We start from the raw sequence: 286,484 nt of genomic DNA, 5'->3' as shown, positions 1-286,484 counted from the left end.
TGCGCTCCCGGCCACCGGCGGGGCCACCTCCCCCGCAGCTCCTGGGCTTGGCGTGGGGTCCGCGCCGGGACCTGGGACTCCTGGCCCCTCCTGGGCCCCCGGGACCGGCGTGGGGCGGGGGCACCTCCCCGGAGCCCGGGGAGCTCGGCGAGGCCGCGGGGCCTGCGGGCGGCCGGTGGCCAGGCTCCGGGCTGCCTCCAGCAGCAGCAGCAGCAGCACTCAGGGTCCCGCTCGTGCCCTGGCGGCGGGTCCCACCCCGGCCGGGCCCAGGGAGCCCCGATGGGTGCCGCCCCCCCTCCTGCCGCCGCCGCCGCCGGTAACGCGCCCGCCCCGCCCGGGCTGCCCGCGGCTCAGTCTCCCCGGGCGGATCGGGGCCCAGGAGGCGGCCCCGCGCTCCCCTCCCCGAGGAGCCACGCGGGACGGGGTGGGAGACGGTGGCCGCCGCCCGGAGGAGGGACCAGGGCGCGGTGGCCCCAACACCCAGCCCGGCCCAACCCGGCTCCCTCCCTCCCTCCGCGCCGGCCTCCCTACCTCTCCTCTCCAGCCGCTCCGCGTCCGCAGTCCCGTCCCTCCGGGGCTCCCCCTGCGCACCCCCATTCCCCTCTGCTCCCGGCGCCTTCCGCCCACCTGCCCCCGCCCCCAGCTCGGCGCCCGGAGCGCCCGGCGCGGCCAGGAAACCCGGGCGCAGCGGTGCGGGTGCGCTGCCGTGGCTCCCGGGAGGGGAATTGACGGGGTGCGCCGGGAGCTCCCCCACATTCCCCGTGACCGTGGGGGGGGGGGGGCAGCTGGCCGTTGGCGCCTCCGAGGACCCGGTTCTTCAGCCTCAGACCCCCCAACCCTGGGCGTCAGCCCATTGCGCGGATGGAGGACCGGGAGCCGGGCGGGAAACCCGGGAACATCCACCTAACGGTTCTCCCGCGGATCTCAGTCCTTGGTTGCCAGCTCTGCCTTCTGCTTTCCCTTCCTCGTCCTTCTTCTCTTGACTTTTTCCTTCGCTGGTTCCAGCCACAGGAGGAGGAGGAGGCGGGGGAGGGCGAGCCCGTAACTTCCCATGGAGTGGAACAGCCTGGAGTCGCAGCCAGCAGCCTCAGAGGGGACGGCTGGGGACACAGGGAAGTCCCGCTCTGTGATGTGAAAAGGGACATCGCGCGGGTGACAGTGATTTGACAATGGCTTCCATATTTTTAAAAAAATAATTTTTTTTTCTTCTTCAAAATTGTGGCGAGGTCTCTTCCTGAACACAAGGTTGGCTGTTTCTACTTGGAAATGTCAAGGCTGCAGTGGCCATAGATTGCCTTTGAAGTGCCTATTAAAGTGATTGAAATGTGTTCTCTTAAAAAAAAAAAATAGTCTCTGAGGTAGAAAACTTTCCACCCTGACCAAACAGACTTTCCCGAAACTTGAACAGAACCCCCAGGAGCGCTTTCTTAGAAGCAATGGTTCCGGAACTCGGGAAACACAGGTTGGGGTTGGGGCACAACCTTCACAGGCAGGCATTTTCCCAGCAGGTTTTTTGAGCTGAGCATGTCCCCAGCATCTGGACCTTCCTCTCCTTCAAGCAGAGTTCTGGGGGTGAGGGGTGGGGGGATTTGAATTCCTAGTTATCCCTACTTTCTGGCCAGTCCTGAGTGAATTTGGGCAGATACTCCGGGTGTGCTGGCTGAGTCGGGGAAATGCAGACACTCCTGGCCAGACTCACAGAAGATAGAGACAACTATCCCTGGTTTGGCAGGAAGCACTCGGATATGGAGGGAGAGGAGGCTCGGGGATCAGAATTATCCAGAGGGTTCCGGTGCCCTCCTGTTTAGGGATGGCCATCACCCCTCTCGGTAGGTAGCTCGGGTAGGTAGCTCGTTTGGAGGGGCCAGCCCTGAGAACCGGGGGGACACAGCGAGGTTGGCTTTGGTTTCTTGCCGGAGTGTGAATAACAGCTTTGAACTGAGTCCACCTGATCCAAATTCTTAGACTCCCTTTTGTCCTTGAGCAACCAGATCTTAAAATTAAAGGGTTTTGTTTTCTGTCCTTACATAATCTTTACCCCCCAACCCCCTCACTTTAGGTCCGATGCTTCAAACTAGCTTTCCTTGCGTGTGGCTCTCCCCATTTCTCCCCGTGACTGACCCGATTCCCAAAGTCCCTTCACAATTACCTGATGCTGCTGACCCCCCTGCCATGATTCTCCAAGGAGCCCTCACCAAGCCAGAAAGGTGAGAGAGAAGTGAACTCATCACAGGCAGGTAACTAAGGGCAAAGACTTCCCATGATTACATTCCCGCCCCCTGAAAGAATGTCTTTACATTTAAAACATCAGAGTAACTACTAGGATGCAAATGTAAATTGTCACCCTCCAAAGGCTGTTCAGATCAGGATCCATTTCTGCTAGCCGTGACACAGTAACACACAGATAGTGGTCATGGAAAACATCAGAAAGTTGTGTGTCTGACCCCGAATGCCTAGATCCTGTCCATCCCCACCAACCTGGCATCCTCTGTTATAGGAACATGTGATCTTAGGGGCCACCCTGGCAGCTGAGATTAAATAATTCTCTTGTTGATCAGAACTCCAGCAGCACCAACTGGAACCTCCATGGCCCATGGAAGAAGAGGCAGGGATCAGGACATGAAATACTTGCCCAAGAGGCGCCTCAGCAAGTTGATCACCAGTCCAGACAGGAGTTGTTGGTCGTGGTGTGTTTGTGTGTGTTTGAAGTAACTGCTTTTCATTTGTTTTATCCAATTCAAAAAATTCCTCCCAGCCCCCGCCCGTCCGAGGGGAAAAAAAAAACAGGCTTGTACAATGTCTCGTTAACAGCAAAGATGACTTGGACCTCCACTTTGGAATGCCACGCAGCTTTCCGGAGGTGGAGACGTTGGTGGCCGGACAGGAGACCGCCAGCCCGCCCGTGCCTGCTTCTCCTCGGTGTGGTCCAGCACAGAAGCTCCAGCAGCTGAGAGACCGAGCTGGTCCCGAGTTTTCCTTTATTTTTGTTTCCCATGTGAAAGAAGGGCTATTGATTACCTTTCATTTCAAATCACCTCTCCATTTGTAGCTGACATTGACGATGTTCTGAGATGCACCTGAGAGGGTCTCTACATTTAATATTATTTTAGGTGGGGGGGGGGAAGAACACAATGGGAAGGTACGGACGTTCTGTGTCAGATGGGAGGGTGATTGGTTTTCTTCTTCGGGCATCGCTGGTTAATACCGATAGGATATGCCTTCTCTTTAGCAAACATGGACCGTGAGCGATCCAAAGCATGTCAGCGTGCTCAGCCGCTGGACGGCGGGTGGCTGGAGGGGGAGGCATGGAGGCGGGGAGGGGACTCTGCTTTTGGAAAAGCTCTGTTTTGTCCAGGGACTGGTTCAATGCACCATGGTCCCCAAAGCCCATCTCTGGAGCAGGCAGTTTAGCAACAGCAGAGCCAGGAAGTCCCCCAGTGAGCCTCTATACCCCACCCCTCAGCCCAGCACCACCTCAGCCCAGAGGCACCTCTGGGTGCAGGACTTCTGTGACAGAACGGAAGTTGCCCGGAGGGGCCCGGTTTAGGATCAGCGTTTGCTTTAAGAAGGAGGTAGCTAGCGCCCGGCCCCTTGTTTGTTTTTGCTGAGCACCTGGGTTTTGCCGCTGCGTTTCCCCACCAGCGGGAAGCCATTCCGCAGGACAATGTTCCGTTCCACTGTCATTATCTCCCGCAGACCTAAAACAATACTCTGCTCGGCCTCCCGGCGGGCGGATTGTTCTGCTCTCCCTTCGCCCAGTGTCCGGCTGCGTTTCTGACCCAGGCGCTGGGTATCCCGCGGGGATACCTGGTGGCGTTTTCTCTTTTAGCGTCTGCTGGCTTGTGTTTTGTCATTTCGTTCTCTCGGAGAAACGGCCCAGACGCTGGGTTTTCCATCAAGAAGAATCACACCGTGGCGAAGGGAAGAGGGTTTGCTCCAGCTCCATAATGGAAATCAGGGAGATAGGGTGTAGAGTTGTCTTTGTTTTGTTTTGTTTTGTTTTGTTTTGTTTTGTTTTGTTTTGTTTTCTTGAATACCAACCCCTAAGAGCTTTTTAGATATTGGGATGTTGAATGTCAAACCCCAAAAAGGTTAGAAACCACAGGGTGTCAGCTGTTTCATTGGGCCAAGGTGTCTTCATTTCTATTTACTTCTTAAATATATAAGAAAATACTAATACATGTGTGTTTGGTGTGTGATATTATGTCACGATTTCTAACATTCAGGATTAACGTAAAGAATATTAACTCTTTGGAGCTCTCTTATCTCAGTGGAGATTTTCCATAAAAATAGGCCAAGCCCACGAGGCTGGAAAGGAAGGAAACCCTCTGACCCGCCATAGCATCTTCCTCCCTCCACACCGACCCAGGCCTGCGACCCTGAGCGCTATCTCCTGGCGAACGTTACGGAGCTGAAGGCGGTTCTAACGGCAGAAAGACTTGTTTGTGTTGGAGCTAAGGAGTCAGTAGGACACTTCAGACTGTGTTTCGCCCTTGGACTTGAGGCAAGCTAATTGTCAGCACCACTCCAGTCGCTGCTGTCACTGTTATTACTCATGTTTCGCTATGAATAACCTGGGAAGCACAAATGTAACAGCTGCTTATAATAAAAGGGTAATTGGCCAAGACTGGCTACCTGAGGAGAATAAGCCTCATGCTAATGAGGCCAAGGTCACATGCTGGTTTGCTTTGCTCTGAGATAGTATTGCCTCGTCCCTGTCTCTACCAGCCCAAGCAGCTGGATCTGTGCAGACCTAGTGCAGAGAGTTCTTGGAGAGCAGGAGAGAGCCGTTGTGGGAGAAGAGCTGGCAGATGCCCAGGAGCTGGACGTCTGGAGGCAGGCAGATGTGGGTTTGAACCCTGCCTTCCCTATTTTCTCCCTCGGTGGCTGGGCACGTTGCTAGGCACTCTTGCGTTGCCTTATCTCTAAGAAGAGAGGAAATGAAGTGACAGTGCTCTATTATGTGTAAGGAAGCTCAAGGACAACATTCAGCACTGCACACGAGTGATCCTCATTGCTATCTGTCTGTACAATGGACAGCACTGCCCATCCAAATTCCAACCCCGTGGTTCTCCCTGGCCCTGGCCCTGTCACTAGGAAGAATGGCCACCCCGGGAATATTGTGGTCCCGTTTTGCTCCCAGGTCACAGGAGACTTGCTGTCATGCACAAGCAAAGCTTCATCTAATTGGTCTGTATGGGTTATATGTTCTGCAACTCACAATGGTCTTTCCAGTCACAATGATTCTCCTTTTTTTTTTTTTTTTTTTTTTTTAATAATTTTATTGATTTTTTTACATAGAGGAAGGGAAGGATAGAGAGTTGGAAACATCCATGAGAGAGAACCATCGATCAGCTGCCTCTTGCACCACCCCTACTGGAGATGTGCCTGCTACCAAGGTACATGTCCTTGACCGGAATTGAACCTGTGACCTTTGGTCCGCAGACCGACGCTCTATCCACTGAGCCAAACCGGTCTCGGCCATGATTCTCCTTTTTTTTTATTTTTTTTATTTTTATTTTTATTTTTATGAAAACCAGTTGAGAGAAAGTTTTAAGCCTTAACTTTACAGATAGGAACCTGGAAGTCAGAATAAATTTGCGGATTTATGTGCTCCAGGAGAGACCGACCAAGAGGCGGAGACAACAGAAGCCAATATCTTTTTTGTTTTTCCTTAAAGTTACCGGACGTGTAACAAAATTGGTCCAGCCTTCCTAAGGCCTCCCTGAAATCTGGGAGAACTTTTTGTTTTTTTTAAGTAAACTCCTCTGTGCCAGCCAATTGGTGGCATGTAAGACGTTCTTAGTTCCCTACTGATGGGTTGTGACTGAGAAACGGATGAACAAACGTGGTACCCTCCAGCTTTGTGGGGCATCATTAAAGTTTATGGCTCTCTTTAGTACCTGTTCCTGGACATTGCCTAGGCCTAAATTTACTAATTCTGAAATGTCATACTCACAGCGCCATGCTTGTTCTGACACTACGTTGATTGACTTGTTATAGGATCCCATTGTATTTTACTAGACATGTGTTATATTTGCAGGAAGTCCCGGATTATGCTAACAAATGGTCTGTTCCGGTTATACATTTATAACCACTATAGTTTTTTACAAATATTCTGAAAATGTCCTTATTTTGCTTTGTAAACATCAGAGGGTTGACTTGTAAGAGCAACATTGTACCTAGTGTGCTCTGTCATGGGTTCTGATGGGTTAAGCTCTTTTTCTTTTCCTTTTTTTTTTTTAAAAAAAATCTCTTTCTTGATTACTCTGTTGGGCACCATTTGTCCTGTTCCTCGCCTACATTCCCTGTCTCCTGTCTCCTGTGACACCTCCTCAGACGTGGGCTACGTTCCGCTCATCATTGTGTCTTGGATAGAAGCTTGAGCCTTGTTACCTCACCACACTGGCCACCGGTTCAGGGACAAGATCCCTGCTCTCAAGAATGGATAGCCTCGTTGCGGGTACAGATGTGCGTGGAAAGGTAACGAGCAGCAGAAAGCAGAGCCTGGAGCGTGGTAAGCATGGCCAAGATGGTAAGTGCTACGGCCTAGCCCACGCTGACCCTCGCTGGGCTCATCTGAGCGTGGAGCTAAGCCTCCCTCTGTGGGCAGCCCCTCTTGTAGGACATCATGCTAGATGGTCTGTGGGGAAGCTTGCTGTCGATCACAAATCAATTACACACACACACACACACACACACACACACACACAAAAAAAAATCATAAGATGCAGGAAAATAGCAATTATTAGTAAACCTTAAAAGAACACCAAAGATGACAAATGCCCAACCCAATAGCATGGTCCCATTGGGGGTAGGTGGAGAAAATAAGGGGTACATGGGAATGGGGGCTTAAAGAGCCTTTAATTACATTGTGTCTTATGTGGGGGAGGTGGTCAAATGAATGTCTTACCTCCTTTTTTTTTACAAATGTTGGTGTACATTAAATGCACTAGTTAAGTATACAATTTTACCTATATGTTCCCAAAAATTCTACAATAGTTTAGCACTTCTTAGTCAGGATTCAGGAATCTGTATTTTAACAACTCCACCAGGTGATTCTCATCATGAGAGAAGTTTGGGAAACACTGGCGTAGATGATTAAGAAGGAGTCCGTGGATGAAAGATAGTTTTGAGAGGCAATGGGGGTCAGAGGAGCTTCCAGTTAATGGAGCCAGAAGACTCTCCTCCTTGAGCAAGGACCCTGCTTTTATTAAATACAATTTGTCCCAAGGCAAGGTGGAAATATACACTCCAAAGGGTATCGTATGGAAGGGTTTACAGAAACATTATCCGTTTGGGGAATAGCCTACAGCTGCTCAGGTGTTTGGCCAACAGGAGGCAATAAAATGCCCTGAGCTGTCTGGCAGTTAACAATCCTATTCAGGTTTGGGGGAAGTGCCTTTTAGCCATTTCCAACAGGTGAACTACATGCGACTCCCTCCAGCCTGCTGAGCTCCCCAAGCTTCACCAACCTTTTGGTAAGACTTGTAATTATTGCATGCTGGGATCGGTTCTCGGCACTATGCAATGTGTAGTCTGACTTGGGCAGGGAGTCTGAAGAGGAGAAAGCCCCATTTAAAAATATACATATTTTTATTGATTCCAGAGAAGAAGAGAGAGGGGGAAAGAGATAGAAACATCAATGATGAGAGAGAATCTTTGATCGGCTGTCTCATACATACCCCCTTACTGGGAATTGAGCCTGAAACTAGGGCATGTGTCCTGGCCAGGACCAAACTGTGACCTTCTGGTTCATAGGTCAGTGCTCAACCACTGAGCCACACGGGCTGAGTGAGAGTCCCATTTTTATTTGCACAGAAACACCAGTGTTTTCAAGCAAGGGAGAAGCCAGCAGATGTTCTGAGCGTGTTTTGGGTCCCGATGATTCCATTGCTTGTACTGTCCTCCTCAAGTCTGTCCATAGGCCCTGCTTGCCCGCCCTCATCAGCTGTCCCTTCTCTCCCTCCTCGGCCCACACTCTTTCTCTATCTCTCCTTACCCTGCTTCTCCTCTTCTCCTCCGAACACCCGGCAGAGTGAACGTGCTGGTGCTGCAGAATGTCCCTTCATTTTATAGCCACTGGGCTAGACAGTCCAGAGTCCCCTATTCTATCCCTGCCTCCCTCTCTGGCACGCCAAGAGTGAGCTCCATAAAGAGAACTTTAACTAGAATGTTCAGTTAACTGATCTGTGTAAACAGCCAGATCACGGTTTGTTTTGGTTTCATTGTCTCTCATCCTCCTTTCCACAGGGCTGAAGCAGGGTCAGGGTCTGAACCTTTGGGTCACTCATTGCCTTCATCTGTCTTGTCTAGAGCTGAAGAGCCGGCCTCTGCATCCATGGACACATCCTCATGTTCTCTCTCTGCTCCCCATCCGCTGGGGTAAACACCAGTCTGCAGCCCTAACTGGTTTGGCTCAGTGGATAGAGCGTAGGCCCATGGACTGGAAGGTCCCAGGTTCGATTCTGATCAAGGGCACGTACCTTGGTTACAGGCTCAGTCCCCAGTGGAGGGTGTGCAGGAGGCAATTGATTGATGTTTCTCTCTCATCGATGTTTCCATCTCTCTATCCTCCCTTCCTTCCTCTAAAATATATAAAATCAATAGAAATATATTTAAAAAACAAACAAACAAAAACCACCAGGCTGCAGTCTCAGGCACAAACTTGCTGGGTGCGGGAGAGGGAACACGGGCTTTGGAACAGAAAAGGTAGGCTGGCTTCCTGTCTCCATTTCTGCTTCCTACAGCCTTGTCACTCTGGGATCCTGGTTCCTCAGTTTCCCCATCTACGAGGTGGCACAGAGAGTGGGGAAGACTGATGTGGAAGCTCTTACTGGCCCCTCACAGGGAGGTGAATGTGGCTAGTCTCAAACTTCTCACCAGCTGCCTGTCATTTGTTCTCAGCCAGGCCTCATGATGACTATATATTCAAATTAGGGAGAAAAAAGGAGGGGGCTCAGACCTTGTCAGGGTCCTTCCCCCTACCTGGGAACTCCCCGTGTGACTCAGGGTCCTTAGGACACCACGGGTGTCGCAAACCCCACTTTGTTAGCTCCTGGAGCCACGGCAGCCTGCACCCAAGCTTCCTGCGCTTGACAAACACACCTGTTCCCTACATCAGCATCTTCGCTCAGCTGCCTCCAAGGCCAAAAAGGTCACACGAGTGGAGGGGCCCACCTGGTGGGGAGCTGGGGCCATGGATGGCTTCCAGCGAGGGCCCCCACCACTCCTCACTCCCAGCTGGCGGCTGATGGAGACTAAGCCAGGGCAATCGGGTCACCTCATTTTTCAAGAGCATCTGGCAGGTCGAGTTTCTAGGTGAAATCCCTTCTTTTTAAAATATTTGCAATAAAAAATATTGGCAATCAACTCAGATTAAAAGTAAATACAACAAGGATCAAACAAAACACGGATGCACAGGCTGGATTTGAATCAGGTTTTCAGCCTCTGCTCCAACCACGCTGGCATGCCAGCAGAAGCTCGGAGTCCCTGTTCTGTGACATCCTTGATGTCTCCTAGGGGCCTTGTCCGAAGGCCCAGCAGCACTCATATAACGTGGATGCGAGTGCTGATGGCCCTGCCATACAACAAGCGGTTTTTGCCTACGGACCCAGGCATAACTACCTTTGGTTCGTGTTTAAAGCTTATGCATATATGCATGCAAGTTCTTTGGTGGATCTCTTCCCACCCCCATTCCCCCCATCCTTTTGAGGGTCCTGTTCCTGAATATTCATTGTCACATGGCATTCTACTTCTTTCCTGACATCAAGAGCCCTTGAGGTTTGGTCATCAGTGTCCCCGCCTCAAGCAAGCCCTTCCCTTCCTGTTTGCTGCCTCTAGTCTCCCTCAGCGAGGAAGGGGGAGCCTTAGGCTTGTTGGAATTGGATCTAAACTAGGAGCAACTGGGCTTTGAAGGAGGGGCTGGGCAGGTCTCCTTGGAGCCAAGAGCCCAGGCTGTCATGTACAGAGTCTGCCACACACCCACGCGCACTGCTCAGTGGCCTTGGCCTTGTCCCCGTTCCGTGCCGGCTGTCTCCTGGATGCGGCGAGCTTTACAGAATAAGTGACTTCCGGGCAGATGTTCCTGCGCGTGGAAATGAAAACACTTTGCAGCCCCGATGCAGGCAGTTCTTAGAGACGCTGGGAGGAGGGATCGGTCCCTGCTTGTTGACTGAATGGCTCCAGCAGCTTTTCAGGCGGTGAGGAATTTTAGAAAATGATGGGTTTAAAGATGCTTTGAAACACAAATGTACTCGTGTTAGGAAGATATGAATTTGCAAGCCAGGTTTCCTGGAAAACCTCAACGTTCTCCGTGACCCAGAAAACGTTGTCACAAAAGCAATCTTGCTTTGCCTCCTCCCACAAGGCTTCACCTGGAGAATTTCTGAGCCAAACAGCCACCTGTTGCCATTTTCCATTCTCCGCTCTCCGAGTTCCTGTAGGGCTCATTCCCTGAAGGCCAGAACAGAACGTGTGTATTTGCATCTTTGTTTTCTAAGGAGAAAGAAAATCAGGGCCTTGTGGCCACCTCCCAAGGATTTTCAAAGAAATGATGACAATTTTGGCAAAGACCATCCTTGTTCCATTTCTAGCCTGAACACCTCTATTCACTACAGTTTTAAGAGTAACGTGCATGGTCTGGCTTTGACTAGTTCAGCCCACACTGTGCAATGTTTGAGATGAAGCACAGAAATAAACTTATGAATCATTCGTTAGAATTTGGTTATTTTATAAGAGCTGCTGTATGGTTCATTGGTCAAGTTCGTGGATTTGGTTCTGGGTTTGAATCCATGCTGTACCACTTCCTAGCCAGGGGGCCATGGACAAAGTAACCTAGCCTCTCTGAGCCTCAGTTTCTCCCCTGCAATATGGGGGTTTCAGTTACCTCCTATTGTATAACAAACACACCCAACACTTAGTAGCTTAAAACAAGACAGCCATGCCCTAGCCAGCATGGGTCAGTGGACAGAGTGTCAGCCTGTGGACTAAAGGGTCCCAGGTTTGATTCCGGTCAAGGGCACATGCCCCGGTTGCAGGCTTAATCCCCAATGAGGAGCACTCAGGAGGCAGGCGATCAATGATTCTCTCTCATCATTGATGTTTCTAGATCTCTTTCCCTCTCCCTTTCTCTCAGAAATATATATATATATATATATATATATATATATATATATATATATATATATATTAAACAAAACAGCCATATCGTTTTTTCAAGATTCTGCTGTTTAAACAGGGCTCAGCATGAGTGGCTCACATGCCTCACATTAGGGGTGTCGAACTCAATCAGAGAAGGGGCCAAAATCTAAAATCCAGCCTAAATCGCGGGCCGAATGGTTTACTGAACAGTCATAAACTGACAATGTCATAAACTGACAGCGGAGTGCAGTGATGACAGCACGGTGCGGGCCACATTGCAAGGCCTGGCGGGCTGGATTTGGCCCACGGGCCTTGTGTTTGACACATGTGCCTCACATTATATTGTCAGGTCCTTCATAAGTTTGCCTTCAGCTGGAAGTTCAGCTGGGCGGGCGCATCCAAGATGGTTTCACTCTCATGAAGTTGGTGCTCTCAGCTGGGGCACCTCAATGCTCCGTGCGGCCTCTCTTCCTCTAGTCTTTTAGATGGGCTTCTTCTTCTTTTTTTAAAAAAAATATTTTATTGATTTTATACAGAGGGAAAGGGAGAGGGATAGAGAGTTAGAAACGTCAATCAGCTGCCTCCTGCTCACCTCCCACTAGAGATGTGCCCTCAACCAAGGTACATGACATGCCCTTGACCGGAATTGAACCTGGGACCCTTTAGCTTTGACACTCTGTCCACTGCCAGGGCTAGATGGGCTTCTTGGTGGCATGGCAGCTGGGTTCTGAGAGCAAGGAGAGAAGTGGCCAAGGCTCTTTAAGACCGAGCCCGAGAAGTGACACAGTGTCACCTCCACCTCATTTTACTGATCCAAGCATGTCACAAAGCAGCTACCTTCCGCAGAGGGGAACTAGAGCCCACCTCTCAATGGGAAGAATGGCAAAGAATGTATGGCCATTTTTAATGCAACACAATGGATACGCATAATTGTTCTTTTCTCAAAGGATTGCCACAGGAATTCAGTTGAGATAATAGCAGCCAGTAAGTCCTTAATAAGTACCAGTGGTTTGTTGCTGTCCTAGGTATTGAGTCAAAATGAAGCCAAACCGCTTTGTCATCCGCTATCTGGGCTTTCCAGTGACTTGTCTGGCTCTGGAGTCCTTCTTGCTACCTTTGTACTCCATCACTCCTTCCAGCTCAAAAACCGTACGGTGCTTCGGTGTACAAACTAAATAAAGAACTTGTACAAAATTCTTGGAACAAAATGCAAAGTTGAGAAATGGAGTCCAGGGATTGTTTGCCTGAAATGTGGTCAGAATAACTCAGGACTCAGCAGTCTGCACATTGGCTGAAGCTGTCGTTAGCTAAAATGGAGAAGAAATATCTAGAATCTAGATGCATGCCTGCATTTTCCCCCTTCAGATAGTCAGCATCAGTTCCTTTTTTTTAAAAATATATTTTATTGATTTCAGAGAGGAAGGAGAGGGAGAGAGAGATAGAAACATCAATGAATGCAGAGTATCATTGATCGGCTGCCTCCTGCAGGCCCCACCCTGGGGATTAAGCCTGTAACCCAGGCATGAGCCCTGACCAAATATCGAACCATGACCTCCTGGTTCCTAGGTTGATGCTCAACCACTGAGCCACGCCGGCTGGTCTCAGCATCAATTCTTAATTCAATTCCTTCTCCGGGGCCCTATCTTCTGTGAAATGGGGATAAGGACGGCTAGATGAGATTGAATTCACCACCACATGTAATTTGGGGATGAAAATATCTGTATAAATGCTGGGCATTCCTGTTCAATTAGTCATCATTATCAGGTGCTCTGATTCATTCTTCCAGAAACTTAATTTCTGGTTCTGTCATCTCCTCTGATGCAGTTCTTTTTAAAATGATGTTTCAGCTGAAACCAGTTTGGCAAAATGGATAGAGCGTCGGCCTGTGGACTGAAAGGTCCCGGGTTCGATTCCCGTCAAGGGCATGTACCTTGGTTACGGGCACATCCCCAGTAGGGGGTGTGCAGGAGGCAGCTGATCGATGATTCTCTCTCATCATTATTTCTAACTATCCCTCTCCTTTCCTCTCTGTAAAAAATCAATTAAAAATATATTTTTTTAAAAAAAAAAAAGATGTTTCAAACATGAAGCTACACTGTCCCCAAACCGCTCACAATCTCACAATCTGAGAGGATCTCAGCTTTTTTGCCAGCATGTCCTCCCCTCCCCAGTCCCACCCTCAGCCCCTCCACCCCCCCCCCCCGCCCCCAACACCTTTCTGAGCTAAAGAGTGAAGATGGGGAAGGGAAGCGCTGGGTACCCTCTCACCCTGCTTTCTGTGGCAGTGACAGGACGAACACAGGGAAGGTGACAAACACCCCCAAGGCTCTGACTGTGATTTCGTTCATTGATATGACATCATTTCCCCCAACCCCAGAGAAAGCATTCCTGGAGTTCAGGTTCCGGGAAGCCGGGTGGTGGTGGGAGGGGAGCTCTAAGCCAGGAGACCAGGGCTGTCGCAACTGATGCCCCCACTAACTAGTTGTCGAGTCACTTGGTCTGTCCAGGCTTCTGTACCTCATCTGTCAAGTCAAATGAAGGCTGTGGAATCGCTGATCTCTCCAAATCCCTACAGCCCCGCCATTCTATTCTGGGTCTGCGTGCACCTGCAGACAGGAGCGTGGGGGCGGGAAGGGCCCGGGAGGGAAGCCAATGAAGGCAGGAGAAGACCTTGCACCTTAGCAGTCCTGGGACTTCGTGTGCCGTGCGGCGCAGGCTTGTCTCCGATTATCCACATAACAGATGGAGCGCTGGCCTTCCTCTGCCCTCGGACACAGCTTTCGTGTCCCTGGGGGCAGCAGCTGCTTGTCTGAGACCTCCGCCCCCAGCTTCCATCCTCCACTGGGTCCTCTCAGAAACCTGTCACGGTTTTTCTGGATGGATGCCCACAGAATTTTAATCCGTGGAGAGGGGAGCGGGGGAGGGCTGCACATAACAAAAAGCAAAACCAGGTGATGGCCTGGCTCTTTCTTTATGGACCTTGGTTACCTCCTGGGCTTGGAACATGGATGGACCTTGGTCAATGGCACCAGCCCTGAGCCCTGCCTGGGGCCCAGGGAGGTCCCCTTAGTGAAGGGTGTGTCCTGAGACTTTCAGATGCTTGGTAAGCGGCTGCTTCCTTACATTGGGTGTTTTCTGTAACATCCCATTTTCTTCCTTCCCCCAATAAGCATTTGTACCTCCAGTAAGTGGATAAAAGCAAAGAAAGAAAGATGTTCCCTGTCCTTGGGGAGCCTCTCTGAGTCCCCTGACTTTACCCAGCTTGAAAAGGTGCAGTCCTGCCCTGACCGGTTTGGCTCATTGGATAGAGAGTCAGCCTTTAGATTTAAGGGTCCCAGGTTCGATTCTGGTCAAGGGCATGTACCTTGGTTGCAAGCACATCCCCAGCAGGGGTGTGCAAGAGGCAGCTGATCGATGTTTCTAACTCTCTATCTCTCTCTTCCTTTCTGTAAAAAATCAATAAAATATATATTTTTTTTTAAAAAGAAAAGGTGCAGTCCTCCCACTTTGGCTGGTGGGAAGACCTCTGGGGAGGAGTCCAAAGGCCCTGCCCCCCCCCCCCCACTGCTTCTGGTCAGACATTCACTCAGTAGGTTTGCACCCAGGAAACCTCACTTTATTCCTCCCAAGCCATGCAGGAGAGGGACAGACTCCCGGAAAATGCTCCTGGCTGGTAACCAATAGCCTGATCAGAAGGAAGACTCCATCTCCCCACTGCGTCTCCTGTTGTTGGGATAACATTCATGAAGACAATGCTTGCTCAAGACCAGGATTTCTGGCATTAACTAGTCGTCTGATCCTAGTTGTCACTGCTCTGTATCTATAGGCCATGGTCACTGGAGATTATGAAAGCTCGAAGCAGGGGTAGGTGTGGAACTAAATCACGGACAGAGTCACGTGGGGCAGCTGAAGGAGATCATGAAGAGCTTGGAAGTCAGACAGAAGTGAGTGCAAACTCCACACTTGCCAACTGTATGGCTTGGGGAGTTACTGACCATCCCTGAGACTCTGCCTCTAGGGCTGGGATGTCACTACCTTCTGGACTGAGGGGTTAAGAAAATTAAATGAGGTTTTGCACCTGGAAGTGGCTGCCCAATAACCAGTCCCCAGTTATAACCCAACTAGAGGCCCGGTGCATGGATTCATGCACAGGTAGGGTCCCTTGGGGTGGCCTGGAAAGATTGGGCCTCAGCTTGTACCTCCAGCTGGGCAGCCCCACAGCCCTGCCTGGCACCCTGCCTTAGCCTGGTGCTGCCCCCTCACCTGCTCCACCATCCTGCTGTGGTCCCACTCTCATCGGGGGGCCAATGGGAGGAGGGTTTGCTGACACCTGCCATGTTCCACACTGCCTCCTAGTGGTCAGTGCATGCCATAGGGAGCGGTGGAACTCCCAGTTGAACAATCTGCATATTAGGCTTTTATTATATAGGATATGTTACTGCTATTACCCTGTAAGAGCGAGGGTCAATAGGTTTTCATCAATGGTCACAGTTTGGTGTAGTCTGGGGTGTGTATGTGGCCCTGGACCTCCTATGGCCACCACTGCCCACCTGACCGTCCTTTCTAGGGGCGGTCACTCACGCCCTGGCCAGTTCCCCTCATCTCACTAAAAGAAGTGGTGGCAGGTTACATATTTTTATTTTTAAAGACTTCCTTCCGGGTGTTTGACCCAGCATCGCAGGTGTCAGTGAGGGTTTCTCTGGCCAGAATGGCCTTAGGGAAAGGTGGTCACTTCCCCTGCCAGGTGTCAGGGAAAAACCAACAGACCGGGATTGGGGGCCCCATCCACTCCCTGGCTCTCAGACAGCCCAGGGATTGCCTCTGGAAGCTCTGCAGGGAAATTAGGGCTCCACCCACCGCCCCATCCGCTGGGGGAGACCCAGATCTCAGGGACCTGCCCAGCTCCCCTGTCTTGGGGGCCAAGGCCCAGCAGCGGCCCTCCCCACACCTCAGCCCACGAGGGAGTGGAGCCCCTAAGAGTGTGAGCCTGGGGGCAGGGGGCGTGTCACAAGAGTTGGCTGAATTTTGCCTAAATCCCACTCCAAGTCTTCAGAACAGGGCAGCCACTAGGACCCTTCCCTCCTCCACTCCTGCCTGCCCCCTGCCCCCCCCCCCACACACACACCCAGGAGAGCCCATCAAAGGCGCCTTCCATCCAGAGCCCCAGGTGGCGGCTGGCTTCCAGGGCCCAGTGCTGCCAGGAGGACTGAGGGGCCACCCGTCTGTGGGACCCGCTCAGGACAATCTCTCTCTCTCTCTCTCTCTCTCTCTCTCTCTCTCTCTCTCTCTCTCTCTCTCTCTCTCACACACACACACACACACACACACAAAACAATGAAATAAAGCAATAGGCCAGGGGCCGCCTCCAGGGCCTGATACGCCCCACCGGAACTGGACTGGAGCGGGCTCCCTTAGGGGCCAAGGGCCTGGGAGGAGAAGAGGGGGAACAGTGTGACGGCCCATCCGGCCCAGGCAGGTTTTCTGGGGTCAGGCGGGCACGCCTGGCTTCGATCCTAGCCCCTTGGCGTCTTCTTCCCCCCACCCCCCAACTCTCTCTCTCTCTTTCTCTCTCTCTCTCTCTCTCTCTCTCTCTCTCTCTCTCTCTCTCTCTCTCTCTCTCTCTCCCTCCCTTCCTCCCTCCCTTCCCTCCCTCGCTCCCAACAGCTCGCCAGGACCCCCGCCCCAGCCCCCTCCCTCTCCCCGCCCGCCTCCGCCCCCATTCTCAGAATTGTGTAAAAAAATTCTCAGCCAAACCTCCCACCTCTCCCCCCACCCCCTCTCCGCCCCCCAACCCAACTCCCTTTAAAAACCTCTTTCCTGCGGCCCCTGCACTCTCTGTGAATGAGGGCAGGGAGCTCGGCCCTTCCCCCGCCCAGGAGCCACGCCAGACCTCCGCACTCAGAGGACTGTTTGTTAATAGTCCAATTAGATAATTGCCATCTTTCACTCCTTTTGCTCCGCATTTCCCATAAAGGGATGAATGGGGAGAGCGGAGTGGAGAGGGCTTCTGCCCCGGCGAGGTGACGAGAAGGGCTGGAGCATGCTCCTTGCACAAGGCCATGCGCTTGAATTGAATCATTGTAGCCTAATCAATGCTCTTATTGGATTACTGGCTGTTGCTTTTCTCAGAGATATTGTAGCAGAGACAATGCCATAGCTAGGGGAAAACTTTTTTTTTTTTTTTAGAGCAGATCTCACAGTTGAGATTTTCTGGGCTCTCTCTCTCCCTCTCCCTCTCCCCCCCCCCCCCCCCCCCTCTCCTGCTGGACTCCGAGCACAAAGCTGTCCTTTGAATGGGCTGCGCGCTCGCTCGGGGCTGCTGGAGGTGCGGGCTTGAAAAAATCCAGCGGGGACTCAATGCGGAGAGGTGGCCGCTTAAGATGGCTGTCAGCATCGAGGTGTGTTGAGTTGTTTGGGGTGAAAGCTTGACTTTTTAGAGCGTGTGGTGGGGGGATATACTTTTGGGGGGAAACTTTTTCTCCTCTCCTCCCCCCCCCCCCCCCCCCCGTCTTCTTCTCTTTCCTCCTCTCCGGAGGGAACTGGGCTGCAGGGTGTGCAGAGGGGGGTGTGTGCGTGTGTGTGCGTGTGTGCGTGTGTGCGTGTGTGTGTGTGTGTGTGTGTGTGTGTGTTTCTCCCCCCACCCCCATTCAGCTCTATCTGCCGAGTGTGCAGAAAAACCCCTCTAGCCAGGATGTGAGCAGGAGGGTCAAAGGCAAAGGGAAAGTTAATCACGCCGGGCTCGGGGTGCTCACCATTCAGCATGCATCTTGCCAAAAGTTTTTTCTGGAAGTGCGAGTCTTTGATTGTGTGTTTCCTGAAAGCAAGACCCAATCATTTCCGTGTATTCGCTGGCGGACACCCCTCCTTGATTGGGGACAAGGACAGAAACCATCCATTACGGATCTGATATATTATCCAAACAATTTAGTGTATTCATGAGGTAACCGAAACGCGGGGGCCGCCGCGAAATTGCCCGTAATCAATTGCCACCACCGCGAGCGAGCGAGCGAGCGAGCGTGCGTCCCCCCGGGCGGGCGCCCGGACCACTGCCACCGCCCTCCCCGCGGCGGCCGGAGCCTCCGCATCGCCGCGCCGCTGCGCCCCGCGCCGGGGACCCCGGGGACGCCGGACAGACGCGCCCCGAGGACGCGGGGGACGAGGCGGCCTGGCCGCTGCTCCGCCGGGATCTCCGGGATCGCCAACCCGCCCGCCGCCGCCGCCCCGCCGGGACATCCATCCTCGCCTCTCGCCTCCCTCCGCGCCGGGCGGAGCGGCTGCATTGTCCGCGTTTTGTCCTCCCCACTCCGCCTGTTCTTTTCCTTCCTTTTTTTTTTTTTTTTTTCTCTTTTCTTTTTGTTTTTTGTTTTGTTTTGTTGCTTTTGCCTCTCCCATGTTCGGGAAACCAGACAAGATGGACGTCCGGTGCCCCCCGGACGCGGAGGCGGCCCGGGGCGCCAAGAGCGCGCACCGGGAGGGCCGGGAGGGCCGGGGCGCGGAGGGCACCCTCCCCGCCGCCTTCCTCAAGGAGCCGCAGGGCGCCTTCCCGGCGGCGGGCGCGGCGGAGGACTGCAGCAAGAGCAAAGCGGGCGCCGCGGACCCGGACTACTGCCGCCGCATCCTGGTGCGAGGTAGGCAGGGCGGCCGCGGGCGCGGCTCCGGGGCGGCGCCGGGGCCCGGGCATGTCCGCCCGCCCAGACCGAGACCCACCCCGGCGGGCCGGGCGGAGACGGGGTGCGGCGGGGACTTGGGGGAAAGTTGCCGGCCGTCCTCTCCCGGGGTCCCGGCTGGCCCGATGGGCGCCCGCACCCGGGCGCGCAGTCTCCGGGGACCGCTCTCCTCCGAGCCCCGAGCGCCCCGCGCGCCGAGCTGCCGGGGAAGCTTGGGGTCTGCGCGGGCGGCCCGGGCTCCGGGCTGCGGCCTCCGATCCGGGAAGGAGCAGGGAACTCCGCGGGACTTGTGCGCGCCCCGGGGCCCGGAGGATCTCCCCAGAGGACCTCCCCGGAACCCGGTGCCGGACTCCCGCGCTCCGGCGGGATGAGCGCACCCGAGGGGAGCGCGGGCGCGGAGGAAGGGCCGCCGGCTCTGGCCCAGCCAGTCGGCGCGCTGGGCCCAGGGCCCCGGCGCCGCGATCGGGGCTGGAACGGCGGCCTCGGTGCTCCGCGGGGCCCGGCTCTGCCGCGCGGGGTGCGCCCGGCTGGGGCGGGGAGGGAGGCCGGCCCGGCCCGGCGCCGCCCCCGCCAGCCAGTTCCGCGCCAGGCCCCGCCGGCGGGACTCGGTCCCACCTCCTCCCGCCTCCCGGGCCCCGGAGGGAGAGAGACCCAGGGGTGGGGGTGGGGGTCGCCGGAGCGCGGTCCAGTCGACTCGCTCCGGAGCTGGGGCCTGCCCGACCCGGGCTGGAGAGTGCGGGGACCCTCAGGCCACCGGGGACCCAGACCGCGAAGCCCAGGCCCCCAAGCCGGGAGGAACATCAGCAGATCTGGCGTTGCTTCCCCCTCATTTCGGTCCGGAGGGATGCACAAAAGGCAAAAGCCCGCTTCTCCCTCCCGTCGGCTTGTGGCGGCTGCCCCTGGCCCCCCAATACACAGTCTTTGCTCCCCCCACCCCCTCCGCCTCTGAACTTGAGGCCAGAGAGGTGGAGGGAGAGCACAGCGCCCTGGCGGCTGATACTTTCCCTTTCCCCAGATGCCAAGGGCTCCATCCGGGAGATCATCCTGCCCAAGGGCCTGGACCTGGACCGGCCCAAGAGGACGCGCACCTCCTTCACGGCGGAGCAGCTCTACCGGCTGGAGATGGAGTTCCAGCGCTGCCAGTACGTGGTGGGCCGCGAGAGGACCGAGCTCGCCCGCCAGCTCAACCTCTCCGAGACCCAGGTACCAACCGGGGCCAGGCCGCGGGCAGCTCTGCACAGGCCTCCGTCTCCCCCACCGCCCCCAGCCAGCGCTGCCACAGCGCACGGGCTGGCTCTGGTCAGAGCCTCCCAGGAGGTGGAGGAGATAGAGAGGGCGGGGGAGAAAGGTCTGAGCTTCCTTCCCTTCCATAAGCCATTCCCCCAGACCCTTAGGTATTCCAGGTCCGTGCTCTGCTCTCTATTGGGGCTCCGGAGGCCCGGATACTGTCCCCGTGGAATCCTTTCTGGACCCCCGTCCTGAGAATCCCTTGCTTGTCTCTGCGCTAAAGGAACGGATGTTCACCCTGCTTTGGCTGCCTTATTTTGGCCAAGTTTCCGGGCACCACCCCCTTCTGGGGATGGGAAGCCTTACCCAACACCCAGGCCCATCCTGCAAGGGCCCAGAAGGTTAGGGCGGAAGCCCCCTGCTCCGGCACAGCAGACAGCCAGGGTTAGAAAAGTGCACATCCCTGATGTCTGCCTGTGCAGACCAGGCTGCCCTGACCCGTATGCCTTCCCCTGGCCCTCCGCTTCCCAGCCCCATTCTCAGCCTTCTGCACCCACTCAGACATCCAGGAGGCCCTCTGTCCTCAGTGCCAAGGAGGCCCGGACTGGGAGACAGATCGAGGGCCCGAGAGCCAGCACTGCCAACGCTGCTGTAGGTCTTGAGCTTTTATGAAATCCATATGATGCTCCTATAGAGCTAGCGGGCTGGACTCAGCCCCTAGAGAGGACTCTGGGGCCTGGCCAGGGCATGGCACCAGCTTGGCTCAGGCCCGGCAGTCGTTTTCCTAGGATCAGTCCCTTTCCCCATGCCCAGCCCTGAAGCAGGTGGGGAACCTTTTAGGTCTGAAATCCGGACAGAAGCCGAGAACCAAGGACAGACAGGGCGGACGCACTTTCTGAGCCTGAGTGCGCCTGGCCGCTTTCCCCTAGTGTCTCTGCTCCCCTCTGCGTGCAGCTTAAAAGATCCAGATGGGATGATCTTGCCTTGTGGCTGCCATACTCCGCTGTGGGCCACCAGCTAGGCCTGAAGGGGGGCTGAGGGAGAAGGGAAAGTGAGAGGGGAGGGTGGCGGAGGGAATTTAGTCCAACACGGCCCCCTGACTTTCTGCTGCGGCTCCAAAGTTCCGGATGGAGCGTGTAAGAGTGGTAAATTGAGAATCCCCTCAGCCCCTCCAATCCGGCTCCTGGTGAGAGGAGGTGGGGAAAACTCGGACAAACTATTCTTCCTGCAGCCACCTTCCCTGTTTGCTGCTAGTTGGTGGTCAGGTCCCACCTTGATAACAAGAAACAACTGTAGCCTCACCTGCCATTCTGGGGGCGGGGGAGGGGAGGCTAAATAAGAGCTCCCCGTCCCCCGTTGGCCTGGGGCCTGGGTCCAGGGTCCGGGGTCCAGGGTCCGGATAGGCAGGTCAATGCTTCCCCACCTTCCCCCACCCGCCTTCCCGCTCAGCATCCTCAGGCCAGGCCCCACAGGTCTGCACCATCACCCAGTGAAATCCCTTCTGGTCTTCTTTTGAGTGAAGGTTGTGACATTTTTATTACTTTAGTGGGAGTGTTGGCCAGCCTGGGCCTGCTTGCATGACTCGGAAGTTCAGCCTAATAGAGCTGTGTCCCCCCACCTGGGGGTCCCCACTCCCCCTGGCTGCTCCCAGCTCCCAGCCGGACCTCTCCCGCCGCGGGTGGGACTAGGACTGGGGTTAAGGCTGGGGATGCGGGAAGGTCCCCACTCCCCAACCTGCACACCCCATAGCCTGCTTCTGACGCCCCGTCTGCCCTTGCTCCTCTCCCCGGCTCGCTCCAGGTGAAGGTCTGGTTCCAGAACCGGCGCACGAAGCAGAAGAAGGACCAGGGCAAGGACTCGGAGCTGCGCTCGGTGGTGTCGGAGACGGCGGCCACGTGCAGCGTGCTGCGGCTGCTGGAGCAGGGCCGCCTGCTGTCGCCGCCCGGCCTCCCGGCGCTGCTGCCCTCCTGCGCCACCGCCACCGGCGCGCTCGGCTCCGCGCTGCGCGGGCCCAGCCTGCCGGCCCTGGGCGCGGGCTCCGCCGCCGCCGCCGCCGCCGCCGCCCCGGGCCCCGCGGGCGCCGCGTCCCCGCACCCGCCGGCCGTGGGCGGCGCCCCGGGGCCCGGGCCCGCGGGGCCGGGGGGACTGCACGCGGGCGCGCCGGCCGCCGGCCACGGCCTCTTCGGCCTGCCCGTGCCCTCGCTGCTCGGCTCCGTGGCCAGCCGCCTGTCCTCCGCGCCCTTGGCCGTGGCCGGCTCGCTGGCCGGGAACCTGCAGGAACTCTCCGCGCGCTACCTGAGCTCCTCGGCCTTCGAGCCGTACTCGCGGACCGGCAGCAAAGAGGGGGCCGAGAAGAAGGCGCTGGACTGACTCCGGGGCCCCTGTGTTTATGTGTGTGGTCTCTGTCGTGGTGGTGGTGGTGATGGACGCGCGCGAGGTAGGCGCCGGCGGCGACCCCGGCTCCCGGGAGACCCCGACAGCTCTCCTTCCCAGCCAGGCTCTGCTGCCAATTTTATCTCATCTGGGCTGTTTATTTCTACATCCTCCCCCGCAACCCCCACCCAAAAAACAACAACAACAACAAAACTTCCTCTGAATCCAGGAGAATCCAAAGAATTAGAAAAAAGGCCCTAACAAGTTAGCCAACCCGTGCCTGGCCCTGGAGGGGGAAGGCTGGTTCTGAGGCCGGAGCCGCTGCGGCCCTTGGTGGTTAAAGTCTTGTGAGTATTTGGAAGAGAAAAGCTGCACGCAGAGCGCAGGGGGCTGAGCAGGCTGGCAGGTCCCCTTTAGACCAAAAAAAAAGAAACCCGTTCCTCCCTGTCGCCGCTGGAGAAACCAGGGCTGCAGGGAGCCCCTGGTCCCCGCTTTGCGGACCTCCCCGGAGAGGGGGGGGGGGCGCAGCTCGGGGCGGACAGAGCCCGCTGCTGCGGCTTCTCTGCTGCTGAAGAAACTCCCATCGCAGCCGCCTCCTGGGCTTCTGGACCCAGGACCCGGGCAGGCGGCAGGGGAATCGTCTGATCTGATCAGCAATAATCAGCGATAACCACCGCGCGCAACCAGGGGACGTGGAACCGGCTTTAAAACGCTCCTCGCCACGGAATCTGGCAGGTCTAAGGAAGAAGGCGCCACGGGGCGGTGCCAAATTAAAGCTAACCGTTTACACTGCAATTTTAAAGGGAAAAGCAAAACGAAAAGCCGGCGCTGCGAGTGGAAGAAGAAAATCCAGCATCATCTTCGTTGCTGCGGGGCGGCGGCCTACAGCTGCGCGCCGCTCAGGGAGAGCGCGGCGTGGCTCCGTGGCGCTCCCCGCGCCGCCTCCCCACGCGTGGCCGTGGGCACACCGCCCGGTTAGCAGACAGATCCCTGCCCAGCGCCTCTCGAGTCCTCCCCGCTCCTGGATTCACAAAACTCTCCGGACACGGAGGAACCGCCCTGCTTGATTTCAGAGCAGAATTTTTCGGAGCGAGAGGCGGGGGACAAAGCCTGGGACAGCGGTGCGGCCCATTCTCCTCCATCCATCCAGATGGGCACCCTGTGGTTGGGAAGCATTCCTCCCCTAAAATCCCCAGGGTTTCCCTGGCCCCACGTCCGAAACCTGGACCTCACCGGTGGTGCCACCACAGCCGTCCCCGCCGCCACGCTACCCGCGTTTTAACCAAAACCACAGACGCCAGTGTCTAGAATGTATCCCTCCATCGGAAGCCAGCCTAGAGCATTTTAAAAAAATAGTCCTTTTATTGTAAATTATTTACGTCGGAAGCCTTTTTGTTCCCTCTTTTTAGGCAAATTATTTTTAGTGGAGAAAAATAATGAACGATGATTCCACGCGGGTAGGTGTCCCGGAATCCTGGCTACTAACTTTGTTCTGAATGTTTTGGATATTTGGATGTTTTGTATTTATGTGGTGAGAGTGAAATATATCTATCTATGCCGATAAGCGCGGTGTATTTTGGTCTTGTGTTTGAAGGAGAAAACAAAAACAAAAAAAAGGGAAAGGCAGACCGAGCAGATGGGGCTCAGCCTGGGGGGTAGAGGGTGGCAGCTTGGGCCCGGAGAGGTCCCCTGCGCTCTGAGGATGAGGTTTGGGGGTGAGAGGCGGGCTGTGAGTGTCCCTCCACTGGTCTGAGAATCTCTTCTCCAGCCTCGGGGTGTCCGCCCAAACCCCTCCACCTCCCACTTTATGTTTCTGATGTTTAGGAACTTGTCTCAGGACTGACACCCTGGCTGTCCTGCCTCCTCCGGCTGCTGGTTTCTATGGTTCTCCAGCCGGCCAGGCAGCATTCTGGACTTATGCGACCACCGGGGTGGGACAGGCAGGCCTCCCTCTCCTTTAGGATCCTCTCTCCAGTCAGAGAGAAACTCCGGAGGAGCAAGAGAAGAAAGTAGCCCGTAGCTCCTGCAGGGATGTCTCCCCCACCACATCCGCTCAGTACTTATGCGGTGGTGAGGGGTGTGGATGGTGGATGTGGCAAAGGGAAATCTTGGGGATCTGGGAGGGTACCCCAGGACTCTCCTAGCCTGAGGGGCACAGAGCCCTTCTCCATGGGCCCACACACCTCGGGCACAAGAGGGGCCAAGTTCCCTTGGAACCCACCCCCCCTCCCCCCCCCCACACACACGTGTACTGTGCAGTGGTCCTGGAGGAGGCAGCGCCCGGTGTGGGCGGAGGAGCCTGAGCTTAGTGTGGGTCCGGGCGTCACTGGGTTGAGGACCTTCACCATGAACTGAACCCCGGGTTTGCTGGGAGCAGCTCCCTCAGACTGTTCACTTCTGTTTCTCAAAGTCGCTACACACCCATCCGCTTTTGTCCCCTCCCCATCCTCCTCTTCTTCCTCCTCTTCTACCTCTTTCTTCTCTTCTCTCCTACAGAACCCTGGGCTCCAGGACCTTTCTCTCCTGCAGGCTGTCCATCTCTCCACACCCCCCTCTCCCACCTCCAAGTCCTTTCTCTCTCTCCCCCTCTGTCCCTGTCTCTGCTCTGCTCTCATTCTCGCTCCCCCCTCTTTCTCTCTTCCTCTTCCTTCCCTCCCTTCGTCCTCCCTGCCTCCCTGCCTGCCTGCCCTCTGTCTGCCACGGTGGCCCCAAGGCCAAGGTGTGGGTGGTTCTAGCTGCGATTTCAGGGCTGGTGGTTGGGGCTAGCGAGGGGGAGAAGGTGGCAGAATTTCATGGAACAAAAGGAAAACAAAATCCCAGCTTCAGGGTCCCCAACAAGCTGGGTCCCCGCCCCTAGAATCCTCCACCACTGCACCCCGCCCCTGCCAAGCAGATCCCATAACAGCTATTCCGCCCCCCCCCCCCCCAATCTGCCCCTTTCTCCATTTTGCATTCTTATACCTAAAAGGGAAAGAACCAGTTATTCCATCTCCTCTGCGCCAGCCTCCCTTCCCGCCTGGCTTTGGGGAGAGCTGCTGAGCTCTCTGCCTGCCACTCAGGGAGCGCAATTGTCCTTAAAGAGTCTCTTCTGCATAGAAGACCCACACTTTCAATTAAAAAAAAACATTTCTCAACAATCCATCTGATTTTAGTGCTTGTTTTATTTTCCCTCCTTTCCCAAGCGCCTCCAGCGAACTGCCTTGGTCCCTGGAGGCCTCTGGATTCCAACTAGTGATTCAGGTCAGGGAGGAGGGAGGTGGCCTCCTTGGCAACAGCTGGCCCTGCCTGCGAGAAGGTGGAAGGGGCACCTGGGGGTCAAGGTGTGTGTGTGTGTGTGTGTGTGTGTGTGTGAGGTTGGAAGAAATCTCATGCCTAGGCCTGCACAAAGCAACATTTGAGCTAGCTCAGAGCAGAAAGGAAAAGGAAGGGAACCCTCTTCCCAAACTCCTGTGAGTTTGGTGGTCAGGTGTGGGGAGGAGGTGGACAGCCGCCTGGGGAGCTGAGCTGGGACGCATGCTCACAGCCACACCTGCAGTGGGCCTTCCCCCGAGCTGATATATGTTTCTCATGACTGGCACTTAGCAGCCCTTCGGAGTTTACAAACAGCCTTTCACAGTCACCATCTCCATCCCTCCTCACTTTCAGAGGCTCGGCCTCATTTTAAAGAGATACACACAGGCTTACAGCAATCAGAGGACTTGCTCAAGGACACACGGGCAGAGCCCTAAGACTGTAAGCTCCGCCTCGGGCCAGGGCCTCTCCTTTCCGTCTCTTTCTCCTCTCTTCCTCTTCCTCTTTCCTCCCCTCTCTCCCTTCTTTCCTCTCTTTTCCATTTTTCCTTCCACTTGTGCTCCAAGTGTCTGGCTCATCATGGGACCTGAACCCGTTTGCCTCTTCCCATCCACAGCTGCCCACTTCCATGTCCAGCCCTCTTTCCACTCCACCAGCGGCCAAGGAGTTCCTTGGTGCCTCATCAAGAGGTCTGTCTGCATGTCTTCCCTGGTTCTGTTTTCTTTCCTGCCAGAACTCAACTCCTACCCTCTCCTACCCTCTAGAATGACATCTTTGAACCTCTTACCCACTCTGCCTTAGACTTCCTTAACATTTTTTTAATGGAAGTATCACATTCATATGGTAAACATCTATACAGTAAGTACAGTTGATGAGTTTACACACACACACACACACACACACACACACACACACCTCTTGAATTATTCCAGTGAAATTTTTTAACTTGTCACCTTAGGCCACAGGATGACACAAGACCTTCCTCTTGTTTGAAGAAGTGATGTCATGTTGGTGTGACACAGAACACCTAGGAAGTCTTCCTAAGGCATCTTGAAGCCATTAAAAGTCATGGATGCCTTCCAAATCCCTGTTGTCCGGAGGTCAAGGACTTAAGATGATCAGAACTAGAATCTACCAGGTCAGGGTTTCTCAAGATACAACTGAAAACCACTTGCTTCAGAACCACCTGTGGACTGTTTAAAACGCAGCATTCTAACCCTCAGCCCCACCCAATGAATCAGAAACTCTGGGGATGGGATTCAGGAATGTGTGTTACTGGCAAGTTTCCCAAGTGATGCTTACCCATGAGAACCTTTGCAATAAACACCACTCAATGGCCAACTCCCCAAACACTGCAACCTCCAGCATCTGGCCCGGGGCCTGGCATTTGGTGGGAATACAATGCGTATTTGTTATACATATTAATCCACATTTTTCTGACACAGTTTAGCATTTCTTGTCTCACATCATAGTATTGTAATTTAACACCATTTCTACACTGAGAAGTCTTTACATTTCAGAGTCTTGCTACGCGAATAGGTTTTATTTTGATGAAGCAGGAGAGGAAAAGGAACAGATTTTGATGGTTTCTTGGGTCTCGGGAGCGTCTTTTATAAACCCAAGTAGGACCCCCTTGCTGGCAAGGCTGCCTCCCTTCAGACCTGGGAGTGTGGGGAGGGCAGAAGGAGCGTTCCCCAGATTTGCTGAAGGACACTCAGATGCACATCTTTCCAGGTTGGAACGGAAAGCTTCTGCTGAAGGAACATCAGTTGTGGAAGGAGCAGGGCCAGCAGGTCCAGGAGCACTGGTGTGGGATGGACAAGGGAGCTGAAGCTTACTTAGGCATTCTCCGATGGATGCTTGATGTACAACTGATCTTCCACGCGGAAGCACATTTGCTTCTCACCATATCGTGAACACAGAAAAGGAAGGCTGTGCTTTATGTGGTAATGCTGTACCTATTCTTAGAAATAACAGCAACACACACACATTCCACAGCACCTCCCCGGGCCCAGGGTACCGGCATGCTTCACTGTGAAAAAGCGGTTCATCGTAGTGGTTTCCAGTTGTGGGGTCTAGAGTCAGAGTGACTTGGGTTCAGATCCCAGATCCACCGCTTGGACAAGTTACTCAGCTGGCTGCTCTCAGCCTGTTTCCATACCTGTGAAATGAAAATGAGCGCTCCTGAATTTTTATGAGTAGTTCATGAGACAAGGCTCATACAGCATCCGGTACAATCTAGTAGAACGCTCCAATGTTAGTTACGTATAAGACGGTGTCACTGTGGTAGTTGACTTGAGACTCCCTCCGGGCCTCAGTTTCCCTGACTGTAGATGAAGTCCTTTCCTAAGGAAGGACTTAGAATTGCGGTTGAGTCAGTCACAAGGGAATTTACTCTCTCTCTGCCTTTAGACTGGGCACCATAGTCATCACTAAGCACAGGATTTTTATAAAAAATGATCATTGTTAATAATAAATTCTTATTTTAATGACTACACATTTGTCCATAGAAGGGAAAAGAGAACAACTCAATGAGGAAGAGACAAAGTGCAGAAACATTGGCCAAACGGCCTTTTTAAAAACTGTAATGAAGTGCTTTCTTTCTTATTGTTCTTAGATTTAACAGTGTACGAAATGGTTGAGTGCTCATTATTCTTTTGAATTTGTTTTAACTCTTTGGATCGCTATATCTAGATCTGATACATAGTAGGCACTTTAACATTTGTTGACTGACTGGAATCACAAAGTTAGTTCATTAACACAGCAGTGTATTGGGTCCTTTGGTTTCATAAGTCATTTCAGAAATCTACCTTTTAAAACTTTTTAAATGAATTTATTGGAGGTGACTCTGGCTAATCAAATTATATAGGTTTCAGGTGTGTAATTCTATAATATCCGGTATGTTATCTTTATATTTTATTGTGTGTCCACCGCCTCACATCTAGTCTCCCATTACCATTTATCCCCATTTACCCTCTTCTACCTCCCCTCACCCCCCTTTCCTCTGGCAATTACCACACTGCTGTCTGTGTCTATGGTTGTTTTGGTTTTGTTAATCCCTTCACCCTTTAAAAAACATTTTCTTACCTATTTTAGTGCTCTCACCTTCTCTATTTCACTTGCCACCTGCCTCCCCCTGAGCCACTGGAGACTGTTGAGACATCATGACACTTCTCCATGTGCACTTCAGAATGTATCTCCTAAGAAATCCTCCTATACAAGTACGTTAACCATTAGCACATCTAAGGAAATTAACACGGCTTTAAAAATATTATCTAATATCCACTATGCACTACAATTTTCCCAGTTGCCCCAACAATGTCTGATAATGTTTTTTATTTGTTTTACTTTAGGGTTAAATCTGGATTCAAGTAGAACATTTAGTTATTATGTCATTTTTGTTTCTTTTAATCTAGAACAGTTGTCTGATTTCTTTCATTCTTCCATGATACTAACTTTCAGGCAGTTCAGGCCAGCTGTTTAGCAGAATGACATGCCCTGTGGATTTGGCTGTTTGCTCATGATGTCATTCAACCTGTTTCCCTATCCCTCACGTGTTTTGTGAACTGGAAATGAGACCCGTTTGGCTAGCATCCTTCACAGGTGATGTCTTGTTCAATTGCCTTCTCGTGTGGTCTGAGGAGGAAAAGAGTTCCACGTGACCATCACCACACACCTACTGAGCTCCTAGCAGGTGGCATGTACTATACTAGATAAAGTGGGAGTTTAGAAACAATGTGTTTTCGGTTTCTTGTTTGTTTTGTTTTCTTAAGCCTCACTCGATTGATTACTTCCTGCAGGAGCCCTGACCAGGGCCCAGGCCGGGGAGGAGCCTGCAACCAAGGTATGTGCCCTTGACGGAATCAAACCTGGGACCCTTTGGTCTGCAGGCCGATGCTCTATCCACTGATCCAGACTGGCTAGGGCAGTCGCTGGCAAACTCATTAGTCAACAGAGCCAAATATCAACAGTACACCGATTGAAATTTCTTTTGAGATCCACATTTTTTAAACTTAAACTTCTAACGCCACTTCTTCAAAATTGACTCGCCCAGGTCGTGGTAGAGCCACATTCAAGGGCCAGAGAGCCGCATGTGGCTCACGAGCTGCAATTTGCCGACCATGGGGCTAGGGCAACAATGTTTAACATAGCGCCTCTCACACACCTATGAGCTACTAGTAGGTAGTATGTACTAAGTTAGATGAAGTAGGAAAATATATACAAGGTTTAAACTAGTGCTGGGCACAAGATAAATGTTCTGTAAATATTTGTTGGCTGCTGAAATATATAAAAAAGATCTTGTATGACAATGAATGGTAAGTGTCAAATGAGTTGTTGGATGGAACTGTCATGTAATTTAACAAATATTTTGAGTTGGTTGGGCAGAGCTGCTCTGTATGCTCTGAGCTAGGTACTGTAGACACTGCTAGTGCATTGGGCATCTAGATGCCCCCAGTTTCTGCCTTTGAGGAAAAGAAGTCCTAGCTTTTAGATGTAGGAGAATGAGTGGAGGTAGGAAGGCAGAGTTTGTATGTACTTGATATATACTTGTCTATAATTATTCCTTATCCTCACAGCAGCATTGCCAAGGAAGTATCAATTTTTCTACATAAGGCTCAAAGGTAGACTTGCCTGTTGGGGGTGTGGAGTGTCTCTAGGATTCAATCCCCAGACCTGACTGACTTCAAGTCCATCCTGGACTGAGAATATTAGACTAAAACTTGAGGAATTCCATGGATTTTCTGAAATTGTAGGCACAATTTCGTGGAGAGGTGGTTATGTAGCAGGTTCTTAAAGGAACCCATGACTCTGAAAGAGAACAATCGTCTTAGATTGTCAGCGTTGGAAGGATCCTGAGACATTAGAGTCCCACTGCTCTCATTCCAAACGGAGCCACCAGAAGGGGGACAGATTTGGTACAGGGTGACTCCAGCGGCAGAGCCAGCACCGGAGCCCAGGCCCCTGGGCTCTCAGGCCCGGACATCTCCTTGTTTGGCATCTCCTGTGAGGGCAGCAGAGGCTCTGAGCGGCTTGAAGGAGCTGTCACGCACTGGGCCAGATCTCCTTGGACACTGTCTTGGCAGGGAGTCCCTCAGGCGCGTTTGGAGGGAGGTGTGCGAGCTCTTCAAGGACCAGGTTTTAACTTGGCACTGATTGGGAAATTGGCTCTTTCTAGGTTACATCAGTAAGTGACGGCTCTAGGGTGAGCTCTGGGGTGTAGGAGAGCAATCCGACTCTCCAGGAGCCCGCTTCTTGCCCAGTGCCTTGTCTTCTCCGCGGGCAGAGGAAACCCTGGCTGGGCGGCGGCAGATCAGGCCTCCTCTGAGGAGACTACAGTAGAGGGGAAGGCAGGACAAGCTGCCTTCTGAACCGGCAGAAGCTTGGTCTGCATGCAGGAGCCGCTGTAACATCAAGAAGTGCAATTGGTGCCCAGCCAAGGTGGCTCAGCGGATGAGCATTGACCTATGAACACGGTTTGAATTCCCAGTGAGAGCAGGTTGTGGGCTTGATCCCCAGTAGGGGGCATGTAGGAGGCAGCCAATGGATGTTTCTATCTCCCTTCTCCTTTCTCTAAAGTAAATTAAAAAAAAAATTTTTTTTAAAGAAGTGCAATCGGTACTCATAGCCTCTCCATGCTCTACCTTCTGTGAGGCTTTGCAGGCAGCCCCACTTTCCTCTGAGCCTGAAATCATAGCCCCCTTTTCATTGTCTCATCCCAATTTTAAGGCTCTTTTTATTCTACTCATCACCTACCTCAGTGCCTGGCACTTAGTTTTAAATTACTCTTTATTATTTATTTATTTAATATATTTAAGATATTTTTATTGATTTCAGAGAGGAAGGAAGAGGGAGAGATAGAAACATCAGTGATGAGAAAGAATAATTGATCAGCTGCTTCATGCACACCCCACACTGGGGATTGGGCAACTCATTTGACCTTTATAGACCTTTGTTATTTCTTCTGTAAATAAGGTCTAACCCACTTATGTAACAAGATTTCCCCAGATAGGCTATAGCTTTGGAGATCACCTTGGGTTCAGGCGGTCTGGGATAGAGAGCCTTCTGGGCCTGAGGATATGGGTCTGGCTGGTGAGTGATGGGGAGGATTGGTTCTGAGGAGGGGTGCCCATCTGAAGTAGGCAGAGTGATGTGACCAAAGGTGGTAGCGGTGGGGTTTGAAGAGAGAATGTTGAAGGAGGGAGGATTGTCTAGCTGGACTCTAATTCAACACACATAATTCCCAGGGATTGTCAGAAGTATCAGACTTTTCTTATGGAAGCTATTCATGCTAAGTAATTCGGAGGCTACTCAAGACAGATAATTGATTTAAAAATATTTTTATTGATTTCAGAGAGGGAGAGATAGAAACATCAATGAGGAGAGAGAACCACAGATTGGCTGCCTCCTGCATGCCCCCTACTGGGGATGGAGCCTGAAACCTGGGCCTGTGCCCTTGACCAGAATCCAACCTAGGATGCTTCAGTCTGCAGGCTGACGCTCTACTGAACCAAACCAGCAAGGGCCAAGACAAATAATTTTAATGGTAATAGTAACAAATTAATGATCCACTAATATTATCAGACTATAGTGCTGAGGCTTTTAGTAAATCCTCCAATTGCCTCGTTGACGTTGACTTTTCTCAACAACCGGATGAGGGAAGTCCTTATTCCTGCTTTATTGATGGGGAAACCGAAGCTCCATGTGGTCACACAGTTTGTCAGCACCAGGGGTCAAAGCCAGGCTTCTCTGGCACCAAATCCATCACCTCTGTTATTACTGTGTGCCTCTTTATTGGTTCTTTGAGTATTTCCCGTACTTATCTCTGCTCCTCAGGTTGGGTTAGATAGTATTTTACATGCTCTTTGTGGCCCAGGTTAAATATCACTTCTTTTACAACATCTTCCCTGCATTCCCAGTGAGAGAGTTTCTCTCTCTCAGCATTTTCAGTTTGTACCCACACAGCAATTCTCCCACTTTCTGCATGGCGTCTTTAACTAGTTGGGCACAAGAGTGTCTTCCCCCATCAGACTGTTTCTCGGCAACATGTAATTTTATTGATAATTGCATCTCAGGGCAGAAACATAGCTCTCAAACCCACAGCTACCAAGAAAAGCCTAGTGGCTCCATGGTTGATCTGTGAACCAGGAAGTCACGGTTCGAGGTCAGGCCACATGACTGGGTTGTGGGCTCGATCCCCAGTGGGGGGCATGTAGAAGGCAGCGATGGATGATTCTCTCTCATCGTTGATGTTTCTATCTTTCCCTCTCCCTTCCTCTCTGAAGTCAATAAAAAAAAAATATTAAAAAAAAAAAAAAACTCGCCCCAGCCGGTTTGGCTCAGTGGATAGAGTGTCAGCTTGTGGACTGAAGGGTCCCAGGTTCGATTCCAGTCAAGGGCATGTAATTGGTTGTGGGCACATCCCCAGAAGGAGGTGTGCAGGAGGCAGCTGATCAATGTTTCCCTCTCATTGATGTTTCTAACTCTCTATCCCTCTCCCTTCCTCTCTGTAAAAAAATCAATAAAATATAATTTTAAAAAAAATCTTCTTGTGTGATATATTAGCTTCTGTTTCCATCAGGTAAAATATGAGCAAGGAGAGAAGAGAAATGAAGGCCTCCGTGTTTATCCTCCTTCTGCCGAAATGGTCCTGAGGAGGCGGGTGACAGTGAGCGGGTGGAGAGAGGCTGGCTTCACCTGGTCCTGGTTTGCAGCGTAGCCATCTCTCTGCCTCTTAATCGAATAATAGGAACGACTGAAAGAGTAAAGGTGCCAGGCCGATCGTTATGCCCCGTCCATTCCCCCCATTGATGCGGAAGGGATTTGTGTAGGTAAGTCCCATTAATGCTAATGGAAGTTACATGTGTAATTCCCCTTTTTCATCACCGAGAGAATAGAGCTTTCTATTCCCGGGTAATTATGGTGCTGGCGCTGTTAGTTTTTTCAGTTAACTTTTTCACCTGCCTTTCCTGCCTGGACTCTTAAGAAAGGGGCTGAATTCTTCTGTTCAGAAAGGAGAACTGCCAAAATATCTGAGAGGTGAAACAAATGTAACCAGATCCACTTGTTTGAGGGGCGAGGTGGGGAAAAAAAGCAAGACAACACCAGGACAGGAAGCTGGAGGAGGAGCCCCCGCTAATTTTCAGAGCCCAGGAAGCTTGTCGAGGTTCGGATTGTCTAACAATGCAGGGCTTTTCACCGGCTGCCCATTTCTTCAGGTGTTTGACGCGAGAGGAGAATAAGTCCCTGACCATTTGGACGGAATTAATTTTAGCGGGTCAGATGTGAGTAGCAACGCCCGAACCTTGAGAGAGCTTCATAAAGAATTGATCTCGGTTTCTGCCTAAGAGTTCATGAAATATTGGAAATACCTTGGAATCAGAGATCTGGTTTCAGGAAGCTAAAGGACGGCCATATTTGCTGTCTTATTAGAAATGTACACCTTTTGGGTGTTCCTCTGTCACCCCCCATTCTCTGATTGGAGCCTATATAGAGGTCATCCTATTCTGTAGGGCATAGCAGTGCCTGTTCTTTAGCCAGACATGGCCAAGTCAGTCCTAGTCTTGCTATATACATAGGTCGTTTTTTCAAAAAGGTTTTCGTGGCAGAAAGGGACAAAGGTTCAACTTTGCTGATGGAAGAAAGATATCCCTTGATACATAATCACGCTCAGGTTTTGTGGTAACTATCCAATCTCATGTAGGAAGGGATTTCCAGGGTCACCTAATTCAGTGGCACCCAAACTTTCAGTGATAAGGAGCTTACTCTAGCACTTAGTAGGGTATCCGGAGTACAGTTGGTAAGTGATTTGAATCAACTTGTCAAGAATAGGCTGGTCTCTCTTTGGACAACTCTGTGTTCGGAGGTTCTGGCTCCTGGTGAATAAAATTACGACTTCCACTCATTTTCATGTACCCTTTGGGCCCTGTTTTTTTGTTTTGTTTTGTTTTTGCCTCGTGGCCCCTGTTTCTGTCCCCTTGTTCGCTTTCTCCTGACACTTGAGAAGAATTCTTCACTGTTTCTCCAAGTTAGGAATTGACATTTCATTGGTCTGCCCTTCTCACCCTAACCGCAGTCACAAGCTGGCTTCTGAGGCCAGGTTTTCTGACTGTGTGTTCTCCAGCCGTTCTCTTATTCCTGGGACAGCTGAACCGTATTTCTCCGAGTTGGCTCATTTCCTGAGCCTTGTAACAGAAGACCTTTTTGTCTCTCACCTGTCCTTTCAGTCTTCACACCCAGATTCCTGGTCCACCTAGCTACCTAGCCCCCAAGTCCCTTTCGGAGGAACTTGTCAAAGCTTGGAGAAGACCCAGGTACAATGTTATTTGAGCTGCTTGCTCCAAAACAGCCTCATGTAGCGAAAGGAACATTAACTGAGAATTAGGAGACCTGGAAGCTAGCCTTTTCTCAGCCACAGAGGCTCCCTGTTTCACCTTTTCCCCAGCCAGATCCATTTAATCGTTGTGCAACAGCCAAAGGGATCTTAAAACATAAATTGGATTATGTCACTTAAAATCCTTCAACGGTTGTTCAACCCACTTGGGTCTTAGCCCAACTTTTAAAATCTTTACTGAGGCCCCCAAGGTCCTCCATGAGGACTCCATCCTAACTACTCTCCAGCCTCGTTTTTACCTTTTTCTCTGTCGCTCGCGATGCTTCGGCCACACCGGTCATTTTGCAACGTGTGTGCTACTTCCGAGTCTTTGCATAAGCCGTTTCAACGTCTTCGAATGCGGATCCCCTCCGTTTTTGCCCCGGTAACTCTCATTCTCTAGATTTCAGCTCAAATATCATTTCTCCAAGAAGCCCTTCTCGAATTGACTCAATGACAGCCACACTGAGGGCCATGCTCTGGAGACAAGCATCGTCCAGCCCTTTAGCCTGTGGAGGTGCACCCAGCTCTTCTTGTGGCTTTTCCCACAAGAAGATACATATTCCACCGAAACCGGTTTGGCTCAGTGAATAGAGCGTCGGCCTGCGGACTGAAAGGTCCCAGGTTCGATTCCAGTCAAGGGCATGTACCGTGGTTGCAGGCACATCCCCAGTAGGGGGTGTGCAAGAGGCAGCTGATCATGATTCTCTCTCATCGATGTTTCTAACTGTCTATCCCTCTCTCTTCCTCTCTGTAAAAAATCAATAAAATATATATATAAAGGAAGATACATATTCCAGGCAGATCCTGTCAGATTCAGGCTGGATATGTAGGGATAGGTACTAACAGCATACTACCAGGCTCTTAAAAAGATTTTAAAAAAATGCAGTGCACTCAACTTGGAGTGACCAAGCTCAGCAAAGCAAAAGAAGGGCAGAAAATACGAAGTTATGGATGCCCTCGTTCAGGGTTTGGGAAACTGTTTTTGTACAGGGCCAGACAGTAATCCTTGCAGGCTGTGTGGGCCGTACCGTCTCTGTGGGAATCAGGACTCAACGCTGCAGTTGTTGGCTGAAAGCAACCGTAAATAGTACATAAGCAGATGCGTGCAGCAATGTTCCAATCAGACTTAAGTTTCAAAAGCAGGTGGCATTAGCCGAAACCGGTTTGGCTCAGTGGATAGAGCATCGGCCTGTGGACTGAAAGGTCCCAGGTTCAATTCCAGTCAAGGGCATGTATCTTGGTTACAGGCACATCCCCAGCAGGGGGAGTGCAAGAGGCAGCTCGTCAATGATTCTCTCTTGTTGATGTTTCTAACTCTCTATCCCTCTCTCTTCTTCTCTGTAAAAAATCAATAAAATATATTATATATATAAAAAAAAAGCAGGCAGCATTAGACTGCTGGTCCTTGTTTCCCACTCCCTGACCAGTGTGCTTTACATATATTAACTCTTTTCTACAATCTGATAGGCAATATTTTATCCATTCAGAGTCATAGGGGTGAAGTAGCTTGTCAATAGTCGCCCAGTTGAGTATGGGGCAGGATAAGATTCTAATTTGGGCTCCAAAGACAAGAGAAGGGAAATGGCCAATTAAGTTTAATTCAACAAATATTTATTGAGCACTGATCATCTGATTGTGGTGATGCTAGACATGTAGAAAGACTGGCATCTTCATATTTCACTTCTCTCTGGTGACTTAGTCAGAGTTTTACATTATTTGGGGAGGCATTATGGTCTGATGAAAAGAAAGTGAGCTTTGGAATCCAACAAGACTCACATTTTAACTCTACTATTTAACAACTCGGTGAACTTGGATAAGTTTATTTAAGTTCTGGCCTAAATATCCTGAGACCAAAACTAAGTAATGATATTGGTAGATGGTAGGCCTCCATTAAATACTTTTTATTGTTGTTGTTGTTGTTGTTGTTAATCCTCACCCGAGGATATTTTTCCATTGATTAAAAAAAAACACCTTTATTGTTGTGTTACATAGGTCCTCCTTTCCCCCCCATTAACCTTTTCCAGCCTGCTCCCATCCCCCACTCTAGGCCCTCACCACCCCATTGTCTGTGTCCACGGGTTAGGCATAGATGCACACAAGTTCATTGGTTGATCTCTTCCCACCCACCCTCCCCTGCCTTCCCTCTGAGGTTCATGACAGACTGTTGAACCTCCATTGATTTTTAGGGAGAGTGGGAGAGAGAGGGAAAGACAGAGAAAGACATTCATGTGAAGGAAACACATCGACTGGTTGCCTCCTGCACAAGCCCTGATGAGGGCATGGACTGGGGAGGAGCCTGCAACCGAGGTATGTGCCTTTTTTTTTTTTTTTACATTTATTTATTTATTTGTTTGTTTGTTTGATTGATTTATTTATTGATTTGATTTCAGAGAGGAAGAGAGAAGCAGAGAGATAGAAACATCAATGATGTGAAAGAGAACTATTGACCGGCTGCCCCTGCACACCCCACAGTGGGGATTAAGCCCGCAACCCTGGCATATGCCCTGACTAACCGGGAATCAAGCCATGACCTCGAGGTTGATGCTCAACCACTGAGCCACATCAGCTGGGCAAGGTTCATGTCCTTGACCTATGAACCCTTTCTCCCTAATTGACCTCCCCCTCCTATGGCCCACTCCCCAGGTCTTCACCATGGTCAATGCTTATTATAGTCAGTGAACCTTTAAAAAAGATGCAGTTGGAAAAGTTAAGTGGTTTGTAGGAAAGATGCTTATGGCCCAGACGGGGCTGCTGTTACTCTGAGGATATTCTTTAGTGTCTTATTACATTATGCAAACTCCAGCTGGATGATCCAGATGTCTTATTCCATGGGCTAGATCCGTGGTCAGCAAACCGTGGCTCAAGAGCCCCTTACAATGTGGCTCTTCCACAAAATACCACGGCCTGGGAGACTCTATTTTGTATATTTTATTGATTTTTCACAGAGAGGAAGGGAGAGAGATAGAGAGCTAGAAATATCGATGAGAGAGAAACATCGACCAGCTGCCTCCTGCACACCCCTTACCGGGGATGTGCCCACAAGCAACGTACATGCCCCCGACCGGAATCAAACCTGGGACCTTTCAGTCCGCAGACCAACTCTCTACCACTGAGCCAAACCGGTTTCGGCAGGGAGAATCTATTTTGAAGAAGTGGCCTTAGAAGAAGTTGAAGTTTAAAAAATGTGGCTCTCCAAAGAAATTTCTATCGTTGTCCTATTGCTATTTGGCTCTGTTGACTAATGAGTTTGCCGACCACTGGGCTAGATCATCTCCATTCAGACTTTCGGAAGCGCACCACAATGCCTTCTCTTCCAACAATCGCTCCCACACAAACTTCCCGTTCCCTTTCGGTGCGTGGCCAGTGGCCTTGAGGATCACCCTCTCCACGTTGCGGGGTGCACTTTGTCAGTGTTCTCACTAGAGGCAGCCCTCACACGCTCTTGCCCTTATCTGTGTCTGATGTGCTAATGCGGGAAAAACAGACTTCAGAAATCAGCATGGGAGATGAAACTATAAATAGGTCATGGTTGAATATTCAGCATCTGGTACAAGCTTCCAAGTAGTAATCCATAATTTTCATATGCTCCTGCTTTTCTCAGATGAAAGGCAAACTCCTTTGACCCATGAAGCTGATCTGTGAACTCTGTCAAAAAACTCACAGCCTCACCGTAGTGGATGGTGCATGCCATTAGCATAATTTTCCACCCAGGGTGTAAATGTATGTTCTCTACATGTTCTCTACAGAGCATAGGCAGTATTTTGCGGCTTGTTAATAAGAAAAGGTTGTGTATTGGACACGGGGCAGAGGGAATGAAAAGTTTGCCACAAGAAGTACTATCGCTTCTCTCTCCACTTTTTCCTTGCAGAAACCGGGAGCTGTAATATAAATTTTAATGGTGTCATTGAGAGAGACAAATGAGACAGCCTGTACCTCGCAGGATCTCCGGGTGGGTCGGACAGAGTGGGGATCTGAGCTGCATAAGCATTTTGTTTGGTACCTCCAGGTGGGAACAAGAAATGCCTCAATTTGTCAGGTTCAGTCTTTACATTTCAGAGAACCTATTTATTTTTTTAAATTTCTTTATTGATTATGGTATCACATATTTGTCCTCATCACCCCCACCCCTTTCCCATCCCAAACCCCTCCCCACGCATGCCCCCACCCCCCTGTTGTCCGTGACCACTCGTTAGGCTTATATGCATGCACACAAGTCCTTTGGTTGATCTCTCCCCCTTACCCTCACCCTCCCCTACCTATGTATAAGGGGCAGGAATAAAATGGAGAATTTGAGAATCTGAATTTCCCTTTGCCTTCCGTCTGGGACTTTCTCTCTCTCTCTCTCTCTCTCTCTCTCTCTCTCTCTCTCTCTCTCTGTGTGTGTGTGTGTGTGTGTGTGGCGTGGGTGTGTGCAGGACTTACTTCACTGTTATGAAGGCTTTGTACGATTTCTCTGGGATCTCCACGATGATGTTCCTCTCTCTTTAATTCCCGAAATTACCATGTGTTGGAATGCTTGGCTGCCTTTCACTCCCTCCTCAATGGACCCTTTCGCTTTTCACACCAAGGTGTCCTTCTTCGGGGTGCCAGGTCAGGCTACCAAAACAGCTTCCAGGAGGGGATTACGGCCAATTAACATCTTTGTACACAAAAGCCGCTGGCAGCTGCACAGGCAGCCTGGTGGCGGCTCCGGCGCTGCATCTTAAGTAGGGGCCTCCTGTACTTGAGTTCAAGTAGGAAGAGGTGGGCAAAGTTTGTATTTATCACGGGAAAATGCTGTTTTGGGGGAGGGATAAAGTCTGATGGAAAGGAAAGCGGCGTTCTGAAGGATCCAGCATGCCCCAGGCGGATGCTGGTCTCCATTGTCTGGGGTTCCGTGAGGATGTGCGCACAGTGTGGCTCCTTCCCGGGCACATGTTCCCGGAGGTGACATTTCTCCACGGAACCATCTCGTCCTCCCATTCCCCTTGTTCTCCGTTTAGAGGACATTCAGCCGGGTCCCCAGGTGCTCCGAAGCCCATATGGTCTTAAAAGGCATCCGCCTTCTCAATGAGAAACCTATCCTGTGGGTACCTGTGCCACGAAATCTGTGTGTAGGGTCAAGGACAGCGCAGAGAGGCACTGGGCAAAGCTCGCTTCTTAAGCCTCTGATCTGAGAGGCGTCCAGTTATTTTTGTTTTCCTTTTACTGACTACACTTTTTACGTTTTGCCTTGACTTTGGAGGTAGTGTGTGTGGGTTCAGAAATTCTGGAAGGGGAAAGGATAGTAGAGCGAAAGCAATGTTGGGACGCAGGCACTCAGGAAGAGTCTCACCTAGAGACTGGGGTGGAATCTATTCAAAATCACGTGTAAGGCAGTGATCGGCAAACTCATCAGGCCACAGAGCCAACTAGCAACAGCACAACGATTGAAATTTCTTTGGAGAGTCACATTTTTTTAAAACTTAAACTTCTTCTAACGCCACTTCTTCAACATAAACATGGTCTTTTGTGGAAGAGCCACACACTCAAGGGGCCAAAGAGTCACATGTGGCTCGTGAGCCGCGGTTTGCCTGCCACAGGGGCAATGGAACCCGATTCTATCGTTGGGGGATGAGAGTTTTCAAAGACGTTTTGAAGCTCAGGGGTGAAGATGGAGTGTTTTCAATCCATCGGACAGGGTACCTTTCCAGCTCCCTTCACCGGGTTTGAAAAGACGAGAGAATAAAATGCTGCCTTCAGAATGTACAGTGGGGACCCCCGAGGGGAAAAAAAAGAGGCCTGATACGAGAAAGGAATTAATAGATGGGAGATCAAAAGGTCGACGATGACCACACGTTTCCTGAGTCAGGGTGGAAAGTGTGAGGAGAGACGTGAGAGCCTGAGACGAACCCCCTTTCCCGTTCTGCCGCCCACTTCCCTCCCCGGGAACGCAGCCACGAGGAGAGCATGCATGTCTCTCGCCCTTGCTTGCACGGGAACATGGTTTTGTTTTTTTTGAAAAGTCAGCCTCGACGTCCCGAATCTAAATTACGGTCATTTTCAGCTTCCCGGGCTTTATGCATAACTCCAGAGTCTCCTTCCTTCGCGTGATATTTTCCCAAAAGCAAACCTTAATACAGTCTCACTGTGTGGCTTCCCCCCGGGGTTTTGGTTTCAGATACGGCATTGTGAGTCCTCAGACGTGTTGAGTCCCCCCCTAATGTTAAATGGTAATTGCCAGGAGGATAGCCGGGGATGGAAACATTGTTATATTTTGTTCATTTTTCACACTTCAGCAGTCACCCCTTTTTTTCCTCTGTCGCTGGATGCTTATTAGAGTATGAGATGCAGGTGTGTGGGAAATGGCTGGCGGACATTGACAGGTTATTTTGTTGGTCACTGCCTAATTAGTAGCATAGTGGATGCACCCTGCTAAGCTTTAGTGCGGGGCAGCAGAGCTGGTCTGTTCTAATTTCCTCGCGGCTTTGATATCCGCCAAAAGATTGACGGTTTGCACAAAAAGCCAAGGCCCGAAGGAGGCCCGCGGAAACAATGAGCCTCCTAGCTTGTAGACACCACAGATGTGAGAGAAAGCTGGCGGAAGACAATCGGCTGACACTGTCTAATTGTCTCCGATGTCAGCGTCATCCATGTTTTCCCATGTAAGACGGAGAAGGCCAAGGTTGTATCCTCCCTTTATTTCGAGTCACATGGTGATGTAACGTATCAAGATGTAAGTGTGCATTGTTATTGGCGCCATGGAGAAGCCGAAGCTACCTTGGGCTGAATGAATACGTGCTTCATTAACGCTGACAGCTTTTATCTTTTATTCCCTTTCGGAGGAATCCTTATCGGAATTAATAACACTTTTCAGTCATTAAAACCAAAACTCGTTTAACCGAAGGCATAAAAGTTCACATGTTTGAGTTTGAACCAGCAATGTTTCTGAAAGTGGGCTCACCATCCAGGGGGCGTCACGTGAGCGTGCGGAGCGGCAATTAGAGCTAACACTTTGTTTGGAAGGAGACTTCTAAAGGATCATGTGACGAGACCACCCCCGTGAAGCCCCAGACCTACTTCTTCTGCTTGCGGAATGGTTTTGAATATTTTCTCCCGAGGAGGAGCAAACTGGGGAAGGGGGAACCCCTAGGACCGTGGTCGGCAAACTCCTTAGTCAACAGAGCCAAATATCAGCAGCACAACGATTGAAATTTCTTCTGAGAGCCAACATTTTTAAACTTAAACTATATAGGTAGGTCCATTATTATTAACTTAATTAGGGTACTCCTAAGCTGGCCTTTGCTAAAAACTCAAGGGGCCAAAGAGCCGCATGTGGCTCGAGAGCCACAGTTTGCTGACCACTGCCCTGCAGGGTTGGCTAAGACTCAAGGATACGTGTGTGAAGTGCTCAGCTCAGGATCCTGCACTGTCAGTGGGGGCCACCATTCCTGCTGCAGTAGCACCTTCTGCCCACCAGGGCTTGTCTGGCGGGGCTCTGCTCTCTCCCTTTCCTAACTGTGTGTGCCTGAGCCTGTGGCCTAACCAGTCAAGCTTAGCTCCTCAAATGTGATGCGGGGATGATAACAGAGTATACCTGATGGTGTTAACGTGGGGCATCAGGGGAAGACGATGCTGTTGTTAATAACAACAGGCACAGGGCCCACTCTGCGCTAAGGTTTCTGTTTGTTTTACGTGCACGCTGCCTCACTGAACGCTTGTTGCAGAGAGTCTGGAACGTAGTCAACACTTGATACATATTAACCGCTGCTGCTGTGTTGCGTGTGGGGCCCTCAGAGCTGTTGAGTTGGAGCTCTGCTGCATTCTTCGAACACGGTTGTCTGTCGGGGACTCCGGCGAGACAGTCTCTCCACAGGCGTGTCTGATGTGCGAGATGAAGACAGTATCGCACAGGAACCCATCCCTTTTATCAGCACATTCACCTCAGTGCCTCCCTAACCCCACCCCCCCCCCCGTCACTTCTTAAAACCTGCTCTCCTTTAAAGACAGCAACAGCGTGAAGTAAGTTCAATCTTCTCCAGCGCATGGCGATTGCTGCCCTTGATTCATTCCCCCTGCAAGAAGCTGCCTGTATGCAGCTCTCCCCTCAGTGACTAAGTCAGCAGGGGCGGTGGGCAGATCTCTGTGCCCCGCATGCAGTCAGACGGGCCTAGAAAATGCTCTCCCCTCCCCGCTTTTGACTTCGTTTGCCCCCAAAGGTAAGGTGACCAGATGTCCCGTTTTTGGCGGGACAGTCCCCATTTTTAACAATTTGTCCCTCGCGGACTTTTTTTTTTTTTAATTTAATATATTTTATTGATTTTTTACAGAGAGGAAGAGAGAGGGACAGAGAGTTAGAAACATCGATGAGAGCGAATCATCGACCAGCTGCCTCCTGCACACCCCTACCGGGGATGCGCCCGCAATCAAGGTACATGCCCTTGACAGGAATCGAACCCGGGACCTCTCAGTCCGCAGGCCGACGCTCTATCCACTGAGCCAAACCGGTTTCGGCCCGCGCGGACTTTTTTAAAACGCCGCGGGACGCGGGACAAATTGTTAAAAATCGGGACTGTCCCGCCAAAAGCGGGACGTCTGGACACCTCACCCAAAGGGGATCAAGTCTCACACTTTTTAAATACTGTGCCTCCTTGTGCAAGTGTTGGTTTATTTATTCCTCACGGAAGCCAATAGCTTCCAATCAGTCCAGCAAGCATTTTCTCGGCATCATTTATTTGCAAGCTACTGTCCTGCAGGTAGGGAACACAAGCTGGAAGACAGGAAGTACTTGGCAGTCTCGTGGCTACAGGTACTGGCCTCCGTATCTTTAGCTTTTCCTGATTAGCTTACAGGAGATCCCTGCTCTAAGACGTTTTCCTCACTTGCAAAGAAAGCCTTGAGGAGGTCAATGTCATAGGATTGTTTAGGATTAAACAAGATCATGTATGAAAAGCAGTGATCACTCAGTAAATGGTAGTCTTTATTAAGATACCCTGGCTGGTTTGGCTCAGTGGATAGACGTTGGTGTGCAGACTGAAGGGTCCTGGGTTTGATTCTGGTCAAGAGCACATACCCGTGGTTTCGGGCTCGATCCCCAGTAGGGGTGTGCAGGAAGCCGCCGATCATTGATCCTCTCTCATCATTGATGTTTCTCTCTCTCTCCTCTCCCTTTCTCTCTGAGATCCACAAAATAATATATATTTTTAAAAAGAGAGGTTATGTGGTAAGTGTACTAGGCCCCTGGCAGGTGGAAGGGAGGCTGCATAGGGAAGGCTTCTGAAATATGGTAGTAACCATAGTTGGGTAAAAACTGCTGTTTGAATTTTAACCCTGCTATTCTGGCTTCGGCACTCGCTGACTTGCTTAAACAATAGGGTAAGTTGCCTCAGCTTCCAGATTGAGACCTGGAGGCTAAGGCAGTTTTCCTGTGCCTCTGGACCAGGACCACAGGAGATGGATTCCCACGAACTCAGTAGCTCCAGGTAGAAACTGTAGACAACCTTTAGAGATTAATCGCTGAGCTCTGCTTCTGTACTATCTGCTATCGCAAGATAGATCCACATTCCAATGTCCAGCAGGATGTGTCTGGGAATGACCCTGCAGGCTATTCCCAGCATTTAGAATTTAGAGTTCAGAACAAAGGAAAATGTTGGTGGTTTAGACCTTTAAAAGGACTGCCTACACCTGGAACAGTGCGGTCGTGAGGGTGGCCACCTGCATGTGGTGCTCTTGCAGCCGTCCTGGCCAGTTCAATAAATCCTTGCCTGCTTTTTTTAAATCAGTCATCAGCCTCCAGTGGTCTTATTTTGAACTCAGGGTTCGACTCCACAACTGCTTCCAGGAAAGATGGGCTTTGACTTTAGTTTCGATGGGCGATGAGGAGGCACCAGGAAAAGGAGGGCGAGGGACCATGTTTTCCCCGGGGAGGGGGCAGCATGAGCAATTACACAGTGAAGGAGACCTAGCAGATGCCAGAAACCTCAAGGCATTCTGTGCTCTTGGCCCTGCAAAGTCCTGGGGTGGACCCACCTGTGAGAGAGGCTGCTTTGCAGGTGGGCAGGCCCTGCAGAACCTGCCTCTGTTTCCCTTCTCGCAGGCTGACTTTAGCAGGGTTCCAGCTTCCTTTAGGAAGTGATGAGCTCTAAGGAACGCCAGCTCTTACGTAATTTGTTTAACCTCTGCTCTGGGGATAGGTCATGTCTATCATTTCAGAAAAAAAAGTCAAACATGGTTTCCAGAGCTTTCCTTACCAACTGTGTGGTTCATGAACCTGTGTGTCTGAGCCTTCACCCTATAAAATAAAAAAAATTTGGGTAACCATGGTGTTTACCTATCCTGGGATATTTCGGGATTAAGGCGATAAGGCGTGTACAGTGCTTGGAACAGTCTCTAGCACAAAGAAAAAGCTCGCTACATGTGAGTATTGACATGTGACCTGCTCCCAGCACATTTCCACGCGGAGGAAAGCAGTCTCTAACACAGAGAAATGGAAGAATGTTCCAGCATGATGCCACTTGCTGTTTGGAAGCAGAGGTCAGCAGAGCATTAGAAAGAGGTGACCCCGTTCTTCCTATCTCATCTTCCAGAGGAGAATTGAGTGCTACCCACACGCGGTCAGTAGTTTGAAAGGGAAACACAGATCCTAAATAGTGGTGCTGAGGCACTCTGATTATCCTCTCGCGCCGTGTTCAAAGTCCCCGATCCCCAGGGAAATGCTAACCAAAGCCACAATGAACCATCACCTCACACTTACTAGAATGGCTGGTACCAGAAAGACAGGCAATAACAAGTGTGGGAGAGGAAGTAGAGAAAAGGAACCCTCCTACACTGTGGGTGGGAATGCGAACTGGGGCAGCCCCTATAGAAATAAAGCAATATGGAGATTCTTCAAACCATTAACAATAGAACCACCAGCTACTCCACTTCTGGATATTTATCCAAAGGTAGGAAGCCACTAATTTGAAAAGATATGTGTGCCCCTATGTTGACTGCAGCCTCATTTCCAATAGCCAAGATGTCAAAGTGAAACAGAGCCCGTTAGGACCAGAACTCCTGTCTTTGACCTACCGAACTACTGGCCTTCCCTGGATTGGCACATCTGTGGAGTTCTATCTAGGATTTATTTTGCCTTTACCACCCGGGCTCCCCAATAATATGCCAGGCCATGGGGATACAGAGAGGAGGTGCTTACAGGTGAAGCATTCATTGGGAGCTGCTTTTGTATGTGTCACTGAAGTTATCCCCAGACAAGGTCCTGGTTTGTGTGTGGTCCAGGAAATGTGCCTAAAAGTAGACCCAAGGCACCTGTGTTTTGGTGGCAGACCGGAGGCATGTCAGCACCTGACAGAATTTGATCAAAGCCTCTTTCCAGAGACACAAGGAGCAATGCCAAGGACAGAGTTCTTGCAAAGTAAACAGCCGGCATGTTGCAGGTGCTGCCATCTGCACACCTGTATTGCAGGGCTTGCTGAGCACAGACATTTTGACTCCTTAATGGATGACCGTGAAATTGACAAATTAGGAGGAGGAAATTGCATCTCTGAAAGCGTGCAGTTCATCCATCTACAGGAATGACTCAGCGCCTTCTTCCCTTCAAGCTGTAATTTCAGTTTCTTTTTCTAATGGACACATTGATATTTTGGTGTTTGTTGCTAACCTTGAAAATTTCCTTAAAAGGAATAGAGAAGTTAGAAGGTGTCATTTGAAAAGTAGCTTTTATGTGAAGCAACTCTATCAATATTAAGATTTGGTCAATGCCTTATAATGGAAAGTTTCTAAACTTTAATCAGCTATGAATAAATACTATCATTTTGCTGTGATAAAGGACAATTTTTTCTTTAGTACTTTTATCCATAATTGTTAAACAAAAAAACCAAATGTTAATTCTGTTGGAAAGTATTAAAACTTGCTATGTTTCCTTTATCAAATAAAAAATTTTTAATTTTGTATTTAGACCTTAAGTAAACAAAATTAGGTTAATAACATAATGAATATCTATAAAATTAGCTCAAGAACTAGAAATTAATAGTAACATAATTATTACTATTTATGTGTTATTCCTCATGCCATTTTTCAGCCTTTTTTTCCAGAGGTAACCACTATCCTAAATTTAAAAAAATATATATATATTTTTATTGATTTTAGAGAGAGAGAGAAACATCAATGACGAGAGAGAATCATTGATTGACTACTTCCTGCACACCCCCTACTCAGGATCAAGCACACAATCCAGGCATATGTCCTTGACCAGAATCGAACCTGGGCCCTTCAAGACCGCAGGCTGATGATCTATCCACTGAGCCAAACTGACCAGGGCTTAAATTTTGCTTTTATTACCTCTGCCACTGATTGTTGTCTGAATGGGGAGACAGATTCTTGGTGCTTCCTAATCCTCCCTCTTTCCAGAATCCTCCCCATTTTCTTGATAGTGTTATTTGAAGAGAAACCTCTGGATTTTTTAATAAAAGCTAATTTATCAATTTTTTTTATTTTAAGTTATATCACATACACACACATCACACACACACATTTAATTGGTCTCTTATCCTGTCTGTGGTCATTTGAGTTGTTGCCAAGTTTTTGTTATTACAAATATGGATGCTATGAATATTCTTGAACATATCTCCTGATATACATGCTCAGTACTTTGTTTCAGCTGGACATGGGGCAGTAGAATTGTTGAATTATAAGGTATGTCAATGGTCAGCTTTGTAGCTACTGCCAAATTATCTTCCAAAGTGATTATGCCAATTTAGACTTATATTACCCATGTATAATGGTTCCATTATCCATCTGTTGTTAGTTCTCCTATAGCATCACCCTGGTGTCTTACAAGTCACTATTCTATGCAAAATCACCCAATAAAAACCACAGAGCTTATGGGGGGATGAGGGTAGGGGGGAAATGCTCTAACATTGCCAGGGGCACCTAGAAAGAGGAGCACAGTTTTGCACATGGCAAATAGTTAGGAAATACCTACTGTAGCTGGGCATCTGACTCGGGACAGGGTTAAGCTCGTTTCCAGGAGTGGCTCTAATGTAGTTGCTAAAACAGGGTAAGTGTGTGTCCCTGTCGGACAGGTGCCCAGAATTCTCTTCCTCATCCCCTGTCCCACAGGAGAGTAAGCAACACCCATGTATCACCTGGGCTGCTTGTTTCCATCAGACAGACCCCTCCCAGTTCTGCTTCTATTGACTCAGATCACAGGTACTCACTGTGGGGAATCCCTGCTTCTCCCTTCACCCGCCATGCAATGCGGGTGAGAACATTTACTTCTGGGGCCCCACATTTCCTCATAACCCTGAACACGGACCATAGGATCCTTGCTTTTTCTATTCCCTGTCTGTGCCAGATAGTATGGCTCTCCACACACACATACCACTGACAAAGGTCAAACATTAAATGCCATTCTGCATCTTTTCACTTTAGCTCCATTGTCTCCTATCAAAATGCGAACTCTTCAGAATCTACTTCCTTTAATGCCTCTTTCTGATCAGTCATTGGGAAAAGCTGCCACACTCTCTGTTTGGGGGAAAGCCATGTGAAACTCATGAATCGCTTTGCCAGTTAAAGAAACCGGTTCTTAGAGGTGAGGCATTTTTATCTTTGTAGCCATGCATTCCTCCTTAAACTGCAAGGGCCCTTTAATAGATTTTACGAAGAGCTTTTCCTTCTTAAAATCTATTACAAAAAAATAAAATGAGAAGAAACGAGGTGTTCGTGTTCCAATGAAAGCCTTTAGGATTTTTCTTCCACTAAAATAAAGCCGTGAAATCGGCACACTACACACAACACTAGTGAAACGTTATCCATCTGAAATGAGTCATAATGGATACTGTGCGGTTACTTTCCATTTGCCATTCTTTTCCTCAGAAACTTTGTGCATCAGTTTTATTTTCCTGCAGATAAACATGCACACCCGGGTTTCTATAGGACCTTGGACAAATTAAAATTAGTAAGAGGCATTTTTTCCCCCTAGCCTCTTTCCAAAAGTTAAATGTCTTCAGATTTTGACTCAGAATCAATGCTGACGTTTTCCTAGAAGCCCCAACTCTGAGACAGAGATGTTGAACAACGTTGGGTCCTTGAGATGATGACTTTCATCCATCCTATGCAATGCCACCGAGGAAGCTTAGTGAGTTGTCACTTTACATGGAATTGTGGTATGATATATCTATTTCTGTACATTTTTGGGGGGCAAGCTTGAGAATTTGTTTCAGTGTATTTAACCTGTGTTTGGAACGGAATAGGGAGGTAAGCAGTGATGGAGGGAATGGGGAGATCTTTCCAACAAGCGCTTAGGGAAGAGAGAGAACGTTAAAGGAAAGAAAACCTGGGCCGCAGGTCAGCACTCTTGTGGCCGGCTGTCAGGATGTAACTGTATTTGCAAATTCATTCAGTTCTCTCTGTCCTTGCTGTCACGCTTCCAAATTTCCCCCTGGTAACTGGTTTCTCTTCCTTCAGTCTTGGCGGTCCCCCACCACGCTGAGTTTAACTTCCCTTTTAAAGTGCCTCCCTTAGGACACTCCCACCTGAGGAAATCACAATGTGTGCTAATTGCCTCTAATTACTAGTGTGTGTCCCCCACCAGGTTGGAAATTCCAGGAGGGCTTAGGTCTTGCTTGTCTTGGTTACTATCGCATTCTAGGTGCCCGGCAGAATGCCTGGCATAAAGGAGGAGTCCCGAATTTATTTGCTAAATAATTGAATGGATTAGTCATTCAACTTATATGATGTACATGACAGACTGATCCACAGCCTTTACCATCTCCAACGCACCAGTTATTTCGTGGTTTGTACTGGGATCACTCTAGGACCCAGGAGCCGCAATTCAGGGCAGGAAGGGACAGCTCTGACTCATTGAAACCTAGGGATCTGAGACATGATGATTCTCAGGATGCAGGGTTTCTATAGTGAAGCAAAGAAGGTTTTAAAATATTGTGTTGAACTCTGAGGACAGAAGGTTCTAGAACATTTCTACCCATCAGGGAGAAGGTAAGAGGAAAATAATGGAACAGTGTTCATTTGTACTGGTTTGAAAATAAGTAAAACTCAGTCAGTTAAGTCTCTATTGTTTTATTTTAGAAAAGACAACAGGGCCCTTTTCTTGATAAGATCATCATTTTTTTTCAACCCACATTCCCTGGAGGTGTTGAGTAACTGAGCCCAGGGAGAGCCTCAGCTTTTTGACCAGGATGACTCTTCCCTGTAGCAATGCTGTCTGCCCCTCTCCCTGCACTTCGGGAGAGCAGTGCAAAGTGGGTCTATTTTCCACTGTCTATATGCACCACATCTTTTTTTATCCAATCATCTATTGAGGGGCACTTTGATTGTTTCCATGCCTTGGCCACCATGAAAATGCTGCAATGAATTTAAGGGTGCATAATTTTGTGAATAAATGTTTTCAAGTGTTTTGGCTAGATACTCAGCAGAGGGATTGCTGGGTCCTATGGTAGCTCTATTCTTAATTTTTTGAGGAATCTCCATTTTGTTTTCCATGGTTGCTGTACCAGTTTATATTCCCATTAGCAGTGAATGAGGGTTCATTTCCTTCCCAACCTCTCCAAGACTTATTATTGTCTTGTTGATAATGCCCATTATAACAGGTATGTGTGTGGTTTTGATTCTCATTTCTCTAATACAGTGATTCTCAACCTTTTTAATGCCGCGACCTTTTATAATAATACAGTTCCTCATGTTGTGGTGACCCCCAACCATAGGCTCTACAGCAGCAGTTCTCAACCTGTGGGTCTCGACCCACAGGTTGAGAACCGCTAGCAGGGTCACCTAAGAACATCGGAAAACACAGATATTCACATTACGATTCATAACAGTAGCAAAATTATGGTTATGAAGTAGCAACGAAAATAATTTTATGGTTGGGGGTCACCACAACATGAGGAATTGTATTAAAGAGTTGCAGCATTAGAAAGGTTGAGAACCACTGCTCTAATAGCTAGTGAAGTTGAGCATCTTTTTATATATCTGTTGGCCATTTATCTTCTTGGGAGACTGTTCAGGTCCTCTACTCATTTTTTAAATTGGTTGTTTGTTTTCAGAAGCAAAGGGGGAACCGTAAAGGGTAAAGGGGGCCAAATATATGGTAATGGAAGGAGATTTGACTTTGGGGTAAAACAGTCAATGCAATATACAGATGATGTATCATAGAATTGTGCACTTAAGACATATAAATTTATTAACCAACTAGAGGCTTCAGTGCACGAAATTTGTGCACGGTTAGGGTCCCTAGACCTGGTCCACGATCAGGGCTGATCAGGGCCTTACTTCTGGCTGCTGGCCAGGGCCTCCCTTCATTCCACGTCGCTCCCTGGTGGTCAGCACACATCATAGTGAGCGATCAAACTCCTGGTCTCCTGGTTGAACTCCCGAGGGAACAATTTGCAAATTAGGCTTTTATATATACATAGATGTCACCCAATAAATTTAGTTAAAAATATACCTTGTTTCCCCCAAAATAAGACAGTGTCTTATATTAATTTTTGCTTCCAATGATGCGCTAGGTCTTATTTTCAGGGGATGTCTTATCTTTCTATGTGCTAGGTCTTATTTTTGGAGGATGTCTTATTTTCGGGGAAACACTGTAGATGCCTCTTGGAAAAGCAACTAAAACTTATGATAAAAAGTTAAATGAGTGAAGTTAGTTAAATTCTTGGCAGCAACATTGCTGGGGATACAGAAGATGAGGGAAAGGAGTATCAAAGCTGAGGAGCAAGGTGCATCAGGAGGAGAACTATCTGCAGCAAGAGTCAATCAGGAGCTCATAAGGGGTTCTCCATGGGCTGTGGTTTTAAACCAGACTCTGAAGTTTTGAAATTCTTTAAATCTAACAGGCTTTGATTCAAAGAAGAAACACACACACACACACACACACACACACCCCAGAATAGATACAGAAAATGTCCCTCACGCATCCATTTAGCCATGGTTTACAGCCATTTGACTAGCATGCTTGGTATTGACTTCAGGGTCCATTATAGGTATCAACACAACAGCCAGTTTGGTTTTACAGCTTGATTTTCAAGACTTTCCCATGGCTTTTAGTGCTTTACATATACATTTTTTTATTTGGGGGAACTCATCTGCATTAAGGATTATAAAAGCAGAGGTCTTCGCTCACACTGAAAGTGCTACTTTTTCTAACATCCTAGTTCCTTGCTAATGGGTTTCTGAATGCCATTTTCATTATTTAATTTTTATGGAACTATTTGTCCTTTATTATTTCATTTGCCTTTGTAATATGTACAATCTGTTGGCTACATATTGCTATGCTTTAAATGGGTTTTCCTGTTTACCATTATTAAAAATGGTTGTGGATTCATTTGCTTTGCAGAATAAATCACTAACCTTGTCCATTCCCAACAGAAAAAAAAATGGCATGTATTATCTCCTAATTATCCTCACTAGCTATTTTGCTCTGATCTCCCTCTTCTCCTCTGCACTAGTGGAGATATAATGCTCTTTGGCTGTGGAGAGGAAACAGGTATAATGAAAGGCTGCTTGGACTTATAGATTTATTTTTGGACTTTATAAATTTAATAGTAATCATTTACTTATTATTATTAAATGATATTATATATAGCACTTGACAGTTTACTGAAGATCTTCACTTATATTATTTTGTTTGCAACCTGAAAGGTTGTCCAGGACTAATTATTATCCCATTTTGCAATTGTGACCTACACAGGTTCATGACTATTATGTCTGACACCACCCTTCTTTCCTTTAATCAGGTCAAGTTCCTTTCTCAGTTCACATTCCCTTTGAACTACAACCTTCTTCTTTTCCCCTTAAGGCCACACCCCTTTTTGTACTTCCTCACATCCCATGCATTCTTCAGCTCTCTGAAAGTCAAGGTTGGGCCCTAACTGGTTTGGCTCAGTGGATAGAGCTCAGTTTGTGGACTGAAGGGTCCCAGGTTTGATTCTAGTCCAGGGAATGTATGGTTTCTGGCACATCTCTAGGATAGGGTGCAGGAGGCAGCTGATCGATGTTTTTAACTCTATCTCTCTCCCTTTCTGTAAAAAAATCAATATATATATATATATATATATATATATATATATATATATATATATATATGTGTGTGTGTGTGTGTGTGTGTGTGTGTGTGTGTGTGTGTGTGTGTGTATATATATATATATATATGTATTCCACTCTACTGGACTGACTCAGTAAAGGCCATTGCAACCTTCGGCTTGCTAAGTGCAGTGAATCCTTTCGGCTTTCCTCTTACATGAGTTCTCTGTACTGTTGACAGAATTGGTTATTCCTGCCTTTTTACAACTCTTCCCTTGGTTTCTGATGAAGAGGGACATCATCCTCTTCAGGTTTCTCCTTCCTCTTCAGCTGTCTTTGGGGTTTTTAGCCACAGACTTCTCTTCCTGGTTTTTTTTCTTCTTAAATAATGAGATTCCTCAGAATGCCAGTCTAGTCACTTTATGCTCCTTTTTCCCCCCCCTTTTATTCTCATCCCAGAGCAATTTTATCCACTTCTCACTGTTTCTCAATAGGTTGATGACTATTTAAAAAAAAATCACACATGAATACAACGTTTTCAAACATAAGCAAAACTAGAGATAACAGTTTGATTAATGCCCATGGACCCATCACTGAGCTGCAACAATTACTGACATTTTGCACATCTTGTCATTTCACTTGTAAATCCTTCCATATACATTTCAATATACATTTCATAACCACTATGCCAATTTTTATACCTAAGCAGAAGTAACTGTAATTACTCAATGTCTCCTAATACTTCCTACATTTCTATGATTATCTCAAAGATACTCATCATTGGAGCACCTACTTGTGAGGCCAGCGTTGGATCAAAAACATTTATCTTCTGCCCTGGCTTGTGTGGCTTAGTTGGTTGGAGCATCATCCTGTACACTGAAGGGTCACAGGTTTGCTTCCAGGTCAGAGCACATACCTAGGTTGCAGGCTCAATCCCTGGCCCTGATCGGGGCACATGCAGGAGGCAACCGATCAATGAGATCAATGATCAGTGTTTCTCTCTCCCATTTCCTCTTTCTCCAAACACTTAAGACTACTTTCTATGTTAGTCAGAAGAGACCTAACAATAAAAGGGAAACAAAATAAAAGGTGGGATATTAGTCCTGGGGAAGAATTCTTCTTCTTCTTCTTCTTCTTCTTCTTCTTCTTCTTCTTCTTCTTCTTCTTCCTCTTCCTCTTCCTCTTCCTCTTCCTCTTTCTCCTCTTCCTCCTCCTCCTCCTTCTTCTTCCTGCTCTACTTAATTGGTTCAGCCTACTCATTTACATTATTTTATCTCTGTCTACTTTTACCCGCATAAAAGAAATTTCATATTTTGTTTGTAGATTTCATCTTGAAAGATATTGAGAAAAAAGAAAGCAAATGTCAGCCTGGGTATGAGGAATTTCTACAACAATGATACTCAGAGTGTGGTCCAGGGACCAGGGCTGTCTGCGAAGAGAGAAATTCAGAAACTGAGACCAGTCACTTTGGAACTCTTATAACAATTTGACAGAGTAGTTTCATGTCACTTGAATTCAATTGTAAGAGGATTAAGTTCGTATTTTGTGCTTGTTTGTATATTGTTATTTCACTTTTCTAGTAATTAATTTTAAAACACAATTTTACTGTGATATAATTGATTTACAGAAAACTGCATATATTAAAAGTGTACAATTGGATAAGTTTAGACATATGTTTATACCGGTGAAACCATTTCCCCATTCAAGCTAGTGGACCTAGTCATCCCGCCCTAAAATTTACTCATGCTTCTTTATAATCCTTCCCTCCTGCCTGCCTCCCCCTCTTTCTTTTATGTTTATTCCATTCTGGAGTATACCACAGCCTTGCCTGCCTCAATATGGTCAGATTTGATCTGGGCCATTCAGGCTGACTGAGCTGCAAATTGACTTCTGTCTTCTGGAAATGAGCTCATATTTTTCTCATACCTGCCTGATTTACTTCACAAAGCTATCATAAAAACCGAAGGAGATAATGCTGCGAAAGTGCTTTGCTTACCATTTTCTAAGGATAAGTAACGCGTGCTTCTTATTATTTAACAGGTACTCCTTGAACATTTATTTTATTTCACGTACGCTACACATAGCGCAGAAAACAGACTTGGTCTCCGCTGTTGTGTCCTCTGAACTTGAGTAAGGGAAGACGAATATTGAGCAAAGGACACAGAAGATCAATTGCAGTAAGTGTTATGAGGGGAAAGGATGAGTGCCGTGAGACTATAAAATGTAACTTGATTTGTGGATCGCAAGAAAGACCTCCTTGAGAAAGTAGCGGTGTTTAAGTTGAGACCTGAAGGATGAATAAGAATTTCCTAGGTGAATGGTGTAAGGAATAATGTTTCTGGAAGATGGAACCGTATGTGCGAAGACAATGAAGCAAGGTGGAGATTGGGGCATTTGAGGAAGCGGAAAAGCCCTGGAGGGTCAGAGTCACTAGATGAGGTTGGGGAGTTGGGTTAGGAACAAGATCTTACAGGCTCTTGAGACCCTCTCTATATACTTCAAAAGAAGGAATTTAATACTGGAAATTGGTGACACAGGGACTGGAGGGATGAGAGCAACGGGTGTCCATTGAGATAAGCTGACAGTATTACTGCAGTTCGCAGTTTCCACCCCATAGGAATGGTGGTATCTGTAGAACCAGCAGCGCCCAGAGGGACCCCTGTGGCGGGCTGTGGCACCATAGGGCGGGGTGGAGAAGGAGCTGGGGTCCCCAAAGGACAGAGCCGCCTATACAGTTGTGAGGAGTAGAGAGAGCACATGGCCACTCCCTCCTGCCTTCTGCTCTCCTGCCAGTACCTCCTCTCATTAAAGCTAAGTGGAAAAGGTAATTTACAGGCTCCTGGCCATTGCAGCAGCGTGGAGAGGGATGGGTATTGAACAGAGTAAGAAAACGTGGGTTAGAAACAATAACAGAGTATGAGTCAGAAAAGTTTTCAGCCAGGGAAGAGATAAGAACCCCTGAGCTGCAATGGGATTGATGTCATGTTAGTGACAACTCCCCTCCCTGGAGGTAATATTATCTAGTGAATTCCCCAGTTACTTATCTTAAAGCCTGGTGATTTTACGTTCTCTTTCCAATAGGTGCTATACAAGAGGATCTGATTATATATATATATATATATATATATATATATATATATATATACACACACACACACACACACACACACACACTACCCTGTTTCCCCGAAAATAAGACAGTGTCTTATATTAATTTTTTCTCCCAAAGTTGCGCTAGGTCTTATTTTCAGGGGATGTCTTATTTTCGGGGAAACATGGTAGAGGCTGGTGAATGAATTGTGCATGGGTGGGGTCCCTCAGCCTGGCGGGCAATTTTGGCTGTGGGAGCATACTGACCACTTGGTGGCAGCTCCTGTTTTGAGGATCTGTCTCCTGGTGGTCAGTGTGCATCATAGTGACTGGTCAACTATTAATATATATAAATATATATATATATATATATATATATATATATATATATATATATATATATTAGAAGCCCAATGAATTAATTCGTGCAGTGACTCGAGGCTGGGCCTGTTGGGAGGAGGAGATAGCAGGAGGTTGGCTGGCCAGCCCGCCCTGATTGGTGTGTGAGGCCGATTGGGGTCAGAGCTGGCTGCGGGGAGGGAGTGTGGGCCGATTGGGTGGTGGGGGATGATCAGGGGTGGGACTGGCCATGGGGAGGGGCTGTGGGCAGTGGGCTGCGGCCCTGCCCCTGAATGGGGTGGGAGGGGCCATGGTGGTTGGGGCAGTGGGGGCAATCAGGGGTGGGGCCAGCCAGGGGAAGGGGCCTCAGGAGGTTGGCCAGCCGGCCCCACCCCCACCCCCTGATTGGGCTGGTTCGCTGGCTGCAGTGGGCATCATAGCAACTGGTCATTCTGGTTGTTCTGGCGTTCTAGTTACTGGCTATACATATTCATATACATATACACATACACATACATATACACATACACATACATATACATATACATATACATATACATATACACATACACATACACATACACATACACATACACATACATATACATATAGAGAGAACCTACTATACTTATAAATCACTGCAATGGCTCATTTAATCCTCACAAGAATCCTACACACTGGTACTATCATCTCCATTTTATAGTAAAGACCACGGAGAATGAGGGATATCAGCTAGTAAATGGCAGTGATGATGTTTGAATTAGGGCTTTCTGACCCAAATCTTGTGCCCCACCCTTATGGCGCGGTTGCCTCGCCTAGAATTTGGGAGGAGCTCCAGATGTCCGCTAATTCTTGGATGTCCAGTCTCTTCCCACCCATGAGAAGATTCCCAGCGGGATTTCTGTGCTAGTTGAACAGGAGACACAGCACTCAGGAGCTTTGGTGTCTGGCACCGTTTTACTGGCCATCCTTAAGATCGCTGGCCAAGGAAGGTTTAGTTCTTCTGTAGGATAAATACTCCCACTTTCACGCATAAATCGAATATCTCTCTCCATAGCAGAGACAGTATAAGCTTTATTGCCCCACCCGCCATCTGGCTTGTCGTGAGGTTTATATAAGGCCTTGTAATGTGCTATCACGTAGCAGGAATTCAACAAGCGTTTCACTCTTGTTTATTTTTGTTAAAAATACAACGTGTAGTGAAGAGGTAGTCCAGTGAAATGCGAGGCAGAGGATTTGACGAGCCACAGTGACGGAAAGGAGAAAGAGTTCTTTCGGAGGGAGAGCTGAAACTCCTGATTAGAAGCCATCTGACCCCTTTTTGAGGTTAGTAGCCATGAAAAAGCTAAAGCTAAAGAGTGTTTGGAGATCATTGAAACCCGAAGAAAGCCCATCAGCTACCATTAGACATCACCTCCCAGTAGATTGAGAGAGACGCGCGGTGCACGCATTAATAGAGAGTGCTGTTTTTAAAGCAGAGCACGGAGTGTGTTTTGTAGAAGTAGGCCAATTGGTTGCTAGTGGTTGTTAGGTTTCTCAGAAGCGTAAGTAGAGTGACTTGCCCTTTCTGAACAAAACCTATTGAAAAGGAAATAGTTACCTAGACATATACCAAAATTTCAGGCGATATAACAGGTTTTATCTTGCATATACATCACAGTAGTGTATTAACATAATATGAATGATGCCAGCAGACCTTGACCATTTAACTTAGAAATGTATTCTTTCTTTAAAATTGGATTCCTATGCTAGTTTAGCATTAGTCCCTCTTATATTTTTTTTAGAATTGGAAACCAAGGGCTTCAATGGAATCATCCATGCAGAGATGTTCTATTCTAGGCACTGTACATTAGGCTCTTAAAAAAAAAAAAAAAAAAAAATATATATATATATATATATATATATATATATATATATAATTGATTTTTTACAGAGAGGAAGAGAGAGGGATAGAGAGTTAGAAACATCGATGAGAGAGAATCATCAATCAGCTGCCTCTTGCACACCTCATACTGGGGATGTGCCTGCAACCAAGGTGCATGCCCTTGACTGGAATAGAACCTGGGACCTTTCAATCCGCAGTGCGATGCTCTATCCACTGAGCCAAACCAGTTTCGGCAACACTAGGTTCTTGTTAGAGTTGCTACCATTTTTATGGTGCCTTTCCTCTTGCTTCTCATACCATAAACAGTTTAAAACCCTACAAGCTTTCCATAACAACAATTTCTAAAAGACCCATTAGGCTATGAAACAAACTTCAAGGGAGTATAGGCATCATGAGAACAGCACTGTCTGGTTGAAATGTGTTACCTTTTGTATTAATGTTATCTACTCAAGATAAAGTTCTGGCGTATTGTACAGACTTCTGGCGTGTGGCCGTGGCTGTCTTGCTGCTGGAGGCAGCCTCTATATAGATCATCAAAGTTGGAAAGACCATTACAAATCAATTGCTTTGTTTCTTAAATCTCTGAAATCATCTGTGTTGCAAATTAATGCCACTATTCACACCTTTCCATGAATGGAGAAGGGCAGAGGAGAAGTTCTTAAACTATTCGGGCCAAAGACCCATTTAAAAAAAATTATTGAGGACTGCAAAGAGCTTTTCTTTCTTTTTCTTCTTTTTCTCAAAATATATTTTTTAAAATAAAAAAATATTTTTATTGATTTCAGAGAGGATGGGAGAGGGAGAGAGAGAGATAGAAACATCAATGATGAGAAAGAATCATCGATTGGCTGCTTCCTACACATCCCAACACTGGGGATTGAGCCTGCAACCCCTGGTGGGGAACTGAACCGTGACCTCCCGGTTCCTAGGTTGAGGCTCAACCACTGAGCCATGCCAGCTGGCCCAGAGAGTTTTTATGTAAGTGGATTATCTATAAACATTTGCTGTATTAGAAATTAAAACGGAAATTTTAAAATATTTATTTCATTTTATTAAAAATAGAATAAGCCCACTTTATGTTAACATGATTAACATTGAAAAATGAAAAATAAATATATATTTTTAAATCACACTTTTTATTTTGTGATAATTACAGATTCATATGCAGTTGCAAAAAATAATACCAAGAGGTTCCATGTATCACTACCCAGTTTCCCTGAAGGGAGCAGTATTGCCCACTGTAGATAATATCAGAACCAGGGCACTGACACACATACAGTCAGATATAGAACAGCTCCAATACTACAAGGGTCACTTCTGTTGCCTTTTTTTTTTTTTAAATTGATTTTCAGAGAGGAAGGGAGAGGAATAGGGAGGTGGAAACATCAATGATAAGAGAGAATCATTGATTGGCTACCTCCTGCACACCCCCTACTGGGGATCGAGCCTGCAACCCAGGCATGTACCCTTGACAGGAATCAAACCTGGGACCCTTCGGTCTACAGACCAAAGCTCTATCCATTGAGCCAAACCAACTATGGCTCTGTTTTCCTTTTATGGCCATATCCCTCTTTCCCCAACCACTAGCCCTTGCAACTACTAACTTCTTCTCCACTTCTGATGAGGAAATCAAAACTCAGAGAGAGGCTAAGAGACTCGTAGTTGAGAAAATAAAAAATATATACAGTTTCTAAACTCTTTTACTCTTGCCTTAATCTCACTGCCTCTTCATAGCCGACCGTTAAATATGCTAAGGAGGGCAAAGTCCAATTGTCTAATAGAGCTGCCTGTCTGAACCATGATTGTTAATGGTAATGGTTGCCTATTGCCTGGCATGCATGTGGTAGGTTTACAGTAAAGAGTGCCTACTTTTTATTAACTGTCCTTTCAGATTATATTAATGACTGTCACACCTGAATTATAACAAAGAAGCACTAGAATAATTCAATGTGGGCGGCAAAATTCTTGGAAGAATAACTAGTTATAATTGGGGAGTCTGAACACATTTTGGAGTTGCACGTTTAATATGCAGTATGGTTAATTGCACTGTAATTACAGTATTTTAGAATGCCATGCTAAGTGTTTAATCCTTTTCAGGTTTGTCTTCCAATCAGTGGTCTGCTTTTATTTCCCAGATTGATGAAGCCTGCCTCAGAGAAGGGGGTAGGTAACAAGATTGTGCTGATGTGTCTAATCAACTGGGAAAGTTGTAAAGTGAATCTTTTCTATCTGGAATTTATATTTAATCACAGCTAGGTTCTCTTTTGTGAATGAGTGTTGATTAGTTAGTTGTCAGATTATGAAAACAATAAAAGCTTTTATTTACTCAGATCAGTTATGCTAGCATCATTATTTGGGCCTGGTTGAGTGGATGGGGATATTTACAATACCTCCGCGCATAGACCCACTTAATCTTATCCACAATGTTAATTATATACTCCGAGAGTTACTCTCACGCACTTATTTATAGTGTTTACTGTTCATATTTGTTTATACACGGTTGTATGGTTCTCTCCCCCTCCCCCCTTTTCACTGGACTGTGCCCCTTTCAAGTTGCAAAAGGAATCCACTCATAGAAACCTGATTCGCAGTAGTTTGTTCACAGTAATTGGATGACATCTAATGCAAGAAGGGAACTCAGCCAGGGTTCAGAGCTTTGGTGGGATTGTACCATTGAGCTGACTTTTAGTAGTTTCCTTTTGCCTTCATGTATTTGCATACACTCATTCAGTGTCTGGAGTTTGCTTTCTCCATATATTCCCTGCAAACTACTATTCATTCTTCAAGACCTGGCTTGAAATTTCATTCCGCAAGGAAGTATACCCTAATTCTACCAGGGAGTTCATTATTGCCCCCTTTATGTCATTGCTGTATCTGAACATTACTACCATCACAGCCCCATCATACTGTATTGCAATAATTTTTTACTTTTCTTTTGCTTTCAGTAATAGATTGGTTTATTTGAGAGTGAGGGCCATAATGGATTTATCTCTCGCATCTAAGTCTAATCATGCCTAGTGCAGAGTGGGAACTTAATAATTTCTTACCGTTCATTGTTGTTGATTAATCCTTTAATTTTTTTTTTTTTAATATTTAAAGGTTGTTTTTTAGAATAGTTTTAGGTTCACAGCAAAATTGAGAGGAAGGTAAAGAGATTTCCCATATATCCTCTGTATCTACATATGCATAGCCTCCCAATATCAACATCTCCCACCAAATGGTATATTTGTTATAATCAATCAACATAATCAATCAATCAACACATAATCATCCAAATCCATAATATCATACAAGTACCATTCATTGCCATAGATTTTTTTCTGAGATATAATTGACATATATATCCTATATAATAAAGGCCTAATATGTTAAATGTCTGACCATTCATTGGACCATTGGACCAGTTGTTATGACGTGCACTGACTACCAGAGGGCAGAAGCTCTGACCAGGAGGTTAGCTTGCTGCTGGAGTCCGGCTGATTGGGACTGGGCAAGATGGGCCAGACACGCCCTGGAGCCCTCCTGCAGTTCCTCCCTGCCTTGGTCATGCACCAGTGGGGGTCCCTCAGCCTGGCCTGCACCTTCTTGCAAGAGCCCCTCGGGGGATGTTGGAGAGCTGGTTTCAGCCTGGTCCCTATATGCCAGACCAACGGAATCCACCAGTGGACGAATCCATGCACTGGGCCTCTAGTGTCATTATATTAGTTATGATGTATAACATATATACTTTGTTAGTTTCAGGTGTTCAAAATCATGATTTGATATTTGTATATACTGCAAAATGATAACCACAATAAGTCTAGTTAATATTCATTACCAGATATATTAATAGTTATAACATCTTATTTTCAAATTAAATGTATTGGTTAATAAAGTTATATGGCTCACATGTGCAATTTTATAATACATCAACTGTATATTGCATTGTGTGTTTACCAACCAAAATCAAATCTTCTGTCACATATTTGACCCCCTTTATTAACCCCCCTCCATTTTCACTTTTTCCTCTGGTAACTAACATAGTCTATGAGTTTTTGTTTGTTCATTTGTTGCTTTCAGTTTTATAATCCCATCTATGACTGAAATCATATGGTTCTTGACTTTTTTCATCTAACTTATTTTACTTCATAAGATATTCTCAAGATCTATCCATGTGTCATAAATAGCAATGTTTCATTTTTTCTTAAGGCTGAATAGTATTTCATTGTATATATGTACCACTTCTTTATTCAATCATCCATCAAGGGACTCTTTGGTTGTTTCCATGTATTCGTAACCATGAATAATGCTGCAAACATACAGGTACATAAATGAAAACATTTATTCATAAAGATATATAGTAACTTTATTCTTTTTTTTTTTTTTTTTTTTTTTTGAGGAACTTCCATAAAGTTTTCTATAGTGTCTATACCAACTTACATTCCTACTAGGAGTGAATGAAGGTTTCTTTTTAACCACAACTTCTCCAACACTTGTAATCACCTGTATTATTGATAATGGCCAATCTGAATGCCTCTTATCTCATTCCCATTTGAAAATTCAGACCTTTATCCTACCCCTTTTATGTTTTTGTTGTCACAAATTATCCCATGTTATACTGGGAATTCATTTTTGAATTATAGTAGCTACTGTCTTCTTTTCTTTTAAAAAATGTTTTGCCTCCTTGAAACTGTTATATTTAGGAGTAAATAATACCCTATTTAGTAAAGGGTTGCAATATCCTGCTTCTATTTTTCTGCCATTTTACTCATAATTTTGTATCCTTTTGTCTTTTTGTTTCAAGTAGAATAATCTCCTTTAGTATTTCCTACAATAGAGGTTTTGTGGTCGTAAATTCCCCCAGCTTCTATGTACCTGGAAAAGTCTTTATTTCTCTTCCATATCTAAAGGATAACTTTGCTGGATATATTACTCTTGGCTGGTAATTTCTCTCTTTCAGTAGTTTGAATATTTGATTCTACTCTCCCTTAGATTATAAAGTTTCTGCTAAAAAATTAAATGTTAATCTAGTGGGATTTCCTTTTGAGGTTACTATCTTCTTTTCTTAGGCTGCCTTGAGAATTATTATTATTTTTTGTCAATAATTTTTTTACAGTTCTAATATAATTGGCTTTGGAAAAGGCCTTTTTCAGATTCAGATAATTAGGTGTTCTGTTTGCTTCTTGAATTTGAAGATCTAGCTCTTTCCATAGGCTTGGGAAGTTTTCATCAACTATTTATTTAAATATTGTGTTCTGTTTCCTTCTTTCTCTCTGGTCCTTTAGGTATACCCATTTTTCTATACTGCTTTTTCTAATGGAGTCATATAGTCCACCTAGAGTTTTTTCTTCCTTCCTTTCTTTCATTTTCTCTCAAGTCCCTCTCTTCTTTTACCTGGGTCATTTCTAGATTTCTATCTTCAATATCATGAATTATTTCCTTCATCTGGTCAACTCTATTTCCTAAGCTTGCTAATTCATTCTTCCTCTCTTTTATTGAGTTCCTCATCTCTAGACTTTCTTATTTGGTTCTTCCTTAAGGTTTCAATGTCTTTGGTAAAGTACTCATTTTGTTTACTACTTTTATCTCTGAGTTCATTAAAGTACCTATCTGTGTTTTCTTGTATCTCATTGAGGTCTTTTAGAACTGCAGTCTTGAATTCTCTGTCATTTAAATCACATTATTTCCATGTCTTCAAATTTATTTTCTGGAGATTGCTCATGTTCTCTCTGAGCTGCCTCAATGCCTTAGTTATTTGATGGACTACTTGTCTGATTAGACATCTATGGAAATGAAATCTGCTTTTGTAAAAGAATGACACGTGTCTGTTTAGTAGGTTAAGAAGAAATCTGTCTCTCTTTTTTCCAGTAGGTGGCACTGAGGCACAAGTTTTTAAGTTTTTCTTGCCCTGCTCTGGCTTCTAGGAACTCTGAGGGGTGGTGGGAAATGCCCTGAATTCCCTGGGGAGGTGGGTGTGTACCACCTCCGTGGGGGAATGAGGTGGGCAATGACATTCCAAGCCCATGGGATCCCAGCACTGCCCCTTGCAACCAGACACTGCCTGCAGTTTAGCTGCTCTGTTGTGGGGGTGGGATGAGATGGGAGAAGCTGGCTAGTGCCTTTGTGGCTTTGTTCTCCTCTCTCTAATAGTAACTCTGACACCTCAGTTGCCTTACCTCTGCATCTCCCTGCTGTCACTGGGATTAGCTGCAGCATGCACTTGACACCTAGGAAAATATGCTTCTGTCTCTGCAGCCTGAGGGCTCTGTAGCCCGACACTCACTGCTACAGCTTCTTCAGGGGCCTGCTGCTAGCTGTGGGAGGGTGAGGGAAGGCAAACTCTTAGAAGGGTGAGGGGAGGCACCCAGTGTCTGTGGCTTATTTTTCTGCATGGCAATGGTGACCCCCAGGTAACCGTGGCCACATCTCTGCATTCCATTTCTGCCCTGGTCACCTGGTTTGGCCACAGCATGTACGTATATATCACATTTTGCTTATCTAAATACCAAATTGATGGAGATTGGGTTGCGTTTACTTTTTGACAATATGAATAATGCTACTCTGAACATCCATGTAAAAGTTTTGTGTGAACATGTTTTCAATTATCTTGGGTATATATGTATGAGTGTGCAATTTCTGAGTTATGTGGTAACTCTATGTTTAACTTTTTGAGGAGCTGCCAGATTGTTTTCCCAAATGATTATATTACTTTACATTTCCACTGCCAATGTGTGAGGGTTCCAATTTCTCTACATTCCCCCCAGCAGTTGTTATGTCTGTCTTATTGATGATAGCCATCTCAGTGGGTATGAAATGATATCTCATTGTGGTTTTTATTGCATTTACCTAATGACTAATTAGGAAAGATCATCAAGAGCAAATATATGGCATAGAGACCAAGGCTAAGATAATCTGTTCCCTGGCATTCCCAATGACTATGTACTGACTTTTATATTTTCCCTTTACCAGAAATGTTAATTTCTTCATATAGGTTTGAGATACTGACTAGTGCTTTTTGATTTAAACCTAAAGGACTCCCTTTAGCATTTCTTGCAGGGCAGGTCTAGTTGTAACAACTTTCTTCAATTTTTGTTTATTTGGAAATGTCTTAATATCTATATAATATTTAAAGGACAGTTTTGCTGGATATAGAATTCTTGGTTGACAATTTTTTAATTTTTCAGGACTGCAAATATTTCATCCTACTGCCTCATGTTTTCTATAGTGTCTGATGAGAAACTTGCTATTAATCTTTTTAAGGATCCTTGTATGAAATAAATCACTGAATTTGAAAATTCATTTTTAATCAACTTTGAGATCTTTTTAGCCATTATTTTGTCATTTAATTTTTTAAATTTACCATTTGGGTCATCAATTTCCTGTGTGTTAAACTGGTTGGTGTTATATTTTAGATCTGTAAGAGTTGTTTAATTTTTCAAAAGATATTTTTTTTTCTATGTGTTTTATTTTGGATTATTTTTATGGCTATGCTTCAAGATCACTGATTTTTCTTCTGCATTTCTAATTTGCTGTAAATCCTATAGGTATGGACAGGGATTTTTTTTCTTTTTGCATTTCTGATATGGTATTATCTCTTCTAGTTCCATTGGATTTTTTTTTTAATAATTCCTCTTTCCTCATCTTGTTTATATTAACCTTCAGATATTTTATATATACTTTGATCATATTTATAAGCCTTACAATGTTGCTTATAAAGTCCTAGTCTGCTAATTTAATTATCTCTATTATTTCTTATTTCTATTGACTGATTTATCTCCTCATTTCAGGTCATATTTTTCTGCCTCTTTGCCTACTGTAATAATTGAATACTTGATATTGTGAATTTTACATTGTTGAATGTTGAATTTAGTTGTAATACTTTAATGATTACATTAAATAATAAATCCATCATAACTTTTAATGTTGTTCTTCTGTATGTAATGTGTATTTTTCTTTGGCTGCTTTTAAGACCTGAATGTTATGCTTAGTTTTTTAACAGTTTGACTATGATATGTCTATGCCTGGTCCTTGTATTCTTGCTGCATTACTTACAAAGAGACAAATATTTGTAACAACTCAGATACCTACGAATTTGAGAATAGATAAATATCCATCAATATAATGGAATGGCATTGAATAACTATGTAGATTATATTGGTACAAGATAAAGTGCATATGAAATAATGTTTAATAAAAGAACAAACTTAACTATACAAATATTTGAAACATGAGAATATTTTTTATTAGAAACATATATTTAAGAGTTATATAAGCAGTGTATTAAGGTAAAAGTTTTCTTTTTCTGAAAATCTGTTTTTCAACACAGTTTTATTGAAATAGAATTAACATACCATACAATTCTCCCATGCAAAGCATACATTTAAAATGTACAATTCTAGCCCTGGCTGGGTGGCTTGGTTGGAGCATCATCTCATACTCCAGAAGGTTACAGGTTTGATTCCTGGTTAGGGCACATACCTAGGTCCCCAGTCAGGGCACCTATGGGAGTCAACCAATCTCTCTCTCTCCCCCCCTCTCTCTTTCCTCCCTCTCTCTTCCTCTCTCTCTTTCCTTTCCCCTCTCTCTAAAATAAATTTAAAAAATATATTCTCGGGTGAGGATAAAAAAAATCTGTACAATTCTATGGCTTTGAATATATTCCTAGAGTTGTGCAACCATCACTGCAATCAATCTTAGAATAATCTTATCACTTCAACAAGAAACCCCATATCTATTAACAGCCATTTCCGTTTTCCCCAATGTTCTTAGTCCTAAAAAAATCACCCACTACTTAACTTCCTTTCTTGACAGATTTGCCTATTCTGGCATTCTATTGAAATGAAGTCACACAATATCTGGTGGTTTCTTGCTTGCTTTTCCCCCCACTTAGCATAATGTTTCAAAGTTCATCCATGTTGTTATCATGTATTTATATTTTATTTCTTCTTATTGTTAAATAATATCCCAATGTTATCATTTTACACATAATTAACATAATTAACATAATTAACATAATAATAAATAGCTCTGTGTATAAAGCCTTTTTGAGTAGATTCCCTAATATGAAATTAATATTATGGGATCAAAGGAAATAAATATTTTTTCTTGTTGTATTCTGATCTTATTAATCTATTTACCTCAAAAGATTACATAAATAGTGTAATTTTACTTTAAATTCCTGAAAACACAAATAAATAAGAAAGAAAAAAATCTTTTTGATCACTGCTCTTTCCTATTCCACTCCTTACCCATTGGGCTTGCTCATTTACTTTTTACCCCACAGAGGCACTCATTATCCTGAGTTTGGTACATAGCCTTCCAATTCATTTTTAAAAAGTCTTTCCTTGCCCTCTCTCTGTCTGTATATGCATACGAGTAGATACATACATCTTTAATGGTTTTTAATTACATGTTATTGGAGATTTATAAATTAATGTGATGCCTGCAACATAGATCCCTATGTGCATTATTAAACAGAACAAAAACTAATTCTATCACTACTACCCTTTCCATCAATATTTATATCATATAAATAAACCATAGTGTAATGGGACCTCTGAATCCCAATAATTGACTCTAATAGCCATCCTAATAATTCATTCCATGCCCCCAAGGTAATACCATATTGTATTTCAGGAGGCTATTTTAATTCCAAGGAAGGTAAACAGGATTAATTTCAAGGAGCTGCAGATTCAATGCAGGGCCAAAGCACTCAGTTTGATTGCAGATTTGGTGATTAACTCATTCTTAAGCTCCAAAACTGCTACCTAATTTATTATATAATTGAAGTAGACAATTAAATCAGCCATTTAAAAATGGGACTTTGTGAACGAACCCAAATATTTAACGGGTACTGGGTACTCTGCTCATATTTGTTTGAGTATGAGAAAGTATTCTGATTCTTTAAATTTGGGTTTGGAGGAGGATTGGTTATTGCCCACCGTTTGACGGGTTTCCCGGCTGCAGGGCAAAACCTAGGTAGCCATGGCTTGTTACCCCAATCTCTTCAATTTTTTCCTCTGGAAAGCAATTATTTCTCTTTATACAAACCACCTGATGGTAATGTATATCATTCACATTTCCCTGTAGTTAGTTGAGTCTGAATTTTGTCATGTTTCCTTGGCACTTTTTTTTTTATTTGTTCAAAATATATTTTTACTGATTTCAGAGATAAAGGGAGAGGGAGAGATAGAAACATCAATGATGAGAGAGAATGGATGGGCTGCCTCCTGCACACCCCCCTTCTGGGGATCAACACCGAAACCTGGGCATGCGCCCTTGATGGGAATCAACCTGAAACCCTTCAGCCTGCAGGCTGACGCTCTATCCACTGAGTCAAACCGGCTGGGGCTCCTGGGCCCTTCCTTTTTAAACTTTGAGGATTAGAAAGTAATTTCAAGACAAAGCTCATTTGATTGCTTGGGAGATCTTATGAAAAACTAGGGAAAGAATTGAATAATTAAGACCCTGTATTACATTTATTTTTAAAGTTTCAAAATGTTAGTTAACTCTAAAAACCACTGAATCACCCATGCAGTGGTCGGCAAACTGCGGCTTAAGAGCCACATTCGGCCCTTTGGCCCCTTGAGGTTTTAATAAAAGCCAGCTTAGGAGTACCCTAATTTTAAGTTAATAACAATCTACCTACCTATATAGTTTAAGTTTAAAAAAATGTGGCTCGAAAAAGAAATTTCAATCTTCGTACTGTTGGTATTTGGCTTTGTGGACTAATGAGTTTGCCGACCACTGACCTATGCTAAACTGTTATATCACCTTTTCAGGCCAAAGCAGCGCTACTGCTTTTTCAAGCTTGTTGGAGTTACAATTTAGTAGGAGTATCAGACAGATAGTTACAGCATTTACCTATATATTGGCCCCCTCCCACTCCATCTATCATGGAGAGACCCCCTCCGCAGACAAAGTTGGGGGTTTGCATAAAATAGCAAGTGAGAAATGAGCAGACACTTTGCTGGAGTAGAACCCACACTAGGAGTGTTGGGGCTGGAAAAACCAAGGTGTTCGGTAAATCTAACTTAACTGGATGCTTCATGATCAGTGTCAGAGGACTGTGCCTGTTTTAGCTCATCATCAGCATCCACAACCTTCTTTTCGCAGACCCATAACCTTAAAAAAAAAAACCACACCCACCTATTGTAAGTCAAATTCTGGGTTTGATGTTTTGTGTATGTTCCTCTCCCTGTTCAACCCTTACAACGCTCTCCCATTCTTTACATAAAGTTCCAAGCGGTCAGTAGACTGACCAGAAACTAACCATCAGCAATTGGAGAGCCATTTATTATTATTATTTTTTTAAATCATATTTTATTATTGATTTTTTTTAATTTTATTTTTTTTAATTTTTTTTTTTTTTTTTACAGAGAGGAAGGGAGAGGGATAGAAAGCTAGAAACATCGATGAGAGAGAATCCTCGATCAGCTACCTCCTGCACACCCCCAACTGGGGGATGTGGCCGCAACCAATATACATGCCCTTAACCAGAATCGAACCTGGGACCTTCCAGTCCGCAGGCCGACGCTCTATCCACTGAGCCACACCGGTTTTGGCTTTTTAAAAAAATTTTATTATTGTCTAAAGTTTTACATATGTCTCCTTTCCCCCAATTGGTCTCCTCTCCCTCCCCCAGCCATTCCCACCCTGGGCAAACCCCCATCGCCCCAGTGTCTGTGTCCATTGTGAATGGCAGGCCTGCCTCCGCTCCTGTGCTCAGGGTCTGAGCCGGAGCTGGGTAGACAGTGCAGAGGGCAGGGAAGGGGACATACTGGGCTTTCCCTCTGCCAGGCGATGCTGCCGGGCCGCTGGGTGGCCTTGGGCATGTGGCCCGCAGGGGCAGCCTCACCCAAGGGGAGGTCCACCCATCAGGACCAGGGGGTCCGCGAGGCCCTGCGCCCCACGTGCTGCAGGGCCCACGTGCGGACCCCCTCCCAGCCCCAGGGAGGCTGGAGAGAGCCAGCCCTGGCCCTGGGAACAGGGAGCTGGGAACTGACGACCACGCCCTCCTGGCTCACTGCCTCCACTCCTGGGCCGCACCGTTCCAGTCCCTGGTAGCTTTTCCAGGTGCAAAGCGGCCCCCCGCGCCTGCCCCTGCCCCTGCCGCCCCGCCCCAGGGCCCCCCGTGAGGGCACGGGGCAGGGCCCGTTATGTCCCGCTCCCCGGCGCAGGCTCGCCGGGCCCCGCCTTGGCGCGGTGTGCAGAGTGGGGCTCCCACATTCGCTCTAGATCCAGGGCCGGTTTGGTTCAGAATCCACCTCTCGAGGGCCCGGAAGGGCGGGTAAGGGGAGAAAGGTGTGCAGCAGCGAGCTAGGCCGCCCCCGCCCCACGCTGGCCCGGAGGCCCGCACGCCTCCCGCGGCGCCACCTGCGGCGCCGCCTCCGCGGGGAAACCGAGCCGCAGCCGCGATCACGGGCCGGGCCAGGGAGGGGGGTGCAGTCCGGGCTCCCGGGGGGACCCTCCCCGCCCCACCGCACCCCCCTGGGCTCGGCTGCGGGGCGCCCCGCCCCGCCCCGCCCCTGCCCCTGCCCCGCCCCCGCCCGTGGGCAGGTGAAGCGCGCTAGGTGCGCGGGGATGATCTCACCCGGAGGAGGAGGAGGAGGAGGAGGAGGAGGAGGAGGAGGAGGGGGAGGGGGAGGAGAGGGAGGAGGAGCAGCGGGAACCCCTCCAGCTTCCGGGTTGGGGAGCCGCACGCCGCCGGCGCCCGCTTTTCCTTCCCCCTCCCCCGCCGCATCCCTGCCTTGCTCCCCTCCGGCCCCTCTCGCCGACCCCACCCGCCGCGATGAACAGCTCGGACGAGGAGAAGCAGCTGCAGCTCATCACCAGCCTCAAGGAGCAAGGTGGGCGCGGGCGCCAGGTGCGGCGGCCACGGGCGGGGCCCGGCTCCCGGGCGCGGGGCCGGGGCTCGTGGGAGCGCGGCGGCCGCGTGGGCACCGCGGAGCCCGGTCCCCGCGGGGAGCACCCTCCGCGCCCCCTGCGCCCCGGGAGCCCGGGGCCGGGGTGTCGGCGCGCGGGTGCGGGCAGGGCGGGCGCGGCGCTGCGGGAAGGCGCCCGCCGGTGGCGGTAGCTGGCGATCCGGGTGCTGGTGTTGGGGGAAGGGACGAGGGTTGGGCTCCCCGGGCCCCCCTGCCACGCGGGATCGGCGCGCGGGGCCGGGTGTCTCGGGGACGGGGTGGGTGGTGCGGGCCGCTCGGCCGGCCCGGCTCCCTGCGCGGCCCCGCCCTTGCCCTCTGGCCCTGGGAGGAGGCCTGCAGCTCGCGCTCCAGCCTTCCCAGCTTTTCAGCCCGCCTGGCTCCATCTAGTTCCTCTTTCTTCCCCCAGCTGGGATTGTCAGGCCGCGATAACGTTCGATCACTTCTCGTTTTTTGGGTCACTGATTAGTCAGGGGGACCATCCGTGGCCTGTGTCCGGCTTCCTGAATTACGCGGGGCTCTCCTCCGCTGGAAGGCCCTGCGTGCCCATGCCATGCGCGCTGCCTGGGCATGGGAGATGGCCCCTCGCGAAGAACGTGTGAATCCATCCTTTCCGTCTCCCAGCCACACTCCTGCACAAAGGCAAATGCGTGGGAGCCTGACGCTGTTCACGGGGAAAGTGTGATGGACCCTGACCCCAAAGGCGGCCTGAGGGCCTGGGGTCAGGAGAGGGGAACCACACAGAGATAGGAAGTAGGGCCGCGGAGGGAAATGCGCTTTTCTGACCGGCTTGCTGACACGGCCACTCTGTGGAAGAGCCAGAGGGGCCCCTTCTCTGGGGCTGGTCCCGGCTGGTTAGTCCCAGCTGTTTCACTTCTCTCTGCTAAACTCGCTCACCCACTCCGTGAACTTGGAGCGGGCGGTTTTTTTTTTTTTTCTTTTCCAGGCGACCTAGCATTCACTCTTACCTGACCACAGGCCAGAGCTAAAGCAAGTGATTTCCTGAGGTCCTGCCGGGGGCTGTGACCTTGCAGGGATGTGGGAATCCCTTTGGAGCACACGCTCCTGGAAAGACGTCTGTTGGCTCTGTGAGCTTGGGGTTGTTCTTGAACCTGACGGAAATGGTCAGAAGGCCTTCCTCTGTGGTACTGAGAAAATGCTGGGGAAATTCGAGCGGATTTGGCCTTCCCAGTACCTTCAACTCCTATTGTAGGTCAGCCCAAGGTCATAAAGTCACAGGCATCAGTGAATCTGGTGGGTGGGCAAAATTCCTGGAGTGTTTTAGTGAAGGGCTGGATTCTACGAGTATTTTTATTTTTAAAATGTATTTTATTTATTTATTTATTTATTTATTTATTTATTTATTTATTTATTTATTACAGAGAGGAAGGGAGAGGGATAGAGAGTTAGAAACACGGATGAGCTGCCTCCTGCACACCCCCTAATGGGGATGTGCCCACAACCAAAGTACATGCCCTTGACCAGAATCGAACCTGGGACCCTTCAGTCTGCAGGCTGATGCTCTATCCACTGAGCCAAACCGGTTAGGGCTCTATGAGTATTTTTAAATTTTCTAATAACAGCCCTCAATAACATAAAGCCTTTTTAAAATTCAAATATAGTTGACATATAATATATTAGTTTCAGATGTATAATGTAGTGATTCAACCTTTATGTATATCTTGTGATAGAATCACAGCGAAAAATCTGGTAACCATCTGCTGTTGGACAAAGTTATATTATTGACTATATTCCCTGTGCTATAGACATTGTTTTCCCATGACTTATTTATTTTATAACTGGAAGTTTGAACCTCTTGTTCCCCCTTCACTTTTCACCAGTGGATAGAGCGTCAGCCTGCGGACTGAGGGATCCCAGGTTCGATTCCGGTCAAGGGCAAGTACCTTGATTGCGGGCACATCCCCAGTATGGGGTGTGCAGGAGGCAGCTAATCGATGTTTCTCTCTCATCGATGTTTCTAACTCTCTATCCCTTTCTCTTCCTCTCTGTAAAAAAATCAATAAAAATATTTTTAAAGAAGACTCTTATTTCAGATTCTAGAGATTACATTATTGGTAATATTGGCCATTAGGTACCAGATCTTTTGATGGGTGGTCAGTTTCAAATAAGAAGAAAAAATTGCAATTCCCCCCCCCCTTCTGTATATAATTTTAAGATTAGAGTAACAGTGTAGATAACCCACACGTTGTTTATATTTGATTTTGGAATGCATTCTCTGTACATTGGATATGGGAGCTGAGAAAAAGGGTGGAGTCAACCTTCTGGTTCTTTCTCATGCTGGAAAACAAATGTCACTGGCATTTTTAGAGGATGCATTTCCTTGGTTATGGACATATCAAAGGCAATAAACCAGTTAGAGTTAGAAATTTGTGTTTCTTAAAAGGTACACTTTTATGTTTTTTAGGATATTGAGTCTGGTTACCCAGGTGTTGGAACTTTTTGCAGCCCACAGTGTGGTTTTTATACCTCTCAGAACCAGGGCATTTGTCTGTCATTGGATCATAGACTGTGCTTACAAGTTTAAGCGTATTTACTAGTGATTACTGTTTGACCGATGGAACTCACTGAGAAAATAGGGACTTGAGGTGGAAAAACAGGCAACTAGATGTTTTGGCTCTTATATTATAATCAATGTTGTAAGCTGATGGTGTGTATAATTTATTTTTGAAAATAGAGAGTACTTTGTACTACCTGTCAATAACATTGTGAATAACTCCACTAACCCCTATTTAATGTGAACAAGAACTAGTATCCATCAAATACTTTTATTTTCCCTTTTTAATGCTGAGGAAACACGTTCATTTATTCTTTTAACCAATACTTACAAGGTACCGACCCTATATAAGGACCACGTGCTAGGCATTGGGGGTGGGAGGGTAGGGGGTGGGCTGGTGAAACCAGTCTTTGCTCTCACCAAGTTTATTGTCTGGTAGACAGTCCTTCATAGAATAATCATATAAATAAAATTGTACAATTACAAATATTTTTTCTAGGATAAATTCTTAGAAATGGACTCATTGGGTTAGAAGGTATGAACACATAAGGTTTTGCTGGCCATTGCAAAATGCTCCCCCAAATGGCTATGCCCCCGCCACATCCCCCACCCTCAGCAGTATCCATGACACCACACACTGGTCAACATTGACCAACAGCGCTCTTTATTCATTTTGACAGCCTGACAAGTTTCTTAATTTCGCCAATCTAATGAACAAAAAATGATACCTTTAGAGAGACCTGTATTATGTGGTTATTAGTGAAGTTTGAAATCTTTCTACATGTTTATCAACCATTGAGGTTTAATTGTATTGTTCCTTCTTGAATTTTAAGTCTGAAATTTGAAGCCATTCCCCAGGAGGGAGCTCAGAGAGAAGTGTGCTATCCACTCTGAGTGGCAGGGCTGACAGCCGCCTTCCCGAATGTGAAGCCTTCAGCGGTGTGGTGAATAAGGTTGCTTTTGACAAAAGTTGTGAAATGTAATGACGGAGTCTGTCATAATATGAACAATCCCTAATTTATACTTACCATTCCCTAAGCTCATGTCTTATAAATCACACCCACTTCTGAATTACTTCAAAACATTGTATGTTCCCTTCTAGTGAATGGTATAATTAGCCATATTATGTCTTTCCAGAAAGTTATATTATGTCCTTAAAAAAAAAAATTAGCCAGTGTGCGATAGCTTATGTGCAAGCAGATGTTGAGGTAATGAGGTAATTCTCCTTTTGTCTTTCGGGGGGCTTTATTTTATTGGACTGATTGACATCTCTAATGTACTGAGAGATGGCAACTTGGGATACTATTTCCAATGCATATTTCCCAGCTACTAAAGTGGACATTTCCCTTACAAAAAGATCATACAATTTGCTCCCCTTCCAGAATTCTGTTGGGAAATGACAGACTTAGCTTAGCATTTGTTTAAGGTACATGATTTTCTCTGTAATTTATTCAACCCACATGCACTGAATATTCATAGCCAGGCACGGTTCTAGGCATCAGAGATGCAGAGATGGATAAAACCTTGTCCCTCCTGGTGAGGAATTCCTCCTCTGGAGATGGTGGTAGGCCTGTACATTACAGGAAGAATGTCTAATGGGCATAGTTTGGGTCATGGGTTTAAGTCCTTTGGCCAGGGGAGGGCGGAGCACTTTGATTGGCAAAGACCAATGGATTGGAGCAGTTGTCCCAAAGAGAATGGCGTGCCACTACCAGAAGGGGTAGGATGCAGGCTGGACCAGCACAAACGATGGTTGTCCTCTAAACTGGTCAACATGGTAATGTGTCCTTTGGAACTTGTTGAGGAAGTTGTGAAGAGAGTGGTTGTCACTTAAGCATAAGGCTGTTCTAACATAATAATGCCAAAACAACAACCAGCCACCCCAAAGTCCTGGGCTCTTCTGGAGCTAACACTATTTAAAATGGATTTCCTATGCTCAGATGATTGGTTTTAAAGCAAGGTAACCTCCTTTCATCTTTACTGACTATCATATTCCTCAAGATTATTGAGAGAGTGCTTAAGGTTCAGATGGAAATCTAGTCAGACTTATTCTTAGAGCTGAGCTAGGCTTGGGTTAGGAAGCATACATCTATTTCCTTGCTCTGTCAGCTGAGAGCCCAGAAGAACACATCTAGCTCCAGAACGTGGCTTCTTATACCATTCCCCGAGGAAAGGAACAAGAGTCCTGGGAGAAATGGCTGATTCTAGAACGGGGGGTGGCTGGGACAGGAAATACACAAGATGAGTCTGGAGCATCTTGTACCAGAAACCGAGGAAGTGCTCAAACAAATGAGCCCACAGTCATGGGGGTATGTCAAGAGATACAAAAAACTTCCTCATTGGTGTTCTCTCTCTCTCTCTCTCTCTCTCTCTCTCTCTCTCTCTCTCTCTCTCTCTCTCTCTCTCTCTCTCCCCCTCTTCCTTCAAATTGGCCAAACTTGGGACAATTGGAATATTGGATTATAACCCAAAGTATAAAATAGTCATGAGTCCATAATAAAGGGTGTATGAGTCAAGTGTGAACTTCATGCATAATAATACGGAGGTGTGGTCGGTTATTTGTAATAAATGTACCATCCTACTGTAGGATGGTAATGATTGTAGAAACTGGGTGTAAGGTGTCCGGGAACTCTGTACTACCATTGCAATTTTGCCATAAATCGAAAGCTTATAAAATTCAAGTTTATTGAAACTAGTAGTGCTGCTTACATTCTTGTACACATATATCTCTAAGTGTAGCTGTAGGAAAACTTCTCAAAATTGCAATGATTGGATCCAAAAGGTATGTGTATTTTAAATTTTTCAGTGCTATAGATTTTATTCTATCAATTGTAACTCAGCCAAGCTTTGCTTTAAATGTAGAAGGAACACGGCTTTTGCTTTTCTCTGCTTACCAAGCTGGCTAAGCATTTTAAACATTAAAGAACATTAAAGCATGAGTTCTGAAGTTTACGTATGGTACAATGAGCAGGAATGCATTGGGATCCTTTAAGTTAAAATCCTCTGCACCACGAATCAGATCAGTGTATGGTTCTGACATATAGCCTTGTTGTAAATAAGACTTTTGGGGAACAGTTTTAGGCTTACAGAAGAACTGAGCAGAAAGTACAGAGAATTACTACATAGTTCCCCCCTCTCCCTCCCCCTGTTCCCTATTATCATCATTAGTGTGCTACATTTCTTAGAATTGACGAGCCAATATTGATACATGATTAACTACTGAAGTACATAGTTTACAATAGGGTTCATTCTTTTAAAAAAAATATTTATTTCAGAGAAGAAGGAAGAGGGAGAGAGAGAGAAACATCAATGAAGGGAAGAATCATTGATTGGCTGCCTCCTGCACACCCCACGCTGGGGACCAATCCCACAACCCAGGCATGTGTCCCAACCGGGAATTAAACTGTGGCCTCCTTGTTCATAGGTCGATGCTCAACCACTGAACCAAGCTGGCTGGGAAGGGTTCATTCTTTACATTGTATTTTCTATATTTTTGACAGAGGTATAACCTGTACCTACTATTACATTATTGTGCCCCCCCAAATTTCCTCTGCTCTGCCTGTTCATCCTCCCTTCTTACCCCTGACCTCCTGGCGACCACGGATCCTTTCACTAGCTCCCTGGTTTTCCCTTTCCCAGAACATCGTGCAGTTGGAATTGCCAGCATGGAGCCTTTTTAGGTTGGCTCTTTATCTCTTAGGAGCCACATGCATTTAAGGTTCCTCCATCTCTCTTTTTTTTTTTTTTTTTTTTTTTTTTTTCCTGGCTTGATAGCTCATGTATTTCTCTTTAACACGGGATAATACCCCAGGGTGTGGAGGTACCCGAGTTTGTCTACTCACCTGTTGGTGAACACTGTGGTTGCTTTCAAGTTTTGACAATCATGAGCAGAGCTGCTGCAGACATTCACACGGTGGTCAGGGAAGTGTTGTGTGGACCTGTGACAAGGTGCTAGTCTTTAAGAAGCCCAGCCTCTGGGCTGTGACTTTCACAAGGGCTTCTCAGCGTTGTGTTTTTCCTCCTTCGTGGAGACAGGAATGCTGGAGGGGGCTGGAGTGGGGCTATGACCTTCCCCCAAGTTCGGTAGGCTCTGGTAGAACAATTTCTCTTGAGAGCAGGCCTGTTAAGAAGAACAGAATGCTCTAAGCATATTTCATAATGGCTACCCCCCCCACCCCCCTCCCTGGCCGGGCTTTTGCTGTGAAGCCTTGTTAGCAGTCTTGGAGGTAAAACTCACAGCAGTGTGGGGCCCTCCTAAGACTGATCTGTTCCCTGAGATGTTTTTATTATTATTATTATTATTATTATTATTATTATTATTGATTTCAGAGAGGAAGGGAGAGGGAGAGAGAGATAGAATGATGAGAATCATCAATTGGCTGCCTCCCCCACATCCCCTACTGGGGATCAAGCCCACACCCAGGCATGTGCTCCTACTAGGAATCGAACCATGACCTCCTGGTTCGTAGGTTGACACTCACCAAGCTCACCTGAGGCTCTTAAGTCTCAGACTTGTAAGAGCTGAGCTCCTAGCTGTTTGTCATGTCCGGGTTTCCTGTGTTGGTGAGAGAGCAGCGTCTGCGCCTTGGCTTCTGCTCTAATCAAGGTTGTGATCCTCTCTATCTGCCCGATTGTCTCCAGTTTCTGGAGTAGCGATTTGCCCTGTGACCTCAGTTCTCGGACAGATCTAAGAAGAGTTGTTGATTTTTGGGTTGTTCAGCATTTTTGTTGTTGTGCGGAAGGGAGTGTCAATTTATAAGTTTGTTACATACCTTTCCAGAAAGCAGACTTACATATGTATTTTAAGGTTACTCAGTTTCTTTCTTTTCTGTAGGTTACTTTTTAAAAATTTATCTTCTTGGTTGAAAACTTTATAGATGTTTCTTCCCCCCATTACTTTTTCCCCATTGACCCCCCTCATTCTCACTCCCACCCCCTCCTCAGGCCTTCACCGAACCATTGTCTATGTTCATAGGTTATGCATATCCTGTTATATAAAAACCCAGAGTCTGTAACATCCAAAATGACTGAAGGCTCCACCAACTGGAAGTCATTCCTGGGTTGCTGTGGCGACCCAGCACACTTACTGCTGCCGCTGCAGGTGTCCTGACTCAGCGGGGGCTACAGATCAGGCCCTAAGAGAGGCCTGGAGAGAGAAGCAGGATCTGATCCATAGCCTTCGTGGCAGCTGTTGATCAGCACTTGCCTCTCTCTTTCACTCCGGGCCTGGCCAGCAGCCCTGCCTCTCTGATTAGGCCATTGATAGGCCTGGAGATGCTGACTGGCATAGAAACTGACCAATCAGAACCGTTAAGGGCGATCAGGCCAGCAGAAGAGGGCAGTTGGGGATGAGCTTAGGCTGGCAGGGGAGGTCAGTTGGGGGTGAGATCAGGCTGGCAGGGGAGGGCAGTTAAGGGCAATCAGGCAGGCAAGCAGAGAGGTGAGGGACAGGCAGGCAGAGGGGTTAGGGGTAATTAGGCAGGTAGGTAGGTGAGTGGTTAGGAGCCAGCAATTCCAGATTGTGAGAGGGATGTCTGACTGCCTGTGGAATCAGGCCTAAACTGGCGGTTGGACATCCTCCAAGGGGTCCCGATTGGAGAGGGTGCAGGCTGGGCTGAGGGAACCCCCTCCACACACTCCCCCCCATGCACAAATTTCATGCACTGGGCCACTAGTATGCATATACGATCTTTGGTTAATATCTTCTGTTGATTAACTTGAAATATCATTAATTCATTAACACTGAACTGAGTGTCCTCCCAAGTCGTGAGTAAATTTCAGGCATGGCATAACTTCTTTTCAGATGTGAAATCTGTCACCTTTGTTTTTTTAATCAGTTTTTCCAGCAGTGGTTTCCCTGATGTTTCTAATGCTTTAATTAACAAGTGAGGTAGAAATGACTTCTCTATCTGCGCTGGCTTTAAGAGCAGGACCCACTGGGACGTGTGCAGAAGGGAGTACTGTCCTAATTGCACATTATCTGTCATGACTCATGTCCTCACTCCCCATTAGTAAGAAGCGTTTCAAGGCTCCGTGAGCCTCAGAGACGCAGACTCCGTGGGTGAGAATCTGCTTGAGAAGAGCTCATGAGGCAGAGTTTCCTGGTTATGTCTGATGACCACTTAAGGCTTTGTTGTCTTTAATTGTCCTGTTGTAACATCTGAGGGAAGAGAGCCTTTGGATATGGAAGGAGAGTGTGTGTTCCTGTGAGGACTTAAATCCATTCTTCCTTAACGTAGCACACATATATCAGGTGCCTCCTGCATGCCAGGATTGTGCCGGATGTGGGCACCCGGGTACATGAAGACAGGCCTCACCCTCGAGGATTCTTTTTGGCCTAGCACAGTGGTCGGCAAACCTCGGCTCATGAGCTACACGCGGCTCTTTGGCCCCTTGAGTATGGCTCTTCCACAAAATACCATGTGCAGGTGCGCACGTACAGTGTGATAGAAACTTCGTGGCCCATGCGCAAAAGTCGGTTTTCGGCCCTCAAAGGAAATTTCAATCGTTGTGCTGTTGGTATTTGGCTCTGCTGACTAATGAGTTTGCCGACCACTGGTCTACGTCATACCACTCATCAACATAGCCATCGACTCCATGCTTGGTCTTTGCCAGGTGTAAGCAGTGCATCCAGTGGGAGAAAGGCAAGAAAACGGACCTCTGCTCAGATAATTCGTAACATTGTATGTTGATGCTCTATCCCAGTGGTTGGCAAACTGCGGCTCGTGAACCAGGCTTGCTGCTCTGTTGACTCATGAGTTTGCCAACCATTGACCTAGTCTCTCAATTCCAATAATTACAGGCTGTTGTTGTTCCTTGTGATTAAGCCCCTATCCTAGTGGTTGGCAAACTCGTTAGTCAACAGAGGGGAAAACCTGGCTCTCGAGCCACAGTTTGCCGACCACTGCTCTATCCAGTAGAGATATATGAACAGTGTGCATTGGTAATATATTAGAAATATAAGTGCTGATTTTGCCTGAGGTATATGGGGAGGGTTTCTTAGAAGAAATGACAGGTTGAATTGCATTGAAGATGAGGAGGTAGGGAAGATGGGGAGGGGAAGACCTTGCAGGCAGAGGGAAAAGTATTTTAAAGGCACCCGGGCTACTGAAGGTCTGAGAGGGTTCAGGGAAGCTTTGGGACTTTGGGTGTGATGGATTGAGTTGTGGCCTTTGACTGAATAGTGTGGGGGTGGGAAGGGAGAGTGGGGTCCTAACATCTTGGGGGCTTTTAAATAAGAGAGCGAAATGGCCAGGTGGCTTTGTTACTATGCTGTCTACTCTGTAAAGGATGAACTTGGGATAGAGGGAGGCTGGAGGCTCGATAAGAAGTGTTTGCTCTTATTAAGGGTCGGAACCAGGGCAGAGGTACTGGCTGTAGAGGAAGGGTAGGTTGGAGAGTCTGAGCAGTTTGATCCTTTGGAGGGGGGGGCAGAGTGGGGCTTCGGGGTGATCTGAGGTTCTCACTGGATGACTTGGTAGGTGATAGCATCAGGGGAAGGAAATCCTATGCAGGAAGTAGGAGGTTTCCATGAATGGGAATCCAACGTGCTGAGTTTGAAGACAGAGATGTCCTGGACAGTATTGTCCAGTAGAACTGTCTTCTTCTGTGATAAGGATGCTCTGTGTCCACTGGCACGGTGGTAGCTGCTAGCCACTTGTAGGTATTGCACACTTGGTATGGCATATTTGACAGTGGTTGGAATGACTGACCTGGAGCCGATGCTCGCGGTGGGATGATTAACCTCCCTGGGACGGAGCGCTCCCAGGCACACGGGGCGCTTCAGGCTTAACTGGGAAGATCCCAGGAGAACTGATGGTTTTCACCCTTGCTAGAGGAGTTATCTTCCGTATGTTATCCACTTCAATTGTGATGTTTCTGAAGCAGCTAAGTACATTCTGCTGCTTCCTGGCTAGATCATGATTTGCAGCCTGGAAAGAAAACTCCAATCCTTGGAATTTAGGGAGTTAGAAAATAGAAAACCAGCAGGATCCTTGAAGCACTTGCTCTGCCTGATCTTCTCCTCGTTTTCTCCGCATCCTCCTTTTTCCCATTCTGTACTCTAAGGTGGTGAGTCCCCTCCTGGGCTGCAGGTTACAATCACCTGGGGTGCTCACTTCTAAAAAAAATAAAAAAAATAAAAAATGGATTTCAAGGTCTAGTTCAACCAGAAGCTTGGGTTGGGGGTGGGCGGAGCGGTGGGCAGACATCTGTATGACCAAAAGGCTTCCCCGGTGATGCTGATTGAAACGTGCAGCTCTTGGGTGTGCTTCCACTTCTCTGCCCGGCTGCGGTTGACCTTTGGCCCCTGCTCTCCTCTTACTTGGAGGGGAATAGCAGTCCTTTGGGTTGCAGACACTTTCCTGCTGTGCCATCGTTCACACCAGGTGGGTCAAAAGCACGCCCAGACCGAGTGCACACAAGATTTGATGTGCTTCGCTGTGACAGTAATAACAATACCCATGGCTAACGTGTATGGGACACTTCATATGACCAGCACTCTTCTATGATATGTGTTTAGTCATCACTCGTAGTAGCAGCACTGTAAGATGTGTATAGTTATTATTCCTGTTTTCCAGAGGAGGAATAGGAGACTCAGATTAGCCCATTTGTCCAAGGTCCCCAGGCTACCCTGTGCTTGGGCTGGGGTCAGGTGACGTTTGCATTCCTGGGCGATGGGACCTGAGGGTACAGTGGATTGAACTATCCCTGTGGACTGTGGGCTGAAACGGTGTCTGCCCAAGCTGTGGGTATACTTTCCCATGGCAGAGAGTTGGTCAAATCCATCTTTTCTTTGGCATCGGTTAGTTCAAGATTTGGATCTCTCTCATCAAATCACTGAGCTGTGCAACGGACTTAAATTTGTCCCACTGTGAGCCTGTTCTGGAACAATAAGGCTTTTTCTGTGACCCTTCACACTTGCCAGAAAAAGAAGTAACTGAATAATATAGGTCACTTCCTGTTGGGCCAGTTTTGCTGAGGATGGTTACATATTTTTCACTAGTGTGTGTGTGTGTGTGTGTGTGTGTGTGTTTGTGTGTTTGTGTGTGTGTGTATGTGTAAATGTTTAGAACAATGAGCTTGGTTTTCCAACGTCAAAGAAATAAAAACTATTAGTAACTTTTCTTTCCTCTTATGCCTTGTCCCTCTCCCCTCTCTCAAGGGGTTGAATTCTTTTCACACCTTTCTACTCTTTTCCCTGTACCCGACTTTCGTATTATTTTTAACTCACACATAATCACAATAAAGCGTGTTTTCTGTGATTTCCATTAAGACACAATAGGTGAAGGGTTCTTAATGAACCCTTTTCATAAAGACCCAGTCATTGGGAGTCTATAATGCTTCATCTGAATTCTATTGGCAATATAATGGAAGAATAGTATCGGTATTTTTCAAAAGCCTTCCAAGCCATTATCTGATGTTTTAAAATACAAAAACATTTTTCTTAATATCACTATGAGATCATGGTTTTGGAAGCCTCTATTGTCTGTTTTGTACGTCTGTAAAGTAGGTCAATAAGAATAGAGTGGTAAATCAATTGGGATTTTTCAGCTTCATCTGCAGATACCTTTAAATGTCAAGTTAACCAATGCAAAGTCTCTCAGTAAAGTCTATATTTATTTTTCCAAGCAATGTTACATATAGTAATGACATCTGGAATTATGAGCATAGATTGCCCAATGGCATAAGTGCATATGTTTAGCATCCCTTAGTTCTTTTGACTTATAAAAAAAAAAGTGTGGGAGGAAAGGAGGGCTTTTAGTGATTTTTCAGAACCAAGAACAGTTCAGGTCGTACTCATGGGTTTGTGTGCGTGTGGTGGAGGCTGAGGAGGAGCTGGTGTGGGAGAGCTGCATTCTGTGGTCAATCAAATCTTTCCTGTTGGAATGGAGTTATTTTTAAAATGGCTATATCTTTACATGTATCCATTCAGCTGTCTTATGGGCTAGTTTTCCAGGATTCTTTCTGGTGTGTGGCTTTAATTCTTATTTAGATGGTCATGGGATGCTAATAAAACTTCTGGATCTTGGTGGTAGGATCCTATAAATGTCTGTTCATTTGAATTGGATTGTCAGATGTTGGTCCTACCACCATGGTAGCTATTCTAAACTCTTTGTATCTCCTTTGGAAGAAACAAAACATGCACTTTCCCCTGTGAGTTGTCTGTTTCAGTGGTTAGAATCAGACACTTCTAGAATTAATGACCGGAGAGATGTCTGGGATGTTCTTGAAGCTCTGATTTCAGATTTTTTATTTTTATCTTTAGGTGATTCATAGAAATAGAAAATTCTATTTATCTTCTTTTTTTTTTTTTAAAGAAAAACTTTTTGTATATAAATCCAATTACATTTTTATAAAGTGAAGGTATAAAATTCCAATCGGATGATTTCCTGGCATGTGTTAGCAGTCAAGGTGCTGGGCTGGGCATGGGCAGCAGTTCTGTGAGGCCTACCTAAGGCACTGTGCTCCGTCATCAACCCCAGGTCCTTCTCTTTCTTCCAGTCACAATGCTCTGACTGTAGCATCATCAGCTGTGAGTGTATCTAAAAATGGTGCTTTGGCCCAGCCGGTGTGACTCAATGGTTGAGCATGGACCCATGAACCAAGAGGTCACTGGTTCGACTCCCAGTCAGGGCATATGCCTGAGTTGTAGGCTCAGTCCCCAGTAGGTGGCGTGCAAGAGGCAGCAGGTCGAAGTCTCTCATTCATGTTTCTGTCTTTATCTCTCTCCCTTCCTCTATCAATAAAAACATTTATTTAAAAAATAAAAATCATGCTTTGACTAAAAGATGAGTGTGGGGGATTCAGATTATTTTTTCTGGCAATAGAGGGTTATGAGTTGAAACTGCTGTTTTCCTCCTCTATGTAGTTGGGAATATTTCTAAGCAATTCACACGTTTTTCCCACCCGGGGACATGTATCTGGCTGGTGTGCGGGGCCTGGGGAGGAGGACCTCACAGTGCCTGAAAGCGGTTGTTCTGAGCTGACTGCTCAGAGCAGGAGCGGCGTTGCTCTGTGGATGCTACAGCAGATGTGTGACCGGGCGTGGGACGTGTAAGCCGACCGTATTTTCTGGCGGCTGATTAAAAACCAAACCCGATCACAGCACCACCAACTAATGGTGCTGAAAGGAACGTCAGGGACCACCCGCCTGCCAGGACCCAGTCTGGGTACCAGAGAGAAGTGACTTGTCAGAGGCCACCTGTGGCTCCCAGGTCTGTCTCCCTGATGACCTGGGGAGAACCGGAATTTGGCGTGGCGGGCTCTCCTCCGCTACGGTCTCTTTTCCTTCTTTCCTCTTAGAAGCAGAAGCCCTTCTGTGGCCTCTTCTGCACCAAACCTAGTAAATAGGCAAGCTCAGGTAGTTGGGGGGGTGTCCCAGGTTTTCCTACAGTAAACTTTTGGCAGGTTATATAACGTTGCTTTCCCTTTTCTTTTTTCCTTTTAGCAATCGGCGAATATGAAGACCTCCGAGCAGAGAACGAGAAAACAAAGGAGAAGGTTTGTACTCCGCCCTTTCCTTCCTCTCTCCATGTGTGAAAGCCTGGATGGCATGGTGCATTGTTCTGCACCAATTTCAGTTGCGAATGCGAATGGAGTGGGTTGTTTTTTGTTTTTTGTTTTTTTTTTCTTTTTCTTTTCTCCTGCATGTGTGGCTCAAGCTTATATCAACTCTGGGCTCCAGATGGTGAAGAATAGCAGGCCCGCCACAGTGGGCGCTGCGCGGGGAGATTAACTACCCAGCTAAATGCAGCCAGGCACCGGGCCAAGCAACGCGGGCCCCCAAGAACTGTGCTTTCCCCCAGCAGTCAGACTGGGGATGCTGGCGATGGAATCGGAGGCCTGACACATGTACCTTCGGGGTTCAGACGTACTAGATTCTGGAGGGAGCTGTGCGGAGTGAATCATGGGGTGGTTAGCCCAAATGCCTCCATAAACTTTGCATCTGCTTAACTTCCTCTAAGGATGTAAATAATATACTGGAAATTGGGAAATACCCAATTTGAAGATGGGGAAGCCTGGTGATGAGTTTCAGGGACCCTGGAAGTTTTATTTTTAGACTGTTAAGTAATGGAACTTACTCACATTTACAAGCGTCTTGCCATGTTGACTCTGAACGTGTTGATTGAAAATTCGTGAGTGCGTGTGTGTGTGTGTGTGCGTGTGTGTGTGTGTGTGTGTGTGTGTGTGTGTTCGTTCCCTGGAAATTTAAGGAGGGGACAAATGGAAGGGAAGGCTAATTTTTTAAAAAAAGTAGAAGGACTGAATAGATAATGGACAGTAGGCGAGAACAGAACCGCCCATTCTTGTTTGTAGACATGAATGAAATTTGCTTTTCCTTGGATGTCTCCCCCATGGATGTCCCCGGCCCTAAGAGGGGAAAAGCAAAACCAGGCAGAAGGGTTCATTCAGGAGAACTCTTTGACGTAACCTAGAAGCTGTGAGAGGGGAAGCAGACAAGTGTCTTTAGAGGCTGGAAAAGGAAGGACCTAGAAGAAAATGAACAGCGGAGAGGAAGAATGCACTTCTTGTTGTGTCTTCTTCTTTCATTCTCGTTTCCTCATAGCCAGCCGTAGCATTGTCCTAACAAATAGATGTCCCGTAAGCTCCCGAGTTGGTGGTGATGGTAGTTGTTGAACTGAGAGCCACTTTCTGCAGGGAGGGTGTAACGGAATCATCCGTGATGTGAGTGGAATCACAGGGGAAATGCATTTGGTAAAAGAAAGCTTATAAATGATCTTAGCCCATCAACCGTTTTCACGTTTCTCTGCACAGAGAATGGTCTAATACTTTTGTCACGTCTGTATGCATTATTGACCTGCTTCTGTTCTAATTCTTTGAAAATAACTATTAACAGAAACGGGAAGAAAGGAAGCGAAAGCGGCGTGGAATGCTGTGTGCCTGGGTAGAACAAAAACAGAGTGGTTTTAAGTTCGCCCGCACTCTGTTTATCTTCTGTGAAAAGACTAGCAGGCTTATTACTGAAGATTTCCCCCTCAAAAGGGGGGCTGCGTTACAAAGGAGGGCAACCTATAATAAAAGCCTTTTCTGCAGCACAGAATGAGTAAAAGCAGCTGTGGTTCCGGGCGTGGTAAGCGGAGGGCACCATTTTCTCTGGCCACGCACTGGCGTGTGCCTGGCGGCGTGATCTTTGTCTCCTCCGCGTCAGCGGGTGTGCGTGGCCGTTCTTGCCTCATGGCCCCCACCCAGAGTTCCGGGAATCAATCAAGGACAGGAATCTAAAGTAAGACTCCATGTGCCATAGTTAATGTGTGGTGGGGACATTTTGCACTAGTGGAAGGGACCCCCAAAATAAATGGCAAGCTATTTCTCCCTTCTACAGGTCCACGTTAAGTTTGCCTGTCTTTGTTCATTAACCTTATCCCTGGGAAGAGACAGTGGGTATGATTCTTTTGGGTGATATATATATATATATATATATATATATATATATATATATATACACACACACACACACACACACACACTCACACACATACACTCACACACACATACACGCACGCACGCACCCATGCACACATACATTTTAAAAGAGAGTGAAAGGGAGGGGAAGAGACAGAGAGAAACATTGATGTGAGAGAGACACATCCATTGGTTGCCTCCCGCATGCGCCCCGACCAGGGTCAGGTATCAAGCTTGCAATTGAGGTATGTGCCTCTGACCGGAATTGAACCCGGGACTCTTCCTTCCACAGGCCAGTGCTCTATCCACTGAGCCAAACTGGCTAGGGTGCGTAAGAATTTTTTAGGCTTTGTTTGGCATCTCCTCTGTTGAGAGGAGTGGTAGGACATGGATTTCCTTAAAAGGCTGTGTTCATTACTAAGTCACCAAGGGATCACGTGCTCTCCTTTATCTCCCTTACTGATGCTTCAAACAGCCCTGGGCCAGCTCCACTTCCGGGAGAACGGGACCTCGGGGTCCAGCAGGCTCTAGACTCAAATGTGGGTCTTCCAACCTCCCATTCCCTGTGAAGCAGGCGAACTGACGGGAGCTAATGGACGTTCCCACGAAGGCTCGGTCTTATTCACAATTCTTCATTGTTAGCTCGTGAACTCTCCACACATGGTCAGACTCGGGGATTTCCTGGATCCTTTGTCTATCCATTTGTTGAGTTTCTGATCAATCAGTAAAATCCACGAGTGTGGGTGTGTGCATACAGTTTCCGACATCCTGCATTCCTGACATGCCTGCCTCCCAAGGATAAGAGTTGGAGATTTTGGGAGGGTGGGCCAAGGTTGTCATGACCTTTTCTCCCTCTCTCTCCCTCTCTCTCTCTCTCTCTCTCTCTCTCTCTCTCTCTCTCTCTCTCGCACGTGCGCACTCTTTTTTTTTAAAATTAAATATATCTTTTATTTTTATTTTTATTTTTATTTTTTTTACAGAGAGGAGGGGAGAGGAATAGAGAGTTAGAAACATCGATGAGAAGCATCGATCAGCTGCTTCCTGCACTCCCCCTACTGGGGATGTGCCCGCAACCAAGGTACATGCCCTTGACTGGAATCGAACCTGAGACCCTTCAGTCTGCAGGCTGATGCTTTATCCACTGAGCCAAACCAGTCAGGGCAGTTTTCCCTTTTTAAGAAGAATGTAATGATGGTCATTTGGTGGTTTTTATCAGTGTCTTTGAAGGTGGAATGGGAATCTTTTTGAGTTGATAAGGAAAGCTTTTTGAAGGGAAAGCTTTCTGTCGAATGGCTTCTGAGTACGGGGGTAATAAAATGCCCATGCCAGTCCCAGCCTGCGTAAAAACCACTCTACCGAGGGGCACAGGCAAGTTGGCAAATAACTGTAAGAAACTGCAATGATAGCAGTGAACACCTAGGGTGTGGGGGTGGATGGGAAAAGGACAAAAACACAGGTTTCTACTTAGAGCCATGTGAGAAGCTCTTCGCAGCTCCTCATGTGTGGCTTACATGCCACTTAGTGTTTTTAAAGTCTTCTCTAATTCTCTTAGGAGCAGAATTAATTGTTTGCTTCTTTGTAATAAAACATCTGAGTATTTCTTATGTACTTACCACATTTGATCAACACACGTTCATTATTATCAAAACATCTCGGGTATACGTAGTATGGGTTGGATTAAAATGTGAAAACTTCAGGTTTTAAATTTAAAAAAATTTAAAATTTAAAATTTCTAACATCAAAATAAGTGGAGATTTTGGAAAGGGTTCTACTTTCTGTTATTTTTTCCTCCCCTAGTTTCGAAAGAACGTTATCAACAGCATGTTAAAAAGCAAGGAAGCCTATCCTATTGAAGTCAGCAACCCAAATTGTTTTGTGGGTGTTCTTTTTTTTGGGGGGGGGGGTCTGGGAAAAGAGAGAACTAGTTATTTTGGAATCAACCAAGTCAAATGTCTTACTTTGCCTGTGAAGCAATCTCCAAGTCAAATGTTCGTCATGCTTCTTCAATGGAAGGGCATTCTCTGATGACTCACTCAGGATCCTTGTCATCACCGTTCGGGGGTTTTCCTACGCGGGGGCGGCAGAGGCTCCTGAGCGTGAGTGGCGTCGCTGTCAGCTGTCTGAGGCTGGGGGTGTGCGTGGAGCGGCATAGGAAGAAGGAAACCTGTGCAGCAGAAGAATGCCTTCCAACAGAACGTGTTTGTGTTGAATATTAGGAACTGAGATGGAGTTTTGAAACAAATACATATTTATGTGGCTGATTAGACGTCGTTTGGCTGGGCTGCTGTCACCGGGCACCGGCCATTCTGTCCGCTCGCCGGGGACACGGCGTGAAGGGGGAAGGAGGCAGACCCTGCCCGAGATTTGCGTTTCGAGCAGCCAGGGAGACAATACCGTCTGCATCTCTGCTTGGTTGTCTGTGGTCAAAGTTCCTTCCTGTCGTGTACATTTCATTTCTTTTATTTTTTAAATCAATCAAGAAGCCACTTTTCAAGAGCAAGATACACACCCATTATGCTAACTGTTCATGCATAATACATCCACATGCATGCAGTTTCTTTAGAGCAGAGTGGCAAGTGGTCCTGCCAGAGAGAAAGTAATTACTTAGCAGTTGGAAAGTGAAAATGAGTCTCTTATTAACAGCAATCTATCCAGAAACAAAGAGCAGGGATCTCCGGGCGGATGACATGTGCGCCCCTCGGACACACAATCCCCAGAATATGGAGAGGGCTCCCGAGGCAGCTCTCAGGCGGCCATGACTTTATTGCCTCTGGAAACGGGAGGGGGGAAAAACGTTGAATTGGAAGAAAGAACACCAGCAAAGGAGAGAGACACGGAAAGGAAGTCCATCCTAGTGGGAATGATTTAACTCCATGGTCGGCAAACTGCGGCTCGCGAGCCACAGGCGGCTCTTTGGCCCCTTGAGTGTGGCTCTTTCACAAAATACCACGGCGTGGGCGAGTCTATTTTGAAGAAGTGGCTTTAGAAGAAGTTGTAAGTTTGAAAAATGTGGCTCTCCAAAGAAATCTCAATCGTTGTGCTGTTGATATTTGGCTCTGTGGACTAACGAGTTTGCCCACCACTACTCTGGTCCATTCACCGCTGCAGAAAGGGCTGCATAACGTTATCTCGTTTGCTCAAAGCAACCGGTGCTGGTGCTGCTGGTTTCCCCCCAGCCCCGGGCTGCAGAGCATCACGGGACACCGTAATTAAGCGACGTGGGCCTACGAACATCTGTTGCTATTGCAAAGTCTTCATGAGCAATTCTCAGACAAAAAGGAAGCCATTTCTACAAATGGTGCAGCTGCAGGAACGGGGGAGCGGCAGGGGCAGGGTGGGTGAGGGGTCCCTGTTGGACATAAAGATGAAACATTTCGTCCCCAAAGGCCCACAGCCCTTGCTGGCTTCTCTCTGTGGGGAGCCACGAGAGCGAGGTTACAAGATATTTGTGTGGGTTCACCTGAAATGACGAAATAAGTGGGTGTTTGGATTTCTGCCGAGCGAATGGGCCTGTCGCTCCTGGTTTGCTCAGCTCTGGGTGAGAATAAGCTGCATTCGCAGCATATGTAGATCCCTCCCCCTCCACTCCGCCCCCCCCCCACCACCACACACACACCCCTTTCAGTAATCATAGCAGATGGTGAATTCTGTGGCTGCCAGTTCTGTCCTAATGTGGTTGTAGAAAATAGAAAGCCAGGCCACACGAAGCCCCCTGAGAGAACACAGCTGGGGTGGGGGACAGCTTCTGAATCTGCCGGTGCAGACCCGGGGGTTTGTGCCCAGGCGGGTTCCTCGCTCTACTATAGACACGGGTCACTCGCAGGTCGGAATACGACTGTGGGGTTGAGACCTGTTACTAAGCAAAGCCGTCTGCTGCACCTTACGAGCAGAGAGCACGGCATAAAGCCTTCCTTGCGGGGCATTGGTGTAAGCCTACCTAGAGTTGCCATGTGTTGCTAAGGACCCGTGAGATGGAGCCACAACCCAGGTATGTGCCCTGACTGGGAACCAAACTGTAAATGGTAGCTGCATTGGTGGTTTGTGTGTGATGTCAGTTGGTGACTTTTTTTTATTTTATTAATATGTTTTTATTGATTTCAGAGAGGAAGGGAGAAGGAGAGAGAGAAACATTAGTGATGAGAATCATTGATTGGCTGCCTCCTGCACGCCCCCTATTGGGGATCAAGCCCACAACCCGGGTACGTGCCCTGACTGGGAATCAAACCATGACTTCCCCGTTCATAAGTTGACACTCAACCCATGAGCCGGGCAGTGTTTAGAATTTTAAACATAAACACACATACACACAACAACAACAACAACAACAACAACAAATGTAGTAAGTTTGTTAGGTTGGAACTAGAAACTATATTAGATAAAATTTTTTTCCCTCCACAAGAAAACCTAATGAAAGGTAGTATCCCCTTGCCTGTGGTTTCATTTTTTTAGGGTTCAGTTACCCTCGGTCAACCACGGTCTGAGAATAGTAAATGGGAAAGTTCAGAAATAAACGGTTTGTAAGTTCTAAATTGCGTGCCGTTCTGAGGAGGACAATAAACTCTTCCGACGTCCCGTTCCATCCCGCCTGGGAGTGAGTCATCCCTTGGTCCAGCTAGCCATGCTGGGCGTGCTGCCCACACGGGAGTGCTTAGTGGCCCTCTCAGTTATCAGATTGGTTATCAGAGATTTCGAGAGATTGAGAAAGAGAGAGGGGGTCGGGGGAGATACACCACATTAATATAACTTTTACTATATATATAGTTATAATTGTCCTATTTTATTATTATTGTTAATCTCTTACTGCGCCTAACTTATTAATTAAACGTTACCTTCGGTATCTATGTATAGGAGAAAACATAGCATATATAGGGTACGCTACTATCCACAGTTTGAGGCATCTACTGGGGGGTCTTGGTATGTGTCCCCCACGGATAAGGGGGACCACAGTATGCCTTCTCCTTTAAGATAAGCATGCAGTGAACAGCTTTGCTAATTTAGCTCTGTGTACTGGTTTCGTGTACTCTAGTCAGAGTGGGTTTACCCAGTGGGTTTTTTTAAGTTTGTTTTCTTGAGAGACTAAAGAGGAAAACTGAATTGTTTGCTTCTCAACTTTATTTTTATTTTGAAAATATTTTAAAAGTGCTGAAAAGGGAAGAGAATAATACAACAGATATGCAAATACAGAATTAAATTATTTTTGTTGAAATTAAAAAATAAAGAATGCTGCAGATACAATTTTTGAATAGCATCTCTGTTTCCCAACCGGAGTCTCCTTCCCCTCCCTATCTTTTCATAAATTTTGTCTATTTCTTCCATTTTATGTTTTTGTACTTTTATATATGCTATATGTATCATGAAATACACACACACACACACACACACACACACATTCATCTTCACTGCGTATTTCACAGTGTAGTATATGAGTATACCATGATTTATTGTTGCTATAAATGCTCGGCATGTTTGTATATATCATCTCGTACACATTACTAGAGATTCCATGAATAGAGCCCTGGAGTAGAACTGCTGAGTCATACATGGGGTGTGTGCATTTTCAGTTTAGTTTATTTCCAAAGTAGTTATGCCTGGTGACACTCCCACTAGCAGTATGTGAGTTTCCAGCTCCTGGCATTAGACTTTTTCAGTTTTTGCCAGTCTGTTAGATGAGATTATCTCACGATTTTCATTTGATTTTTCACATTGTCAGTGGCATCATTATTTTTTTGCCATAGAAATTTGAAATATCCAAGGCATGAAATCCTAATATACACTGAGTGGCTGGATTATTATGATCTCTGAACACATAATAATATGGCCACTCAGTGTGTGTGTGTGTGAGTGTGTGTGTGTGTGTGTGTGTGTGTTCAGCCTGGCCAGGAGGAGGGGACATGGGCAGTTGGCAGGCCTGCCTGCTGGTCGAACTCCTGGTCGAGGGGATAATTTGCATATTAGCCTTTTATTATATAGGATATGCATTGAGTGGCCAGATTATTATGCCTTCAGAGATCATAATAATATGGCCACTCAGTGTATTTATCTGGCATAGTAGGATTAAAATATAATATAAAGTTGTGTTTTATTCAAATAGTCCTCTTATTAACGTAATCCACAAAATTAAAATGTTAATGCTCACTCTAATAGCTAACCTCACTTTTTAAAGTTTTAGACTGGAGAAAAATCTTCCTAAAAGTATTATACTTGCCCGTTTTGTGAAATTCAGGGTAAAGTGAATTTAGTCCGCATAATGAATATTAGGCTTAAAAAAAAAATTCATTTATACCTTCATGGCCTGTTAAAGTATTAAATACTTGTTTCTATATCAGATATCCTGAAAGGTCCTCATGCTTCAGTAGTTTTTTGGGTGTGTGTTGTATTTTTTTCCTTTTATGGTCTTACCTCCCAAAGATTTTTCAATGAGTCCTCCCACCTTTTAAAAGGAAAAATTTGTTGATGTAAATGACATGCTTATTGTGGAATATTCTATCTTCTTTCCTTTTACATGCTGCCTGCGATTTAGAACTCTAAGGACACAAGGATGGTTTTTCCTTGAGCGAGAGAGTGCTCAGGGCAGCGGTTTATCTCCATGTGGTGGTCACTTCCTGTAGGGGTCACTCCCCTTTGTGTGCCGCTGTTCTGGATATTTGAAACCCTCCAGTTTCAGGGAACCTGACCTGTGGGGGAGTGGGGTGCCCCCTGGATTTGCAAAGTATTAATACCTACTTAAGAGGCACAACTCTTCTCTTAAAGAGTGAATGTATTTCCACCAAAGGATGTTAAATTGGTCTGCTACTCAGCTGATCAGAAGCATAAGGTGAGTCATTATCTTAGAAGGCCCGAGAAAGTAGGCCCAGGCTGGTTGAGCAGTTCAAATCCTGTGAGACCATTCGTGCTTTTTAAAAGGTTTTTAATTTTTTGTTTTCTTTTCACAAAGTTGCTATTGTTTATAAGTTTGCTCTTTCTTGTCTTTCCAGACTTACAATCCAAATTCACTCTTACCGTCTTTTCTCATTTCAGTGTGACAAAATCAGGCAAGAACGAGACGAAGCTGTTAGAAAACTGGAGGAATTTGAGAAGAGTACGTAAGCATTTCAGTGGAGTTGTCACAACACACAGCGCTGTGTTTGGGGCTCACGTGGGTAGACATGTCCCCTGTGTTTAGTGACTGATGCCTTGGGTATCCAAGAAATCAAGAATTGTCTTCCCATTTGCCCCCTTCATGCCCTGGCATTACTGTGATTCTTAAAGAAATGGGATGAATATTAATATTTTATGAGTGTGTTATCATAAAAGACAGTTTGTGCTTATTGTAAAAAATGTGACTGCATGCTCAGAACAGTTCAAGGAGAACAAGAATTCCTTGTCATCTAGACTTCTTGAGAAAAGCCGATGTTAGTATTTCGCAGTTTCTCTTTCCTGGCCTTTTATCTGTGTAATATGTGTCTCTCCCAGGAATACAGTCATACTTTGCCTTTAGCTTTGCAGCCAACACTATATTAGGGTCATCTCTGCACACCAGGAGAAATGTATTATTAGTTTTAATTGTTGCCCATAGTGTTCTGTTATATGATAGTACCATAATTTATTTAAATGTTTCTTCCGTGGTAGATGGATTCTATCTGGTTTTTAGCTGTTATAAATACTGCCGTGACAAGTATTCTTATACATACATCTTCACACGATTAGTTCCTTAGGGTATAAAGAAGCAATCCTAGATTCACTGAACGTTAAGGTTTGAAAGTTAGAAACAGGCCTCTCCCCAAGGAAGGTCCTTCTCCCACGGAAGTTGTAATACTTATTTCTAAGTGTTTGCCATGTCAATTTTTATGGGATATAAATGTGGTTTAGCACTTTATCCCCTGAGATAAAACCTATGTGAGGACACTCAGAAAGACCACAAGGAAACGTGTCCTGGGAACAGGGCCGGACCTGAGCAGGGAACGTGACCCCACGTCACCCCTGGCAACAGGGCCTTCCTCCACTGCCCTGCAGATGCTGCGTCCGCGGGCTCTTTGGTTATATCACCTCGTTCGCTTGGTCACTTACGGAAGAAAACACTATTCTCCTTGAAGGTAGAACGGCTAGGAAAGTGCAGCCTCGCAGTTGCATGGCAATAGCCGGTTTACTGCAAGCGTCTGCTGGAGCGAAGAAAAGCCATGGGGAATGGTTGGTGTGACCTGTCGTGGAGGCCCGTGTGCTGTGACAGAAACCACTCCTGCGTGTGCATGTATGAATTACAGTTGCGTGAGATTTTCTCTCGCCTTCCCCCCATCCCCCTGTGCAGGAGAAACTAGATGCCCTCACGCTTGTGCTGATACCCAGTCACATCCACATTATACCATTGACCTTGTGACCAGTTAAGGGGCTGCATTAACTATGGGCCGTAGGTGGGCGCACTGTGTGCAGTGGGAAGTTCTCGTGGGACTTTTTAGTGGGGACCAAGAAAACTTTACATATTTTTTAGAAAATTGAGTCTGAAGTTCATTACTTAAAAAAAAAAAAAAAAAAAAAAAAAAAAAAACTTTAATTTAGTTTTACAGAGAGAGGAAGGGAGAGGGGAAACATCGATCAGCTGCCTCCTGTGTGCCCCCACCAGGGATTGAGCCTGCAATCCCTGCATGTGCCCTGACCAGGAGTCAAACTGGCAACCTCTACTCTCCCTGGCTTAGCCTGCTTTTCCCCACTGGTTTGGGCCATACAGGGGCAGGCAAAAGTAGGTTTATAGTTGTTGGTATGGAAAAATGACACGGCAGGTCGTGATCATTACAATAGCTTTATTAACTCAAAAGAATGGTCTTTGCAATTATGATCCCACTGTTGCCCACCCCGCATTTCCGTGCTGTTCTTGGCCCTCCACCAGCTCTTCCTGTGCATTTTTCCTGTATTTCTGCACGATAATACCACTACCTAGCAAAGCCGTGTTTCCTAGAAAGACAGGCTCCTGTAAAAGTAGAAGTAAAGACAGCGCTTTCGTGAACTCAGGCCACCACCGGAGACCCTTTGCCCAGGTGTAGGGCACACCAGTTTTCCCATACCGGGCGGTTTCCATGGCTGTTTTCTTATTACAATGGAAACCTTCCCACGTAATCCGATGCTGTGGATGGACTTCCGGTACGTTCACCACGCACACCTCACAGACATCCTGGCGTCTAGATATTGTTGAGAGGTGGCTGGATGGAGAGGTGCTTAGCTCAGGAAGCAGCCTCCTCGGTGGTGTCACCTTCAAATATGACAGGTTAGAAGGGAACATAGAAAATCGGAGTCCCCTGGAAATAGGTTTGGTTGGGTTTTAGCAATTGGACCTCTGTCCTTGGGGGTTTGTTACTTCACTTCTCTGGGCCTCGGTGCTCTCAGATATAAATTTGCTGTGACAATACCTTCCTCCCAGGAAGGTCATGAGGATTCATGAGAGAATCCATGAGAGAATCCATGTAAAGGGTTTAGCACAAGGCTGGATACAGAGTTGGTTCAACTGGTGATGGTGGTTGTTACCCCAAGCCATTCTCCATGGCGGAGAACATTTCTGTAAAAGGGTATTCACAGGTGAACTTAGGCCTGACATATTTTCCCAGTCCTAGAAACACGCACAAACATGGTAACATGATAACATGAACATAGCTGTGCGCTAAGTGCAAGAGAGTTAGACAGGAGCAAAAAAAAAAATCTCTGCTCTAGTACTCACAGTTAGTAAAAGACAAACACAAGTTTTTAAAAGACCCAGTTCCTCTACACCAGTGGTCGGCAAACTCATTAGTCAACAGAGCCAAATATCAACAGTACAATGATTGAAATTTCTTTTGAGAGCCACATTTTTTAAACTTAAACTATATAGGTAGGTCCGTTGTTATTAACTTAATTAGGGTTCTCCTAAGCTGGCCTTTGCTAAAAACTCAAGGGGCCAAAGGGCCCCTTGTGGCTCGTGAGCTGCAGTTTGCCGACCACTGCCCCACACTGTCATGTATTCTTTAATGCTAAGTGTGCAGGCATGTTTTGGGGTCGTGGAAGAGGAGAGACAAACTTTGCTAATTCAACTCAACTTGAGAGAAGCAATAAATGATGTATTTTTAGGTCACACTTCCGAGTTCTCAGAGTCATTCAAAAAACTTTTATTATGGAAAATTTCAAGTTTATACAAAAGTGAGGAATAGTATCATGAACTACCGTGTACCCAACATGTTTATCAACTCATGGCCAATCTTCTTTCTTCTATACATCCACTCACCCACGCTCACTGACCTCAGATTATTTTGAAACTAAGTCCAGTCGTCATATTTTATCTGTAACTATTTCAGTAAGCATTTCCAAAATGCTAGGATTTTTAAAACGTAGTTGCACGAATAGGGTCATTTTATTTTAAAGCTCATTCTTTTTGTTTTTTTAAGCCTTCATGTCATTCAAATTATAGGTGGTTTAGGTGCAGTGGTCATGGATTGTGGATATTGTGAGACAAGCCTGATTTTAGAACCTTAGGCAAATCATTAAATGAACAATTAAAGGGTTTTAAAATGTTTATCCTCATATAGGTGCAAATACATATGTATATTAAAAAAAGTTTTGTGTCATGTGACGTGACATGTGGTTTTGGAAACAGGGTCATACTTCTTAAAGGTATAAATGCTCTTTGGAATATGTTCCTCTCTTTTGAATCTAGGAAATTGCTAAGCAGGGTTCTCTGATACCAGTTTAGCACTGGGACAATTTTTTACACTAAAAATTGAAGCACCATTTTTTATTTGTGCTGTTCCCTCTTAAAGGAAGAAGTAAAAACCCTACATGTGACGGAGTATTCCATAGCAGAATTGGAGAAAATGTGGGCTAGTGCTACCTCGCGAAGTTTATCAAGTTAAATCACAGGGAAGCTTTTTACAAAATGTTTGGAAAATACGTGTTGTTATTTCTTTCTTTGCTAGGCCTAAACCTTGTGACTGTGGAATAATTTTTTCTTACTCTTCCCAGGAGCAAGAATGTTATTGAATAAAAAGCCGAATTCCTATGAAACATGCAGAGTGTTTATGTTTTTGTTATGATAGTGGAAATACCAGATTGTGGCAGAAGATGTCAAGTAGTTAAGGCTAAAAATTCAAAGTCATATTTGATGTTTGTAAAAAAAAAAAAAAAATTGTATAGGTTTCTTTTCTCTTTCCTCTGCATTTTTTGAAGAACCTACCTTGTAAATATAGTGATAAAGTGCCAGGAATATTAGGATTTTAAGGAAATAATAGAGCCCATTATTTAAACTACAATATAAAAGGCAATTATATTGATGAAGAGCTACACGGGCTTTGTGTGTGTGAATAAACTTGGTCTGTGTTCAGCTTCTATTTGTTCTCCTGGCATAAACACATATTGTGTGTGATTCCAGTTTAATGGGGACCCGTTTGTATGCCAAGCAGCTGCATTTTAGGACCTATTGCGTGATTTCATAGCTCTCTGAAAATTGGTTCTATTCAGAACAAGAGATAGAAGAGGAGGAGGGGGTGGCGTGGAGGGGGGGGAGTGTGTGTGTGGGGGGGCCGGCCTCCACACACAATCATTTCTTTTCAATTGGAGCCAGAAAGGTTGATGACAACATGACCATTGTGTTATAATGATAAGACCACTAAGGCATCTGTACCTCTCATCAAGGCTTTCACACAACAGCAGATACAATTTAATTCACTGCTCTGTCAGCAGTGCTGATACCATTATGCCGTCTGTCTCCACAGTTATAATCACTGTCGCCGGAGAAATGCGGCTGAAATGATCTTGAGCAGTCAAAGAAACTCTCAATTAAGGCTGCCACTTCCAATGTGTCAGATTGTGTCTTATGCACTCGGTACCATTTTCACTTCCAATCCTGTTTATTTACAATGCCTTACCAGTAATTACGCTTAACGTGTCATTTCGTGAGGGGAGCCCCTGCCAGGCCGATTGTTGGGTGCCGCCGTACCCTGGAGTGGGAGTTTCTCGAAGTCAATGCCATCAGCAGCTTTTAGGGCCTGATGGGATGCGGTAGTAATGTTGATAATGCAAGGATCGTGCTCATCAAGTCATAATTAGATGCCACTCAAATGTGCCACTTGTAATAACAGTGTTGATTCATGTTTTTTCTCGCTGACTGCAACTACTAATTAGTTAAGTGGTTTTTGGTTGGCCTGCATTTGCTTCAGATTATTATTACCCCCCGGAAAAAATGTCAAGGTTAGAGATGTTTCTGGCCATTTAGGGCTGCTTTATGAATTTGAATATTAACATAATAAGAACTTTGGACAGACTTAGGGAGTAATACATATTTTTTTTTTTTAAATTCGGAGAGAAAAATTTTTTTTCTCCCCTGAGTTTAATCATCATAATTACAGGTTAATGAAGCTTAAATGAAGCAAAAGTAATCTCTCTTTGTGTTACGTGAGCCCAGGGCTTCACGCCTAACTTTGTTGGGTTTCTCGTTTGGGTATCCTTCATTTTTCTTTTGTGAAGCCAGACACACGTCAGTAAGTTTACCTGTCTGTGTAGTTAAGTAAGTTTGAGATTCTGAGCATTTTCTTTTAGCTAGGAAGGTGGGTGGAAGGAATTGGCATTCTTCTTACTTGTTCTTCAAAGTAAAAGTCAAGTTCTAGGTTACTTTGTACCTTTAAACGTCAAAGTATATAAACCAGCTACCAAAAAATAAGAAGAAAAAATCTGAAAAGGACTATTTTTCAAGCAGTGTTAAAATAACAAAAATTTATTTTTTTTCAGTCTTTCTGACAGTCTGGGATGCAACTCATTAGCATCTGTTTTCATTATTATATAGTACAAAAATCTTGTTGCTGTATACTTCTCTGCCCTGGAGTTTATGAAATAATAGTGAATCCCATTGGGTCACTAATAAAGACTGTAGCAAAACTCAACTTAGCTAAACTGCCACATTATTATTACAGATATGGGATCAACTCAAGATGTAAGTTTTAAAATTTTCTCTTTAGCTAATTTTCCTTATTAGGTCCAACTGTATGTCCTGCTAAGAAAAAGAAGTCACAGTTTGTCACTATTTATGTGGACCTTTTGCTTAAATTGGCGGTTGCATACACAGCTACAGTGAAAATAGACACTTAAAAATAATCTTAAATAGCTTTCTTACAATGTGCCTGTAGCAATAAAAGTTCTTTGTTGTGTTCTTTTTTTCCTTTCTGCATTCAAATATCAGCTCCGATTTAACTAGGGCGGCATCTTAAACACTTTCCCTCACCATCCCTAAAGGTCTGGCCAGCGAAAGAATTGAAGTATTCTTGATCATGGGGCAAGATGCGTGGGCTTCTGGAATAGCTGACTAATCTCTGAATGCTGAGACTTTTCCCCCCTCATTCCTAGTCTCTCACATGGTGATAGAGGAAGTGAATTGTATGCAGAACCATCTCGAAATAGAGAAGACTTGTCGAGAGAGCGCTGAAGCCCTGGCAACTAAGGTGAGACTCCTGATGAACGAAACGTGACCTGAGCCTTTCCATGTCTGCTGGCTTTTCTATACAGCGGCTTCTGTGTGTGTGTGTGTGTGTTTTTTGTGTATGTGTGTGTTGTTTTTCTTTTTCAGTTTTTCAGTCTGTCATCTCCACTGTGGATGAGGAAAGTGTTGTAAGGTCTCAGAATCCTGGAATATGATTATGTAAATATCTGTGTTCATTACCTCCCCCGCCCCCCCATCACCTTCTTCTAAAGTATTTCTTTTCATCTGACTGAAATTCTACAAACCTGTGTATCTAATTTGTATGCATTAACAGTATGCTTGCTAGAGGTATTTGCTGAGGTTCTTTTTATTGGAAAAGGTGTGTGTGTGTTGTGTGTTTCAGCATTTGTGCTTTTTGCCCACAAGAAGTAGCCCGGAGTAATCTGTTGAACTGGACTTCCCGAATGTCTATGCATTCGGTTAAAATGCTCACCACATTTCAGACTAGGCCGGGGTGACATAAAAGAGCAGTGAGTGTTCCGTGTTGGACCCCGAAGAAAAAGTCAGCCCCCAGCCTGGCATTTCAGGTGATTGTTTGTGAAAGCAAAGCGAGGGCATGCGGAAGGTGACCCCAGGGCTCTGCTGATTGCTTCTAGCTGATGAATTTACCAAGTGTGTAATTTTCTATATTCTGCCTCATCAAAAGTACATTATTATTAAAGAATGTTTTCATCTCTGTCTTATGTGTGTTGGGTTGCGTAAAAGGCATCTGAACCATTTCATCAGAAAATGGACTGCAGTAATTTTCACCCAAATTTCATTAGTAATGCCGTCTGTGAGTCTTCCCTCCCCCCCATCACCTTCCTCTAAAGTATGTCTTTTCATGTGACTGAAATGGTACACATCTATGTATCTATGTGTCTGTCTAACGTGTATGCATTAACAGGATGCTTGCTAGAGGTATTTGCTTAATTGTTTGCATAATGACACTACATTAGAATTCATAAGATATGCAGTCGGAACCTAACTAAGAATATAAATATGTGTGTGTAGCTTCTCTTCTGCTATTTGTCTGAAGAACACACAGCATTATAGGCCATCGCTTTATACACTGATAACATGGGTGCTCTCATATGATCTCCACTCTCCTGCCCATCACTGGGGTTCACTGGTCCATAATACTGAGTGGACTCTCTCTTCCTTTTCTGTATTTCTTCTTTTGAAACAAGCAGGGAAAATATATGGGGAGCATACTAAATGCTCTAAGGATGGTCTCTGTATTTTCTCTTGTTATTAACTAGTGTCCCTGTCACAATAGAACACCCAAATGGAGAACAGCGACCGCCTCTCAGGACTGGGGGAGTTCATGGAAATCAGTGGTTTGGGAGGCGGTAGACACAGGTGTTATTCCTGGTTATGTCATTTTAGGCATGTGTGACTCTGGGTCAGTTAATCGTGTTTCCCATACTGCTGTCTCGTCTTAAATGACAGGATGGACTAGAGTTAGTACTGGAATGAGCATGGGGTAGACCAGTGATCGGCAAACTCATTAGTCAACAGAGCCAAATATCAACAGTACAACAACTGAATTTTCTTTTGAGAGCCAAATTTTTTAAACTTAAACTATATGGGTAGGTACATTGTTATTAACTTAATTAGGGTACTTCTAAGCTTGCCTTTGCTAAAAACTCAAGGGGCCATGGAGCCGCATGTGGCTCTCGAGCCTCAGTTTGCTGACTACTGGGGTAGACTATTCTTTTTTTCACTATGCACTTGATCCATTTAATAATTTAAAAAATTATTTTTATCTCCTCCCCCCCACCTTTTTAATTTAACAGGCGACTTTTAACAAGAGAATCCACCTCCCTGAGCTATAGTTACCTTTTCCTAAGTGTCAGGATAGAACAGGGTTGATTTCTTTAAGAGTACAGCAGCGGTTTGCGACCCACAAGCTGAGAACCGCTAGCAGGGTCGCCTAAGACCATTGGAAAAACACAGATATTTACATTGGGATTCATAACAGTAGCAAAATTGCAGTTATGAAGTAGCAACGACAATAATTGTATGGTTGGGAGTCACCACAACATGAGGAGCTGTATCAAAGGGTCGCGGCATTAGGAAGGTTGAGAACCACTGCTGTAGAGTTAGGTATGCTGTAGCGTTCATGGTTCAAAGACCACCCCCACCTCAAACAGCGTTGACTTGAATTTTCCATTTTAAGGAAGAGGGGTTGGGAAATCACGGGCCTCCTGATCCTCTGATGTAATCTGGGGAGCTAGGAGCCGGAGCTGTGGGCTGGGGCTGGGGAATGAAGGCTGTGTCTGAGTCCCTGAATAGATCTCTCCAGGCTTCCCAGGAAGACTCTATGGGGCATTCAAAGCCATTTCCAGGAGATTCTTCCTGATTCCCCAGAGAGGAAGCACTACTTGAGATATATTTAGATTTATTTTATTGGGGAGGAATCAGATCTCCCAGATTGGAATGGGCTGGGCTTTCTGGGAGGTTCCCTGAGGGATTCAAATTATGATCATAAAGGAAGGGCCAAAGCTAGACCAAGTACCGGACTAACCATCTTATTCTGGTGTGAGGTACATAGTTGGGAAGGGCGGTATGCTTTCCAATGAATAATGTTTCTGTTTATACCTTTTCAGTGCCAGTTATTCAGAACACGTCTTAATGATTAATAGCTCTTACTAAAGGAAATATGATTGCATTTCTGTCTTACATTTTAACTAGAAAAATCAGTCTTGTCAATACTTTCATGTACTCAAGTAAGAAAAGACTTTTTAGTCTTAAGAAAACATCAGTAACGCCATGTTTTCGTCCTGTGGACTTTGGACCACGGCTACTCTGTGTGTGCATTGAACTAACATTTTATATGCACATAAATACATGAGCTAAAAAGGTAATGATAGTTGCATAACACTAAAAAACAACGTATTTCTACATTAACGAATAACATATCTCAATGAATTAGGATTCCTTTTCTCTGCTATGAGTTTGAACTCTTTTTATGGAGATAATGGGAACCTATCTTGAACTTCCTTTTATTGTGTATCGTTAGAACTCTGTACAGATAGAAACACATCTTGAACACTGGCTTAGTTAGCAAGAGAAGAAAAAGCAGGGATTTGTTACAGAGGGATTGGAGAATCCCATCCATTCTGTGTGCTGGATGCTGTTCAGGAGCATGTGGGAAACCCTATCTCCATTGCTTTTCTCTGCCTCTCTATACATCACCTCCATTTTTGGCTTTGCTGCCTACAAACCACCTTCCTCTCTTCCTCTCTCCAGTAGTAGGATGTGGCCACAAATAGCTTCTGTCCCTCCAGACCTATGGAAAGAAGCTCATCTCTGAGCCAGCCTCCAGATTTCTAGAGAAGGGGTCCAGCTGGCCAAACTTGGGTCCTGAGCCTAATCCATGGTCTACGCAGCTATGGCCAAAGAGATAGGGTGTGTTTCGGGGACTGAGGCTGCTCCATAGGAATCGCGTGGAAGAATGAAGAGTAGTGGCAGAAAAGGGGGATAAAGAGACCTTTAAAAAGCGTTCGCAGCACAGCAACGAAGAAAACATTTGCCTGAAATTACGTGCCTTACTTTAGACAATCAAACTGATATTGGGCTTAATCTGTGCTGGTGTTTGATCTTAATTCCTCTTCTATTTCTTGTCAGTGATAACTAGTATTCCCACATGCTGCTGGCTGTCACCCAGGCATCAGGCCTTCCTTAAAGCAATAACTTTATTATTAAAAGTGTAAATAAAAGCCTATTTCATGAGGCTTCTAGTTGTTATTTCCTGCTGTGCGTGTTGATGAGTATGTAAGACAGAAAGTACCCTTGACTTGTCTGTTGTTTAGAAGCCCAAGATACTCATTTGACTGCTGTTAAAATAACTGTTTTTACATTTTGCCTTAGCTAAATAAAGAAAACAAGACATTGAAGAGAATCAGCATGCTATACATGGCCAAGCTGGGACCAGATGTGATAACTGAAGAGATCAACATTGATGATGAAGAACCAACTACGGATCCAGAGGCTACTGCTGAGCCCTGTGTCTCAGTGCAATGCCAGAAGCAGATCAAAGGTGGGATCCAGTGCTTAATTATTGAGCTTATTTTTGATCGAGTCTCTCACCCCTGGTTGCACATTGGCATCACACGAGAAATACCGATGTCTGGGTTTTACCTTGAAAAAACTCTGATTTACATGCTCTAAAGGGGAGCGTGGGTGAGAATCCAGACAGGCTCTCACCTCTGTGTTTCATGAGCTGCTTTCTTGTTTGGGACGAGGCACTTTTGAAAGCATTGTCTTGACAAACAGCACAGTTAGTCTACAAACTTCTTAAGAGTAGGGACTATATGTCAAGATATTTTTGGGTGAAATAATAATGAAGTGGAAGAGTGGATAAAAATATCTTTAGTCAACAGCTCCTGGTTGTGGTTCTCTGTTGGAATCTCTGGGGAAGATTCCTCCCCAATTGCTTAGTCTGTGCCCTCAAAGATCGGATTCAGGCAGTGAGCTATCCACACTACGCAGTATGAAAACACTGTGTTGATTAGCAAGAAGTGCTGTTAGGCAGGGTCACATGATACATCTATCAGATACACACTTATTTTATTCATATAGGCATTGTGTATGTGAAAGGCGTCGAAAAGCAGATTTTGGTTCAATAACTAGTGGGAGACTTGAAGTTAGTGCACACCTCAGAAGTAATACTTGTTAGCTTGGTAGGCAACACCTCATTTGGAAGTTTAAGGGTAAAGTACAGTCAGCTCTCCATATCAGTGGGTTGCGCATCTGTGGATTTTACCAATGGCAGATAGAAAATATTTAGATGGGGAAATGTTATGTTGCTGCTGACAGGTACAGTGTAGTTCGACCTAAGATAGTTGCATTTGTACTGATTATGTACAGAGATTTTTTTTCCTAAACAGTACAGCATAAGATCTATTTCCGTAGCATTTACATTGTATGAGATATTATATCAAGAGATTATTTAAAGTGTTCAGGAGGATGTGCTAAAGGTGTGTGCAATTACTATGCCATTTTATATAAAGGAGGTGAGCGTTCGCAAATTTTGCTATCTGAAGGGGTCCTGGAGCCAGTTTCTGTGGATACCCAGGGATGACTGTCTAGAGCAGTGGTCGGCAAACTGCGGCTCGAGAGCCACATGGGGCTCTTTGGCCCCTGGAGTGTGGCTCTTCCACAAAATACCACAGCTTGGGCGAGTCTATGTTGAAGAAGTGGCGTTAGGAGAAGTTTAAGTTTAAAAAATTTGGCTTTCCAAAGAAATTTCCATCATTGTCCTGTTGATATTTGGCTCTGTGGACTAATGAGTTTGCCCACCGCTGGTCTAGAGAAAGTCATCTTTAATGGACTCTCTGCTCCCTTAACCTGGGACAAAATAATATTTACGTTGGTGAGGAGAGAGAGAAGAAGCTTAAAGGATTTTCTTTTGTCCACAATCCTCTCTTCTGTTGGGTCTTGAACAGTGTGATCTCTTGTTCTTCCTTCAGGAGTGGCCAGCCAGTAGAGAGAGTGATTTTGAAATAAGTCTCTGAGAACTCCTGCAAGTTGGGTTCGTGCAAAAACTTTGACTTAACTTATAAATAACCACATAGCGGGTTTCTTACTGTCCCGGCAGGAGGTTGAGAAATTAAGAGCAGTTCAAGACTCAGTGGCAAAACCAGAAGCCTGGGTATCAATTTGAGGACCCTGTGCTTATCCCCGTGTATATGTCTTTTTAACATTTGAGTGGCGGAAGTAACTTTAATCTCCCATCAGAAGCTTTTGCACTCACAGTCACTAATATTTCCATTCCAGTAACACCGTTTTCATTAGATCCCAGTACCAGCAAATATGAAATAAATTAAGAAACAAAACACCCACAACTCTGGAGAGAAAATTACTAGAATTAACCCTTTTTCAAATAGGTTATATTTTGAGTCAGTTCAAATAATGTTTAAGGGCTATAAATTGGCAGAAAATCAGGATTTTTCTTCAAGTCAAAATCTCCAAATTATTAACTGCCCAGTTGTTTATATTGTATTGTGACAAGAGCCCATGGCCGTTATAAAATAAAAAAGAGGAATTACTGCCATGCCTTAATTTATTTTGCTGAAAGCTTAACCAATTTTGCTTCTGAAATGCCAGATCGTTTTTCTTGAATGTGGGTTTGCTGGAATGCAAAGAAAACATGATATGGTACATTTAACACCGTGAGTTTGCCTGATATAAAGTTATTAATAACCATGGCTGTGTTAGTGGCAGGGGCGGGGCTTGAAAGCGAGATTTCCATCATCCTTTGCTTCTTCGTTTTCCTTTTAATTGTTAAATGACCTTGACCATGCACTGCCCGTGCGTGAGCTGGCATTTTCAGTGCTTCGGACAAGATTGATTTCCCCTTTTTTAAAAATACGTTTATTTGTATACATGTCCCCTCATTTTTTTTTTCTTTTCCTTGAAAAACGCAGAACTTCGGGATCAGATTGTATCCGTTCAGGAGGAAAAGAAGATATTAGCCATCGAACTAGAAAACCTCAAGAGCAAACTTGCGGAAGTCATTGAGGAAGTATGTATCTTGGGCCCGGAAGGCCTGGCCTTTGGTGTTCTCGAGGTGTCTGGGGACCGGCCGTGTTATCCATTGCCATTGGAAGCCGATGCCTGACATGAGAACCAAGTACCAGTTCTGCTCTGCTCCCCACATCCCGAAAGGTGTAGATAGTGAGACCCTGAGCATTCACACACCCACTGCCTAGCTCCACACATACAACACGGAAGTAGCACTCAGTGTTCTCTACGGCCCCTCAGACCTCACTACAGGAGGCAGATTTGGAGAGAGGGGTCTTGAGTCTAAGTCAGACACTTGATCACGGCGGGTGAAGAAGCGTGCTGCTTCTCCAGGGAGTGGCTGGCTCCGTTGGGAAGGGCTGTTCCTCCAACACAGGCCCACATGCCAGGGGGTGGAATGGTTCAAGTAGGTGTTTGGAGAAACTTCTTTTTCCTCGTCACTTGTCTTTACGAGGAGCAAACAATTGCCTTTCTTTGCACGAGGCTTCAAGCATCTGCCTTGGCAATCTCGACCTGGCGTCTGTCAATGGTTCTCAGATCCTTAGCCCAGAGCTTCCCAACCGACGTGCTGGAGCCCCTTGATATCCCTCCGAGGGCTGACAAGGGGGCCAGGGTGTTGATCCCCTTCAGCGAGGGACCTCTTCCGGGTACACCAGTTCCCAGACTCGTGCTGTCCCTTTCTTAGGGGTCATCGTGGGAAAGAGGCCAGGAAGCAGTGCCCACCAACCGGGTGCTTTCTTGGATTGTGGCGACACATCCACATGAATGGGGAGAAGGACGATGGCATTTTGGAAATAGCATTCCTGGTGGCCATGCTATGCCACCAGGAATGGTTACTAATTGAAAACCAAAATAAAAAATAGCGCTTATACCCAAAGAAATCAGCTCGGAGATGCTCTGAAGTATTGCTGGACTCGGAGGCCCCTTCAGGACCGCGGTCTTGGTTTGATTTGTGTGGGTAACCATAGGAGAGAGACAAGAAACGCATTCTGAGGCACGCCATTCCTCAGATGCGATGATTGGGGATTCACTCCCTGCTGCTGAGAGGTGGGGTTGGGAGCCATTTCAGAAGTTGTTTTTGTTAGGACTGTTTCAGACACTTGGAAAATATTGGAAACGAAATAATGAACATCTATGTGCCTATAGCCTGGCTTAATACATAAAACATGAAAGTAGTGTTGAAACCGTGGTGTGTCTCTTCTCTCTCTCTCTCTCTCTCTCTCTCTCTCTCTCTCTCTCTCTCTCTCTCTCTCCCCTTCCCTCCCTCCTTCCCTCCCTCTCTTTTTTCAATTGCATTTCCCCAAACAGCCACTCTTCTGAACTCTGGTTGTATCTTGGCAATGCATACACTGGCAGTTGTACTACAATCCGTAGCACTTGGAGTGTTTTACATCTTATATTCATACCCCTGCATTTTTAATTCCACAAAATGGAATTTGAGATTTATCCGCTTTGATACATGTAGCTTTTCTTTATTTTTTTAAAAACTGTCTATGATATTCTCTTCTCCTATTGATAGATGCCAACAGTTATTTCAGAAGTTTTGGGGGAATATTATCATATGTATTCTATTTAAGCCAACAGTCATCCAAGTTGAAAATATTTTTTATTTCAAAAATTCATGGATGTTCTACTTAAGCCAAATAGCATCAACGTTTAAAATAAATACCAAAATTGAGTATTGGCTCTCTGAATGACTCATGTATTTTCCAAGTGCTGTCTAGTTGGATTTTTGCCTTAAAAACTATGAACCATTCACACTGGCCACTTAGAGCACTACCGTGATCGGGGCCCAATGCCAAGGCCATTTGGAATGTAAATACAGCCTGTGCAGTTGTCCGTCCTCACTGAAGTAGCTACCTTCGAGGCTCTACGAGGAGCTGCAATAAAAGCCTACGCAGCGAGGCCAGTCACTACAGTGTTAGTTTCTTGCTGAAAGTCGAACAGCAACTTGAGTGTCACACGTCGCCGTATGTCCTGTCTTACAGCTTTCTTCCCTCACAATCTCACATTTCTAGGTAAATAAAGTGAAGCAAGAAAAAGATGCTCTGAATTCCGAAGTCCTTGAGCAGAGGAAAGTCTTAGAAAAATGCAATAGAGGTATGTGCTTCCACTCTTGGTTTCTCAAGCACACATGTGATGTATTTGGTGAACATAGATTTCGGGTTGTTTTATACCTGTGCCTAAAGGTTCTCACAGCAAGAATCGTCTCCTGTTCTCCTGTATTGTGTTCTCCTAACTTAGAGCAAAGAGTCTCTCTCATTTTACCCCCCCACCCCCACCCCTGCTTTGGAGTCTTGCGACATTTACAAGTGCTTTTACTTAAGAAATGCAAGGCCTGCTCATATTGAAACTCAAAACCCAAGAGAATGGGCTTACTATGTTTTTGTCCTCTTTCCCCCCCTTCTTTCCGAGTTCAGAAGCTGCAACACTAAAAGCAAATCTTTCAGACCCAGGGTCACCCCTGTTGTTCATGGGAGTTCCCCATCTTTGCATTATTCATGACTTGATATTTTTGAATAAAGAACCTTGTAGTTAAGTGTGTGTGTGTGTGGGGGGGGGGGGGGAAGGGGGCGGGAATGCATGCCATTGTGACATTGCCTCAGCTCTTTCCACCTTTCAGAAGATAGAAATAGTGTAGGAGCCTTGGCCGGCTTGACTCAGTGGATGGAATATCGGCCTACAGACTGAAGGGTCCCAGGTTCGATTCCAGCCAAGGGCACATGCCTGGGTTTCTGGCTTGATCCCCAGTGGGCCATGTGCAGAAGGCAGCCGATCAATGATTCTCTTTCATCATTGATGTTTCTATCTCTCCTTCTCTCTTCCTCTCTGAAATCAATGAAGAAATATATATATATATATATATACACACACATATATATATATGTATGTGTATGTGTGTGTGTGTGTGTATATATATATATATATATATATATATATATATATATATATATATATAAAGAAATAGTGTAGAAGACTTTCTAGTCTGGATGCACCATGCTAGGTTAGCATGTGGAACTTGCCTTCAGAAAGAGCCCCCTCTACCCTCCCCCGCCCCCCCTTGCAGGGAGAGACAGAGAGATTATATAATAAATAGATGACCAGAACCAAACTCATTGCTTTGAGAACCCAGGGAAGAAGGAGCAGGTGAACTTCACTTATTATAGTGTTCTGGACGCAGACAAGCGAGTCCATTATCCTGTCCCGGGCTTCAATAGTTGTAGTAGAATCTCCTTTGTTCTCCTCATGAAATTTCTCCTTTAAATCGGTTTGAAAATAACCCAGGGGCCTGTAATTCACATCCCAAACCACCTCTTTGATTGCTTTCCTCCAGTAAGACCATTCGCCTTTCCCTGGAGCAGGCAGTGGATTCACCGAGTACAGAGTCTGAAATTCTATGTCATTACCCAGCAAACCAGTCCTTAGTCAGTTAGGACTGAGTGCCCCGGCGGGACGTGGTTTGAAAGCAGCCATTAGGGGGGAAAGACTGTGTGGATCGGGCTGAGCTCTGGTTCAAAAGAGCTCCACTACAAGCAGGTGGAGAGACCTGAGCCATATCTGTCTATGTGGTGCAATGGCTTCTTCCCGCCCCCCGTCTTGTCTCTGTCATCGTGTCACCGGATAGAGCACAGAAGGTCATCAAGTGTCATCGCTTTGCTGTCTTTCACACGATCTTCCCTCGGGAGATATCTGTCCTAAGGTGACTTTAATGCCAAGCTCTGCCTCCGGGCCCGAATGGACCGCAGGCCTTCTCTCTCTCTCTTCTCTGTGAACGGAGAACACTTGAACATAACTTATACCTGTTTTTCTTTTTCTTTAGCTTGTGCGCTTTTCTTTTGGGGGAAAGTTATAGATTCAGACAAGAAAAAGGGAAAAGAAACACACACACACACAACAACTCTCAGTCTCCCCAGTGCAGAGGAAAGCACTGTTAGCATCTTAGTGTGAATTCTTCCCATCTTCAAAAGCCTGGACATTCATTAAATTGTTAAATATGTTTGCAACACCTCTGGAAGGCAAAATACCAGCAAAAGGAGTTTCTGTTTATCCATTAGTACCTTCCGAGCCCTGAACAGCAATCTCTACCCAGTCTCTTCTCTTGGGTTTTTATCATTTCTTTTACTTACAGTTTTGCCAAATATGAATGTGTCCCCAGGCAGCATATTGCTTAATCTTGTGTGCTTTGAACTTTATAAAATGGCATATTTTCGCCCACGTACCTCTTCAGCTTTGTGTTTGTGAGGTTCGTCCAGCAGGGGTCTTCAAACTACTGCCCGCGGGCCACATGCGGCCCGCAGAGGAGTCTGATCCGGCGCGCCAGGTTTTTTGGGCAGTGAGCGCAGCCGAGGTGTTACAGTAGGAATTAGTAGTTCATATAGTCCGGCCCTCCAGCTCTCTGAGGGACCGTGATCTGGCCCCCACTTTAAAAAGTTTGAGGACCCCTGGTCCATGGTGAGGGGCTCTGCCGTGGTTTTTATTTTCACGTGCGTATCACATTTCATTCAAAGTTTACGCCAAGATTCATTTATCCAATATCCTACTGGTAGATATTTGAGGGTTGTTATTTTTTTCAGTATTTTACTATTCCAAGTAATGCTGTTATGACGATTCTTATTGTCCCCTGGTGCACACGTCTCAGAGTTTTAGCAAGATGTATGACGAATGTAAAATGTTATCTTTATTTCACCACCTAAGGCCAAGTTACTTTTTAAGTAGATCTATAGGTTTACACCCTGTTAGCCAAGTATTTGTTCCCTCCAGACTCAATGAGTATTTATAATTGTTGCCAGTTGCCTCTTTGGTGAATCTAAAAGGGTATCTGTGTTTTTACATCCTGTTTCCCTGGTTACTAATAAAGATGGGTTTTTTCCATGTGCTTATGGGCCTTTTATATGTGTCCTCTTCTGTGAAAAGCCTTGGGGATGTGTTTAGAACGTGGCTTTTAAAAAACAAAAATGAACCCTTTAAAATGTCATGAGTGTCTTTCTCTATCCAATAAGCGTGCTTCCGCAATATAGTTTTGATGGCAGAATAATATTTCTTATACATATCAGACTTCACTGATCCTTCCATGCGAGGCCATCTAGATTATTTCACTTTTTTTTTTTTTTTTTTTTTTTTTTTTTTAGCAACAATGCAGAGAGCAGCCCTGCCACTAAATCTCCGTATATGCCCATGAGTTATTCTCTTAAGAGAATAAATTCATTCCTAAAAGTGGAATTGAGTCAAGGGGTATGAATGATTTTAGATTTCGATTCACATTGCCCTCCAAAAGGCTTTATCATTTTATATTCCAACCAGCAATGGTTGCAAGTGCTATAGAAAGAATCTTTTAAACATTATTTTGCTCCATATTCCTGATGATCTGGGTGGCATATTGTCTGCTTTCCTTTCCTTGTCTTCTTAAGTGTCCATGCTAGCAGTAGAGGAGTATGAGGAAATGCAGGTGAACTTGGAACTGGAGAAGGACCTTCGGAAGAAAGCAGAGTCGTTTGCACAAGAGGTAGGTATCTTGTAGAGACCTCGTTCTTAAATGTTTATTTCTTAAAGAACTTTGTAGATGACACATCAGAGTAATTTTAAAAATATATATATTTTATTGATTTTTTTACAGAGAGGAAGGGAGATAGATAGCTAGATAGATAGAGTTAGAAACATCTATGAGAGAGAAACACAGATCAGCTGCCTCTTGTACACCTCTACTAGGGATGTGCCCGCAACCAAGGTACATGGCCTTGATTGACTGGAATCGAACCTGGGACCCTTCAGTCCGCAGGCCGACATTCTCTCCACTGAGCCAAACTGGTTTCGGCCAGAATAATTTTTTTAGGTTGAGTAAGTACTTACAGCTTTGAATGAAGGATCTGCTAATTTAGGGAGGCAGCTATGGAATCGTCTCAAGTTCACTGAGCTTGGTATCTGAAGATCTGGGTTCAGATTTTGGCACGTCAGTCAGTTACCAGTTTACATGACCTTAAAGCAACCTGTTAGCCCTTTGGGACTTCACTTTCACCACAAATAACCAAGTGGATTATCTGATGATACACGGATAACCAAGTGGATTTAAAATGGCATGTTTTTTTCAAAGGTATTTTGTAAACTCTAAAATGCTACATAGAGGGCTCTGGCTGGTTTGACTTAGTGGATAGAGCGTCGACCTGTGGACCAAAGGGTCTCAAGTTTGATTCCAGTCAAGGATACTTACCTTGGTTACAGGATCCTTCCCAGTCCAGGCCCTTGGTCAGGGTTTCTGCAGGAGGCAACCAATCGATGTGTTTCTCTCACATTGATGTTTCTCTCTCTCTCTTTTCCACTCTCCTTAAAAATCAATGGAAAAATATCCTCAGGTGAGGATTAAGCAATAAAATAAAATAAAATAAAATGCTACATAGAGGAAATAAATTATATTTAGGGACACTTGTAACTTGTGATGAATGGTCCAGCTTGAGGACTTTTGTAGGTTTCAAATAGCCTTACGCGTCTAGGTTACCTCTCCGTCTACCATCTCAAGTAGCAGCGCCATGGCTGCTCTCCAGGGCTCTCATGGTGTGAGTTGATGCCTCTACTTGCCGTGGAACGTTGCCATGTTGGACATCCATTGTCTCAGCCTTTCACCAGATCAATGGTCTTCCCCTCCTGTTAGAGATAAGCTTCTAGCTTCTCGTGTTCTGCTCCCCTTGGTTGCCGCGTAGCCCTTTGGTGTCCTGTGGCTCTGGGACTGGTTTCCAGAGAAATGATCAGGTACCCGTTGGCTGAACCCTAACAACTTAGGATGGAGAGCTGATCTGCAGGAGAGTTCCATCCTGGAGAAACCTTTTTGAGTCTGTGTACGTACTGTAGGTTGAAGGAAAGTAGCCAAGGAAATTTAAAACACTCTTCGGTGTGTCTGTAGCAAAGAGCAGGGGGTTATGAGAATGACATTTGAAAATCGGATTATGGTTTTGCACCGGAGTCATGCTGTGCTTGCACGTAGCTGGGCTAGCCATGAACTTGATGCAAGAAGATTAGCCCAAGAAGATTTGATTTGAAATGTTATGATTCATTTTATTCAGAGAGTTTAATGAAAGGTGAGCAAATAATGTTCTCTTATTACTTGGAAGAAAGGGGAAAGAATTGGAGTGTGTCAGAGCCCTTTGGAAAAAGCTGCAGCAGTAGAAATAATGGAGCTAAGTAAACAGTCGAGGGGGAGGGAGTGTAGAGACCACATGAAGATGCCTCCATTGAGCTGAATGCCAGGGTCTTACTTTGAGAGACATTTTCAGTTTGCCACCTGTTGTTTGTGGAGTGATGTTCAAAGGAAGTATGAAGGCCATGCAGTAGCAGAGAGGACAGAGGAGAGAAGCAAGATTTCACTAAGGATAAGAAAATGAATGGTGTTCTGCCATCCCAGAGTGGAAGACACACGTGCGAGGAGGGATATGAAGAGGGGTGGCTGTTACGTCATCCTAGCATCAACACTTGCAGTGGTGCTCAGTGATGTCTGGCATCTAGATTGGATCTGCACAATAGTGAGAACTATTTTTTAAGATAAAGCTAGATTAGAACCAGTATATTTTCCCTTTTAATGGCTTACAAATTCTCAGATTTTTAACAGATAACTGCTGCTTGCCATAACCAGTTTGGCTCAGTGGATAGAGCATTGGCCTGAGGACTAAAGGGCCCCAGGTTTGATTCTGGTCAAGGGCATGTACCTTGGTTGCAGGCACATCCCCAGTAGGGGGTGTGCAGGAGGCAGCTGATCGATGTTTCTCACTCATCGATGTTTCTAACTCTCTATCCCTCTCCCTTTCTGTCTGTGAAAAAACAATAAAATATGTATTTTAAAAAATTACTTGACCTAGTTTAACGAGATGTACTGCTGTCTTGCATTTTGTGCTTCGTGCAGTCAGCAAACATTTTATTAAACCAGACAATGCCCATCGTGGGAATATAATGGTGAAGAAGGCAAATAGGATCTCTGCCCTAGAGAGCCTACTGTCTAGAGACTTAGAAATGAAATTTTAAAGTTCATTTACTCTATATATTTAATTACAAAAGGAATAGATATATATATGCCTTGTAAAAAATACAAACAATTCTCAAATGTGTAAAGTGAAAAATGAAAGTTTCTTCCCCACTCCTACTCCTAATTGTCTATTAAAAAAAAGAAAAAATATCCTAGCTGGTTTGGCTCAGTGGATAGAGTGTGGGCCTGCAGACTGAAGGGTCCTGTGTTCTGTTCTGGTCAAGAACAAGCCTGGGTTGCAGACTCCATCCCCAGTAGGGGGCGTGCAGTAGGCAGCGATCAGTGATTCTCATCATTGAAGTTTCTATCTCTCCCTTCCTCCCTCTCTGAAATCAATAAAAATATATTAAAAATGATAATAAATGAAAAGCAAAAATGTGACTACCCATTTTGGATATAACAATTCCATCTCAAGATGGTGATGCATCAGGGATTCGAGCTTCCCTAATCTGGAAGAATCTGCTCCAGTAATACTGATACTACTGCTAGTATTAATGGATTTTAAAGCCATAATACAATATTAAAAATGGCTCAGTTATTGTACCTTGTTGGGGCAAGGGTAAAGATTCTGAAGATTATTTAAATGTTATGAATGAAATCATGGCAACCATTGCTTCTAAAACCATTATATTGTGTAGCATCCAGAAAATTTCGATAAAACTCCATCACTTTCCTTTTGCTCAAGTTTCTTTTGAGATATGTGAGATTGACTGGTACATACATGTTCGTAATTAATTAACTTCTGCAGATGTTCATTGAACAAAACAAGCTGAAGAGACAAAGCCACTTGCTGCTCCAGAGCTCTGCTCCTGACCAGCAGCTTTTGAAAGCGTTGGATGAAAATGCAAAACTCACCCAGCTCCTTGAGGAAGAGAAGATTCAGCATCAACAAAAGGTAACAGATTTTCTTCTGGAGTCTTCGCACGCACGCACACACGCACGCACGCACGCACACTTAAAATGAGAGGAGTTGGTCCGGTCACTTCGAGTTTCATATTTTGCCTTACTAAGTTACCAAGTCTGTCTTTTTTATCTTTTAGAAAAACCACAACAACCAAATGAACTTAATTTAGAGGCCATCAAAAATGGATGGTGCATTGTTATAGATTTTAAACTGTCCCAAAGAACAGAAGAAGGGAGGAAAGGAGAGACAACTTGAGGAGAGCTTGGATCACGCATCCAACGCGCCCTTTGTTTGATCCCCATTGGAGGGCAAATAGGTTTTACTCAAAGAGGGAGGAAAAGTTCTTGCTGGTAGCAATCGTTTGCTTGGAGAAAATTTCCGATTTTGTAAACTTGCAGTGATGTGTATGTTTAAAGACTTCCTAAGTGGTTATTTCGCTTGTTTGAGTGGAGCCATTCCAGCGAGCACCGCCTACCTGGGTGTGCTGGGCAGAAAGGTTAGCCAGCGTGGCAGGCGAGGGGGGTGGAGGAGGGGGAGAGGCCAAGAGCTAGAACAATGGCTTTCAAGTGAAAGAAACCACTTCAGAAAAAGTACGTCAATATTTGGACTGCTTACAGAGTACCTGATTTGTGAAGGAAAGGCTGTTAGCTGCTATTCATGATCATTTGTCAAAGGGTCTTTAAGGAACAATACTGACATTTATCCTCAAAAATTTCTGAAGATTTTTAAAAGGTTGGACATGAGGTAGGGTTGAGGTGTCTCCCCCTCCCCCCACAATAAAAGATGCTGGGCCCGAGCTGCTTTGGCTCAGTGGCACTGCATACTGATGGCTCCCAAGTTCGATTCCATTAGGGGGCATGCAGGAGGCAGCCGATCAATGATTTTCTCTCCTCATTGATATTTCTCTCTCTCTCTCTCTCTCTCTCTCTCTCTCTCTCTCTCTCTCTCTCTCCTCCTCCTCCTCCTCCTCCTCCTCCTCCTCCTCCTCCTCCTCCTCCTCCTTCTCCTCCCTTCTTCCCTCCCTCCTTCTCTTCTCTCTCCTCCCTCTCCCTTTCTCTCTGAAATCAATAAAAATAAATATATTTAAAAAAATAAGAGATGGTGGTATATTCATAGAGAATGGGAGGGAAATAATCTTTTTTGTCTCCATATAGTTTTTAAGATGGATTGGAATCTCTTTGCTATGAATTTGCACAGTAAATGGGAAACATTTATTTTTCCCCCCTTTATTTTCCTGGACACAGGAGAAACTTTATCCCTCCATAAAAGCCTGTTTATACCTTACAGGTCAAAGAATTAGAAGAACAGCTAGAAAATGAAGCACTCCACAAAGAGATACACAACCTCAAACAGCAACTGGAGCTTCTGGAAGAAGATAAAAAAGAACTGGAACTGAAGTACCAGAATTCAGAGGAGAAAGCCAGAAATTTAAAGCATTCCGGTAAAAGCGTGGAGTAGGCTACTATGTCTGATTGTTAATCTGACTCTCTCAGGCCCAGTACAAAACCTGGCATACAGTGAGTCCCGAACGTTCACAGAATGCTCTGAAAACACTAAGACTCACTTTTACATTCCTTTCTTTCTAACTATTGCTATTCAGTGGCAGAATGGCCTTTGTAATGAAATGATTCACAAATATTTAGACGTCTTTTTGGCCTCAGAGCTGTTGTGAGTATCACACAGAATTAAGAACAAAGATACCATTAATATGGGAAGGCCCAAACTCCGGCATTTCTCGGCTTCAGCTGCGAGTGTTCATTAAGTACTTATTTTGTTCATTTTATGAATATATTTTCAGGGTACATTTTTAAGAAGAATTGAACTTTTTTTTTTAGATTCATACCACCTTCATCTTTGGTGTCTAATTATACCCTTGAAATAATACTTTCAACATCACACCTCACAATAAAATGGGCAACAATATACGTATTAAATGGAAAACTTTTAAAACACCAGGGGATACTGAAATCAAAAGGATTTATTCATTCAGTTCTCGGAAGCTAAACGGGAATGTGTGAGCTGGATTATGGTACGGGGATAAGGAGTAAGTTTCCGTTGGAAGGTCCATAATTTAAGAAGGCAGGTTGTTTCCTTTATAACAGCTTCAATATTCACTTTAGAGATTTTGGGTTAATTTTATACTAGAATTTTAAAATCTGTCCAGAAGAACTAAGCTGACTTTCTTCCTTTAAAACAATATTCAGTGATCTGTAATCCATGATGAAAATGAATTGCAGTTTATTTTTTAAAATTGGTCTAACAGTAAGAACCATTCCATTCTTTTTGGTGAATATCAGAGCAGCCGGTAGTAGAAAGCCATCTGTCTTTATTATAAGAGGAGGGGCAGACAGAGAGATGTGACATTCAGTTTTGAACATGTTCTAGTTCCTCCTGTGTGCACCCAGGCATACCCTAGGGAACTGTAAGAAATAAAGAAGAGCCCGGCTGGTGTCTCAGTGGTTGAGCATGGACCTATGAACCAGGAGGGCACAGTTCGATTCCTGCTCAAGGGCCCGTTGCCCGGGTTGTGGGCTCCATCCCTAGTGGGGGGCATGCAGGAGGCAGCCGATCAATGATTCCCTCTCATCATTGATGTTTCTCTCCGTCTCCCTCTCCCTTCCTCTCTGAAATCAATAAAAATATATTTTAAAAGAGAAAGAAATACAGAGGAGAAGGAACCATGCCTTTTTTCCTGAGGAACTCGGATTCCCTTTGGAGAGACATGAAATGTGGGAGAGCTTTGCCCACGCTGCTTGCTTAAGTGTTGCGAGTAAAAACAGGAGGACACACCGTCGGGGGCCCAGTCAGTCTAGGAGCGGAGACGGCTGTGGACAGCACAGTCCTCGGCACCTGGAGCCCTTAGGGCCCCTGATAGAGGTGATGGCATCCGGGATGGAAATGTCAGCCCTGCTCCTTGAAGTCAGGCACGGTGCCTGGAGCAGCCCCAGAGGCCCTTCCACATGGTTGGCGCTTAGTAAACGCCTCTCTCCTCAATGACTTGCGGAAACTGAATGAACACATTCTATTCCCAGAATGCTCTTCAGAAGAGCAACCGGTTTCTGAGGCACAAACACTGGAGAGGGTGAGTCTGGTTAGCACCAAGAACACGAGGACTTGCAGTTCTGTGTTTATTTTATTGATTTATTTTAATTTTCTTTTATTGTTTAAAGCATTACACAGAGTAGTAAGGATTTGAAGTCCTGGAAGGAAACTGCATGGAGGAAGAAAGCATGCTATTAAAATTCAGCACTAAATGTCACCTTTAAAATTAACCCGTGGCCCATGCATTGTAAAAGTCAAGTGCTAACAGTTTCTCAGCGTTGGAGGGGTGTGTTTCGTCATCAACAAATGCTTGTCCACCTACTCGGTCCTTCCCACCCGCCGGGCCTTAGCCTTGAACTTTGTCTTTTCCCTGGTTGTGTGAGCCGCAAAGAGAAGGTAACCCTTTCTTGTACCCATGGAAGGCCTCTGGCATTCGTGATAGCAGGCTGGGTGGGGAGAAGTTTCAGAAGATTCTGCAGTTTCCTGTTGAATGTCCTCACTTGTCTTCATGAGAAAGAACTCGATTTTGAGAGCGGTTTTGTTTGTCTCGGTGCTAAGTTGCTTATTTCTGTGCTCTCTGTGCAGTGGATGAGCTCCAGAAGCGGGTGAACCAGTCGGAGAACTCAGTGCCCCCACCGCCCCCGCCTCCACCGCCGCTCCCCCCTCCTCCCAACCCCATCCGGTGAGTGCGTGGGGAAGACTGCTCTGTGTCCAGTGTCACTCCTTGTCAGACAACCTGAAGTTTCTGTTAATGGTTTTTTGTTTTTTTTTTTAAAAAAAATACTGGCTCAGGTTGCATCATTAGAGGGATGGTAAGAAATCTGAGTGAGCCCTAGCCAGTTTGGCTCGGTGGACAGAACGTGGGCCTGTGGACTGAAGGGTCCCGGGTTCGATTCCGGTAGAGGGCACATGCCCAGGTTGCGGGCTCGGTCCCCAGTACAGGGCGTGCAGGAGGCAGCCGATTAATGATTCACTCTCATCATTGATGTTTCTTTCTCCCTCTCTTTCTGAAATCAATAAAAATATGTATTTAAAAAAAGAAGTTTGAATGATGTCAGCTGTTGGAAATCCCAGAGAATTCTCTAAAGACCCATGTATTTTTTCCTTCTTGTAATAAATGCCAAAAGGGCCTTACAAATCCCCAAAAACATTTTTGAGGCCGACTGTGCTCTGTTGCAGAGGCTCAGATTCCCCGTGGATGCTCAAAACCGCCAGCATCTAGACATTTATACCGATTGTTCGGACACTTCGGTTTTAAAATGGCGGCCCATGGCGTTAGGATTTTCTTTCAGCTGCAAGACCGAGCGTTTTTTAGTTTCTCCAGAGCATTTTCATCATCTCTCTCTCACTAATTTGAATTTGGAGAGTGCTGGTCTGTTCAGTTATTCTAAGAAGAAAAGTACCAAATGAAAACTTACCAGGACTAAACTAATAAACTAAACGTACTCATTTGTTTTTATTCCTAACCTCATATTTAAAGCTTTAATAACGCTGAGAAAGGAACCTTCCAATAATAGAAGAAATAGTGTTTAAATTCTTGTGACTGGAACTCACTTTTCCTGAAGCCCAAGATGATTCAGTGGTATTGAGTGCCTGCACGAAGCACATTCACCTTAGGAGGGTGAGGGTCAGACTTTTGCACTTATGGGTCTTCTTTCGCTACGTAGAATTATGCAAAACCATCTGCCTGCTCGTCCTGTTACGATGCGAGCTGCTCCTGTATAATTTATTCTCGAACAAACAGAATTTAAAAATCCGCTAGGTTTTTAGCTTTCATTAACTCATGCGATTTGTTTAATCCTCTCACACAGAGAAGCCATTTATTCCAACCCCGTACCTTTGCCGATCCGTCTGAATAGAATGTGTGACGTGTTCCTCCCACACGGCTCTAAAAATGGGACTTGGCATTTTAATAAAAATTCTCATTAGTTTTCCTTACTGCGTCGGGTATGACAATTTACTTGAAGCCATTGAAGTCGTTAAAGCAAAATAATTTTTACACGTGATCGATCCAGGAGTCAATTGAAAGAATTTCGGGTATTTTAAATTCTTCCTCTCCTGCGTGGCTAGGTCTGTAGGAGATGGAGATATTCTGAATTTGACATTTAAAACAGGAAATTCATCACTTTGATCCTTCTCTAAGGTCTGGAGTTTTGAGCTGATAAGAAGGTCACTTTTGACCATGAGGAGGGAGAACTATTAAAAAGCGATTATAGTCTTGCTGTTGGCCTTTAATTTTTAGTCTCAGAAATCATAAGAGCCCTTCAGATTCAAAGTTAAGTATAACCTAAATAGAATATTTTTCCCAAAGAGTGCTTTACAGCTAAATTGAGAAATGCATATAGAATTCAGACCATGTGTCTAATGCATGAATTCATCAATAAGGCCCCTTAAAGAACATTCATTGAATAACATGAATAATTTTTATTTTAAGATGAATTTAAATAGTATGAGACATAATTTCTCAGTAAAAAGATTTTTCTTTTCTTTTTGGTAAGAATAACCTTCTTGTCAGAGAAACATATTTGCATTCGGATTGAGTTTCAGGGGACTTTGAATTCGCTAGTCAAGGTTTTCCAACTTTGTTCCTGAGCCATTTACTTTACTCTGATGATGAAGGTCATGGGTAGCAATGTAAGTGGGGAGAGGAAGGCCAAAGACCAGGGCCTGTGACTACTTTAGGTGGCTTTCTTGCTTTCCCCTCATCTTCTGGGCACAGGTGGCAGAGAGGAAAGAGAGGAAGAAGGCATACATACTTTGGTCATTTTATACAGGTCCTGGGAAGGTGTGGTTGTCTTAGTGTATTTGTCAGCGTTCTCCAATAGGGTATGTGTGCTGGTGTATACATATATACACGTATAGAAATATGCATAAAAGAGATTTATTCTAAAGAATTGGCTCACAGTATTATGGACTGGATCCACGATCTGTAGGGTGAGCAGCAAGCTGGGGACCAAGAGAGCCTGTGGTATAGATTCAGTCTGCAGGTCAGCATGCTCAAGATGCAGGAAGAGGCAGTGCTTTCACTTTGAGCCTGAAAGCAGGAGAAAACAGATGTTTTACTTCCAAGGCGGTCAGGAAGGAGGGATTCTCTCTTATGTGGGGGGGGGTGGAGGTGGGGGGTCACCCTTTGGGTCTCTTCAGGCCTTCAACTGATTGGGTGAGGACCACCCACATGAGAGAGGGCAATCTGCTTTACAGAGACTACCAATTTAAACGGTAATCTCATTCAGAATCCCCACAGAAACATCCAGAATAATCTTTGACCATATACCTGAGTGCCCTCTGGCCCAGCCAAGTTGACTCACAAAATTACACATCACAGTGGTCATGAGGAGCTCTTCTTAAAGAATGTCAAGGCTCAGTGGATAGAGCATTGGCTTGCAGACTGAAGGGTCCGGGGTTCGATTCCGATTGAGGGCACATACCCGGGTTACGGACTCGATCCCCAGTAGGGAGGGGGTGTGCAGGAGGCAGCTGATCAATGATTGCCTCTCATCATTGATGTTTCCATCTCTCTCTTCCTCTCCTTTCTTCTCTGAAATCAATTTAAAAAAATTATATATATATATATATATATATATACATATATATATATATATATAAAAATATATATGAATTTCAAGGTGAATATGTTCCATTGAACTATCTTTGGAGGGCACTTTTACCCATTCATTTGAAACGGGGTGACTTTAGACAGTGGTTTGGATTATTGGTCCCAGGGGTCTTATCCTGGTCTTCTCACATGTCCTGCAAGACCCACCTGACCTATTTTCTGTGTGGTCTAAGCCCCCCTTGACAGATGGTTCTTTTCTGATGTTACATGCCCTTTTCCTCTGGGTACCATACCGTCTCCAACTTATGCTTCAGAGCAGAGCACTTAAAGCTAGGACTTCCTCCACTCAGGTGTTTTACAGTGATGACCATGTATTCTTACTTCCTTTGTGTAAATATGTACAAATAGTCTGAGCATTGCTATGTACAGTAACACTCCTCAAATTTCCTCTCAGAACTAGAGGTGCGATCATTAGAGGGCGTTGTGAGAAGCTAAGGGGTGGCCAGGGATTGGTCAGAGCCCTCCCCCTGCTATTGTCAGACCTAAAGCTTCTGACCTAGTGGATGAATGTGTAGCAGTATATCAGTGAGGGTTTCATTTGTATTTTCTAAAAACTCATCAAGTCAAGTACCTTTTTGGTATGAGTATTTGAAACTTGGACATTGTTTTTTATAAATTTTCAAGAGTTTTGCCCATTTTTCTGTTGGGTTATCTTCCCCCACCCCCAAATGATTTGTAGAATTTCTTTTTATTCTTTATGGTGTCTTTTAATACATGGAGGTTTTAAAATTTTAATGTGGTCAAATTTATCATGATTTGCATTTTAGGCAGATTTGTAAAACATAGACCCGTGGTCGGCAAACTGCGGCTCGCAAGCCACATGCGGCTCTTTGGCCACTTGAGTGTGGCTCTTCCACAAAATACCACATCCTAGGTGAGTCTATGTTGAAGAAGTGGCATTAGAAGAAGTTTAAGTTTAAAAAATTTGACTCTCCAAAGAAATTTCAATCATTGTACTGTTGATATTTGGCTCTGTTGACTAATGAGTTTGCCGACCACTGACATAGACCAAAGGGACAGTGCTCTAAATATATTTTATCCTTAAGTATCTGGTCCATGTCACACAGATTCAGGTTATTTTTTGCCTCTCTTTCCCAAATGGATATTGACTGAAAACAACCCTTAATTCTTTCATCCTTCCCTCTCCCTCACACACGTGGGTATTTTGGAATCTTAGATATGGATATCGAATTTTTTTTTTCCTGTATCTGTTTTATTTAGTAAATGTGCATGCATCCTATTGGTAATGATAGCAGTCCCATCTTTCAGTAATTGATTTCACACAGAAAGGGATGAGACACCTTTCTCTCCCCTGAAGTGATGAAAAGTTTGCTAATTTATCAAAAGTGGGAAGTAAGCTGCTTCAATCCTCCTGGTACATTCATATACCGAATTTTTCGGACCATAAGACGCACTTTTTTTCCCCCAGGAGTGGGGGGAAAAAGTTCCTGCATCTTATGGTCCAAATATAGCCTATACATATACTGTAAAAAAAAAAAAGGTTTTTTACTTGCCCGGCTCTGTGTGGTCTCTGTGTGCTTGCCCGGCTCTAAAATGGTTCTAAATGCTGCTGTTTACTTTACAGGGTTGATTACATGTGTTTATGACTGTGATGTTGGGTTTTAATGCACATAAAATATTTTAGGACACTATTTGTTTCAGAATCTTTTTTTCTTCATTTCCCTTCTCTAAAAACTGGTGCGTCTTATGGTCCGGTGCGTCTTATGGTCCGAAAAATACGGTACCTAAGAGAAGAGCTGGATATTTACTGACTCTTTAGGATCTATACATGTCATCTCTTGGATCATAAGGCACCCAGTAATCTCCTGTCCATCTTTTTCTCTCTCCGAAAGATCCCTCATGTCCATGATCCGGAAGCGATCCCACCCCAGCGGCAGTGGTGCTAAGAAAGAAAAGGCAGCTCAACCGGAAACAGGTAATTCTCCCCCTTCCCCCACCCCCTTGCTTTACTCTCAGTGGTTGATGGTGTACATGTTTTTAACAATACACACACTTGTTGTATTTCACGTGCGCGAATCGGCTTCCTGCTCCTGATTCCTACAGCCATTTGTAGACTACTCCCCTGCACAGTAATGATGCAGTCAAAAGGCAAACTCTACCTGGCACAGGGTGTGGCAGGATTCAGAGAAAGCCCTGCCTTTGGCCATTTGCAGGACAGCCCTGCTCCTGGCTTCTGGCTCTGCAGCTTCTCTGGCCCTGCCATTACAATTTGGCTTGTTTCCATCTTGTTTTTGGGACAGTTGATAAGTCTGGGAGGGTCAGGAGGGCAGTCAGAACAAAGTGATTTCCTCTCCTGAGTAAAGGACATGATGAGCTGGTTAACCTGCTCGACACCCTTACATGGAAAGTATTCCAGACCTTGTTAGCCCCCAATGTTGGAAAGCACACTTTTCCTTATGAAAACGATGGTTCAGTTACAACTCATGACACGTGATGGTATCTCCTCCCTTATCCTTGAGCTATTGTATTGTACTTCGGGAATCTAAGGCTAGTCACTGACACAGAAGTTGCTCATGAGATTTTAAATGGGAACCTCTACAATCATACGGCCTTAAGCGATATGTGCCGCAGCCACACGGGGCTGGAGCCTCACTCTGTCAGGCAAGGCAGTTATTTAGCGTGTCTTGTTAATAATTCATACTCAAAAATGGTTGTTGAATGAATAATCACATCGACAGTGATTAAATGCGCAATGAATGGATGTAGAGCACATGTGTCAAACACAAGGCCCGCGGGCCAAATCCAGCCCGCCAGGCCTTGCAATGTGGCCCGCACCAAGCTGTCATCACTGCACTCCGCTGTCAGTTTATGACATTGTCAGTTTATGACTGTTCAGTAAACCATTCGGCCCGCGATTTAGGCTGGATTTTAGATTTTGGCCCCTTCTCTGATTGAGTTCGACACCCCTAATGTAGAGCATCAAACGCTGGGCTCCTCTGTGACACTTTGGAATTTACATGTGACATGGAGGGACCAGCCTGGCTGTCATGGCACTTTTTCATGTTAGCATCTCATGGTGGCTTTTACTCTTCAGTTATTTTCAGAGCTGATGAATGGAGAAACGCTTGTAGGTAGGTAGGTTATGGCTCTACACGGTAGGGAAGGTCGGTGGAATATTATACTAGTTTTAAGGTTTAAATATAAGAAATCCTTACAGATGTTGAAGTTAGTAACTTTGATAAAAATGCAGTTAGTGGACACATTCTGAGATTCCATATATGTAGGTCATTAATTTGTTGATATTTTCTTACCTCGGTTTACTGGTCCATAGAATGGAAATGAATAATAGGGGTTCCTATTTCATAGAGTTGTGAGAATTAATGAGCCACATTGTAAAGCATTTAGAATAGTATTTAGCATATAGAAAATATCCAAAAATGTGAGCTAAAAAGAAAGAAATAAAATAAATTGGACAATGTACTAACCACCCTTTTGCGGGGCAGGCTCTTGTCATGGTAGTTAAGGAAATTGCCTTAATTTTCTGACCTTGGGTCAAATTCAGACTTGTTCAGCCATGATGTGTGCTATAGAAATTTTGTGCGTCATGGTGGCATTGATTTTTTTCCCCTTAATGCCTTTAAAAAAAAAAAATGTTTCTGAAAGAGAAAAGTAATCCTTGGCACTAAACATTCATTTTAGTTTCTTCTAGGTAATAATAAAAGATTTTATTGAGCAATAAGGTGATGGTTTTGTCTGTGGGTCTTTTTCTTCCTTTCTTTTTCCTCCTCTTTTTTTTTTAAGGAATTAACTTATTTTTCAAGTGGGTCTTAAGATTTAAGCCTCTATTAATTACACGTGGCTTTCTGATCCAAGACTGACCTTGAGGCACTAACTCAAAGAACATTTGATTTTATTTCCCTGTGGCAGTTCAATAACATTAGACCTGTTGTCTTCATTTGTCCCCTTTCTGTAATCTCCAGTACCCTGCATATTTCTATTGTCCCCTGATTACATGCTTTTGTGAGACAATTACCAACTGCATGATTGCAGAGAGAATTACAAAACAGGCCGCGAGCTCTCCCCGTGGGCGATTCTTGCAGATTTATTAGAACAGCCTCACAGTTTAGAAGTTCGTATAGATTGCTTTTTGCTGGTTCCAAAACAGGGCCGGGGAGGCAGAGAGCTTGTGGAGCTAACCTGGCGCTGCCCTCGCGTTGTGCCCGCGCAGGGACTCTGATAAGAGTGATTTCTTTTTTTCCTTAAGGCCAATTAAGCCTTTCCATTTTGAAAAAGACAGAAATCAAAGCCTGGTTTGGAATCGGCACACAGTCCAGATAGCGGCACTTCTCTGAATGGTCACTGTGATCCTGGCAAGCAAAAAGAAGAAACCGCTTAAAATTCCTGCTTTGTGGGATGCTGCAGCAGATTTGAATGGTGTTGACCGTAATTCTCCATCTGTCTGCCTTAAGTAGTGCTGTGTGGGTGCATTTAATTGGATTTCGGTCTTTCCTTACGGAGCGCTAATCTGTTGGTAGGCGCTGTTCCTGTTGCCATGAGCTCTTCCCAAGTCTCACTCCAAATGGCAGCCTTTTTTGAACATCAAATGTGTCTTTTGAATTTTTATTTTTAGTTTTAATTCCCAGGAAGAAATTCCATACCCATACGAGGTGCTTGAACGTCAGGTCTGGATTTTTATCTCCTTTGGTTTTTGAACAGCAAAAGCACTGCGTAGTGCATTGTTTTAGGTATTCAGGTTGGAATGGGTGATTGAGTGAGTGAGTGAGTGAATGAATGAATGAATGAATGAATTTCTGTCCATAATAATTTTCTTGTCTGTCCCCTTGGTATTTGTGAGCCGTCAGCAGGAGCTGCCCAGGAAAATGCTACTCAAGGGCTCATAGTGGAGTTTTGTCCTTTTCATTTTCTGGTGGATGAGTTCTGACTTTGATGCCATTTTCCCCACTTTTTAATTTTTTTTTACTTCTGGATATGAAAGATTCTGTTTGGGTATTTTAATTCCCGGCATTGCAGTGGCTGGTGAGGATGACAGTGCAGTTGGAAATAAGGGCTGTGTCAGGAAGCTTAGGCGATGCAATGATCCCATCACTACGGTGCTCACAGAGGGAGGAGAATGGAACCTTCTGGGCTCTGATAAAAACCCAACTGTGTAACGAAGCCCCAATAATCATGTATAGAACCTTCCGCTAGTGAATTTTGGCCGGATAGCAGAAAAAGAAACCATGGTTTAGGCCTTCTTAGGGCAAAGCCTGTCCCTACTGCCAGTTAGGGTGGGGATCGTCTCCATTTAGAAGATGGCATCCTTTGGGGCGTAACTTTTTCTGCTCAAATAGTAAAAATATTAATAGCCCTTTAAAGCCCAAACTTTACAAAGTCAGTCCGTAGGTAGATTCTTGTTGAGTGCCTGCTAAATGGCCTCCCCCCACCCCATGGAGTCAATTTAAAGATGCTAATTAGAAGGTCTTTATGAGATATTTAAACAACTATATTGGCTGCAGTGCCATCGAAGGAGGTAAACATGAGATCTAGAACCGCGTTAATAGTGATAAATATTCCAAAAGTGATTCCGTGCTTTTTGGTCAAGCTGTTCTGCAAAAGAGACACATTTCTGTGTTCTGAGCAACAGGTTGAAGCTCTCCGCAGTTGCATTCATCTAATTGACACATATTTCAACGGCTTTATTGTTTTTGCAGCAAAGGTTAGACAATAGACCATTGAAATTTTTAAATCAAACTTAATTACTCAATTACAGTCATCTCTAGGTGTGTGTGTTCTTTTAACATCGACAATTTTAAAAGACTTGAAAAGGTTTGCTTATATGTTTCCTTCCCACGTGACGCCTACACAAAAGATGGCAATTGAAAAAAAGAGATTTTTATCTCTTTGCTGCTCATCTTTTGATTTAATTTCTTTTGGGAAATAAAAGAATCATTTTGACCATTTATTTTCAAATGGGCTTTTTGATAGTTATTTCTTCTTTGGGCTGATTTCTTTGACATAGAGTGTTCTATGGCTTATAAAAAAATATCTTTGAGACAAGGATGAATGATTATTTGGGGTTAGTGACAAAGTTGGGTTTTTAAAGACCTGTAGAAATTCAGGTCTCACGTTATGCTGACAAAAGGAACTTTAATTGCCTCACACAGATGAGCCGCTAATTGATTTCCAGGTTGCTAATTAGACCTCAAAATTTATAACTCTCATTTTTCAAAGCAGGTCTTCTCTTAAAAGACTTTAATGAAAAATACGTTGCTATCTGGTAGCTCTTAACCTTAGATGGTTGGTGTTTTGTGACTTTGTCTGAAAAATGACCGGTTCAGCATCTAGCATGAGCTAAGCCACCCCAAACAGGACGTGGCGGTGTTCCTGTAATCTAAGATGATTTCTGTGCGTGTTCTCTGAACAGCTGAAGAAGTCACGGATCTGAAGAGGCAAGCCGTTGAGGAGATGATGGACAGGATTAAAAAGGGAGTTCATCTCAGACCCGTGAACCAGACGGCGAGGCCGAAGGCACAGGTATAGAATGACTAAATGCTTTCTCCCCCGCCCCGGATGTGTCTTTCTTTGAATGTGAAATTTCGAAATGCGATGCAAGCCGTATCAGGACTGACTGCCTCATCGTAGGAGAAGGCTAATGTGTCATAAAAGCCTTCATTTCCATAAGCATGTTTCAGGAGGGCTCTGTTTGACCCGGGGTAGCCCTATATCTCCATGGAAACCAAGTCCCGCTCTTGTAGGATGCTGGCGTCAACTTGAGAGAGACACGGAGAGGAACTGTTATACCAAACAGATAACAGTTGTGACACTGCTGTGTCCTTTCTTTAACTCCTGGTTGTTTTGTGTACCTTAACAAGTATTTATCAAGTATCTGATGCATGCCAGGTACTGCGTTAGGCACGGAGGATAAAGCGATAAACAGGAAAGACAAAAAATTCTTGCCTTCCTGAGGCTTCTACCTGTGTCTGTTGGGATGTGGCGGGGAACAGGAGCTATGGGTAGGGATCATGTACTGATGCCAGAGCAGACCTAGGACAGACAGCTTTTGAGAAATAGTGAGATTTGTAGGATGGTTTTCGCTGATCTCACAAACTGATTCCCGGTCACTTCAAGGAGAAATGTTGTGTGTCTATGCCATCAGCGTCTACCCTGGAAGACCACACGAAGCCCTGAAGTCTAGTTCAGTGCTTCCCCCTTGTACCCCTGTCCCGTTTCAGTAGGCCCAATAATGGGGCCTTTGGCATTCTTTCTTTCTTTTAAAAAAAAAAATCCTTACCCGAGGACATGTTTTTATTGATTTTAGCGAGAGAGGGAGAGGGAGAGAGAAACATCTATGTGAAACAGCCATCAGTTGCTTCCTGTGTGCGCCCCAACCAGGGTTCGAATCCACAACCTAGACATGCGCCCTGAGGGGGAACGAGCCTGCAGCCTGTTGGTGTTTGGGACAATGCTCAGCCAGCTGAGCCACCCGGCCAGGCCTTCACCTTTCTTTTCTTGGGGGGAAAACTATTTTTTCACCTGAGTAAGATATCCGTGGGTTAGTTCTCTTTCTTCTATTTTTAAAACACACCTTAAGTCCTTATTCCAAAGATGCCTCTCTTCAGCTGCTTCGATGTCCCTAGGTAGCGACACTGTTATGCACAAATTCTGCTGGGCTGTGGCAGCTGCCACTTGGCCACGGGCAGGCAAGATGGCCAGGCCAGGCAAGAATGGCCACGGTGCTGAAACCGGTTTGGCTCAGTGGGTAGAGCGTCGGCCTGTGGACCGAAGGATCCCAGGTTCGATTCTGGTCAAGGGCATGTACATTGGTTGCAGGCACATCCCCAGTAGGGGGTATGCAGGAGGCAGCTGATTGATGTTTCTCTCTCATCAATGTTTCTAACTCTCTATCCCTCTCCCTTCCTCTCTGTAAAAAATCAATAAAATATATTTGACAACAACAAAAGAATGGTCACGGTGTGGGCTGTCCACAGAAAGGGGGTGGAAAGAATACGAAACTCCAAGAATAGACGGACATGCAGTGACGTGGAAGCTCCCAGCCACGGGGAGTGAGTCCGTCTTGTGCTGCTGCTCTGAAAGCCAGTTTCAAAGTCAAGGGCAGGAGGAGCCACCGAGCACAGCTGTGCCAGTGCTGGCGCCTGAGGACAGAGCGCTGTTGGGAGGTGGGGCCTCCACCGCCCCCGCCCCCAAGCTTGGCCCTCCCAGAGGGGGAACAGTGCCTGCCCTACCCAACCCCCGGGGCTGTGTCCCGATCAAATGGAATAAAGTGTGAAAACACTCCAAAACTCAGGGTCCCAGCGGAACTTAGGAAAGAATACATTCTTAGGACTTACACGGCGCAGCTATTTTGGGAAGATTCTGTTTGAATCAAGCACAACCAAGCTATTGTTATAGAAAAAATAATAATAATCTGTGTTATAAAGAAGCCAGATTACTTTAGAAAGAAACAACATCGGGAGCTTCTGAAGTGATAAGTAATCCATGTTCTGTATGTACTCCTCTTCCAACAGTTACACATGGTTCAGTGTCAATTCCAAATCTGGAAGACAGCTGGCCAACGATCAGCGGACGAGTGGGTTTCTCGCTGGTAATGGTGAAACTCTCTAGCTGTAGTGCTGAATGGCCTGGCCAGTCCCCTTTAGAACAGGTGGTCCCTGCCCGCCTGGGCACTGCCCAGGTGTGAGAGCATGCGGCCCTGGCTGCGAGGCTTATGCGGCCGGCGTTGGAGGGTGCCTTAGGCCAGGGCGTTGGTTCGGAAGTCACAGCTTGTCACCTGCTTAAGCCTGTCCCGAGAAGACTAAGTTCGCCGCCCATCTCCCAAATTCCTGGATGGCGCTGGCGGTGCCGGTGTGGTGGACGTGAGTGTGTGGGAGCTTCCGCCTGGCACTGGTGGCTGGCATGATGGCATGTTTTCCAGAAGCCCTAGGCTAGGGAAGGAGAATGCCTTCGTCGAATGTGCACAAGCGCAGCTAACCCGCTCTCCTTCCTCTCTCCCTCCCTCCCTCCCTCTTCTGTGACTGTCCATTTTTAAACGCTGGCATGGGGTCTTCTCCTTACTGTGTTCTGAGAGAAGAGGATTATGGGTTGCTAAGAATCACCTCCCGTGTCCTGATGAGAGGAATGAGCCTCTGCGCCTCTCCAGGACCGAGGGGCTGAGGGGTCCTTGTACTGTCTGGCGGGCGGGCCTTCTCTGCATCTCTCGCCTTTGGGAAGGGGGAGGTCAGAGGTCGTCTTTGATCTTTTTCCTGAGGTCCTCATGCTAAATTTTCCCTCCAGTAAACGAGGTGAGGGACCCACAGAGACCGGTTGGTATGATGGGGCCGGTACATATGATACCCAGGACTTACATTGTTTGGTTCCTGCTATAGCCGGGAGAGACCTGGGTTTGTACTGGTAATGGAGACACTGATTCAAATACAACCTTCCTCAAGTGTAACTGTCCTCCTAAGTAAGACCAAGTGGTTGGACTACATACTCTTCTGAGGTCTTTTTCTGATTAAAAAAAAAAAATTTTTTTTAATTGATTTCAAAGAGGAAGGCAGAGGGAGAGAGAATCATTTTTCAGCTGCCTCCTGCAAGCCCCCTCCTGGGGATGGAGCCTGAAACCTGGCATGTGCCCTGACCGGGAATCGAACCGTTACCTCCTGGTTCATAGGTTGGCTCTCCAATACTGAGCCACACCAGCCGGGCTCTCTTCCTGTTTCCCAGCCAGGGATGCTCACGCGCTCCTGGAAGCCGGTTCTTTGCTGGTCCCTGCTCCCGACTCCATCCCGCTGTGAAATTCACCAAACAAGGCGTGCGGGTCTCTGCCCTGGCTTTTGCCTGGAGCCCGTGGGGCTGGGAGGTGTCCCGCCCTGCCGCTTGCTTTCCGCTCTGCAGCCTTCCTGGTCCTGCAGGTAGAGAAGCTGCTGTAAAAGACACGAATCGTGTGAAATTGTCTTTGAAGTCCGGTGTTTACCAATTCTTTGTTTCTATGTCTGATGACAAACAAGTAACAAAATGATGTTTAGAACGTGGCGGCTTGAGTCCTTTTGCTTTGAATATTTCTTCTAATTTTCTACTCCGCCGCCATCTGGAAGCACTAACCTGTCTAATACTTTTTCCTAACAGTAAGCCCTGGACCTAATTTTTAAAAATCAGTGACTGTACGCTGCCAACACTTTGTCATGTAAACTGTTTTGTTCAGTATTTTTAGAATGAACGACTCGGTAACTTTAATTTTATTTCTTTCATTGTAGCCAGAATCTTCCAAAGGCTCTGAAAGCGCGGTGACCGAATTAAAAGGAATTCTGGTAAGAACAGATCTCGGCGTTTTATTCAGCTAATGGGAAAATGAGAGGACAGTGTTCTTGAAATCGATTTTCATGAATAATGGGGCTGATATGTTTTTATTTCCATCGGCAGTCGCCTCATTTCTTCTGATGATTTACTTGATTGTGTTATGGGGCTCCTCCATTGGGTGGCTTATTAATGTATCAATACTCAGCTGCTTGTGTTCTGAAAGAGCGGTCTCATGCTCGCCAAAATCATTGTTTCTTGTTCTCGCCCTCCAATCCTTGCCTTACAGCGTGAAGATGAAATGCCTGGCCAGAGGTGAGGGTGGGAGCTTGCTTATCAATAAGAGAAATATAGCAGAGTCTCTTCACTTCGGGGCGTGAAAGCAGAATTCTTGGTGTCTCCCTGTAAATCTGAGCTCCTACCCAAATATGTCAGTGTCAGGGTCACGGTCTGCTTTTTTCACAGTTTAAAAAAAATTTTTTTTGATGGTAAGCTGGAGAATCAAAGTCCCTTTCTTTATGCTGCTGATTTTATTTTCTAAAAGTCATTCATAACCTTTGGAGGACACGCCCGATGCCCATCGCTAGCTGTATTTCTCCTTTCCAGAGCACGTAAGCCTCTGCCAGTGGAATAAACGAACACTGCCCTCTCCAGCGGTTGCTCTCAGAGACAAACGCCTCGCTTAGGGAATGGTTCAGATGCTAAGAGCCCCGTTCTCAGATCCCCTTACAGTCTCAACACCAGTCATTAGGCACAGTAAGTCAACAAACACGGGGGGCGGAGGTGCGAATTAATATTCCCGTGTTTGTTGTCACTGTGCTAATTATGCATCGCATGTAGACATCCCCTAATTGTGGTAAACAAAATTGTTTTTATCAAGCACGAAACAACAGAATTAGAATGGCTTAATTGGTTAGCTTTAGTTTCAGGTGAGTGGGATTGGCACTGGAGAGAGGTGAAGTGATGGCTAACATGCTAGTCTGCCTACAGAGTGAAGTATTGCAAACCATGGATAGCATATGTGGCTGGGAGCTGAGGGATTCTTGGATGAGAAAACCTTGTGATCCAGTGTTTGTTAAGGAGAACTGTGACAGTTCCTGTTTTTTTGTTGTTGTTGTTTGTTTGTTTTAAATATTTTTATTGATTGTAAAGAGAGGGGACAGGAGAGGGAGAGGGAGAGAAAGAAAGAGAAACATTGGCTGCCTCCTGCACACCCGCACTGGGGATCAAGCCTGCAACCCAGACACGTGCCCTGACTGGGAATCAAACCAGTGACCCCTCAGTGCACAGGATGATGGTCAACCAACTGAGCCACACAGGCCAGGGCAATGACCGTCTTTTTTTTTTTTTTTTGTCTCTACATTGTAATGCTAATTCCTGTTCAAGAAACTGTCTCCCAGGCAGGGTGAGATTCTAGAGAATAGTTTTGACCATCAGTGAAAGAATCAACCATGCTGAGTGTGACTTCTAAAGGATCAGGTTTATTTGGAAAATCAGACATCCACGTGGGAGCCATATGGCACTGGCATGCCCAGGGCGTGCCGCTCCCTGATCACGCTGGAGGGTGGCAGGCTTGCTGATTGCAGCATTGCCCTTTAAGACCGAGGGCGCTACACAATTCCTCAATCCCGCAATCCCACTCACTATAATTTCGTGCCGCTTCAAGGAGAGAAATTCCTGAAATAAATTTTTGTGAAATAATTTACAAATTACAAAAATTGTCAAAACCCCTTTCCCCCCCCTCTGCAAATTGCCCCTCTCCTCCTCATCCGGGATTTAGCAGTAGGTTTCTCCCCCTCATCTGGCACTGACGTATCATCATAACTGTTACTCTGACAATAGGATTTTTTTTGCAGCAAATTGTTTTGGTTTATTTAAAAGTGAAACTCACAGTTTCCTCCTCCCCTGCTCTTCATTGCCCAATGGCAACTCGCCGCTACCCCCATAGACGTCCCTTTGAGGGGTGATGGGTCACTTGCCACGCCCAGCCACCTGGTGTCAAGAAGCCATACAACTTCTTGTAAGAGAGAGAAAAAAGAAGACCCTATTCGAGGGGCTGTCTTAGTGCTTTTTTGCTGGAGTTCAGACTGTTAGGATGATCCCATGTAGTACCCAGCAAAGCACATGACACCCGCCTCACAGTGTGACATGTGATAAACAGGAAAAGATAGGAAAAGCCTACAGATTATACCCTGAGATAGAAAGTGACTCAGATATGCCAGGAAACAGCCTGCTCAGGGCTGTGGTGGGACAGAGACCAGGAGTAACGTCAGTGGTGCGTTTGCTGCAGTGAATGAGACGGGCCCTGAGTGGTAAGAGGACACCCACGACGTAAAGGTGTGGCCTATTGCTCCAAGTTAGCGCCTGCGTAGAAAACAAATCTCGGGCTTGGGAAACCTCCCTCTATTTTGAGTTGTCCGATTTTCAAGCTAATTTGTAAAGTCTCCTTGTTGACGGGACTCATCTTTCCCAGCCTGTTTATCCTTTGTTTTTAAAAATGGTGTGCTCTGCGCAGATTTAACAAAGATATGTTCATTTCTGATAGTCACACAAGGATTCTCTTGAGTCTCCCCAGTCATTTAAAAGTCAATGTGGAAATGGCAGTTTCTGAAGTCTAAATCAAGACAAAATGAATCGAAACGTCTCTCTTTCAAGGCAGTTGCCTCCAGATCAAAGAAACTGAAATAGCATTTGAAAAGATTATCTTACAGGTCTTTCTCGAACATTTTCAGTTTTTCAAAATATCCCAAAAATTGTTGAATAGTTAATTTTTCCACCTGATGATTAGATTACTTGGTATTGGAAACATTTCACCAACATGGGGCACTAAGGTAGGTCCAGGATCCAAGAGGTTCAGAGTAGAGACAGAGAACTGATTTGGGAATTAGAAGAGTCACAGTCAAGGCCCCGCCCTATCACTGCCTTGTCTTGGGATATGGCCCAAACCCCGAGGCTCTCTCCTCTGTAAAGTGAAGGAATTGTGTGGACCACATGGCTCCCAAGTTAATTTCTGTTCTCACCATCTATGATTATAGTGCAAATGGATAATTAAGATAATCTTTGTACTTCATTAGCTGAGCTCCTTTATCATTTCAGTTGAGAGTCATGCAGAAACCTTTCTGTTTCCCATAATTGCCTCCGTATTAAAATGTACTTATGTATTAGCTGAACCAACGCTATCAGTCATCGAGTGGAGGAAAAGTGTGGGATTCAAGGATTCATACTTGAAAATGGGTCCCTTCAGAATCAGGTGAAGAGAGGGTCACTCATCATAGTCAGGAATTTGGGGGAAATAATGCTGTCTTCTAAATGAAACATAGAGAACATTGTGAAAGATAAATTCTTCAATAAAAGGTAGCCATTCACTCCAGCCATTAGGAAAATCACACAGAATGTCCTTGACATTCAAACAGCGTGGTTTTATGAGTTGTCTTAATAATAATGGCCATTCCGTTAAGTAATATCTGCTTACATACAATATAGCTGGTACGTTTTGTAAAATTACAAACACAAGTGAGTTGGAAATGGTTTTCCTAGTACATGTTTAAAAATTTGTCAAAATGGGCTTTCGTTCTGATTTCCTTACCTTCTCAGTGTTTACCCTACCTTACGATAAGTAGATTCAGATGTTGTTAACTGTTAAGTAAAGCAAATAATTTGTAAGTTATAAACTGTTACCGTGTTACATGTAATGTGGTGTTCCTTTGACTGTGCTTTATGAATATTTGCAATACATGGGAAGCAGAAAGATGTGGTTTTGGGTGGGGTGGGGGGAACAGTCGATTTATGCTTGGCTAACAGGGGGGCCTTATCTCAGTGCTCCACACATCAGTTGGTTAGGCATCTGCCTGCAGAAGCACACAACCTCCTGCTCTTGTTTGCCAAGGTCCTCCCGACCACCGGCTGCTCTTCTGTAACTGTGTGCTTCCTACACAAAACAGCGTCATAGCCCGTGTCAGAAGAGATTTGTAATTGCCTGGTTTTACAAACTTTTTTTTATAGGCTAAAGAGTTACCATGTTTAGCGAGTAGAATTCTTAGGATCCTCAGGAAGTTATTAGCGGGGGACAAAGAGCAAGCCCGCGGGGAGCTCAGACGTGAAAAAGGCCGGCCTGGTTGTTAGCCTCGGTGGACAGAGACTGCCCTCTGACTCGGGCACGAGGTCAGGCTAGTTGTCCCAAACTTGAGGTTCTGATTTGCTCTGATCAAACCATCAGTTAGTGTCCTGTCCCAACACTTGACGGGGAATGGAGGTGGAAAGCCTTAGTCCTCCCTCCATAACACACTTACCAGAGCAGCCAGGGCAGGGGACCCCTGCCTCAGCTGTTCTCTGTCGTCTTGAAGGTCACTACTGCTTTCAGCAGGAGCACAGCTCCACGGCATCTCTTGTTTCCTCCAGAAAACAGACTCTTACCACTCAGGTCCCGTCTCTGGGCCTGAAGACCACCCGGGCACTGCCTCCTCTGTTAGGATTCTGGAGTCACGGCGCAGCCCGTCTGGGGGTCAGGCCATTGGAGAGCATTGCGTGCAGTCAAGATCATTCTCTGAAGAACCAGCCACATGTTTTTTAGGGCCACCAGGGTTTTGGTTCTGTAGCGTGCGGCTGCCGTATCAAGAAATGCTTCTCAGGTGAGTTCGTTATGTCCATCCTCTTCTCCACGCAACAGATGGACACACATCAGCATCTTAGCCATCACTGTGCAGGTACCCTCCCGCCACGGAATCTCGTGTAGTTAGCTCATCAAGGGGTGTTCTTGTCCTGTTCTTTTGATATGGGAGCTAGCATCTTACATCCTCAGGAGCGTCATCTTAAATGATGCAACACTATGTGTTGTTGAAGATATGCCCATGAAAATATAAATGTATGTAAAGTTCATTTTATTTTCTAATTCCATTCAAATTATGGTAATGTTCTGGTGGTTTTATTTTTATATTCTTTTGTATGTTGTATTAAGCTTTTATTAACCTTTTTGTTGTTGTTGTTTTTTGTTTGTTTGTTTGTTTGTTTTTTCACTTCAGGGGACACTTAACAAATCCACTAGTTCCAGAAGCTTAAAATCCTTTGACACTGAGAGCAGTGAGAGTGAGTTAGAGAGGATTCTGCGTCGCAGGAAGGTGACGGCAGAAGCAGAGAGCAGTAGTAAGCTGGCTTTATTTCTCCACAGCTCCTCCTCTCTGCAGCGTCTTCCTTTCAGTTCCCTTCTGACGTGAAATTATCTTCTTAAAATTATTATTACATATTTTTAATGTGAGTGAGAAGTATTGGCTGGTGAAAGACACTTATAGATCCCTCTTTTATTAAATATTTTTAATGTGAGTGAGAAGTATTGGCTGGTGAAAGGCACTTATAGATCCCTCATAAGAATGCTTATATCATTTATATTTATTGGCATGTTACTTATGTAGTTGTAGGTGTTGGGTCTGATCAAATAATTGAATTGATACCCCCTTCCCTAAGAACTAAACTGTAGACCACTTCACAACCAACATTCCCTTCAGCGTGACCACAATGTACAGTAGCTGCCCCAAAGTCCACACACCATTCCAGGTTTCGACACCAAATGTTAGGGTCACCTTAGGAGGAATGCATGAGGCCAAAAGGGGTGAAGAATTATAAATGTATTGTTCCATCTGCTAGCAGCAGGGCTGAGACCAGGATGGTATCAGCTCCGAGGAATGGGAGTCAGAGATTTTAAAGGACTGTAGGTGGGTTTTCTCTGGGCGGGGAATTCTCTGGGCGGGTCCGGATCCTGGGAAAGTCTGGAGGGGAAGGATAATGGTCTTAGCAAGTGGAATGTGGTCTAAGCGAAAGGGAATGTTGATTGTAAAGTGGTCTAAAGGTCAGTTCCTAGGGGAGGGCGTATCGTATCGATTCAATTATTTGATCAGACCTAACAGTAGGTAATCAGGCTTTTATAGATCTGGTTTACTTAATGCATGATGACCTTGTGCAAAGACATTCAGAATGGGCTTTGGCAACAGTGTAGCATTGAGTATAGGCTCTGGAACCAAGACAGTGTGCGTTCAAATCCTAGCTCTGCCATTTACTAGCTGCTTGCTCTTACCCAAATTACCCAACCTCTCTGAGCCTCCGTTTCTTCATCTATAAAGTAAGATGAATAAAAGCACTATCTCATAGGATTATTCTGAGGATCAAGGCAGTCAGTACATGAAAAGTGCTTCACCACTGTGCCTGGCAGCTCACAATAATCAGTAATCATAGTAGTAATTACATATCAGTTATAATTGTAGAGAAATCGTCTTTGTTCTTCACACCCATTTAGCTTAGTGTTTCTTGTGAGCCAAGTGATGAGAAATTCCAGCTCTGTCACCAACGATGACCATCTGAGCAAGTCTTGAGTTCACAATTTGCATTTGTGTCATGCTACCCGTGTATTGGACATCAAAATCTGTTCCCTAACTAACTTGGTATATCTTTATTTTTTATTTATTTTATTTTATTTTATTTTTTTACATTTTTTACAGTTTTTTTAAATTGTGATAAAATACACAAAACATAAAATATCATCTTAACCATTTTAAATGTACAGTTCAGTAGTGTTAACTGTATTCACAATGTTGTACAACCAATATCCAGAATTCTTGTTGTTGTTGTTAATCCTCACGCAAGGATATTTTTCCATTGATTTTTAGTGAGAAGGAGAGGGAGAGACAGAGAAACAGTGATGTGAGAGAGACACATCAATTGGTTGTCCCCTATGATGTGTCTTTATCTTTATTTTTTTCTGTCAATTGATCGTGGGAATTAGCAGAAACCTTTATGAGTTTTGTTTTTTGTTTTTTTCTTGAGGCCACGAGGCTGGCTTTGAAAAGCTAAAGTAAAGTTAATCAGCAACTGAGCTAATAGTCTGAATCATTTATACTTAGTCCTGTGAACTCCCATTAGCTTAGCCCGATATGACAGATTAATTTGCATTTCTGTCAAGTTTAAGTTGCTGGACTATTAAGGATTTGGGTTTTTGATAAGCAGGCTCTGGTTCTCACATAGGGACTTTCTCAAACAATTGAGTAAATTGGTTTCTTAAACTGGAAGCAACATGCTACCGTACTAGCCAAACCATTACTATAAAAAGATTAAGCCTTTGTTTCCTCATTAAAAAAAAAAAAAATCAGTTTTTTTGTTTGGTCTGGAAATTTTGCTGTTACCCCCATTATCCGGTCCCCACAAACAGCCACCTCTCAGAAAAGTTAAAGGCTGCCATAAGAGTGGGATTTTTTTTTTTCTTCCTCCTTAAGATTGGTTTACAAGCATGTAGCAGCCTCCGTATGAATCATTCATTTTGTGGCTTAATCCGAGCTGTGACTTTTCCAGCATTTCATCCTCAGAGCACTCGGGTAGCCACCTTGATTGGTGGGACTTTTCGGATGACATTTTCGCACTCTGCCATTTACGTTTTATATTTTGCCACTGACCTTTTTGGTCCTCCAGAAACATTCCTCACCTCACTCATGAAGTTGGTCAAACATGAAGCACTCACTACTTCAGAGTTAGTTTTTCAGTGGGAGGCGCCAGGAAGTATTTTCATTTTAGTCACTTTGGAAATTTGAATATTTGAAAATTTGGAGGAAGGTAGGAACATGTTTTATAGGCATGGTGAGACTCTTTTTTAATTGGTTATTTCCCATATACAAATATTCAGTGTATAATTTGAGGAAAGGTAGAATAAGATATATACACATACTGAGGGGAGTGACTTGTAATTTAGCAGAAATTGTCTTTTGAACTCCCTAGTAGTCAAAGGGGAAGAGGGGAGAAGAGGAAAGAAACAAGCATACAAACTCTATAATCTAGTAAAATACCTTTTTTTAAAAGATGGTACAGATGTTATCCTAGCATCAAACTGGAAGAAGTATTTATCCCATAAATCTTTTAATAAAGACCATGAAATGACAAGGGAAAATTCCCAGACAGAGAGGAGAGGAGTGGGTTAGTAAGCTATAATACATCAGCCCAGATGCATGGTGGGAGCAAGTTACAGAGGATGAGTTTGATAGGTGTGTGCCTCAGGTACACTTAATCTCCGGGATTTTCCCCTTCTACACACAGAAGCTAAAGGAAAGCTAAGTGTGAGGTCACACAGCGGAGAAAGGAGTCATCCCAAGAGAAGCAGAGGTAGCCTGAGGTTTGCAGAACTCGGATCCCAAGGGCCAGTGAAGCATCTTTTTCTTTAGAAATTGTCTTTGAAAAAATAAAAAGATTTTTTAAATTGATTTCAGAGAAAAGAGAGAGATAAAAACATCGAGTAGAGAGAAACATTGACCAACTGCCTCCTGCACACCCCCTACTGGGGATGGAGCCCACAACCCAGGCATGTGCCTGGACCGGGAATCCAACTGTGACCCCCTGATTCATAGGTCGATCGATGCTCAACCACCTAGCCACGCTGGCTGGGCCTAGGATTTTTCTTTTGACCCTTATATTCCCTTGTCTTACCTAGACTTACGACCCAACCAACTGATATTTCAAAGAGCAATGAGTGCCTCTTGGGAAACACTGGGCAGCTTAAACACGATGTGGTGATAATAATAATAATCTTACACATTAAGCATTTGTCTTTATTCCTTTTTGTAGGAAAAATAAGAACTCCTGCTCAGCTCACCCACTCTCCCTCCTTTTTAATTGGCTTCAGCCGCAGAACAAGCTGTAGGCATTGGCGCATTCAGAAACAGATCTTGCTTTCCGACAAGGACAGATTGTTTAAAGCTATCAGTGCTGCAGCCAACAATTATCCAAGGGCAAACTAGAGCCGCTCGGAAGCCATTCTCGAATCCAGCTTCATGTCTATATTTTCAAGAACTTTCTGGATCTTCCTGCCCTCCCCTCTTTGCTCCCACATCCCCATGCAACACGGGGCTTAAGACAGGAGGGAGGGAAAGGCCTTTTTAACCAGAATATTCAGTATCTCCAATCTCTTTGTTTTCAAAGGATTCCTTTTGCAGTTTCAAGAAAGAAAAAAAAAAAAAAATACTAGAATCTTGCTTTGAAAAGAAACTCCCTAGGACAGTATCTTTCGAACTAAAGACAGGAAATAAGTCACGATGGAGCGTAGCTTCGGTGCCCAGAATGTTTAGGTTGATATGCCAAAAATTTCCGTAGCAAGCCCCGTGAAAGTGTCTTCCCTCCTGTTCCAGAGAGCAGAAAAGCCTAAAAGCTAACCAGCCAAGCTCTTTGCCCCTTAATTTTTATAATCCCGTGTGTGTACAGGAACAGGAAATAAGTCCGCTTACTTCTCGCTCACATTAAAATGAAGATGTTCATAAAAGCTGTTGGATGCTCAGGATGCCTTCTGTGGGCCTCTGAGAAAGATCCTTCTGACATCGGTCCGCTTTGTGTTCAACACGCAGAGCCGAGTTTGGGGAGGAATTAACTCTTGAGAGGCCACATAGTTCAAGGAGGGCTGCCAGAAAGCCATACTCTGAGGAGGAAAGAGTTTCTACATGTTGAGTATTTTTAAGGATTCTGGTCAGGGAGGGAACCATGGCCTGGGGTTCTGTGGTTTCTTAAAGGCCCGGGCCCCGTTGCCCGGGGCATTGAGGAGTGCCACGAAAGCAGAGGAGATTTCTCATGGAACCATTTTTGCCAGCTCTGGAAACCTTACCCTCACATGGCCTTTTCACTTCCTGAGGGCTTTGCAGCTAATCTGTTTTCGGTGCCGTATTCCTCACCATCGCACAGAATGATTAAACTGGGGGTATGTGTTTGGTTTTAAGGTCCATCCGGGATATTAGCCACCTCAGAGTCCAAATCCATGCCGGTGTTGGGTTCTGTATCCCGTGTAGCAAACACGGCCTTGACCAAGAACACTCTGGAGGCAGAATTCAACAGCCCAGCACCTGGGCCAGGTGACGGGCCGTGTAAATTGGAAGGAGGCGCGAGTCCCAAGGTTACGTTTCAGTAAGTAACGCTGCCGCTCTTTACTACCTCACGTGCAGGTAACTACGTCTGTGATAACTAACTCGTGTGCTACTTTGCTTCCTTACTCTTTGGAGAGCCAGTACCTGCTCTTCTTCCGCTTTTGATGAGCCCATGGGCTCCTAGTGTAGAGGTCTTATTATTCTTATCCAGAGCAGACACGTGTGAAGAGAATCCCTGCCCCTACAATGATTTGCTCATCAGGCTCCTCCCAGAGGGGTGAGCGGGGTGATCCGTTACTCAGCATCCAAAGACACGGAGGCATTCTTTCAGGGTTGGATGCCTCCATCATCCCACTTCACGGTTCACGAGGAGCTGAAGAAGGTGCTAGATCTTGCAGAAGAACTTGGTCTTCCAACATCCTTTGAAGCCTCATTTTCTGGTCTTCCCGTAAAGATGTGCCTTCCTGTTTCTCTACCCTGAGGATGACAACATACCCCGTCAACAGTTATCTGTATGGAGTTGCTTGACAGGGACCCTCCCTCGCCGAGTTTAGCCTGCCATGGGCTGTGTTTCCAGCAGACCTGGTGGATCCATCGGTTTGTTTTGAAACAGCGGTAGACTCTTTTCTGAAATCAGTCTAGGTTTGCTTTCCTTCTCAGGATGTCAGGGGGTCTGTCACCTGAAGAAAAGGAAGAGGTGAGACAAATCAGATCAGCCTATTGTAATTATAATCGCACTTCATTAAACCTCCGATTTCCTGCTCCATCGGTAGAGAAAAGAGCCCCTTTTTTGTGCCTCTACCTGTCTTAGTTTAAAAGGTGAAGAAGCCTGGACAAATGAACTTGAAATTCAATTTAGGTCTCTTTTTTTGCCAATTGGCATTTTCTTCCATTCTTGCATTTCTCATTGGTATTATTAACCTTCCTCGCCCCAGCCCCCGCCAGCCTCTCTTTTGGAATGAATGGCCTTCTTTGCTGATTTACGGTTTTATCTAATTTCATTGTGTTGCGGAGTACATTTTCTCCTGCAGCCCTGCGTTGCCTTTCTTTTGACTGCAGTCATTTGAACGGCTCTAAGAAAGATGATCTATATGCATTCTTCATCTTTTCCTGTTAAATTCGTTTAACACCTAATTTGACATCAGCACTCCGGCTACATTTGAACCAGTATCCAGACACAAAAGCAATTTGGCTGAGACAAGTTCGTTTCTGAGAAATGCTTCAGTATATGTGTGTGTGTGTGTGTGTGTGTGTGTGTGTGTGTGTATAGATTTTTTTTTTTTCCCCTTTACCATTTTACACAGATAATCTTAATCAGAAAAGACTTCGACTCCTTCTTCCTTTTGTCTGCCTTTTATTCTCCAAAAGTAAGTGGAAATTACATTCCCAAGAAAGGAAATGAAATAATTGCAGGCCCAAGGTCTGCGAAAACGTGTCGAATTGACAGTGAAAAGGATCCGCGTGTTGACAGACACAGTTGTTAGATGCCATAAAGGCCTGTGTGACGCTCAATTTATTTCTCATCTAGCTTGTTCAATGGCTGCTCGAGAGACACATTTCAATTTAATTTATCTACTTAAAGCGCTAATACAAACCCTCGGGGCCGCTGTATTAACTTTTAAACTTCGCACCCGAACGCTTGATTATTCAGTTCTTGAGGTCCTTTCGCTGAAATGCGAATGCCATGTATTTCTATAGAAGAAAGTCATTTAGCACACAAGAGCTCCTTTCTGAAAAATCGGTTCCCGTACAATTAGACTCTCCAGAGGAATCCAAGTATTTTGTGTATGCATGTGGCAATCATTCCCTTCCCGGACGGAAGCACGCTTCATTCATGCTTAAACCCCAGCTCTGTCATGAGGACCAGAACGTGGACCTAATGTAGTTACAGATCAGCTTGACAAGTGAACATTCGCGTGATTGGTCAGGACTCCTGGAAACTAGTCTCACTGCCAGGAAGGAGAAGGGTTCTTCGCAGGACTCTTCCTAGCGTCCTGTGACTTGCTAGCTTCACTCTGTTATGCAAACCACAAAGTAGAGGCCGTCTTACCTCATATCAGAGACCTGAAGTGTCAAAGCACTTTGAAGCTGGATCAGCAGTCAGAAGTGAGATGTTTCCCTGGCTTTTCAAGACCAGCTTTGCACTCCGGTAATTGCATCTTTTTGTTGGTCTGTGGAGTGGCACTGTCGGCTCTTGACAGGGAATCAAGGTCAAGGGAGGAGACTGATGACAGTAGCCTGGAGCACTCACACACACACCAGTCCCTTCCACTTGCTCCCTCCCCTCTTGCCTCCACTTTGGCCTCTCTGGCCAGGCATCTACCCCTGCCCTTTGCTTTTGCTGTCCACTCTGCACAGAGCTCCCTCTCCCCAGCAGCTTTGTGACCTACTATCTCAGCTTCATCATTTCTTCGCTCAATGTCATCTTTTCAATGAGGCCTACTCTGACCAGCCTACTTAAAATAACTCTAAACTTTGATTCCTTCTTTACCTGCTCCATTTTCTCACAATAGTTATCTCCTAATCTACTCTGTGCTTTATATATTATATTTAATGCTTATTTTCTCTCTTCCCCTGCTCAAATGTAAGCTCCAGGAGGGTAGGAAATTTTTTGTCTGTTTTGTTCTCAGGTGTATATCAAACACCTGGAAAAATTCCTGCCTTGTGGGTAGGCTCTCAGGAGATACTATTAGTATCAACAAAATAGTGGAGTTTCGATTAAAGTACTCAATTAACCAGCAGTTTCCCATTATTCAACACTTACACATATTCATAAGCCAAATATTAGAGATTTTTATTGTTTGGTTGGCTTACCTGGTCTTTTAAACATATTTTACCTCCAGCTCAGTCTTGCATAACTTCTGCATCTTTGCACTTACACAAGATAAAGTTATCAGTGACCATCAGTTATAGAAGATTCAGGTATGCTCACTTGATTAGCCTTGAGTAGACAAGAAAGTTTTCTAATCTAAGAAAGGTTGTAAAGTGAGAGTAGAACCAAAGATATTTTCTGCATAAGAACTTCACTTAACCAGAAAATTAAATTACATCAGCTATTCCTTAAAACTTTTTTATTTTAATAAATTCTTAAAATCAACCTATATTGTGTATTCCAAATAATTGAATAACTCTTGCCTGGTAAATTGTAGAGCTAGAGATACCTGTAGTAAATTGATCTATTTCCTAGGGCAGTGTTTTTCAACCTTTTTTGGGCAAAGGCACACTTGTTTCATGAAAAAAATCACGAGGCACACCACCATTAGAAAATGTTAAAAAATTTAACTCTGTGCCTATATTGACTATATATAAAGTAATTCTCTTGAATAGGAATCAAATAAACACAAAGAAAATATTTTATAATTACTTTATTATGAAATATTAAGTAAACAAAATAGTGAAAAATTATAAAATTCTTGTCTTGTCTGCACCTACGGCACACCAGGCAACATCTCGCGGCACACTAGTGTGCCGCGGAACAGCGGTTGAAAAACGCTGTCCTAGGGACTTGTGAGAAGGCAAGTCATACTTAATTGCAAGGATTAAAATTAACATTTTTATCACCTAAGCAAGGTGTTTTATTGTTGTGTCCACTTTCTGCTGTACCTTTTTGAGATAGCTCCATATATATATATATATATATATATATATATATATATATATATATATATATATTGATTTCAGAGAGGAAGTGAAAGGGAGAGAGAGAGAGAAACATCAGTGATGAGAGAGAATCACCGATCAGCTGCTTCCTGCATGGCTCCTCAATCTTCCTGAATGTGCCCTTGACTAGAATTGAACCCAGGACCCTTAAGTCCATAGGCAAACGCTCTATCCACTGAATCAAACCAGCTAAGGCAAGATAGCTCCATCTTTGATCCGGTTTGAGCTTAGTGTCATGGGTCATCATGCTTTGGGACATCTCTGTTATAACAGAAGTAGGACAAAAGGCTTTCAGGGTGGAGAGAGAGGAGAGCAGATCTTAACAGAGTTTTGCATCACAATCAGGCAGCGGTTCAAGAACATCTTGTATTCTTGCCACCTTGTTTTTTCATCTCAACATCTAGATGTGGCCCTACTGGTCCATACTGAGCTTCATTCATCCATCTTCTCTTTCTCTACTGATGATGTTCAGAAAGGTGACTATCCTCCTGATAGTAACAACTAAATAAGCGGCCAACCTCAAAGATGGCTTTTCATTTCATCTAGTTATAGTACCTCCATAAGACTTTGCTCCAAAGGCGAGAATCAGTTTGAAAGTGAACTCGGGTTGCATTGTATTTGGTGTGATTTGAGTGATTCCATAACTGTGTCCTCAGCGCTTGGTCATTCTCGAAGATGCTTTTCAGCCACAATTGCCAGAGACTCTTCTAGTTAACGCTTCTCTAGTTCATCATGCTGCTCTTCCATCCCAGATCTCCCCAAAACTCTAATCTCTATCAAGCTCCTTTCAATTTCCTTTTTAACCACCAGAGAGGCAGCCACCCTGCCTGTTTTGTTTGGGAAGTCAAAGCAGGTCACATAGTGCCCTGGAAGAATTTAAGAAACAAAAACCCATGTAGCAATTACACGAATTCAGTAAAAAAAAAATATATATTTTATTTCCAATGAAACCATATTAATTTGCATTTAATTTCTAGCTCTGGTATCTCTAAATACATGTGACTTTTGGCTCCACACAGATTTGTTTGTAACAGTTCGTCTTGTTTGAGCCATTAATTGAACACCAAGGGTCGATGATAAAAGATAAATTTTAGATGTCTCTTGGTTAGTGTGCTAGTCAAACATTTCTGTGAAGGAAAACACGGAATTGCCTTTCAAAGGGTTTTGAATTAAAAGTAGGATTGGTTTGATCGTTGTTTAACCTCTAACTGATCTCTTCAGTTTTGTTGCATTATCTCCAGGGTGAAGTAATGTAGAAAAATGAAATTGAGAAGCCCTGTTTTGTTGGTGTTTTTTTGGATTGGAGCTAGAGAATCCGAGCCTTTGAAATATGTCAGCAAAGAGCAATTGAGACGCCTAACTTACCTTTAGGGAAACTTAGCTTTAAGTCTTCTCTCAAATAGTGGTCTCCGCTAGGAATTAATTTAGTTGGCCATGTAACTGTTCCTTAAGGGAAGTTTGGTTCAGTAAATGGAAACTAGAAGGGTTCTTTTAGCCCCTGAGGCGGAAAGGGCGCGTTTTCTTTCCTTACTCCCACCCCCACCGGTCCCTCATCTCCGCCCTCTTCCCTTCTCCCCTGTGCCTGTGGGTGCGGGTGGGTGTGCTGAGCGTGGTGTTGGGGGAGAATGGAGGGACCCTTCTCCGTGCTTAACAGACATTTGTTTTCTGAGGAGAGACTACTCTCTGGCCGAATGGACAGCATGGAAGTTACTGCTGCATCTGATGCTCTTACACAATTAAAGGGTTTTGTCTGCTCTCGGCTGTAATCTCAGTACCGCCCGATTGTGGCCAGACGCTGCCGGAAACAGCCCCGCACGGCAACGCTCAGCCACAAAGCTGCTCCCCGTGCGCCTGCCCACGGGCCATTAACTTTTAACAACAAAATTAGCAGACAACTGGATGTTCTGGAAGCCCAGATCCCCTCACTTACTCCTTTTTTCCTGTCTCCTCCTTCCCCCAAGGAGGTACCCTGTGGACTGGTCGGAAGGTCCTCTGGGCAGTTTTGTCTCACACGTGTTCTGAGCTGCTGTACAGACAGCAGCTCCTTCCCCTCGTGTTCACGTTCTGCTGAGTAAATCTCACGACGACCGTTAACAGTGCTGCCGGGTGATTCTCGGTTCTCCCAGAGAATGAATTGCCGTCTAGCGTTTGCCTCCGGTTGCTGCAAATACCTGTGGTGTTAAGGGACTTAGCATAAAATACATCACTTCTGCCTAGAGAACCTTCTGGAGCTTCGTATGTTTTTTAAAAACATCTTTCAGTGGCCTCTGTAGTGTTTGGGTTTCCTTTTTTCTGTGTATAGCTGGGTATTTAATTTCTTCAAATAGAAGCAGCTGGCTAAAACGTCAATGCCATTTCATACGTAAGGACAAATTGGCCTCTCTTCTCAAACCTGCCAGGCACATCTCATCTGAAACCTGGCTTTGCCACACGACTATATGAAAAGAGGCACACGAAATCCTTTGCAACTTCCCATCTTAAAAGAAAATTTAAAGTATATGATTCAGTACATTTAAAGAGGAATCTTCACAAATTTAAAAATATTGTTCTGAAAAATCTAGGATTGAAATGGCCAGGGCTTAGGCGCATGGCCCCTCCCTTGAGAAGCCAGTATTATATGTGGTAATTTTGTGGAAGACGATATGTCTCTTAAAATATTGTTTAAATAACGTTCCCTTTTAATAGTCACGGTCACTTCACATAGTGCGAAATTACAAAAAGCTTTGAAGGTAGCCCCCCCAAACGTGTGAGACATTTCAGAACATTGGACCTAAAATTAATCTTAGTTCCTGCTTTATCAGGGTTGGTTTTGGCGAGAACCATCCAGTTTCCCGCGCCGCCGTGGGCCAGTGTATCTGGGGACGTGTACATGCCCACAGTCCGCCTTCCACTAGAGCCGTGGTCCCATGGCTCGCGAGCCACATGCGGCTCTTTGGCCCCTTGAGTGTGGCTCTTCCACACAATACCATGGCCTGGGCGAGTCTATGTTGAAGAAGTGGCATTAGAAGAGGTTTAAGTTTAAACAATGTGGCTCTCCAAAGAGATTTCAGTCGTCGTACTGTTGCTATTTGGCTCTGTTGACTAAGGAGTCTGCCCAACGCTGCACTGGAGGAGTCAAGAGCTGGGGCCAGGCTTCATGGCGTGCCCCGGCCTGCGAGGCCACCTGATGGAGACGCCTGCACCAAAGGGCAACACCAAAGCCAGGAGGCAGCACCCGGATCCCACCCTGTGGAGCCTGATGCCCAGGCACACGTCGGGTGCCTTTTAGAAAGCAGCCCCGTTTCTCAGCTGCAGGCGGCACGGATGGGATGTTGGGGGGAAAGAGGTGGAGGGGGGGGCACTTGCTGATAAAAGGGAAGACCTGACTCCAAACCGCACCTCTACCAGAAGAATCGGAACCATCTGGAAGGGTCCTGCCACAGCTGAACTTCACGAAGGACTCGACTCTCCTGAGCGAGGAAAAGGCAGCATTCTAATTTTTCAAAAGCACATCATTGTTTGCATTCAATGAAATTCCTTTCAGAATCAACTTTCCACGTCCCAATTATGTTCAACAAAATTCTAGCTAACATTTCGGGCTGCAATTCCAATTAACTAATGCCCCAAAGAGCCCTAATCGGCGCGGTTCGGAGCTCAATTGAGTGCAATCAAAGCTCATGAAATGAAGGGGGAAATGCTTATTTCATGCAAATGCTATATATCGCTCGGGCTTAATTTTACTGATAATATAAAGGTGGGACATTTTGAGCATTACAGTGAATGAAACTTTTAAAGCGGCGGCGAGAGTTATTTTATAAAAAGCTCCCCCTGAAAAGCTGATTGCCAAAACAGTCTAAAAAATGGTTTGCGGCATAAATGCCAAGTTCATTTCTATTTCACTTCGGAGGTAACTATCTTTCAAATCGCAACAGCTGGACTATTTAACACAATCTGGTGAATCAAAGTCTAGTTCTTCCCCAGCCTCCCAGTGGGACGTCTGCATTAGCCGGTGGCAGCCGTCCAACAAATGACGCACAGCCGGACGGTCTGAACTCTGTTTCATTTACGAGGAAAAACGGATAAAGCCGCAATCATATTTACCACCTTCAAGGACAGAGAAACGGCCAGATTTTAAATCTGACTTTATAAAGTAGTTCCCTGGGGAAACTCCAGAGAGGACGTCAGTTTCCTAAGTCCCCCTTGGGTAAAAATAAGAAGTCTGACTTCCCCCACCCCTATCCCCTCCCACGTGACAATGGTGGCGAAGGGCTGTGGCATGGCTCTGGGGCCTTCCAGGCACCTGCTTTTCTGGAGATTTTAATACACTTGTCCTCAATTTCCACAAATAGACTTTTTAAAAAAATAAATATTTTGTTGATTTCTTGCAGAAAGGAAGAAAGAGGGAGAGTTGGAAATATCGATGAGAGAGAAACATCGATCAGCTGCCTCCTGCACACTGCTTCCTGGAGATGTGCCCGCAACCAAGGTACATGCCTTTGACTGGAATCGAACCTGGGACCCTTCAGTCTGCAGGCCAACGCTTTATCCCAGTGGTTCTCAACCTGTAAATATCTACAGTGTACACAGGTTGACAACCACTAGCAGGGCCACCTAAGACCATCAGAAAACAGATGTTTACATTACAATTCACTAACAGTAGCAAAATGACAGCTATGAAGTAGCAACGAAAATAACTTTATGGTTGAGGGTCACCACCACATGAGGAGCTGTATTAAAAGGTTGTGGCATTAGAAAGGTTGAGAACCACTGGTCTATCCACTGAGCCAACCCGGTTAGGGCTCCCCAAATAGACTTTTAAACATAAAACGACACTTCCTATATATTACTACCAATTCGAATACTTCTAACTGTCATGCAGGTGGAACAGAGCCTGTTTCTTTTAGCTTGGTGTACTTTTTAAAACCCCATTTCAGCTCAGAGAACAAATTAGTTTGCCCATCCGGGTCAGCTTCCGTGTGAGGGGAAAAGAGCTGCGATTTTAAATGATGAAAAGTAAGTGTTAGATGAGAGAACGCTGCCACGCTTGGAAGTCCAGCATCAGCTCTGGGCGGGCATCTGCCCTCCCGCCGAACAGGCAGTCCTCGCAGGTGACAGCGGCTGGCACAGGCTGGGTCCACACTGAGCAGTGTTTGCAGTTGTGCCTGGCATCCGGCTCTGTAGGGTGGCATAGACTGGTGTGCTGTCTCCTAGCTTTTGTTTTGCTTTTTTGTCTTGAAATAGCCCTTGAGCAAATGATCTAAAATGACCTGTGAAAATACCTATTGGAGGGGATCGTAAATGACTTACTGGCATGTTGTGGTGAAAAGAAGAAAAAGAAGGAAAAGAAGAAAAAAAAAAAAAAAGGCAAGAAATCAAGATTCCACAATTTCAGTCCCGTTGTCTGCTGTTAACAAGTGGACAGATCCCTTCACTGCCTTTTTTGGTGTCTTCATTTGACAAGGAAAAGGGGATCCCATGCTTTTAGTCTTGCTTCCTCTCACCTGTGATAGACATTCAAGTTGTCTTGGTGATCTTCCGGGATACAGAAGGTCTCCCATACCTTTCGTGAGGACTGACTTTTAATTCCTCAGGTGTGGTCATTGCCCTGAGCCGGGGAATGAAAGTAGGAAAGTGGAACAGAATAATAACAGCATCTTGCAGTTCCTGCTGGATGGTTGCATTGGAGGGCCTGGGATTGTCACCTGGGGGGCAGCTCCAGTTCACCATTTGAAAGCCGCCAGGACAGTTGCCTGGAACACGAGCCTCTGTTCTGGGAACCATCACTGACCGGGTTCTCTCGCGCTTCCGGTGGGGATGGGGCTGGAGTGCAGCCTAGGAGGAAGGGCCCTCGTTGCCGAAGGAGCCCTGGGCAGCTCCCCGGGGGAACCAGGCATGGACCCCATGGCAAACGAGGAGGAACCACGAGTCAGCACCCCCACATACAAAACCCACATGGACAGCTTGAAGGGATAGACATTACGTTTACATATCTGAAAGATGCCGCTGCAAACAGGGTTGCAGGAAGACATCCGTAAGCAGGCCAGAGTTAGCCTGCGGTGTCATTCTTCCCCTAGGAGAGGGTGCCTTGGGGAACCGGTGTGGTGCCGGGAGAAGCAGGAGCCTGGAGACAGAGCCTCTGATTCTCACTCTGGCTCTGCGGCTGCTCAGCTTCATGATGTCAGAGCAGGCTCTTCCCCTCTGCAAACGTCATTTTCCCCATCTGTCCAAGGGCAGATGGGACTCGGTGACCCCCATAGTCCTCGCTAATATTAACACGTTGGGATCTAGGCAGTGCCCGTTAACCTGGAGAGCCTTGTCCCTCTGACTCTCGGTGCATAGATTCAGCGAGATTGCCCACTATGCCTAGTCCAGGCCTAATCAACAGAGGAGTCCTCACCCTGCAGCCTTCAGGTGGTTGAATGACAGATTACTCTGCAGTTGAGAAGCCTCCTTCAAGGAAGAGGACCAAGTCTGTGGACCGAGACAATTTCAGGACGCGTCAGCCTGACCATGCAGGTCTCCGAGTTTTCAGTTCCATCGACATCCGTGTGTTGCTGCTGCTAAGCCCTGGGGGCACTTCCTGGAAGGGTTCGACCTCCAGCCGATGAAGAAGGCTCATTCAGGACGCGTTCACCGCCCCTTCACCCGCAGGCACACCTGGGCCTGAGGCCCTCCGTACTCGTGCTGCATAAGTGGTCAAGGTCAGTATGGGTTGGTGCTCACTGGAATGAGATGGACACCCCCGTGCATGCCCAGAGCCGGCTGGCTGGCTTCCCTGCAGTGAGCTCAAACCCAGGACGGTGGCGCCAGCCTGGTGACATGAGCTGCAGGCTGTGTGGCTCTGTAGCAACCTAGCGAGGCTGGAACTTGGTTTCCCAGAATGCCCTTGCCCTTCTGCTTCTAGGTCAGCGAGGCCACGAGAGGAACTTGCATGAGATGGTGAAGGCCAAGGTGACACGGGAGTCTTGCTTTTAGCGCTCTGTCGGTCCACGCCGTTCCAGTCCACGCATGTTGTCATCTCGCTGGCATGTGGCGGCAGCTGGGCCAGGTGCATGTGCGTTTCCCTGAGGAAGGGCCGGCTTCTCCTGCAGGTGGTCTGTGTCATGAGGACTAGAGATCGTGAGAGCCACAGGCCGTGCTGTCTTCAGTCTCTTGCTCTTTGCATCCATCTCTCTCTTCAGTGGCCAGAACTGCTGACTTCCTGCTCAGCATCTGATGTAGAGGCAGCACACTGAAATAGACCACTGCCGGAGGTCTATCCCCTGCAATAAATCCCTCCTATTATCATTGTGGCTGTGCTTCTCTAGCCACGTCCCAATAGATACAAGTCTTACAGGTGTTAGCTGGGCTCAGAGGGCTCAGAGAAAGTCAAACCGGGTACCACTGCGGAAACTGTCCTATTCTGGTTCCCGAAGGATAGTAACAGACATTTTGGAAAGTGGATCCTGGGCCGAGGTCGGTGAGCAGTGTCTTAGTGTTTCTAATGGCAAGGGCATTGCCAAATGGAGGCAAAAATAAAGGGGCTGGTCCTCATGGTAGCCTCACTTTTCTCTCCTGACCCTCTTTGCTTTTACCACCTTGGAGGAAGACAGAGTTCTGCAGGAGTCACTCACTCATGATGAGCGTGTCACACGGTATAACCGGATAGCCAGATGGAGTGGTTTTCAAGATCTGGATAAATCTCATAGCACTGGCCAGACAGTGATAAAACTGTGGTCATTGGGTTGAGGATTCTTGGACTGGTGGCTAGACCCTGTAAACTGTTTTCTCTCAGTAACTGATCATTTGTTCCGTTGTCTTGGTGTGTGAGAGACCTGCAGACCTCCTCACACCGAAGCCTTGGTGTCTGCCCATTCATTCTTTGTGAGCCTTTCCCACGCAGGCAATGGGCATTGTCTCATTCGCTTATCCCACAGAGGGGTCTGCGCCAGGTGCTAGCAGGGGTGCACCTGTGAACAAAGCTGGAGAGTTCCTGTTTCGGGGATGCTTACGTGGTATTTGAAGAGATAGACATTAAACAACAAATCGCACAGTATTTGATTATAACTGCAGTAAGCCAATGGGAGGCATTATTGTATCTAACCGGCAGATCCAACCTGCTCCAGGAATCAGAAATAGTAGAAATGGACTCCAGGTAAGGGGCTGGTGGAAGAGTGGGCAGAGCCTGGCCAATAGGTAGGGCAGCTATGTCCTGCTCTGCAGAGGTGGGCAGGCGCATGCTGCCTCATGGTTAGCATCCAGGCGTTTGCCAAAAAGACCAGATGAGTCCAAATAGCCCCTGCCCTGCCGACTACACGCCCCTCAACCATCAGGTACTAACCAGGTCAGCTGCCCAGGACCTTAAAGCAGTGGCTGCTGACCATGACTTCTCAGAGGAGAGGTGCTGATGCCCTAATTGCCTGACACGTGGCAAGAGCATATCAGGACACCCCTTCCCATGGGGAAGTGTCACCCATCAGCTTGAGAAGCCTCGTTTCTTGTGTCGGAAGAGAAGAGGAGCACCTCTGGAAGAGAAACTGAACTGCATGTGCCATCCAAGAAGGGGTTTCTCAAACATAGTTCTCCTTTTTCGAAAAGGTTATGGGTACAACATCTTAGCGTGCTCCCCGGCTTCTCCCACCTGCCCTAGTTCCCCCCTCGCACCCATTGAGCAGAGCTCTCCCGGTGTCTCAGCGGCCCCTCAGCCATGGGGAGATGTGCTTCCATCCTCCACGCAGTCTCCCAGAGCTAATCTGCAGCCAGATGTGCCAGGGACACAGGCAGGGGGTAACTGGCTCTTTGAAGGCGGGCAGGAGTCTGGCTCAGGCAGTGGGGGGCCTGCACAGGCCCCTGAGCTCTACACTTCCTGAGGAGAGCGTGCAATTAAGCAGGTAGGTGCATTGGCTTTTTAACACCTCCGCCGTTAATTGCTCTGGCTTTTTCCCGCCTCCTTTCTTCTGGCTTTGTGCTCCTAAATCTGCACCCTAATAGCTTCATTTTTTGTAAATGGCTGGCACCTCCAAGACCACTATGAGCATGTTGCTTAGACTTAGAACGTCTTGGGTTTTTTTTGTTTGTTTGTTCATCTGAATCCAGGAGTAGGGAAGACACGTCTTTTTCGCTGCGCTTTTAACTTTTGTTGTTGTGTAACTCTTCATCCCCCAGGCCTCCCAGTGACCGCAGATGGAGGAGGCAGTACCGTGGCCGCGAAAAGCCAGCCGAGCCAGTTGTAGTGTTAGATCCTGTTTCCACACATGAACCCCAAACCAAAGACCAGGGTGCCGAACAAAATCCAACTCCACGCGAGGATGATGACAACGGCGAAACTAAACCAGAATGCAAAGAAGACAGCGCTGAGAAAACGAGAGACATAGACAGCTCCAGCTGCTGATCCCTTGAGCCAGAAGGTGGCATGCGTAGAAGTCCGTTTCGACAAGCACATGTTTAGTTCTAGAGACATTCTGTTCTTGTCCCTGGATTCAGAAAACAAAAACAAAAACAGGTTCTTCTATGATGTCACTTTCGTAAGTAGTTCGCCTGTCAATATACTAGTAAGTAAGCTGTTTAGCAAAATGCACATTCTCTGTAGTTTTTTATATTCATAGGGATAAGGTTTTTTGTTTTGTTTTGTTTTTTCCTAATTACTGTATGAAATGTGACTTCTTTGAGAAAGTTACAGAAAATGCAGATGTTTCTATCCTTTTCATGAATGTACATACCACTATTCAAAGGTGACGCTGAAAGTTTGTAGGGCTGCGGATGATTGGGTAAAGAGAACCGAACAATGTAAGGTGATTTCAAAAGCCCTCCAATGAGCTGCTCTTTCGGATCCAGTCCTCTTTGATGGAGAGTCCGCAGTAGCATGGGAATTGTTAGGCACTGTGGCATCCAGGTCACTTGCTAGGATGTACTGAGATAAACTTAAAATTCAGGAGCTGGTGTCCAACCGGTGGCCCCGGAATCAGTGTTAATTATGCAGCTGTTACGTATGGGATGAAAATACCTGCTGACGATCGAGTCCAAAACCTCCCAAGGTCTTGGGTGGGAATGCACTGGTGTCCTGAATGTAGAATCGAGGTGCAGCCCAATCCTGGAATGTGACAGAGTCTTAACATGTAAACCCTCTGCTCTGTGCTATGAGTTCACTATGTTTCCTCATGTACTCATGGGGCACTGGTACCATATTTCATCTTTCGTACAGGGAAGAGATGCGACAAGCAGACAATTTCCTTTACTGCTGTTCTGCATTACACAGGTTTGTTGTTTTTGTTGTTGTTGTTTTTGTAAGAAATTAAGTGGTAGTTAGTCTCTACAAATACAATGTTTCGGTCTACCGCAGCGAATAAATAGAAACGTAATCAGGGATTAAAAAAAACACACGTATGCAGCCTTTCAGAGCTGATTGTTTCAAAATTGGTGTTTATTTAAAATAAGTGGTCATGTACTTGAATGCATTATTTTTTTTTTTTTTTTTTTTTTTTTTGACGACAGTGATTCAGTAACGGTAATTTTGCTATTAAAGGAAGTGAAAGGTTTCGTTTTGTTAGCCGAGCTCAGCATGTAGCTGTCAGGTGTTGCTCACCTAAGGGCAGGAGAAAATGATAGGAATAATTGCAGTAGTTGTATTGTACTTGATTTTTGCACGTGTGCTAAGCCTAGGCTTGGAGAAGTAGGCAGGCGGGGACACATCCTTCCTCAATTTGGGCACAATGACCTTCCAGTAGGTTCGTTATGCTTGACCGTCTCCGTGTTCTTCCAGGGACGGCTTTTATGGTTCCTTAGCAGTTCACTCCGGGGAAATGGAAGTGTGATGTTGTCCCCTGTAATAATGCTCTCTCACTGGATGCCGCTGCTGTGTGCTGTGCTCACTGCTAACTGCATCCGTGCACCTAACCGAGTTCTGTTCTGCTGTGATGTGAGCTCTCCTCACCCCCCTTATTAAAAAGCACCCACGGGTTCCCATGCGAGGCCATTTGTGGTTATTGACATGTTTGGTTCAGCTCCCCAAGTCGGACATTCTTTAAGAAAGGAAATGACGGAAGTATTGATAACGTCTGTGATTTTTAATAACCCACAACGTGGGGTATCCTGAGGACTGGATTCCCTGTTGCTTCGTGCTGTCCTCCCTCCCGTGTCTGTGCTCAGCCCACTGGGGTGTGCCATCCACACCTAGGACCAGGAGGATGTGTGCTCCGTTCCCTGGTCCATCACACACATGACAGAACGGCGAGGTCACAGAAGCAGCCTCGCTTCCAGGGTCGGAAGTGACCATGTGGTGGGCTGCATTAGGCCAGGCGGCTGGCAGAAACTGGTATTTTGACTCTTCTTGCCTTTTCTTTTGTTTCCATCCTCACCCAAGGATATTTTTCCATTGATTTCCAGAGAGAGAGAAACACATAGATTGGCTGCCTCCTGCATGCGCCCCGAACTAAGCTGGGGAGGGAGGATGGCCGTCCCTCATCATCACTGACCCTGGGAGGGTCACCGTGCAGTCCCCACTTAAGGGCTGGATGGAAGTTTCTTCCATGCACTGACCTTTCCCAACCCCTCTGTCATTTCTTAAAATGGGATATGACTAGTTTCTTTCATCTCTCTTACAGTTGGTATCTTACAGGTGATGTATATGCTTTGTATCTGTTATCTATTACATAATAAATGTAGACACAGAGAGAAAATAGAAGGAGTGCTTATCGCATTAACATGTTTAAGTTAAAATGCTACCTGCCCACTGGTGACCCCGGTCCTCAGGTGCGGTCAAGGTGAACGGGCTGCACTCTGTATTGAAGTTAAAGTGCTGATCGGGTTGAGATCATCAGTCACCTCATTGGTTAACCTTATTTAACTATTTACTTAGTTGTACATTTTCTTCTCTGGTTTCAGTCATCCAGTTATAATTTGTAGCATAGTTCCAGGGAACGCTCCTCTATGATCTCCCATGTTTCATGCAATTGTGTATGCACACCCATGTTGCATGTGCAAAGGCTATGTGAACACCCAGTCTGTTCCTCCTGCCTTTAAGATGGACTTTCCCTCCAGGTTCTCCCTCTCTCTCTCTCTCTCTCTCTCTCTCACACACACACACACACACACACACACACACACACACACACCCCGTTTGCTGTAAGCAGCAGGAGAGGCGGTAGCAGCCACAGCCTGGCTGCTCTTCTTCTGGCTTGAGTGAGACCCCACTCCTGCCCGGGCTCTGGGAGACTCGGCCCCACAACCGACCTTGAGTCACTGCTTGGAGGGAAAGGCCTGGGCCTCAGACCATGACTTTTCCCTGCTAGTCCTCTGCCAGAGGAGAGGTCCTCAGTGTTTAGCGAAAACATATAGAATATACCAGAAATCTACATGTAGCCAACTCTCCCACAGGTCAGTATATACCAATTTATATAATTTTGGGGGTAAAGCAAACGATAACATTTAACAGAGAGTCTAAACTAGGGGTGTCGAACTCAATCAGAGAAGGGGCCAAAATCTAAAATCCAGCCTAAATCGCGGGCCGAATGGTTTACTGAACAGTCATAAACTGACAATGTCATAAACTGACAGCGGAGTGCAGTGATGACAGCACGGTGCGGGCCACATTGCAAGGCCTGGCGGGCTGGATTTGGCCCGCGGGCCTGGTGTTTGACATATGTGGTCTAAACCATACAAAGCAGGTGGTATCTGTAGGTCCGTGACTGAGTGAGTTCATTTCTGTTCCTTCTCTGCTGGCTCACAGCGGGGCAGGGCAGTCACCTGTCAGGTGCACTGTCTTCAGTCACCTGTCAGGCTGTCATGTAAATAAGTGAGCATTTAATTCCCTTAAGAATAGTTATCCATCCACGCATGTGTTTACTCACTTACACTCATTCCTGTCCCAAGAAGGACTGAAGGAGACTCCCAAGGATATACATAATATAAGAAAAACTAACATAGAGAGAGGAGGGAATTGGGGCAAAGGCACCTGCCTGGCTGTTACACGGGATGGCGAAACGCCCATACTTCTGCGTGGGGTTGGCTACATAACCGTGTCTGTGCTTCCTAGCACAGGTGTGTAAGGTAGACACAGGTGCTCACATGTTCCTGCACAGAGAGCTCCTGGTGGGAAAGATCTGCTTTTCAGAGACGTTTTCCTCTGTAAAGGGGGAGGTGTTTGTGCTGAGCGTGGAGCTGGCGACAGAAGTTCCGGATACTTTCACCAGGTCACCCCCTGCCCTCCCCAGTGAACAGAGCAGGTGCGTACACAAAACCTCCCTGGGAATGTGACGGCGGTGAGACACAGACCACAGACAGGCGGAAATGCTACATGTGTATTTCACCAAATGGTAAAGGAGAAGCAGGAACAGAAGGGAGACGAGTCAGTGAAGTTTTAGAACAAAACCAGCATGAAGAAGACACACTTCCGACGCGCCGGCCTGAGAACATGGCAGTGGCTGCCCGTGGGTGCAGACAGCCCGGTCCAGAAGGTGCTCGGGCTCAGGCTGGGACTTCCGTGGGGAAGATGGGCTCCGGGCGCCCGGGCAGCTCACCGGCCGGGGCAGCCTCGGCCACCGGCTCCTCGGCAGCCTTTTCGTCTTCCTCGCTCAGCTGGACAAAGGTGAGTTCTTCTTTGAAACCTGTTAGGAAGCAAGGACAATAATGTTTACTGTCTCATCCAACGGTGCCCATTCTGACATTGTCTGACTTAAAGATCATCCTCAGAAGTGCCCAGAGGTGCCACTCCACCATCAGAGAGGGTTCCAGAACCATTCAGATGGGCCGGTTTTGGTTACACATGAACTGCAATACACTTGGTCTTCTCGGTGTGCATTGCACACTTACACAACCTTCTGGGACATTCTACATGCAGTGGGCTTGGGCAGTGGCTTAACAGGAAAGGCTACGGGGAAGAAGATAAATTAGAGGGAAGGCCAGTTCTGTGCATGAGCACAAGCCCTTGCTGACTACTACTCCAGGCTGAGCGAGTGCAGACTTAGACTGTGCCGGTCTGGTCCCCGTGGGCAGGGACCGTGTTTTCTTAGCCGTTTTCCCGGCGCTTGGTTTGTTCATATTTATGGAGCACTGCCAGTGTCTGAGCAGTGCTCATAAATATTCATCTGTGAGTCCATTCCAGAAAGCCCGGGGGCCTGCACTGCCACCAGCGAGGGCTGGTCCCGGTCACTAGCGTCCTTTGTGATGCCCTGAAGCGGCTGTTTCCCCGTGGTGGGTCTGGCTGGGGGTGTGAGAAGTCATGGAAGGAAGCTAAGGCTCCCACGAGTCAGTAGGACATAGGAAATCACCAGGCGGTGTGTAGGAAGCATATGACGTTACCTGTTTGAAACCACAAGCCTGTGTCGCACACCAACAACACACAGTAATTTCTGACTACCTTTATGTGACTCAGAGATGGTCTCCCAACTATATCTTTCTTTTCTGTGAATCTTCTGGTGTGTTTCAAGATTGTGACACATGTTAAACATGACAAATGTAGAATCTCAAGTTCTGTTGGTTTCTGTATTTTTTCCTCCTTCATGTATGTATTGAGTCATAAAGTAGGACTGCTTCCTTGCCTCCCATACATTCTATAATGCATCTACCTTGCATTCTATAATGCAAGAAACTGTCATGTCTTAGTTGTCAGCGCTATTTAAATAACGTACACTGTTTTCAGTATATCCATTCATTTATTCTATCTTACAGTACAAAGTAGCTTTAGCATTCCACCGTAACTACTGGTTTCTTTTAATGTCTCCATGTGCTACCGATGTACTTTTGGCCATCGCCATCAATCATATAAAAAGTAAAATTGCATATTTGGAGTGTTTCTCTCCAGTTAGGCCAGCATACAAGGTGACTGGGCTCATGCAAATTTACCAGGGTTTCCTGTCCTAAGGTTCTTTTCTCTCGAGACCACAGCCTTCCCAAAGGACAGCATTAAAGTGAACACGCCGCCTGCTTGTCTTAAATAAAATGAGTGGCTTCCAAAGGCCCCGAGGAAAACCTTCCTCTAATTTTCCCGGGCCGTGCAGAGAGACCTCGGCTATGATTTGTACTGCAACAAAAGGTAGGCCTGGAGATTCCAACCAATCAATTCTATTGAAAAGCTTCACGCAGCCTATTTACCAAGGCGAACAGCCAGCATAGAGTTTTAAACATTCAGGTAAATAGATAACCCATTAAGGACACAATGCACATTGTGGCAAATGCCATCCTCGTTTGTCAGCTCTTATTTCCAGGCTTTGGAGCCCCCTGCCCTCCTGCCGGGGGACTTCTATGCCCCCTCTCCTCATCTTTGTCCTCTTATTCACGGCCGAGGGAAAACAAAGCCAGAAAGCAGCACATACCCAGCGTTCCGTTCTGGACAAGCTCGTCCTCTATAGCGAAAATGCGGTTGTACTTGGTCACCCGTTCTCCGCGAGAAAGACCTCCCAACTTGATAAACTGGACACCCAGTCCAACGGCCTTCAGCAGGGGAAAAACAACTTACTTATTTTCATTTAATTAATTTATTTTTTTTTATTTCAGAGAGGAAGGGAGAGGAAGAGAGAGAGAGAGAAACATCCATGATGAGAGAGAACCATTGATGGGCTGCCTCTTGCACGCCTCCTACTGGGGGGTCGAGCCCGCAATCTAGGCACGTGCCCTTGGCAGGAATCGAACCTGGGACCCTTTAGTCCGCAGGCTGATGCTCTATCTACTGAGCCAAACTAGCTAGGGAAAAAACAACTTTTTTGAAATGGAGAAGTCACATTTTGCTGAAAGGACACTGTTCCCGTGTGCTACTTGGGTGTTTCTCTTGTCACTTCATTTTTTTTTTCTGTCTTACATAGGCAAGGGGGCCTGTTTAAAGCTGAGGGTGTCAAACAGAGAGTGTGCCTGCATCGCACACCTCACTAGCCGTGCAGACACGCTGACTGTACCTAAGAACACGCTGGCCGTTCTCACTCCATTTCAGGGGGTGAGACGGCAGGCACACAGCCCAGTCATTTACGTGTGCTCATCATTTCCCCCGGGACTTCCATTTTTCTTCTTTTTAAAAGGTCAAAGTTTAGCTCTTCGCAAAAGGGAGGAGGCAGGCCTATTTTGTAAAAGGTTACAGGACTTTCTCCGCCAAAGCCTGTATTTCTCTGAATACCAGTTCCCGATAAAAGCAGTGTTTGGGCGGTTTTGCAGCGGACCAGCCTTCAGCACTTACCAGGTCCACGAGGCTGTCATCAGAAGACTCCCCGTCCATGCTTCCGAAGACAGCCACGTGCTTCTTACCTGCGGGCAGGGCAGAGTAGTTCTTTTCAGCTTCCCATGGTACAGAAGCAATTTGCATATGCATGAGCCTCTGAGAGCAATATGTAAAAATGTCCAGAGATTTCAGAGTTTCCCCATGACGATTCAATTGTTTGACCACCTAAGAATTATAACCCAAATATTTGCTCTCCCCTTCCCCCCAACCCTGGTTTTATCTGTTAACCCCTTTCCAGTAGCTTGGATGCTAAATACTAAATGAATGCTACATTTCATCACATTTAAGGTATGACAAATTCTAAGATTCACCATTATTACCACTAAAGGGGGGAAATGCGCAGATTAGATTGATAGCATGTCTAAGATGTACCACAGATGTATGCCATCATTCAATTTCATGCTTGTTCAATGAAGAAAAGTGCATCTTTGAGTCAGGACACTCTTAAGTGCAAGGGCATCGAGTGGGGAGTTGATGTACCTAATGAATTTTATAACTCACTGTGTAGAATTTTATTCCAAGGAGCCTGTCATTCTGAATGCTGACTTATCAGAAGAGCAGCCTTGAGAGTATTTAATCATTTCGGGATCTCTAACCTCCTTGGAATTTACCAAAGTCTACAGGAGTGTGAGCCCAAGTTCTCCCTACAGGGACAGTGTCTGTGTGTGCAGAGGCGGGAGCTACAGCCGCCATCTGAAGTGAGTGATGGTGGGCCCTGGCCCGGGGCAGCCTCCGGCCCGGGGTCTACAGGCCTTTCATCGCTCTCTCCGGCTCCCGCCCAGGCCCCTGGATGCCGGTCCCACTTGGAGTCCTGCTCCGGGTCTGAGCCCAGCCTTCTGCCTACTTCCTGATATTTATGTTTCAGGGACTGGGCCTCAGTGAACCAGACGCCCATGAGCTCATGGAAGTTTACAGCCAAGTGGTGGGTACCCGGCGTTAAATAACTACGAGTAATGGTGACCAGTACTGCGAAGGGAAATAAGCTGCTATGAGAAAGGTTTACTGCAAGGGGTGGAGGGAGTCAGGGAAGGCAGCACAGACTGGGACCAAAGGAGGTTTCCAGTTATTTGTATGGCCAATAACATAATAATAAAGAATAATACAGAAATAAACTCTGCTTCATGTACTCAAAGCTATAAACCTCCTTCTGCCCCACCCTGTATATGCCAAGAAGAGGTCTCACTTAAGGCAAGAAGACTTGAAGGGTCAGGAGTACAAGTGACATAACAGGACAGGGCAGAGCATGCTAGGCTGAGGGAGCAACATGTTGAAAGACCTCAAGCTGAAACCGGTTTGGCTCAGTGGATACAGCGTCGGCCTGTGGACTGAAAGGTCCCAGGTTCGATCCCGGTCAAGGGCATGTACCTTGGTTGCGGGCCCATCCCCAGTAGGGGGTGTGCAGGAGGCAGTTGATCGATGATTCTCTCTCATCGATGTTTCTAACTCTCTATCCCTCTCTCTTCCTCTCTGTAAAAAAAACCTTCGTGGTGCCCTCTCTAAAGGAGATGTCCTCCCTGTGGAGGGCTGGCAGGGGCGCTGTTTTTCTCCCATAGGCGGTGGGGTTTGTTTGTTCCTTCCCAGGTTTATCCCATGCTTTTTCTCAGCCACCGGACAGCCTGTTTCCCGCTTCTTTTATAACCGAGCTCATGCTGAGTTTGCGACCGCTGCTGTCGTACTCACTGTCCAGGAGGCTGCTTATGGCCACCAAGTCAGACACGGTCGTCTGGTTGGTGTGTGTTAGGATCCGCCCGCTGGACCTGGGCGTGCGGATGCTGCCTTCCTCTAGAAGTTTGGGAATGCTTTTGGAGGCGCTTCCCGCAAGGATGTAACACCTGGAACCAAGAGCATTATAGAGGCTGTCCCACTGGTCGGAGTCCTGGTGAATAGTTAAGAATGGAGCGTTACAAGGCAGTGAGCACAACCACAGAGCAACAGGAGTCATAGAGCACAGACAGTTGTACGCCTTTCTGAGATAACATGCCATGGCTTCCTTTCACACCTGCAGCTGAGGGTGCCTACACCACAGCCACACAGAGTAACGAGCTTCTCAGAGCAGAAACTTAACACGATTACATTTGAGTGTAAAGATTTAGTGAATAAAATGTTTATCCACATTAGTTGCTATTCTCCACGTTGATTCTGAAGCTCTTCAAACCCAGGCTTTCCTCACCCGCTCTATTATCCATAATGTTGCTAAGGAATGGCTGGTTAGAAGATGCCGCTGTTATTTCTGGTAAGCAGACAAGATGGAAGCGCTGGGCTCAGGCTGTCTCCTGCAAGCGCCGGGTGGAGCTAGCTAAGGCTGTGCAAGGGAAGGCGGGACTGAGAGACCCTGGGGCTCCCAGCCAGACACGGCGTTCTTCCTGCCCCCAAACGTGAAACCTTGCGTTATCTCAGAGAGGGTGTCTGTTTAGTGTATCTAATGGTTCTCACACTCATACATCAAGAATTTCAGTTTTGCTCTTAAAGGGAGAGAGATGGTCTTCTGTGGCGCATAAACTACCCTTGTTAGAGGCACCAGCTTGAATAGGTTAAAATAAATCAAAGCTTTAAAAAAAAAAATATATATATATAGCTTTGTTACTCTCCTACATGTGTAGTAACTAGATTTAGGTTAAAAACAGTTGGCCTAGTGCTTGTGGTCGGCAAACTGCAGCTCACGAGCCACATGCGGCTCTTTGGCCCTTGAGTGTGGCTCTTCCACAAAATACCACGGCCTGGGTGAGTCTATTTTGAGGAAGTGGCGTTAGAAGAAGTTTATGCTTAAAAAATGTGGCTCTCCAAAGAAATTTCGATTGTACTGTTGATATTTGGCTCTGTGGGCTAATGAGTTTGCAGACCACTGGCCTAGTGGAAGTCCTGTCGCCATGAGCACTTGAAAATGATCTGTGATTAGCCTACTGAGGCTCCAGCTAGCACAGCCGGCTCAGTGGCCATCAGTTAAGTTGCTTGTAAATGTACGGACACTCCTGAAGTGCCTGGGATAGCTTGCTTCATTCTGTGGACATGCACACTCCTAGGTCATTGTGTTTCTATTCGTTTGCTTAGGAAGTGCCTTTTCCTGTAAATGCCGGAAGCAAGCAAGTCATCCCCAGCCCAAATTTCAACCCATTTCAAATGACAGATCCGAAAGAATGAGCTTTTATTACAAAATCCAAGGTGAATCCTTTTACCTCTTTCCTGAAAGGATCGATTAAGGCGATGATTGAAGGGAACTTGCTGATCAGATCCACATACAGGTCGACCATCTCAGTGGTGCTTTTGTACGTTCCCGACATCACTTCATACTTCCCCTTATTCTGGCGAGCGTAAGGAAGATAGTAGAGGGTAAGCACCGAATCCCTCAAATGTTAAAAATGGGGTTCAAATACATGTTCATTCATTTCACATAAAAGATTGCAAGCAGATTCTTTTCAGGCCATGTTCACATAAGAAATGTACCCCTTTTATTTGTAACATCTGTTACATATTAACCTGGGGAAAGCAAGTCACCATCCCCTTTGATGCCCCAGTGACTTCAGAAGAAGCTTTCTGCACAAAAAAAAAACAAAAACACAAAACAAAACAAAACAAAAAAAAAACAACTAAGAAAAGAGTAGGAGGGGCATGATTCTTCCTTAGGTTTATGACGTGGTGCTTAGGTAAATGGGCAACAATATAAGTTCATAAAACTTAGAGCCACACCAACCTGCCCACTCGCTAGAACCAGAGACACATCGATTGGTTGCCTCCCGCATTTGCCCCAACCAGGACCGGGGATGGAACCTGCATCAAGGAACGTGCCCTTGACTGGAATCAAACCTGGGACCCTTCGGTTCCCAAGCTGACACTACCCACTGAGCCAAACCAGCGAAGGGCAAGAACTTTTAGTTTCTATACTTGAAGGTTTTAAACCCTTATCTTGTCAGTAAGGAGATGCTAGACTTTGAACTAATATTGGTGTAAGAATTATCTGATGTCAAGCTAAAATATTTTACTCAGTCTGAGCAATAAATACCCATTCAAGTCAGCACCAGGAGTCAGTATATTCATAGTTGTTGGTATACGTTGCTGATGAAAACATGCAATTATTTTCCTTAATGGTATGCCTAGGAACCAATCATTATGTAAAAAATAGGAAAGTACATTAAACACTCCTTTATGTGCTTAGTTTCTTTAGAAAAGTAAAAGAACTTTTAGAAATCAGCTGAAACTTAGGGTTCCTATATACTGTTCAGATTTTCCTTTGAAGTTGAAAGTTAGAATTCTAAATCAAAGTGAAATTCTATTTGGTCATATCCCCTGAATTTGACATTAGTTACCAAGTCACCGTAAGTGCATATGAACGTGCTGGGCATTTTCTAAAACCTGGACTCAGCATTTATGTATTTGGAAATGGGAAGTATGTGTATGTGTGTAAAATAGCCAATCTGTAATAGCTTTCCTAACATAACTATTTCCCACACTTAAAGGCTAATGGCTGATAAAGTCCCCCAAGGAAGTGAGGGCTACAACATTCTTAAATGAAACCTGTTTTCCATTCTCTTGCTTTTAAAAATAATTTCATGTGGTGTGGTCCCTAGGTGAAGCTTCATCACAAACGCTCTGCCCTACCCCAGACTGTGGATAACGCTGTGCTGGGCTTAATTGGGTATATTCTCCAAATATGCCAATAAACTTCAATAACTTGGAAATATTTAAAAAGTGAGTCATGGCACAAACTTCGAGGGCCATGTGTCTAGAAGGATTTGTCAAGTCACAGTTACAATGAATCTACTTTTCACGCTTGACAAATTCAGCATTTACCAACCAATTGGTTGTACTCCGCCAAACATCCCAGTCCATGAAATTATGTCTCAGTGGCTCTCATGATTGCAATGTAAGCAGCCCATTACAGTCACCTTTATTATAGAATGTCTATATATACTTAGGATGTTTTCTGTTCATTTTAAAAATCACGTATGTGGTTATATTATTCTCTCAACTCCATTTATATTTGGGGTTCCCCTTCCCCCTCAAATGAACAACAACAAAACAGGATCTGTTTGAAAAATACACAGACAAGCTCTTCCTTTGACTTCTATCTTTAAAGTAATGTGATGTCAACAAAAAGCAAGTGTTCGGGAGAAGAAACTTACATAGTCCACCAGCTCATGCGCAGCGCAGTTGATGGCCAGGTACAGATTCGTCCCCAGTTCCAGCCCCAGGTTCGCACAGATCCCTTGTATGAGGAGCAGGGGCTGCTCTATGGTGTCGTAATTGAGGGTCAGGCAGCCCAGATGGGACATCCTGCCAGTGACGGGCTGCTGAGAGGTCAAGGGGAAATGATGAGTGTAAACACAGCACGTCACCTTCGGGGAGTCTCCCATGCTGGGCACATTTTAGAAACAACTCGGGGGGGAGGGGGGGAGAGAAGTACACTCCTCTGGTTCTGGATTAATCCTCTCTCTTGGTCCCACTCACCTCTGGGTGACCTACGGGCATAGGTTTGCCCCGTGGTGTTGGGGGTAATTTTCTTATTTTACTGCCGAGGTTTCAAGCAGGGTCTGGAGAACACACTTTCCTGTCTTCTGGGTGCGCATGTTACTGCTTACTGGCTCTGCCCTGGCTCCCTCAAGTCGCACCGCCAGGTTGGTGAATCTCCAGGCTGTCCCTCACTCTGCCCTCTTTCCCCAGACCTGCTCTTTCCCGGGTTCCCTTTTCCTTTAGTGGAATATAACTGCTGACACTGGGCACTGCCACCCTCCTTCAGGAGAGGATCCATTTTAAAAAGGATTGAGGACTTCAGCCCAGAGGATGCAGCTGAGGATGGATTTCAGTGGAAGAAGATCTGAGGAGTCAAAGGACCCCAGGGCAAGGCAGCCACATGCTTCTCCTGGGCAGTCAGCCTCCATGTGCCTGTGTCATGAATCGCCACTGGGCAGTTGTGTTATACAACTCAAAGCAAAATCAGTAATTCTGAGGGCTTAAGGGTGTGTGTGTGTGTGTGTGTGTGTGTGAACCACACTCAAGATCAAGTGTGATCTTAGATCAGGGGTCCTCAAACTTTTTAAAGTGGGGGCCAAATCACGGTCCCTCAGAGAGCTGGAGGGCCGGACTATATGAACTACTAATTCCTACTGTAACACCTCGGCTGCGCTCACTGCCCAAAAAACCTGGCGGGCTGGATCAGACTCCTCTGCGGGCCGCATGTGGCCCGAGGGCCGTAGTTTGAAGACCCCTGTAGATATAAATATCCCCTTTTTATTGGCAATAGCCCTACTCAATTCTAAGAACCATCCAACATTTTTATTGTTGTAATCTTCACTGGAGGATATTTTTCCCATTGATTTTTAGAGAGAGTTGGAGGGAAAGGAGAGACAGAGCATCAATGTGAGAGAGACACATAGATTGGTTGCCGCCTACACATGCCCCAACCAGGGCCAGGGATCGATCCTGTAACAAAGGTACATGCCCCTTGACCAGAATCAAACCCGGGACCCTTCAGTACATCCAACATTTCTGATGTTAGTGAGAGGAACCTTCTACTCCACAAAGGAAGAGTTGGGGAAATTCTTGTGTTCAGAGCACCCACAATACCAAAGGACCAACTGATCAAGTTCAACTTGTCTCCCAAGACTCTTGCAGCCAGCATGGCACATTTCCCCAAGAACAGTGTGCCTAACTCTCCTGGAAAAATCTGAAATGGTGCCCCAGTGCCTTTGGGAACCAGACGTAAGGAGTGGCTATCTTTCTGTGCCTTTCTCTCCTAGTCATATGATTACAATCTAAAGCACCTGATACGTCTTTCATCTCGTTAGCAGAGAGAGTCAACTTCCCCAACACTTTGCCTCGGGTTTCCAATGTAACCCTATTACTCAGAACGCTCCTCTGAGACGTCGGCTGGCCAGACGCCTGCTGGCAGAGAAGGCCGGGCCCAGCCTGCTGGCAGAAAGGTGAGGGTGGAATGGTATGCCAGCTCTCACTTGCCTGGTTCGGTGCTCCTGGTCAAGGGCATTCTCCCCCCTGCATTAGCCCTAGTCCTGGAGCAGAGTGACTGTGGGAGAGCCCAAGGAACAGGGAATGCATGGGTGAACTGTGTCACATACAAGGGCGGTAACCAAAGGCATATACTGACCTGACCTCTTTTGCCTCCATTATGCCCTTTCTTCGTCTCTGCTTTTGGAGGAGGGGGCTGTGGGACAGAAGATAGTGGGGTATCACTTATCTGTGGGCAGCAAGCAAAGCTCAGGTCCTCTGGCCTCTGAAGCCCAGCAATCACACTGTGAAACACAAACACACACACACACACACACACACACACGGATCATGCCAGCCACTCCCTGCTTTTATAAACCCTAAACTATTTCTCAAAATCAGGCACATGTTCCCACTAGTTCATCTTTACCCCTGCCTCCAATCATATCTGTGGGGCATATAGATGCTTGTTCATGCATTTCTACTCACATAAATAAAGTATTACTCATACAAAGTCCCCTCCTTGCCCGTGAGGGATAAGACCACAGGCCCAACATGTTTCAAATATCAGGGTGCCTACAAGTAAGGGGGGGGGGGGGTAATTGGCTTTTGAGAACAACCAAGGGCCATGAACTCTGGTGGCTCTGAGGTGTGTTAAAGTCAGTGGAGATGAACAGCAAAGGTATTTCCCAAAGACACGTTCCCACAGCTTGGGGGAGTGATGAGGCTGCACTTGCATGTCCAGTATTTACTGGTTATAAATGGGGTCATGTTTGTCAAAAATCGGTATGGTTCACACTCAAGTTCGTGCAAATACAACTCTCCTGCTCTTTGGAGTCAGCTGAACTAGCTCTCCCCTGGGAGAAACAACAGAGGAGCAGGAGAGACACAGTGGTGAACAAGGCAGACATGGGCACGGTGGGGAGCAGGTGGCAGGGGTGACCGGCTCTACCAGTATTTGAATTTTCACAGGCACGTTCGTGGGCTACTTGTATAAGCAAAAGGCAGTAAGATGTCTGAAAGCCGGGCTGAATGCAGCAAGCTCAGATAACCTGATTTCCTCATCCTTCCAGCCCGGATTTCCTCCACCTGCTCTGATAACAACCACCAGTATGTACTGCTCCTGGTAATGCCAGCTTTTACTCTGAGCACACTGCTTGTATTGAACTCATTCACTCCTCAGAGTCTCCCCGTGAGATAGGTAGTCATTGTCACACAGCTAATGAGGGGCAAAGCAGAGTGCAAGGTCAGGGTTAACTGGTCCAAATCTGCAGGTGCGTCACCCTTAAAGAGGACTGCATTGTGAATAGTGTCACAGAACCTGGCTCCAAGCTGGTGCTTAAAGCAATTCTGGTCAACTGTATGGCTTGCTCCCGACCCATCTCTACACGGGAGGGAGTGCCACCACCTTCATGGATTCTGTGATGGCAAGACAGCATTGGAGCCAAAGTTCCTTCAGGTCCCCATGCTATCGTGTCTCAGGCCCCATCCTACAGAGGCTGAAGGGCTAGGGCTTGCAGAGCCTCATGCTAAATGAACGGGGGATCCTGGATTGTGTCCTGGAACGGGAAAGGGACATTAGTGGAAAAATCAGTGAAATTTGAATAAAGTCTGGTGTTTAGTTCGTAACAATGTGCCATTTTGGTTTCTTAGTTTTGACAAACATACCGTGGTATTAAGTCCTATTATACTATGTCCTGTAACATTGAGGGAAACCGGGTGGAGGGGTATTTGGGAACTCTGTACCACATCTGCAAATTTATAGAAAAGGATCGGATCCCTCTCCTGGCCTCAGCCCTGCCCAGCAACGGTGGCACAGCTGGGAACTCACAGCTGCCTGCCATCCTGCCTCTGTGACCTTCCCCTTCACGGGCTGCTTGGCCCAGGGCACTTGTTTGCCCAGCTCTAAGCAGAAACAAGAGCCTGTGCCTTAACTGCTATTCCAAACTGCCTCTCACATCCTAGGGGCCAAATCCTTTCCCTATGAATCCTAAGGATGATCTTAGCATAGAGCCAGCTGTCTCAGAAAGCAAAATGAGACTTAATACCACTCTAAGCTGGATCCACAGCTTATAAGCTTGGCTCATATGGGAAACCCAAAGCAAATGAACACATTTTCCATATAACACCATTGACTTAATTCCATAGCCAAGTATAATTTGGGCACTAGAAGTTATATAAGCATCAGGAACCAGATGCAGTAGATTCTCTTTACTTACCGCTTCAATTGTCTTGATTATTTGTTTCTGAATTCCTATAAGCATCTCCATACCCTGTAAGTAGAAAAAACATGATCTTCCACAACTGCAGTCTAGAAGTTTTAAATACAAAAATTTTCACTACACACAGCTGTTTCTAACTCGGGATATTTGTAGGGTCCCTGACAAGGTCTACGAAATCAGAAGATGAAATGCTAATCGTCAGCCCTCAGTTTCCAGTCCATCAAACATGAATAGAGGCTCTTCCTCCTCCGTATCCTCTCTCCATTGTCAGAACTGGCTGGTTCAGATGGTTGGATCAAGTTCACTTCACTCTGTTTCACGTCTCCTGATGGGACCTTCTTGCACTACATGTCACAGGCCACGAAGGGATTCTGCATGATAGTATTTGAGTTCCTATAAACCCACGGTCATGTAAAAAGTGGAAAAGCATATTCTGATGACAGTGGGATCTGCATAGGAAGGCAGATAATGAACGGCGGGCCAGTGCTCTGGTACCCACACAGCATACCGAGTCTTCACTACAGGGAAGATCCCGGCGCCAGGATCTGAACTTGACCTGACAGACGGTGAGCCAGAGATAAACCCTAGTCTTCTGCAAATGACAAATTGGGAGGCAATGGTTATTCTCTTTAAAACATAATTCTTTACCACAGACAATCTTGGGGTTTAAAAAACAATGATTTTTCACTGTATCACTCTGTATCAGCAGAGGGGATGGAGCTTCCTGTGCTTTTTCCCTATACATCCCCTTTAGGACGTGAACCCCCAATACCTACTTAGTAGAATACTTCAAAGAAGGATATTGCCCTAGCTTGTTTGGCTCAGTGGAAAGAGCGTCAGCCCAAGGACTGAAGGGTTCCGGGTTCGATTCCAGTCAAGGGCACATACCTCAATCTTCAGGTATTAACAACACAAAACAAAACAAAACAAAACAAAAAGGATAATGACTCAGCCAAGACATGAACAATATAGATAATAGCACACCGCTAAGTGGTAAAAGTGCAACTTAGGGTTCCTTCATTCCATATTCCATAAACAAGCACTAACCCTCCCTTAGTGCCTGGCAATCTGCCATCTGTCATCTTCGGGCCCTGGAGTTTCTAACTTGGCAGAATGGGCTGCTGGGAAAGTGCCAGCTCCCTCTTGCTGCTGCTGGAGTGCACAGACCAGATAGCTCAGCTCTCCCAATAGAAGGCCTGCGGAGTTACACCAAGTGGCTGCCCTGTGAGTCACTGGCATGAGTCAGCACTGTAATGAACCAGAGATCCCAGGGGGTCTAATTTGTGTTCCCGTTTGTTGGAGGTTTTGCTTTCTTCCCATTTCCCTGATTTGTTACAATATTATTCCTCGTTTTACATTTAATTCCCTCTCCCTTGGAGTCATAAGTCTACACTTAAAAACTCATTGATGATAGAGTGTATCTTTTTTAGAAGAAGTAGCCTGAGATCATGGGAGGTACTTGTTTAGCCATTAATCCAGGATGGGGTACACAAATCACTTCTTTCATCAAGTTCAGCTTCCCAGGCGATGACTTCCCACAGCAGACCAGAGATACCATGAGCAACGGAATCGTTAGCTTTGCTGGTTTCTCCTGAAACAGAACCAAAGCAAGAGGAGATGAGGGACATGGTCCATGCAGACTGAGATGCCCAGGCTCCTTACTTGTGACGGAATGTAATGGAGACTAACCTGGTGCTTCAGGGATGCGATACTGAAGTACAGAGGGTGACTGTCCAGAGAGGCGCTGGTTTTGGCGATGGCCAGTGACACCGCCCCTATGGCCATGCTGCCACAGAGCACAGGCTCAACATGTTCCGGAGGTGGAAGAGGTTTCTCCAAGACAGAAGTCTTCCGACCTGGAGGGAAAAGCATCGATAACATTCCTTTTTAGGATGTTTGACTTGAAGAATTCTATTTCTTAAGGCTTTACAGGTACAAAAGCTCAGCATAAGGAAAGGTTGAGCCTGAGAATAACATATTCTCCACCTCAACCCCCAACAGGTTACCTGATTTCACTTACCACTCCCCAATGCCCCATCCTTAGGCATGGGTTTCGCCTCTAAGAAATCTGTAGAATATCCAACATGGGCAGATATTGTTATCCCACATTCCCATCTAACAGAACTGGGGCTTAGAGATATCAAAAGATTTGCCCGATAGTTGTCAGAAAGTGAAAAAAGAGAGGGTTCCAAATCCTTTGTTTTTCTCTATACCACCACCGCTCTTGGATACCCAGCTTGATGGTGAACATCTCTTCATGCCTAAAGCTATGTATGTTTCTCACCAACCCCCAGCCAATGCCTTTTTTCTTTTAGAAATGCCTTCAGATCCAGCCATCCAGCCAGCATCCTTCATCTTTCACTCTCATAGGTTCTCGGCCCCGCAGGCTGAGCAGGTACCACAGAATCCATCATCAGTCTCGTGTCCCTCCTTTCTCCTCCTTTTCCCCACAGCTACTTGGGTCAAACAGGTAAGATAAGTGGAATAAGATGTAAGCACCTAGCGCATAGTAAATGTTTAGCAAGTTGCTGGCCCCTCTGAATTCTATACTCAGCTAAACTGTCAACTGTGAGAGCAAAGTGCTGTATGTTCTCTTGTGTTCCAAGTTGTGTCAGTGAAAAGCAACCACCAAATGACGATCCATTGATGGTCTCTACATGTAATTCAGTAGTGGCTGTCCTCATCCTCCCAGGAGATTGGTCTAACATAATTTTTTTTTTTAATTTTTATTTTTGTTCAAGGCAATTCTCCTCCCCATCCCAGGCCTCAGCATCTGAACCTGTGAAATAAGAGACTTTGTCTCCTCAGTCTCTTTGGTCCCTTTCTGGTTCTGGTTTTTTATCCAATGGAACCCACAGGAAGTGGGTATTTAGTTTGCACGTGGCATCATGCTAGGCAGTGCTAAACTGAACAAAGCATGGTCCATGCCCCGAAAGAGTGTGTTCTAGCTAAACAGATATATGGAATACTGTTACAAGCAGCAACTCCAGAATTAACTTACAGGAGGGACTGTTGGAAGGCATGGAGCAAAGGGCATGATGACTTCAATTATTTGCTTTACGATAGCAAAGTGTCCTAAATACATAGTTTATTAACATGTTACATAGGACTGAGAAAATGTTGGTTACCTTTAAATTATGGAGTGGCTTCTTGATGAGCTAATGGAAATTCCGAGGGGCAGTTAAAGATCTCCCCCTGCCACCCTGCCTGTCTCCGGCATTGCCACACCATTCAGTCTACTTTGTGTATTTAGTAAACGCTCACCTCTCGGTAAGAAATATGTTCATCTTACAAAGATAAATTAACAAATGAACGGAGCGGGAGGGGAGATGGGGTAAAACCCTGATGATGGCCCAACACAGACGTTTCAAGCAAGGAAGTGGCGTGGAGCATGGATGGTACCGGCTGGTAGCCCAAACTAGGTCTAGAGCTAAGAGACTCTAACTCAGCAAGCCAGTCTGAGCTTCAGCCTTTTTTCCTCAACACGTTTGTTACTAAAGGTTCTGCAAGGTGATAAGCCGCTGACCTTGCTTCTGTCCCTTTTTCTTTGCCGGAGGTGGAGGAGGAGTTGGTTGTGGTGGTAGCATCAGAGATGAAGGTAGCTGTAGCGCTAAGTTTTCCAGGTTCTTTTCCAAATCTTTTCTCTCCTTATCTTCTTGCACTTTTCTTTCAAAGAATGTCCTTAATGGCAAGAAAATAGGGCTGTCGAGTAGCATATTTTGGAATATCCCTGGTGATTTTGGTCATGTTTTAGTGGGGACCCCAATATGTTCTAATATTTAACCCTGCTGTTTAGCTACTTAAGAACAATCAGCTTCAGTTTCCAAGGCCAAAATATAATGGCGCTATTCATGAAACTGTATTCAAGAATTGAAATTAATTTTGGCCTGGAAATAAATGTTTAAAGATTTCAGCCTTGTTTTTAAATTATCTGAGATTTGATTCTCTTTATAAAGTAAATTTGAAGATGTAATTTCATTAGGGGCTGTTGAATTTTCTTTTTCAATAAATGATCATCAGAAGAAAAAAAATGAGTCAAGAATAGACCATGAAATATATAGCACCATGTGAGGGACTTCTTTTTTCTGGAGGGTGGGGCTTAAAAAAACTTTGGGGAAATCTCACTGAGGCACATCTATATAAAATTTCAGTCACACAGAATGAAAAGAGGCTAAAAGTTCCCGTTGACAAAAAAAAAAAAAAAAAAAAAGCATTAATAAGTCAACAAAGACATGGGAATCTAATTTGCATCAGACTAATTAATAATCCAGATGCCAATGGGCAGTGACGTTAAAGTGCTGAGCGAAACTGATTTGAAACAAGAATTCTATACTCCGCTAAACTGTCAACCATGACAGCAAAGTGCTGACATTTTCACACATGAAATAACTCAAAAACTTTACATCCTTTTCTCATTCTTACTTTTAAAGGATGTAGCCCAGCAAGTTAAGAAAGAGGAGGACCTGGGATCTGGCAACAGGAGAACAGGAAAGGAACGTCTTGGGGCATCTCTGTAGTGGGCCTAGAGAGGAGCCAGTCCAGATGGGAGGTTTGGGGAAAGAAAGCTCCAGAAAAGAAGTAATGTATAGAATAAAGGTATGGCTGCGGATATAATAACAAACAACACACACACACACACACACACACACACACACACGGAATAGGTGTAATAGCATTCAGAAACCCAAAACTAATTTTACAGAAAGGTTTTTTACAAGGGTCATGATCCAATTCTGAAGCAAACTCAAATACAATGTTATGTACAACTAAGCAAGTGGTGAAGCTCAGAGAAACAGGGTCCAGTTGACCTTCGTTTGGCCAAGAGATTGTGGCATTGGACCTGCACAAAAGGAAAAGTTAACGCCAGCCTCTACTTCACTGGACACCGGACGGTACTCACAAAGCCCCACTACACAGTCCCTTGGCTTTCACATTTCAGAGTCAACCTATGGGCAAGGTATGGAAGACCCCTTTGTCTGGAGGACAGAAAATGAGCGCCACTCATTCATGTGACCATATGAAGGCCCTGGGATATGCAATGAGGGCATGTGAGGAGATGGGGAGAGGGAGGGAGGGACTTTAACGTCACTGCCCCACATCGTCTCCGATCTTAATTCTGTTCCTGAGAATCTTTTCACTGAATCCGAAGGAAGCTCAGTGCACGAAAAGCGGTTGGAAGTCCTTATGTGGCCGTACCCAGTAAAATTTTAATAATGGTTTTCAGAAGAAAAGCAACATTTTATGCTAAAGTTTGCTGCTCTGGCATAGGCTTCTTAACTGACTAACTGCTGTGTCCTGTGGATATGACAGACGTGTTTTATTGACAGGTGAATGGAAAGGAAACATATATATTTATACTGCACACTTATATTTCTTCTTTTTTTTTTTTAATCCTCACCTGAGGATATTTTTCCATTGATTTTTTTTTTTTTTTAAGAGAGAGTGGAAGAGAGAGGGAAAGAGAGAGAAATATCGATGTGAGAGAAGCACATTGATTGGTTGCCTCCTGCACATGGCCCACCAGGGCTCAAGCCTGGGAGGAACCTGTGACTCATGTATATGCCCTTGACGGGGATTGAACCCAGGATGCTTCGGTCTATAGGCTGACGCTTTATCCACTGTGCCAAACCGGCTAGGACTGCACACTTACATTTCAGAGTGGAAGATTTACCTGAGCACCTGGTCCACCTCCGCCTGGCTGGAGGGCGCCAGGCCCTGGAGCTCCTGGGTGATGGTCTCGTTGACCCACTGCACCGCGATGCCGACGGCATCCAACCTCTCTGCCTCCACTGCCTCAGCGAGCTCGGGCACCGCGTTCTCGTGGACTTCGAAGTGAGTCGCCATCACCACAGAACAAATGTACTGAGAGGAATACAATGTGTTCTACGTTTCTCTACCTCTGGCGAGAATGGGAAACGTGCCTGGCTTTTAATGTGCATGTTTTATCGCTACTTTCAAAGGGAAAAGGAGGACGTATAATTTTCCTTGAGGCATTTTTATAGCTTTTGAAATACGATGGAACCCAACTTCAGGGGACATTTAAAATTATTGCCTTGTTAAAATCCCCCTAGGCCCTGGCCAGCGTGCTCAGTGGTTAGAATGTGGAACCACACATAGAAGGGTCGTGGGTTTGATTCCTGGTTAAGGGTATATACCTGGTTGCAGGTTCGATCCCAAGCCCCAGTTGGGCCAGGCAATCGATGTGTCTTTTTTTTCTCTCTCTCTTCCTCCCTCCCTCCTTCCCTTCCACTCTCTCTAAAAATCAACGGGAAAATATCTTTGGTTGAGGATTGACAGCAGTAACAACAACAACAAAAATCCTCTTAGAAAAGCCTTATATTAAGTTCATTTTTATCACTAGCTCTCTAATAAATAGCGAAAAATATACAGATTTAATCATAATTACTTTCCTTCCGGAAACTGTAGCAAAATTGTTTCTAATAATACATAGGAATTACTAAAATGTAGCAATTAAAATGAATTATTAAAATTATGAAAATGCATTTTTCTTTATGTAGTTCACTCTACACATCTTTAAATCTATATAGAATCTACATATAAATATATCAACTTATAAACCTATCTGTAGATTTATGGAACTCATCACAGTAATAATGTCAGGTTTTAAAGGGATTTTTACCCCATTTCCTTTCTCCACCTTGGATGGTCTTCAAGTTAGCATGTCACATCTGTACCCTATTACACTGAAATATAATAAAGCCATCATGCTTGATAGTATGGTTCATACTTTATGTACGTGCCGACCGAAAAATGTTTGTGGGTGAGGGTGTGATTCACAAAGACTGTATTTCACAACATTCATTTCCCACAAAATAGACAATACATGTAGCAAAGAGCCTCGTACCTTGGGGAAGTTCTGAATGGTGCAGAATACTCCCACCTGGAGGGTGAGAAGCCCCAGGCCGTCCAGCACATGCTTCCCCACCACTCTGCAGATGGTGGGTGGCTTCGCAAATTTAGAAAAGCAGTTTGCCTTCAACACAGAAAGATGAAAATCAGGATACCACACCTAATTTACTTTTGAAAGGTCATTCACAGATACTCTGGTTTCTAACAAACTCTCTCCCACCCCCCGAGTGTCCTCCTCACGCCAGGATGAGCCTAGCTGCTCTGTGGGAACTGCCCCGCCCTCCCTCACGGAGATTTGGATGTCTCCTGATGCTGAGGCTCCGGTACATGGAGTGATGTGTTCTCTTTTCAACTCTCAGCAGAAACTCACATGCATTTCTTAGCTAAAGGCCCTGGGTCATTCTTTAGCTGGTCCTCACCTGTCCCTCCATGATACTTGAGTCAACTGGTCCCTAGAACATGGCTGCAGTAAAACTTAAGAAACCTTAAGTGGGCCAGTTCTGATTCCCCCCAGCAAGGCCTCTGAGAATTTAATGGTGCAGAGTTGTGCAGAGGCTGTGTTGCACTGGCCATCGGTTCATGCATAGAATCACGTGATCCAAACGGATTGTCGGAACCTTAGGAATAGCAGTTTCATTGATGTGGAAGAAGAGTGGGAGCCATGTGGAAGCGATGCAAGAACGAGATGGAAGAAAGAGAATGAAGCTGAGGTGGCGAGCCCACTCAAGGAGCCTGAACAAAAAATATCGAGATGGTGTTTCTACTCGGGAGCTCAGACAGAAGGTACAGGGCTCTCTAATAAGCACACCAGGCTCATGACTCAGCACTCTGGACCTGTCTCACACTGCCAGGGCCTCTCTCTCCATGACCTGTCTCTGCAGCAGGGTAATGGGAGGTCTTTGTGCACAGCAGCATGATGACTAGATCCTAAAAGGGCGTGTTCCAAGACCACAAGGCTTGTATGGCAGCACGTACCAAGCCTCTGCATCATGCCTGCCAATGTGCCGTTGATAGAAGCAAGTCCCAAGGCCAAGTTCTGAGTCAATGTGGAAGGGACTCACACAAGTCCGTTCACTCTGGTGGTATGGTTCCTTGGGGACCAGTAAGATGACAGGCTAGTACAGGGCTAAGCATCTGCCTGATTCCCAGTCCCACACTTTTTCACCTGTGAATTTTGTGAGGAAGAAATAAAGAGTATGGCTTTTGTCCACAAGGGTCTGAATCCTCTAATATGTAAGAGAAGAAATGGCATTTGAGCTCAACGCTGGAGGAGGTGCAGTATTTCAACAGGCGGACGATGGAAGTCCACTGTAGATACTTCTGGTAGATGGACTGGGACAAGCAAAGGGGAGGGAAGTGGGAAACTTCGGGCCTTAGGGAAAAGAGGGCCATATGGAGGAGCCAGGGAGGGAGGGAGGGTTACCAGAGGCAGAGGTGACCACTATGAATCACACACCGGAAGGTGTTGGATCTTATTTGGCCAACAAAGGGTAGCCACAGGAGTTTCTAACAAAAGAATTATGTTCAGATTTAAGATCCGGAACGTTGCTCTGGCAGAACCATGCGGGACAGACTCAATAAAAGGAGAGACTAGGTGAGAATAAGGAAGGCTCAAACTAGGGCAGTGATAAGGAAAAGATGGTTGCTTTTTTGCCCACTCAAATTCCTTAACAGCCTTCAAAGTCCAAGCTAAAACTTTCCCAGACACTATAGCCTACAGGGATCTTCCCCAACCCTGACTCCTTTAATAAGCTTAAGTGATCTGTCCCTCAGTCTAGCACACTACTATGTATCACCTTAACTAGTATCCATTTAAAAAAAAATATGGCTTTGTCTCTAACCAAAGTATAAACTCTCGGAGAGCTATGCAAACTAAAGTCCTGGCTGCCTGATAGACTGGGAAGAAGAGCATTACACCAGGAAACCAGAATCCAAGTTTCCAGTCTTTTGCTCTAAGTAGCCATGAGACAAGAGTTCCGTGTCTTTTGTAAAATGAGGAGCTTAGACAAGTTAATTTTCAAGATTTCCTCTAGCAAGAAATAGTGGAATTCAGAGTAGCATTCATTCATTCATTCACTCATCCATCCTAGAAATAGTTGTGGAGTGTCCACCATGGACCAGGCACTCCGCTGGGTACTTGGGACAAAGACCTGGTTTGATTTCTCCCTCCTGTTCATTGTGCCCCTGGGAGAAAATTTAAGTTCACTGGGCCAGTTTCTGTATTTGTAAAACAGGATCATAATTTTTACCTCACAGGGGTCCCAAGGATTAAGTGAAATAACATATAAAGCACTTAACACAAGGAACTCCATACACACTTTGCCCTCATTCCATCCCCAATTTTGATGTCATAGGCCCTGAGAGAAAAACAATCATTCCTCAAGTTTTCTCTGAATCCACTGTCTCCATAAAATGTGCTTTTTGAACCCTGGAAACACACCTGGCTTCTTCACAGCATTTACATGCTCTGCTCCTGTCATACCTCACCATAGTGCAAATTCCTACTAGTCCCCACCACGCTGCCTTCCAGGAGGTAGGTCTTGGTCTGGAAGTGAGAAAACGCTTTGCCTTTGTTTCAACTGCTCATTGCTTGGGGCTAAGGTTTGTGCCAGAAATTGCACTGGGCACAGCAACCAGGAAGGTGATATAGGAAAAGGCACGGAGCTCATTGTGCATCCAAAAAAGAAAAAAAAAAAAAAATGCTACAGGGACTGGGCCCGCTGAAGGACAAGCAGTCCAGGGCGCAGCAGCCAAGACTTTGATCTGAAATGGAAGTTTACGTGTAGGTGGGATCAGGCCGGGACCAGGCATCCAGGCAGGAGCCAGGCTTGACTTGAATGCAACTTGGAAGCCATAGGAGCGGGCTGGGTCTGAGGTCCCCCCGGTTGGCCAAGGCCAAATCCCGTGATCCAGGGGAGGCCGCTGGAGGTGATCAGGGTGAACAGAGCTGCGCGGCTGCGATGAGGTCTGTGTTTACAAGAACAACTGACAGCCGGGGCCTGGCCGGTCCCGAGGCCGCGAGGAAGCCTGGCCGGCCTCGAGCTGTCGCCGTCGCAACAAATCCGCCTGGAGCCCGCTATCCTCTAGCTGCTTGCTCCCTGTCCACCGCTTTCTCCCTGGAACCTCCTCCGCCCCAGGCTCCCCGCTCTGCGGCTGCCCTTCAGGATCGCCTCCCCGCATCGCCCGCGTCGCCACCATCGCCAACCCCGCGGCGGCAGCGACACGCATGCGCGACCTGGCGGCGCATGCGCACCGCGTTGCCGCAGCGCGCGGGGGGGGGGGGGGGCGGAGGGAGGAGGGTGCTGTCCCAGGTCCCTACCAGGTGCCCGTAGACGTCGGCGGGCTGGAGGTGGAAGGTGGCGTTGAGCAGCTCTTCCAGCCTGCGCGGCACGTCGTTCTCCCGGTAGTACTCCAGCGCCTGCTGCTTCCGCCTCTGCAGCTCCCCGGTGGTCCCGCAGCCGCGGCCGCCGCCTCCGTCCCCCATGGTAGGAGACTCCGGGCCGCCGACCGCGGGGCTGAGCCTGGGGGCCCGCGAGCGTCCTCCGCGTCGCTAAGCAACGCAACGCCGAGCCCGACCCCAAGTCTCGCGAGGCTTCCAGTCCCCCTGGCGGGAGCTGGGAGAAAGACCCCTCAGTCCTCCTCCTCCCCTCACGCTGGTCACCACTCACCCACCCCCACCCCCACCCCCACCCAACGTTTTCCGGATGGGAAAAGAGTTAGCGATCGCAGGGAGCGCCATTGGTGGGAGTGTGGGAGGCGATCCCGGCTTCCAGCGGGGGGGGGGGGGGGGGGGGGGCGGGACACGAGCCTGGGGCGGCGCGGGGTCCCGTGGCCCCGGAACCCGGGCCCTGGGCCTTCGCCACCCCTTTTTCCCCCACAACCTTCGTACCTCTGATGATGGGTGGCGAGGGCGGCCCGTGAGGCCTACCCTCCTGGGGAGGTTTGCAAGAACTCAGGGTATGCTCCCTAAGCTGTGTAGGTCCCCGAGATTAATGACTTCATTCATTCATTCATTCATTCATTCATTCATTCCCTCACTGCCCTGAGCCGAGCCGTGTCCTGGCGGGGCGTTTTGTCGCGGTCTCCCGGGGAGGTTAGTCGGATTAAATCAGTGGGTTGGGAAAAGGGTTTGGGGTGAAACTTAAGGATGATTGTGGCTCAGAAGGCTGGGGGGGAGGGTAGAGAAGACTTTCTGGGTCGTGTTCCCGCTCCAGAACCTTCGCAGGCTGCCTGCCTCCTGCCCTTTTTACATCCAAGCTGCCTGCGTGGCTGCAGGGCCCTGGCCCGGTGTCCTGCAGGATCCTAGGACTCTGCATGCGCTCCCCCCCCCCCCCCCCTCCGTGCTCCTGCTGCGGGAACGGGCCCAGGTGCCCAGGGTTCTTCATGGGCTGCTCTGGCCTGTCTGCGTTTCTGACCTAAGCAGGTCGCTTCCACGGTCTGTGCTGCCCTTGAATCACAGACACTCTCACTTACCCACTCTGCCCGGCTCACTGGTCACTCAGAAAATGAGTGAGAGAACATTTGAAACCGGATAGCTGTGTTCAGTAGGTGCACGCGCATCCATAAAAACATCTGCTTCTATAAATAGGGGCCCAGACATGGACCTCCTGCACTTTCTCCATGTTTTCTCCCAATCGCTAATGGGATGTCTCACTTTCCAGGGTGCTTGTAAGTCATCACAGACCTACCTCATCCTCCCGGCTAGATGGCCGTCCCTACATGTAGGAGCCAAGCCTGAGTCATGCTCACATCCCCCGCAGAGCCCAGGGCCGCAGGGACGGAGCGTGGGCTCCGCCGAATGGGGCTGAGTGAACCTTGGTACAGAATAAGCCCCTGCTGTTGCCGCTGCTGTTTCCGGTCCACCTCTGTGCCTTTCCTCACATCCCCCTGGATGGAGGGCACCCCGTTTTCTAGCAGCCCATCCTTGAAGGCCTGGTTGTGTCCAACTTCAGAGAAGCCTTTTCTCACACTCTGGCTCTCCTCACTCGGCCCTTCCTTTCTTCTGAGCCCTTCCCCGAGGCCGAAAGTTCAGCCCTCAGGGACATCTTGACTCTTGGACATTGTAATGGAACATTGGAAGTGCCCTGAGCTGGGACCATCGTGTCTCAGAGTTTCCTCTCTGTAACACATTCGATTCTAAGTTCCATGAGGACAGGGACTTGTTCTTTGCATCCCCAGCAACAGTCTATTACCTGGTAGAATGGATGCTCAGTAAATATCTGTTGAGTGAATGAAGGGATTTTACACGAAATAAATACTTCATAAATACCTAACTCACAATCACATGTTTTGGAGTTGGGTAAGTACTGAGTACACCAGGCTGGCTGGAGCAAGAGGTTTTATTTATAAGAATAATGAGAAATAAGGATGGAAAGGTAGTCTGAGGTGAGACTGTGAAGGAGCAGCAGTGTCACTCTGTAAGGGTGGGAGGCCATCCCACATCTCTGAATACAGGATAGGCAAGGTGGAAGTGGTATTTTAGGAAGTTACCCTGCAGCAGTGGGTAACTTGGATAGGCGTTTTGTTACACAACAAGCAGGAGACCCAGGCAGAAAATAACATAGATGTAAGGCCCTAACAGTAATAGTAGCAATGAGAAGAGAAGGGGGAGAGAGAGAGAATAGGAAGCAAGGCTGACAATCACCTTGAGGTCGGGGAACCAAAGATGACTGTGGAGGAGAGCCTGCAGGATTGGGTTACAGCTGACAGAAATGGGGGGAAGGAGTGATCTGGTTTTGTTGGAACAGGATGCACTGGTTTGAGACATGTAGGGCACTGGTGTCCCAGAGGAGAGGGAAGACTGAAGATAGAAGATACCCACAACAAATTTAAAGTTGAATAAGAGCAGATGAATCTTCTGGAAGGAAAAGGGGAAAACATCCTCTGGAACTCAGGCTCTAAATGTTGGGGAAGGAATATATTTAGGATATAGGAAGAGAGTAAGGAGCTATTGAAGGAGACCCCAAAAAAGGGGGAGCTTATGGAAAAAAGAAAAAAACTCCAAATCATAGAATCTAGGACAGAGAGTTGTGGAACTATGTCAGGTGTGTGTGTGTGTGTGTGTGTGTGTGTGTGTGCGTGCGCGCGCGCGCAGGCGCACAAAATAAAGTCTGAGAGAATAAAGCATATTGTGTCATCCTTGGGTTATGGGGATAGAGGGAACTTTGATTTTCTTTTTATCTATTGGCAGTTTCTGATTTTCCTAAAATGAATGTATTACTTGTGTAATTTTGAAGAATTACATTAAAACTATTTGAGGAAAGGATGTTAAGTCAAATATTTCGAGGAGAATTGAAGACGGAAAAGATTATTAGGGACTCGGTTCTTCCCTTGTAGATTATTCTATCTCCTCAAATAAAAATAGAACTACTTGTAGGCTAAATGATGAATAAGTAAACCTGCCATTCCCATTTGGTGTTGATTTGGTCAATCAACAAACATTAATTGAATGAATGACTACCATGTGCCAGGCACTGTTTTAGCTATTGGGGGTGGGGGTAGATTGTGAATAAAATAAATCGCATTTCTTCTTGTCATGGGATTTAAGTTCTAATTGTGCTCCAGTAGTGCATTTTAGTTACCAATTGGGACAATAAACTGAAATAAAAGATGTGAAAGCATTTTGAAAAGTTGGTAGGCTAGGGGTTTAAGAGCCTGCTAGTGTTGACAGGTTCAGAGAAAATAAAATAATTATTCACGAATACATCAGTTTTCTTATTTTCCATAGATTTAGAAGTTCTGGGGTTTCAACTATAAAATACATTCATACATATGCATATTTTATACAGACTTAACACAGTCCTTATTCAGTACCTTCATATTAGGACTAAATGTCCCAGGGCACTTACAGAGCATCGGAGCTGGATAGGGGTGGATGCAGCCAACCCAAAAGGCACAAACTGGAGAGTTGAGCAGGGGAAGGAAAGGAAGAGAAAAAAAGAGAAAAGACAGATTCAGGATACAGAGAAAATTCTGGCACATATCCAGTGACAGCAGGTAGGACTATCCTCTCCTCTTTTAGAAAGAGAACAGATATTAGAAAGAGGACATGACCATGGCTGTTCACTTCCCATTGGAAGGGATGTATGGTGTGGGACAAAGACCACTTGGGAATTAGAAAACCTAGATTATAGGAATCCCACATGTCCCAATATCTTCTAGGATCTATTCAATTAAATAGACCAGTGTTTCCTAACCTTTTTGATGAAGACTTCTTTTGAACAACAAAAAATTGAGGACTCCCCTTCCCATGTAATAGTGGTTATATATAGTGATTATAAATTCAGTAGTATGTCTAGAGGCATTTGTATTTCATTCATGAAAATGTACATATGACAAAGAGATGATATTTATGGGCAAGCCATTCTTCAGTGTTGGGAATGTGTTTGGTGTCCATCTGAAGTGGTGGGACCCTTACCCACAGGCCCCGGGCTTCTTGGGGATCTTGATTGAGAACCACTGAATTGGGTCACTCCATCTTCGGTCTCTTCTACTTTGTAGCTCTGATTTAAGATAAAACATCAGGACCTATGAGGGTATTCCTATCAGCTAATGGAAGGCCCTTCTTAGAGGAAATTAACCATTCTTTTGTCTGCATCTCAGATAGAATTTCTGAGTTATGCCAGACATTTCCTAAATGAATGGAGGATAAAGAAAAATGTATTTGTTCATTTTCCCTCAATCCTTTCTGACATCTTTATATAAATTGGACCTTGTTTGCCAAGACTTTAATGTTCAGATGCGATTATTTAGATGTTATTTTGGGGTTGCTATCAAGTGCTTGTTAATTCTTCTTCCCTGCATTTGCCATCTGTGTTGAGTATCAGTTTTCATAGGGGACTAATGAACATGATTGCAGGTGTCTAATCACAGAATCATAGAAACCAGAGACAGACTAGATGGATATGTTGTCTTTTCCTCTCGTGGCGAGCAGGAGGAATAACTCTGCCCTTAAGCAGTTGTCATGAATGAGAAATATGATTGCCAAGCTAATTTGCAATAGAATTAGCTGCAAATTAAATGCTAAGCAATAAAAGTAGGAATTGTTTGACTAATAAAAAATGTTTTTCTGTAATTTGATTTTCTCACTCCTAATGCCTCCTGGCAGTAGTCATCACCACGGTAGTAATAAGAACAACAAAAACCACAGCAGCAACCACCATTGATGGAGCAATGCTTTCCCCACATCATCCCATCGAATCTGTAGAGCATCCACAAAAGGCAAGTTGCTGGTTCAAGGTTACACAGCCCATAAATCGTAGAGCTGGAATTTGACAATCAGGCCCTGCTGACTCCGATGTCCATGCATTTCCCACGGTGCTCCACTGCTTCTCAGATCTGGAACTCTCTGAGTAAAATTCTACCACCTCCTGTCAGCTATTGCTAGACTCTTTCCCATTCTCTGCCAGTTGAGTTGCTTATATTAGGGCTTAGAGCAAGGAGCCTGGATAAGTGGTAATATTAATGTGATCACTGCCTCTCACTCTGGGCTGCACATTAGAATCATCTGGGGATTCTACTAGAATCTAAGCACCATTAGGATTTAAGCATCCCAAAGCGAAGGATTAGCGATTTTATTCACTGTAGAGTAGTGAAAATTACTGATGCCTGGGCCTATTAAATCGGAATCTCTCCTCAAATTGGAGCCCAGGCATAAGTATTTTTTTAATATGTGATATCAATGGGCAGCCAAGGTTGAAACCACTGCTCTACAAGCTTTCTTCATGGATCCTGTCCAAAAGAGAAATGCTAAGGCTTCACCCAGGAATGGTTTGATAACGGAAGCAACCAAAATGGCCTAGAACTGTGGTCGGCAAACTGTGGCTCTGGAGCCATATGCGGCTCTTTGGCCCCTTGAGTGTGGCTCTTCCACAAAATACCACGGCCTAGGCGAGTCTATTTTGAAGAAGTGGCATTAAGAAGAAGTTTAAGTTTAAAAAATTTGGCTCTCAAAAGAGATTTCAATTGTTGTACTGTTGATATTTGACTTGTTGACTAATGAGTTTGCCGACCACTAGTCTAGAAGCATGGGATCTTGAAATCAGACCCCAAGGGTTCAAGTTCTTTTCTCTCAGTTCCCAGCTGTGTGACCTTGTACAAGTTTCTAAAACTCTCTGAGCCCATTTCCCCATTGCTAATGTTTTCAATTTTATAGGATTGCCATGAGATTACATTTAAAAATCCATGTGAACTTTCCCCCCCTGTGCCCAGCATACAGTAAATGGTATCATTATTACTACAGAAATCGAGGGAAAGGAAAATGTAGCATTTTTAGCAGTTTTGCAATATCTGAAGTCTTTTATTTAGTTTTGTACAGAAATTTGGATGGAATTGAATTAAATGATAAAAGGAACTTTCCCCTCCCTTACTAGTGACCTTCTGGTAATCATTCACTTTTATTTTAACCTTTACCATCTGTGCAAATGATAAAGCTGATGGGTGATTTCTCTCTTGCTTCCCAAGTAAAGCAGTAAGCTGGAGCCTTAGTTTTAAAGTGAGTGCTCGAAGCTGGCATTCTTGTCAAAGGCTGTTTTAGGCTTAGCCTTCCGGTCATTTGTTCAAAGGGCTTTGACACCGAAGACCAAAAGATACCGTTGGAGATGCTACCGCTGGCAGTTTAATTGGCATTTTTCAAGGTATAGACACACAGTTTGTCTATAGGCAGAATGAAAGTGGAAATAGTGCAATTATCCTGTGAGTTCAGACAGTAAAGGAAAAAAAAAAAGGAAAAAAATCAGGCAAAGAAATCCTTTAAGCAAGCTATTTTACCTTTTTCTTTACTTTTTGCCACTTTAAAATATATATTTTTTAACTTTTTAGGAGTAGATACAATTTGAGAGTATTTTTATGACCAAATTAGGGAATTAGTAAAGCAAATACATATACAAGATCCTACAAAAGGCAGGTTTTCTAATTTGTACTTCTTTGCTTTTTTTTTGTGTGTGTGTATGTACTTGTCTTAATATAAAAGTAGTAAAATAAAAACAATCATTGCATTTACTGTGGATTTTTTTATAGGGGGCAGCAAAGAAGAAAGAGGGGAAGAATCCTAGTTAAGTGGACCAGTTAGATGTTTTATCAAATTGTGGCTAAAAATGTTTATGGCAAATCTTGATTTGGTTGTCTCCTGGCCCCAGAGAGTTTCGTGTGCCCACCTATTTTGTTGCGGCACTTAAATGAAAGCTAATAAATTGTTTGACTTTTATAATTAAACTTAAGACCCTGATTGAAGGGGATTTTAGCTTCCCTGAAAATGTACTTTAAGTTAATCTGCTTAAGAGGAATTATCTGTTTCTTATTAGCAAAATGAAAAGACTGTTCCTCTCTGGCCACGAGTCGTATAGTATTGTTGGCCTTCGAAATGGTAAAAAATGAAATGTTGTCACATTTAGGTCTTGACTCTTTGCATTTCTTATTGGCAAAGGGTGGGGTTGTCTTTTGTTGTTATTCTCTTTTTCTTCCTTGATTTGCCTTTTGTTGTTGTTGTTACCCTGGTTAAGAAGTTGGAGAATTTCATTATTTGAATATTTTTCTAAAATGCTAGTCACAGATGCAGATGAGAATTATTTCCTGAAGAATTGTGATTTTGGGGGAAATCAATTTCCAGGAATTTTTAACAAATAAAATAATTTTAGACCAATTTCTCAATATTGATTTGGTTTTTACTGCATCTCTTTTATATGTGACAATTATTTAAAATTATCACTGGAGCCCTAAGTACTTCCAAAATTATTTAAGGTGACACTTGCGAATGAATTTCTTTTGCCAGTCCAATGTTAAATTAAATTTCTGTATAATAAAAAAAAATACACAGAATTGTATTATATGTTAAAAAGGGATAATGGATCTTGTTTTTAACTAAATAATGCAATTATAATATTTTGTGATTGTGCATTCAACACCTTAGATGGATATGTAGATATAAATGTAGTACCGATCAGAATCAGTTTCCCAGAAAAAAAATAATGTTTCCACTAATACTTGAGAGACTTAGGATGAAAGACTAAAATGTAATTTCTAAAGTGGAAATAATTTTTAATATGTTTTCAGTGATGCCTGTCTTTGGATTAGGCTATAGGTGGCAAATTATTTTGAGTGCCTCAGTCTGGGCATAGGAAGGAAAAGGAAAGTGCAGGAGAATATAGCAGTCATACTCAGACAGAAATAAAGAGTTGATATAATCCAAGACCGTACTGGCTTTGTGGTTTTGTTTCTTTGGTGTATTTGAAAGTTATTCTTATTGTGTTCATGGTGTTGGGTAGTGTTAGTAATTTGCTTTATATCAAATTTTCTTTCTAAAAAAAAAAATTAAAAAATACATTGGTACTTTCATAAATTAGACCTTCTTAAGAGTTTTCTATCACAAACTTTTGTTTCTAGAGGATCCAATCACCAATAACCAAATGGTAGCACTATATCTTAAACAGCTTATTGGGATACTTGAAAAAAGTTTTCTCTACCTAATAAAATCTTAAACTTGATTATCTCAATTTTAACAAAAGTATTAAAAAAAAAAAAAAAAGAGCTGATGAACAGGGGTGGGCAACAGCTGGATTACAGTTGTGAGTATACAAAAGTTTATTCTTGTGTTATCATTTATCAGTTATTTTATTATTTTTCATACGAACAACTATAGACCTATTGTTGCCCACCCCTGTATATTAGGATGACTTTGTGTGATGGCACTTTCCCTTGAAATAAATCATCGAGGCCAAAGTGAGGTTTGGATGAGAAGTGCCTGGTGCTTGCCTTGAGCTCCGAGTGTTTTTGTGTGCACGGAGATAGGGCCGAAGGAGGCAACGGGAGAATCCAGGGCCCCCTCGCTCCCCCTGCCCTTGTCGGAACTTGCAAAACTCCCCGTATGAGCTCCTCTTGTTCACCAGCCACTGTTGGACCATTGTAAAAGTCTGAATTCAATTATGAACAACCGAGTGATTTGAAATATCCCTGAGCTACTCCAAGTAACCAACTTCCCCAAAGTTCATGGTCAAATATTTGCACTCTCTTCATATCTTTATGGGGATTTGAAAAATAGGGAAGATTGTGAAACACATTTATGAAGCAGGGCATATTGCAGAGGAGAGATGTCTCAGTTAAGCTAACATAGCTGTGCTTTCTAAAGAATGTTTCTACCCCTGAAACGTTAAAGGTGGACTTTCTGTTCGGGTGACCTAGTGCCAAATTTCCTTTTGATGTAAAACTATTCCATGCCGGCGCTCATTGGAATTTTTATGAACGTGTGGACCTGACCTGAACTTCGGTGCCGAATCATGGATGCTTTCTTTTTCTTTACAGCCAGGCTGACAGCACATGAGGGAAACACACAGCTCCTGTGTTAATGTTGAGAATACAAAGTCCAGGACTGTCTTTTGTAGGGTAAGGATCAACGACTGTGTTTTGTAGAGAAAGAACAAAAACATAACTTTTTTTATTTTTTTAAAGTATGGAATTTGAAATAAGTAAAATGTATGTTAATCAATGTATAGGCTTTAAAGGAATATTGTATTATAAACCACTTATTACTTTACTGAAAATACAGCCATTTTGAATGCTTAACTGAGACCATTGCAAGAAAAATATCTGTTCAGTTTATAATTATTTTCTGTATATTTCTCATAAACCCATTGTTAGAAAATTAGTTATCCTTTTTTTTTTCTTTTTTTTTCTTTTTTTTTTTTTAGATAATTGTAAATCTGCAAAAGCAGGCAATACAAGCAAAATGAAGAATTCAAAATTATAAGATCTCTTTGAACATATTTTTGCAACAGACGTTATCTTCAAGTATTGTTTGGTATGTGAGAACAAAAGGAATCACCATGTGAGGTTTTGTGCTTTTTAAAACTAAAAGTAAGCATTTTTACTTTTCCCTGCGTAAATGTTCTGGGTTTGACTCTAACTCATTAGGAGCATTCCTTGAACTTTTTCACATTCTTTTTTCAAGCTTTAATGCTAAGAAAAAAGCACGATCCTCCTTGGCATAAAACTAGACCCTGGCTGGTGGATCAGACGGAGAATTACACACACACACACACACACACACACACACACACACCTGTACCCCCGGGGTTAAGGCTCGGTCGGCTGTCACATCAGTGTCAGCCCATACCGTTACTGTGTTTATGAGCGATTCACCTTTCTCTCCAAATTCAGGCTTTAGGACTCTACTCCTGATGCCATCCCATCTCATCTGTTTTTGGCAACATGTGTAGGTAAAGTTTTCGGTTTTTTATGGTAGGCATCCAAAGCCAGTCTCTTGGACCAGTCCTACGGGCAATATGATTAAAGTGCCTCTCTTTCAGGTGCACTTTAAAATAAGTTGTAACTCTGGAAGGGACCTGGTTGGAAGAAAGGAGGTGGGATCTTGTATCAAACCGGAGAAACGCGGCATGGAAACCCTCCTTCAGCTGTTTTGTGCTTTCTGACTTTTGAAAGGAAACTTTGCAGCACGTCATTCTGAGAAGATTGCGAGGAACAAAAAAAAGTGGAACCGGGCTCTTCGTGGGGGAGGGGAGTGAGGTCTGACTTAGTCACAGGAAGCGCAGCTGAAACGTTCATTTACAAGGACCCCATGCATTCTATTAAGGCATAAAATAGCTCCTTTTCTCCCCGTAGCCAGCAGTTCCATATTAATTCAGGAGCTATAAAGCCAGGTTCCAATTCACATGACTTTCTAGCTGGAAAGTAAGGAAACCTTTTATGTGAAACACAGGCTTTTCAACAGGTACTGCTATCCCGCAGCCTGATATGAACTTTTCATTTCAGTGTGAGGCACCTCAGCCTTCCTGCGTGTGAACTTTTGGTGGCTGAGGTACATGTTGGTAACAAGGGTAAACGCCAAGTAAACAAGGGCGCAGGCTGAGATGTCTGTGGCGCTCCCTCCTTAAGTAAATTTACAGCTCTGCTTCTGAGGGTGTTAGCTCTTCCCCTTCAAACAATCAATCGCATGGGTGCCCAGGGTGTAATTCTCATCGCTGCGAGCACATTTCATCCTCCAGGTGTGCGTGGACACAGGAATGATGTCGCATTTCAAAGTACGTTCTTTTATTTTTAAACGCACGTCCAACCTCGTGGCAAACCCTATTTAGTATGATGTTGCAACAAGCTTAGTTCAAGGCGAATGTCTACCTCGTGAAGTCAGGTGGTTTCACACGGGCCACAGAGATCCACGAGGAATGGGACTGCGATGCTCCATCTGGTGCCTCTGCACTTGGGAGCTCCACGCAGACCTCTCGCATCGCGTGCAAACAAATCCCAGAAGAGGATGCGAAAGTGAAACCAGTCTTGTGGCTGCTGGCAGGTCGACATTCCTTCCCCTGACGCTGTGCTTGTGTTTCCCTCTTTGAATGTTCCTTCCCCTCCAGCAGTGTTAACACCATCCATTCTCGCTCTCACTCTGGGAGTTCATGCGGAGGACAAGCAGCCGGGGCCCCAGCAGCGGCCGGCGGCCCCCCTCCCGCGCTCGCTCCTGCTGCCCCCACCGCCTTCCTGCACATTCCTGCTTCCCGGAGAGTCTTTACAGGGTGTGCGATTCTGGCCTTGGCGGTCCGGCTTTTCCTCTCGTGGCTGCAGGGGCTTAACTCAACCGGCTTTTACTATCTATTCGGCAAAGCAGCTAGGAATAACGGGCCATGTTTACCCGCATCTATTGGTCATTACAGAATCATTTCTACAGACAAGGAAATCATACGGCCAGACAGAACTTTTGGGGCTATTTAACTCCACACCCTCTCTTAACAGACAAAAAACAAAAGGCCTTTCCATGGAAGCAATGGAAGCACAGACTCGCCCTCCCCTCCCCATGAAAACAAAACAAAACAAAACTCCTGTAGTGTGGGAAAGGCCGCCCACAGAATTCTCCAGACTCGGGAACCCATGCAGGGAATGGGTTTACATGTAAGGAATTTAAAAATTATATCCACGATGTGGGTAGGTAAAGGAAAAATACTTTTTATTAGATACAGCACATGTTGGTGTAATACATGTAATCACCTTAACAGAATAGCTGTAGATTCTGACGATATCCCAAGATTTAAAAATGTAAAATCCCAAATTTCTAAATTCCAAGGAAAAAACAACAACAACAACCCTGCTGCATCTACTAACAAGTTGTAGCACTTGAACCCTGGCCTTTCAGAAGGCTTACGTGAAAGACACCTTACAGCTGTCTTCAGATTTACCATTTACACGGCCTTCTGCACCGAGATGCTCTACTCTCTCTCTTGTTTGTCAGGGAGGCGGGCAGATGTGTTCACCCTTTTTAAAAATATTAAAATACAGTATTAAGCGCCCGCTGCTTGCTTCATCAGCTCCAAAGAGATTCGCGGCTCATTCTGCTGGAAGGTGACTCACCTGCAGCTTTGTTCCCAAATTAGTAACATTAGGAACCTGGCCGCATCTCACTTAGCAAGTGGTGCTTCCCACCAATTAGATGGAGAAAGTCTGCTTATGCTTATACACACTTGGGCTGCCTCCTGTCAGAGGAAGACGAGACCATCGCCAGCAGCTGTTTATTTCGCTGGCAGGCTGATGCCCACAACAAAGTGCTTGTCCCCAGGTGAATTACACCCTCGCATCGGGCCTGGCAGTGACTAATAAAGTATTCACGGAGACTACTTAAGCATGTCACGCCGTTCCTACCGCGTGCCGCTGCTGCCGCCAAGTGACAGGTCTGAAGAATCAGCAAATCTCGCCCAATGAGAGCATCATTCCCCTCCCAAACCGAGGCCCCTGCTTCCCCCTGGACAAAGACTCTGTCTTCCTGTGTGAGGAAGCAAAGATGCTTTACTAAATCACACCTGACCCACGTGGCCATCCCTCCGAACTCGGGGCTTCCCGGAAAAGAAGGGCCTGGGTGATAAAGAAAACAATGTCGTCCCAGTCGGTTTGGCTCAGTGGGTAGAGCACCAGCCTGCAAACCCCAGGGTCCTGGGTTCGATCCCCAGTCAAGGACACGTGTCTCGGTTGGAGGCTTCTGCCTGGCCTGGGCCCTGGTCGGGTATGTGAGGAGGCAACAGATGGATGTGTTTCTCTCACATCGATGTTTCTCTCTGTCTTTCCCTCTCTCTTCCACTCTCTCTAAAGATCCATGGGAAAAATATCCTCAGGTGAGGAGAAAGAAAGAAAGAAAGAAAGAAAGAAAGAAAGAAAGAAAGAAAGAAAGAAGGAAGAAAATGTATTTCCCTGAACCGCCTAATTTTAGGGTTAAAGGAGTTTCAAGTTCAGTTTGGTTCGTCTTCCACCGCCTCACACAAAATCAGACCCTGCTCCAGGAAGAGAAAGCCTTAAAAAAGCCTTAAAAACCCACCCGAACCACCCCAAGCGTGCAGCTCCGAGCGCGCCCGTCCTGGAGGACATGTGCAGGGACTGTCCTCCCGAGCCACCTCGTTCTTGAACTGGGCTGAGAGCTTTTCAATTGCTGTGACATTTTCAGCCGGGGAAGCAGCCGCCGTGGTCGCGGGGGCAATGTTTTACAGGCAATTACTTTGGATGATCAATGGAGCAATTCCCCCTTCCAGAAAGGAACCAAAGCGATCAAGTTAAATCATTAAAGAGAGAAAGAGGGAGCCCGGAGAAAGGGTCCGTCTCATTAGCAGGTGCCTGTGCCGCGGGCTCCGCGGAGGGGAGGGTCCCAGTGTCCCTGGCCCTTTAAGACAATAGGGGCGCCCCCTCCGCCCGCCGACCCCTCCCCCGTGGCTGTTGACAGGTCTGAACCCCCCTGGCAGCCCATTGTGGCCGCAGTAGGAGGCACCTGCAGAAAATGTGCCAAAACCAGGCGGGGAGCAAGGGCTTTTCAATAAGCGCCGCAGCTGGAGAGGAGAGGCAACACTAAACAAGCAGGCGGGCCAGGCATGTGATGGGAAAGGGGTCAGACCAGGCACCCCCTGTGGGCTCTCCGAGCCCCGCTCGCTCGCTTCCATTTGCTGACATCTTCTAGCTGGCTTTTCTCTATTTGCTTAATATGCTGAGGTATTTAGCTTAAAAGCACTAAATGCTTCGTCGCAATGAGCTGCTCTCTCCCCCTCTCTCTCTTTCCCTCTCTCCCTTCCCCATTTACTGTGATTAAGGACCTTTCCCCGTACTTTCTCTCCCTTTCTGCCCCAAACGAAGACTGTTTTTCTCTTCCTCCCCTCCGAGGACTAGGTTACAAGCATCCTCTCACCACAAACTGCCCGCTTGATCTTACTCCTCTTTCATTCAGAGACAAGTAGAACTCTCCCTATCCAGTATGGGAGCCCTTCCCGAAGCACGCATCCCGACCGCCCTGAGCCGGGCCGCAGGCCGCATCACTCTCCCGCTCAGCACACAGTTATTGTGCACCCACCGCGCGCCCGCCGCCGCGGCTGTCGGGGCTTCTGGAGACCCGGGGAGGGACCAGACGTGCTCCCGCCCTGCTGGGTGGGACCTCGCAGACAGGCTAAGGGACTCGCGGAAGCGTGGGTTGAGGAACCTGTTTTGCACTCCTGCACGTTCCTTTGTCGTATTCCCAGGCCTTCGAGGATAAGCAGGAGTCGGGCCAGCACAGAGGGTCTGCGTGTGCCTGTGGGGCGGTGGCTTTGGCAAGTGGGCCTTGGGGAGCAAGAGGACAGAGCCTCAATTTTGGCCCCTCTCAGTGGTCCATTCTCCTTAACTTTGCTCGCTTTCCAGTTACCATGATACTCCCGTTTATTTTTTTCTGACTTTAAGGAGAAAGGCATTATCTTTAAATATATTATATATATGTGTGTGTGTGTGTGTGTGTGTGTGTGTGTTTATTGATTTCCGAGAGGAAGGGAGAGGGAGAGATAGAAACAACAATGATGAGAGAGAATCATTGATTGATGACGCTCCCTACTGGGGATTGAGCCTGCAACCCCGGGCATGTGCCCTTGACCGGAATCGAACCTGGGATCCTTCAGTCCACAGGCCGATGCTCTGTCCACTGAGCCAAACCAGCCAGGGCAGGAAGGCCTTATCTTATGAAAACATCAGTGACTCAGGGCCAACCACCCGTCCAGGGCCACACAGCGAGCAGGCAGGTGCTACATGCAAAGGCCTGCCAGGAACTGGCCCCTCGGCCGCCCACCTCCACCTTTCCGCCTTCTACCCCCAGCATGGGCGCAGGATTGGAGAGCAGCTTGGAAACAGATAGACAAAGTGACGTTTTCACAATGACACTCTCCCCCTCCCCCACAGATGGAGAGCGTCGGCGTGTATAAGTTCTGCGGGTGTACGTCGAAGAACAAAATGAAGTGCGACTCGCGGTGGGAGGTAACCGCTGCAGGTAGGAAATGAACCCGTCTCTGTGAGTATCTAACCATCTGAAACAGTTATCCCTAGACCGTCACTCCTTCACAGAGGGACCGGGCACCTTTAAGACGGGGACACGGAGACTGAAGCACCCATGAGATGTTGGCTAACCGGCTGTGACACATCAGCCAGTTCAGAACGCCAACAAGTAGGTGGAGGTGTGAGCACGAGGGTGTCTCAGAGGCGCTGGGGTCAGGAAACGAAGTCCTTTTCCATTGACCCACAGCCCGGCATGGCTACTGTCTGGGGCTGGTGGAGGGGCCTGGCGTGAGTCTGGCCCGCTGAGCACAGCCCGGGGCCCTGCTCGGCTCTGTGTGGGCCCAGGCCGAGGCGGGCCGAGGTGGCCTCTCCGCTCCCCTGCGCCTGTCTGTGCTTTGACATGTCTCTCCTCTCCGAGGACCGGTCCTCCTCTCCCTTCTCCCCCGGCGCCCCCCTCCCATTCTGGAGAAAACAAGTGGACTATTCATGGAAACAGAGAAAGAGTGAGCAGGGAGGGGGTTGGGGGGTGGGCCATGCCACCGACAAACTCCATTGAAAGCCACTGGCTGTTCATTTACATTCACACTTTTAGAAAACGTTAACTAATGATGTTAAATGGTTTGCCAAAGGTCCTGGCAGGTCAGTTGTAGAAGTGTCATTTCTGCCTAATTAGGGCTCTTGTGGCTGCCCAGGGCCTCCCAGTGCAACTGGTGACAAGCCCAGAGCTGACAGCTTCAATTGGTGCCAATAGGAAGGTTGGGCCGGTCATGTTTTCCAACTCAGCCAGGTGTTTGCTGAATGGGGGAGGGGACTGGGGAGATCTGAGCGCCTCTATGATCCTTTTTCTTTCACGGCTCCCTCCCCAGTCCTTCCCCTTTGCCTGTCCTGCCTTGTGTCAAGGTCAAGAATGGGCTTTGTTAAATCAGCAATTTGGGTTGTCTCTGGGAGGTCATTAGCAATCCCCAGCCCAGACATTTCGAGTAGTCTCAGATGCTTGATTTTTTTTCTCCCTAAAAATCAGAGAGTAGGAGAAGAAAAATTTAGGTGAAAAAACAACAGTAGAAACAAAACGAAACAATAAAGACCCAGAAAACTCTGCACAGCCACCAAAGTGTTAAACTTCTGAAGACATTCGTAATAATAAAATTGTTGGAAGAGAGAACAGCTAACCCATCCTGATCGAGGCCTTGAATATTTTAAAGAAGAAAAGATAATAATGAAAACAAATCCTCTAACATTCAATTGGCCTTAGAGTACCTGTCACATACTAGGTGCTCAGTAAACAATGTATTGTTGGTTTGATTTTCCAGGAGAAAAATTACTGTCCGGGAAACAAAGAGTGATTGATAGAAATCTTGCCACTTTGCTTTAAGTGTTTCTACAACGCTCTTTGAATTTCTCAGCAGACTATAAATCACACGCTAAGTTCGAGTACCACCTGATGGGTTGATATGATCAGCTTATTCCCTCCCCTCCCTACTTTTCTTGGTTTCTGTTTCATAACAACTTAAAGCAAGCAAAATACCACCGGTGCTCAGCAGCCCCAGGCTGCAGCAACTACAACTCGAAGGGGCACTCCCATGGCGAGGACGGGGCATCCGTGTCCAGAATTCGGATTTGGCCAACGTACTAGCAGATCCTGCAGAGCCGACGGCACTCCATCTTTGTGCCTGAATCCGACACACCAGCACTTGAGCGCACATGCGCACACACACAAATACACATATGCTTACTGAAGGTGTTGGTGGGACTGTTAGACAAGAAGGACAAGCATTCATACATGGGCATTTGGGGAAATGTTGTGTTAAAAGGAAAGTTTGTTTTGTGAGGACTGAGAGGCAAAGATTACAGCTCTGGGCAGGAGGAAGGAGATGAAAGTGATGGTGTCTGAAACGACGTTTTGAGCTTCATTTTCCTCACCCCATGATCTTTTCCCACCTGCTGCCTCTGTTTTCTCTAACATGGGACAGTGAAACCGGGGCCGGAGAAATAGACGGTGTGTGTCTGCTGATTTGGGTAAAGGAGTGTCGTGGAGGTTCAGTTCAGAGGCAGCGGATATAAGACACCGGGGACAATTCCCGGCACACTTCAGGTGCCCGGGAGCAGCCAGCCCTTCCTGCTTCTGAGTCCTCCGTGGCCGAGGAGCACATGCGGTTCTGTGGTGTCCAGTTAGTTTCTCACCGCCCAGCACAGTTATGTACAAAGAGAATGAACACAAGGCTAATAGGCTGACCTCACGAACGATGCGTGAACAGATGAAGCTATATGTATTCAAACAGTTTGGTTGCCTGTCTCAGACTTTTCCCTGGACCTCCTTTGTCATTAAATTCCATCAAAAGATACTCTTTGCAGGCTCGTCCCTCCCTTTCACACCACAGCACCTGCTCTTTTTCTTCTTCTTCAGTGACTTTAAATTTTATTTACTGTTTTATTCATGCTGCTGTTATCCTGGGACATGTTTCACGTCCAGTTCCAGGACTAACCCCTAAGTTGGCTCCGCCTCCCGCAGCCACCTCCATCTCCCAGTCCTGACCCAAGCTGCCTACTGTCTGTGTATCCTGCGGGGAAATGATTGTGTCCGGCTCTTAGATGCTAAGAAGGGGCCGCCTACGACTCTCCTTATGGTTGGGAAGATGAGCATTTAAAACCCATCTGGAAGATGCCATTGGTAAAGGCCTTTTGCACCAACTAAACCAGCCTAGAAAAAGAAGCCAGCTCATCATTAACACCCAAACAAACAAAGGCTTTTGAAGGCTTGTGAACAGAGGAAAGAACTGTGAATTACAAGTCCCGTATTTTGTAGCATTATACACTGAGTGGCCAGATTATTATTATGACCTCTGAACACATAATAATCTGGCCACCCAGTGTATATACTCTAGTGGTTTTGTGATAACCGATCATGATAACGGTGGCCCTGAAAAGGGAAAATTGTGTTAGATGGACATTACCTAAATTTTTCTGAAAGACAAACCTAATTTTGTCTTCCCGTTGTTCAAGGCTTTTGGTCGGTTCTTTGGGATCTGGCTCTGGCTTCTCTTTGACCTTGAACCGTTACTCCAGTTGTGCTGACCTACTGGCAGCTCTCCTGCCAAGATGTTCCATACCTCAGGGCCTTTGAACAAACTCATTTAGAATGCTCTTTCTCCCACCGTTCTACTGGCAAGCACTTATTCATTATGTCACCTCCTCCCCAGAGCTCTCCTGACACCCTGAGCCTAGATTGACCCTCCTCTCTTTTGTGTCCCTTAGAGAACCCCACACTCATCTCATTACAGTAATGATTGCGATAGTAAATGTCCCCTCCGATGGAGTGCCTTCCGAGTGCCGGTGGCTGTGAGTGCTTTCGCTTGCTGTATCACTTCATCCTTGCCACTCTGTGAAGAAGGCACCAGCAGATACCGCTTTGCCATGAGGACTGTGAGGCTCAAGTTGCATGTTTAAGGTCAAACAGCTTGAGAGTTGAGGAGGGCAAGCTGAGCGCAGCCGGCCTGGCTCCAGTGTGCGAGTTAGCCACCGCCCACCTCTGCCGCCTTTCAGATGTAATGGAATAAAACAACAAGAATGATGCCTGTGAAAACAGGGCTGAAAGGGAAACAGGGATCAGGCAGGGGCCAGGTGGGCTCCTGTGAATTTTACAAGAGGAGCCACAGAGGCGGTGCTCAGCCTCTGAGTAGCAGAGGAAAGACGCACGGCCACCTGCAGCCCGCAGGAGGAGCAGGAGGAGTGGGCTGAGGGAGGCGGGCCCAGGTGGCCTCACTCTCTCTCCCCTGTGGGAGTTGGAGAAGTCTTGAGAAAGTGAGTTGGGCTTTCCAGGGATCTGTTTGCATGAGGGACCAGGTCACTTCCCAGGAAATCCTAACAGGGCCCAGAGCGAAGCTTTATTCTGAGGAGGAGGTCATACTGAGTTCTTCATGGTGTCCTGCCCCTCAGTCTGTCCCTCATCTTCTGGCTGCCACATTGGCCTCCCTGCTCTGAGAGCCCGAAGGGCAGCTTGCCAAGGTGTTGACTTGGGCAGCAAGCAGCTCCAGCGATGTGACAGCTGCACCAGCAGAGGCACTTGCTCGATGGCAGTGTCTGCATCAGTGGGAGGTGGCTCCACACCTTGGAAGTGGACACAGAAGCATCTCGGCAGCTGCAAGAGCCCGTCAGCTTTCGCAGGCTGGGGAGGCAAGTGGCTGGAAGTGATGGGAGTGGGCTCTGCCTGCAGCGGTGCAGGCCCTGGGCTGGCCTGGACCATAGGAGGCTATGGGTAGGCTCACCCAATGAGATATTTGAGTCTCCCCTTGGGGAAGATTTTCCCAATAGCTGGTGGGAGTTGGAGCCAAGGAAGTGCTCTTTATGTTGCTAAAACGATCCAGTTTTTTTGCATGGGCATAGAGTGACCTGGGAAGAGATGAGCGACATGAGGTTTAGAGCATCCTATATAATAAAAGGCTAATATGCAAATGGACTGACCAATGGAATGCCCAGTCACTATGATGTGCACTGACCACCAGGGAGCAGATGCTCAACACAGGAGCTGCCCCCTGGTGGTCAGTGCGTTCCCACAGAGGGAACGCCGCTCAGCCAGAAGCTGGACTCATCACTGGTGAGCGCAGGGGAGGTGGCGGGAGCTTTTCCCACCTCCACAGCAGCGCTAAGGGGAGTGGGCCTAAGCCATCAATCGGACATCCCCGAGGGCTCCTGGACTGCAAGAGGGTGCAGACTAGGCTGAGGGACCCCCCCCCCCCCCCACCATCACCTGAGTGCAAGGATTTCATGCACTAGACCTCTAGTTAGTAGATAAGAACCTGATCCAGTCAGTTAAGAGAAGCTCCGTTTTTCTAGTGCAGGCAGTTGAGCACATATTCATTCACTCATTCACTCATTCACTCATTCATTTAGCAAACATCAGGGAGACCTGTGCCTGCATCGGAAGTCAGATTACTGGCATCTGAATCTGGCCCTGCTGTTTGCTAGTCTTGAGAAAATTACCTGATTTCTCTCAACCCAGTTTCTCGGTCTGCAATATGAAATGTGAATGATGTTAAGTTTCCACCTCATTGGGTTTTAGGAGAATCCAATAAATGTGAGCTCTGATTAAACATTAGGAGATGTACAAAGATTCATGTATCCCACACTAAGTAAAGTAGCATTTGTCCATATAGTGAAATGCAACGTAGCCAGTGTCCATGAGGATACATTGTGTTACTGTCACATGTGGTGTGGAGATTATGAATGACTTCATCTACTGACTTTTCTTACCGGCCTTTTAGGATTTGTGCAGGGCACGTGAACTACTGATGAGATTTTAGAACAAGAGGGAAGGAAATCCATCCCATCTGACCATCTCTGCGGTGCTTTAACCTGCCCCGAGATGCCCCACATGCTCCCACAGTTCCAGGGAAGGGAGGGGCACGGACCTCGGGGAGCGCATTGCAGCTGTTGGCGGTTCTGATTCTCAGAAAGCTCTTGCTTAGCCTGTCAGCTGGTAGTTTAGACTCCGGAACACAGGTCAGCGTTATGGTGCATTCATCATTCAGCTGATACCTACTAACTACGTGCATCCTAGATGCCAGGCACATGATAAGCCCTGGGGAGACAGTGGTGAGTGGAAGCCAGCGGAGTCCCTTCATGCGTACTTGGAAGGGTGAATGATTGCCGTCTGGCTCTTGGGAACGCTAAGAAGTGGCCACCTGCAAATGATCTTGAATGACTGCCATTTTGGAGGCAGAGGTTGTTCTGGGGGAAAGAAGGAATGAGCCTAAACTATTCCAACTATTCGATCCTCCCCTTCTGCATTCTGCCGGCAGCCTGGCAGACCTGGAGTGGTGGAGCACGTGAAATCTTAAACAGAATCCTTCGGTGTAGCTATGAGGGCGCTGCACCCCCGCTGGGTTCCTCTGCCTCAGCCAGGGAGGGAGTGAATGGAAGGCCAACCTGTCCCTGAACTCGCAGCTCAGGAGTGGCTCCGCTGAGATGTCTGCAGAGGCTGTGTGAGTGCTCAGCACCTCCTTCCCGATTGTCTCTGTGACTCCATTGTTTTAAGCAAGCCAGCCGACTCTGCAGCCAGGGTTCATTCACTACAGACAAAGCCTCTGTGAGGAAAAAAAAAAAAAATGAGATCTCAGAAGCTTCTAGAGAGCTGGGAAAATCACAAGCCACCAGCAGTGCAAGTTCCAATTCCAGATTCCTAGGCGCAAAAAAAAAAAAAAAAAAAAAAAAGGTAATTCAGTGTGAAATAAACAAACCTGGGTGGGGAAGAGGGAATGGCCTCCTGTAACAAAGAATTCCTGCCTGACTCCGGAACACAGGTCAGCGTTATCAGTTCCGATGATTCTGGCAAACTGTGGATTTCATTTTCCACATCCAGCGGCGCAGGCGCAGTTTGTGTACACAAGGGAGGAGACATACTAAACACGGATGTCATGACTTACTGCTCAAGCAGTATTTCAATTCTGCTTTCTTAAGATTCTCCCCTTCCCCTTGTCCCTCTTCTTCTACCACCCTCCTCCCCCTCCTCTTGTTGACCAGTTTTGGAATTGTTTTAAACAGTCATCCAAGGATTGTGTTTCCCATCAGAAAAATAAGCTCATGCCTGGCCAGTATGGCTCAGTGTAGAACATCAACCTATGAACCAGGAAGCCAACGGTTCGATTCCAAAGGTTCAGTGCCTGGGTTGTGGGCTCCATTCTTAGTGTGGGGAATGCAGGAGGCAGCCACTCTCTAAAACACACACACACACACACACACACACATCTCCCAGCTGGAATGGGTGGGTAAGTAGCACTTCCTGTGTGTCTCTGTCTTAGTTGGGGCTGTGGATCTCTGTCTTAGTTGGGGCTGTGGATCTCTGTCTTAGCTGGGGCTGTGGATCTCTGTCTTAGCTGGGGCTGTGGATCTCTGTCTTAGCTGGGCTGTGGATCTCTGTCTTAGCTGGGGCTGTGGATCTCTGTCTTAGCTGGGGCTGTGATCTCTGTCTTAGCTGGGCTGTGGATCTCTGTCTTAGCTGGGGCTGTAGATCTGTGTCTTAGCTGGGGCTGTATAATCAACGGAGTGGCTTACCGATAAGAGAAACCTGTTTCCACAGTCCAGTTGGAAGTCAGAGATCAGCTTGATCGAGTTCTGCTGAGAACCCTCTTCTGGTTGCAAACTGCCTGCTTCTCACTGTGTCCTCACATGGTGGAAAGAAAGCTCTGGTCTCTTCATCCCCTCATGACTCCTCCCAAGGCCCCACCCTCAAGGACCATGACATTGGGGACCCAACATGTGGATTTCCGGGGACACAGCCTCAGTCCCTGACAGTCTCCCTGGGCAGGGAGCAGAACAGGCAGGTGGCCTCTGCATTCTGCCAGTTGCATTCGTTTTCTGTGGCTGCCGTAACAGATGACCATGTCCCCATGGCTTAACGCAGCAGAAACTACTGTCCCCCAGTTCTGGTGGCCAGACGTTCAAAGTCAAGGTGTGGGCAGGGCTACAGTGCCCCGGGGCTCCAGGGAGAATCCTTCCTGGGCTCTCCCTGTAGCTCCTGGCAGGCCTGGCTCGTGTCTGCATCACTCCAATCCCTACCTCCATCCTCACATCCCCGTCTCTGTCTCTCCTAAAGACACTTGTCCTGGAGTTTAGGATCCACCTGGATAATCCAGGATGGTCGCCTCATCTCAGGATCCTGAACTTTATTACATCTGCAAATACTCCTTTTCCAGATATGATGACACTCAGCGGCTCCAGGGATTTGGTGTGCATATATTTTTTGTTCCTGGGGTGTTCTGCCCGGTCAGAACCATCTTTCCTGAAAGCTGCCCCTAGCTCTGTGAGCTAGCAGCCCTTTGCATGTCTGCTCTAGTGAGATGGTGGTCCTTAAGTTGGGGTGGTAGATGCTCTGTCTGACAAAATGATGAACATGTGGCCTTTGGCAAACCGTGTAACTTCTGGGAGCCCCTGTTTTACATCGCCACACTGAGGCGGTGAGATTAGGTGACCCCATCAGGAATCCCATCCTGCTGTCGCAGATGCCAAGGCCAGGCGGAGATCTTTCTGGTAGCCATTTGCCCACCATTCTGGCCCCTGACACGTGTGCTGGCTCAGGCATCTCCCAGCTCTCTAGGCCTCCCTGGACTGTCACCCGCTGCCTTCAGTCAAGCCCCACGTCGGGGCCCCAGGATAGAGGTCTGCGCCTCTCACACAGGACCCGAGGCCCGCAGCCTGGGCGCCCTCCCTGGTGGGCTGAGGTGGTGTTCAAGCTCAGGTGTCTTGGGTGAGCTCAGGTTTCCCGCCAAGCGATCCTCGAATATCATCTTCCTGCGGCAGAGCGTAACGGTGACACGGAGATACCTTTTCTAATCGTGCTTTAATTAGGAAGAAAGATTGGATGATAGAAGCCTGTGCCGCAGTGGCAGGGCTTGTTAAAACACGCATTAAACCCGAAAGACGGCAGTGTTCGCCGTGTAATTATGTAAACAGTCACACACACGGAGCCGTTTGCAGCCAGCGGGATGCTTTCACAGGCGCGGCAGCAAACGGCATCGTTGATCCGTGACAGGTGAGCGTATGTTTCAAGGACAAACGCAGGTTGGTTTCTCTCCCCTGCCTTCCCCCACCCCCCATCAAACGGGCCAGCGTTTTCATTCTCTCTCCTTGTGTACGTTGTCCTTGAAATCCGTTGTGATTTTAAACAATGTTCCTGTGTCCTCAGGTGTGCATGAGTTTCCCATCCAGGTTCAGGAAAATACAATGGGCCGCGTCTCCTTGATGTTTTAATATCTCATCAGCAGAACCGACCCAGGCATTAAAGAACTCAACTACAGCTTTTAAATAGCTACCTTAAAGTTCCCTGCGCTTTAATGAGAGCGTCCATGAAATTGACTGAGGATAAAGGAGTCATTTCCCTCTAAATGTGCTCCCAGCCTTCCAGGAGGACCTGCGAAGCTCACCTATCTCTTTTTTGAACTTCAAAATAAATGAAACATGGACCAGAGCCGCTACTACAACACCACGTCTTCTTGCCCAGCCCTCGCCCAGCCCTGGCCTCCTCCAAGGATGCAGGCCCCTCCATCACCGTTTCCTCCGGGCCCCGAGAAAATAGGAGCGCAAATGGCCCGGGAATTATGTGCTTCTGGCGGCTTTGAAAGGAAGCATTTACCGAGGGAGAAAATTGTTTTAATCTTATAACAACCAAGGAGGAGAGTTTGTAAAACACGGAACACCTACACACGCACTTGATTTTGTTGCGTAGGAACACACGGGAACATTTCTGCCCACAAACACGGCCGATGCCTCAGTTGAGGGGTCTCCCTGGGGCCTGGGCAGGAGCGGGTGGGCCTGGGGATGCAGGGAGGGGTGAGGGAGGGTGAGAGGAGAGTGGGTGGGGTGATGGTTTCGAGGCCAGGGTGAAGTCAGCTGAGAATCCCACAAGGGAGGGGACCAGTGATCAGGATGGAGGCAGGCACTCGGGCCAACCCACCACCTTCTCACCGTGTGGTGACCTCCCCTGGATTCCTGAGTCAGATTGCTGCCCTCCTCCAATGCCTTTTGCCTTGCCCCGTTGTCTTCCATGTCTACTGCTCTAATTCACTGTAATGTATTTTTTTAAATATGTTTTTATTGGTTTCACAGAGGAAGGAATTCAGGGAGAAAGGGAGAGGGAGAGAGCAACATCAGCGATGAGAGGGAATCATTGATCGGCTGCCTCTTACACGCTCCCCACTGGGGATCAAGCCCAAAACCGGGCATGTGCCCTGACCCGGAATCAAACCGTGACCTCCTGGTTCACAAGTTGACACTCCACCACTGAGCCACATCGGCTGGGCTATTCTCGCGGTTATTGTGTCCTTCTGGGTTACTCTTCTGAGTTACTATGGCGGTGGGAATGTTACATCCAGTCCGAGGCAGGCCGTCTGGTCCCCCCGGTGAGGAACCGGATGCTGGAGTTTACCCTCTTTCCTCCAAGCACCCTCAGGGCAGGGGTCCTAGCACCCAGACACCTCCCGACCCCGGCGGCCGCCAGGGTTCTGCTGCTTATGAAAACGAAAGCGCCAGCGTGGGGTTCCGTTTGTGCCGTGACCATTCAGGCCTGAGCACCTAGGAGTCTGCAGGCAAACGAGGGGCAGTTAGTCTTTGCCGTCTCACTTTATCTTCAGAAGGATGGAGATTAATGTGCCCCCTCTATGTTTATACCAAGCTGTCCACTTAGAACCAAGCCGTTATGAGTGTGTGTGCTCCTGATGCCAGGAGGCCAGCGTTAGACCGGAAATAGGAGGGGCTGAAATCCATTTGGTGTCAACCCCTTCAAACCTTCTCTAAAATTGTAGGCTTTGTAGGACTTTAAAACATACTTGTTTATTTGTTGGAATTTAGCTGTGGTCCATCGTTCTCTGAAACAGACAAAAGGACCGAGAGGCAGAGCAAATAAACTGCAGGTGGCATTAGAGCCCTCCCTCCTCCCCTGTCCCCCCCCCCCCCCCCCCCCCCGCTCATACTCGGCCCATCTTCCTCCTCACCGCTGCTGCTCTGGAGCATTGGGGGTGAGATGAGAATTTATCACCGCTGCATATTTTGATGGCATCCCTGCGCTGTGCATTCAGGCAGGATCTTCATGAGGGCTCCGTTTGAACGGAGAGAGCCATGCTGCAGATGAGAGGCCTGTGTGGGTGAGGGGCATCACCCCGCCAAGGTGGCCTGGAGGTGGGCTGTGTGCTGTGTGCCGGGTCGATTACCCATCTCCCCCAGCTAAGAAATCAGCTCTGCAGGTGGATGCAGTGCTCCCTGGGTGGGAATGAAGACTGGCCAAGGCTCAGAGACACACTGCGGCCTGGGGCTGAGGGTCAGGGCGAACCCATTCAAGTCCATGGCCAGGAGTGGCGGATGCTGGCAAACACGGACAGTGAAGCATCCTGGACACACTGGGGGGATGGGGGGTGGGAACTGGCAGAAGGCAGAGCTTGGGTGAGAGGTGAGGACTCTTAGCCAGGCGTGGGAAGGGGCATGAGGCTCAGTGAGTGGGCATCCCTCCTGCTGGCCTTGTTCCCTGCCCCTGCCCGTGGCCCAGGCCGGAGTGAGTGGCTAGAGCCAGCTGTCCGCCCTGGTCCTCTGGGAAGCAGTCCCGCATGGTTCAGGGTTCGGGCTCTGGAGGAGGCCGCACACATGAAAGAGACTAGAAAAATATTAATTTAGGAAATGGGGGCCAGACAGAAGCCCAGGAGAGGACTACACCCCGCTCTGGCCTTGCTATCCATTTCATTAAGATTATGGGATACAACCACATCCTTTCAGCAGGCAATTCCAATAATAGCCAATCAGCAAGGATTTACATAAGACTAACAGGTGAAGGCTGCTTCAGCTACCCACGTCTCAACTCAACAATGAGTGGTTGGCTCTGACCTTTCAGAGCTTCAAGGTTGACCAGCCTTCTAGACTCCCTGTTCACATCTCTCTACTAACGAGGACAATGGGCAGCTTCTGGCATCGGTCCTGAGAGGGAGCTGACGGGTTTGCCCTCAGCACCTCTGCGGTGTGGCGTGTGTGTCCTGTCACACTCACCACCGTGTAAACCACAAGTGACTCGTGTAAACCACTCATCTGACGCCTGGCCTGTGGGTCCTTCCACCACCCCAGGTCAGACTGGGAGTCCCTTGGGATCAAGGCCTGTGGCCACAGCCCACGGGGCCCAGGTGAAGAAGCAGGCTCAGCAGGGTGCTGTCAGCCCTGCACACCGCCAAGAAGTAGATGGGATTTACACAGACATGGCCCGTGTGTTTGTCTCTGTCTGAGAGTCCAATCTGCTTATCAAATGACAAGGAACACCAGGCGCTGCGTTCTGGGACTCCAAAGAGAGAGCTGGAGCGCCCCCTGGTGGCTCCAGAAAGCCAGTGCTGTCAGCCAGCTCCTACTAGTATGTGTGGGAAATGGGACTTGCCTGCCGCCCTGCTGGGTTTCACTCCTGTGGGGTTTCCTCCCAGGACCTCAGGGAGTAGGAACAATCATTTAGGGCAGTGGCCGGCAAACTCATCAGTCCGCAGAGCCAAATATCCACAGTACAACGACTGAAATTTCTTTGGAGAGCCAAATTGTTTAAATTTAAACTTCTTCTAACGCCACTTCTTCAAAATAGATTCTCCCAGGCCGTGGTCTTTTGTGGAAGAGCCACACTCAAGGGGCCAAAGAGCTGCATGTGGCTCGCGAGCCGCAATTTGCCAACCACGGGTTTAGGGTAAATAAAATCACTGCAGTGGAGAAGCCCCTGAGTAACTCTGCTAATCATCTTTGCAGTTAGTTTGAAAATGACAGATTGGAAGCTTTCTTGGTGTGAAAAGCCCTCAACCACCCAAAGACATCACTTTTGTCAAATCGCAGAGGCCAGCTACCCTCGGCTCCGAGACCATGTCCTCCACCCCCAGCAGAGGGTGGGCTGGGCTGAAGGTTTCTCTCTGGGCGATGCCCTGGGACTGGGGTGTCCTCTCTCCCCCATGCCCCCCCATTCCTCTGTCCTGTGCCTCAGCCAGGATGCTACAAAGGTGACATCTGGAGTCTTCTCTTTCAGTGTTGAAGGCTTCCACCCTTTTAAAAATATTTTTTATTTATGTCAGAGAGGAAGGGAGAGGGGGAGAGAGAAACATCAATGATGAGAGAGAACAATGGATCGGCTGCCTCCTGCACGCCCCACTACTGGGGATCGAGCCTGCAATCCAGGCATATGCCCTGACCACGAATTGAATGGTGACTTGCTGGTTCCTGGGTCGATGCTCAACCACTGAGCCACACTGGCCGGGCCTTTCATTCTTTTACATGAGCATTTGGAGGAGGGGACATTCTGAGCCCCGTCGGCACTACGCTGGGCTCCGTGGTCTGAATGCCAGTATCCAGGGCCCACTGGGTGTTGATGGGGATGCAAGGGGAGGATGCAGAGCCTGGGCAGGGCCAGCATGGAGCCAAGTCCCTAACGGCAAGCCCTACGGGGGAGAGAGGGTGTGGAAGGGGCCTGCCTCCTCTGATTGACTTCTGCCCTGCACCACGGTCATTGGTCTAAGGATTAAGAATACCTTGACTTCCCTCCACACAATTTGAGGATGTCAGAACACTGATTTGCACGGTACTGTTGTGGTGTCTGACTTCTATTTGGTTTTCTTTAGCTCCACAGACGTTATCACGGTTTGCTTCAAGTTCTGTGCATTTCATTCCTTCTTACATCTGATTGTCAAACTGGAATTACTCTCCTTCTATCTGAGGTTCATCCTTTAAAGCAGGGGTCTTCAAACTTTTTAAAGTGGGGGCCAGATCACGGTCCCTCAGAGAGCTGGAGGGCCGGACTATATGAACTACTAATTCCTACTGTAACACCTTGGCTGCGCTCACTGCCCAAAAAACCTGGCGGGCCGGATCAGACTCCCCTGGGGGCTGCATGTGACCCGCGGGCCGTAGTTTGAAGATCCCTGCTTTAAAGGGTTGTTTACTGAGTTTTGCTGGTGGCAAATTCTTAGTTTTTTGAGAGGGGGGCGGGGGTGGAGGGATGTTTGAAAATGTGTATGTTTTCCCTTGTTCTTAAAATATCTTTTCCGTAAGCATGGAATTCTGGTTGACAGTTATTTTTCTCTCAGCACTTTGAAGGTATCATTTCATCCTTTTAACTTCCATTCTTGCTGGTAAGTCAATGGTTCTTCTGTTGAAAAGCTGTCTTTTCTTTCTGACTGCATTTCAAGCCTTCCCTTTATCTTTGGTGTTCAGCAGTTTCACCATGATATTTCAGGGTATGGGTTTCTTTAATTTTTCTGGCTTTGGGTTTATTGGGCTGTTGCCTCCAGCGGTTGGTAGTTCTTATCAATTCCAGAAGGTTCTGAGCCCTTCTCTCTTCTTACGTTGCCTCTACCCCATTCACTCTCTTTTCCTTCTATAACTTCTTACTCTTTAGGACTCTTCACCTCCCTTCATATTTCCCAGTTCTTGTCTCTTGATGGGTAATTTCTTAGGATCTGTATTCTGGATGGGTAACTTCTTCCGACTGATGTCTAATGGCCAATTCTCTTCTCCCGGAGGTTTTAGCTTGAATTATTATGCTTTGTGCTTCTGGACATTCTTTTAGGTTCTTTTTGAAATCTGTTCAGTCTTTCTGTATAGTTTCTTATTTCCTGCACATTCCCCCAGGCTTGTCTCTTAGTAAACACAGCTGAGTTTCATCCTCTGACCGTTAACTCCAGAGACAGAGGAACCACTCCCAAGCTCAGTTCATCAGAGCTTGTGTAGGCATGATGCAGAGAAACACGGCCATCCACCTCAGGATGGTGTCCTTTCCCAGGCAGCAAGTCCAGGTCGGGGCTGGGACGCTGGCTCAGTTTGCATTTTGCATTTTCTTGTCCACATCTCTATGACAAGGAGCGAGGCAGAGTGGGGTTTCAGTCCCAGATTCGGAGAGGGGTGCTCTGAATCTGGGACTGAAAGGCTCCCTCGGTTCCTGGGAGTCCCCTGGCATGGAAAAAGCCACTCTCTACGGCCCACGTGATGGCAACTTCTCATGGCTCCCAGGCCGTGCGGCTGCAGAGCCAGAGCTGGGTCCGGGTTGGTTCCTTCATTTGTTTAGATCAGTGGTCGGCAAACTGCGGCTTGCGAGCTACAAGCTGCTCTTTGGTCCCTTGAGTGTGGCTCTTCCACAAAATACCACGGCCTGGGCAGGTCTATGTAGAAGAAGTGGCGTTAGAAGAAGTTTAAAAAACTTAGCTCTCAGAAGAAATTTCAATCGTCGTACTGTTGACATTTGGCTCTGTTGACTAGCCAGTTTGCCGACCACTGGTTTAGATGACTTAAGCACATGCACACATAGACCTTCGTATGGATTCACATCTTGCGTGTAAAATCCATTAGCACCAGGCCTGAAACAGAAAAAGCTCCCAAGAGCCTTTGCAGCCTTCCTCATTATTATCGTTTCTATGATTACTTTCCTCGGAAATCCTGATCTGTTGAGTTAACATGTTCAAGGTGCCAAGTTGTGGTTCTTTACAAAAGAACAAGCCCTTCTGAGCGGGAAAAATGTGCATTTTTTGCTCACGTGAGAAGCTGGGAACTGTGGGACGCGAGAGATGCTGAGGGTCACGAGCCGGAGTGCAGCCTGTTTGCCCAGACAGCTGGGATCTCTGGCAGGAAGCGCCTGCCTGGCGCTCCCCCCCCCCTCCCGGGCGGAGGAGAGGTGACCCGGGGGCGCTGGTGGGGGTGGGGGTGGGAGGTGCTGAACAGGAGGTGCCAGCCCTCTCTCCACAATTTCGTTTCATTTTGGGGGGAACAGGGGCTGAGGAGGGCCCCATGATGACAGCCCGAATTGAGTAAAACGTAAGGATAAGGAATTACTAATTAGTAATAAGGCGGACTCCTTAAGCGTAGGAATAAATAATACGTGGTGAAAAAATAATGATATAGCATTAGGCATTTGAGACGCGTGGACTCCGAGCAATTAACCTCTATTCTTCTTCTCCTGCCTCGCAGTTGGGCTAATTGGTTCCTTTCCTCTGACGGGGCCGCATTAACCTTTCTCTTTTATTCCGGAGGAGCAGGGATGTGGGGTGGATGTGCCGCTCTGGCTCGGAGGAGAGGTGTTTTTCCTGAATAATAACCCGTTGGCGGCTTTCCCCCCGGAACTGTTGCCTTAGGAGCGCCCTGTCAGGTTTTCCTGCTCAAGCTCCGCAGAGATGAAAGGGTGGACACAGCGGGCCTCGGTCGGGAGCAGTGGAGAGGATGGCACATTGAGGCTGTGAGGGTTCGGACGGCCCTGTGGGACCAGCTCCCCGCTCATTCAGCCACACGTCCTTGCTGAAGGCGCGTGTGCAGGGTTCTGGACAGAGCACAAGCCGGGTAGCGTCTGCTCTCACGGAGCGGAGCGTGTGACTTAGACGGGGAGGGACAGCGAAGGAGATGAATGTGAATCTAGTTCAGTCTCAGGGTGAGGAAGAGAAGGGAGACTGGTGAGAGGACAGTGTCTGGGAGGGGAGAGGTGCCTTTCAAGGCAAGGTGTCCCGTGGCTTCTCCGGGGGCAGCATTTGAGCTGAGACATAAGGGAGCTTGGAGCTACTGAGAAGGTTGGTGTTCCAGGCGGAGGGAATTACAAGGGCACAGGCCCCCGGCTGGTGAGCGATTGGCGTGTCAGGAGCAGCAAGCTGGCCAGTGTGGCTCCTTCTGAGTGAGGGCAGGAAGAGGAGGGAGACATGAGGTTGAAAGGTCACAAGGGCCATCCAGGCAGAGCCTTGGGGGCCTTGGTGAGGACCTTGGGCTGGTTTCCAGTGTGGAGTGGAGTCGCTGGTGGGGTGTGAGCAGGGTCTGGTGGGAAAGGGTCCCCTGGCTATGGGAAACCAGGCTGGGAGAAAGGATGGCAAGGAGCGTAGAGGTGCTCCACAAATGGAATCAAGTCATGAAGGGGGACATCTGGGCATGAGCAATCCAGTGAATTCGACCCACGTCCTGGTGAAAGAGAGCTTCCAGAGCAGGGGTCCTCAAACTTTTTAAAGTGGGGGCCAGATCACGGTCCCTCAGAGAGCTGGAGGGCCGGACTATATGAACTACTAATTCCTACTGTAACACCTCGGCTGCGCTCATTGCCCAAAAAACCTGGCGGGCCGGATTAGACTCCTCTGCAGGCCGCATGTGGCCCGCGGGCCGTAGTTTGAAGACCCCTGTTCCAGAGGTACAGAGTGTGGACAGAGGCCATGTCCACCCCACCTAGAGACAGACACCAGCCACTTCACAACCCGCCTGGGCAGGAATGGCCATGTCCCATTCCCTCTGCCGTGTGTCCATAGTCAAGGTCATGGGTAGTGCACCGTTAAAAATGGACCCAGCAATTCCACAGCCAGGAATTTACCAGAGAGCTAATCAGACAAGTGCACAATAACTAGTTCATGTGCAGGGGGTTCCTAGTAGGAAAACTGTTAACAACCTAAATGTTCATCGACAGGGATTCGTTAACGAAGTCATGCTACATTCAGGCCTCAGAATAATATCCTCAAGGTGATAACATTTTAAAAATCACACAGCACAGAAGAGAAAAAGTACAACTCCACTTACACTTCATCTTCCTCATCACCTTTTCTGAGAGACTTTCTCAAGTATCTTTCAAGCAATACTTTCTTTCCTCCTCAGATTCAGCCATGTTTCTGTCCTAAAATAGGGTGCTTCTATAAATACTAGAGGCCCAGTATACAGAATTCATGAGGGGGTGTTTGGGGGTGTCCCTCAGCCTGGCCTGCACCCTCTCCAATCTGGGACCTCTCAGGGGATGTCGGACTGCTGGTTTAGGGGCATTAACTCCAGCCATTAGGAAAATCAGACAGAATGTCCTTGACATACAAACAGTGTGGTTTTATGAGTTGTTTTAATAATAATGGCCATTCCTTTAAATAATATCTGCTTACATACAATACAGCTGGTACTATGTGAATTCACAAAATCATAGAAGGTTTTAGTGGACATAACCTTGAATTGTCCAGTCCAAACTTTTATAAATATTGGAATTCCCTTTTCAGTGATTTTGAATGCTGTTTGTCCTAAGAAGCTTAACAAACTTTTGAGGCAACCCATTTTCTGTGAAAGGACTGGGGGACTCCAGCAGCAGACAAGCAGACTCCTACCACCCCACCCCCCCAGGACTGGGGGACTCTGGCAGGGCTGAGGGGACTGGGTATTGCCATCTTGTGGCTATGGATACAGCCAGCTTTGTGACTGTGTGATGGTCAATTTGCATATTCCCTCTTTATTAGATAGGATTGTTTTGCAATGTAAGTTATCTCATTATATGTATATCATGGCCATATAGGTCTTGTGCAGTCGATTGCCAGTTGCACAGCATTCCACTGACTGGATATTCCATAATGGACGCAGTCAGTCCACTACTAATGGATATTTTCATATAGTTTTTCCATTTGTGTTACTTTGAGGGCGTATTTTCACAAGCATAATTTTTACAATTTAAAATAATAAAAATGATGATGTGGTGTATATTTACTGTGCCGCTGTCCACAATGTATTATGGAGAGGGGGAAAAAACAGGCAAAATAGTGTGTGTGTATGTTCTGCTGATAAAAGTTGGGATATAGCTCTGTGTGTATATGTTTCTAGGGAGTCTGGAGGGATTCTCACTAAAATGCTACCAGGTATTTGCAGGTTTGCTTTTCAGCATTATTATGATTATTATTTAGAATTTGAATATATTTGGGGGGGAGGCTATTTTATATTTGGAGAAGAGTTCCTTGGGAGACTGTTCATACACTACACTTTACATATGAATTTTACATTTGGATCTAACTTGAGTACTTCTTTTGAATTTCTTACTGAATACTTCAGAATTAAACTATACTTTTTCCTTCTCTGGTTCCAAACACTTAAGCAGCACGATTGTGGACCTTGGCGCAGTTCACAGGCCTCACCACAAGAGGGCGGTGTTTGCAGAGCTTTGTACTCAATCTTCTCCCGGAGCTCAGCTCCCCAGGGTCTATAATTTTGCAGGACGTCCGGGAGGCCAGAGAAGAGATGAGGCATGGCCTCCAGTTTGCGCTGTGACACATATCTTTCCTCTCATGGGGTTGAGAGGAGGTGGCATTCGAGAGGAATCTGCCTGCAGTGCCACCCTCTACCCCCCTCCAAGCTGCCCCGCAGCCCTCCTACCCTCTCAGGTTAGGTCACTGCATCCATCCTGGGTCCAGCCAATTTCTGCTTCCAGGGCCGACCTGGGCCTCCGTGGGTGGTGGGGTGGTGGGGGTGGTGGGAGTGGGGTGGGGATTTAGAGCTCCATGAACGATGACCTTGACTGAAGTTGGTATGGTCCCTCCCACCTATATTCTGACCGGGTCTGTCCAAGTCGCACTCCCTAGGGCCAAGTAGCTGCCTGGTCTTCTCTTCCCTTCTCCCTTCCACCTACCTAATTTTGGGGGGAAAGCAATACCATATTCAGGAGAATAACTCAAACAATACAGAAAGGGAAGTTATGGAAACCAAGGCCCCCGTCCTCCCAGGCTTGTTTCCCAGTTTCCTCCCTCAAGGCAGTGACCGCTAAGCGGTCTCAGCACCATACAGCCCCGCGGAGACTCGGGGTGCCCCGCAGATAGCTGTGCTGGTCCACGTTCAAACACCCGGCCTCCGCGTGGCTCAGGTGTGCACGTTCCGGAGATGGTGGAAACCCTTTCCCGTCGGGTCACAGAGCGCCCGGGGGCTTGTCACTGGCGACAGGACACTGCCATGTGGACGCACCAGCTCAGTGTGACCATCTCCGAGGGGGGCATCCGGGCTCTTCCCAGTCTGTGCTCTCAGAGCGGAGGACAGCGACGGTTTTATGGATCGCTTTAAGCACAGGTGCAAGATGGACGAAGCCTCAATTCTTAGCCTTGAAATGGCCGGTCCGGGGTGCAGACGCCTTTAGCTTTCCCCTCCGTTGCCCCGTTCTCTCCAGGCCTCGGAACCAGTGGACTGGCCCACCAAGGCTGAGGCCCAATCCCAGCAGGAGTGCCCTCTGCCAGTTTGGCGGGTCACTGCTTCTCCATCCTGACCGAGGTCAGAATTACCTGGAGTGCTTTCTTTTTGTTGTTGTTGTTTAAAAAAATAAAATAAAATAAAATATATATGTATTTTATTGATTTTTTACAGAGAGGAAGGGAGAGGGATAGAGAGTTAGAAACATCAATGAGAGAGAAACACCGATCAGCTGCCTCCTGCACACCTCCTATTGGGGATGTGCCTGCAACCAAGGTACATGCCCTTGACCGGAGTCGAACCTGGGACCCTTGAGTTCGCAGGCTGATGCTCTATCCACTGAGCCAAACCGATTAGGCTGGAGCACTTTCTACAAAGGCCAGCACCTGTGCCTATCTCACACCTCACATCCCAGACCCATCCCATCCCACCCGAATCAGACTTTCATTGGGGGTGGAGGGCGCTGGGCATGAGCACTCAGAAAGCATTTCCCTGGGAGATTCTACTGGGCAGGCAGGTACGCACACCGCTCTGACAGGAGAGAAATACCTCCCTGATCTAAATGTACATTTCTTTAATTATGAATGAGGATGGACATTTTCCTTTGAGAAGAGTGATGGAGTCGGTTCTTAGATCACAGACTCCTTTGAGATCCTGACAAACGTACTGGTTTGTCTACCCAAGAACATGTGTGTGCACCATTTAATTGGTCGCCCACCCCCTGGAATGCCTACTCTGGCCCCTGAGGACCCTGAGCTCAGGTTAAGGACGAGGCCCCGATTGTTCTGGAAGCCCCTCCCAACCTCCCCTCAGAGAGCTCACAGCCGGTGGTGCCCTGGATGGACTCCGAGGGGATGGGGGTGACACGCGCAGAGGGGCACAGTTAACTGGGGTGGGGGGGTGGGGGGGGCCTTCCCAGGGGCAGATCCTGAGCGGAACCTTCGGGATGAGCGGGGTTGGGGAGCTGGTCACACGCTGAGGAGGTAAAAGCCGGAAGGATGGACCAAGGAGCCGGACTCCTAATTAGGGGCCTGGAACTCAGAAGGGAAGTTGGGGAGAAGAGAGATGGGGAAAGGCCTGAGACTGGGCAAATGGTCCCCAGTAAGGGGTGGTGTGCTGTTAGCCCAGCTGCTCTGGCTTCTGGGCAGGGAGATAGGTGGCTGGGCAGAGGTGGTGGGAGGGGCAGGGAGGGAAAGGCTGATGCTGGGGCATTAGGGTCCCCGGGCACCCTTTACCGCAATGCATTTATCTACACTCCAAGGTCATCGGCTTCTTGTTGTCTGTGGCTGTTCCGAGCAGGGCTGCTCTAGGGCTTCCTGGCGAGGAGCCTGATGCACAGGTGCTGGGGAAGGGAGCCCCCGCGGCCCAGTGCCCATGCCTCCAACTTCTCCCAGGCCCCCAAGTTTCTCCCCGCACCCGGCCTGCTTCCCCTCTCAGCAGTTATCATGGAGGCTCCTCGCGCTCGCTCACATCACCAACCCTTGCGGTGGTCATGTGTCTACTCGCTTGCCAGTCCAGTGGGCACAACATTGCATCCTTCTTTGGCCTCGAGCCACATGCTCCTGGTCCCCCCTGAGCATCTCTGCAAATGCCTCCTCACACTGCGTGTGGCCTCACCTGAGAAGCGTCTGGTCACTGTCATTCTGCGTCTTTGTCTTTTTTAAATAAATCTTTATTGTTCGGATTATTACAATTGTTTCTCCTTTCCCCCTCCCAACCCCCATAGCTCCACTCCACCTGGTCCCCACTTCACCCTCTGCCTTTACCTCCCCCCCCCCCCCCACTGTCCTCATCCATAGGTATATGATTTTTACAGAATAAACTGGTGAATATAATAGAATCAGGGACATAGAATGGGAGGGGATTGGTAATTCTCAGGGGGGAAGGGGGTGTCTGTGTGGAGGGTACAGGATGAGACTGGACAAAAATCATATTCTGCGTTTTTAAAGATGCGTTGTCTCTTTTATGTTGACTTGTAGGCACTTCCATTCATTCCAGATGCCAGCCCTTTGTCAGTTACAGGGGTAATGAGCAGCATCTTCCATCCTGACGCTTTACTTCTTCATCTTTTGATGAATCTCATGGTCTGAATTTTAACGTGGTGGAATATTAAAATTCATGGCTTGCACGTTGCGTTAAGAAATCCTTTTTCTGTGCTAAATCGGATTTGATGGCTGGACCCAGGGCCCATGAACGGGACCAGCACAGACGGCTGAGGGGTCCCTGGAGGGGCAGAGTCCGTGCAGCCCCCCGGGCTCTCGGCGTGGCTGACAGCCCGGAGATTGATTAGACACTGGATGAGGCAAGAGAAAGAGAGAGAGAGAGGAGCGAGGCTGAGTGCTTTGAATTTGATCCTTTTAGCAACAATGAGGCCACGGCCAAGGACAAGCAGAGGAAGGGGCTTCCGGAGAACAAGACGCGGGCTGCGGGAGAGGTGCCCTTGGCCTCACCTTGGTCCCCCAGCCACGTGGCTCCTGCTGCCGCCCCGTCAGCGTTTTGGAGACATTTCCTAGCAACGAGCATCTGCTCCTGGGAAGGGCACCCTGAGAGGCAGGAGAGCATCTGAGCATGTGCGTGTGAAACCTCTCAGGGCCGAGTGAGCAGCGTCATCGGTGTGATGACTGATGGGGACACTGAGGCGCTGACCGGGCAGTGGCAGTGAGCCCCAGGGCAGCCCAGAGGCAGGGGTCAGGACCCCGGATCGGGGAAACTGCCATCCTTATTTTGGGGGACCTCTGATTGAGGTCTCACACGCCCTCCATGCTGAATGGAGGCTTAGCCATGCCTGTGACGTGTCACCCCTAACATCACACTTCCCACATTACATGGCTCCTGCGAGGAGATATTTTGAGATATCTACTTTACAATCACAGTAGTCACCAGTGGCTACTGGATCTTTCAGTATTGGATATGTTTATGAAAAGCCCATACATATATTACTATATTACAGCTAGAGGTCCTGTGCATAAAATTCATGGATTGCGGGGGGTGGGGGGGTGTCTCTCAGCCCAGCCTGCACCCTCTCCAATCTGGGACCCCATGAGGGATGGCCAACTGCCCATATAGGCCCAAACCAGGCTTCTTTGTGATCCACATGATTTATTGTTGCATTCTGAGACGGGATCCGGGGTCCATGAATCAGGTGGGCTGAGGAAGGGACTCAGGTGAAGACCCGTTACCTGGGGAAGCTGCTAGACAAGCTGGGGGGGGGGGCGGTGGGAAGGCTGGGTGGGGGGCAGGTGAGAGCGTTCTGCAGATCTACAGGGAGCACCTGGCCTGCCTGTGGCCCTGCTGCGCAGGCGCTGAGCTTCTCTGATGCCACGGGAGTAAATCAAATTAAAAGCAAGCCTGAACCGAGTCCAGGCGGCCCATCTCTCCCGTTCTTGAAGCCAGTCCAGGTTCCCATTGCAGTCATCAAGCAATTGTTAAGACGCATTGCATCCCTAAGTTGTTGTTATAGGTGTCACAGTTTGAAGGATGCCTGCTCAAAAACACACATGTATTCCTAAATGTTGTTTATCCCTCTGACTAATCAGGTTACGTTAGGTCCACGTTGTACCAGCTGGTAGTTTCCAGCGTCAGATGTGGGGATAAGTCTGAGAAAGGAAACGGATGTCTCTTGAATTGCCCTTCAATCCTGATGCCAGGGCACCCATCAGGGATCTCGGTCTGAGTGCTTGGGGATGGGAGGGGTTCTGCTGGCTAAGAAACTCACTGCTCAGCTTGGACAGTCAAATTAGGCTTTTTGTTGTGTCTCCTTGGCCAAGCAATAGTCCTGGGGCTTTGTTAAGAGATAAAAGGGTTTCTTCATTCCAGAGCTGCCCTCTAGGTGGGAAGGAGGGGACCTCTGACTTTGATGGGAGTTTACTGTAAGCCATAAAAGAGAGGCTCCAGGGGGCTTTTGATGAAGCCAGTTCCTGGAGGCTGGAAGGTGGAGGGAGGTTTGGTGAGCAGCCCAGCAGGAGGATGTGACCAATGGCCCCGGGTGGGGGCTCGGGAGTGAGACCACAGAAGCTCAGAGAAACCGGGGACTGAGGGTGTACCAGCCGATGATCCCAGGATGCTCAGGTGTGCGCACCTGAGACCAGGTGTCCCTACAGGAGGCCCCGGGGTTGGCAGTGTCTCCCAAGGGACAGCGATGCTGAGAGGACAGGTGCCTGGGAGCCAGGAGCAACGCCGAGTCCAAGGCTGGCCAATGAATGCCGGGGGCACTCCCGGGCCAGAGGCTCCTGAGACACCCCCTCAGCGGGCTCACAGTGGACTGGGGCTCACCACCGGAGGCTGGAGAGGACCCGGAGGACAGCAAGCGCACCCAGAGCCCCCCCCGCCCCCTGCACCCTAAGGCCGCCTTCCCTTCCTTGACGGCGCTCAGCTGCCCCCCATGTAGTCCTTGGTGTGTGGCAGGCCCGGCTCTGTTCTGGGCCTTGTGAGGGGACCGCGGTGGGAGGCTCAGCCACGCACCCCCAAAGCCCCCATGCAGGGGGAGGCCTCCGCCATTCTGAGACGAAACTGGCGGGAGCTGCAGGGCCAGGCAGGGCGTCCCTCGGGCCGGGGTGGAGAGGGATGGAAATCTCGGGCTGAGCTGGGAGGTGAGGACTGCCCACACCTGCAGAGAATTTGCACGAGTTTATTGGAGCCAAACTGACGACAGTTGCCGGGGAGGAAGATCTCAAGGGGCTGAGAGAAGGCTCTGGAGAATGGGCGTCTGGAGCTAATTTTACGTTTGAATGAGAGGAAGAGATGGAAGGAGGTGCGGTGGAACCCACTGGTGAAGTCTATGGGGGGAGGGGAGGGGGAGCAGAGTGGGGAAATCTCCGGGATGGGATCAAAGGGGAACGGAGAGACATGGGTGGGTGCGGGATGGCTTTCCACTGCCCCTCTCTCCGCACACACAGCCGGAGGCAAGCAGGGTGGCCCTTCCTTTAAAAACAAAATCTCACCCCAGAGATTCCCGAGCACCTTTAGGAAAAGCTTCTGGAGAAAAGGCTTTATATTTGAAGTAAATTCAGGAAAGGTTGTTGAGGCGGGGGGAGGGCTGAGCCCTGAGAAGTGCTCTCTGTTCTCCAGAGCAGGAGGGTTGGCGGGGGTGAGGGCAGCGAGGAGAGCCCGGTGACAACCAGGCAGCCAGGGGCCTCTAAGAAAACCGGACCCTCCTGCCAGCTGCTTCCTCTTCCCTGGCCTCGGTCACCCCCTCACCGCCTTCCTCCCTCTCCCCCTCCCTCCCCTCCCCACCTTGCCTGTGGGGACTGCTTCCTGCAGCCCCCCACCCCCTGGTGCCCTGTGACTTTGAGCCATGCTGACTCTCCCAAACCCTGATTGGCCCAGCCCGGCCCTGGCCACCAGGCTGGCTTCTGGGTGGGCCTCCCCGAGGCCGAGGCCGCGCCTCCCCGAGGCCGAGGCCGAGGCCGAGGCTGCGCCTCCTGCCTGTGGTGACAGCTCTGCAGGAACCTGTCCTCCAAGCACTTGCTCTGCTTCACCCGGAGGGCTCACAGGGGTCACCAGGGTCACTAAGCCCAACCCTTGGTAATGAATTTCCTGAGAACCGAGGTTCCTGCTCTGGCAACTGCGTGACCAGAGTCAAGTCACCCACCTCCCTGAGCCTCAGTTTCCTCATTCACAGAACACCTCTTCCAGCGGGTCTTCGGAGGATGACTGAGATCCAGGCCGGTCCCCTCTCTGTGCAAGAGACCGGGAGGAGGGCAGAGCACAGCTCTTTGGGGGCCGGGCCATGGCCTGAATGACCTCAGGGCTCCGTGGCCACCGCCGCCTGTGCGGCTACCCAGTCTGGAGCTTCCTCCGGGTGCTGGCACTGTCGGAGTGTCCTTGAGATGGACCGGTTTTAAGCAAGAGGAGCAGAGGCCTGCACCTGTTAAGATGTCTTCCCTGAACAGGCATTTTTTTAAATTAAAAAAAAAAAATGAAAATTTTGCTCTGAAAACACAACCTTCGGAGAGTCCGTGGGCTTCTGAGGTGCCTTGTTTTGTTTTCTCCCTGTCGCCCTTGGAGCGCTGCTGTGAGCGTCTCCACGAGCGTTGATAACTGAATCAATAGCTGTTTTGCTCTAATTTATTGGCTCGATTGCCTGAACCTAATTAGCATGTTTCAGAGCCATAACTGGCGGCTGCGTCCTGGGTGTAGATTGATCGCCAGCAGCCCGGAGCCAGGCAGGCCGGGGCTGGAGGGAGAGGAGGTACAATCTCCCTGACAGCTTCATTCCCAGGAAAAGTCTCCGCCGGACAGGCAGCATGACGCCCAGGGCGTGTTCCTGGCGCGTTGGCCCCCCAACCCTAGTCCTCAAAATGGGGGACCTTTCACCCTAATCCCCAGTCCCCAAAATGGGAGGCCACAAGGGTCTGTGTTGGAGACCCCACCCTCACTCCCCAGCGAGCACTGTCACCTTATTGGGGAAAACTGGCTACTGGGCTCTCCCGACCCATTTCTCAGCGTCTTACTGGGATAGCCTTCCCTGAGCTCATGTTTCTTTTCCGCATCAACTTTTATTTATTTTTTTAAAAATATATTTTATTGATTTTGTACAGAGAGGAAGGGAGAGAGATAGAGATAGAAACATCGATGAGAGAGAGAGTCATCGATCAGCTGCCTCTTGCACACCCCCTACTGAGGATGTGCCTGCAACCAAGGTACATGCCCTTGACCGGAATCAAACCTGGGACCTTTCAGTCCCCAAGTCGACGCTCTATCCATTGAGCCAAACCGGTTTTTAGCCTGCATCAACTTTTAAAAATGGGATATTTTATTTCTCCCCTAGTTTTACTGAGATATAATTGGCATATAATAGTGGGTAAGTTTAAGGTGTACAATGTGATGATTTAACATATGAACATATTGCAAAATGATCACCATAATTAGGTTAGTTAACATATCCATCACCAGACATTAATATTTTTGTAGTGATCTCTTCATGTTTTAATCTAGAACATTCTTAACCTTGCAGATAATCTACAAGAATAATATAGCCAGCACCAGTAAATACCTTTAATGTCTTCCTTTCCTCTTTTCTTTTTAAGTGTAATTTTATTAACTTCAGAGAGCAAGGGAGAGGGGGTGAGAGATAGAAACATCAATGATGAGAGAAAATCATTGATTGGCTGCTTCTTGCATGCCCCACACCAGGGATCAAGCCTGCAACCTGGGCATTTGCCCTGACCAGGAATCAACCATGACCTCCTGGTTTATAGGTCGATGCTCAACCACTGAGCCACACCAGCTGGGCTCTTTCTTTTCTTTTTCTATAAACATCTTTTATTTTTTTTTAAATATTATTATGACCCCTGCTGGTTTTCTCAGAGCATCGGCCCGTGGACTGAGGTGGTACAGGTTGGATCCCTGGTCAAGGGCAGGTACCTTGGTTGCAGGCTCAATCCCTAGGCATGCACTCCAACCAGGAACTGAACCGTAACCTCCTGGTTTATGGGTTGACACCCAACCACAGAGCCACAAGTATGCATCGACATACCTGATTCAAATATAATAAGTTTTTCTTCACCTTTCCCAATTGATATGTATATCGTCCCTCTTTATAGTCAAAACCCTGGTCCCCAACCACATCAGTTATTTGTTCATTTGTCCTATCCTTCAATACCCACACACATAAAATAGTTTCAGCATTATGCCACCAATACTTCTACCAACAACAAACCTACTTCATTAAGTTCAAGGTAGTCCTTTTTATCATCAGAAAAAGTCATATTAAAGAGATTATTAACCAACATTACCCCAATAAATTTAATACAAAAAAAATTTAAAAAGATATACAGTTAGAATACTATTCAAATTTACTTGAATTAATGATTTTCCCTGTGTGATTATATCATACCTACCACTCAGGATACACAATAAGTTTGATTTGCTTCTATTTATGTGAAATGTAGAGTTTGCTCTTTAAAAATACTTTGGATTCAATTTATTTTTTGAAATATAAAACACTCCAAATCAAAGTTTTTAGAAAGGTAAATCCGTAGATGACTCACCGCCATCCTCTTCACTTTGTCCCACACTTTTATTAGCTTTTTGTTCGTTGTCCTTGTATTTCTTTTTGCAAAACTAGGCATACATTTGTATGAATATTTCCCCTTTCTTACACAAAATGTAGAATACCTTGTATAGGCTCTTGTCTTTGGCTTTTTGTACTGAATAATATATATCGTGAAAGTCATCCCATGTAAATTCATAGGGATTTCCTTCGTTCCATGGCTACATAGAATTTCCTTGAATAGATGTGCCATGGTTTATCTTCAAGTAGTCCATGAGTGACTATTTGTGTTCTTTCCAGAATTTTGCACTTACAAATAAGCCCACCTTTTTGCATTGTTATTTCGTATTTGTAGGTAGATTCCTAGATGTGGGATTGTGGTCTAAGGATAAATCCTCTTGTAGTTATGGCTTCCACAAGGTAGTGCCATCGGATGACCTTTCCTGGAAGTGGGTTATAAAGGAATTCATCAGTTCCTTGGCAGCCTTGACAGAGGACCTCTGGAGCGTCTTGTGAGCCACAACCCCGACCCTGGGCAAATCCCAACATCAACTCACCTGTGTCCCCTGTCACAGACTACCGACCAGGGATGCCCCATAGAGGACACAGGGAAGCGAGAGAGGCTCCTTGCTGGGCCCTTCCCAACATTCAATGGTCCTTTCAGAGTCTTTTCAACGGCCTTATCAGCATCTAGATCTCACCCACGCTTTTTCTTTCTCCACAAAAGCCTGCTGTTTCCCCGAGCTTCCACCCAATGGCTTTCATAATTCATGATTATTTTGGACAAAAATAAAGCTTCAGTGTAGGCTCTTTACATCTGACTTTCTTGGGAAACCTCAGATGATCTTTTCCAGTTGAGCTGAATCGCATAACCCAGAAAAACTCCCAGTCTGGAGCACGCTGTGTCCGCAAGGGAAAGAAAAATGGCCCCTTTGTGTCTGCCTAGGGATGGCCCCATGTTGGGACGGGAGCCAGCAATGTCTTTGCCCTGGGCCAAAGCCCTGGATGGAGGGTCCCCGGCTCCGCCCTGCTGGGGGCAGTTCCTTCCACCAGGATTCTGGGAAGCCAGGCCCTGTGAGTTTGGAGAGACTGAATTCCATCACGCTATACAGACAGACATAATCTAGGCATAAGAGTTCTGTGAGACCACCATCAGAATGTCACCTCTGGGTGATGTGTCCCCAGAAGACTTTAATTTTCTTTTTTATGATTATCAGTATGTTGTTTGAAAACCATCATGTTTTATTGGTATCATTTGATGGTATTTTATTTCAAAATATTAGCTAAAAGGTCACTGACTTCCTGGTTCCCATGTGCCATGCGATAGAAAAAAATAAATCCGCACTTCTTCTAATGCCACTTCTTCAAAATAGACTCGTCCATGCCGAAAACCGACTACTGTGCATGGGCCACAAAGTTTCAGTTGCATTGTATTCTGTGGAAGAGCCACACGCAAGGAGCCAAAGAGCTGTATGTGGCTCGAGAGCCATGGTTTGCCGACCACTGCTCTAGGAGGCCTGGACACGTGCAGTGAAAAGGACTGAGTGTGGGGTGAGAAGGGGCAGAATTAGCAACGTTCTCAGAAGATGGGACATGGGCATGATGTGAAGGATGACTTGGATGGAGGTTTCCAAAGAGACTGGAATCCACAAATCCCGGTCCCCCTCCCTTGCGTGCTGTTAGACCCCAGCATTGAGACCTGCCTTTCTCATACCATCCTCTGTTTTTAAGCCACCTAGCTCACTTTTGTTGATTTCAAAGATTTCTCTATTGATTTTATCTACACTAATAAAAAAGAAACATGCAAATTACCAACACTCGGCTACTCTACCAGCCAATCAGAGTGAGTATGCAAATTAACCTGAAAACCTGGCGGCAATCTCGCCCCCTGCCACTCTGGACCTGTGGGGGTGGGAGAAGTCTAGCACCAGATCCTGAGGTTGGCTGCAGCCAGGGAGACCAACAAGCTGCCTGCCCCATGATCCCAGGCCGCAGCCAACCGGAGAAGTCACGCACACTGCATCCCAGGGAAGATGGAGAAGCCGCCTGCCTGTGGTCCAGGTGCCAGCACCAGCAGCTGGCTACAGCCTGGTAGATGGAGAAGTCGCTTACCCTGTAGTCCCGGGCACCAGTACCTGCGGCTGGCTGTGGCCCGGGAGACAGAGGAGCCACCCACCCCCGCGATCCCAAGCTGCAGCCAGGTGAAGCCACCTGCCCATCATCCCCTGCAGCTGCAGCCAGCCTGGGCACCTATGGTGTGACCAGAGGGAGGGAAGCCCGGATCCCGGGTGCCTGTGGTTGGCTGGCGAGCAGTTTGGAGCCAGCAGTTCTGGATTGTGAGAGGGATGTCTGACTGCCAGTTATCCCCTGAGGGGTCCCAGATTGGAGAGGGAGCAGGTCAGGCTGAGGGACACTCTCCCCCCACTCCTCGTTCATGAATTTCATGCACCAGGCCACTAGTTCTAATTATAAACGAAAAACATTGGGGGAAGGGGGCAAGAGTAAGTTTAGTTGTGAGTATTCAAAACAGAGTTTATTCTTGTATTATTATTTTTAATTGATGATGGTGTTATTTTCCATGAGTAAACCGACTTTTGCCCCACCCTGTATCTGTTTAAAAGGGGGGGAAGAGAAGTAATAAAAATAAATCACATATTATGCAGAGATCACCACTATTAATATGTTTGTGTCTTCCCTTCCAGTTTTTCAGTGCATGTCGTAGATCAGAGGTTCCCAAAATTGTTTGTGCCGTAGACCCCTTGCCATGTTTTTCGGTTTTGGGTAGACCCCCTACTTACCTGATATTGATTTTTTTGTAAATTTCTAACTGTAGTGAAGTTTAGTGTTAAAATTTAATAAAAAATAATGTACCTACTTTTCTCCGGCATTCTCAAACAAAATAACACTGATTCACTATAATTTGTATGATAAACTACCAGTTTATATTTTTTAAAATATTTTCTCAGCACTTTCCTATTCAAGATTCAGGAAACGAATGAACGTATTTTTCTCACATTCATATTTATAGAGTGACGGATTGAACAAGTCGGTGCAAGTTCGCGAAGCTTTGAGACAAAAATTGGCAAGAATGTTTACTGCGCATATGCTTGTAACAAGATGATACTGGTATATCATTATGTGCAGGTTTTTATCCTACAACTTACACAATTTTATAAACATATATAATAAATTTTTTACTTCATAGGTACTTTTATAAATAATTTATATGTTTTTATATTATAAGATAATATGATGTAAGTAAATAGGTACTATCAGTGTATGTTGAGATCCACTATCGTGGACCCCCATTTTCATTTCATGGACCCCCAAATTTTTTTTTCGCTGACGTAGACCCCTTGCAGGTTGTCATAGACCCCTGGGGGTCGATATAGACCACTTTGGGAATCACTGTCGTAGATAATACATGTATCTGATTTGCATTTACCTGGATATGTGACTATATTCATACACTCAGTCTATAATCAAAGTATCTGACATTTATTGGCACTCACTATGTGCCAAGTCACTGTTTTCCACTCATGCATGAACTCATTTGATCTTCATAACATTTCCTGTAAAACAGATACAGTTGTTATCCCCATTTCATAGATGTAGCAACTGAGGTACCAAGAAATGCCAGAGTCACACAGCAGGGTATCAAACCTGCTTTTCGATATGGGCCTGGACATTGACTGGACCTCTACCCACTGCCTTTCTTTCTTCCTGGTTTTAGCCTAAAAGATAGCCTGTCTCTCAATGGGCTATGTCTGTGTGCAACCTCATCCAGGGTGCGTGCACATGCTGAGTCTGACTCTGGGAGTCTCCAGTCCCCCTTTGCTACTGAAAGGAAGGGGTGTCTGCGGGGAGGTGGGTGGCCCGGGGGGAGGAGCCGGGCTGTCCACACAGGTGCTCTCAGTGTGGTCCTAAGGGAGCAGTTCCCCATCTGGGGCCCCATCCTCTCCCCTGTCACTCGGAACTAGAAGGGTCAGCCCATGGGAGGGCTGCTTCTCCCTGCGAGGCTCCCGCTATGACCCCAGCGCAGGGTCACGGCCTCATCCACACCACCCACACCACGGCGCCTGTGTGCGTGGAGAGCCCCCTTCTGTCCCTGATGTCTTTGCTGACTAGCCTTGAAAAAGTCACAGTGCCGAATTTTTTCTTTCCTCATCTGTAACAAGATAGTACTGTTTCCTTCCCCCAAGGATGTTGGGAGATTAAGTGAGTTAAACACAAACTCACAATGATCCATAATGAGTTACATGCTCCTAGGAGAGGGCCTACACATGTCCTTGGCATCTAGTAAGTGCTCAGCAAATACCAGCTCTCGATATCGGCACTTTGTACCTGGGCCAGCCCACCACAAGTCACCGGAAGTTGTATTTTCTTGTTTTCTGTCCACCCCCAGAGACGGACCTTTCAGGGCGGGGACCATGTTTTCTCACCATTATTATCCTCCTGGCCTGGTACAATATTCTGCCCTCAGCACCTGTTTATTTTAGCGCATAAATAAGTGAATGAAGGAAAGAAGGAACTCCCACCACCTAGATCTATGAACTCTTCAAAATGGTTTGCAAATTCTGAGCACATTCCCAAAGGGGCATGTGACCCAGAAGAGCCTGAGGGGTGGCCACGGGCCTTGTGACAGGGGGTGGAGCGAGCTTTTCCACAGCAAGTAGGTGGAGGGCAGCGGCTCTGAGCTCAAAGCGCTTTCTGTGGGGCCTGACATTTCGTGTCCGAATGTGCAGTTCCTTGGCCCCAGCACACACAGCACACACAGCACACAGCTGAGCGTTTGCTCCGATGAGGTATTTGCTGGAGCTTGGTGGCCCTCTGATCTCACGCACACCGCCAGCTTGTTTGGAGAGCTGCAGTTTGGAGGAGCAGTAACAGGATTTAGGCACCAAGTCAAACGTCGGGAGTCAGTGGAAGTAGTGGAGGAGGCAGGAGGCCAGGGGCCATCTCCGGGCAGAGTTCAGAGAAAGAGGGAGATGGGAAAAATGGACACAGCCCGAACGGGAACCAGGAAAGGACTGAAGCCTCTCTCGTTTTCCCTTCACTCTTAGCCCAACTTGACTTTGCTGTTTTCCAGGGCCTGTCCCTGTGCGGCTCCACTGAGTGGCCCTGCTCGTGAGGTGCACATACTCCGTCAGCCTCTCTTCACTGACTGCCATACTGGGGCGTGTTCGTATTTGTAATTGTACTCCGTGCATGAAATAACACTTAATAGTACATGGATACTGAGAGTCTTTCCCTTTGGCATAGAGAAGGATTCCTTGATCGAAGCGTTTTGAATATTCCCATACGACTTCCCAAAGTGTGAAACGACTTAGTTAATGATGGCGTTGTCTGCATAGGTGTGAAAGTGTAGCTTTAAACACAATCATCTCATCATTAGCTGGTGTTGTTGCCTTGTTTTCCAATTTACCCCGTTTAACAGGTGTTTACCTGCATGTATATGTGTATGCGGTACTGACAAGGTTCATGATTTTCATGCCCTTGTTTAACTGTTTAGGTTCTTCTTGGTGCTATTTCGCTGTGACTTTTGTGTAGTCAGCTCTGGTCTTTGAGAAACACACAGACACGCATTCGTATGCTTGTTGGATCACCTTATGCCACCGATTTCTTCATCCACGGTCCTTCTTATCCTCAACTTGCTTTGATTCTAAAAATCAGAAACTTAACTTTTTAAACTTAACATTGTGATTTTTAAAAAATGTCTTCTCTTGCTTCAACCTTAAGACCTCATAAGACACTAGAGAAAATAGTAAATGAAGAAAATGGCAAACTTCTTTGAGGGTAAGATAAATAACACCCGCTGACCTTTACCCAGGCCTCACCACGTCCCAGCCTCATGGGGAGCCGGGGTTCGGGGCCTGTGCTTCTCCCCTTTCACAGGTGCAGACTGTGCGGGGGCAGATTCATTATGGAGGAGCCCGCTCCCCTTCCTTCTCCTCCTGCCGCCTCCCTGCCAGCGTGGGGAGGCTTTGGGGCAGGTTTGGGCCGTCACCTGGCTGTGTGGCCATTGGGACTAAATCGCCAGTAGCAGGCCCCTGTCAGGGGGGCCTGGCTCATGGACCCACTGAGCGGTCCAGAGCGGCTGCTCCCCGTCCCGTGCATGAGGCCTGCTCTTTTGGGAAGGCGAAACAAAGTACCCCAAGTCCAGAGCTGGGCTTGTTGTTCAGCATAACATAAGCAGACACAGAAAGGCACTGATGATGACGGTGACGATGATGATGGTGATGGTGATGATGAAGGATCTCAGTGTTACAATCCTCCTTCCCCTCAGGGCAGCCATTCTCTACCCCTAATGCCGGCCCTGAGCCAGGCATTCCACACCCATTGCCTCATTTCATCTTCACAGCAGCGCTGGGAGGTGGGTGCGAAATCACTCCCATCTCACAGATGAGGAGAGTAAGGCTCAGAGCAGTTAAGACCGCAGATTGAGAAGGGCAAAGCTGGGATTCCGCGCCAGCTCTGTGACAGGCAGGGGGAATACACAGGACATTTACCCGCATCGTACAAATGGGGCGACTGGGCATCAGAGAGGCTGCATGACCTGCCCAAGGCCACACAGCAGTATGTGTGGCAGAGCCTGGCCCAGGGTTCCTGAGATCCGTCTGGTGCTTGCCCCACTACTGACATAGCGGTAACCACGGTAACCAAGTGCCCGCCTGTGCCAGGTGTCCTTCCTGGTCCTTAACCTAGGGGGAGGCCCTGGGCAGCGGCTGGCCAGGACCGGGTGCCTGAGTCGAAGCTGTCACTCTGGCCACCCCAGCCTCAGTGCCCACGGTTTGCTGCAGGATCATGGAACAGGTGCCAGCGTGCCAGTACGGGGCTGGGGGACACCAGGGCATCTTTGTCCTCACTCCACTGACCACCAGACCGTTCTTGTCACACGCGGCTGACACCCCTGGGCCAGCTGGGTAGGGAAGGCTGAGAAGTTTTATCTTTTATTTATTTCCCAAATGTACAGACTCTCCAAGGAGAGGTTAGCTAAGAGAAACATCGGACATTCTGGGAACGTCGGACACTCTGGCAAAGCTTCGGCCTCGCTCGGGCCGGGCTCCGTTACTGGAGCCGGTGATGAGCAATGGCCGGCGGCGGTGGCCAGCTGGTGGCAGGCTTTCTTGGCTGAAGAAACCGGGTTAAGCATTAACTAATGTAATGCTCCAAGGGCTCTGCTGTGCGGGTTTTATCAACCCACTTTGCTAAGTGAACCAGCGCGGGTAGGTGACTCACCGGGGACCACACAGCTGGGAAGGGGTGGAGCTGGGATTCAAACCCAAGCCCAATCCAGCTCCCAAACCCACAACCCTGGGCCTCTCTGCTCCCTGCCCCCTGCCCTCCAGGGCCTCGCTGTTTGCTGCTGGCGGAGGAGACAGAGGGAGGTGAGGCCCAGTGCATTCTTCTCATAGGTTCTGCAGGCCTGGGTGAGGGTCCAGGTCTGCCTGGCATTATGGCTATGCCTGTCTGTCTCTCTCCTTTCCCCTGAGGCTGGGGGTTCCTGGAGGGTTGGGTCCACGTCTGGCTAGACTTCGTGTCCCAGCACAGCAAGAGAGAGGCCTGCACCCATCTGTGAGAGACAGGAATGAGAACGGATGAGGGAGAGGAGGAATGGAGGACCATGGGTCCTCCCTTACCTTGAGTGGAAAGCTTCTGGAAACTTCCATGGGAGAAACGGTTCAACTTTAATGCAGAGCGCAGATGTAAGAGATATAGGGCAAGGACCCATTTCCTTGACTTGTTTTAGAGGCCGTACTTCACTCCAGATCTGGGGGAATAAATACGGTTTTTAAAAATATATATTTTATTGATTTTTACAGTGAGGAAGGGAAAGGGGTAGAGAGTTAGAAACATTGATGAGAGAAGAACATTGATCAGCTGCCTCCTGCACACTCCTTACTGGGGATGTACCTGCAACCAAGGTATATGCCCCTGACTGCAGGCCGACGCTATCCACTGAGCCAAACCGGTCATGGGTAAATATGATTTTTATCCGCATTGTACAAATGGGGGGACTGGAGGTGAAGTTCATGCTTCAGTAACTGGCCATTCTCGGTGACTCCTGTCTCTGCCCCTTCTAACTTCCAGCAAGTGACTGGACCTCACCCTCCTTAGGTCCCCAGTGGAATATTGGTTTGTATTTCTTGGAGGGAGGGATGTAAAAATTAAACGACCATGTAATTCCCACATTAAATGAGAGCTCATGTGCTTTCTTCCTAGGAGAGTCAGTTTCACGGTAAATTTGATTTTTTAAATATTAAGTAACTTGGGTGATGGGTGCCTGGGGATTCATTGTGTCTCTCCTTACTGTTGTGGGCGCTTCCATTTTTTCATAAGCCATTTTAAAAACAAGTCATAGAAATGTAAAGGGTTAGTTTTGTTTAGAAAAAAAAAAAAAAACTACAGATATATGAGTGGCACCAAAGAACCGGGTACAGTGGATACAAAATGTACATGCAGTTTCAAAATAAAACACAAGCTTTGAAAGAACGGATTGGCTTAAAGCAGCCTCTTAGCGTTACGACCTCGGGCCCTGGTGGGGGAATCTCTCTCCTGAAAGATTCCCTCTTCCTGAAAAAGTCAGAACTCGGGAGTGCTGCATGAGTCAGGGCGAGCAGAGAGGTGAGGTGCTCTGTCAGCTGTAATCCCAACTGGGTGATTTTCTCATGCCTGCAGCGTGTTTCTGCTGCCTGCTCTGTGCCAGGTGCTGGTCTAGGCACTGGGTCGCCTTGCTGCCCAGCTCTCTGCGGGGCAGGGCAGACCTGGGTGCTCTGCTGAGATGGGACCGTCCAGGTGCAGATTCTGACTCCGCCGCTGACTTCTTTGGTAAATAAACACGGCGGGCCTCAGTTTCCCTCTGTCTCTGCCGCATGACTCTCTTGGGGAATGTGTTCCAGGCCCTGAGGTGGGACCAGATTTGGCACATTCAGACGGATGACTTGAGTGTGCTTTGGTTTGAAGGAGGGAGAAGCGTCAAGAGGCACTGGGAGGCCGACTCATGTGGGAACTGATAGTAGAGAGGCCACGTGACCCCACTCTGGCTCCTGTTGGGGGAGGGACCGTAGGCCTGCAGGATGGGAGCCTGTCACTCATGCTGAGTGACAGGAGAAAGGCCCTGAGTCCCAGCGCTGCTGCTGATGCCGGAGGAAGCCCGGGCGAGGCCCCAGCCTTCTGTGCCTCCCTGTGACACCTCTCCTGTGAAATGAGGGGACCTCCTTGAGAATGAGGTGAGACCTGGTCGAGCGTGTGCTCACCAGGCCGCTTCTTAATCATCGCGACGGCTATTACTGAAGCCATGAGGGCGAACCCATTGCCTTTCATGTTTCCTAAAAATAAAAACAGTCTGCCCTCTGTCCTCAGCACAGGGATGAAGGTCAGTCACTGCCCATCCTGCTCAGGGTCTCTGTGCTGGCGGGGGGCGGGCGGGTGTGGAGGGGGCAGGTGGCACCCCAGGCCCTTTTGCTGCAGCGGCAGGAGGGCGGGGCCGCAGGCTCCCTGCTGGTTCTGACAGGCCTCCAAGGCCAATGTCTTGACGGCAGGGGTCAAGTCCTGATGGGGAGAGACCGGGTGCCGTGAGGCCCCCAAAGAGAGGCACCCAGGCCAGCAGGGCTGCAGGGAAGGCTTCTGGGAGTGGGGTGGCCCACGCGAGTTCTCCAGTTTGCTGCTGGTGGCAGGACCCCGAAGGGAGTGGTCCCATCACCAAACACCTTTGAAGGTATTTGAAATCCCAGCACTGAGGCGGGGGAGGATGAGGGACTGAAAGAAGCCACGGGGGAGAGATGGAGCCTGAGAGGTGGGCAGGGCAGACCGGACTCACAAAGAATGCCTGTGGTGAGGGGTCAGGGGTAGGACAGGAGCCAGGAGATTGGGGAGGGGCCTCTGCAGACCAATAGGCAGTGAGAGATGGTGGGGTCTGGACAGGACAGTGGTCGTGAGGATGCAGAGGAGATTTCCAAGGTCAACGGGCAACACTTGACTTGGAGATTGACTGATGGACATAGAGGGAGGAGTGAAAGCTGACTCCCAGGCACGTGGCTTGGCAGCTGGTGGGCGGTATTCCCTCTACGGAGATCCTGTCACCACAGGGAGGGCAGGAGAGGATGGGCTGGGCTTTGGTTGAGTGGGAGGACCTGGGAGGCCCCCTAGGGAGAGACTCTGGAGCCTGGAGGAAGGTCCGGGCCTGGGATGGAGATGGGCGTCCCACAGAGAGACAGAGGGGCCTCCTAGTGCCACACCACCTGGGGCACAGAGGGCGTGGGAGGAGGAAAGAGGAGAGAGGTGTGTGGGTGTGCGGAATACCATGGAAACCTTGGCGCGGGGCAGTGTCCCAGGTTTCCCTGAGCCGGCGGCCCTGAAAGATGCCCAGATGTGGACAGGAAGGTGAAGGAGATGCCAAACATGTAGACAGAGGCAGCTTGTAACTGTGGCCGTGGGAGGCTGGTGGAGGGAGGGCTTGTTGGGAGAGAGACTGTGAGGAGGCAGGTGGGGGCTCACTATTGTCAAAGGTGTTGAGAGTCGCACTCAAGAGTGAGGGCTCTTTCCCTGGCGCGGTTTTGAGCAAAAGAGGGACTCGATTAAAACTGTGTTTATTAGAGAGCGCGTTCTTGGCCTCACTGCCCAGGCATGTGTCCACGTGACACTGCGCTCAAAGGACAGACCGCCGGTGGCTGCCCTGCCCTGCCCTCTCCTGTTCCAACCCAGGCAGCCTCGGCCTGGCAGCCCTACTCAGCGGGGATAGGTGGGCAGAACTGGGCAGGCAGCTGGAGGGGTGACGCAGGGCCTGGGCTGCTCCTGCCCTCTCCACCCTGAGCCTGCTCGGCCAGGCTGTCACCTGGGCAACTGCCTTCACACCTCTCCCGCCAGGCCAGCTCTTGGGTCTGCCTCTGGGACGGTGGGGTGTTGTCTCAGCAAGCAAGCGGCCTCGGGAGGGAGAGGGCACTCGGTGGAAAATACTGTTCTCCGCTCTGGAAATGCCCCTCACCATTCGTCCCCACTGTCCGGCACCGCTGGCCTTGCGCACCATTAATTGGCCATTGTGCACCGTTAACTGGCATTGTGCACCATTAAAAAGGTGTCTGTGGCCTAATCAGATCTAATACTTTTTGGACTGACTACCGCATGCCAGACCCCAAGCGAAGCATGTTTGATGTGCATCCTTTCATCTAGTCCTGTCAGTGTCACGATGTGGGTCCCACTGTTTGCACCCATTTCACAGACGAGGATGCTAAGGCTCAAAGAGTTACTTGCCCACAGACTGTACATTTGGGATTTTAAAAAAATTGTTTCCCGAGGATATGTTGGTGTTTAAAAATTGATTTAGAGATAGAGAGAGGGACATCGATTTGTTGCCTCCTACATGCACCCCAGCTGGGGTTCTAACTCACTAACCCACAAACCCACAGCCTTCTACGGGATGACCTCCAACCCACTGAGCCACCTGGGCTTTGTAATGCAGCAGAGAGAAGACAAGTTCGTCCCTTTAACTGGTCACTTTGCAATCACTTCCTGAGAAGACACTGGCCTCTGGCCTTTCCCTGCAGCCTCTGCCCAGCCCCTCCTCTGTGTCCAGTGGCAGTGAAGCGGCCCCTAGGGGCCCTCTGGGAGCTGTGGCCCCTCGGGGGCATGCGGGTGGTCATGGTTTGGCCGGGGATCCCAGCTTGGCGGCACACGTGCTGGGTGTGTTCTGGGAATCATCACTTATCTCCCTCAAACCTCAGTTTCCTTCTCTGCAAAAACGGGGACCGCCAGTCCCCGCCTCCGAGTTATGCAGAGAGAGGCAAGGCTCTCAGGCACCGAGCACGGCGCCAGGCCCCCCGGAAGGGCCAGGCACCCCGGAAGGGCCGGGCACCCCGGAAGGGCCGGCACCGGCGGTGATGAGGCTCCTGTCACCGCGCTGATGGCCTCTTCGGCTGCGCAGCTGACACCGGTGCCAGGGGCGCGGGTGTGGCGGAGCCGTGGGGCGGATCATAGGGAGGACGGATCATTGATCGCCGAAGCATTGCATTATTCATGTCGTTATTCTCAGACTTTTGACGGGTGGGAGCCCATATAAGGAAGGCTGGAGGCAGCCACCGCTGCGAGCGCCTGGGGCTCCCGAGTTGCCATGGAGGCCCGGAGGGAGGAGCTGGGAGGCGGACACCTCTGGGCGTCCCGGCCTGGGAGCTGGCCGCCCCGGGTCTCCCCCCACCCCTTCCCCCTTGGGAAGCTTATGAGCGGGCCCTTGGCCGTTCCTTTGGGCCCCTGGTGTGTGATGGTGTGTGTGTGTGTGTGTGTGTGTGTGTGTGTGGGATGGGGTGTGTGTGTGTGTGATGGTGTGTGTGTGTGTGTGGGGGATGGGGTGTGTGTGTGTGTGTGTGTGTGATGGTGTGTGTGTGTGTGTGTGTGGGATGGGGTGTGTGTGTGTGTGTGTGATGGTGTGTGTGTGTGGGGGGGGGATGGGGTGTGTGTGTGTGTGGGGGGGATGGTGTGTGTGTGTGTGTGGGATGGGGTGTGTGTGTGTGTGTGTGTGTGTGTGATGGTGTGTGTGTGTGTGTGTGTGATGGGGTGTGTGTGTGTGTGGGATGGGATGTGTGTGTGTGGGATGGGGGGTGTGTGTGTGTGTGTGTGTGTGTGGGATGGGGTGTGTGTGTGTGTGGGGGGGGGGAGATGGTGTGTGTGTGTGTGTGTGTGTCTGGTAGCGCCTGGAGCAGGCTTCCAGGAGAGTGGGCTGTGCGTGAGTTGCCTGCTGCGGGGCTTCAGTCCCCTGCGATCCCCGCTCTTCCCGCATCCGGCTCGCGAGCCAGCGAGCCCCGGCCCCGCCACCGGCCCCGCCACGGCCGCCCCGCGGTGAGCCGGGAGAGGAAGGGCCGGAGAGGAGGGACAGGTTAGGGGGCCCAGGCCGCGATGCTTCCCTTTCCCAGCCTTTCGGACCCGCGGGCTCGGGGGCGGGGCGTGGGGCTCACGGGGCGGAGCCTGGAGGGGCGGGGCTAGGGCTGGGGGCGGCGCCGGGTGGGGCGGGGAATTGGGTTCGGGGGCGGGGCTAGGGCTGGGGGCGGAGCCGGGTGGGGCGGGGAATTGGGCTCAGGGGCGGGGCTAGTGCTGGGGGCGGAGCCGGGCGGGGCGGGGCGGGGCGGGGCGGGCCCGGGCTGCGGCGGCCGCGTCACGGCGGAGCTCCTGCAGCCGCGGAGGCTCAGACCCGGGGAGCGCTGCCCAGGACGCGGGCGGGGACCGATCCCCAGGGCGCTGCTCGGAAGGTCCCCTCGCGGCCGGGCTGCGCGACCATGGCGGACAAGGAGGCTGCGGGAGGCGACGCAGGGCCCCGAGGTGAGTGCGGGTCCTGCGGCGGCGGCGGGGCAAGCTCAGCCCGGGGCCCCGGGGCAGTGGGAGCCCCCGCCCCATCCTGCCCCCTTGGCGGGGCCAGGGTCGGCGCCGCGGCGGGGCCGGGGGTGCAGGGGCCGGAGGTGGCCCATCGGTCACGTGCTCTGCTCCGGGCCGGGGTGCGGACACTGCGGCGGGGACCACAGCCCCCGCCCGGGCGCCCTGACGGTCCTCGCCGGTGGGTGGCGCCGCCTGCGGGGCCCGGTGCCGGTCGGGGTGAGCGCCGCCCGCCTTGTGCATCCCCGGCGCGCGGTGCGGGACGGCGCCCTCACTCACCCGCTAACGGGCTGGCCTCGCAGCCCCAGCGACTCGGCGAGGGCGGGCGAGCCCGTGGGAAGTCAGAGGTTGGACCTGTCCCCTCCTCACCCCGCCTGGATCGGTCCTGCGGGATGGGGACTGCAGCCCCGGCCCTAACTGCATCCCACGCCCCTCCTCGCCTAGCCCCAGGCATTCGCCGGGAGGAAGAGGGGCGCCGCGGCGGGCTCCCCTGTTCCCTCTGCAGTTCCCGGGGCACAGGACGGACACCCGGGTTTGCAGATGTTCCAGGGCCGCTTTCTCTGGGGGCGCGGGGAAGGGGAAGGCTCGGATGGGTGGGGGAAGGGTGAGGGGCGAGGGGACCGGGAGCCGGAGGCGCAGGAGCAGCGCCCGCGGAGGGGCCGGGCCCGCCGGGCCTGCGGGTCTCCGGTGGGGAAAGTTGGGCGCATGGAGGCGCCGAGCGTCCCTGACCTGCCGGACCGACCGACCGACCGCGGCCGGAGCAGCCGCCGGAGCGCAGTGACCCGGAGGCTCCCCTGGAGCAACAGGACCGGCCGCTGATGGAGGATGACAGTACAATGCCCGGAGGAGAGGGAAATGCAGCCAGGAGAGGTGCCCCCGGCTCTGCAGGGACCCCAGAGCTGGGGAAACTGAGTCAGGGGCGGCACAGCTGTCGTGGCAGCCACCGCTTTCCTGCTGTCTGTGGTCTGGGTCCCCGCCCTGGGCTGGCTCCAGAGGCCCCGGCCCCCTCCCAGCCCATTGTTCTGGAGGATGGGGAGGTGCCTGCCCACACGCACTGCAGTGGTGGGGGAGGGAGGGTGGAGGGAGGGGTGGGGAGATCCTGGGAGGAACCTTGGGGAGCCCAGGCCAGGGCCCAAGCAGTGCTTGAACACACATCCCAAATCTGACACCCCCACCCCACCCACTACCCTGCCCTAGCTAGCCAACGCGGGCAGTGGGCTGGAGGCTGCCTTTGTCTGAACATCACTCAGCAAACTGAATTGATTCACTCCCCCCCCCCCCCACCCTTTCCTTTACTTTGGAAAAATGTTAGAATGACAGGGAGGGGTGTCTGGATTGCCGAATATTGCCGAAAGCTGAGTTAGTGAAGCAGTTCCTTGCCTCTCACGCTGGGATAGATAGTGAGTGGCTGTGTCAAATGCAAGGTTGGCCATAACTTGTCAGGTCAGAAGAGTGAGCAGGGATGTGCCCCCTCAGACACCCTTCTGTCTTGTAAAATGGAATTCAGCATCCCTGTTACACACACACACACACACACACACTCACACATACACTCACATACACACACACACTCACACACTCATACACACACTCACATACACACTCACACACACACATATACACTCACATACACACACACACACACTCACACACACTCACACATACACACATATACACTCACATACACATACACACACACTCACACATACACTCACACACACACACTCACACACACATACACTCACATACACACACTCACACACTCTCACACACATACACACACACTCACACACACATACACTCACATACACACACTCACACACTCTCACACACTTACACACACACATATACACTCACATACACACACTCACTCACACACTCATACACACACTCACATACACACACACACTCACACACTCACACACACTCATACACACACTCACATACACACACATTCACACACACACACTCACACACACACTCACACACACACACACACACACACACACACTCTCTCACACACACACACACACACACACACACTGGGGCACCTGCCATCCAAGATGAGGATGGATACTGGGTGTGCTGGGCTGCCCGCCACCGTTTGCCTGTGTCTATTCTAGAACGTTTCTTCACTCCCGGGGATCTGCGGTTCAAGGCGGCCTGTGAGAATTCCCGGGACTGGGACCTAGGACACAGCACGCTCTCCCTGGCAGCTCACTGCTTCTCTCCGGGCTCCCGTCTATAAGTGGGAGATATTAGTCGTATCTCATAGGATCAGAGCCTGCTCCCCCGCTACCTAACCCATCTGCTTCTAAGGTTTCCCCATGGCATGTTCTGTGCTGGACAAATGCACATGCAATCTCTTATGTTCTAAAGCCTCACAGAAAAAGCTGTTCCCAGCATTCTCCGTTTACTGGAGAGGAGGGGTGAATGACCTGTGGAAGGTCATGTGTGTGGGAAGTATTGATTCAGAACCAGGCCATCTGAATCCACTGCTCTGGTCCTTCATCTCCACCCTGTATAACGCATGACTGTGGCCAGGATTGCCATGCTATTAGGGACTTAAAAACGGCTGTTCCAGCTGGTTTGGCTCAGGGGATGGAGCACCGGCCTGTGGATTCAAGGGCTCTGGGTTCGATTCCTGTCAAGGGCACATGCCCGGGTTTTGTGCTCTGTCCCCAATGGGAGGGCCATGTATGCGGGAGGTAGCCGATCAGTGATTCTCTCTCATCATTGATGTTTCTCTTTCCCTCTCCCTCCTTCTCTGAAGTCAATATATACATTTTAAAGCCTGTTCTTCCCGGATTATTTCAAGAATGCTCTTGGTGCAAAAGGATGAGGGCCACAGCTATCGAACTGACTTGGGGCCTGTGAGCTGGGTTGTGCCAGCTTGGAGCCCCGAGTGCTGGGTTGTGCCAGAAAGATGGGCCATAAAATCTCCCCCCCCCAAAAAAAAAATCAAGTGTTTAGGGGGGGCAGTGATTATGGGGAGAACGGCAGGATATTGGTAGTTGTTGAAGCTGGATGATCTTCATAAAGCAGTTCATCACTGTTGCATTTGTTTTGTATATGCTTATAAATGTCCTTAATAGAATGTTTAGTTAATTCACAAAATCCAAAGGGCCCCCTTCTCATCTCTGGAGCTTTGAACAGCGAAGGCTGAGATGACCGTCAGCCCTGACCCCGCCAGGGCCTGGGTGGGTTGGCTCATAGAGCCCTAGAAGGATGAGATGGGGTGGAGGGGAGGATGGGGAGCAAGGGGTGGGGCAGGTTGGGCTAGCTCCTGTGGTGATGCAGTCAGGGTACCTCTGGGTAGTGGAAACCTAGTAATTTGCTCCAGGGGAGTGGGGGGTGGGTAAGGTGAGGAGCAGCAGGCAGGGGATTTTGCCTGGGTTGGAGGTGCCTCTGTAAGCATTACTTTGGGCCTAGGAGCTGGGATTCTTACCATCCTGGCAGTTAATCATAATAAAAATGAGCGTTTGAAACACTGATGTTGATTGAGGACTTAATTTATGCTAAAATATGAAAGTTTTGAATGACTCATTTATCACTAGCCACACTTGATAAGGAATGAAGGACTCTATGAGGGAGGCCCTGTTACCCCATTTCACCAAGAGGCCAGCTGGAGCTGGGCCGAGTGAGGGTTAGGAGGTGGCCAAGCCTCTCCTCGCACAGCCCGGCAAGTCAGAGGCCCCCGGAGAATTTTACTGAATGTCTGCGTGAATGAGTTCATGACTAACAGATTGAATGTGGCTGCCCGACTTCCCTGAGGTCACCAAACTCCACGCGGAAGTGGATGGGTGCTGGACGTGGCTCCCAGGCTGGCCAAGAAGAGGTCAAAATAGTGCTCATCCCTGGTTAGGGCTTCAGCCTTGGGGCCCACTTCCATGTCCACCTGCCTGTGCAGCTGTGACCCCGCCACTGGTGCCCTGGGATGCCCTTTGGTCCTCATGCAGTTCCCCCTGCCAGGACACTCCTCCCTTTCGCCAGCAAACTCCTACCCACCCTTCAAACTCGGTTCGGGTATCACTTCACAGGAAGCCTTCTGGGGCCCATCCATCTGAGTGAGAGCCTGCCCCTGTGGTTCCAGAGCCTCTGCCACTGACTGCTGTTGTTGGTAACCTCAAGTCGTGTCCGTTGAGTGTGCGATGTTTCCGATTTACATCCGATAAATCCCCCTGACTCCTCCAACAAATCTGTGAGGTTGGTGCTTTCACCCCATTTTGCTGATGAGGTAGTTGAGGCCTTTGAGAGATTTGGAAACGTGCCGAGCCAAAGAATCAAATCACCCAGCTGATGGATGCTTGAGTTGGCATGTGAATTAAACTCGGAGCCTAAAAAAGGTTTGCTCTTTCTCTCAATGCCTCTTCTCCCAACAAGCGTAGGAACTGTGTCTTTATGGCCATACTCTTAGCGACAGCACACAGTAGGTGCTCAGTGTTGACTGAATATCATTCAGCAAGCCACGAGGGAGCACAGCCGTGGGGAATGGCGCCCGCATCCTGCGTGGATGCTCAGGAGTGGGAGGAAGCAGGTGGGGGGAGTGGGCGGGGCTCAGCCGACGCCAGAAGAGATTGGGCTTTGATTCCAACAAGGCTTTGAGTGATGACTCAATCTTGTGGGGGCGACATCTCTCTCATAGCATGAGCAGGCCTCTTCGGGAAGGGAGAAAGCTTCTTTATTATCTCTGTGCATAATTTGAACGGCAGGGAGGAACCAGGGCCTTAATGAATGAACAACATGTGGCAGGGAGCTAGAGCCTCCCACCCGCAGGCGTGCGGGGTCTGGGCATTGCCAAGAGAGCAGGGAGAGCCACGGAGAAAACCAAGAGCTGCTGGCTTAGGTTGGCCAGTGGGGTTTCACAGGGGCAGTTAGCTTGGATTCTGATCCTGCTTTACCTTTTACCATCCATCCACGGGACACCAGGCAAGTTACTTAGTCCCCCCCACACCTCAGTTTCCTCCTCTGCAAGGCGGGGGTAATCAGAGTGGATTTGATTTGCTACCATACCCCTGCTAAGTGCAGAGTATGATCTCCGGCTCATTTGCTGTTATCTGCTCGTTATGGACCATTACGAATTCAGTGGATGTAGGTGGATTCAGCAGCTGAGTTGTCCAGGGGAGAAGGGCTGGCCCGTGATCCCACAGCTAAGAAGGACGAGAGTTCAACCTGAGCCTCAGCCACGTGGTTTCTTGTCCTGCAGGCCCAGACCTTTGGAGGGGAGCTGGGTGTCTCAGGTTGTTGGCCTCATTTGACTCCCAGCTGGTCCTTCGCCAAGGCTCTGAGCTCCCGTTGGGTTTCCTGGCTGGGCAGCAGTGGGGTTCAAGGTCTCTTTGCATCCCTGGACTCTATCCAGGGCCTTAGGCCTGTTGCCCTCAGATGACTCCCAGTCCACCATCCAACAGGCTCCGCCTGCTGTGCTGAGACCCCACATCTGGAGCTTTGCAGATGCTGCTCCGTCCTCTGCCAGGATCACCCTGCCTCTTCCAGCCTTGACCATGACCTAGCAGCTGTGAGGGCAGGTGGGGCTGATGACTGCTCCACAGCCATCCTTCTGGGGAACCCTGAACTGCAGAGGATGGGCCTCAGTACTAGTCCCCTTATCTGTAGGATGGCCACGTGTCCTGGTTTGCCGGGATAGTCGTGGTTTATGCCTCTTGTCCCAGTGAAATTATTAAGGGACTCCTTTCCCTTGCTAAGTATCCCAGTTTGGATGACAAATTATATGGTTGTGCCACTTATCTCTGTCCTCTCCTCAGCCATCAGGGCCTCATTTGGGACAAGGAAGGCAGGAGGGTGTGTGGTTAAATCCGGGCTTTGGGCTCAGACACCATCCCTGCGACATTTGGCTTGTTGGTCAGCCCTTGACTTTTATTCGATCTTTGTAGGGTCCTTAGAGACACTGCCACTTCCAGGGTGACTTAGCCCCTTCTCAGAGACCTATGGAGCCATTGAAACCTGAGTAAAAGGGTTATTGGCTCCCAGGTGGGGATTACGATTACATTTGTAAAGAATTAGTGAAATGTCTGCACAGTGCCACATTACATTTGCTATGTAACCAACCAGCCCAAAATGTAATGGCTTCAAGAGCAGCGATTGTGTTTGCTCGTGATTCTGTGAGCAGGGCTCTGCTGGGTGGTTCTTCTGCTGGTCTTGCCTCAGATCACTCATGTGACCACAGCCTCTGATGGCTGGGCTGGACTGCAGAGTCCAGACAGCCTTCCTCGGGGCTCTGGGTTGCGGTGCTGGCTGTGGACTGGGTTTCTCTCTCCAGGTGGGCTTTCTTCCTCCAGGAGGCTAGCTTGGGCTTCTCGATGCCCTGGCCTCAGAGCAGCAGCAGGAGGAGGAGAGGGGAGGCTGAGAGGTCTCTTGAGACCTTCCTGAGAGTCCATATAATACAGTGTCTGCTTCATTCTTGTGGGTACAGAGAAGTTATGTTGGCTCACTTGCAAGTTTTCCCAGTTGTTTTTGCTGTGATTGGTCAGGGCACGCTTTCCCATGACTAAAGAACAGTAGGTGAGGAACTGAGAAAAAAGCAGGAGAGCTCTAGATACACCTTCCCCTTTAAGCTGTTTGGGGAAGCGAGAGGGCAGGAGCTGAAGGTATTGCTCTTGTGAGGGGACAGTGGGTGCGGGTGACAGCCTGGGCGGGGCTCAGAATGGTCTCTGAAAGAAGTGGGGGCCCCTGCGGCCTTCATCTCAGCAGAGGGGCGCAAGCCAGCGATGTGCTCACTGTGGCTTTGGGTCCAGACCCGGGCAGGCTCTCTGCACCGGGATATTGCTAGAGCCCCTGCTGTTTTGGGACATGCCCACGTGACAAGATTCGTAGCTGTTGAGTGATACGCACCAACACTATTTCCCCTGTGAACGCTAGTATTTTTAGTGTGTGATTTTGCAGAATATGAAGAGTTTGAGGAAAAGAGACCTCGTTATAGCAGAAATACTTGTGTTTCTATTGGCTGTAGGATGCGTGCCCATTTAAAAATATCTGTGCTGCGGCCCTGGCCATGTGGCTCAGTTGCTTGAGCATGGTCCCATGCATGAAGAGGTCACCGGTTCCATCCCCTGTCAGGACACATCTCCATCTCCAGTAGGAGGCTTGCAAGATTAATGTTTCTCTTTGTCATTGATGTTTCATCTCTCTCCCTCCCCCTTCCTCTTCCTCTAAAAAAAAAATCAGTAAAGACATTTTTAAAAAGTGTTTATGCTTTCGGGGCCCCCAAAAGACAGCCACCAGGAGGAACCTCTGGTCGCTTACCTTCACCTCATTTTCTGAGCACATTAACTCAACTATTGAGGCTGTTTTACTTCCCAGATGTTGAGCACGTTTTTGGAGTAGTTCTGCCGACTACCTCCCAATTTTGCTGTCAGAAGCAGATGCTCCAGGAAGGTAGTTAGTTCTGTAGGAGGGAGCCCCTGTCCCGTTGGCTCCCTAAGCCCCCCAAATCTCACAGGGAAGTAAGTGGGTTTTGCTAGTGCCCTTTGTTTCCCGGTAGCTGGCAAAAGAAGCGAGCTCCTTTGCTGCCTTCTGTTTTTCTAAATCAGACCCGTGGGCTGGTGGTTTCCCTGTGACTGGGAGCGGTGGTTTCTGGACCCAGACTCCTGGCTCCTGTTTGGGTCCCAGATGTTGGGGCTCAAACCTGATGACTAAAGGCCTCAGGCTGGCCTCTCGCTGCCCCCCAGGTTTCCATGGGCTAAAGGCTAAATTCCTCTGGCCACTTCCTTCCTTTCTCGTCCTCCCCTTGTTGGCCTTGAGGGGCTCTTGCTGCCGATTGGGATAGGAAACTGTTTGTAGCACAAACACCAGGAGGCCTGCTCCCAGGGCAGAGATGAAAGCGGAGAAAGCAGAGCTGGTAGGTGGCGTCTACAGCCAGGCGGGACCCGTGTTGTCAAAGGTCTGGGCTGGGCCTACCCCTCTCATTTTACAGACTGGTAAACTGAGGCAAGGAAGGAAAGCTTGGCCGAGGACAGGCACACTGGGGTGCTACACCCAGGCTTGGGCCTGGTGGTTTCAGGGCATCCCTGGAGGGCACTTGGGAAGCAGGGGTTGTCGGCCCTGGGTGCAAGATTTTGGGGGACAGTGGCGAGCAGAGTTGCCAAAGACCCAGTAAAGACCTGATTCTGCTGGAATTTGCGGGTCCTGCCAGACCTGTCTTGGGAGAGGCTTCTGAGTGCATACACACACACACACGCACACACACACACGCACACATAAGTATGCATGTGCATGCACATGTGTGGCACGTGGTAGAGGAAGTAACAGAGATGGAGGAGAGGGAGGGAGACAGGGAGAGACTGAGAGATGTTAAAACTTCTGGGAGGTCTTTTTGGGGGTTAAAGCATGAGCCCACAGGACTGGGCTGGATAATGACGCTGAGTCTGCCCCTGTGATGTGCTCCTCAGCCCCTCCCTGAACCTTCGCTAGCGGGATCCACGGTGCCGCGTGCTGGGGCCAGGCCGGGCTGCTCAGGAAGGAAGGCGGCGGCAGGATGGGATTTATCAAGGCGCCATAGGAATGTCAGAGTGCACTTTGCCCTAGTTATTTTTTGTGCCTCCACCTTGTGTGTCGAATGAAAAACAGACTTTCTCAGCAGGTTGTGTCAGGGAACGGCGTGTATTCCTGTGCAGCGAGCGGTCAGACAGACACAGATGTGCAGCCGGGGGCCTGGGAAGACTGCCCCTCAAACATCTTAGCGGGTGGGGAGGTGGCAGAGGGCGGGGCCCCTTCTTCATGAAATATTAGCCATGAGGCCAAACTAAGCTGCAGACCACAAACACGGGAGCCAAAACTACGAGTGACCGTGGCAGAGGGGTGGCCCAGCTCACCCTGTGACTCACGAGGACTAGCCGGGGATTTCCGTGACCCCAGACAGCAGCCCCTCATCTTCCCAGGCCAGCAACCTCCCTTCCCCCTCCTCTCCCCGCCCCTGCTCACAGCTGCTTCTCCCGCAGAGAGAACTGATAAATTGGCTTCCATCTGTGACTCTGCTCACATCTCAAGGTGACCCCCCTCCGTGCCCACCTCCCCCAAGCCATTCGGGCCAGAGCCCATCGGGGGCCACACTGCCGGCTCCAGGCGTGTTCCCAAATTAGGCAACTGAGCACAGGACTCTAAGCAACATAGTGACTGAAGGGGCCTTCCCGGACTGTGGGAAGGCTGAGCCCAGCGATGCAGCCGGGCCTGGGAGCCTGGGGTGGCCTGCCCCCCCCTCCCCCCCCCAAGCCGTCCCCGTCCCCGCCTGCAGGGAACCGGGGTTTCTGCTCCAGCACTGCAGGTGGCCCACCGCACACAGGGGACATTTGGGGGTGTTGAGCATTGAAGCCAGAAGCAACACCCAAAAAGCACAGCTCCTCTCTGGGGCCTGGAGGAGGCGGGGCCAAGGCATTTGGGGAGCCCCTCCCAGGCGGGTCCCTGAGCTGCGCTCTGTCTGGGGGCAGCGTGATGTGGGATGAGCTGTACTGGTGTACCCGCTGTGAGCCCCGGGCATCCCTGGAAACTCTCTGAGCTTCTGCTAGAGCCCTCGGGGTCCCTGCGGAGGCTTCATGGGCAGAGAAGTGTCCCCCATGGTGTGGAAGCCACGTGGTCATGGGGCAGGGGGCTGGGGGGGCTGGGGTCCTGGTGCAGGAATCAGGAGCAGCCAGCAGCCTTGGGCGGGCCCAGCACTGTGGCCGGGCAGCAGGGCACCCCGTGAGGCGCAGAAGGCGATGGGCGAGAGCCCTGCTCCCGATGCTCACCCCGCCCAGCCCAGCCCTCTGCTGTCCTCACGCTGGCGGGCAGGTGCTGGGCAAAAACAATGATAACTTGGGTTCTCCTGGCCAAAGCATTCCACGTTCATCATGGAAAACAGAATCCACAGGAAGAAAGGAGGAAACAGCCGGGACCCCACACCCAGAGGCAGCGCCTGGCAACCTCGGGACTCAGGGATCAGCTTCCTTCAGAGACAGAACACAGAGGCTGGAGAAGGGATGGTTTACGGGGACGGAGTGGGCGTTGGCCATGATGGTTTCTGGGTGTGAAGCGTTTCTCCAGAGCCCCCGCCCTGGGCCATCTCTGTGACATCCCTCCACACGTCCCCAGCCGTAAGACAGCCACACCCGAGACCCCCGATTCCCGGACACCAGACACCCGGGGAGCAGGAGGGTTGGGATCCAGATGCAGGGATCTGGCAGGCGGGGCCGGGGCTGGTTGGAGGGCAGCCACGAGGGTCAGCTCCGCCCACGGGAAGGACAGGGGGCCTCTGGTCCCTGCAGACTGGGGCACGGGACAGGCCTGGGGATGGCAGATGGCCTCCCAGATGGCAGAGAACAGCCCAGCTGGTGCAGCCGGTGGTGTGGGGGCAGTAACGGTGTGGGGTGCAGCGTTGAGGGGCTAACGAAGGTTTCTGATGGTTAAGGATAGGACATGAAGGGCAGTAGAGAATCACTGGAGGTGCCTGTGGCTGGAAGTAACCTGATGGAACTGCTGGCTGTGACATGATCCAGGGGGGCTGCCTGGAGGCGGAGTGATGGAACTGCTGGCTGTGATGTGATCCAGGGGGGCTGCCTGGAGGCGGAGTGGAAGGCCCTCCGGGGAGCTCTCCACACCACCCTGCCTTGGCTCAGGCTGTTCCTCTGTCTGCTCTTCCCTCCCATCTTGTTTGCTCAGCCGACTGACTTGCCCTTCAAGATGCCAGTCAAGCAGCCCTGCCCTGGGGGGGCCTCCCCCACCCTCACCCCCCGGTGGCACTTACCATGGGTCTAATAGCGGGTGCAGAATAGGGTTTTGGTGTTCTTAATTACAGTACTTACACTGGCACCGCATGCTCTGTTTTGGCCTGAGACACGGTTGGATTCTCACGAATTAAATGCACATGTGTGTTCCCTAGACAAGACGAATGGCAGCCCCGTGGGGAAGGGCCAGGGAGGGCATGGCCAGGGAGGGCATGGCCAGACCCCCGGGGGGTGGGGGCCGTTTCCCATGGCCTGGGCCTTCCAGCTGAAGAGCTTGCTGGGTGATGCCCAAGTATTGCCCTGCTTCCCTCTGCATCGTTAACTTCCCAGCGGGCTCCTCTTCCACTGACCCAGCACGTCCCAGAGATGTGGGTGCGCTTTCAGGACCCTCCTAGGTCTGGGGTGAGAGAGAAGATGGGGGGCGGGTGTTGGGGCAGGGAGAACAGGCTCATGCAGGCTCCCTGCCACCAGCTCCCTCCTCCAGCCAGGCATTCCTGTGGACACCTCCCAGAGGTCCCCTCCGGAGGGGAGGAGGGGAGGTCGTCACCCTGCACTCTTGACATTCCAGGCTCCGGAGGGGGGTTCACCCTGAGTCTGGAGGCTCTGCTCTGCAGAGGGATGGCCACTGATTAACTGACCTCCACTGCAGCTCTTAAAGAGAACAGCGACGCCGAGAAACGGCCCTGCGTGGCCGGCCTCAGGAAGCGGGTGGGCTGCACCCTGGTGCGAGTGGGGTGGGGGGTGGGGAGGAGGAAGAGCCACGGACAGACCACCTGGGTTCTCGATGCCCAGACACCTTTCCTAAGTCCAAGCTCGGGCAGTCTGCCGTGTACGGATGGCGAGGGGGCAGTGTTGCGCGCCCCGGACCTCGGTTCTTACCTACCCTGGCCCTGCAGGGGCTGGAGCAGGGGTCCTGGAGCCAAGGGCACCGAAGCCCACCATGCGTGGGCAGTACCCACGCAAGCACCTGTGTGTGTAGCAGCCTTGATGAGTCTGAATATGCCTGGGCCATCTGTGTGGCCTCCCCGTGATCCCTACGCATAGCATGTGGATTACCCCCTGGAATGCATACAGGGTATGAAGTGGGAGGCCCCGCGGGCCTCATCACGCTGCTTGGCCTTAGACGGGTCAGGGGACACCCTGAGACCTTGTGGGCCCCCCAGATTGGCGTTCCCGCCCCTGCTCTCCGGAGCAGCCTGAGGAAGTCAATCACATTTCCCAGAAAGCCCATTTCTGTTTCCTGGGAAAAGCCTTGGAGCAGAGTTGGTCCTCGGGGGAATCGCTCATTGGTTTTCTTTCTCTGTTTCTCTCTCTCTTTACCGTTCTGGACGTAGATACTCTATGTTAGCTCCTTTCAAGGGTGGTTACTCTTCCAATTTTGCCAGACAAGCTTAGCAAAGTCTAAAGTTAATATTTTAACCTTTGCTTTGCTACTGCTTTCTTGGTAAGAAGGTCAGTCCACTGTCGAAGGTTTTGTATAAAAAAGGAAAGAATGTGGGATTTTAAACCCAGGAAATCTTCAAGCATCCTGTATAAGGCTTTCCATATGCCCATCAGGTGAGGGATGGGCTGCATACAGGTGCCAGGGCCACCTGTGCTGAGGGCATTTGGTTCCCCGGGGTGGCCAGCACCCCGGGCAGCCAGCCCTCCTCCAGGCTGCAGTGGGTGGTCCGTGCTCGGCCTTCTCCCCTTTGGAGTGTCTCGTGGCGTTTGCCTTCTCTTGTCTGTGATCTGGGAGCAGCCGTTCCCCAGGCAGGTCCCTGCCGCAGGTTCCCCAGGAGAAGGTGTTAGTGCCGGCGTGGCCTGCCCTCCTGACAGAATGAGGCCGTGGCTCCGCCGGCGGGGCTGGCTATGGAGCAGGTCACTGGGCATCTCCTCGCATTTCTTCTGGTTACTGGGCAGCAACTTGTCTGCGGGGAAGCACCGACCAGTCCTCTGTCCGCAGCCCTCCGTCGGGATGGGGCTTGGCATCCCGCTCCAGCCAGCTGGCAGCCTCGGGGCATCTAGGGGAAAAGTGAAAGCACAGCCGGTGGCTGGGCGGGCACCGGCCCTGCTCCGGGCCCGCGTGCCTGTGTTGTCAGAGAGCGGGGTGTCTGGGGAGAGGCCGGTGCCAGCGATTGCCACGGGCGGGTGCGGTCAGACACTCTGGGGCTGGCAGGGCTTGGAAACCTGCTGCAGAGTCCGCCAGGCGGAGAGGTTAGCCTCTGCCAGAGGGAGGCCCGTGGGAGGGTGGGGAGCCATGTCCGGGGTGGGAGTGTCCTGGGAGCAGTGGGGGGGGGGGAGGGGAAATGCTTTCCTTACAAGGTGGTTTTCTGCAGCCCTTTGATGCTTTCTAATCGAGATATAATTCACATATAAAATTCACCATTTTTAAGTATACAATTTGGTGGTTCTTTTATGTCCACAGGGTTGTGCAACCATCACCACTGTCAAGTTCCAGAACATTTTCATCATCCTAAGCTAGGGGTGTCGAACTCAATCAGAGAAGGGGCCAAAATCTAAAATCCAGCCTAAATCGCGGGCCGAATGGTTTACTGAACAGTCATAAACTGACAATGTCATAAACTGACAGCGGAGTGCAGTGATGACAGCGCGGTGCGGGCCACATTGCAAGGCCTGGCGGGCTGGATTTGGCCCGCGGGCCTTGTGTTTGACACATGTGTCCTAAGCAGAAGCCCCGCCCACTGGCGCTCGCTCCCAGTCCCCACTCCTCCGGACTCCGCTCCGCTGCCCTGGCTACAGGCTGACAGTGGTACCCAGGCCGGCCAGGGACTGAGGCCTGGGCCTGGGCTGGAATACGGCCGGAGAGGAAGGAACTTGGCGCTGGAGACGGGCACTTACCGTGTGACTTCAGGAAGATGCTCACCCTCCCTCCGCCTTGGTGGGACGATTAAATTGAGGACATGGCCATTTTCTTAGCCGGAGTTGGACCGATTTGATGATGATGGTGATGATGGTGGTGGTGGTGGTGGTGGTGGTGGTGGTGGTGATGATAAATAACATCTATAATTTATGGAGTGCCCATCATGCACCAGGTTTTATGGATACTATTTTGTTGATTTGTGTGCTATTTTCTAGCCATCTTAGGAAGTCTATCACCCTCCACCCATTTTCCAAGTGGGAAAAACGGAGGCTCGGAGAGGCCGAGGAGCTCCCCAGGTCATGGATCTGGGAAGGGGCCTGCAAGGATAGGAGCCCAGGCTCTCCTGACCCTGAACCTCTGTGTAACCAGTAGCTCCTCCCTCACCCCGTTCTTGGATTGGAGAATTTGGGCTTTTGAAATGTTCTGTGTCAGAGCCCAAGGAGACTGGAGCCACATCATCTCCTGAGCCCGGAGAGAGCCAGTCAGAGCTCGGGAGAGCCCTGTAGCTGTGACCCCCTGACTTCCTTCAGGATGTGTGCTCACCTGGGGAGTCGTGCGGACATCTCTCAGTAGCTCATCTTTCAAGAGAAACGCTCCTGTGGAGACCTGGCGCTGGGACAGGGGTGCAGGCTCGGGGAGGGTGAGCTCCACCCCAGACGGGCCTCTAACATCAACTTTGCTTTCTCATCCACCGCGTCCCAGACTTCTAACCGCGGGGTCTCATGAGCTCTGCCCCTAAGGCTCCTAGCTCAGTGTGAAATTCACATTCAGTGAGTGCTGGCCACCCTAGCTTTCCCGGTAGGTTTCTGGGTTTTGTACATTTCTGATCATTTCAAATTAACAATATGAGTTTGACTAAACTTGCAAAAGAGCCCAAAGTAAAACCTGTACAAGAACTTGGCCCTGGGAAGGAATTCCGCAAGTGGTGGGTGGAACTGTTGCTTGCGCAGAGGGTTTCTGCTGCCTGTTGCCTCCTTGGTTCACCGAGACGCGGCGATGGAGGCCCTGGGGACTGGGATCCCGCTTCCCAGGGCGAAGACAAGGCCAGAGAGGCCCGGCAGCTCCTCAGGGCCCCTGAGGGCCCCCACCTGTGGCTTCTCTACTCACCACGCCCCATAATGCATTGTGACCAGGAGACATTTTCTTTTCCTTGCCTTCCTCTAAAGAACTTGGGTTTGTCTTATGTTCTGGTTCTGAGGAGACATACCCTTGACCCTGTGGCCCAGCCTGGCTGCCCTGCCTGAGCATGGAGGCCACTGTGCTATACCCTGGGCCTCCACAGGAGCCACCTCCCCCCCCACCCCCCCCAGACTTAGAGCTTGTTCTTCTAGTTCTAGTACAAAGGGTCCCAGGGTGACATCTGACATTGGTATTCCATCCCCTGGAGAAGATGCCAAGACCTTCTTCACTGAGGCTTTGTGCCCCGCCCATATGGCCTTGGGAGCCCTGGGAGGCTGAACAAAGCAAAACGGGTGTGTCTTGCTCCTTAAAGAGACCCTGCTTCTCTGCAGGGCCAGGCTCTGGTTTCTCAGAACACGGAGGGGCCCGGCAGCGATGGGGTAGTGGGGGGATCGGGGGGCACAATCCCTGGCCTCTTCTGAGGCCCTGGGTTCGCAGAGGGGCTTCTCAGTCTAGGAGGCCCCCGAGGCTGGGCTGGAGCCCTCTGAGTGGGAGCCAGTTGGTGGCTGGATGCCGCCTTTGCCGTCTGCAAGGGTAACGGTAGAGGCAGCAGAATTCAGACTCCTCCAGGGCTGTTTAGATTCATCCCAGCAGCCTCAGTCCCAGAAAAGCCAGCCGGACATAGACCCCGCATCCACTCCAAGACTCAGGTCCGAAACATCCCGAAGGTTTCAAAGTGCAAACTGTGTAGGTCTGATGCATGCATATTCTCGTGAGTTTGATCATCCGTTTGATAAAATGTCTGCGGGGCCTACCTGTACTCTGTTTAAGAAAAATATTGTCTTGCCCTCCTGAAGCCAGAGAGACAGACATGTAACTGGAATATTAAAACAGCCACTCTTTTGTTATGGAGAACTTAAGACATACAGAAGTAGGGTAAGTAATGTATTGAGCATCCTTGAATATCAGGCATCATATTGTTTCATCTGTAAACATTTCAGAATGTATCTCTAAAGTATAATGACTCTTGAACATTACATGACTACATTATTAACGGTAATTTATTAATATCATCAATATCGGGTCGGTGTTTATAATTCAGACCATTTCCAATTGTCTCATAAGTGATGTAAATGTTTCTGTTCATTTGAATCATGATCCATGCAAGGCCCATGCATTGCAATGACTGCAGTTGCTCTGCCTTTTAAGCTGCTAAGGCAATCTGTCTCAGGCAGGTCAGGTGGGTGGGGAGCTCATTAGCAATGCAAATTTTCTGCTGCCCTGGACCAATTGGAGTAGAGACTCTGGGGGTGGGGCCCGCAATCTGTTCTAACCGGGGCTCTGGGTGATTCTGATGCACACTAAAGTTTGAGAACCACTAATCCATAGTTTCTCCTCCTCTGTTCCTATATATTTTCCTTGTAATTTGTATTTTGGAGAAACCTGGCTGTTGTCCTGAGCATTGCCTCCAGTCTAGGTTTTGCCAGTTGACCTGGGATTCTAGGATGACCAAATTCCTCTCTCTGTTCCTCCCTCCAACAGAGGTGGGTGCCCTGGAGGATGAGGCGGAAGTGGGGCTCCCCATTTGTTGAATATAATTCATGAAAATCAGCAGGAAGACCTGTAGAAACCATTTCCTTCCCTTCCCCAGCCTTGGCCTGGACACATATGTGCATGTGAACCTGTGGTGGACAGAGATGGCGCACTGCCCCACTCACCATCTGGGATTATAGGGGCTCGGGACCTCACTGTCTCCGGGGAATGCCAGCTGCCCCAGTTCTCTCTCACTGGGGCAGCTCATCTCCCAAACCATCTGGGGTGGGGGTGGGGGGTAACTGGATGATGCTGCCCAGGGTCAGGATGGGCCAAGCACAACCTCTCACTCTGAGCCTGTGCCAGGTGCTGTGGTTTCTGCCCCTGCAAGTGCTCATTTCCATAATTATTGTTTAGCATTTGGAGAGCGACTGTTTCACACTTGGTATTCTTTGCAGCCAGGAGGGTCTCCCAGTTCATGCAATAAAATTTCCATTTACTCTGGACATCAGCTGAGATGATTAAAAAAAAAATCCATAAATTATTTACTGGAATGGCTGCTCAGCTTACGGTAATAATGCATTAGTTCAGCTAGCCATGAAGCCTGTTATAGGGTAATAAATTTCTTTTATTTTCCTTTTTAAAAGATATCTGCCAGTAACCTACACATGACCTTGCACCGACCAGTTTTCAGAAATGACACTGCAGGGAGGGCATGTGAGGAGAGAGAAGTGGAGAGCTTTTTTCCAGTAGCCTGACTTTAGGCAGTTGTCAGCAGCTGCCTGTCATCTCAGAGCCAGGAGGAGGAAAGAATGAAAACGTCCATTGCATGTTTAAAGCTTAACGACCTTAAAAATCCTCCTTTTCTGCTCATGGTTTGGCTCAGTGGATAGAGCATCAGCCTGGGGACTGAAGGGTCCCAGGTTCGATTCCAGTCAAGGGCATGTATCTTGGTTGCACGCACATCCCCAGTAGGGAGTGTGCAGGAGGCAGCTAATCGATATTTCTAACTCTCTATCCCTCTCCCTTCCTCTCTGTAAAAATTAATAAAATAGCTGAAACCGGTTTGGCTCAGTGATAAAGCGTTGTCCTTCGGACTCAGGGGTCCCAGTTTTGATTCCAGTCAAGGGCATGTTCATTGGTTGTGGGCACATCCCCAATAGGAAGTGTGCAGGAGGGAGCTGGTCGATGTTTCTAGCTCTCTATCCCTCTCCCTTCCTCTCTGTAAAAAATAAATATATTTTAAAAAAATTAATGAAATATATTTGAAAATAATCTTCCTTTTCCTTTATTTATTTTGTAGTGAGAGAGAGGGAGTGAGAAAGGGCTAGAGGTACAGAGAGAAACCTCCATGTGAGAGTGAAATAGCAAACATCCATCGCCTGCCTCCTGCACGCCCCTCCCTACCAGAAAGCCACGGAGTCCCCATTGTTGAGAGCACCGGTCATTTCGCATGAGGCATGAGCCTTGGGCCTTGTAGAATAAAGGCTGGCCCGAGGTCCTGTCTTCATCCTTTAAAATGTTATGTTTATGGAGCAGGATCGATTTACTGTATCCCGGAAAGTCTACAGTTCTGCTCACGGCCATTTGTTGACTAATGTCTCCCACAGAGGAGAGCAATAAGCAAGTTTCTGAGTGATGGCTGTCTTTGACATACCTCTATCCAGCCCATTTTTATTTCCAGAACCTCTGCTTTGATTAAAACCATTAGAGCCCGGAGCAAATACAGGGTGTCTGAGTTTTATGTCTCGCATTTTATAGCAGGAGCGCCCCGCTGAAACCTGGTTATTAATTTTTATACCACGAAGGCAAGCGCAGTGAGCATCAACCTACCAAGTTAAACTATGTTCCTCCTCAACTACCTGGCTTGGGTCTCTAAAAAAATCCCGAGTCATACTTTTACATATTTATATTCTGTACTTTGCTGCAAAAATATTTTAATATTTTTACCCCCTTTGCTGCAAAAGTTATTTTAAAAGTGATGTGTGGGGGTTGGGTCCCAGGTTAAGAGTGAACCTAGAAACCCACAAATCAACTCATTTTTACATACAATAAACTAAAAAGGATTGCACAGTAAATCTACAAGACAGAAGTGCTGTTAAATTAGCTAAAATCAGTAACAAAAGAGTCCCCACAATAATTTTCTGACCAGAAAGCTGGTTCTCCATGAACCAGTGGTTGTGTGGTTCAGAGGTTGCATTCCTGAAATGATGTTTTTCCGATTTTTTGACGTGAAATCATCAAATCCCTTTGTGTTACTGCATGCCAGGGTATCTTAGTGCTGGAAGGGTGAGATGCTTTAATGTCTGGTTAATCTACTGCGAACAGTGTTGTAGGTTTTTCTTCAAACTCCCAGCGTTTCTGGCTTTACCTGCAAAGCATTTTCCTTTCACCTCTCCTCCTCTCCCTATCTTCACAGGTGGGTCTCAGTTTCTTTTCATCAGCTTCCTTTCTCTCCTCACAGCCTGCACTCTACAAACCTCCATTCTTCTTGGGCTTTTCACTTTGCCTTTCTCTCCTCTTCCCGATGCCCATGTCGCCCTGTGAGTGCTGACCGGGAATATCACACAGGTGGGAGCAGTCACGGCAGATGTTATTGCCTTGGCTTTGCAGAGAAACATAAACAGGCCTCAGCTAACGACAGAACGGCTTACAGGGGACCATCGCCCCTGTGTATTGGGGGACAGGTCATAGACATGTACTTTGTATAAATAGACACGTCATGCATCAACTCTCTCTGGTTGTCTGTTAGCATAGGTCTGTCAAGCACTCTTAGATCAGCAGATAATATTCCACTGACCCCCTGGTCTTTATTCCCAACCACTTATTTATCGAATGGAAGCTCTCAGCTGTATTGGGGCTATTAGCACTCCAGAAACTTGCCATAGCCCGCAGGGATAAAGGAGGCTTTTCCATGTTCTTTTCCCCAATAATAATAATAAAAAATTTTGTTGTTGTTTTGTTAATCTTCACCCGAGGATATTTTTCCATTGATTTTGAGAATGGAAGGAGAGGGAGGGAGGAAGAGAGGGAATGAGGGAGGGAGACACATCATTTGGTTGCCTCCCACAGGAGCCCCGACCAGGACCAGGGATTGAGCCCTTGGCCAGAATTGAACCCGGGACCCTTCATTTCAAGGGCTGACACCCTATCCACTGAGCCTAACTGGCTAGGGCTCCCCAAGAATTTTTGAGCACCACTTTGACATCCGAAATAGATAAAGAAAAATCAGCTTGAGAACAAAGCTGTCACTGTAGGCTTTGTATCTTCCTGCGCTGGCCTGATGCTCATTAGGCGGGGCTCACCTTTGATTTGGGGTGCAGAGCGCTGTAGATGTGGGTGAGCATGATATCCATCTATCTATAAAAATGCTGCGGCATGCCTTTTTTTTTCTTTTTTTTCAGATCAGTTTTAAATCATTACACAGTGTAGCTTCATTTTAATTCTGGATGGGAGAAGTCCGTGAAGTTTAATTGCCCCTACAAGGCCTGGTTGAGTGACCAGCAAGTCAAATGATTTATTTTCTACTGCACCGAGACAGCGGGGGAGGGGCTCACAGGGAGAACCCAGCAGGTCCTTGGTTCTTGCCCTGAATATCTTGGAGTCCTCGGGGGCCCGAGACATGTGTGGCCCAACACATGCAATTGTGCTAGTCAGTGGGCCGTGCTCAGAGCAGGGCTGAGTGATGGGATAATTAGAGCCAGGCCGACGGCGGGTGGATGGTGTGTCTGCAGATAATGGCTTGTTTGCTAATTGCCAACACCAGATTTTCTGGGTAATTAGACATTTGGTTTCTTCCAAGACCTTCTGTGCAAGCGTGGACACATGGCTGCAGGCCTTCCAGGTAGCGGGTGGAGAGAGTGTGGCTCCAGTGCAGGGTGGCATCTCTGCCGGCTGCCCCAAAGGCCGAGGGCAGGGCAGAAGTCTCGCCAACAGGTGGAAAGGACCATCTGGCCGGGCCCCCTAGTGGAGAGGCCAACCCCCCAGCTTTCATGGCAGGGGATGCCCCTGAGCTAGGGGATCAGCTAAGAAGGCAGAGGCTAGCAGGCTGGTTCAGGAGCCTGGCTTCTGTCTCCATTCTCCTCTCAAGAGCACCGAGCTTTGGGTGCTAATAGGAATCAAAAATGGCTTCCCCCCTCAGATGTGCAAATTGATTTTTTAACTTATATATTTATTTTTAAATATAGGAAGGGAGAGGGATAGAGTTAGAAACGCTGATGAGAGAGAAACATCTATCAGCTGCCTCTTGCATACCCCCTACTGGGGATGTGCCTGCAACCAAGGTACATGCCCTTGACCGGAATTGAACCTGGGACCCTTCAGTCCGCAGGCCAACGCTCCATCCACTGAGCCAAACTGGTTAGGACGAGTTGATTTTTTTAAAATAAAAAATATTTGTGTAGTAAAGTAAAATAATAATAATAATAATAATAAAAATAAATTTTATATATATATATATAATAAATGTAAAATGTAAGATTTGCCATTTTAACCATTTTTAAGTGTACAAACCTTTGGAAATAATTACAGTCAGTATTGTGTAACCATCACCACTATCTGTTTCCAAAACCTTTCCTTACCAATACAGAAACAGTACACACTCTGTTCCTGCCCCCTTCCAGGCCCCGGTAACCCCAAATCCATCTCCTATCTTCACAAATTTGCCTATTCTAGATATTTCATATAAGTGGAATCATACTATATTTCACCCTTTGTGCCTAGCTTATTTCACTTAACATAATGTACTCTAGATTCATCTATGTTATGACATGTATGAGAATTTTATTCGTTTTTACAGCTGAATAATATTCCATTATATGGACATACCATGTTTTGTTTATCTATTCACCCATTGGTGGATACCAGGTTCTGCCTACAGTGTGCTTATTGTGACTGCAAGGACATTCACATTCATGTATTTATTTGAATCTTTGTTTTCAATTCTTTGGGGTAGATACCTAGGAGTAGAATTGCTGGGTCACACGGTAATTCTATATTTGACTCTTTGAGGAACCACCAAACTCTTCCCCAGTGGCTGTGCCATCTCTCATTTCCACCCGAAATGTGTGTGTGTGTGTGTGTGTGTATGTATGTATATGTATATGTATATGTGTGTGTATATATATATATATATATATATATATATATATATATAGATTCCGATTTGTCCACATCCTTGCCAACATTTGTCATTTCTGTTCCTTTTTTATTATAGCCATCCTACGGGGTGTGAAAGAGTATCTCATGGTAGTTTTGATTTGATTTCTCTAATGATTACTATTGTTAAACATCTTTTCATGTGCTAATTTGCCATTTGTATATATTCTTTGGAGAAATGTCTAAGGCTTAAGGTTCAGAGTGACCCTGGAAACCGCCAAATCAACTCAGAGAGTCACATCCATTGGTTGTCTACCACACGCACCCCAACCAGGGCTGGGGAATCTGTAACCAAAGTGTGTGCCCTTGACAGGAATTGAACCCGGGACCTTTCAGTCCTCGGGCTGATGCTCTATGCACTGAGCCAAACTGGCTCGGGCTCATTTGGTTGTTTTAAATACTAAATGTAAGGGGATGCTGACGCCTGAACTTTGTGTGGCTGGGGTCAGCCTGGCCCACCACACAGCCTGGCACCTGCTCCCCGGCCGGCCCCTACCAGCTCTAAGAAGCGTGCTTTCCTTTCTCTTTCCAGAAACGGCCCCCACGTCTGCGTATTCATCTCCTGCCCGGAGCCTTGGGGACACAGGGATCACGCCTCTGTCCCCTTCCCATATCGTGGTAAGACGTGTGTACATGTGTGTGGGAGTGTGTTCATTACCTTGTCTGTCTGGGTCTGTTGGCATGAGGCGGCTGAGCAGCCCGTCACTTTCCTGGGTGGAGATTGCGTGGTCCCGGTACCAGCCGAGTGAGCCCTCCCGACTCCTCGTCCCTCTCTGGGCCCGTGTGGCTGGTGCCGTTAGAGCCAGTGGCCTGGGTGGCAGCATGGGCAGGCAGGTGGGGGCAGCCCTGAGGGGACGGGACCCAGCAGGGTCATGCGTGGTTATGGCAGCACCCGGCAGGGCCCTGGTATATGGAGCCCTGCTGCCAGGCCTGACCCACGGAGCTGGTGGAGAGGTCCCCTGGGAGCTGCATGGGCATAGCTGGCAGAGCCCCTGGGCAGTGGCTGCAGGTCTGCACGGGGCCTGGGGGAGAACAGGGGGAGGCAGGCTGTCACTCAGAGCCAATGGGGGTGTTGTCTATAGGAGAACTGTGGGAGGCAGGCTGTCACTCAGAGCCAATGGCCCCGGCCCTGGGGGTGGTGTGTGTAGTAGCCGCGCATGCACAGGTGATAAAGGGAGTGGTGGCAAGCTGTGGGCATGGTCCTTCCCTTAGGGGCGTCTCCCTGAGCCGAGCTGGCCTTCCCTCTCCCCAGGGCTTGAGCCAGACAGTGACGTCCTGGGCAGTGGGTGGGCAGCGGGGCCGGGTGGGACCCCCCGAAGCATCTTCCTGAAAGCCAGGCGTGATGACCCCCTCCCCGATACCTCCTCGGTGTATCTGCAGAACGATGCCGACTCCAGCGTGGCGGAGCAGCAGACGTTCCTCGTGGTGGTGGCCGTGGACTTCGGGACCACGTCGAGCGGCTACGCCTACAGCTTCACCAAGGAGCCCGAGTGCATCCACGTGATGAGGCGAGTGCTCGGGCGGGCGGGGGTCCAGGCGCCGGGTCCCGGACTCTGGCCCGGCTTGGCCCAAACTCACGCTGCCCACTTTGGGCAGCCACGCTGGTCTCTGGGCTGCGGGGTCGTGGTCTGAGACGGTGCTGGTTTCATTCCGACTTTGTTGGTCCGGGGAAGGGCATGGCTGCTGGGTGTGAAACCTGGCCCGGGGACTCCGGCCTGCAGCCTTGGGGGACAGGTGCCCGCTTACAGGTGTCCGTGATGGACAGTCACTGCATGAGCTTAGGCCATTGCTGAACCTTCTGAACCTCAGTGCCCTCATCTGTGAAATGGGGATGCTGACAATTCCTGTCAGTGTAGGCGGGGAGGTGCCAGCTCTTCCAAGTGAGGGGGTGTCACGGGTGTGTGACCAGAGCAGAAAGCGCCACGCCTGAGAGGAAGCAGAGAGGGGAATGCAGCCGCGTGAAGGGTCAGCTGGAGTTGCCCTGGGTCTCCTGGGGGCGCTCTCAGACTCCCTGTGTCCACCCCACGCACCCGGCAGCCGGCACACTCTGGTGCCCACCATGTCCACACGGAGCCGGCTGTCTAGGGAGATTCCGGTCTGTCCAGCACCGACGCCCGCTGCCCCGACCTGGCCCTGGCCTTCCCGCCGTCTTCAGCCCCCCGAAGCTTTGGGAGCCGGGGACTGATCACCCCAATTCTCCAAATCCACTATGGCCCTGGAGAATCATTGTGATTGGCAGTTCCCTTCACTGGTAGTTGTGGGATTTAGTTATCGATCCCGGGGTAAGATTTTAGGCATTTTTTTTTTTTTTTTTTTTAAAGTGCGGTAGACAAGACAAGTTGTAATAAAAGCGATCCCCACCCGGTTGGGTTAGGCCCCGCCTTTCCTCTGGAAAAGCAGACGTGGCTCAGCTAAGGGACCCGCACTCTGAGGCTCCGGAGACCCGTGGTGTCCCCTCATCTCCAGTAGAGACCCCGAGACAGCTCGGCCCTCGGGGTTCGGCCTGTGGAGCCAGGATCCTGCCTCCGATTGGCCAGGCAGGCGTAGGGTCTGTCTGCTCCGCCGTCTCTGAGGCAGGAGCCCCGAGTGGAAGAAGCTGGAATCAGTGCCCGTCAGTGTCTCCGCAGCTGTCTTCAGAAGCGCAGTTCCCGGGAGGCAGCCAGGCCATGAAACCGGGGCAAAGAGCAGCCAGAGCCGGACTTGCGGGGAGCAAACCGCCTAATGCACCGGCCGCAGCCAGGGCTCAGAGCTGTCCTGTCAGCTTTGGGGTTCGGAAGGAGGTTCCTCCTGCCTTTTACTTCATCAGAGCATAGGAACTTAACACGGGACAGACGGGCGGAGTGTTGAACGAGAAGGCTGACTTACCGTTTCTGTAGGAACGAAGGAATGCAAATGGAAGGGGATGCTTGGGTGGTTGTCCCTGATGCTTCCCATTGATACAGTCATTCTTCTCACTGCATACCTGTTCTCTTCTCACTGCACACCTGTTCTCCTGCCCACACACGCATGCCCGCGCGGGCCTCCTCTGAGCGGCCTGCGCGTCCGCTCCTCCTTCGGGGCCCCTCCGAGTTCCTCCTGAGCCCACAGCCTCCCCCTCCGCCCCCTCCGCCCCCTCCAGCGGCCCCTCCGCCTCCTCCGACCCTGGGCCTTTCCCGGGCTTCGGAGGAAGGTGCCAAACCTCTGCCTTTCCCTGGCGGCAGGCGGTGGGAAGGAGGGGACCCCGGGGTGTCCAGCCAGAAGACGCCCACCACCATCCTGCTGACCCCCGAGAGGAAGTTCCACAGCTTCGGGTACGCGGCCAGGGACTTCTACCACGACCTGGACCCCACCGAGGCCAAGCAGTGGCTGTACCTGGAGAAGTTCAAGATGAAGCTGCACACGACCGGGGTGAGCGGGCCCGCCCCGGCCCAGGCCCTCTGCCGCGGAGAGCCAGGGTCCCCGGGCTTGTGGGGGCGGGGACCTTCCAACCCGGGGACCCCGGGCTTCCTCCCGGGCAGACATTCACGCCCACTGACCTCGATTCCAGAAATCACCTGAGCACCCAATGCGTCGGTGCAGTGGTCGGCAAACCACGGCTCGAGAGCCACATGTGACCGACGCCCCCACTTCTTCCAACGCCACTTCTTCAAAATGGACACTCCCAGGTCAAAAACCGACTTCCACGCGTGGGCCACAAAGCTTCAATCGCACTGTACGTGCGCGCCCACACGTGGTATTTTGTGGAAGAGCCACACTCAAGGGGCCAGAGAGCCGCATGTGGCTCGAGGGCCGAGGTTTGCCGACCACTGCGTTGGTGGAACGCACAGCACTTTGTGATGGACACGTGGGCAGGGAGATGTTGAGGATATTTCGCGACTTGTTTGCCTGGGAAACTGACCCATCAGAGTGGATGCTGGCAGGTGCGTAGGCCTGGGGGGCTGGGATTATAGGATCATTGGGAGGTTAGGGGATCCTGAAGGAGGGATGTGGGGACAGGGGCCTTCAGGGGGATGAGGGCATTGGTGTTAACTAGCCAGTCCAGAAGTAATGAGTGGCCCATTAACCCCCTGCATGGGGGAAGGGAAGCTCAGGAAATCAGGTGCCCGGCAGCTAGCGGCCCAGGTCCCGGGGCAGAGCTGCTCCCGACACACTGTCCGGGTCAACCATGGCCTTCCCTCTAGCTGCACGGAGAAGGCTGGGCCGGAGGATAGAACTGTTTCCGCTTAAACACATCATTCTGTAAAGAGTCAGGGTAGTGACGGTGTGTAAGGCCTGGACGCTAGGGCAGACAGCCTGGGTTTAAGTCCTGCCCCTTCCAGAGGCTTAATCCCAGCCCCTGGCCTCTCCGTGCCTTGCTTTACCCTATCCGTGCAATGGACACACTGGCAGCACCTTCGTCCCGGGGGTTTTGTGAGGAGAAAGGGAATCAGAACACACACAGCTCTCCCGCCATGTGGTACTGGTCAGTCCTAGTCAGGGCGAGCTCCCCTGATTGCTGTCTTTTGTCACCGTGAGCAGATGACAAAACAAGCACTCATGGGCGACCCAGCCGCCAGCACCCTGCTTTCCAGGGCCCCGGGCTCACGGGGGGATGGTCTCTCTGTGAAGCGGACAGGCTCCTGCTAGGAACACACCCTCCCTTTTCGCCCCAGGGGATGCAGTGCTGCACTCAGCCTGCAGAGGTGGACACACAGGAAGTTGTAAAAGGCCGAGCCTGTGGCTTCCAGGGGCTCGGCCACGTTTCTGAGTCCGGGAGCCGCGCCCCAAAGCTGGGGTGTCTTTCTGAGCATCTGGGAGGAGGGGCTTCTGCAGGTGGGTCAGGATGACTGACAGGCTTCCCGAGGCTGGGTTAGCAGCTCACTGCCCCTTCACACTCCGGAGGCAGCGCCCCATTGCCAGCGGGGTCCATCCGGAGGCCCCATGGACTGCCCCAGCAGTAGTGAGCCTGGTGGTTCCGGAGGCTCAGGGGCTCCCTCTGCCCATCCCCAGCCGGGGGTGTCTCCCCTCAGTTTTGAACGACCCCGGTCCATACAGCGTCCCCGAGCTTCCTCCCCCCAGGCCCGCGCTCACTCCTCTTCGCTCGCTCCTGGCGAGGGAGCGAGGCGCGGTGCCAGCTCCCGAGGACCATGCTGCAGAGCCTGAAAACAGGAGCTCTGCTATTCTGGGCGCTCGGTTGGCAGCTCCCTTCAGGCATGTTCAGCGCCAGGCATGTCAGTGCGTTGGCATGATTGTGGAGGCCTCCGTGGGCTCTGAGGGTGACCATGTGTGTCCCGGGGGCAAATAAGATGTGAATGGCACCGGCGGTGCCTGCCGCCGTTCTCTCTGCCTGGGCTCCGTGGCTGCCCTGAAACCTCGTCCCAGAGGATTGGGGGGGGGGGAGGAGAGGGGGGAGAAGCGGAGGTGAGGCTGAGGGGAGCGGCCAGGGCCTCCTGCAGTGCGAGGACATTTCCTCCAGGCCAGTTTTGGGGGACTCTCACACATTGGGGAACACTAATGTGGCCACCAGCCACGCCTCTCTACCTCCCCCACCACCACACACCCACACACATATCTCCACCTCTCACCCCCCTCCCCGGCCTCCCGCAGCTGCAGGCAGCTGTCCCGAAGCTGGCAGCTGGAAGGCCCCTCTCCTTGTCCTCCTACTGTCCCCTTCCTCTCCCTGCCAGGACCTCACCTTGGATACAGAACTGACAGCGGCCAATGGCAAGAAGATCAAAGCCCTGGAGATCTTCGCTTACGCCCTGCAGTACTTCAAGGAGCAGGCGCTGAAGGTAGGACCGGGCGGCGCCTGTGCCATGGGGGGTGGCGCACCCGCCACCCAGGCTGTGCCCGGAGGGAGCGAGCAGGACGCGCCCTCCTGACCGCGGGGCGGAGTGGACAGTGGTGCAGCCGCTAGGGAACCGTGTGGCCCCTTGAACCAGGAGGTGGAGGTTCGGTTCCTGGTCTGGCACATGCCTGGCACAGAGGGGACATCCTTGGTGTTTCCGTCTCTCCCTCTCCCTTCTTCTCTCTGAAATCAATACAAATGTATTTTAAAAAAGCGAAAGAAACTCCATGAAGAAAGCTGTTCAAGGAGACTTGCAGGAGCAAGGCCTTCACAGGGGGCGGCCTGGTCCTTGAGGGGCGGCGGGTGATCCAGAGGGGACTGTGGCATGCTGGGCCAGAACGAGCTGAAGTAGAAGCTCCCAGAGATCCCACGCGTGGTGGGCCGGTTCATGAAGGAAAGCGAGCCGGAGTGCGGGACCGGGGAGACGTTGGGTCAGTGTCAGGTTCCTTCCCCTCCGAGCCGTCCTCCGGCGGCTGGCGGACGGCAGAGCTAAGCTACCGCCCCTGCAGCCAGGAAGCCATCATCCAGGCCGGCTCTTCCTGCGGAGGCTAAAGCAGCCTGGGCGGCGGCAGGTGTGCTCACGGTCCTTCCCACACGCACACGCTCACCTGCTTTAAAGCCCAGTGCAGACCCGCGAGGAAATAACAAAAATCGGCCATTTCATGTTGGCCCAAAGGGGGGGGGGGGGGGGAAGCTCATCGCAGCCGCAGGAGGGCCTGCCACATCCGCCTGACCTCTGCCCTCTCCTCGGCCGCAGGAGCTGAGCGACCAGGCGGGTTCGGAGTTCGAGAACGCGGACGTCAGATGGGTCATCACGGTGCCTGCCATCTGGAAGCAGCCCGCCAAGCAGTTCATGAGGCAAGCTGCCTACCAGGTGAGCGCGGGGTGGGGCAGACAGCGCTTGGTGCCAGGCAGAAATACAGGTCTGTTCCCCTCTGCCCTCCTCACCGGGGAACTCACCGGAGCAGGCATGGTCGCCCCAGAGGGGTGAGGCTGTCACCCGGTGGCAGACACCTGGATGAGGGCAGGGCACGGCTAAGGAGAATGCCAGTCAACACAGCACCATGGAGATGGCATTCCGGCCCATCCCTCTGGGTGCCTGCCCCTTCTCATATCCCGCCTCCCCCTTCCGCTGGGGCCTCAAACTCTGCCAGCCTCCAGCCCTCACGCGGCTGCAGACCACTGTGCCAGCACAGGGCTTCATGAAAGCCTGATGTCCTGGCAAGACAGGCTGGTCCTGCGATCTGGGTTCTAATCCAAGGGCAGAGCTGGCTCCCGCGTGTTTACTGCCTCCCCTGGGCCGTGAACGCCACCCTGGGCCTTGGCAACTCTGTGCCCTGAACGTCAGTCTCCACAGCCGTCCGCCCGAGCCGGGCTGGGGATGTCACCACGGACACCGGTGTCCTCTCGCCCTCCACCAGGGGACATGCCTCCCACGCTGGGTTTGTGGCCAGAGGGCCGAGCCTGTCCTGGCCGACACCCACCGCCCACCGCCCACCGCCTCCACCCTGAGCACAGCAGGGTCGTTAAGTGCCCCTCTTCCCCCCACTTCCCCCCCTGCCCCGGCGTCATGGACTGTACCCCACATTCGGGGCTTTACTCCAGGTGGCAGATAGAGTCAGGGCAGTGCCCTCTCCTCCTCTTTTCTCCCCCTTTTCCCCCCTCCCCACCCAGCCCCACCCCAGACTGTCTCTCCCCTTCCTCCGCTCCGCTCAGCGTGAGAATCTGGCTCAGCCATGCATCTGCCCAAAATAGACTTATTTCATGAGGATGAAGGAAGAGGTGGAAGTTCAAAAAGAGGCAATCCTTAAAGAGAAGGAAGCCCAGACGCACCTCAGCTGCACAGACGTGGCCGTGGCCGTGGCCTTCGGGCCGTGGCCAAAGACAGGACCCCGGGAACGGCTGTCTGAGGCCACACGGCCCCGTGTCCGGTCTGAGCGTTTCCCAGGCCGGACACTCAGCCTCATGGCTCTGACCCTCCTTTCCAGCTCACAGGGAGCAGGCCTCCAGCAACAAACGTGTGACCCAGAAAGGGTCAGCGCTTATTTTTAGCCTGGAAACGAAGGAGGTGCAGTGACCCGGCAGATGTGTCAGGGCTGCTAGAGCTGGGGGGAGGGGGTGGGGGGGGCTCCTCCAAGGACAGCATCTCTGAAAGCGTGGGTGGGGGCTGGAGGCAGCGAGGGGGCAGGGAGAGGCCGGGAGCTGAGGAGGAAGGAAATGGGCGGAGGGCGGGGGGTGGCACCCCTGGCGTTTGGCACAATCACAATGGCACCTCGGAGAGTAGAAGGTCACCCGTCCCGAGCAGGCAGATACGACGGCTTCCACGGACACAGGGAATCCGCTCTCTGAAGCCAGAGACCCTCTGCGAACAGGCCGTCTCCTCAGAACTGGGGGGCTTTCGTTTGGTGCCGAGATTGCACAATGTTTTTTTTTTAAAAAAAATCCTCACCGAAGGATATGCTTTTTTGTTTTGTTTTGTTTTTTAAATTGATTTTAGAGAGGGAAGGAAGAGAGAGAGAAAAAACAACAGCAACACACTGATGTGAGAAACTTTGATCCGTTGCCTCCCATACACGACCCAATAGGGGCTTGAACCCACAGCCTAGGTATGCGCCCGACTGGAGGTGGAACCTGCAACCTTTTGGCGTTTGGGATGATGCCGTAACCAACGGGGCCACCTGGCAGAGCTGTGCAGCTTCATTTTGGACCCTTAGACGTTCTGATTCGATACTGTGCTCAGTTTACAGTCACTGAGTGGATTTTAAGATGGCAGGGCCGTTTGGTCCTGCTCACTCATGAGTTCACTCATTCAGTCAACAAACCTGGGCCGGGAGCGTTCTGTGGGCCAGGCGGGGCGAGGCCCCGGATTCACACCTGTGCCCTGTGCGTCGGGCCTTCCCTGCCTCTCGGGTAGCTTGAAGCCAGTGGTGCACTGAAGCCTCACACTTCTGGGGGCAGAGGGCGTGCAGGGGGGCACTTTATTCCATCCGTGAACCCCAACATATCTGCCACTGGTAGAGTCAAGCGCTTGTTGGAAAAGTAGGGTAACCCTTACTTTTATAAAGCCTGGGCACCTTTAGACCCTTGAAGAGGCAACCCTGCGAGAGGATGGTTCTGCCCTGGCCGGGCGCTCAGCTGGGTCCCGTACACCAGACATGCCGGGTTTGACTCCTGATCTGGGCACATACGTAGGCGGCGGGTTCGATCCCTAGTTGGGGCATGTTTGGGAGGCACCTAATGGATGTTTCTCTTCCTCTCTCCTTTCTCCTTTTCTAAGTCAATTTAAAAAAATATGTCTTCAGGGGAGAATTTAAAATTTTTTTTAAAAGAACAGCTGGTCCCTCCTCGGAGGCCCTCGAGGCCTAGCACGGGAGGTAGTCCCCTGCGTCCTGAGAGCTGTACGGACAGGAAGCAGTTTGTTCTCTCCAGAGGCATTCTGCCTAGAATGTGTCACCCTAGAGCCCCAGAACCCGCTCAGTAAATGCTTCCCTACAGATGACTTCATCCTCCAGCACCGCGTTGCAGCTCACATCCGGCCCCTCTCTGAGCACAGCGCAGTGACAAATAGACACATCAGGAAAACACGCGGACAGGAGCCACCCAGGACGGCCCAGGGCCCGCGCAGCCTGACGCCCGGCCAGCGGAGCGCTCGCCGGCCGCCTGGCCTTTCCTCTCAGCTGTAAACACAGTCCCGGCAGGTTTTCCCAGCTGGCTGCAGGGCGGGGGAGCGTGGACGGCCCTGCTCCTGGCCTCGCCGGGGATGCCACCTGCTGCTCCTCCCCCGGGAGCAGGGACCGGAAGCAGCGCTCCGAGGGGCCGCTCCGATGTGCTCCTGCCGCCCCAGATTCCTGGAGGAGACCCATGGGGTCGCGTGCTCTTGGCTGAAGCGCTCTGTCTGTAGAGTCCTCGGCACGTAGGCGGAGTGCTTGTCTCATTCCGGTTTGCAGAGATGAGCGCCAGGAAATGGCAGAACCTGATTCGGGCCGGAGGATGCTCGATGCGTTCATTTGGCAGCTCCCTCTGGGCCCTCTCTGTGCGCTGGGGGCAGGAAGGCTTGGCTGCTGCCCTGGGAGGACATCCCCTCGTGCAGGAGAGGCCGGACAGGCCAGCGGCAAGGAGGTCCCAGCTCCGGGGGCCAGATTAGCAAAGGCAGAGGGAGCACTCATCTGCTTCGGGTGACCTTGGCCTGGTCCCAGGCACATAGACTCCCCCTCCCCCCCTCCTCGGTCTCCAGACAGGGTCTCCGGATAGCGGCCGGGCTGGAGGGCCAGAAAACAAAGCTCGCACTTCCTGGCACCAGATCCTCCTGCCTGGAGAGAGCCGGCTGGGCTTTTGAGGCCTGGCGGGTCCCCTCGTGTTTCCTCCTTTTCCTGGAGTCCAGGCAGCCTGGGACCCCTCCTGGGGAGGTGGAGTCTGCCCGTACCGGCTGCTTCCTCTTGCCTTTCCCTTAGGGTTTTTTTTGTTTTTGTTTTTTTATATATTTTCTTGATTTTTTTACAGAGAGGAAGAGAGAGGGATAGAGAGTTAGAAACATCAATGAGAGAGATCATCGGTCAGCTGCCTCTTGCACAGCCCTACATGGGATGTGCCCCCAACCACGGTACATGCCCTTGACCAGAATCGAACTGGGACCTTTCAGTCCACAGACTGACGCTCTATCCACTGAGCCAAACCGGTTTCGGCTGGCCCTCAGCTTTTTCACTGGCCACTTTGGGAGCAGCCGTTGGGGGCCAGACCCGCGTTGCCACTGGGAGCACGAGGTGGAGCGTGAAGCCTGTGGGCAGGGAGGAGTGTGTCGCTCTGTCCTGGGCCCTCTCTCACCTGGGGGTTTCCCGCTGCCCGGAGCCTTCGGGATTGGCAGGGTGAGATGTCCAGGCACTCGCCGCTGGTGTAGCTCAGGAAGACAGTTAATTGGTTGGTTTGGGTACGGCATAGGCAAGTACCTATAGGCAGCGTGTCATCAGGTGCCATCCCAGGGTACATGGGTAGCTGTTCCTTTAAGCCAGTGGAGGGGAGCGTTAGAGGCACAGGGAGTTTGGTCCAAGTCCTCCGAAGGCCTGGGCCCCACCCCAGCAGCTGGCGTCGCTCAGGCCAGGAGAGCAGAGAACCAGGACAGAGCTGGTCTGCAAGGCGCGAGACGGGGGCCTGGGCCGCCCGGCCGCTTACGGGTCGGTGCCTTGGAGCTTAAGAGACGGAGGCCCACGTCCCAGGAACCCCGACAGGTCGCCCTGCTGCTCCGAGCCCTGGCTTCTCTCCACAGAGTGAAGGATGGGCGGCATCCTGAAGGTCCTTTCGGTTTGCCCTCCTAACCTGGCCTCCCAGCCCGCCCAGGTACTGCACCTGCTACACCCCTTCCACCGGCGACAGCAGGCGGCCCCTCCTGGCGAGAGGTCACTGTGCACGTGTGACGTCAGGCAGGCCTGCCCCGGCCTCCAGGTCGAGGCCACGAAGCCTCATGAGCTGGGTGTGGAGCTGGGGGCCTTTTGCCGAGTGGGTGCGGCCTCTGAGGTTCCCATGGAAACGGGACCAAAGACAACAAACATTGACAGGCAGGAAACCCAGGGGCCCGAACAGCTTCAACCAACAAGCGAGGCCGAAACCAGTTTGGCTCAGTGGGATAGAGCATCAGCCTGCGGACTGAACGGTCCAAGGTTCAATTCTGGTCAAGGGCATGTACCTTGGTTGCGGGCACATCCCCAGTAGAGGGTGTGCAAGAGGCAGTTGATTGATGATTCTCTCTCATCGATGTTTCTAACTCTCTCTCTTCCTCTCTGTAAAAAATCAATAAAATATATTAAAAGAAAAAAAAAAAAGAACAAGCGATATCTGGTGCTCAAGTTCAAGGCCACGAGAGAGGTGGGCCAGGATTTGGGAAGGGGCCACGCCGGGCTCCTTTCCCTGGGCACCTCAGAAGGGTGGTCCCGAGCCTCCAGGAGACACTGGAACAAGCCAGGTGTCGAGCAGAGCAGAGCATTTCTGCTGTGAGAGGGACAGGACTTTGAATGAGGGAGCGGCAGCTGCCTCCCCACCCACCCTCCAGAAGGGGCGCTCTGCGGGATTCCAGGAAGGGCTTTCTCCCCGGAGCCTGGGAGCCCCCTGTCCCACTCCCATCCAGCAAAATCGTGTCCGGAGATGGGCCATTTGTCCTTCCCCCCCCCCCCCGACCCCCTGAGATCGGGGCTAGCTCTGAACTCGATCAGACTGTTGGGCCTGCTACAGCCCAAACCAGGCCACCTGCTGTCCCCTCTGCAACAGTTTTCAAAGTTCTGGGGACTGCCGAACCTGTTTGGCTCGGTGGACAGAGCGTCGGTCTGCAGACTGAAGGATCCAGGTTCAATCCGGTCAAGGGCATGTACATTGGTTGCGGACACATCCCCGGTGGGGGGTGTGCAGGAGGCAGCTGGTCGATGTTTCTCATTGATGTTTCTAGCTCTCTATCCCTCTCCCTTCCTTTCTGTAGAAAATCAATAAGATATATTTTAAAAAAATATTCCGGGACTTTGCCCCCTCAGTTCGGGGCTACGTAAGCCCCAGACGCCAGGGGCTCCATGGCCCAGAGGCTCTGGTGTTTCCCACAGATGCTAGTACATCTCCTTAGGCTGCTCTGCGGTGTCTGGGGGCCCCGCTTAGGGCCCAGCACCCGATCGCCCCCAATTTTCAGCTCTGCAGGGGCCCATGAAGGGAATTCTGCAAACCAGCAGGGCGCGAGGGTCCCTTCCTGGGGGTGCCAGCCCCGGGTGGGGGTGTCCTGGGAGCCGCCCCCGGGGAGCCCCGGCCCCAGCCTCTGCTCCTGTCTTCCAGGCGGGCCTGGCCTCCCCCGAGAACGCCGAGCAGCTCATCATAGCCCTGGAGCCCGAGGCCGCCTCCATCTACTGCCGGAAGCTGCGGCTGCACCAGATGATCGAGCTGAGCAGCAAGGCCGCGGTCAATGGGTACAGCTCCAGAGACACAGTAGGAGCTGGGTTTGCACAGGGTACCTCTGCTCTCTCTCTCCCCCTCCCGGCTCCCCCCGCCCGCCCTGCATGTCTCCGGGCCGCCACCATTCACATGCACTCGGCGCTGTCACGAAGAATCCAGATGCCGCCAGAGAGGTTGGCATTAAGCACCCTGTGCTCAGCCCCCTCCCCGGCCCCTCCTGGGGCCTCGGGACACCTGGCAGCGGTACCCTGGTTCATCACCCACCCCCGGGCCTTTGGAGGGGGGAGGGCACTGCTCTCCACAAACTCGAGGGGGTCCTGAGAGCAGCCCTCCGCCTTGCATTTTACTAAGCTCCTAATCTTTCTCGTCTGTTAACTGGCTCTCAATTAATCCCATTTTCCTGTTATTAATTCCTCCATTAAGACTGTTGACTTAACTGCTGACTCACTCATTGGAGCTGCTCGCGGGTGATGAGGTCATTGTCTGTCTTGGCCATAAACCTGGCGAGTGTTTAGACTGCGGACGAGAAGGACCGACGCCTCTCGGCCCTCTGATGCTCACTTAGCCGCGGGGAGGCCGCCTGCCGAGGGACCCGGGGGGACCCTGAGGAGCTCTCCCTCTTTCGTACCCACCTGGTGCCAGTCGGTCCCCAGGACTCTTTTCCCCAGCGCTCCGTGGGTCTGTTCAGGGCCACAGAGTCCGCAGACACCTTAGGTCGGGGTCAAAGCCACCTCTGTGAGGGAGTTTGGAAGCTAACCAGAGTGCGGGGGGGGGGGGGGGGGGGGGGGACAGCCTGAGCTCTGTCCCCGGGGGAGGGTCCTGAGGGCAAAAACCCCACCCATCACCCCCCAGAAGGCCAGGCCCCGGAGGAGAGGGGTGGCATCAGCCGGGACTGTCGCAGGCTGTTCCCCGGACAGCTTTCTTCCCAAGTTTTCCCTGGTCCCCACCCCCGAAGCCCAGCTGAGGTTCCGGATCCAGCCATCTCCTGGGGCCTCGCCTGTTCCTCTTCAGGGGTAACCGCCAGGGCCCTGCCTGCCCTTCCACCCAGGCCCGGGCAATCTGTGAGCTCAGCCACAAGGCGGTGGCACAAAGTTCACTGTCCCCGAGCTGCTGCCCCTGCCCGCCAGGCCCCGGTGTTGGCACCTCGGGTCTGAGTGACCCGGAAGGTGGGGGGCAGGCTTTCCATTAGATCCAGGGCTCCGCCTGCCCTTGAGCAGTGCTGGGCCCAGCACAGGCCGAGGGCAGCCTGGCCGCGGACCAGGTCAGCCGCACTGTTTGAAACACAGGCAGTGACAAGCGTGTGTCAATCTCCACCTTCGTTGTTTTAATGGAAAAGACCAGGAATGACTGGGCTTCTCGTCCCACTGGCTGGCTCTCCCTTAGTTGCTCCGAAACGGAAATCCAGGATTAGCTGATTCTAGTGCCGCTCTCCCCACCATTTCCCCCGGTCCGAGGGGAGAGCTGTTTGGAATGCTTCTCCCCTGAGAGCTCAGCCTGGCTTCCTTTCCTCCCGCCTCCCGTCTGCCCCTGCCCTGTCTCCCCCTGCCCCCTCCCCCCCTGCCCTGTCCCCCACCTGCCCCCTCTCCCCCTGCCCCGTCCCGTGTCCTGTGCCTGAGGACTCTGCTGCGGCCCCATGTGCTCACTGTAGGGGTGTCGAACTCAATCAGAGAAGGGGCCAAAATCTAAAATCCAGCCTAAATCGCGGGCCGAATGGTTTACTGAACAGTCATAAACTGACAATGTCATAAACTGACAGCGGAGTGCAGTGATGACAGCGCGGTGCGGGCCACATTGCAAGGCCTGGCGGGCTGGATTTGGCCCGCGGGCCTTGTGTTTGACACATGTGGCTCAGAGCATTTTTAGGGTTTTTAAATCCCCAAGCGGTTGGCCTCTCCCCCTCAGAGGGGCGGGAGGCAGGGTTTTGACTCAGCCTTGGGCTGCCGTTGGGACCTCTCTCCCAGGAGGATGGTGCTGTCGGCTGGGCAGAGCACTTAGCAGGAGTACCGGAGGGTGGGGTGCCCGGGACCCTCCCTGGGCCACTTCTGCCTGGGGGCTCCTTCAGAAGGAGCCAGAGGATGCTGTGGGGGAGAACTGAGCCAGCACTCTGTCCCCCTTGCTTACACACACACACACACACACACACACACACACCCCGCACTGCAGGGCTTGCCGTGGGTATTTTATTTTACACCTGGAGGATTTAATGAGCGCCATAAAGAGCACATTTTTCACAAAATGGGCTTAATTTGCCTGGAAAATAGGATACATTTTTGAGAGCTCAGAACATGTCTTGTTAGCTTCGCTTGGCTGTTTTTCTTATGAATGCCGTTCCGTTAGCCATCCAGGTTGTTTTAGGAAACCAAATGCCACTGCAAGGTCTGCAATGGAGTCCGTCTGGGGCCGGAGCTGGGGAAGGAGAGAAACCCGAGTGTGGGTCCCTCGGCCTACAGGAACTCTTTTTGTCTAATTAATAAATGTTCTTTGTTTCCCTGCTGGTTGGGCTCAGTGGATAGTGTCGGCCCCAGGACTGAAGGGTCCAGGGTTCCATTCCAGTCACTTACCTCGGTTGCAGGTTCCATCCCTGGCCCTGGTCGGGGCCGTGCGGGAGGCAACTGATCAATGCGTCTCTCTCACATTGATGTTTCTCTCTCTCTCTGACTCTCCCTCTTCCTTCCACTCTCTAAAAGTCAATAGAAAAATGTCCTCGGGTAAGAATTTTTTTAAAAGATTTTTATTTATTTATTATTATTGCTTTTTGGAGAGATGGAGAGAGAGAAACACCCATTGGCTGCCTCCGGGGATCGAGTTCTCAACCCAGGCACGTGCCCGATCGGGAATTGCTCCAGGAATGGAGCCTGCAACCTTTCCGTGCACCTGACGACGCCCAGCCAGCTGCACCACACCAGCCTGCAGGCGCTCTTTCACCGGGACAGCCTCTCCACCATAAGGCAGGGCCCGAGGAACTCAGAGCTGGCCCAGGGCTTGCCGTCCCAACCCCCAGAGATGCTGTTTTGCAAACACCGCTCCTGGCTGAGAGGCTGGAGGGTCAAGGGTCCTTTGGTGGGTAAACAGCTGCAGACAGAGACGAAGTCTGCAGCACCCGCCCAGGGACTGAAGAAGGCGCGGCGGCAGAGCTGTGGGCAGAGCCTCGATCTGCCACATAGGCAGTCGCTGTCCATGGCACCGGGTCTCGGACTTGGCGCTCGCCTTCACTGTCACCCACTGTGAGCAGGTGTCACACTGGCTGCTTAGGACCCATCCGAGAGCCCGTCCTTGCTCTGCCTGCAAGGAACTTAGGCCACGTATTATTATACCCATTTTATGGATGAGGAAACTGAGGCTGGTCTGGGGGTGGGGGTTGAGTTGCCCAAATCCCCACTGTGGCTGTGCCCGGCTGCCTCCCAGGTATCCTCTCACAGCACTTTTCCTGGTCCTTCACATTTGTGTACCGCTTTTCCAGACTTCACTGTAAACTGTTAAATCTCAAAGGCAGGAGGGGCCCTGGATGGAGGGTTAATCTGGGGCTGCAAGGCAGTGTGGGAACTGGTCTCCTAACCTCCAGGGCCTGGTTTCCTCCTCTAAGGTAGGGCCATGATTTATGCCCCGTCCACCTCATGGCACTGTGGGGAGGCCAGTGGGAGGTGACATCCCACGCGTGGTGTCCCGGCTGGGTGGTCCTGTAGGGCTACAGAACTAGAGCCTGGCTTTGCCAGTCTCAGACGCGCCACCTTGTGGCCAAAGAGCATATTGGCTTCAACAAGATCGGGAAATGGCTCCTACAGAATTTATTCAAGATCCTGATTAGGGCTCCCGTCGTCCAGTTTATCTAGGATCCTGATTAGCACCCCGCTCTCCTTGTATCAGAATTCCTTGGTGTGACATTGTTTAACCGAGTCCACTGAAGGCTGCTTGGCAGACAGCTTCCTCCCTGGGACAGCGAAGCCAGGAAATGGGTCCATTTTATGAACCCATCCCCCCGAAAGTCCCCGGAGGAATGGGCTTGCATCCAAGCGGGCTTCCCGGCAGGGTGCAGGCTCCGTCTGCCACGCTGACTGAGCCGTGAAGGCCGGTGGCAACGGCCGCCGGTCCCGGGAGAGCTGCTGGCCATTCCTGGGGTTGCACCCCTGTAACTGTTCACTGCGTGCTCTGTCCCTAACCTGCTCACGCTACTGCCTCCGCTGACTGCAGGTGCCGGCCGCGCCGTCTCTGTCGTGCTTTCTCACCCGCCTTCCCTTTCTTTCTGTCGGCCACTAGCTAAGGAGCACGTGCGGCGCAATCGGCAGAGCCGGACCTTTTTGGTGGAGAATGTCATAGGCGAGATCTGGTCCGAGCTGGAGGAAGGTAGTGTCCTTGAATGTCCTTCGCCTTGGCTGAAGTGTGTGTGTGTGTGTGTGTGTGTGTGTGTGTTGCTTCTGGCAAAACTGCATTCCTACTTGTCCCTGTTGTCCTTTTGGAGAACTTTCCAAATCAGTGGCTTTTAAAAGACTGCTCCCCCAGGGGATGCTCTTTGAGGGGGCTGGGATTTGGCATGTGTGAAAGCCACATAGACTCTTCAGAGGAAAGGTAGGGGCTGGCACTCACCGGTTCCAGGTTAAGCCTGCAGGTACGCAGCCGGCCGCCTGCCGTGCGTGCTCTTCACGCAGCGGGAAGCTGTCCACCGGATCTTTTAAAGATCCACTCACCCGGGCTCCTGACCGTCCACACTAAACCGTCGCTCCTCGCAGACGTCATTGCCTTCTCTCGAGCCATGAATAACCCGCTGTGCCACTAACGAGCAAACACGTTGTGCTAAGGAGAAGGGCCGGGGACCCCGCCACCGCCCACCAGCCCGTTCCGGGAGGGGCCGGCCAGGGGTCTGTGTGAAGGGTGGCCGGTGTCTCTTTTCCAGGTGACAAGTACGTGGTGGTGGACAGTGGCGGTGGCACCGTGGACCTGACCGTCCATCAGATACGGTTGCCGGAGGGACACCTCAAGGAGCTCTACAAAGCCACAGGTGAGCGCTGCCCGGCGGGTGTGCCCCTCCCCGAGCCCGGCTGCTCCTCCCTCCCGACTTCTCTCCGCTTATCCCGGTCTCTCTGCCGCCAGCGCGGGGGACAGTCGGCAGGAGGAGGCATAAGGCTTCTTTTTTTTTTATTTCTTATTTATTTATCTATATATTTGATTGATTTTTTTTACTGAGAGGAAGGGAGAGAGATAGAGAGCTAGAAACATCGATGAGAGAGAAACATCCATCAGCTGCCTCCTGCACTCCCCCTACTGGGGATGTGCCTGCAACCAAGGTACATGCCCTTGACCGGAATCGAACCTGGGACCCTTCAGTTCGCAGGCCAACAACGCTCTATCCACTGAGCCAAACTGGTTTTGGCTTTTTTCTTAAATTTTAATTTTTTATTTCTAAGCTAAGTTTTTATAATTTCTTAAAATAAACATATATTTTATTATTATTATTATTATTATTATTATTGATTTTAGAGAGAAAGGAGAAGGAGAGATAGAAACACCAATGATGAGAGAGAATCATTGATCGGCTGCCTCCCGCACGCCCCACACTGGGGACCAAGCCTGCAAGCCTGGGCATGTGCCCTGAGCGGGAATCGAACCGTGGCCTCCTGGCTCATAGGTCAGTGCTCAGTGGAGCCACGCCGGCCGGGCGGCACTGAGGCTTATTGAACATGGGATAGAAAAATGCAGTTCCATGTCCTTTAACACAGACCTCCATCCCTGGGGCTTTGGCATCCAGGGAGCCTGGCTAGGATCCTGGCCAAGAACGTGGCTCCTGGGGGCTGTGGGAGGAGGTGACAGCAGCCTGAGGGCACGCATGACGGGGCTGTGGCTCAGCTTCTGGGAGGCCAGGACCCCTGGGCTTGGGTCTCCAAACCGGAGAACAGGCTCAGGCTAGTTACCAGTCAGGGAGGTGATGAGGAATGAGCAGCCCCAGGGGCAGAGCGAGGCCAGCCTGCTTCCCCGGTCCTGTCCTTGGTGTCTTCGGGGGAGCTGAAACCCTGATGCTCCTAGTTACCAAAATGTATGGCTTCCATTTAAATGCAACCGACTTTATTTATTTTAAAATATATTTTATTGATTTCTTTTACAGAGAGGAAGGGAGAGGGATAGAGGGCTAGAAACATTAATGAGAGAGAAACATCGACCAGCTGCCTCCTGCACACCCCCTACGGGGGTTGTGCCCGCAACCAATGTATATGCCCTTGACCAGAATCGAACCTGGGACCTTTCAGTCCGCAGGCCAAAGCTCTATCCACTGAGCCAAACCACTTTCAGCTAAATGTAACCAACTTTAAACAGGTGATTGCGGAGCGGTTTCTAGAGGAAAGCTTCTCTGTGAGGAGCGAGAGAGCTTAGGTCCTTGGTCAGCAAAACTGCGGCTCGAGAGCCACATGCGGCTCTTTGGCCCCTTGAGTGTGGCTCTTCCACAAAATAACCACAGCCTGGGCGAGTCTATGTTGAAGAAGTGGCGTTAGAAGAGGTTTAAGTTTAAAAAATTGTGGCTCTCCAAAGAAATTTCAATCGTTGTGCTGTTGATAATTGGCTCTGCTGACTAATGAGTTTGCCGACCACTGGCCTAGGCGACATCCCAGCTGTGCTCCGTGGGGTGTGTGAGAGAAGACCAGGGTGGCCTCAGGGTCTGAGTCCCTTCCTCACCGCCCCTAAAATGGTGACCCCGTTTTGTTCTCGGCGCAGGCGGGCCCTATGGCTCCTTGGGAGTGGATTACGAGTTTGAGAAGCTCCTGTGCAAGATATTCGGAGAGGATTTCATCGAGCAGTTCAAGATCAAGCGTCCCGCTGCCTGGGTCGACCTGATGATCGCGTTCGAGTCTCGCAAGAGGGCGGCCGCCCCGGACCGCACCAACCCGCTGAACATCACGCTGCCTTTCTCCTTCATCGATTACTACAAGAAGTTCCGCGGCCACAGCGTGGAGCACGCCCTGCGCAAGAGCAAGTGAGTCCGACTCGCCTTTGGCCCGGGGCGCCCGGTAGGGGGGCGGAGAGAAACTTGGTTGCCCTCACGGGCAGCTCAGGAGGAAGACCGGACTGCGCTGGGTTCTCTCTTCCCATTTGCACCATCTCCGGTTAAAGAATTACCGATGCCACAGCACCCTCCAGATGATGGTTTTCCTTTTTGCGGGGCACAAGGGGGCGTCCCACTGAGAACGCGGGGACGTACGCACATGTGATCCTCAGGGACGCTCCCATTGTCCAGTTGTGGCCGGTGGGAGCCCCTTCAGGCTGGCTCCTGAGTCCCATTGCCTTGGCCTTAGTGGTGTGTTTATTTATTTGTTTATTATTTATGTTTTTATTGATTTCAGAGAAGAAGGGAAAGGGGGAGAGAGAGAGAGAGAGAGAGAGAGAGAGAGAGAGAGAGAAACAACATTGGTGAGAGAGAGTCATTGATCAACTGCCTCCTGCATACCTCACAGTGGGGATCCAGCCCACAACCCAGGCCTGGGCTTGTCCAGGAATCGAACCGTGACCTCCTGGTTCATAGGTCAGTGCTCAACCACTGAGCCATACTGGCCGGGCCTTTGTGGTCTCTAACCGTCTCCGCCTGAGTCCGTGAGGGTGCCCCTGACTCACCTGTGCGTCCCCACCCCGCCTGCAACCGGCTGCTTCTCCAAGAAGCCCTGCTCCTCTCGGGAGACAGTGGACTTGACTCCAGGCCGCTGCACCCTGGGAGCAGGGTCCTCGCCAGACCCTCCCGGGCTGGGGTCCTCCCCGCTGGTCCCCTGCACGAGGCACCTGCGTCTAGTTACTGAAATGTCTGGCTTTTATTTACCATGTTGACTCCTCCGTCCTGCCCACACAGTTCCGGGTCTCCCTCGCCGGGAGACTGGCCGCGGCCCGCCAGTGGGTCACCCTCTGCCGCACACACCGTCCTCTGGCCCGGGCCCTGGGAGGGCCTCCTGGCCCGTGAGACAGGGCGGCCTCTAGAACGTGCTGCTGGGCGCAGCCGGAGCTGCTTTGCTGCAGGGACGGAGCTGCCGTTAGCTCAGCCCCTCGGACCTGGAGAGCAGGCGGGTGCACACCGCGCGCTCCGCGGTCCCTGGCGTTCCTGTAGCACCAGGAAGTTTACAGAGTGTTTTCCCAGACGTGTTTTCTAACTCCATCTTCACAGCAACCCCTGGGAGGGAGATGAGGCAAGCGCTCTTGGCCTTGATTTGCAGACGAAAAGCCGGGGCTCAGAGAACGTGCTTGCCCGAGGTCCCATGGCCACTGAGCGGTGGGGCCCGGCTGGCGCCCAGCAGCCTGGCTCCCCGTCCAGGGCTCCGCTGTTGCACACCGGCCCTCTGACGGGGACAGCGAGGGGCGCCGGCGGGACGAGGCTTCTCCCTGCCGTGGGACGGGCTGCACCGAGCACACAGGCGGCCTTAGCTAGCAGCACATGAGCCTCTGCTGGACTCGCGTCCAACTCTTGTTGCATCCAAGTGTGGTCATCCGAGAGGGATGCTTTTACCTCCTGGTCCTCTGCACTAGACACCGGCTCCCACTTCCCCGGGGAAGGTTGGCCATGGGGCGGGGGGCGGGGGGAGGGCAGGCAAAGAGAAACAGAAGAGGCTGAGTCTGCGCTGTGAGCGTCCAGGGGTTCCGGCCTGGCAGGGGAGCGTACTTCCAACGCCCTTAACCCCCTCCCTGCTGCTCGGAGCTGCCAGCTGCTCCGCCAGGGCCGTGTCTGCCTGTGGGCGCAGTCTGTCCGCTCACCCCGTCCCTCTCTGTGCCACCCCCTTCCCCCAGCGTGGACTTTGTGAAGTGGTCCTCCCAGGGGATGCTGAGGATGAGCCCCGACGCCATGAACGCCCTTTTCAAGCCGACCATCGACAGCATCATCGAGCACCTGCGTGAGTATCGGCCGGGGCTCGGTGGCCCCGGGCGGAGCTCCGAGCGGGCACTGCCGTTCCCAGCTTCACTGACCCGGCATGCAGAGTTGGGTTGGCAGCCACGGACCCTCGGGGAGGAAGCGGCCAAGCAGCAAAGACAGAGAGCTGGGGGCCGAGCAGCAGAATGACCTCTGGCCACGGGCCCTGAGCAACGCAGTCTTTGCTTTCTGCGGGAAGACTAGGAACCAAAACTCTTGCTGGGAGAAGAAGCTGTGTGTGAGCCCGAGAGAGGTCCCTCCAGGAGGGTGACAGCGTCCAGCCATGTGCTCTCTGCTGCCTGGGGGCCTCCCCCTTTTCAGTATCTAGCCCCCCCTCCTCCCCACTCCAGACCCCTCACCTACCAAATCCCAAGCCCTATGAAAACCAAAGCAAAATATCTATTTATTTAATATTTTTATTGCTTTTTAAATAGAAAGGAAGAGGGAGAAAGGAACATCAATGCAAGACATCAATCCGTTGCCTCCTGCACGCTCCCTACCGGGGATCGAGCCTACAACCCAGGCATGGGCCCTGACCAGGGGTCAAAGGAGCAGCCTCTCGGTGCCTGGGGCACTCCCAGCTGCACAGCACCAGCCAGGGCCCAAGAGTCACGTTGATAAGAGGCTGTCTTGATTTCCCTAGCAGAGCCCCAGGTGTGTGAGGGTGAGGAATGGTCCTTTAGGCAAAACGAAGCACTCCTTTCCTCGGTCACCATCTCTGTGAAGACAGGTGTCTCCTTAGCAGTAGCTTTGGCTGATGCTCCGAGCATATTGGTGTGCAAACCCCCTGTCTAAAAGACCGGCTCTCCAGAAATTCTGTTCAGACCACACCTGTCCCCCAGGTGTGAGGTGACCAGACGTCCCGCTTTTGGCGGAACAGTCCCGATTTTTAACAATTTGTCCCGTGTCCCGTGGCGTTTAAAAAAAAGTCTCGATTTGGGACGCGGCACAAATTGTTAAAAATCAGGACAGGACGTCTGGTCACCTTACCCAGGTGGCCGTGTCCATTCTCCATGTTCTCAGGCCTCCCCCCGGCCCCCCCAGGCTGCTGGCTCCGGTGCCAGTTCGGTGTCCTTGCCTCCTCCCTCGCAGGGGACCTGTTTCAGAAGCCCGAGGTGTCGGCCGTCAAGTTCCTGTTCCTGGTGGGCGGCTTCGCCGAGGCGCCGCTGCTGCAGCAGGCAGTGCAGGCGGCCTTCGGGGACCGCTGCCGCATCATCATCCCGCAGGACGTGGGCCTCACCATCCTCAAGGGCGCCGTGCTCTTCGGCCTGGACCCGGCCGTCATCAAGGTGCGCCGGTCGCCGCTCACCTACGGGGTGGGCGTGCTCAACCGCTACGTGGAGGGCAAGCACCCGCCCGAGAAGCTGCTGGTGAAGGACGGCACCCGCTGGTGCACCGACGTCTTCGACAAGTTCATCGCCGCCGACCAGTCGGTGGCGCTGGGCGAGCTGGTCAAGCGCAGCTACACGCCCGCCAAGCCGTCCCAGCTGGTCATCGTCATCAACGTGTACAGCTCGGAGCGCGACGACGTGAGCTTCATCACCGACCCCGGCGTCCGCAAGTGCGGCTCGCTGCGCCTGGATCTCAGCGGCGCGGCCGGCGGCCCCGCCGCGCCCGCCCGCAGGGAGATCCAGACCCTCATGCAGTTCGGCGACACGGAGATCAAGGCCATGGCCGTCGACGTGGCCACCTCCAAGAGCGTCAAGGTGGGCATCGACTTCTTGAATTACTGACGGGGCCCTCCCGGCCGCCTTGTCCCCTCGGACTCGGCCCACCTGCACCTGCCGACCTCAACCCCGACCGTCCTGATCCCCTTGCCCTTGACCCTGAACACGGCGCACCTGGACGGCAGCGGGGAAGAGGAGACCAGAGCTTAGGAATGCCCGAGCTGGAAGCACGGAGGGGTTTGGAGGGCGCACTGGATTGAGGTTTGGGGAGAGCAGCTGGTCTCAGGGGCCCCGGTGGCCAAACACCCACCGGGCAAGGGAGCCGGCACATCTCTGCAGAAGGATGAGCTCATTCCCCGCCGCCCCGGCGAGCAGAACTTGGGATGCTCTGAGTTCGAAAGGAGAGCTCCGAGCAGGACGAGATTCTCCATCTTCCTGAGGCTATTCCTTTCACCCCTCTTTGGTGGCAGTTGCTGTAACACACACACACACACACCCGCCATGCACTTCATTGCTTTTCCTGGTCGTGCGATTGGAAGTGGAGATTCCGTAAGAAGCTGGAGCGCGTTTCCCGGTGGGAGAAGACTGCCTGCCCTGGGCACTAGTTTAGGTTCTCATTTCAGTTCCACACTGGTTCCGGGGAGCATCGCCGAGGCCTGGGCGGGTCCCCCGGGAGCAGTGTGAGTGGGAGAGCGGACACCTCAGCGTGCCAGCGGGTGGAAACTCGCTGCGATGGAAATGCCGGTGAAAGAGCTCCCGGCATCCCATTCGCCGTGCCATTCACTTCCGGCATCAGAAGGCCAAGTCCCCATTTCTGAATTCATCAGGAACTCTAGGACTTCCGGGTGAGAAAATGAGGCTGCCCTTCGCCGTGTTCCCATCACCAAGCCCAGGAGTCCGGAACGGCTCCTCACCTTGAAAACATGCATAGTTTAAATGAACGCAGTCCTCCCAGCTCACACTCCTCCCCCTGAAGGGTGTGGCCATTTATTCCTACGTTTTTTGTTTTTTTTTTTTAAATAATACATTTTATTGACTTCTTACAGAGAGGAAGGGAGAGGGATAGAGAGTTAGGAATATCGATGAGCCGCCTCCTGCACACCCCCTATTGGGAAAATGCCTGCAACCAAGGTACATGCCCTTGACCGGAATCAAACCTGGGACCCTTCATTCCACAGGCCAATGCTTTATCCACTGAGCCAAACCGGTCAGGGCTATTCCTACATTTTCAAAGGGACATATTGGTAGTTCAGGGGCAGTGAATCTCTCCTATGAAATGTTTAAAGTCCTCGGTTTTAAAGTCCGTCCAAAAGGAATTCGTAGATCTACACTGGATGGGTCCAGCCCGGTGTTTTCCGGAGCAGATCTGTGTTTCCTACATGAAGGTGCTGGTTAAAAGCAGGTTCCTGGAAATGTCCAGCTGCTATACCGTACACCTGAAACTGCTACAACTGGTACAATCCTGCTTACCAATTAGACGTAAATTAAAAAGAAAAGAATTTCCTGGACCCTGTCCCTTTTACGAACTGAAGTCCAGTCTTGGCGAGGAGACCAGGGCTGCGATTTCAGTAGACACTGGGACTGTGGGTTAGCCGTTCAGAGGGGCGCTTCTCGCTAGGATTTTGCCAGAAGCTGCTGCACAGACCAGCACTGCCGCCCAGCCGTCTGGGCTGCCCTAGGAACGGGTTTGCAGGTCCCACATGTGCCCTCTGTGGGTGGGGCCGAGGTCTGTGCTCTCTCCTTCCTTCCCACCTCGCCGTCTCCTCCAGCCTTCCCGAACCACTTGAGAAAGAACCACCGAGGGTCTGATCCCAGCCCACCGATCCCTGCAGAGCCGCCTCTCCCTCGGCTGGAGCTCGCTCCGATGTTAACTCACCGGAAGCATGCGTACCGGACGGAGGGAGGCTGAGTGAACCAACTTCCATGCACAGCCGATATGCAGATCTGAATGAGCATTTTCATGCCATTTTAACACGTTTCCCTTGTCACCTCACCTGCTGCAGAATCCCCCAGCAGAACATGCAACACCATGGGCCACAGACTAGGGGATACTGCCCCGGGCACTCTCGTCCGCCTGATCCCTGCTATCTACTCTGCTTCCACAGCCGCCTGCTCTGGGTCCCTGGTGTGGCCAGCCATATTCTCTACACACAAGACCTTTCAATGAGCTATAAGTAATATAATGTTATGTACAGACAGTATCCGAATATTGCACAGATTCTTTATTTCTACAACGTGCTTTTCTTGTTTAAAAAACAAAAACAAAAGGAAGACAACTCTTTGCATATTGCTGATGACATCGCTGCCTTTCATTTCCCATGCTTTATTTTCTCCCCCTCGCTCGCTGCTCCTCAGTTTGTACCGATACTACCCTGTGGACTGTGTACGCGAGACAGAGCGACGGACGGAGGTGCCTGGCGTCAGAATACGCAGAACAGATGGGCCTCCTGGGTCAGCAGCTTCATCGGACGCTTCTACACACACATCCTTCCCCCAAAGGGTCACTGCTGACAGTTAAGGGAGCATAATAATGTGTCCCTTCTCCTGGCCAGTCCCGAGCAGAACGCTGGGCGCTGTGAGCAGTGACTCTGCAGGACTCTCTGTGGCCTGCAGGGGGCCCCCCTGTCCTCCTGGGACAGAGCAGTCCCTCTCGGGGCGCAGTGTGGTCCTGGGTATGAAGCTCTCAGGATGCCGGCGTCAGAGGCGGCCTCCGGGGGGCAGCAGATCCGGCTCTTCCACTGGGTCAGTCCCCCTCTTTTTGGCTAACGGAAGGCCTTTCCCGCTTCGAGTTAAGGATGTCTCCTCGTCTGTTTCTCTTCCTATCAGCTGGTTGAAATGGGAAGTGTTGGCAAATAGAGGGCGGAGAGGGAGTGATCATTTTACGGGGCTTGCTTCTGGCCCCAGAGATGCAGCCCCAAGAATGGAACTCCTTAAGGTAAGGTGACCAGACATCCTGCTTTTGGCGGGACAGTCCCGACTTTTATCAATTTGTCCTGAGGCATTTTAAAAACAGTCCCGATTTTTGCAACGCCACGGGACATGGGACAAATTGTTAAAAATCGGGACGTCTGGTCACCTTACCTTAGGGGCACCCCCCTAATTTATCCAACTGCTCTCCTTTCCCCACAGAAATACTCTAGAGTGAGAGGACTGGGTAGGTGAGTACACCAGGACACATTTTCTAACCTTAGGAAGTTTCTGCAAGGCCTGTTCTGACCCATCATTCAATCATCCCCGGCTTATTATCCAATGTTCACCTTTCCTGGAAGCAGAAGCATCGAAAGATTTCCTTTGTGCCCGCCCTTTCCGTACTCAGCAGGCATCAGTCCGTGCTCCACGGCAGATGAGTTACGGAAAGAGGGGGAGCCGTGCGAGCGTGTGCGCGTAGCGGCAGCTGAGACTCGTCCCGTCCACAGAGCCTGCCCTCCCCTAGAATGATAACCTAGGTCAAGTTTAGCTTTTAGCGTCCAGGTCTGGTTTTAACCGCCAGGGTGTTCAAGAATCGCATGCACTAATATACCCAGGAGCCAAAAAATGCAATATTAGCCGACGACCGAACCTCACATTGTAGAGACAAAATAGCTGTGATGACGCTGCCCATGTATGTATGTATGCCGGGAAATGGCTTAGCTGGATGGCTAGTGTAAAAGGGGGTTGGCCATAACGTCAGACCTCTCGTCTGCTCGGAATAAGGAGCTGGATTCTCGCGTGGGTCTTGTTCAAGCTTCACAGAACTTAGTGGCGAGCCGACAAGGTTGTATCTGCAAACTGTCTTCACGGATGTCTAATAAAGCTGAACTCAGACTTTTTCCCCCCACCCTGAATGTGTAAATGGAGTTTTATTTTATTTTTTTAAAAATATATCTTATTGGTTTTTCACAGAGAGGAAGAGAGAGGGATAGAAAGTTAGAAACATCGATGAGAGAGAAACATCCATCAACAGCCTCCTGCACACCTCTTACTGGGGATGTGCCCGCAACCAAGGTACTTGCCCTTGACCGGAATCGAACCCGGGACCTTTCAGTCCGCAGGCCAACGCTCTTATCACTCAGCCAAACCGGTTTCTAGACGCAACA

At 48.5% G+C, this 286,484-nt stretch overlaps 4 protein-coding genes across 13 annotated transcripts; 3 read left to right on the top strand and 1 right to left on the bottom strand.

Annotated features, from left to right (window-relative positions):
* Positions 1–18,532: 18,532 nt before the first annotated feature.
* Positions 18,533–22,573, top strand: VAX1 (ventral anterior homeobox 1; the record flags this gene model as incomplete). The annotated part of the gene is made up of 3 exons (XM_084903352.1): positions 18,533–18,770; positions 19,825–20,012; positions 21,837–22,573. 3 exons carry the CDS (start codon positions 18,533–18,535, stop codon positions 22,404–22,406), a joined length of 996 nt encoding a protein of 331 aa, XP_084759478.1. The 3' UTR covers positions 22,407–22,573.
* A 48,409-nt stretch (positions 22,574–70,982) lies between these two features.
* On the top strand, positions 70,983–157,468 carry SHTN1 (shootin 1). Of its 2 annotated transcripts, none has more exons than XM_084903743.1 (17): positions 70,983–71,208; positions 85,245–85,297; positions 94,238–94,298; positions 100,550–100,644; positions 104,538–104,706; positions 107,096–107,193; positions 109,211–109,292; positions 112,601–112,695; positions 115,946–116,092; positions 117,389–117,542; positions 119,729–119,825; positions 124,613–124,695; positions 129,145–129,254; positions 132,974–133,027; positions 138,032–138,152; positions 142,745–142,928; positions 155,672–157,468. In XM_084903743.1, the coding sequence occupies exons 1-17, from the start codon at positions 71,151–71,153 to the stop codon at positions 155,895–155,897; spliced, it is 1,887 nt and encodes a 628-aa protein (XP_084759869.1). In that variant the 5' UTR covers positions 70,983–71,150; the 3' UTR covers positions 155,898–157,468. The 2 variants fall into 2 exon arrangements, with proteins under 2 accessions (XP_084759869.1, XP_084759868.1); XM_084903742.1 differs by having other exon boundaries at positions 117,389–117,548.
* Positions 157,469–159,168: 1,700 nt separating this feature from the next.
* ENO4 (enolase 4) lies at positions 159,169–182,349 on the bottom strand. 3 transcript variants are annotated; one of them, XM_084903752.1, is made up of 14 exons: positions 182,055–182,349; positions 178,731–178,859; positions 177,537–177,727; positions 175,392–175,546; positions 173,555–173,721; positions 173,325–173,456; positions 171,863–171,916; positions 169,804–169,860; positions 167,825–167,992; positions 165,881–166,006; positions 164,388–164,583; positions 162,666–162,733; positions 161,815–161,932; positions 159,169–160,107 (listed from the first exon to the last, which is right to left on the bottom strand). In XM_084903752.1, exons 1-14 carry the CDS (start codon positions 182,217–182,219, stop codon positions 159,968–159,970), a joined length of 1,866 nt encoding a protein of 621 aa, XP_084759878.1. In that variant the 5' UTR covers positions 182,220–182,349; the 3' UTR covers positions 159,169–159,967. The 3 variants fall into 3 exon arrangements, with proteins under 3 accessions (XP_084759878.1, XP_084759879.1, XP_084759880.1); XM_084903753.1 differs by having other exon boundaries at positions 167,825–167,989; XM_084903754.1 differs by lacking the exon at positions 161,815–161,932.
* On the top strand, positions 182,030–286,212 carry HSPA12A (heat shock protein family A (Hsp70) member 12A). 7 transcript variants are annotated; one of them, XM_084903736.1, is made up of 14 exons: positions 182,030–182,138; positions 191,030–191,110; positions 196,907–196,994; positions 259,681–259,766; positions 260,529–260,656; positions 262,349–262,535; positions 264,794–264,898; positions 265,712–265,828; positions 271,756–271,927; positions 276,127–276,213; positions 276,761–276,865; positions 278,572–278,830; positions 280,621–280,724; positions 281,834–286,212. In XM_084903736.1, exons 2-14 carry the CDS (start codon positions 191,045–191,047, stop codon positions 282,472–282,474), a joined length of 2,145 nt encoding a protein of 714 aa, XP_084759862.1. In that variant the 5' UTR covers positions 182,030–182,138; positions 191,030–191,044; the 3' UTR covers positions 282,475–286,212. The 7 variants fall into 7 exon arrangements, with proteins under 7 accessions (XP_084759862.1, XP_084759864.1, XP_084759863.1 ...); XM_084903735.1 differs by having other exon boundaries at positions 182,087–182,220; XM_084903738.1 differs by lacking the exon at positions 191,030–191,110 and having other exon boundaries at positions 182,040–182,138.
* The last annotated feature ends 272 nt before the right edge of the window (positions 286,213–286,484 follow it).

This window comes from Pipistrellus hanaki, assembly GCF_964339955.1.
Source record: "Pipistrellus hanaki genome assembly, chromosome: 14".
Taxonomy (NCBI): domain Eukaryota; kingdom Metazoa; phylum Chordata; class Mammalia; order Chiroptera; family Vespertilionidae; genus Pipistrellus; species Pipistrellus hanaki.
This window is presented reverse-complemented; position numbering and strand designations above follow the sequence as displayed.

Bases quoted from the DNA above. Each gene is read 5' to 3' on its own strand.
- SHTN1 (XM_084903742.1), top strand. From the start codon at position 71,151: ATGAACAGCTCGGACGAGGAGAAGCAGCTGCAGCTCATCACCAGCCTC. The intron at 116,093-117,388 runs GTAACAGATTTT...TATACCTTACAG, and splicing joins AGATTCAGCATCAACAAAAG to GTCAAAGAATTAGAAGAACA. The intron at 129,255-132,973 runs GTATAGAATGAC...CTTTCATTGTAG, and splicing joins CGGCGAGGCCGAAGGCACAG to CCAGAATCTTCCAAAGGCTC.
- ENO4 (XM_084903752.1), bottom strand. From the start codon at position 182,219: ATGGGGGACGGAGGCGGCGGCCGCGGCTGCGGGACCACCGGGGAGCTG. The intron at 169,861-171,862 runs GTAAGTAAAGAG...TCTGTCCCACAG, and splicing joins TAATCAAGACAATTGAAGCG to CCCCCTCCTCCAAAAGCAGA. The intron at 167,993-169,803 runs GTCAGTATATGC...TTGACCTCTCAG, and splicing joins ATGGAGGCAAAAGAGGTCAG to CAGCCCGTCACTGGCAGGAT.
- HSPA12A (XM_084903736.1), top strand. From the start codon at position 191,045: ATGAGGGAAACACACAGCTCCTGTGTTAATGTTGAGAATACAAAGTCC. The intron at 259,767-260,528 runs GTAAGACGTGTG...GTGTATCTGCAG, and splicing joins TGTCCCCTTCCCATATCGTG to AACGATGCCGACTCCAGCGT. The intron at 265,829-271,755 runs GTGAGCGCGGGG...CCTGTCTTCCAG, and splicing joins TGAGGCAAGCTGCCTACCAG to GCGGGCCTGGCCTCCCCCGA.